The sequence below is a fragment of the Tubulanus polymorphus genome, chromosome 9, assembly GCF_964204645.1.
Source record: "Tubulanus polymorphus chromosome 9, tnTubPoly1.2, whole genome shotgun sequence".
NCBI lineage: Eukaryota > Metazoa > Nemertea > Palaeonemertea > Tubulaniformes > Tubulanidae > Tubulanus > Tubulanus polymorphus.
Genome location: NC_134033.1, coordinates 1,998,877 through 2,280,004, shown reverse-complemented (window position 1 = coordinate 2,280,004; position 281,128 = coordinate 1,998,877). Strand labels below are relative to the sequence as shown.

At 40.0% G+C, this 281,128-nt stretch overlaps 21 protein-coding genes and 1 long non-coding RNA gene across 35 annotated transcripts; 10 read left to right on the top strand and 12 right to left on the bottom strand.

Annotated features, from left to right (window-relative positions):
- Nucleotides 1-26,864: 26,864 nt before the first annotated feature.
- Nucleotides 26,865-30,339, bottom strand: LOC141910683 (uncharacterized). The gene is made up of 3 exons (XR_012619911.1): nt 30,315-30,339; nt 28,542-28,630; nt 26,865-26,926 (listed from the first exon to the last, which is right to left on the bottom strand). It is a non-coding gene; the product is annotated as an uncharacterized LOC141910683 (long non-coding RNA).
- Nucleotides 30,340-35,517: 5,178 nt separating this feature from the next.
- LOC141910778 (pseudouridine-5'-phosphatase-like) lies at nt 35,518-40,006 on the top strand. The gene is made up of 5 exons (XM_074801569.1): nt 35,518-35,627; nt 35,754-35,882; nt 36,420-36,512; nt 36,953-37,185; nt 37,777-40,006. The coding sequence occupies exons 1-5, from the start codon at nt 35,522-35,524 to the stop codon at nt 37,963-37,965; spliced, it is 750 nt and encodes a 249-aa protein (XP_074657670.1). The 5' UTR covers nt 35,518-35,521; the 3' UTR covers nt 37,966-40,006.
- A 745-nt stretch (nt 40,007-40,751) lies between these two features.
- On the bottom strand, nt 40,752-61,532 carry LOC141910647 (propionyl-CoA carboxylase alpha chain, mitochondrial-like). 3 transcript variants are annotated; one of them, XM_074801359.1, is made up of 20 exons: nt 61,444-61,532; nt 59,490-59,567; nt 58,508-58,624; nt 57,644-57,811; nt 55,498-55,666; nt 54,669-54,850; nt 54,394-54,488; nt 53,782-53,864; nt 52,898-53,035; nt 52,031-52,179; nt 51,885-51,953; nt 51,085-51,160; nt 50,816-50,926; nt 50,234-50,336; nt 49,389-49,494; nt 46,515-46,613; nt 45,908-45,961; nt 45,299-45,439; nt 44,583-44,660; nt 40,752-43,562 (listed from the first exon to the last, which is right to left on the bottom strand). In XM_074801359.1, exons 1-20 carry the CDS (start codon nt 61,522-61,524, stop codon nt 43,494-43,496), a joined length of 2,166 nt encoding a protein of 721 aa, XP_074657460.1. In that variant the 5' UTR covers nt 61,525-61,532; the 3' UTR covers nt 40,752-43,493. The 3 variants fall into 3 exon arrangements, 1 of the variants encoding a protein (XP_074657460.1); XR_012619903.1 differs by lacking the exons at nt 40,752-43,562; nt 44,583-44,660; nt 45,299-45,439; nt 45,908-45,961 and adding an exon at nt 47,462-47,597 and having other exon boundaries at nt 46,525-46,613; XR_012619904.1 differs by lacking the exons at nt 40,752-43,562; nt 44,583-44,660; nt 45,299-45,439; nt 45,908-45,961 and adding an exon at nt 47,462-47,594 and having other exon boundaries at nt 46,525-46,613.
- Nucleotides 61,533-62,279: 747 nt separating this feature from the next.
- LOC141911101 (elongation factor 1-alpha-like) lies at nt 62,280-68,405 on the bottom strand. Its single transcript, XM_074802061.1, has 7 exons — nt 68,301-68,405; nt 66,525-66,683; nt 65,776-65,955; nt 65,147-65,362; nt 64,462-64,708; nt 63,731-63,987; nt 62,280-63,262 (listed from the first exon to the last, which is right to left on the bottom strand). Exons 2-7 carry the CDS (start codon nt 66,672-66,674, stop codon nt 62,906-62,908), a joined length of 1,407 nt encoding a protein of 468 aa, XP_074658162.1. The 5' UTR covers nt 66,675-66,683; nt 68,301-68,405; the 3' UTR covers nt 62,280-62,905.
- A 6,521-nt stretch (nt 68,406-74,926) lies between these two features.
- Nucleotides 74,927-81,806, bottom strand: LOC141911329 (elongation factor 1-alpha 1-like). The gene is made up of 6 exons (XM_074802325.1): nt 81,653-81,806; nt 81,037-81,216; nt 79,933-80,148; nt 76,918-77,155; nt 75,942-76,198; nt 74,927-75,377 (listed from the first exon to the last, which is right to left on the bottom strand). The coding sequence occupies exons 1-6, from the start codon at nt 81,800-81,802 to the stop codon at nt 75,012-75,014; spliced, it is 1,407 nt and encodes a 468-aa protein (XP_074658426.1). The 5' UTR covers nt 81,803-81,806; the 3' UTR covers nt 74,927-75,011.
- A 2,719-nt stretch (nt 81,807-84,525) lies between these two features.
- On the top strand, nt 84,526-86,672 carry LOC141910759 (RING-box protein 2-like). The gene is made up of 3 exons (XM_074801539.1): nt 84,526-84,741; nt 85,004-85,051; nt 85,998-86,672. The coding sequence occupies exons 1-3, from the start codon at nt 84,600-84,602 to the stop codon at nt 86,114-86,116; spliced, it is 309 nt and encodes a 102-aa protein (XP_074657640.1). The 5' UTR covers nt 84,526-84,599; the 3' UTR covers nt 86,117-86,672.
- LOC141910758 (restin homolog) lies at nt 86,600-91,128 on the bottom strand. Of its 2 annotated transcripts, none has more exons than XM_074801536.1 (6): nt 90,996-91,128; nt 90,534-90,905; nt 89,285-89,393; nt 88,128-88,195; nt 87,992-88,051; nt 86,600-87,622 (listed from the first exon to the last, which is right to left on the bottom strand). In XM_074801536.1, the coding sequence occupies exons 2-6, from the start codon at nt 90,676-90,678 to the stop codon at nt 87,285-87,287; spliced, it is 720 nt and encodes a 239-aa protein (XP_074657637.1). In that variant the 5' UTR covers nt 90,679-90,905; nt 90,996-91,128; the 3' UTR covers nt 86,600-87,284. The 2 variants fall into 2 exon arrangements, with proteins under 2 accessions (XP_074657637.1, XP_074657638.1); XM_074801537.1 differs by having other exon boundaries at nt 86,600-87,619.
- Nucleotides 91,129-91,446: 318 nt separating this feature from the next.
- Nucleotides 91,447-98,319, top strand: LOC141910869 (transcription initiation factor TFIID subunit 6-like). Its single transcript, XM_074801731.1, has 12 exons — nt 91,447-91,841; nt 91,926-92,012; nt 92,503-92,656; nt 93,179-93,396; nt 94,001-94,066; nt 94,146-94,223; nt 94,577-94,678; nt 95,089-95,213; nt 95,605-95,737; nt 96,135-96,260; nt 96,715-96,909; nt 97,475-98,319. The coding sequence occupies exons 1-12, from the start codon at nt 91,638-91,640 to the stop codon at nt 97,913-97,915; spliced, it is 1,929 nt and encodes a 642-aa protein (XP_074657832.1). The 5' UTR covers nt 91,447-91,637; the 3' UTR covers nt 97,916-98,319.
- A 1,032-nt stretch (nt 98,320-99,351) lies between these two features.
- On the bottom strand, nt 99,352-104,801 carry LOC141911433 (golgin-45-like). The gene is made up of 6 exons (XM_074802455.1): nt 104,100-104,801; nt 103,602-103,678; nt 103,086-103,208; nt 102,386-102,514; nt 101,353-101,563; nt 99,352-100,844 (listed from the first exon to the last, which is right to left on the bottom strand). The coding sequence occupies exons 1-6, from the start codon at nt 104,799-104,801 to the stop codon at nt 100,680-100,682; spliced, it is 1,407 nt and encodes a 468-aa protein (XP_074658556.1). The 3' UTR covers nt 99,352-100,679.
- LOC141911431 (nucleoside diphosphate kinase homolog 7-like) lies at nt 104,625-123,355 on the top strand. 4 transcript variants are annotated; one of them, XM_074802451.1, is made up of 10 exons: nt 104,625-105,241; nt 105,356-105,441; nt 105,984-106,193; nt 116,605-116,765; nt 117,481-117,642; nt 118,009-118,163; nt 118,461-118,613; nt 119,236-119,471; nt 120,289-120,396; nt 120,973-123,355. In XM_074802451.1, the coding sequence occupies exons 3-10, from the start codon at nt 106,038-106,040 to the stop codon at nt 121,006-121,008; spliced, it is 1,167 nt and encodes a 388-aa protein (XP_074658552.1). In that variant the 5' UTR covers nt 104,625-105,241; nt 105,356-105,441; nt 105,984-106,037; the 3' UTR covers nt 121,009-123,355. The 4 variants fall into 4 exon arrangements, with proteins under 4 accessions (XP_074658552.1, XP_074658553.1, XP_074658555.1 ...); XM_074802452.1 differs by adding an exon at nt 111,510-111,757 and having other exon boundaries at nt 104,625-105,441; XM_074802454.1 differs by adding an exon at nt 108,833-108,992 and having other exon boundaries at nt 104,626-105,441.
- Nucleotides 123,356-124,695: 1,340 nt separating this feature from the next.
- LOC141910804 (uncharacterized) lies at nt 124,696-131,214 on the bottom strand. Of its 3 annotated transcripts, none has more exons than XM_074801627.1 (5): nt 131,098-131,214; nt 130,575-130,666; nt 126,674-126,781; nt 125,726-126,078; nt 124,696-125,038 (listed from the first exon to the last, which is right to left on the bottom strand). In XM_074801627.1, the coding sequence occupies exons 1-5, from the start codon at nt 131,113-131,115 to the stop codon at nt 125,001-125,003; spliced, it is 609 nt and encodes a 202-aa protein (XP_074657728.1). In that variant the 5' UTR covers nt 131,116-131,214; the 3' UTR covers nt 124,696-125,000. The 3 variants fall into 3 exon arrangements, with proteins under 3 accessions (XP_074657728.1, XP_074657730.1, XP_074657731.1); XM_074801629.1 differs by having other exon boundaries at nt 126,674-126,778; XM_074801630.1 differs by lacking the exon at nt 126,674-126,781.
- A 31-nt stretch (nt 131,215-131,245) lies between these two features.
- LOC141910806 (peptidyl-prolyl cis-trans isomerase NIMA-interacting 4-like) lies at nt 131,246-133,572 on the top strand. Its single transcript, XM_074801631.1, has 3 exons — nt 131,246-131,380; nt 131,644-131,763; nt 133,398-133,572. The coding sequence occupies exons 1-3, from the start codon at nt 131,246-131,248 to the stop codon at nt 133,554-133,556; spliced, it is 414 nt and encodes a 137-aa protein (XP_074657732.1). The 3' UTR covers nt 133,557-133,572.
- A 9,681-nt stretch (nt 133,573-143,253) lies between these two features.
- Nucleotides 143,254-153,631, bottom strand: LOC141911203 (retinoblastoma-associated protein-like). The gene is made up of 22 exons (XM_074802185.1): nt 153,530-153,631; nt 152,841-153,030; nt 152,185-152,345; nt 151,631-151,762; nt 151,342-151,424; nt 151,137-151,247; nt 150,381-150,550; nt 150,162-150,283; nt 149,674-149,824; nt 148,694-148,967; nt 148,214-148,365; nt 146,696-146,746; nt 146,341-146,590; nt 146,187-146,251; nt 146,020-146,097; nt 145,830-145,934; nt 145,623-145,748; nt 145,382-145,428; nt 145,085-145,244; nt 144,410-144,525; nt 143,903-143,970; nt 143,254-143,618 (listed from the first exon to the last, which is right to left on the bottom strand). Exons 2-22 carry the CDS (start codon nt 153,003-153,005, stop codon nt 143,587-143,589), a joined length of 2,619 nt encoding a protein of 872 aa, XP_074658286.1. The 5' UTR covers nt 153,006-153,030; nt 153,530-153,631; the 3' UTR covers nt 143,254-143,586.
- A 1,191-nt stretch (nt 153,632-154,822) lies between these two features.
- On the top strand, nt 154,823-156,915 carry LOC141911202 (uncharacterized). The gene is made up of 4 exons (XM_074802184.1): nt 154,823-155,892; nt 155,977-156,203; nt 156,390-156,549; nt 156,692-156,915. The coding sequence occupies exons 1-4, from the start codon at nt 154,950-154,952 to the stop codon at nt 156,913-156,915; spliced, it is 1,554 nt and encodes a 517-aa protein (XP_074658285.1). The 5' UTR covers nt 154,823-154,949.
- Nucleotides 156,916-157,835: 920 nt separating this feature from the next.
- On the top strand, nt 157,836-159,314 carry LOC141911308 (transmembrane protein 254-like). The gene is made up of 4 exons (XM_074802300.1): nt 157,836-157,931; nt 158,237-158,340; nt 158,663-158,722; nt 159,093-159,314. The coding sequence occupies exons 1-4, from the start codon at nt 157,845-157,847 to the stop codon at nt 159,238-159,240; spliced, it is 399 nt and encodes a 132-aa protein (XP_074658401.1). The 5' UTR covers nt 157,836-157,844; the 3' UTR covers nt 159,241-159,314.
- A 3,912-nt stretch (nt 159,315-163,226) lies between these two features.
- On the bottom strand, nt 163,227-167,141 carry LOC141911201 (galactose-3-O-sulfotransferase 3-like). Its single transcript, XM_074802183.1, has 4 exons — nt 167,056-167,141; nt 165,555-165,602; nt 165,149-165,271; nt 163,227-164,301 (listed from the first exon to the last, which is right to left on the bottom strand). The coding sequence occupies exons 3-4, from the start codon at nt 165,220-165,222 to the stop codon at nt 163,227-163,229; spliced, it is 1,149 nt and encodes a 382-aa protein (XP_074658284.1). The 5' UTR covers nt 165,223-165,271; nt 165,555-165,602; nt 167,056-167,141.
- A 729-nt stretch (nt 167,142-167,870) lies between these two features.
- LOC141910690 (phospholipid-transporting ATPase IF-like) lies at nt 167,871-214,242 on the top strand. 4 transcript variants are annotated; one of them, XM_074801416.1, is made up of 27 exons: nt 167,871-168,019; nt 169,568-169,687; nt 170,616-170,705; nt 172,249-172,437; nt 186,234-186,362; nt 187,073-187,289; nt 187,821-187,902; nt 188,512-188,644; nt 189,116-189,313; nt 190,057-190,218; nt 190,508-190,686; nt 191,414-191,556; nt 192,447-192,550; nt 192,640-192,753; nt 193,290-193,412; nt 193,751-193,899; nt 194,251-194,404; nt 194,918-195,020; nt 195,737-195,882; nt 196,306-196,493; nt 196,956-197,014; nt 197,098-197,183; nt 197,551-197,616; nt 197,729-197,832; nt 198,322-198,505; nt 206,373-206,483; nt 208,521-208,647. In XM_074801416.1, exons 1-26 carry the CDS (start codon nt 167,981-167,983, stop codon nt 206,448-206,450), a joined length of 3,339 nt encoding a protein of 1,112 aa, XP_074657517.1. In that variant the 5' UTR covers nt 167,871-167,980; the 3' UTR covers nt 206,451-206,483; nt 208,521-208,647. The 4 variants fall into 4 exon arrangements, with proteins under 4 accessions (XP_074657517.1, XP_074657514.1, XP_074657515.1 ...); XM_074801413.1 differs by lacking the exon at nt 206,373-206,483 and adding an exon at nt 202,376-202,474 and having other exon boundaries at nt 208,521-208,606; XM_074801414.1 differs by lacking the exon at nt 206,373-206,483 and adding an exon at nt 202,376-202,492 and having other exon boundaries at nt 208,521-208,584.
- A 19,395-nt stretch (nt 214,243-233,637) lies between these two features.
- On the bottom strand, nt 233,638-250,103 carry LOC141910691 (very long-chain specific acyl-CoA dehydrogenase, mitochondrial-like). The gene is made up of 19 exons (XM_074801418.1): nt 249,949-250,103; nt 249,550-249,625; nt 249,366-249,438; nt 248,208-248,272; nt 247,623-247,731; nt 247,111-247,205; nt 246,865-246,996; nt 244,828-244,941; nt 244,360-244,445; nt 244,058-244,152; nt 243,398-243,501; nt 242,734-242,838; nt 241,876-241,962; nt 241,720-241,782; nt 241,243-241,344; nt 237,555-237,652; nt 236,895-237,040; nt 236,292-236,440; nt 233,638-235,806 (listed from the first exon to the last, which is right to left on the bottom strand). Exons 1-19 carry the CDS (start codon nt 250,011-250,013, stop codon nt 235,669-235,671), a joined length of 1,902 nt encoding a protein of 633 aa, XP_074657519.1. The 5' UTR covers nt 250,014-250,103; the 3' UTR covers nt 233,638-235,668.
- A 381-nt stretch (nt 250,104-250,484) lies between these two features.
- Nucleotides 250,485-252,609, top strand: LOC141910695 (mediator of RNA polymerase II transcription subunit 11-like). Its single transcript, XM_074801423.1, has 3 exons — nt 250,485-250,568; nt 250,853-250,993; nt 251,455-252,609. The coding sequence occupies exons 1-3, from the start codon at nt 250,493-250,495 to the stop codon at nt 251,775-251,777; spliced, it is 540 nt and encodes a 179-aa protein (XP_074657524.1). The 5' UTR covers nt 250,485-250,492; the 3' UTR covers nt 251,778-252,609.
- A 60-nt stretch (nt 252,610-252,669) lies between these two features.
- Nucleotides 252,670-257,619, bottom strand: LOC141910692 (arylacetamide deacetylase-like). Of its 3 annotated transcripts, none has more exons than XM_074801420.1 (8): nt 257,526-257,619; nt 256,422-256,552; nt 256,027-256,194; nt 255,389-255,490; nt 255,165-255,291; nt 254,656-254,719; nt 254,431-254,555; nt 252,670-254,024 (listed from the first exon to the last, which is right to left on the bottom strand). In XM_074801420.1, exons 2-8 carry the CDS (start codon nt 256,500-256,502, stop codon nt 253,300-253,302), a joined length of 1,392 nt encoding a protein of 463 aa, XP_074657521.1. In that variant the 5' UTR covers nt 256,503-256,552; nt 257,526-257,619; the 3' UTR covers nt 252,670-253,299. The 3 variants fall into 3 exon arrangements, with proteins under 3 accessions (XP_074657521.1, XP_074657520.1, XP_074657522.1); XM_074801419.1 differs by having other exon boundaries at nt 256,422-256,651; nt 257,526-257,569; XM_074801421.1 differs by lacking the exon at nt 257,526-257,619 and adding an exon at nt 256,716-257,167 and having other exon boundaries at nt 256,422-256,590.
- Nucleotides 257,620-258,810: 1,191 nt separating this feature from the next.
- Nucleotides 258,811-263,286, bottom strand: LOC141910694 (leucine carboxyl methyltransferase 1-like). Its single transcript, XM_074801422.1, has 6 exons — nt 262,821-263,286; nt 262,552-262,735; nt 261,487-261,728; nt 260,771-260,880; nt 260,180-260,263; nt 258,811-259,916 (listed from the first exon to the last, which is right to left on the bottom strand). Exons 1-6 carry the CDS (start codon nt 263,028-263,030, stop codon nt 259,778-259,780), a joined length of 969 nt encoding a protein of 322 aa, XP_074657523.1. The 5' UTR covers nt 263,031-263,286; the 3' UTR covers nt 258,811-259,777.
- Nucleotides 263,287-263,530: 244 nt separating this feature from the next.
- Nucleotides 263,531-280,022, top strand: LOC141910689 (uncharacterized). The gene is made up of 2 exons (XM_074801411.1): nt 263,531-263,609; nt 276,075-280,022. The coding sequence occupies exon 2, from the start codon at nt 276,086-276,088 to the stop codon at nt 279,647-279,649; it is 3,564 nt and encodes a 1,187-aa protein (XP_074657512.1). The 5' UTR covers nt 263,531-263,609; nt 276,075-276,085; the 3' UTR covers nt 279,650-280,022.
- The last annotated feature ends 1,106 nt before the right edge of the window (nt 280,023-281,128 follow it).

Here is a 281,128-nt window from a genome sequence, read left to right as displayed (position 1 = left end):
GTTCAACTCTTTCATTTATCTTCGTTTTCTCGATATTTCGGGCAATAATTTGTCTTACATCGTTCCAAACGCGTTTTCTAATCTCAACAATCTATACACATTAGACCTTACACACAACCGCATAACATCATTATCTGCTAATACATTCGCAGGTTTGATCGGTTTAAAACAACTATTTCTTATCGGAAATCCGCTGCAACATTTAGAAGACGGTAGTTTTCGAGGTCTGATGTCACTTACTACTCTCGATCTTCACGGACTTTCTATATCGGTTCTCGGTGAAAATGTATTTAAAGGTTTATCCGCATTACAGTCGTTAAATATCAGCAGTAATAGAATACATTATATTTCCAGTTATGCTTTTTCTGGACTGGCTAAACTAGAAATTCTAGACCTTGTCAAAAATGCCGAAGTGATATTTGTAAAAGGAAACGTTCTTGGCGATCTTACATCATTGAAATACCTCGCTTCGGATGCTTACAAATTTTGCTGCATGGCACCGAATGTTGACCGATGTCTTCCCGAAGCTGATCAATTTTCCACCTGTTCTGACCTGATGGGTAACGCTGTACTGAGAGCCATCATCTGGATGATCGCATCTTTCAGTTTTCTCGCTAACAGTATCGTTATCTTATTTCGCGTTCAAGCTTTGCGGATGGAATCCACCGGAACACGTAACACATCTTCAGATATCCTCATCATAAATATTGCCGGTTGTGATTTTCTGATGTCGGTCTATTTGTTTTTGATCGCAGGAGCTGACTACGTGTTCGAAGGCGTTTATTATCTGAATTCTGAAACCTGGACGGATAGCTCATTATGCCGTCTCTCAGGGGTTATTGTCACCGTTTCGTGCGAAGGTTCCCTGACTTTTCTCTTAATTCTAACGCGTCAGAGATATTCAAATATCGTCAACCCTTTTTCTAGAAGTCCGATCATAACTCCTAAATACGTTATCGGGATTTGCTGCATTTGTTGGCTCGTTATGAGCACAGTTTCTATTCTACCGCTGTCATCGTCGTCTTACTTCGGACACAATTTTTACGGTACAACCGGAGTTTGTTTGCCTATGAATTTACTGACGATCGACGTCAATGGCTGGCACTATTCATTTGCTATTTTTGCCTTGTTTAATGCGGCCATATTGGCTACGATAATGACGACGTACGCTCAGATGTATAAACTCGTATCTGGAAGTAGGTCGGGCTCGGGAAGAGCCGATCCTACCGAACTGGTTTTAGCTCGAAGGAGTTTAGTAATCAATCTTTGTAATCTATTTTGCTGGCTACCGATAATAATCGTTCAGTTTTGCGCCGTATTTTCGGTCGAGATACCGAACCAGGTGGCCGCTTGGCTGGCCGTTCTATTTTTACCGATCAACTCGTCTCTGAATCCGCTTCTTTATACAATACTTACAATCGATATGAAATCTATTCGTGAACGCAATAAACGACGACTAGGATTGACGACATCCAGTAAATAAACTACAGTTTGACACGAGTCCCCTTATAATGTTTGCCTATCTATAAATCGGTTTTGAACTTTGAAATCCTAAAACTTGGGTTCGACATCGTTTGGACTCACGTGACCGCATTAGATGAACGAATACAATGATTCACAATAGATAATTTTCCAGTTTCTAGGCGCCATTTTGTGGCGGTCCCTCGAGATCCCCATTGTTGCGATAATTTGCGCTCATTTTTGAAACATAAGTTTGGATTGACTATCCTACAGCTCTGCAGTTTACTGAGATTATATCATGGTGATAAGACATTTTGACTCCAAAAAATGTCTACTCGCCATGATTCATGTGACTCGTGGAGCTCCTTAGTTTATTCCGGAAGAGTTTGAGTCTTCCGGTCGCGATTTGGGTTGGTTTAATCGGCACGGTAGCAATCAGAGCAATTGCGAAAGGCCAACATTAAAAAAAAAACAAATACTTTAAATTCTACTGGACGATTCAAAGCGTGTTAGACCAGCGAGTGATCTCAAGGACGTTCAATTTCATGTAGAAATGCTGAATACGTCAGTATCCGCTAAGCTTTAGATTGTGGTCAAAGTGCTCGCATGGGCTACACCTAACTATTTGTAAGCTGGATTTGACCAATGTTTAGTAGGATTGATCCTCGAACTGATTCACTTCGAATCGAACGTTTTACAATTCAATTCAATTTCGTGATTTCAAAGACCGAGGACAATAATAACAGGACACGATATAAACAGATTACGTCATGGTTCAATGGACACGACGACCACCACTGGCTAGATATAATACCAGACTGACCCTGTACATCTTAACTTCAATATCTTAGCGAATATATTTCACTAATGTACGAAGTAGATCGCGTTGAAATGATATATTTATGCAACGCCTCAAATCCTTTGAAAATAACATGAATTAGATGAAACACTAGTTTGCAATACTTTCATAAATCGAATTTTCATTGTCTATAACCCGAATTATCATCCATGTTAATTCGAACAAAAATCTTTAAGAGCGTTTTCAGTAGATTCTATGAAGTTTATGTAAATTAGGAACTTCGATGTTTAGTAACATCTAGCGAAATTTATTATAATTTTAATTGTAATGAATGAATATCTAAATCACTTACCAGCTAAAAAAAACTCGGAAAAGTATCTCCCATTACGAACCCGCTTGCTTCAATTCGCCTTTATCAATATAGTACATTTGCATTGAATTAGACCTTCTGGTGCTGCCACCGAGGTATAGTGTCGTTTCTGTGAACCAAATGGCGGCTTTTTTAATCGCAGGGTTTACAGTTAACAGTAATGGGTCTAGAGGGACCAAAGGGTTAGAGTCCAGTGCTTGCATGCTCGAATCCTAATTAATTTTTGCAATCATGTCGGATTATTCCAAGTCCAGCGGATTGGCGCGTGTAAATTCATAAATTGTCCACACTGACCAATTCAAACTTCTCGAATATGAGAAAGAGTCACCACAACACAAGTGATAAAAGTCAATATTATTCATTCGAAGAAACAACGATGAAATAAACAAAGCAGGGCCAAGCCCAAAGGGCTTCATTTGAATCAACCTTTGATTGTTGCTAAAAACTTCATGAAACGATTGAAGGTTACGAATTCACTCTAAAAAGCTTAAGATTAACAAATCGATCTTTGATTTCATTTTAACTGTTTTACATTCGTGTAAATTGTATCAATCAGATTTTATTCTCCAGAGTACCTCTAAAACAATTAATACAAAATGCCAGGTGAGTGCTCAAAGAATTATAAGTTCTTGTAACAAAAACAGGCCAACCATGGGACGTATACTAGGACATTTACTAATTAACGCTGTTCATATATTCCTCATTTAACAAGGATCTGGTCTTCTATATTAGACAGGGCCTTAATCAGATCGGTATTTTATGAACCACTGAAAACCACAACATTGTAAAAGTTGCTATAAACTAAACTAAACTAAACTAAAGTTTTTCAAGTTAATGAAAAATGCAAACTACACGAAAATCTATCTAAGGTTACGTCGACACGATGCCTGACGCTGTTTTCAGACACAGCACAAGAGAAATGATGAAATGCGAAAATAGTTTGTCGTATGAATTGAATCGTCGAAACTGCATTCAATCGTGGACGAATGAACTAGTTTATAAGTGTATTGTGGTGACAATTCTATGGATAGTCAGCCCCGATTATCATAACTACCGTAAATTTTGGTTTTTGTTATATCTAACTCACAACTTTCTGGAATTGGTAGTAATTTTACCGGAGTCGTGTTTTCCGAATTACTAACTCGTAAAAACCTTTAAAATTATTTCTAACTGAGAAGGATTAAGCTTACACTTAATATCTAATACTTTAACATCTATATCCCCAAGATTCTTGCGTAAATATAAGCGGGTTTGATGGAGCGAGAGGGAATCATCCGTTTGAAACTAGGATTTAAAGTTTCATGGATACAAAATTCCCCTAATTCGGAGGAGTTATATTTCTAAATAGTAATCTACGATTCAACCCTCAAAGATTTGAATAATCTATGAATATTTGTCATTTAGTTCCGAAAGAAGAATTGAGTTTAACAATGATTTAATCACTCGATGAAAATGATACGGATTTAGAATTCATGTCTCCCTCGAGGTCGCTTTTGTTTAGATTTATCAATATAACTGTTTCTACCACGAGACACGAAGCACCTCATACCATAAATATAACATCATAATGCATAAACACAGTTGTTTGGGGAATATTGAAATATGTTCATTTTCACGGACCGATTATACACCAGGGTCCAGTTCCACAGTTCTGAGTTAAGATTTGACCCTGGTTTAAAACATTGAAAATGAACTAACTTTAACTCGGAGTTAACTCTAACTCACAACTGCTGAACTGGGTCCTGTGTTTAAATAATACAATATTTTCTAAAGTTCTTTAATATATCTGAGTTAAACCTATTATCAAAAGATGATAATTTCGTACCAGAAGAACAAATCATATCAGATACTTAAAAGTTGAATCTACCGCTGGCGCCAACTTATTCTCAATAATCATTACTAAGACACACAAACATTTCCCCAACTATCGGTGACCGAACATATAAGATCATCATTTTTTGCCATCATACGTGTAGGCGCTCCAAAACAGAGGGAGACAAATGGGAAAAAATGAATTTTTTTTATTATTAGAGTATTCAACACAAAAAACATCAAAGGACCGCAAAAAAACAAAAATGATTGGAAATTGTGATTAAGTTGATTCAAATAATGGAAAAAAATGAAAAAAGAACTAGTTTTCGCAAATCATGAGATTGAAAATTAAGATGAACATAACTTTTATAAGTTACTGGATTGAAACCAGGACAGGAATAACAGAATTTTCTTTTGTCGAAAAATTGTGCCGAAAAGAGGAAGGAGGAATAAAAACAATTCAGTACGATGAATTTTGCTGATCCGTGTCCCAAGTAAAAATGCTGAACGGACTATAATGCGGATGTACATAGATTGAGTCAAATCAAACGTTTTTAAATGATGATCATAATGTTCGGAATTATCAATTCACCTCATTTATTATTGGGTGGACTTTCGTCGCGTTCAAACTACGAACCAGTTTGACCGTTCTAAACGGGTCCGTGTCCGGAACGGGACAAATTTAGAACGGACCGAATCATAGTGCGCGAGTCAGATTCTCGCCGGGGTTATTGTAACCGTTTCCTAACTAAAGATTCCGAACATTTCTCTGTTTCGATTCTACCGCTGTCATCGTCGTCTTACTTGGTTAGTGTTGGTTTTCCGAGTCAACACCGAACAAGTCCTCACCCGCCACAATCAGATATCCATGCGCTTCACTTAGCTTTAACTCAGTTATTATATTGACTGTAGAGTGTGAATTGTCGAAACAGATGTTGACGAAGTGTTTTACAGAGACGCAGAATATTTTGAGGTAAAGATAGAAAATGTCATCGAATATTATCACAAACTGAACGCAGTTCGGGCGCGACAGAAAATGATTTTAGAGAAATAATTGCACACGATTATAAACAAGATATATTGAAACACGTCTAAATTTAGAAACCGCGGTAATTACTGCGAAACCGAGAACAGATGAAAGTAACAGATATACAAGACTGGCGTCAGTTTGATGGGAGATCTTTTTACAAAATAATTGGACTCGATCAATTCGTCAACTTCTGACAACTTGACAACTCGTCATTACTTTGCAGCGACTCTTATGAGAAATGTCGTGCAAACTTGGAAATAGTTAGAAATGTGTTTGTTTTGAAGCGTGAATTGTGTTCAATATGCAGCGAATGAAAGCGTTGTTCGTAGTTTTACTGATCGCTTGCGGAGACTGTATATTTACGCGGGCTGATCGCGCAAACTCTGTCGAGGAAGCCGCGTCTGTTACAGTCAGTTCATCTTGTAACAACACTCAATACTCCGTCGATTCTACGTCTGGTTACATCGTTTCACCGAACTATCCGTCGTTAGTTCGCGGTGTCGAATGTCGTTGGTTCGTCAACAGCTCTTTACCGGGAAGTTTTCTCGTTCAAGTTTACTACGACATCGAGCCGTCGATATTCTGTAACGAAAACTACCTTCTCGTCGGTGAGATCGGCAACAAACTCTGCGCTACCGGAAGAAAACAATTAGATATCCGCAGCAACGATTTGATTGCGTTGTTGTTTAGGAGTAACGTCGATGGAGCGCGAGGTAGTCGGGTTTATATCATATATCGTTTTGAAAAACAAAGTCGCTTGAAAATCTTACATACATGTCACAAACATGCAGTAAACGAAATACCAACTCAAACAGGTTATGAATTCAGGATTGATACCCGGCGATGTAAATTGTTGTTAGAATGGATCGGGATGCCAGACGGGTTTGCAATGAATTTAACGTTTATACAGATAGATTTCAGATTAAGACCAGGTGAGGATCCAATGAAAACTCGTCCTCAAATTTACGACGGATGGAACAGAACCAGTGAACCTATAGCTCTTATACGAGAACAAACCGGACATCCGCCTTCATTGTTTTATACTAAAACTAATAAAGCACGTATTGAATTCATTTCAAGTAGATCTAGGTTTAAGTCGCAGTTACTTGTGCAAGTTTACAAAATATCAGATTGGAACATCTCTAACCCGTTAATTCAAGTCTATAATAAATCAGGACTGCTCACTACAATTGATGGAATACCACATATAGTAACTCAGTCTAAACACTTATACTGCTGGTCTATCACAGTCGATATTCTGCAGTACGTCGTCTTCAACTGGACACGTGATCTCGTCACGTCACCAGGTGTCGTTGGTGTATATAAACAGGAAGGGTTACGTATTGTGAGAACTGATATTTTACTCAGTTTTAACCATCTTAAATCTCTGAGTATAAAATCAGACGGATTTCTCGTGATTCTGTGCGTTTTGACGACATCGGATTTTGTAAGATCGAATTTGAAAGTAGAATTTGAAGTGAAATCAATAACAATATCAGACGTCTACGTCAATAAGCGAAGGATACGGGTAAGTTTATTACAGTGATTTGTAAATTGGGTTCGTGTAATAGAATCATTGTAATAGGGAATTTGAAATTGTTGTATTGTTCAACGTGATAAAACTACGCAATAAATCGCGAGAGACGAATGAAATATAAGTCCCACAATCACAGGATCGAAAAAGATTTTAAAACATCAAAACTATCAAAATTTATTAAAAACCTCGAATTTTCGGTTTTATGCTAAAAACCATTTTCAAGAGTGACTAAAAGTATGGCATTACACAGTATATATATCAATTAACAACGACACACAATATTGCACATAAAAACTAGGTGATATTGACCAGAGAGGAAATGTATAGGGATAATAGTTTATTATGGGGGAGGATTGTAAACGTAAAAATTGATTGTAAACGTTCAATGCTGTTATCAATTCTCTTATATTTCAGCATTCAATCACAAACTCAATATCAGCTAATCGATTGTTCCCGAGATCAAAGAATACATTGTATCGTGTAACTACATTACAACTAAACTGGAAAGTGAACATCTATGAAGAACATTTGAAACTAACAGTGCTATCAGAAAACTGTGATCGAGCTGGTTTTTATATATTTGATGGTAGTAATTTCACAGCTAGACGCTATGGTCCGTATTGTCCTGGTTCATTCTACGGTCGATCTGCCGTCAGCCTGATTACATCAGGTGGACCGGTTACTGTAGTAGCATACGCTTATTACTATAACAATCAGTTAACAGTTGATCGTTCTGTCTGGTCATATCTTAGATTTGCTCCTACTGATTGTGACGGTTATGTTCTACAGGAAGACGAAAGTCAGATCAATATGACGTCACACTGTCTCGTGATTACACCTGAAAATCGACGCCTTCGCTTGAAAAATATTCACATATTATCAGAACACGAATATCAAATTGACCGATGTTTTCTCAAGATGTCATTGTCATGTGATCAGTTTCTGAGTTTGAGTAATCAGTTTCTTAATAACAGTCTCGTATTAAACATTGTAGATTTCACAGGTAATGAGTTTTGGTTCTGGCAGCGACCACTAATAGTTAAACTACGTCGTAAATGTTTAGGAGTGAAAAAAACAGTAAGCTCTGGACATCTCGGTTCCGGTCATTCAGTTACTACTAAAGATAAATGTGGACTGGTGCAGTCACCGAACTACCCGGGTTCAGCAGGAAGTACATCAAAATCTATTTCCTATAAATTTGAAAACCCGATACAACAAAATATATTTCAATATTACAGATTTATTATCAAATTTATTGGATCAGTTTCATGCGAAACAAACAACGTGGGTGAGAATGATCCAATCATCTTGATACAACTGATACAGTACTCCCTCTTCCAAAATGGAAAACTTTTCAAAATTATTAGGAGGCAACATGAAACTAAAATATGTGAAAATAACGCGGTTCGTGGACTTATATCATATAGTATAAGAGATAATACTCTGCGTTTTGAAGTTAAGAATTTCATTCCCATCTTTCAAATACAATACACTTTACACGAGTCGTTACCGATTAAACATTTCGATGATGTCTACTGTAAACAAGGATTTCTGGATTCGGGAATTTCCTGCATCAAATTCATCAGAGATGAACGTCTGAATTGGGGGAACGCTGAAATATACTGTAGACAGAAGTACGCGGGACATCTACTCAGTATCAACTCAGAACAGGAAATGATTTCCATCAAAAGATCATTCGCTACAGAACTTCTCCAAATGGCGTACACATTAAAAGCGCTCATAATGATGATTGGATTAAAATGGAAGGTAAGACTAATGTATACAAATATGAATTAGAATAAGATGGTTTTTAAAGAAGTGATATATTTTCTTTTCTTCACGAAACAGAATGATGGTTATTACACGTGGACTGACGGCAAACCATTGAGCTACACAGAGTGGTATAAACCTATTATTAATGAAACGATACCAGAAGTTATTCGAGGATTGATATCTCCGCTAAGAAAACAACCGATAAATGACGTCAATATGCCGTGTACGGCGATGATACTGAATAATCCCCGAGGATCAGCGAACTGGGTTCGATTCCCGTGTCAAATCGAGGAGACGCACACGACATTCATTTGTGAATCTGAGAGAATCGACATCAAAAACAAACACAATTCAACGATAAACGATGCGAACAATTCAACAAATACAGACTTAAATAAAACCATTGATCAAATGATTCCCGGTGTTACTTTAATTAATTCAACCAGTCTAAGAGGTTGGGTAACTATTTCCGGACAATGTTTTCAAATACTAACCGACTGGAAAAACAATCGAGGTTTGAATATTCGGATTGCTAGAGAAATGTGTCACAGCATCCGCGCCGAAATAGTAAGAATCACCTCAAATACAGAAAGCGATATGAACAATTTGGTCAGCAAATTTCAATATCGACATCAATATGGCGCTATACTGACAATGGACCGCGACGGATTTAAAGTTATCAAACCACTGGTGACCAGAAATGAAATTACTCTTATTCAATCAGTGAAATGGTTATTGAAAGCTTTCGATAATACAAAAGATAAAGTGCATTCCGTGATGTGTACCTATAATGTAACTGGTGAAGAGTTAGCTTCTATAAGCGGTTGTAAATCGTGGCAGTTTGAATGTAACGATCAAAGATGTATCAGCGACCATCGCGTATGTGATACCAGAAACGACTGTCAACACGGTGAAGATGAACTCGATTGTACGGATATCAATTTACACAGTCAGTTCCGCTGTAACGATGGACAGGTTATATCGATCAGCGGTTTCTGCGACTTTATGAGAGATTGCGTCGATGGCTCGGATGAGAACTCGTGCTATCATCCACCGTGTTTATCTACGCAATATCGCTGTTCCAATCACCAATGTATCGATAGTTATAAACGATGTGACGGACTAACCGACTGTAAAGACGGCTCCGATGAGATCGGATGCACTGCCGGACGTTGTCAGGGGTTCTCGTGCGCGGACGGTGAATGTATTAGTTCTCAGTTGTATCGGGATGGTGTCGTGGATTGTAGCGGAAGTCTCGAAGAAGACGAATTGGTCACTAATATGACAGTGAATCCCGAGGTTTACTGTAATAATGACAATCACTGTTCGACTCGTTTCTCAGATCTGTGCAAGGAATCGGATGAACAAAGATGTTCGTTCAATTCTCCTCGCTGTTATTCCCGACACGAAAGGTGTATTTTAGAAAGGATGCCGATTGGTTTCCCGGTATGTAGAAATCTTGAACATATACTCGCGTGTAATGACTTCGAATGCGCGGCTGGTACTGTAAAATGTCCGGCATCTTACTGTATACCGATCAGACACGTTTGTGACGGTCGATCCGATTGTCCTAATTCAGAAGATGAACAGAACTGCGAGACTTGGTCGTGTCCGGGAATGTTTAAATGTGGCCAGGAAAATCGATGTATTCCGCAATCGGAAGTTTGCGACGGTGTCGTTAATTGTAAATATAACTCGGATGACGAGTCATTCTGTAAGGTCACGTGTCCTGAACGTTGTAATTGCCGGGGTCATTTCATCGATTGTGAAAATGCTCTTTTATCAGATATTACTGGTCGTTTTATAGAATCAACTCGGGTTTTGATTTTGTCGAATAACCGAGTCGTATTTAACGAGTCGACGTTCAACTCTTTCATTTATCTTCGTTTTCTCGATATTTCGGGCAATAATTTGTCTCACATCGTTCCAAATGCGTTTTCTAATCTAAACAATCTATACACATTAGACCTTACACACAACCGCATAACATCATTATCTGCTAATACATTCGCAGGTTTGATCGGTTTAAAACAACTATTTCTTATCGGAAATCCGCTGCAACATTTAGAAGACGGTAGTTTTCGAGGTCTGACGTCACTTACTGTTCTCGATCTTCACGGACTTTCTATATTGGTTCTCGGTGAAAATGTATTTAAAGGTTTATCCGCATTACAGTCGTTAAATATCAGCAGTAACAGAATACATTATATTTCCAGTTATGCTTTTTCTGGATTGGTTGGACTAGAAATTCTAGACCTTGTCAAAAATGCCGAAGTGATATTTGTAAAAGGAAACGTTCTTGGCGATCTTACATCATTGAGATACCTCGCTTCGGATGCTTACAAATTTTGCTGCATGGCACCGAATGTTGACCGATGTCTTCCCGAAGCTGATCAATTTTCCACCTGTTCTGACCTGATGGGTAACGCTGTACTGAGAGCCATCATCTGGATGATCGCATCTTTCAGTTTTCTCGCTAACAGTATCGTTATCTTATTTCGCGTTCAAGCTTTGCGGATGGAATCCACCGGAACACGTAACACATCTTCAGATATCTTCATCATAAATATTGCCGGTTGTGATTTTCTGATGTCGGTCTATTTGTTTTTGATCGCGGGAGCTGACCACGCGTTCAAAGGCGTTTATTATCTGAATTCTGAAACCTGGACGGATAGCTCATTATGCCGTCTCTCCGGGGTTATTGTCACCGTTTCGTGCGAAGGTTCCCTGACTTTTCTCTTAATTCTAACGCGTCAGAGATATTCAAATATCGTCAACCCGTTTTCTAGAAGTCCGATTATAACTCCTAAATACGTTATCGGGATTTGCTGCATTTGTTGGCTCGTTATGAGCACAGTTTCTATTCTACCGCTGTCATCGTCGTCTTACTTCGGAGACAATTTTTACGGTACAACCGGAGTTTGTTTGCCTATGAATTTACTGACGATCGACGTCAATGGCTGGCACTATTCATTCGCTATTTTTGCCTTGTTTAATGCGGCCATATTGGCTACGATAATGACGACGTACGCTCAGATGTATAGACTCGTATCTGGAAGTAGGTCGGGCTCGGGTAGAGCCGATCCTACCGAACTGGTTTTAGCTCGAAGGAGTTTAGTAATCAATCTTTGTAATCTATTCTGCTGGCTACCGATAATAATCGTTCAGTTTTGCGCCGTATTTTCGGTCGAGATACCGAACCAGGTGGCCGCTTGGCTGGCCGTTCTATTTTTACCGATCAACTCGTCTCTGAATCCGCTTCTTTATACAATACTTACAATCGATATGAAATCTATTCATGAACGCAATAAACGACGACTAGGATTGACGACATCCAGTAAATAAACTACAGTTTGACACGAGTCCCCTTATAATGTTTGCCTATCTATAAATCGGGTTTAAAAGTTGAAATCCTAGAACTTGGTTCGAGTTCGTTTGGAGTCACGTTACCGCATTTGACGAACGTATACAATGATTCATAATAAATAAGTTTCCAGTTTCCAGGCGCCATTTTGTGGCGGTCCCTCGAGGTCCCCATTGTTGCGATAATTTGGGCTCATTTTTGAATCATAAGTTTGGATTGACTATCCTACAGCTCTGCAGTTTACTGAAATTATATCATGGTGATAAGACATTTTGACTCCACAAAATGTCTACTCGCCATGATTCATGTGACTCGTGGAGCTCCTTAGTTTATTCCGGAAGAGTTTGAGTCTTCCGGTCGATTTGGGTTGGTTCAATCGGCACGGTAGCAATCAGAGCAATTGCGAAAGGCCAACATTAAAAAAAAAACAAATACTTTAAATTCTACTGGATGATTCAAAATGTGTTAGACCAGCGAGTGATCTCAAGGACGTTCAATTTCATGTAGAAATGCTGAATACGTCAGTATCCGCTAAGCTTTAGATTGTGGTCAAAGTGCTCGCATGGGCTACACATAACTATTTGTAAGCTGGATTTGACCAATGTTAAGTAGGATCCTCGAACTGATTCACTTCGAATCGCACGTTTTACAATTCAATTCAATTTCGTGATTTCAAAGACCGAGGACAATAATAACAGGACACGATATAAACAGATTACGTCATGGTTCAATGGACACGACGACCACCATTGGCTAGATATAATACCAGGCTGACCCTGTACATCTTAACTTCAATATGTTAACGAATATATTTCACTAATGTACGAAGTAGATCGCGTTGAAATGATATATTTATGCAACACCTCAAATCCTTTTGAAAATTACATGAATTAGATGAAACACTAGTTTGCAATACTTTCATAAATCGTGCAATACTTTCATAAATCGAATTTTCATTGTCTATAACCCGAATTATCATCCATGTTAATTCGAACAAAAATCTTTAAGAGCGTTTTCAGTAGATTCTATGAAATTTATGTAAATTAGGAACTTCGATGTTTAATAACATCTAGCGAAATTTGTTATAATTTTTATTGTAATGAATGAATATCTAAATCACTTACCAGCTCAAAATCTCGGAAAAATATCTCCCATTACGAACCCGCTTGCTTCAATTCTCCTTTTTCAATATAGTACATTTGCATTGATTTTGACCGTACGGTGCTGCCACCGAGGTATAGTGTCGTTTCTGTGAACGAAATGGCGGCTTTTTTAATCGCAGGGTTTACAGTTAACAGTAATGGGTCTAGAGGGACCAAAGGGTTAGAGTCCAGTGCTTGCATGCTCGAATCCTAATTTTGGCAATCCTGTCGGATTTTTCCAAGTCCAGCGGATTGGCGCGTGTAAATTCATAAATCGTCCACACTGACCGATTCAAACTTCTCGAATATGAGAAAGAGTCACCACAAGTGATAAAAGTCAATATTCGATATTAATATAAATATAATTATTCAATATTATTAAGAAAACTCATGGTAGAAACAACGATGAAATAGACAAAGCAGGGCCAAGCCCAAAGGGCTTCATTCGAATCAACCTTTGATTGTTGCTAAAAACTTCATGAAACGATCGAAAGGTTTTAACGTGAATCATATTTATTTTCATACAACAATTATAGAAAATGTCAGATTACGTGCTTGAGGAATTATAATGTAAGTTTTATTTCGCGTAGATGACTGGTTTTTCGGGTTGATCTTTATTTCAATTTCTTTGCCGTTTTTCTATGTATTTCAGATGACACGTAACTGGTGCACTGTACTGCTCAGTCTAGAGCGATTAATCGTCGTATTGTTTCCTAAAAAAAGTCTTGCAATATCAGCAAAAAGTTGATCTCCAAATATTTGATGTTGTTTATTTCATTAGTTGGATTTTGTGGTCATTTTTGTCTGTTTATACCTATACGTCTGGGATTCCTGAACTGCCCAGACTATTGACCATACATGATGCGTCGTACGACCATAATCCGGGAGACTGATTTTTTCAAATACTGGATTTACAGGATTTCTGAGCGTATTTTCTCTCTGTACCTTACTGCCTCGTATCCACTGTGCTTTTTAGCATTTATCAGTTTTATTCTCCGTATCGCATCCACAAAATACACAACATAAATCTTTCATCATTAAAAGATATATATTTATTTTTGTAAACGTAAAAACAAGTATAAAATTCACGCAAACCAGCGTGTTAATAATATTCATAAAATCGAATAGCAAAAATTACTTTTTCCCCAACAAATAGCTACACATTTTTTTAACATCGAGATTGGAATGTGCATCGAAAATCTATTTGATAAACAAAAATAATAATTAACAGTCTAAAAAATCATTGAAAAAAAAAAAATTATGTACGCGCTTTTGTTCAGAATGCATCTTCAAGGTGTGATCAAATAATTTTTTTTCGATAATTTTTTCTAAGGGTCTATCCAGTTTTAAACAAATCGAAATGGAATCTAATTCCAAATTCGAGAAAACGAATAGTTTCATCGGAAATCTGGTATATTATGAGGAAATATCAAATCCTTCTCAAATGCTTGTACCATAGTACAATGCGGTGTGTGCACGGTACAACCGATCTGGTCAGTTCGACGCGCACGCCCTCGCGGTATTACCTCTCGCGGTATTACCTCTCGGGATGTATTACCTCTCAGGGTATTACCTCTCGCGGTATTACCTCTCGGGTTATTACCCCTCGCGGTATTACCTCTCGCGCATTATCAGAGCTGGTTTGATCGTCATCTTGGTTTGTTAAGTCGGAAAATAGAGAAAATGAAAAAATAAAATTAACAAATCTTTATTATTGCTTTACCGCGTAGCGTAAAATGCGTTCTCCCGAACGCCGTCGATTTGAGATTATCTGGCGATCTTTTGGAAACGCGTCTCTGAAGTATTTCGCCTGCGCCTTAAAAGTTAAAGAACTATCGGTCGCAACGAACTGATAACCCGGTCCACCGTCGCGCGCAGTTTACCGAAAAAGTTTAACTCAAATTTTCGGTTTCGGTCGAATAATTCGTAATTACCTTTATCGCGTTTTCGATGAAACCTTCATCAAACGCAACCGTTTTAAGCGTAAGACTTTTTTTCAACGAAAGTCGCCCCGAGAAAAACCCGTTTTCAATTCGAAAAAAAATCAGTCCGAGCGCCTACTTATCTTACGGGCAAACGTTTACGAAATTTACACTTATACACTTCACTTCGGCACTTCTTTGACATAGCACAAACGTACTTATACAACTATAATTATACAACATAATTTTGTTAAAATTTTCAAAAAGCCTTTTCATACATTAAAAAAAACAGACACGCTTCAATAATAACAATTACGAAATATACAATTATGTTCGCTTTTTTCGACATAATTACGCAACATCATTCAAAAATTTTCAAAAAACCTTTTTCATAAAAAAAAAAACAAAACAAAAAAAACAGACGCTTCGATAATAACAGTTACGAAATATACAATTATGTTCGCTTTTTTCGACATAATTATTATTATGCAACATAACATCATTATTATGCAACATAATTCAACGATTTTCAAAAACCTTTTCTTCATATGAAAAACGGACGCGCTTGAAAACCAACACAAAATATACGAACAGTTTACGTCTCTGAAAACGAAGCGTCCGTCCGTAATGGACGTAATCCTGTTTTTAAACATCGGATTAAAAACGAACTTTCGACGTCATCGTTCCAGAAAGGATGACACAAAAACGTAATTTCTTAAAAACCGTCGAAAAACCGTTTCACGTTAAGAAAAAAAAAAGAGACGCGATTCGATGAGAAACTATTACGAAATTAACAAACAGTTGATTAACATCACCAAATGTCGCAGAAACGAGAAAAAAAACCGAAACATCCGTCATCCTGTTTCCCGATTTCAACATCGGTTAAACACGGGTTCGAAAACGAACTTCTTTGGACGCCGTTCCAAAACGTAATCATACAACGTAATTTCTCTTAAACCTTCAAAACAAAAAACCTCGAACAACGGACGCAATTTTCAAATCGGAAAACAATTACAAAATTTACTCTGCTCGACTTATTGTCATCAGCCAACTTCTCCCCGAAACGCAAAATCAGATTATCCGTCTGCTCCTCCGTGTCCACGGTTCAAGCCATCGATAAAAATTCGTCTCAAACTTGAGTTTCGTGCAACGGCACACGTTCTGCTGCTTCGACGCGTTTCATTATCTGCTCCAATCGTTCGCGCAAGTCTTTCATCGGCGGACGACTGCGCGTCTCCTTACGCCAACATTCCGCCATTAAACCAGATCTGTAGAATATAGAAATTCATGTATGAATATCATCAACAACGCCTTCTTTCGTTGCATGCGGCCTATAGAACCCACCAACTTCAGATATCAGTCTTTGAAAGTGTTCTGATAAAATGTCTACTGTAATGTCTGGTTGTTCATTTTCAATTCAATTAAAAATGTCTCAGGTATTCTGAGAGGTGTTAAGTTCTGAACACATGTGAAGTGTGGACGATCAGTTTTTGAAAGTGAGCTGATAAAATGTCTAATATCTGGTGTTTGTAGTTCATTTTCAATTAAAAATGTCTCAGGTGAAGCACTGAACACATGTGAAGTGTGGGCGATCAGTTTCTGAAAGTGCGCTGATAAAATGTCTAATATCTGATGTTTGTAGTTCATTTTCAATCATAAATGTCTCAGGTGAAGTACTGAACACATGTGAAGTGTGGACGATCAGTTTCTGAAAGTGTGCTGATAAAATGTCTAATATCTTGTGTTTGTAGTTCATTTTCAATTAAAAATGTCTCAGGTGAAGCACTGAACACATGTGAAGTGTGGGCGATCAGTTTCTGAAAGTGTGCTGATAAAATGTCTAATATCTGATGTTTGTAGTTCATTTTCAATCATAAATGTCTCAGGTGAAGTACTGAACCAATGTGAATTATGGGCATTCATTTACACCGATAAATAAAGTACACTGATAAAATTTCCAATATTCGGTGTTTGTAGTTCATTTCTTGAATACTTACATTTCTAGAGGGCACTGGTCGGGAGCTGACAACCGATACCCTGCATCTAACATATTTATCAAATCCGTCGGGTTCTCCATAGTCGCATATGGCAGAGCACCGTGGCTGAAGATTTCCCAGAGAACTATTCCGAACGACCAACTGAAAATAATTCATGGAAAAAACTAAAAGATAATCTCACACAACTGTGAACAAAATGAACACGGTCATCATACTTCAGTCAACACTTGGTGACTGGTTGATTTGACTGGTGATTTGATTTTCAAGGGAAATCGCAAAATAATATTGCCCTTGGCAAATGCTCTGCACGCAATGTAAATGAATTTCCCAATTATTTCCCTGATTTGAGGAAAATTTCTCAAATTCCCAAATATTTCCAAACTGGGAATTATTACTTTTTTAAATTCCCAAGTTTTCCCAATTTCCCTGAACTGTGGGAACCATGCGGGTGAAGAGACTAAATTAAACCTACACAATAAACACTGGTCTAGTAAACAGTGTAGACGCACTATAGTGCTATTCCCGTTGTTCAACGCACTAGGGTGGAATTTTTTTAGAATTTTCAAATTATCTCCAACACTATAGGGTATTAATTAGTCAGCACTGAAAGGGCTAAGCCAATCTAACAACCTAAGATCCGTCCCGAGACTACTTTTGGGTGTTAGTCACGACTGTGCAACTCGCGGCCCCATAATACAATACTTACATATCAGATTTTCTCGAGTAGAAACGCATTCCCGTGGTAAGTACTTCAGGCGCCATCCATCGAACCGGAACTACTTCCTACAACATTCAACGCAAAACTCCATCGTAAAAAAAAAACAATGTATCCATGACTGGATTCGATCGTGGAATTGTCAGGGGGATCCTCAGGGGGTGGGGGGATCCATGGGGGTGGTTTTGAGGGCTCTGGAATACCGCCGAGTTTCGTCTGTGCCCCTAAATTCATGGATTTGACGTAAAAGCGCCCTCGTTTGGTATGATTTGGTAAGTGCAAGTGCCCCCGAAAACCACGAGTTTGATATTAAGTGCCCCTTTTTGCCGTGATTTGATATAGAAAGTGCCCTCCCCCATAATAGTGGGTGCCCTTATACAATCCCTCGAGATACTGCTCTGGATCTACCCCTGATAGAGTAATGAATCAACTAATTTTAATAAGGAGTTCCCAGATAGATCACTCGCAATGAGCGGAGTCTACGGTATCATCCAACTCAGATATCACTCTCAAGTCAAAAGATCCGACTTGAGCGGAGTCTACTGTATCATCCAACTCAGATATCACTCTCAAGTCAAAAGATCCGACTTGAGCGGAGTCTACTGTATCATCCAACTCAGATATCACTCTCTAGTCATAAGATCCGACTTGAGCGGAGTCTACTGTACCACCCAACTCAGATATCGCTCTCAAGTCAAAAGATCAGACTTGAGCGGAGTCTACTGTATCATCCAACTCAGATATCACTCACAATTCAAAAGATCCGTCTTGAGTGGAGTCTACTGTACCATCCAACTCAGATATCACTCTCAAGTCAAAAGATCAGACTTGAGCGGAGTCTACTGTACCATCCAACTCAGATATCACTCGCAAGTCAAAAGATCCGACTTGAGTGGAGTCTACTGTACCATCCGACTCAGACTACGTTCTATATAGTTAAGTACCTGCGTCTCAGTTTCGTAATAACGAAGTTCTCTCGATCGGCCGAAATCCGCAATTTTCAACTGGTAACCTTTCATCACGAGCACGTTCCTCGCCGCCAAATCTCTGTGTAGAATCTGTCAACATAAAATCACGCAAACAAAATAGAAATTCATTCTTGTGTTCTATTGAAGTGCTTTGCAGGACCGATGAACTTCATAGAATTTTTACACTTTTTCACATCCAACGATTGGCCTTCCGCTTAACCCTTTCAGTGCGTCTACACTGCAGTGCGGTGTATGAATCGGTGATGGACTTTGCTAGTACACCGCACTGCGGTGTATTGATGTTATTCGTTAATGTTTTCACCACTAATGAAAGATGGCAGCACCTGTCAAACACAGCTATAAGTAACTAACGATACACCGCACCACGGTGTAGACGCATTATAGCAGATGCCTGTTTTTTGATGCACTGGGCTGGAATTTTCAAACCATCTCGCGCACTAGAGGGTTTTAATTAGTCAGCATCGAAAGGGTTAATATTTTACCATAAATATACCAGGATTTTTGACATCTTTCTAGATTTTTTACCATTGCATTTTTGCACGTCAAGGTACAATAATAATGTAAGCGGTTACCGATCGCTCCTCGGGACCGATTCAAAAACGATTTCTTAAACTTTAACACGGCTTTTGTATGAATTCTGACCTCTACGATATAAGGCTGCGCACCCAATTTACACATTCCCTGACTAACTTTTCCATGCGATGACACACCAAATTCCCCCCCCCCCCCCCCAGTTAATCAGAGAAATTTCTAGGTTTAAAATTTCAAAATTCATTAATTTTTTCATTGAATCAATTACTGATAAAGAAACGCGTGGTCAAAAACAAATCCAAAATTTCTCGAATATTTTTCAAGATTTTTTCCTGACTCGAACAAATCCAAAATTTCCCCAATCTCTCTAAGATTTCTCAAGACTATGCCAAGTTTTACCGATCAGTGGCGCAAACCTTGTTCCGATGGCGAAAACTTACTTGTCGTGAATGCAAATACGCCATACCGTCGGCGATCTGCAACGCGAAGTCGGTGAGTTGCGCGGGCGGAAAACGACTGAACTGTTGATCGACCTCGGTGGGGACGAAACCCGTACCGCTGGCGCTGCTTTCGTTCATCGGTATATAGTGAAACGACGACAGCGTCGCGGAGCTCGTGGCCGCGGCCGTCGACGACGTCGTCGGAACCTGTCCGTCTGATACGACGCGTTCACATCTGCCTCCGTCGGTCACCAAGGTCGTCATATGAACGTCGTCGTCTGCTGCTGATGTTTCGCCGTCTGCCAACACCGGCTCGTATCGAACCTACAATCATTGTAGAAAAATAATTCACAAACCCGACTAACTGGACCCAGTTCCACAGTTGTGAGTTCAGATTTTTGAATCGGAGTTTACTCATTGAAAATGAACTGATTTCAACTTGGAGTTAACTCTTGATAATTATTAATAAGTAATTTGATATCAAAATAGTAATTTGATATCAAAATAGTTTCATTCATTCAAAATCCAGATTTTGAGAGTATTCTTCGGGCAGTAATTGAGCTCTTCATAATAGAAAGCAGTGTCAACGCCACATATATGTCACCACAATATGTTAAAATCCAAGTTTTTCCTTAGAAGAGCGAGAAAGCTGACAAAAAAAATTCCAAGATGTCCGCCATGGCAGCCATATTAACCGAGGGAAAAAGCTGATTTCGAATAGGCGAAATCCATGCACCTAGAGTACTATGTCCGCTGTGGCGGCTTAGATTTGAAAGAAATTACACTCATACGGTATTTATAGTCAGATCTGAAAATGGTGAAGTTCGAGTCCTCATCGAAAATGTGAAGTAACCAATGGCGATTACACCAAAAATTTGAGTTTAACTTTTCCGCGAAACCGGGCCCTGTATTCGATTTTAAGTAGAGTAACATCTTTCACATTTCTGAAGTTATCAGTCTGGGGCCAGTTGCTGAAAAGTTGGTTAAAGATAACTGGCCGTTTAATACCATAGTAAGGCTAAACAAAAATGATACCTCGTTTCTCCGCAGCGGCCGGGTCATTTTTGTAAAATATGATAAAATTTATAAACAGTTCATTTCTATAGCGGCCGGGTCTGTTATGGTAAAATTGATCACGATTTTAAAAAAAGTAATGTATAGGGTAGATAGGCGGCCGGCCGGGTCAACATTTAAGCTGAGCAGAGCGGAGAAACAAGGTATCAATTTTTTTTAGCCTAACAATGAACTTTCAATTGTCACCATATCAACTATCCACTGGTTAACTCTAACCAACTTTTGAGCAACCGGCCCCTGTTCTATGTATTTCATACATGTGTGAATAAGAAATCCCGCTTTTAATCGATTTTTCTTACTTGTTCGCGTTCGGGGAAAATGAAAACGTCGTCGGACGCGGGCGACGACGGAGCCGACATCTGGTTCAATAGACGTTTCATCAGGAAGTCTTGGAGATTGCCGTGGCAGGCGTATTCAACGACGATCAATATCGGACCTGAAATATAAAACGAGGTCAACAACGCTAAATATATAAAACACCAGATGGCGCTGTGACTAAATATTTGAAATCAATTCATTTCATACACGGCAAGTAATTATCATGAGTAAACAACAAATATATTTCTCACGAACTCGACGGCACTCAAAGGGTAAAGAGGTTAACAGGGAGAGAGGTAAAGAGGTTAACAGGAAAAGAGGCAGGGGTTAACGGGGAGAGAGGTAAAAAGGTTAACAGGGAGAGGAGAGAGGTTAAGAGGTTAACAGGGAGAGGAGAGGTAGAGGTTAACAGGGAGAGGAGAGGTAAAGAGGTTAACAGGGATCAGAGAGGTAAAGAGGTTAACAGGGATCAGAGAGGTAAAGAGGTTAACAGGGATCAGAGAGGTAAAGAGGTTAACAGGGATCAGAGAGGTAAAGAGATTAACAGGGAGAGGTTAGGAGGTAAAGAGATTAACAGGGAGAGGTTAGGAGGTAAACAGGGAGAGAGGAAAAGAGGTTAACAGGAAAAGAGGTAGGGGTTAACGGGGAGGGAGGTAAAAAGGTTAACAGGGAGAGGAGAGAGGTTAAGAGGTTAAAAGGGAGAGAGGTAAAGAGGATAACAGGGATCAGAGAGGTAAAGAGATTAACAGGGAGAGGTTAGGAGGTAAACAGGGAGAGAGGTAAAGAGGTTAACAGGGAGAGAGGTTGGGAGGTTAACAGGGAGCGGAGAGAGGGAAAGAGGTTAACAGGGAGAGAGGTTGGGAGGTTAACAGGGAGCGGAGAGAGGGAAAGAGGTTAACAGGGAGAGGGAAAGAGGTTAACAGGGAGAGAGGTAAAGAGGTTAACAGGGAGCAGAGAGAGGGAAAGATGGAGAGAGGTAAAGAGGTTAACAGGGAGAGAAGATAGGGAAAGAGGTTAAAAGGGAGAGGGAAAGAGGTTAACAGGGAGAAGAGATAGGTAAAGAGGTTAACAGGGAGGAGAGAGGGAGAGGAGGGGAGTTTGATCGATTACCGTTGCGTGTAACACATCCTTTCATTTGAACGACGTGATCGTGACTGCCGACGTGTTTCATGATTTCGATCTCTTTGATGAACTCGACAAGATCCCTTTCATTCGCATTATCTACGAAACAAACAACAAAAAAACAAAAACAAAACAATTCAGATAAAACGGATCTCGGAAATTTTCAATCCGAGTTCGAATTTCTCGATTTCTTTTCGAAATTCGCGCGCCAGGCGTACCTTTAAGTTGTTTGACGGCGACGACTCCGTGAGTCAACGAGAACGCCTTGCTAACGACGCCGAACGCCCCCGCGCCGATTCGCTTGACGATCGAGATTTCGGCGCGGTCGATCTCGTACGGCGAATCGGGAAGCACGTACTCGTTTTCGAACACGCGTCTGCGCTCGTCGGCCGGCTCGTCGTCGTCGAAGAACACGTCGGGCACGGTGACGGGAATCATCGATTCCGACCGATTCATTCCGCCGCCGCCGCCGATACTGTCGTCGTCTTCGTAATCCACCGACTCGTACGAGACCTGATTTGGAAGAAGAAAACAAACGAAATATTCAATTTATTATTGAATCTACCGTTCAAAATTTTTCGAAAATTTGAACATTCGGAATTGGATTTGAACCTTGAAGCTTTCGAAGTCATAGGGGGATTTCTGGAGGCAGCCATCTTTACTAATAGGGTCTTTAGATGGAATAGCCATTTGATAGAGTCATAGGGGATTGATGGAGGGATATCAGTGAATCTTACTCGGAGTCAGTTGTTCAATGGATGATGTCATAGGGGGAATCATAGGCAGATTCCCGTCCCCACCGATCGACCCCTACCTACACACCACCCACCCCCCATACAGATCTAGCTCCGCCCCCATACAGATATCTTAGCTCGACCCCATACTGATCTAGCTCCGCCCCCATACAGATCTCTTAGCTCTGCCCCCATACAGATCTAGCTCCGCCCCCTCACCTGTCTGACGATGACTCTGCGCCGATTTCGATACAACGTCTGCTGAATGTCAGCAGACGCCGATTTGTTCGGCGGCAGACGACAGAATAGTCGCGAAATAACGACGACGACGAATATAATAAACGTCGCAGCCATCACTCCTCCGACGGAGTACGCGACCACGCTCTTGTTCCACATCTCATTCCCTTCAGTCGTATTCACGCGGCCAGAATCCCGAGTTGTCGGAGCTTTCCGAGTTGCTGGTCGATCACCTAACAAACAACAGAACAATTCTTATCAATTTATCTTATTAAGTTTTTTTTTTCAATTTCCCTGGGTTTGCGGTGGAACTGGATCCAGAGTCGACTTAAACCCACATAACTGTGGAACTGGGTTCAGAGTCAAATTGAACCCTCACAACTGTGGAACTGGAGCCAAAGTCAACTTAAACCCATTAATTGTGGAACTGGGTTCAGAGTCAAATTAGATTCACACTGGGTTCAGAGTCGAATTAAACTCCTACAACTGTGGAACTGGTTCAGAGTCAAATTAAACCCACACAATTGTGGAACTGGGTTCAGAGTCGAGTCAAACCCACACAACTGTGGAACTGGGTTCAGAGTCAAATTAAACCCTCACAACTGTGGAACTGGGTTCAGAGTCGAGTCAAACCCACACAACTGTGGAACTGGGTTCAGAGTCAAATTAAACCCTCATAGCAGTAGAGCTGGAGCCAAAGTCAACTTAAACCCACACAACTGTGGAACTGGGTTTCAGAATCGAATTAAACTCACACAACTGTGGAACTGGATCCAGAGTCAAATTAAACCCACACAACAGTAGAACTGGAGCCAGAGTCAAATTAAACCCAACACAACCATGGAACTGGAGCCAGCGAGTACGCGTATCTTGAATCTAAATCATATCAAACTCAATCAATAACGGTTGATTTAAGTACCTTTCTTGAGATTGATGATGAAGATTTTCAGCGGTGTTTCTCCGTAACGGTTGAAGGCGTCGCAACCCCAGCGAAACGTCTTACTGTCTACGCCCAAATCGAGCCACACTTCCGCGCTCGTGTTGAACTGCGTCGTATTCTCCGGGATCACAGCGCTCTGAATTAGTACGTGTGTATCGTTTTATAAAGAAATCGATGATACTTAATTCGAACGACCGGGGTTTCTGCGAATTAAGTTAAATCTTAATAGTGCATGAATTGCCTGTGATGATAAATGGACTGAAAATATCACCGGAATTTAAATGTAAAATCCGTTTGAATAATCCGAATTAAGCTAGCAGCCATACGTCTGCTCCTTCCACCCATTATTTACAAATTCCCTCAAATTCCCTTAAAATCATCCAGGGGGTCGGTTGCGTAGTCATGACTGAGACTTAAGACCAGTCTAAGACCAACTTAGTTCTATAGCCGATCTAACAACTTGAGACCAGTCTTAAGATTTACGACCACTTTCGGACTTAAGTGGTGGGTCTGTAAGGGACACTCAATCGAAAAATCAAACGAAATCTACCAATCAAATAAATAACAGAGACAATCCCTATTTTAAGATCAAAAAAGAATCCATTTCAATTAACACAGTCAAATCGTAAAACATGACTGGAATCAGCAATATCAACAAATCGACTATTCTTCCCTGATTTTGAGGTAAGTGGTCAGCCATCCCGAATAAGGCACAACACAAACCTTTAAGCATTAATCGATAATAATAATAATAATAATAATAATAATAATAAAACTAATAATAATGAAATATAATTACAGGTTTCTTCGCCCACTCGTGGCTGTAGTAGCTGTGATGGGACTCGATGAACGGCGCACGTAGCGGCGAATGTATCGTCTTGATCGGGCCGTCGTAGGGTATCATCTCGTACCAGCGGACGGTCGAGTCGCGTCGACCGGTTTTCAGCCGACAGTCGAGCACGACGGCGTCGTCGTCGCTCTCGTAGGTATCCGTCTCGATTTGTAACGTGTCGTCGACGAACGACGGACCGGCAGACGGAGCTTCGGCTGAAAATACGTAAGCGGAAACTGATTTCAACGAAAGTCTGCTTAGAATCCTATCATTAAATTAACACAGCCATATACAATGTCTATTTCAATCTGACTTGAGAGCATTCCGGGTGGCCTAGCTCAGTCCGTTTTGGTAGTACATAACTGATAAAAGTCTTATTAAGGCCAGAATGCATTGGCAGCCGACCTAAAATATCGTTTTTTAATCCACTTTAAACTGTATCGAAGGATATCCAAAAAGCCTGCATTGAGAGGGGTTAAATGAAGAGAAATGACTCCATGATTTGAAAGTTTAACAATATGTTTCCATGCCTACGTACCAAACTTCAGTTGGTAGGCATGGAGACATATTGTTAAACTTTCAAATCATGGAGTCTCTTTTCTCTCAGGAACCCCTTTCAATGAGGACTTTTTGGATATCCTTCGATACAGTTTAAAGTGGATTAAAAAACAATATTTTAGGTCGACTGCCAATGCATTCTGGCCTTAATAAGACTTTTATCAGGTATGTACCACCAAAATTAACTGAGCTAGGCCACCCGGAATGCTCTCAAGTCAGGTTGAAATAGACATTAACATATAGACAGAAACTGTTTGATTTTATGAGTGATTTACTAGCAATCTGATCGCATTCCCCGACAGGCGTGTTGTTTTCCCTGATCTGCGAAGAATCCGATCAAATGATACATTCAAATACGTATGACATAGACGCAAACTGATTTTACACGCGATCTGACCATCTCAACAAATTTCCCAGACTTTTTTCTCGATATCTGGTTTTTGTCTTTTTTTTTCTTTTAAAAAAATTCCCTTACTTCTTTATAGAAAAGAAAATTTTTCCGACTAATCCTTGACTTCTTCCTGATAACTGGTTTGTCTGTTTTTTTTTTTTTAATACAAAATTCCCTTACTTTTTTAGAGAAAAGAAAATCTTCCCGACTTGTGCCTGATTTCCGGTTAACCCTTTCAGTGCTGACTAATCAATACCCTATAGTGCTGGAGATAATTTGAAATATTTGAAAAATTCCACCCAAGTGTGTTGAATAACGGGAATACCACTATATTGTGTCTACACCGCGGCGCGGTGTATCGTTAGTTACTAGTATTTCACTACGTTTGACAGGTGCTGCCATCTTTCAATAGAGATAAAAACTAATTACTGTTTACATCAATACACCGCAGTGGTGTACTAGCAAAATCCATCACCGATTCATACACCGCACTGCGGTGTAGACGCACTGAAAGGGTTAGGATATATGAAATAACTTTGTACAGAAGGGTCTATTCAATGTGTGTACTAGCAAAATCCATCACCGATTTATACACCGCACTGTGGTGTAGACGCACTGAAAGGGTTAAGAGTGAATCTGAAGGTGGGTGGGGGGAGGGGGTAGGGGTGTAGGGGGAGGGGGTTGAATGGTACTTACATTGAACGATAATCCGAAATCGCACGGACTTCGTTCGGTCGTAAACGTCGGACGCTCGACACTTCACGTTCAGTTCACCGGTCGAATCGGGAATCGTCACATCGACGAACCACTGGCACGTCGAATTCAACGACAGAAATGACTAGAAACAATAGAAAACACAGCTGCATTAATAATACACATGACTGCGCTCAAATCGGATCTTCCGACTTGAGAACGATATCTCTGCAGGGCCGGATCCAGGGCCCTGTCTCGTAGGGACATTAACATCAAACTTGTGATTTTCAGGGGCGCTTACTTACGCTTACAAAACCATGCAAAATGAGGGCGCTTTTATGACAAATCCATGAATTTAGGGGCACAGACGAAGCTCAACGGTATTCCAGAACCCTCAAAACCACCCCATGGATCTCGAGGGGGTTCCAAATTGTATAAAGGCACTAATTATTATGGGGGAGGGCACTTTCTATATCAAATCACGGCGAAAAAAGGGCACTTAACATCAAACTTGTGATTTTCAGGGGCACTTGCTTTACGCCAAATCGAGCCAAAAGAGGGCGCTTTTAACGTCAAATCCATGGATTAATGGCGTCTCCGAGGGGCACGGACGAAGCTCGACGGTATTCCAGAACCCTCGGAACTCCCCCCTACCAGGATCCGCCCCTGCTCCGAGTGTGTGACACAAACCTGCGCGACGGGAACCGAACGGTTTGACCATTTCTCAAACCAGCGCACCGTAAAAACTGGATCATTAGGCGTAATACAACCTAAACGTAACTTACCACTACCGACCTGTAAATAATCAATAACACATGACATCATTGAATAGACCATTCTAGGTTAGATGACTTCCTACATAAACTCCCCTTATGACATCATTGAATAGACCCTTCTAGGTCAGATGACTTCCTAAATAAACTCCCCCTATGACATCATTGAATAGACCCTTCTAGGTCAGATGACTTCCTAAATAAACTCCCCCTATGACATCATTGAATAGACCCTTCTAGAACAGACGGCTTCCTCCTTCAATCCCCCTATGACATCATTGAACAGACGGCTTCCTCCTTCAATCCCCCTATGACATCATTGAATAGACCCTTCTAGATGGCTTCCTCCTTTAATCCCCCTATGACATCATTGAATAGACCCTTCTAGATGGCTTCCTCCTTTAATCCCCCTATGACATCATCGACCCTTCTAGATGGCTTCCTCCTTTAATCCCCCTATGACATCATTGAATAGACCCTTCTAGATGGCTTCCTCCTTTAATCCCCCTATGACATCATCGAATAGACCCTTCTAGATGGCTTCCTCCTTTAATCCCCCTATGACATCATTGAATAGACCCTTCTAGATGGCTTCCTCCTTTAATCCCCCTATGACATCATTGAATAGACCCTTCTAGATGGCTTCCTCCTTTAATCCCCCTATGACATCATCGAATAGACCCTTCTAGATGGCTTCCTCCTTCAATCTCCCTATGACATCATTGAATAGACCCTTCTAGAACAGATGGCTTCCTCCAATCCCCCTATGACATCATTGAATAGACCCTTCTAGAACAGATGGCTTCCTCCTTCAATCCCCCTATGACATCAATGAATAGACCCTTCTAGGAATGATGGCTTCAATCCCCGTGATCAAATTTCCGAGCGATCCTTGAAGAAAGCTATGATGATGTCATATGGGGAATTCTCTGATGTAGCCGTATGATATTCAAGGTAACCTGATTTTGCGTTATGTGCGACACTGACCTGGACGTATTTACGATACAAAGGGGTGCCGTCTTTTACTTCTCGTCTAAACGGTTTCTCCATATGAACGGAGTTTATCTTGACGCCGTCTGCAAATCGACAAAAACCAATAAAATCATCAGGCAAAATATTCATTCGCAAAATGAAAAGAAAAGACTTTGAAAATAATCATTTTTTTTTTTCAATAAATCTTATTCGTTTTTTTCCGGACGAGATGAGAAAGAATTGCGGGGGAGTCTGAAACGCGCCGTCTTACGATTTCTATTTTTGCTGAATGAATTTAATTCTAAATCCTTCAAGCCTATATATACAGCGGGTTCTTATCTTATTATTGTCTTTTCTCAGCGTCTAAGTTCATTCTATTAGATGGGTTTTAAGTTGTTAGATTGTTATAGAACCAAAATGAGTTTAGACTGGTCTTAAGTTGTTAGATTGGTTATTGAACTAAAATGAGCTCAGACTGGTCGTAAGTTGTTAGATTGGTTATAGAACCAAAATGAGTTTAGACTGGTCTTAAGTTGTTAGATTGGTAATGGAACAAATATGAGTTCAGACTGGTCTTAAGTTGTTAGATTGGCTATAGAACCAAAATGAGCTTAGACTGGTCTTAAGTTGTTAGATTGGTTATAGAACCAAAATGAGCTTAGACTGGTCTTAAGTTGTTAGATTGGTTATAGAACCAAAATGAGCTTAGACTGGTCTTAAGTTGTTAGATTGGTTATAGAACCAAAATGAGCTTAGACTGGTCTTAAGTTGTTAGATTGGTTATAGAACCAAAATGAGCTTAGACTGGTCTTAAGTTGTTAGATTGGTTATAGAACCCAAATGAGTTTAGACTGGTCTTAAGTTGTTAGATTCGTTATAGAACCAAAATGAGTTTTGATTGGTCTTAAGTTGTTAGATTCGCTATAGAACCAAAATGGGATTAGACAGGCCTTAAGTTGCCTAGACTGGTGTTGACTTCTGACAATGGTCTCTGAAGAGGAGAGAGAGAGGAGAGGGAGGGGGAGGGAGAGAGAGGGAGAGGGGGAGCATTTTGTCAGAATGATACGTCCGATGATCTTAATTGTTGATGAACCAATTACGTATATTTTTAATCTGTATATAGTGCAGGCCTGCCAACCTATCAATCATCACATCAGCAACAAAAACGTGTGACGCGTCCACAGCGGCTCGTATCAGAGTTGTAGGTAATATAAAAACGATAATCTGTTAATCCAATGTATATAGTATATATAAAATAACAAGGGGGCTAACGACGCTCACAAACTACTCAACTTCAGTCGCTTACTATTTCGTCATTTCTCATCCGATTTTGACAATCCAGGCATGATATCAAAGCTAATAGCTTTCTGCTTCTAACGAAACTAATCCCGTTAACTTCCAATGAATAGTTCGTGAATTATATGTCTTTGAACGCGAAATTACGGCCGAAATCGCCTGAGCGTCGTTAGCCCCCTTGTTATTTTACAAATACTATATACATTGGATTAACAGATTATCGTTTTTACATGACCTACAACTCTGATACGAGCCCCTGTCGACGCGGTAAGGAAAATTTGAAGAATTAGAACGATCTTCAAAGAGACAGTGGAAAATAGTTTCAGGCGAAAGCAATATATTTTCTAAGCATCAAAAAACCACCGACATGCGAGGCATTTTCAATGACTGTCGCTGACAATCAGGGACAGCTCTGATTAAGAGGGTTTTTACTTCATTATATCTATTTTCTACGTCTGAGAGCGTACGGGGCCGTTCCACGATCAAACCTACCGATCAAGTCATAATCCGAGCTGTTCAGGGTAAACGGTCCGTCCCATTTTCGATGCATGTCTTTCCCGCGAATTAAATGTATCTCGACCAATTTAGACAAGTTGAAAGATCGTTCGGCCACGTAGCCGGAACATGGCAGTTTTATAGTGACTGAAAGATGCAAAATCAAGAAACGGAGATCAATTTAAACCAACGAGGTCTCAACTCAAATTAAACCTAGACAACTGTGGAACTGGGTCCAGAGTCAATATTCTAATGTACACAACTGTTAATCTGGATCCAGAGTCAAATTAAACACACACAACTGTGGAACTGGATCCTAAGTCAAATTTAACTTTAAGAAGTCAAATTTGACTTAGGGATCATTAATTTATTACGTACGCATAAAATTTGAATTTTCAACCCCCTCCCCCCCTTTATGCAGAATCGCACAATTTTTCATATACATTAAGCATTACAGTACGCAATTGCACTGACCCCTCCCCCCTCCCCTAATGTGTACGTAATAAATGAATGATCCCTTACATAACTGTTGAACTGGATTCAGTCAAATTAAACCCACTCAACTGTTGAACTGGGGTCAGAGTCAAATCAAACCCACACAACTGTGGAACTTGATTTAGAATCAAATTAATCCCAGACACACCCGTGGAACTGAGATCAGAGTCAAATTAAACCCACACAACTGTGGAACTTGATTTAAAGTCAAATTAATCCCAGACACAACTGTTGAACTGAGATCAGAGTCAAATTAAACCCACACAACGGTTGGATTGGGTGCCGAGTCAAATTAATCCCCTACAACTATAGAACTGGGTTCAGAGTCAAATTAAACCCACTCAACTGCGCAAATGGATCAATCGTAAATCTGGCTGGGATAAAATTTTGTAATCTAAATAAGACGATATTTCATGAAATCATCATTTACCATTTTGGCGTATGATTTTCAAAGAACCTCTTATGTAAAAAGGATGAGCTGCTCCATAATCATCATCATAGTAGTAACGATAGATCATATTTTCACAACTGAACTTTTCGACTGGTCTGAAAAGAAAAATAACAAATTCATCGCGAATATTCTAATATTTGACACTAGGGGTAGAATTTTACCAGTCTCAACTTTACCGCAGTAAGAGAGAGAGTCTACTGTATTTCACAAACTCTTACTCGGTATTTGACACCAACTCGGGGTAGAATTTTACCAGTCTCAACTTTACCGCAGTAAGTGACAGAGTCTACTGTATTTCACAAACTCTTACTCGGTATTTGACACCAACTCGGGGTAGAATTTAAGCGGTCTCAATTTTATCGCAGTAAGAGACAGAGTCTACTGTATTTCACAAACTCTTACTCGGTATTTGACACCAGCGGTAGAATTTTACCGGTCTCAACTTTACCGCAGTAAGAGACAGAGTCTACTGTTTTTCACAAACTCTTACTCGGTATTTGACACCAACTCGGGGTAAATAGAATTTTACCGGTCTCAACTTTACCGCAGTAAGAGACAGAGTCTACTGTATTTCATCAACTCTTACTCGGTATTTGACACCAACTCGGGGTAAATAGAATTTTACCGGTCTCAACTTTACCGCGGTAAGAGACAGAGTCTACTGTATTTCTCAAACTCTTACTCAGTATTTGACAACAAATTCTCTTTTTTCCCCATGATTACTTTCCTAGATTTTGCCCACTCTGACATACCGTGAGTTTTCCAGGTTCAGCAGCACCACTGTCAGAATAAGTTTAACCGTTTCAGTACTGACTAATTAATACCACTATAGTGCGTCTACACCATAATGCAGTGTATCGTTAGTTACTAATATTTCACTATGTTTGACAGATGCTGCCATCTTTCAATACAGTTAAAAGCTAATTGCTAATGACATCAATACACCACAGTGCGGTGTACTAACAAAATCCATCACCGATTTATACACCACACTGCAGTGTAGACGCACTGAAAGGGTTAAATCGATCGAGCGGTGAAATACGTAATGTAGTTACTCACCGCGACACGGGTGGAATGCGAATATTCGTCACTTGCGACCTCCAATCGTTCGGATCATTCGGATAGATCGTGTCCGGTATCGGTTCTCGATACGACGTTCTGCCATAAATAATAAATATTGATATCATGAATCGGAATCGATAATAGATATGAATTTCACAATTTAAACAGTAACCTGTCGCGTAACCGGCATTTCTGAATAATTATTTTCCGATTTCCCCCTGATTTTATTTTTTTCCGACACTAAGCCTAAAAAAAATTGATACCTTGTTTCTCCGCTCTGCTGAGCTTAAATGTTGACCCGGCCGGCCGCCTATCTACCCTATACATTACTTTTTTTTAAATCGTGATCAATTTTACCATAACAGATACGGCCGGTATAGAAATGAACTGTTTATAAATTCTATCATATTTTACAAAAATGACCCGGCCGCTGCGGAGAAACAAGGTATCATTTTTGTTTAGCCTTAACTATATGTGTTTGCTGAACTCGATAAACAAATCGGCCAAGATGAGTGAAGGAACCAACCAGAGATGATGACTGAGATGATTTGAGGGAACTGACCATCGAGTGATTTTGGCCTAAAATCCATATAAAATATGCTCATTGGCTTTACAATATAAAAACACAATTTAAACATAAAGATAGAAAAAAAACAATTTACATCATTAGTTAAAAGCTTTAGCGAACGAATCAGAAGTTTGTTAGAAATTTTTTTCGCATACTTACACTAGATGGCGCCGGTGTTTCGGATTACGCAGCATCGACTCGACCGAGTAGGTGTCGTTGATAAACCACGACCACGGTTTGTGACAATAGTCCAACCAGTCGCACGTGCGGCACGTCATCGAGACGTCGTCGGCGTTACCGACGATAATCCTCGATCGCCATTCGAACGCTAAAATCGCGTTGTAACCTTGCTCGTTCGACCGTTCAAACTCTGAAAATAACACAACCAATTTATCGGCTAACCCTTTACACTGCAGTGCGGTGTACAAATCAGTGATAGATTTTGCTAGTGCACCGCACTGCAGTGTATTGATGTAATTAGTGATGAGTTTTATCTCAAAAGATTTCAAAGTTTTTTTCCTTAACCCTTTCAGTGTCTACACCGCAATGCGGTGTATAAATCGGTGATGGATTTTGCTAGTACACCGCAATGTGGTCTATTAATATAATTAGTAATTATCTCTCTTGAAAAATGGCAGCACCTGTCAAACGTAGTGAAATACTAGTAACTAACGATACACCGCGCCGCTGTGTAGACGCAATATAGTGATATTCCCGTTATTCAACACACCCGGGTGGAATTTCAAAAATTTTCAAATTATCTCCAGCACTATAGGATATTAATTAGGCAACACTGAAAGGGTTAATATTGATATTTCTATTCATAACAAAGATTGTTTACTAAGATACGGACAGACACAATTAAATAAAAGAGAAAAAAAGGATAAAGAACAAAAAGAATTCCGAAAATTCTCAGTGCACGGATCAGACGCAAGATTCTGATATTTTTCACTTTTTGCAGATTTGTTAATACAAGAAAAAAAAAAGAAAAAAACCAGAATTCTTCGCACATCAATTTTTCAATTCGGGAAATTACCGGAACTCCGGCAACACTGCTTATTATAATCTCATTCAACAGATAACCGACCCATACACCAGCAATAAACGCTGTACTTGAATGACTATAAATTGGTTTGAAAAATAAGAAGTGCTCAAATCTTCTGAACGTGCAATGACTATTTGCTAAATGTGTGTGACGTCATAAGGGCTACATGAACATGTACACCTACACTATAAACTGCCAAGGAAAATGGCATAGACATGTTCTGATGATAAGAATTTAACAAAGGCAAGGGGTTCTCTTCTAGGGACTATATTGTTCAGGCAGAGGGTTCTTTTGTCCTGGTGGTTCTCTTGTCCTGGGGAATCTGTTGCTCAGGCAAGGGGTTCTATTGTCCCGGGAAATCTATTGTTTGGGCAGAGGGTTCTTTTGTCCTGGGGAATCTATTGTTCAGGCAGAGTTCTTTTGTCCTAATGGTTCTATTGTCCTGGCGAATATATTGTTCAGGCAGAGGGTTCTTTTGTCCTGGGGAATCTATTGTTCAGGCAGAGGGTTCTTTTGTCCAGACAGAGGGTTCTTTTGTCCAGATGGTTCTATTGTCCTGGGGAAAAGCTCTCTTGTCCTGGGTTATCTATTTTTAGGCAAGAGTTCTATTATCCTGAGGAATATATTATTTAGGCAGGGGATCTATCGTTTTGGGGAATCTATTGCCTTAGGAAGGGGGGGGTTCTATCATCCTGGGGAATCCAGGCAGCGGGAACCCTAAGGGTTCCAGTGCTCCAGATTTCAGCCAACCAGTATCCAATGAATATGTGGGTAGAAAATATTGACCCTTCTGTAACATACAAATGAATTGATTCATTTTTTCTGACATGCAATAACCGCGAGGCCTATTTTTCACTCATGGCTTGTGGTGTCTGTACTTTGGGGGTTTTATTGAAATGGGTGGTTCTTTTTTCAACTGGAGGATTATTTCAATCTAGGCCTGGGATTCTTTTCCTGACCTGGATTGATGGAAGATTCTGTTGTTCTGCTGGGGTTGGTTTTTGAGATTTTCTTCAATAACTTTTTGGGGTCTTTTTAGTTCATCCTTAATTTTTGTAATAACGCAAGCGCAAAATCAACATTTTCCTAAAGAAACTGGCAACCAACGACTGACCTTTCCTGCCTTTAAACAGGCAGCCGCCGCCCGTCCTGCCGAGTTGGCACCCTTTTCTTATTTTCAAGCCTCGCTTTCCTTCGCACCTTATGCAACTGATCAAATTAAACACGATCAACGCAACGGACGCGATGGCCGAGATTCTCATCGTTCGTGCCGTCGACGCGAAAAAAATATCGCCGATGATTCCGGATTCAAATCCGATTGTCAAAAACACGCGCTTCTCCCTTTCGATTCGTAATTCACAGCACGCGATCATGTGACTAAAACAAAATGGCGTCGCCGTCTAATTCAAATTCGAATTTATTCATCATCAAAGAAATATAATCTTTTGAAGCGAGAATTGCGCAATCGATATCAGAAAATTAGGAGACAGAAATAACGAAAATTCCGATAACATTTTCTCGACAGATCGGAAAAATTATGATAATCAGAAAATGGCGTTACGTGGTCATGTGACTAGAACAAAATGGCGGCGCCCATGGCATCGACGACTACGACCAGCGAAATGAACGGATCGGCGGATTTTCCGAAGATTTCTCACGTAATCTTCGATATGGACGGTCTTCTATTGGGTAAATATTGATTATTCGCTTGTCACTCAGCACTGACAGCCTTTTACAGCAACATAACGCCTTGTTCCAATTTTAGAATTTCTTTTCGGATTGTGTGTTGTTATTCTTCTCTACTCTAACTTTCAGACACTGAAACTCTGTATACTAAAGCCACACAGCGAGTTCTCGATGAATACGGCGGTAAAACCTACACGTGGGAGGTTAAGAGTAAATGTATGGGTCACAAGTTGGATGAAGCAGCGCAAATCATGATAGGTAACAGGCCCCACCCCTAGACTGAATACTAGTCGTTGTTACCAGTTCCCTACTGTCGTTGTTTGTGGAACGTCGGCTAGGTACTAGACTACACCCGACCCAGACCAGGATCATGAGTTGAAACTGCTAAAACCATAATCTGTTAATCCAGTGTCTATGACATACATAAAATAACTTATTTTATTTATATCCTGTCTTAGGCCTAGTCTTATCTTAACCGTATCATTCAAAATGTTGAAAAATAGAATATTCAGAAATTTCAGAAATAAACCCTAGTGAGATCAGAACATTTTTTTTCAGGAGATTCTTGAAGGCTCCTTCTGAGGCCTTCCCATCAGACAGGGTCTCTCCAAATTTCTGTACTGTTGAAATGCGCGCTTCGAATTTTACTGATTATAGGGTGGGACCAAAAGAAATAAAAGTCGTTCATTCTTTCAGGAGATCAAGGAAAATAAACTTCCTAATTTTGAGCTAATAGTTGAATAAAACGAATAAACCTACAGGCCTACATGGTTTATTTTTGTTTATTCTATTCAGATGCTTATGATCTACCTCTGACACCAGAGCAATACATGGAAAAAGGTTTAGAACAATATAAAATCATATTCCCGACAGCTGAACTTATGCCAGGTATGTGTATGTACTAGACAGTAGACTGTAGACTGCGCTCAAGTTGGATTCAGTCATACTTTCATCCAATCCAAATTTTGTTTTCTTAACCCTTTCAGTGCTGACTAATTAATACCCTATAGTTAATAATATAATTTGAAAATTCTAAAAAATTCCACCCTAGTGTGTTGAATAACGGGAATACCACTATAGTATGTCTACACCGCAACGCGGTGTATCGTTAGTTACTAGTATTTCACTATGTTTGACAGATTCTGCCACCTTTCAATAGAGATAGAACTTAATTACTTATTACATCAATACACCGCAGTGTGGTGTACTAGCAAAATCTATCACTGATTTATACACTGCACTGTGGTGTAGACGCACTGAAAGGGTTAAATCAATTGGTTCAGGATTAGGCTGGTTTTATGTTGTATCGATTTCACCTTTTTTTATAGGCGTCAAAAAGCTCGTAACTCATCTGCACAAGCACAACGTACCGATGGCCGTCGCGACCGGGGCGTCGACTGAAAATTTCGAACTCGAAACGATGCATCACAAAAAACTGTTCGCGTTGTTCGATCACGTCGTGTTGCTAAGCAGCGATCCGGAGGTCGCGAAGGGTAAACCGGCGCCCGACGGATTTCTGGTGTGCGCGAGTCGATTCAAGGACAAACCGAAACCCGAACAGGTAATTATGAGAGTTTGTCCGTCTGCCCTGCCTGAAAATCACGTTATTATTCGTATTTCGTTATTTTCGTTAGGACGATTAGAACGTACCTTTAAACTCTTGATATCTTCCCAACTATTATCAATAATTCATTGAAAATAGAATATTATATTTAAATTACACATATTATATTATTTTCTATTTTCTATGATTTCATCAAAATCTTAAAGATTAGAAACTATCATTTTCATTGGCTACAAGTCGTAAACTTTGGTCTATCACCGGTATAAGGAGTGAGACAGTTTAGCGATTTTCAGACGACGTCTAGAAATATATCTGATTGTTTAGAATCTGGTATACACACTTTGACATCACGTGGATACAGGCACTATAAATAAAATAGTATTGATAATAGATCTTGTAGAAATTGTGTCAAAAAATAAAGTTTAAAACTACGGATTAGTGGACTCGAGTTGGTTTTTTTATTTCATAAAACTGGTTTTGGAAAATGCATAGATTAAATTGAAGATATTTTGTTGAGTTGTATAAGAAAAAAAATGGAACATTTTGGATTTTAAAGTCATATGAATAATTACGATATCTTGATTTCAGGTGTTAGTTTTCGAGGATGCAGACAACGGAGTGATGGCCGCCACGAACGCGGGAATGTCGGTCGTTTGGATTCCCGGACCTCAAAGCCAATCGGACCGCAGCGAATACGATAACGTCGCGTCGCTGACGCTCGACTCGATGGCCGATTTTAAACCGGAGCTGTTCGGGCTTCCTCCCTACGATAGTTAGATTATCTCTAGTTCGACAAACAACAGCTCGATGTGTTACAAGTCAGTTAGCTTCGGTACAGGCCTGATTTCATACGAAAAAGGTTAACCGAAAATGGTTGGTTTCGCTCATTTTTGGATGACAATCGAAGGACCACAGTCCGGTTCAACAGCTATAAGTGAATATGAAATCTTTACCACTGATGCAATACTATATCCGTGTTGTGAGGATACTTTCTAGAGAATCCCACCATAATAATGAGAAAAAAATAATATCTAGTCCGAAAAATGTTTCCTTGAGCTAGTATTATATTCAACACTAGCGGGAATGCTGTATTCCTGAAGATGACGATTAGGATATAGTCGAAACGTCGAATAAACTACTAAAAAGGAAATATTTTTCCGACTTAGGTTATTAATGATGATTATTGGTGGATTCTCTATGTATAAAATGTTTGCCATCTTTTTTATTTATGTTTTAAAACGTGTCGAAGGATTGCTGAAAAGTTTTCTTCGAATCAGAGAAAATGGACTTCATTTTTCGAATGTCTTACAGTATGCTCCCTGATCCATGCCTACGAACCGTAACGATTTGAAAAATCATTTCAGTTGGTAGCCATAGAAACATACGGTTAAGATTTATCTATTCGATAAAACGGCTGGGACCGGTTGCTCAAAAGATTGTTGCCGGAGTAAACCAGTAGATTGTAGAACATACTTTTAGAGCAACTGCAGCCCTTGACCACTGATCATTTCTCAGATAAAACTTAGTAAAGAAGAATTTTTAGCAACCTATCGAATTTCTCGTTTAGTTGGCTTTATTTTAAATTAGTCGGTCTGTTTTCAATAACCGCAAAATCTAAACTCGAACCATTTTGAGCATGAACTTTTTCGCGAAATCAGGCCGTTTTCTTTAAAGCGCTTTTGCAAACTCATTCGAGAAGATCTTCGTTTAATTTAGAGGGGTCTCTCTGTGAATGTTACTTTCAAAGAATCTGCCATGTTGTTCCACTCTTTTTAATCATACGTTTTACTACTGATGTATCCTAATTCGCATTAGACTCTGCTTCGGTGCTGCCCAAAAACTTCTTTTAAACTAAGCAATAGATTTTTTTAGAGAATAACAATAATGGCCATTTTAGAGAATAACAATAATGGCCATTTTAGAGAATAACAATAATGGCTATTTTAGAGAATAATGATAATTTCTATTGTTCATGTGAACGTGTTGTGATGTGAGTCAAGTATTTATATTACTGTGATACTAGGTAGGATGCAAAGGGGTAGGAATCATTTTCTTATAATCGTTTACAGAACTAGGCTAGATAATTACCAAGCTTTGTTAAATGTCGGCACATACTTTAACTTATGTGGGTCAACTCTCTTGAGATTTTATTCGAAAATGTATTTCGTATTATGTAGCCTAATGTGGGTATGAGTCTGCAGTCAGTTCACCCCTGTGCCATCTGAAGTCATATATTTCAAATACCAGTAATCTTTCAATTTTTCACTGCGGACATTTTATCAGCGCACTTTCAAAAACTGATATTCCACACTTCAAATGTGTTCAGGGCTTCACCTGAGACATTTTTAATTGAAAATGAACTACAAACACCAGACATTAGATATTTTATCATCACACCTTCAAAAACTGATCGTCCACGCTTCATGTGTTCAGGACTTCACCTGAGACTATGTTTGAAGCAAAATAGATTTAGGCACTGAAATTGTGAATTTCCTAAGGGGTGTATGTTCCAGACTGCAGACTGCATAAAAAGTGAAAAGCATTTTCATTTCAGACAAACTACACAGCTGTTAGATACATTTTTTTTAAATTATATTATTCTTACGTTAACCGAACTAAGCACATCTTATGTAGAATATAATGATTAATTTATTTCTATCTCAATGTTATGTCTCCCTACAATGTCTAATCTAAGGTTATACTGGTACTGAAAAATATCATGAATTCCCGGTCTCATATTGAATTTTATCGATTTTAATTATGACATTACTACGCGATAACTTTGTTATTTGATTTGCCAATAAAATCAATAGTTATACTGTATGTCGGTCTGCAGTTATTTTTGGGATTTTCTTATCAGAAATATTCAATATTTTTTCGGTTTGAAGACACTGAAAACAGCGAGATGTACGAACTAAATAAACGAATTTACCTTAAGACAAGGATTAGAATCAGAAAAAGCTTCTATCAGGATTTTTTTAATACAACTTTCTTCAGTGAAAAACTCTCTGTAGTGAACACCTCCATAGTGAATAGGGATCATTCATTTATTACGTACGCATTAGGGGAGGGGAGGGGTTGCGTACTGTAATGCTTAATGTATATGAAAAAATGGCTGATTTTGCAAACAGGGGGGAGCTGAAAAAGTAAAATATTATGCATACGTAATAAATGAATGATCCCTTATTATTTACCCAGTCCAAACATGTTCCTAAAATATAAACATAAGTGCCTCCCTCCATATAGTGAATAGTAAGCATACTGTTACTGGTACAGAAGCTTCAATAATTTACTTCCCTTTTGAAAAACCAACAAAAATGGACATCATGAACCTAGGGAAATTGTGTCACTAAATCTATGTCATCCTCTTTGGGGTGACGAAATATTCTGAAGTCTCAACCCAACTGTAAACTCTACCGAACAGGAAATTGACAGCCCACTTCTAGGAACGTACAAAACAAAATTATGCAATTCCTTTTCGACTCAATGCTAGACAAATCCGATTGAAAATCCTCCGTGGACCTAGTTTCGCAAAGTAGCTTAACTCAAAATATCGAATTAGTCGCTATTGATAACCAATCATTGAAAAGCTTTCCGGTATTTCCAGTCAGGGGATTGGGCATCACAGCTGCTGCCATAAAACAGACGCTAAACTTAAAACAAAATTTTAAATATCAATTTATATATTTATTTCATGCTCATTTCATGTCAAGCTTCTACAGTCAATACATAGTCGAGCTTTACACCGCGGTTTGGAAGAGAACTGGATGATAAATACAAGCCTAGAAATATAGTTAGACTGCAGTTTTCAAAAGAACGATTTCACCTCAATTAATAGTAATAGTTCTCCACTGTACGACCTGAGTCTATTGTAGTTTGAGTAATGAGTAAAACTTGTTCGTGAAGTGAAGTTGTTTTGAAAAATGCAGTCCGGTCATGGATGACTACAAACATGCTTTTAATATTAATACCTCATTAATTCATGAACTCATTTCATAAATTTCGATCAATCATTACTCGAAGAGTTCATATTATGTTTTTGATTCAATCAGAATCAGATTCAAATTGAATGCGTACGTAGGTTTTCATTGAAAAAAAAATATTTTCTCACAATGCAACAAAAAATATTTTGGTTACTTCATCGATATTCCCAAAACGACCTGATGGGAATGGTATTGTCCTGATGTCCTCGAAGAACAAACTATGAATGCAGCTGTATCATGATTTAAAAGAATTCTAGCACATAAACATGTCTACTGTATATAGGTTTAGATGAAATAATGATGAACAAGTGATTGAAAACAATGGACACTTCTTAAAGCTTATTCAGTCGATAAAACATTGGAAATCATACAAATCTGAGGAGGAATATCTACAAGGATATTCAAACACTCTAAATGTCATTAAAATACTGGAAATATCTCAAGCATCTAAATGCCTTTTACTAACTGGCCATACAAGTATTTGCCTAAATAAGCCACAGGCCTCTTAAATAGCAAATCCGGCAACAAGCAATATACTACTCTGGCTTTATTTGATGCTGGACCCAGCTACACAGTTGTGTGGGTTTATTTTCGCTCCAGTTCCACACTTGCGTCGGTTTAATTGGACTCCAGATCCACTTCCACAGTTGTGTAGGTTTGATTCGACGAACTAGGTAGATTAATCGTACAGGTAGATAAATTATTCGGATTAAGATGCCTACGATTTAACAGACCAAAGGCTAATGTCTATTTGAATACATTAAGACTTATACTTCAAGCAAGTAAACAAACAATACAATAAAATACACTATAGAAAATATTACCCTAGAATCTTTTCTCTAAAACATCAACATCAACAATGTCTCAAAGTAACACAGCATCACACGAATCATACATTTATCCGAAAAATACAAAAAAGAAGTTAGTTTAGTTAGCTTAGTTAGTTTGTACCCTGCTGACAGTTCAATTCAGTTCACCCATAGCTAGTAGTTAGTCTAGTAGTCTTATTAGCAGACGACCTTCGTCTAAAAACATCTCGAAACCACAAGTTTCGCACGTAACCTAAATTCACAAAATCGATTAATCCCAAAATCGAAACCTGAACTAATAACAGAAGAAAGAACTGAGTGTTTTTGCATTATTAGTAAATTCGAGGTAAGTTGGTTAGAGTTAACCAGCGATTAGTTGACGTAGTGAAAATCAAAATTGCATTGTTATTGTGGCGTTTATTTGACAATTAACTTCGAACAACTTTCAAGCGAATGACATCTCCTGAAAAGCGGCAGCTTCGATGTAGTAGGCTACGCACAACCAGCATTCAAGTAAACATCCATGAACGGCGGGTTGACGAGAGACCAGTGAAAAGACCGGTGGCCCGTGCCTGCTGGATATTTCTACCACGACACGACGACCGACTACCGTAGAAAACACATCGTAATTAAAACGTCGTTTGCATTTCGTAATTAGTACAAAAACTGGTAGTAGAAAAATATCCCAAATACCGCGTCACATCTTGCAAAATCTGCATTTTGGTCATTTCTATAAACCGCAGGGTGCATCCAGTTTCATGAATAAGTTTAAGCTTAAAATGGTTTAAGTTTGAATTTATGTCCACTTCAAAAACATGAAGTCGCCTATACTAGCAACAAAACTGAAAGATTTTAAGTTAAATTTCTTTTATAAAACTAGACACTGGTAAATTTCTCTGCTCAGACTACAGAAGGCACTTAACAAGATAAGGCGTAGCCCTTGTGAGCACTTAACTGCCCTAGTTAAAGACCGTAACTGACCATATTCTAATATTTTTTACAGACCTGGGGTCAGTTTCAGGAAAAATTTAAGCATAAAACGGTTAAGTTTGAATTGTTGTCCTCATTTGAAAACATGAAGTAACCAATGGCAATTACACCAAAAATTTGAGTTAAAATTTTTTGTGAAACTGGGCCCAGGGTCGAGAAACAGAAAAAAGTTGAAGTCAAATTTTCGGTTTACTGGTTATTCCGATTCGCAACTACATGAGGACTATAAATTACAATTCAAACTTTTTAAGCTCAAACCGTTTCAATGAAACTGGACTCTCTGATCTATAAAACTGTGCCGCTCAGTTTCGCTTTCAATTCCATCAAGGCAGATTCGCGTGTGGATCTTCTTTTTTTTCGTATCACAGATAAAATCAAGTGTTTATTTCTATTCGCTGTCGTAGAACTTATGATTTTTCATTGTCTCGTTTTTTTGTTTTTTTTAGAGTACATTGTCGTCTGTTGAACCGTAATAAGCACTAATGCGCCATCTAGCGAGCAGACGTAGCTAAAACCCGTCTGTCTATTCTAATTCGACGATAACGTCTTCTTCATCCACCGTCTGCCCGGCTGCGAAATTGATCTTAGCGACCTGAAATTATCGACAAAAATAGATCGAAATTAATCAGTAATCAACAGTAAGACCGTCAGTAACATCTTTCATATTTCTGTCCAAATTAATCAGTAATCAACAGTAAGGCCCTCAGTAACATCTTTCATATTTCTGTTCAAATTAGTCTGTAATCAACAGTAAGACCTTCAGTAACATCTTTCATATTTCTGTAGGCCTAAAAATTCATCAGTAATCAAGGGGTAAGACCCTCAGTTACATCTTTCACATTTCTGTATGCATCAAACAAATTAAATCAGTATTTCTCATTATAAAATACTTAATAGTAACGAATACTGAAAATCAGGAACAATTGGCAGTTCTGCACTACTAGGGATTGAAAATTCCTAGCAATCAGTTTGACAAGGCAATCAGAGAATGATAGCTGGTATTGTGAGTGAATAGAATCACCACACAGCTGACTGGTCACCTCACACCTGACTGGTCACCTCATAGCTGACTGGTCACCTCACACCTGACTGGTCACCTCACACCTGACTGGTCACCTCACACCTGACTGGTCACCTCACACCTGACTGGTCACCTCACACCTGACTGGTCACCTCATAGCTGACTGGTCACCTCATAGCTGACTGGTCACCACACACCTAACTGGTCACCTCACACCTGACTGGTCACCTCACACCTGACTGGTCACCTCATAGCTGACTGGTCACCTCATAGCTGACTGGTAATCCCCACACCTGACTGGTCACCTCATAGCTGACTGGTCACCTCATAGCTGACTGGTCACCCCACACCTGACTGGTCACCTCATAGCTGACTGGTCACCCATACTGATCAGACAAACTTACAAACTCATTCTATCACCAGAGATCTGTGGTCTAGTGGTAGAACACACGGCTTGCAACCTGGATTCCCAGGTTCAAACCCCAGTAAGGCTAGGGATAAGGTTACAGGGTTAAGAAATGCCAGTTAAATCCTGGTGGAAGCTAGGGTCAGGTAGGGATGAGGGTTGATAGGTGGAGAGCTGTGACTGACCTTTCCGGCTTTAGCGGCGACGAGACTGTTTTGCATTTTCATCGCTTCCAGAACACACATTTCCATTCCTTCAATAACCTTTAAAACAAAATAAACAACATTTTTCAACAGATTTGTAATTTATATTCATAGTCCGTAATTCAAATAGATTTCAAAGCATTTTATCCACTTCATGAATTCTGAATCTAATTGTTATGGGTTCTGCACTTAATAATCTACCAAATTCTATGACATTTTTCTCGATTATCTCAATATTTCGTGACACTGAACTCTGAAATTCCACCATGAATTTCCAGATTTCTAGGGGATTTGCGCGAGAGTGAATCAGAGAAATTTCTTTGCGTTATTAGATGTCACAATTTATTCATTTCTCATTGAATCACGTATTGATAAAGAAACACGCGGTCAATAGCATTATCAAAATCTCCAGGTTTCTTAAGCAAATTTTTGTTAAATTCCCCGAGTTTTCCCTGACTTTTTCATCTAGATTCGTCCAGATTTTCCCGATTTTTTGCAAAACTTATCAAATCCCCTGAATTTTCCAGGTCAGTGGCGGCCACCCTGTACCACCATCAACAGGCCCTGAATTGGTATATATTGATCGACCACCGATTGACTGATCGACCACCGGTTGACTGTTTGAACACCGATTGACTGATTGACCACCGATTGACTGATCGACCACCGATTGACTGACCGACCACCGATTCACTGACCTGTTGACCGACTTCGACCGCGATAGACTTCACGAGTCCCGGCATCGGAGCGATGATCATACTATCCTGTACGGTGTCCACCGTCTCCGGCATGTATTGCAACATCGAAACAATTTTCTTGTCGAGAACGTTTACGGTGAACTGAAACCAGAAAAAAAAACAAAGTTAATTCTGATTCCTGAGCCAATATGAAGGGAGCATTAACCCTTTCCGTGCTGACTCATTAATACCCTATAATGCTTGAGAAAATGTGAAAATTTGGGAAAATTCCACCCTAATGTGTTGAATAACGGGAATAGCACTATAGTGTGTCTACACCGCGGCGCGGTGTATCATTAGGTACTAATATTTCACTATGTTTGACAGGTGCTGCCAAGAGATAATTACTAATTACTAATTACATCAATACACCGCAGTGCGATGTACTAGCAAAATCCATCACCGATTTGCGGTGTAGACGCACTGAAAGGGTTAAACTGATGGTGTATCAACCAGGGGCTGCAGTTGCTTAAATATTGGTTAGAGTTGACCAGTAGATAATTGACATAGTGACCATTAAAATTCATTGTTACTTAGATATTTATCCACCAACGTTTCACACAAACTGACCTTAGTACCGAGATACTGTATCGTGATGTCTCCGTCTCTTTTTCGCGAGATCAGCTGAAAATAAAAACATAAAATTCTTAACTAGTTCTTCAATCCATCTGGTATATGAATAGTCTTTAAAAGTTTAAAACAGTTTCTCTGATGATGGAGTCTAGAAGTCACCCCCAAAACTGTTGGAAAATAAACTTCTCTATGTATATAATAATATGTGTCTTATATAGCGCTGAATCCAGCCAGGCTGCTCAGAGCGCTTTACATTTTTCGGTATTATTACCCCGGCCAATTTTATACTCTAACATGTATCAGTCATCTCTCCCTGGGGAGAAGTAACACCGAGCTGCTAACAAGCGCTCAGGAGTCATCTATCAGACCAGGTACCCATTTACTCCTGGGTGGAGAGAGGCAATGAGGATAAGTGTCTTGCCCGAGGACACTACGGCAATGTACGGGGTTCGAACCCACGACCTGGCTTCCCAGAGCCGAACGCTCTAACCGCTCGGCCACAACCGCTCCACGTATCTACTGTGGGTTTTTATCTGTTAACTCTCTACACTGAGATTAATATCAGTTCACTACAGCCAGGCTTCAATCTCTTGTCGTCACTTACTTGCATCGTAAGATCTTTTCCGTTGATGTTCGGCTCAAGCACGTTGTCGATCAGTTTGAAATCGCCGCGAATTTTCGTCTTTTTGCCGTCGATTTTGACCTGCGTAAAAATATAGGGAAATTGGAAATATTTCAGTAACGGCGAAAACCTCGAAACTTTCGACCCGACACCAAAAACGCGACATTCTCACACAAAAACACTGCAATCGAACTATTCCTTTTTTCCCACCTAAGTTTTTTTTTTCAAAAAGAATATCGATACAATAAGAATATTCTTTGCACTTAATTTCTTGTTTCGTATCGATCTCGCGATGAAACAAGTAAGCATTCGGTGCTGACTAATTAATGTCCCAACGTGCTGGAGATAATTTCAGAATTTTTCAAATCCAGTGTGTTGTATAATGGGCTACAGTGCGTCTACACCGCGGCGCGATGTATCGTCGTAAGTAACCGATATTTCACTATGTTCGACATGTGCTACCATCTTTCAATTGGAATAAAAACTAATTACATCAATAACCTGCGATGCTATGTACTAGCAAAGTCCATCACCTATTTATACACCGCACTGCGGCATAGATGCACTGATAGGGTTAAGCATGATCTAAAAACCTACGGTAGACTGCTTCGAACTTGAATCAATTAGGTTATAATTTGATACAGAAATTAACTGATATACTACCGCAATAGTTCGAAGATTTGAGTTAGATGTAAGTCTGTCGTCTGCTGCCAAACAGTAGCAGACAAACTTCTATTATTTGGAGCATTCCTCCTTATCGAAGTAAAGAATAAATTCAAATGTTTTTCGAGTTTGCGTGTTAGGATTTTACCCATTCCCAAAATATCGAAATAAATATTCTGATTTTTTCTCTGAAAACGTTTTGAGTCTAACATACCCGAAAATTTTATTTTTTAACACAACATTTATATGTGAATATTCGTCCAAACCTGCTCAAGTTTTAAAGTGTCTGTGAACAACCCCGCGTTAGGCTTTTTATTTTAAATTGTCTAAATCATGCCGCGGCGCGGAGAGGTCGCGGTCGCCTCCCCGTGTCAGCTACTACTGCCACCTATATTTTACCTTCTGAAACGATATAGAACGATTATAGAGCAATTACATAGTGTGAAGCCATGCGAGGAACGGCAGACGCAAAGTGAAGCAATTAACACTAACGAGTTATTAGTAATTAATTGATCCGGAAATAAATTCAGGGGGTCAGATTGAGATTTAATTTCATAAAAAATGTCAGGGCTGAGCTCATTTTAGCTCTTCTTAAGCTGAGGCTCAGCTCATCTTAACAACTTAAGACCAGTTTAAGCTCATTTCGGTTCTATAACCAATAAACAACTTAAGACCGGTCTTAAGTCTCGACTATGGAACTGGCCCAAGGGTTTTTTCAACAGTTTTTTACACATATTTGTCCACATTTTTCACATTTTTTCACCGTAAGGTAAACAAGATAAGTGGTTACTGATCATTCATTATCTGGACAGATCTGAATAAAATTTCTTAACATAACTTGCGCATAAAATCTAAGCTCCATAAGATATGGCATGGAAAATGGATATAAATACTTTGACAGACATTTTCAGGAATTTTCACGCATTTTTTAACATCGACCCCTGTTTTCCACCAAGCTGCCACTATCACGTCTGCTGTTCGGTATCAGTGGAAGCTTAGTGGAAGCTTGGTCGAAACCGAGCAGGGTCTAATGTCAAAGGGGGCCATCAGTGTCTGGCAGTGTCTGTCTCGATACATGATCAAAAGTATGAGAAAAATGGATAAAATGATTTTCGAATTGGATCCGGTTCAATGCGCGATAAGTTTGACTTTTCAGAAAAACGAAATAATCTGAAATTTTGAGTTAACACACAACTGTAGAACCGGATTTTTTAAAATTCTATCGCAAAATTGTGTCGAGGCAAACGACCAAATATTGCATCTTTTCAAGGTGAAATTTCCGTAAATCAAACAAACAGAAATAAACAAGAAAAAGATTTCTACTCTACTCAGAAAAACAGCATGCAAATACAGAAGCATTTTGCATAATAATAATAATAATTATTATTATTATTATTATTTTTCATACGTAGAGAAGCTGAGGATTTGAGAGACGCAGATATATTCTCTATATTCGAATACACGTATTCGTGACCATTGACGAAACGCTACAATAATTGAAACATCTTAATTCCCGGCGAGAAATCCTTATTAATAAGACTCAACGATAATCTTTGCAATCTAAGATCTTTCGATTGGTTTCATTGCGGGTTTGACGCCCCGGGGTCAGTTGTCAGCCCAAAATAGGGCATATCATGAAATTCAATGGGCACCCGAAAAAAAAACTCATCATAAAACATTAACTTGTATTTGGAAATACAGAGAACAGTTCATGAATTTAGACTTTTTAAGTATCAGTTTAATACATTTCATTTTCCCTCAGGGCAACTTAACGTGTAGGGGGGTAGGGGGCACTCCTTAGACCGTCCCCTTGGAGCCAACCTCGCTCAAATTCCAACCTTTTTACCAAATTAGTAAAAAGCTACGATGGCATTAGTTCAACTCATGTTTCATAGACACTATTCTGGATCTAAGTAACTCGATGTTCAACCCTTTTTAAGTATCAGTTTAATACATTTCATTTTCCCGTCAGATTTCAGAGCAACTTAACATGTAAGGGGGTAGGGGCACTCATAGACCATTCCCTTGGAGCTAACCCCGCTCAAATTCCGACCCTTTTTTCGAAATTAGTAAAAAGCTACGATGGCATTAGTTCAACTCATGTTTCATAGACACTATACTGGATCTAAGTAACTCGATGTTCAACCCTCTGTTTATATCTAAGGTAGCACGCGTCGTTCGAGAATGACTTACTTCGAATTTTCCGTGTTTGTCCATCTCGACCTCCGCCGTGTGGATATTATGATCCAGTTTCAGCGACAGTTCCCACTTGTTGCGTCTGTCTCCCAGTTCGTGATGCCTGCGAATAAATACGAGATGATAAAGCGTTTTATTCAAACAACCAGCGACCAATCGCTCAAAAGTTGGTTAAAAATAACCGGTGGATAAATGAATACCGCAGAAACAATGAACTTACAATTATCCCAACATTTCAACATTTTTTTTTTCTTAACCCTCAACCCGCTAAGCGCCACGCAGGGCATTATAAGTGGGTTCGATGTTTCAATGGGGAAGAGACCAGAGAAGAACCTTCGACTAAGAAACTCTGTTGCCACCAGGGTTTGAACCCTTAAACCCTGGATTGAGGGGACCAGTGACCGGCGGCTTAACCCAGTCGGCTACTGCACCTCTCAACTTTCCACTGGTAAACTCTAACCAACTATTGAGCAACCGGCCCCAGGATCCAGTCACTCAGAAGTGTTGGTTAAAGTAAACACCATAGTAACAATGAACTTTTTAGCTTTTAACCGTCACTATGTCAACTATCCAGTGGTAAGCTCTAACCAACTTTTGAGAAACAGTAGCTCAAAAGCTGGTTTAAGTTAACCGGTGGATAAATACCATAGTAACAATGAACTTTTTAACTTTTAACTGTCACTATGTCAACTATCTACCCGTAAACTTATTTTTGCAAATGATAATTTTCCACAACTGATAAACTCATATTGATTTCAAATTAAGTTCAAATTTTCAAATCATCAACCGTGGGTTTCGCTGATTGATAGAATTTTCACTTGACGTCTGCCCAGAATACGAACCTGTCATCGGTTAAGAACAGATTTGAACGTCGGTCCCATTGCGTGTAGATTACGCAGGCCATCGCAGCCAGTTCCTTTCGTTCCCAATCTTCCAATCTCGTTCCTACGAAAAATGTAGAAATCAGAATATCCATTTTACAACTCTCCTAATTTGGATGTCGCAGAGCTGGGAGGCGGTCACTCCAGGGTCCCTACAGATCATTCCAGAATTCAAGGATTCTTCAAAGTGAAAATTTCATATTTCGAGGGGTACCACTTTCATTCCCTTTCCCAATTACTGTAAACTCCTCCTAAATCTTGGTTTACTGTAAATTCAGTGATTTTGTAAGCAAATATAATCCTACACTTACTTCATTTGGTTTATAATTCAGTAACTACCTGAAACCATTTAATTCAGTGGAATCTGTATGTAAGGCCTATGACTACTAACTAGGACTGAAACCTAAAAGTTTTCAAATTGCTTAATTCTTAAAATTCAAGGAGTTTTCAAGGACTTTTGGGCATTTTGCACAAATTCAAGGATATTCAAGGACCTTGCAGTTTTCGAAGAATCAAGGAGTCGTAAGGAACCTGTACTCTTACCGGTAAAACCGTCGGGATAAACTTCTTGTAGGTAGTTCGTCGAAATATTGCCGGACACGAACTTCTTTTCGGTGATTATATCTCGTAGCAGCGGAATATTGTGAGTTACACCTGAAACGAGAGAAGAAAAAAATATATTTTAAATTAAAACTTTTGAGTAGGAAATTTTTTATCACTTTTTCTTCGATTATCCCCAATAAAATAAGAACTTCATAACGGAAAATTTTCTGAATCCGAAAACGTTACGAGTGATAAAAGTCGATTCATACCTCGTATGACGTAAGAGTCTAAAGCTTTACACATTGTTCCTAAAGCTTCGTCTCGCGTGTCACCAACGGTTACCAACTGAAAAATAAAAAACAAATAGATTTTATTAGAAATCTAAAACGTTCAAATTCAACGCATGAAACCCAGTTCCACGGGTCTGGACTCAGTTCCACAGTGGACCCATTCCACAGTTATTGGATCAAATTCCATAGTTACTGGATCCAGTTCCACAGTTCTGAATCCAGTTCCACAGTTACTGGAACCAGATCCACCGTTAATGCACCCGATTCTACAATCCCTGGACCCGGTTCCACAGTTACTGAAACCAGTTCCACGGTGAATGCACCCGATTCTACAACCACTGGACCCGGTTCCACAGTTACTGGAACCAGTTCCACAGTTAATGCACCCGATTCTACAATCACTGGACCCGGTTCCACAGTTACTGGAACCAGTTCCACAGTTAATGCACCCGATTCTACAATCACTGGACCCGGTTCCACAGTTACTGGAACCAGTTCCACAGTTAATGCACCCGATTCTACAATCACTGGACCCGGTTCTACAGTAACTGGACGCAATAGTTCCACAGTAACTGGGTACAGTACTGGTGCCAGTTTTGAGCTCCTAGTATTTGAATTGAAGAAAAATCTGAAAACGGTTACAAAGAAAATCTATGAAAATAGCTCCCAGAATTTTCAGTTGAAATGTCAAACTGCTCTCATAGTTTCTCTTCGTAATATTGTAATATTGTGCATTTTTTCCTAATATGAGCGTAAAAATATATCTCTTTAATTTCTACCTTGCAAATCATTGGATCATAGTAAATACTGATTTCACTTCCTTCTTGAATACCACTGTCGCATCTCACCTACAAAAATAGCCGCCAAAGAATAAAATAAAATCAGCTGCCATTCCTTAAATCGGAGAAAAATATTTCTAACTTACATTCTTGATGTGCGTCGGTTCTTTGTAGGATGACAGACGGCCGACAGACGGCAATCCGAAACTTTTATACGGATCTTCGGCGTAAACTCGACATTCGATAGACCAGCCGTGAATTCCGATATCATCTTGTTTTAACAGCAGTTTGTGTCCTAAAAAATAAACAATACTGGCACCATAGAACCAGAAATAATGTTGGGGACACCCGGCCTTCGACGAATTGGATATTTTCGGAGCCACCCCTATTCAATACATGCGTGAAAACTAAAAGATGGCTTTTTCATATGCAATGATTGATTTTGAACATAATTGAACCGATGATACTGCGTAAATTTCTCATCTAAACTGATTTTAATCATCTACGATGAACTCAGTGTAAAGAATATTCGCATCGATACAAACTGTGACCGAAGAGTGAAGACTTTCAAACAATCTTAGTTTCTCTCTTAAAAAAATGGCTTCACAATAATTTTGGAGATAATCTAAAACTTTCTCGTTTTTAAACACAACTGATTTTAATCTTCTACGATGGATTCAGTATAAAGAATGTCACATCGATACAAACTGTGACGGAAGAGTGACGACTTTCAAACAATCTTAGTTTACTCCCTTAGATGATAACAGATGCTTCTAATGGGGATAACCATGTTATTGAAATAAATCACATATACATGTAATGATCAGATTCAAATAAAATTTCCTAAACTTTTACACAATTGTGCATCAATTCTGGAGGGATCAAAATATGTTGCCAGAAATTTTTCTAGAAATTTTCGTGAATTATTCAAATTTGTGAACAACTTCTTGAATCGAACCTCTGTCGCAGACGGACTTCGCCGAATTATCATTCTTGAAATAGGAAATTCCTACCTTTAGCGACTCGTAACATCTGATGCACGATATCTACGCCGGTGATGGCCTCAGTGATCGGGTGTTCCACTTGCAGACGCGTGTTCATCTCGAGGAAATAGAAATTCCTCTTCGAGTCGACCAAAAACTCGACCGTACCTGATTACGAATAACAAACAACAACAAAAATCAATCCGTCATTGCGTTCAAGATTTTTTTACCATTTCATTTGAAATAATATATCCTCAGGGTCCGTACAGCTCGGTCATTCTTGGATATACGGAGTTTTAAAAGGAGAAAATTTCATATTTCGAGGAAGCGTCTGCTTCACTTTCATATCTCAATTACTGTAGACTCCTCCTAAATCAGTACTGTTTATCTCAGTAAACTGATAATTCAGTGGTTTTGTAATCAGATCAGTCATTCCCATATAAGGAGAACATTTGGGGGAAATTTCAATTTTCGAGGAAGCGTCTGCTTCACTTTCATATCTCAATTACAGTAGACTCTTCCTAAATCAGTACTGATTATCTCAGTAAACTGATAATTCAGTGGTTTTGTAATCAGATCAGTCATTCCCATATAAGGAGAATATTTGGGGGAAATTTCAATTTTCGAGGAAGCGTCTGCTTCACTTTCATATCTAAATTACAGTAGACTCTTCCTATATCAGTACTGTTTATCTCTCAGTAAAACAGTTAATTCAGCGGTTTTGTAAGCAAATTTTGATCATTTACGCAATAAAACTCAGTTCTTAATTTTCAACCACCAAATTGGGTAAAAACAAACCCAGGTCAAAACTGTGCTGATTTAGGCGTGGTCAACAACTACAAACTAGACAAAAATATCTGATCGCTTCAGAAAAAGCTGGTACTACACGTAAACTCTTATCATTGATACCGTACCTGCTGAATCATAGCCAACAGCGTTAGCAAGCGCCACAGCCTGGTCACCCATCGCTCTCCGCGTGTCCGCGTCCAAGAACGTACTGTAAATAGAAATATTATCACAATCACAGTGAATTTAGATTCAATATAAATTGGGCTGATTGACGCATCGACTACTGCCGCAATAGAGGATTCCACTTGTGGCAAGTGAGGATCCACCAGGTGTCACTAGTGTGCAGTAGGACAACGATTACTGCAGCAATAGAAGATTCCCCGTGGCAAGTAAGGATCCACAAGGTGTCACTAGTGTGCAGTAGGACATCGACTACTGCGGCAATAGAGGATTCCACTTGTGGCAAGTGAGGATCCACCAGGTGTCGCTAGTGTGCAGTAGGACATCAACTACTGCAGCAATAGAGGATTCAACTTGTGCCAAGTGAGCAACCACCAGGTGTCGCTAGTGTGTAGTAGGATATCGACTACTGCGGCAATAGAAGATTCCACTTGTGGCAAGTGAGAATCCACAAGGTGTCAATAGTGTGCAGTGGGACATCGACTACTGCGGCAATAGAGGATTCCCCGTGTGGCAAGTGAGGATCCACCAGGTGTCACTAGCGTATAGTTAGTTACCTGGGAGCTTCTTCAATGACTTTCTGGTTTCTTCGTTGTATTGAGCATTCTCTTTCATTAAGATAAATTGAATTTCCGTGTTTGTCGCACAAAACCTGAAATACAGTTTCATTTCAAATGATTTCATTTCCGGAGTCTTCATGCCATAGAGCACCAAAAGATCAAATCTGTTTGACCGACTGGCACTGGGGTTGAATCCTTGAAAATGTTCATATTATCTCTAGCTATTTCGGGTGTTAATTTGTCAGCACTGAAAGGGTTAAACACGCGCGTACCTGTATTTCAATATGTCGCGGATTATCGATGAATTTCTCGATGAGCAGACGATCGTCGCCGAAACTGGACGCCGCCTCTTCTTGCGAGAAACGAAATCCTTCGCGAGCCTCGTCGTCGTTCCACGCGATACGCATTCCTTTGCCTCCGCCGCCGGCAGACGCTTTCAACATCACCGGGTAACCTACAACACACGCCACATGAGATTCTGGCATTGTCACATCGTCATTTTTTGAAACGGTTACAATAATTTTCATCCACATTGATACCTAGTATGTGTTACTTAAGGCGTTCTGAGCGAGTCTCAACAAATTTCCCTGCCTTCCCGGCCTGATTTCGAGCTTATTTACAGATTGCCTCGACTATTCCCTAACTTTCTAAAAGAAAGGCAATTTCCGTGACTTTTCCCTGATTTCCAGGTAAGTGGCCATACTGATTATGCAGGGTTCATGGTTAAGTTGCGGTCAAAATAAGCACTAAAGTGAACAGTTTTTACAGAAAAATCAACCTCAGGTGATGTAGAGAACTTCTTTTTAAATTTTTCTTACGAAGAAGCATGGGCTACAATCAGATATTGATGATCGACCTAACTATATCTCACAAATTTTGAGCACTAATAAGCACTTTGAATTGAGATTTTCAAAATAAGCAATTGTAAGACCCACTACGGACTCTACTAAAGAAAAATAAGTATTGGACCAACCCGACCCGCTAAAATTTTCTAGTCTCCTAAATTAAGTTTTTAAACTTCATTCTTTCCCGATCCAACAAAGAAAATCCGTCTGCTTACTTCCCAGTTACGTCTGCCGAGATTTTCATTTTTAAACGTACCGATTTCGTTGGCTAGTTTGACGGCTTCTTCGACGTCCTTGACGACGCCGTCGAAACCGGGGATACAGTTGACCTTGGCGTCGTTGGCGATACGCTTGCTTTCGATTTTGTCGCCCATCGAGCGGATCGCCTCGCTGTTCGGTCCGACCCACGCTATACCGGCATCAGCCTTCAATTCAAATACAATAATACAAACGCGTTATCAAATACAGTCGCCAACTTAATATTCTGGGGCCGGTTGCATAGACATGGCTTAAGACCGAAGACCAGTCTAAGACCAACTTATTTCTATAGACGATCTAACAACTTAAGACCAGTCTTAAGATTTAAGACCACTTCTGGTTCCGAAAGTCAGCTTAAGTCTTAAGATTGGCCTTAAGTTGTTAGATTGGCTATAGAACTAACATGGTCTTAGACTGGTCTTAGGTCTAAGCGATGACTATCGAACCGACCCTCGGGGCATAGACTTAAGACCAGTCTAAACCCATCTTATTTCTGAAGCCATCTAACAACTTAAAACCAACTCTAAGATTTAAGACCACTTTTGGTCTTAAGTCTCCATTAAAGACCATTGTTCAGTCCAAAAGAGGTCTTAAATCTAAGAATTGGTCTTTTAAGTTGTTAGATCCGGTTATAGAATGAAAATGAGCTTAGACTGATCTTTAGTGAGTTTGAGTCGGCTTAAGTTGCTAGGTTGGCTTTAGAACCAAAATGAGCTTAGACTGGTCTTAAGTTGTTAGATTGGCTATAGATCCAAAATGAGCTTAGACTGATCTTAAGTGAGTTTGAGTCGGCTTAAGTTGCAAGGTTGGCTTTAGAACCAAAAAGAGCTTAGACTGGTCTTAAGTTGTTAGATTGGTTATGGAACTAAAATGAGCTTAGACTGGTCTTAAGCTGCTAGACTGGCTATTGAACTAAGATGGTCTAAGACTGGTTATGGAACAGTCTCTGGCTTCAGTTTCATAAAAAGTTCAATCTTAAAACAGTTAGGTTTGAATTGTTCTCCTCATTGAAATAATCAAGTAACCAAAATAGCAACTAAACCTGAAATTTCAGTGAACTAGAAGAAAATTAAATTGACTTGAAGAGTTAAACACCAGGGGCCAATTTTATAGTTTGGTACTAGTTTTAACCCAGGGGCCAACTCAATTGAAAACGAATTGAGTTAGCCCCCCAGGTTAAAGTTAATACCAGTCTATCGAATTGGCCCCTGGTGATACCAAGCACCTGGTATTAGGAAATAAATATTATTATTTATTTCCTAATACTGGCTTCATAGAGCAGGAAATAATAATAATAATTTTATAAGTTAAAACTATTAAACTTGCCCCTCTTTTCTGTATCCGATAAAAGGTCGCCCCCCCCCCCCCATAAACTCTCCACAACATCGTCTAGATACCGAGTGATTAGATCTTTTACAAAGGATAATTGCATAAATCGAAGTGAATTCAGTTTCCGAGTCAGACAAGTGGCTCTTTTTTAAGGTAGCAGACGCTCGTCTGGAAGGATCTCTAAATTAGATTTAATTCGGTCGAAATTTTTTCCCAGTTTTGAGCAGACATTTCGTAAGTTTTCAATGCAAACTTATAAGTTCGTCATCTTGAACAATTTTCTGAAAACTTAAAAGTTGTTTCTTCGAACGTCAAACGACGCGAAAAGTGCATTTTCTTCGAAAAACACCTATTTCAAAGAGGTGATACAGATAATATTCCTGGATAAAAGCCGTTTCTCAAGGAGTTTTATAGGAGAAAATCTAAAAATTTCGAGAAGCGTCTGCATCACTTTCATATCCCAACTAGGCCTACTGTAGATTCCTCTAAATTCATTATTGTCAAGACAAATATTTCTAATTGCCTTTTTCTCAAAAATGAAAGAATTTTAAATGAGTATCAAGCATATTCAAAAGTATTTTCCGTTGAGTCAAAACCTGGTGGCGACAGAGTTTCTTGGTCGAAGGTTCTTCTCTTGTCTCTCCCCCATTGGGAGAAACATTGAATCTGCTTATAATGCCCTGTGTGGCGCTTAGCAGGTTGAGGGTGTTAAAAAAAAAAAATTTTCCGTTGAGAAGTTTTTAGGAATCAAGGAATCGTAGGGACCCTAAACAATTTCTTTTCGTCTACTCTTCTCATTCTAAAGGTCAACTCACAAGTTTTCCGGCGAATGTTCGATTTTCCGATAGGAAACCGTATCCGGGGTGTACGGCCTGAGCGCCCGTCTGCTTGATCGCGTCCATGATCGCTTCCATGTTCAGGTAACTTTGATTCGACGGCGCCGGTCCGACGCAGACGGCTTCGTCGGCCGAGCGAACGTGTCGCTGAAAGAGAAATTACACGCGAAATTAAATTACTCGCAAAAAAAAGCCGAGATGCAAAAATTAGATACATTTCTCTCTTAACCCTTTCAGTGCTTCTACACCACAGTGCAGTGCATAAATCAGTGATACAGTTTCAGAATCCAATTTGAGTTGATGATTGAAAATGACTTATTTTGACTAACCACTAAAATGGTGGTGAATGTCAGAGGGCGCGTAGTAGAAATCCCCCTTGGAAGAATTATTAAAATCACCCTGGTTAACAATCACCCCTGGCAACAATTTTAACATAGGGGGAATTTTACTTTTGAATTCCTACGTAGAAGTAAATCTGTAGTCTATCTGTTATTCAAGGATTTTTACCTTTCCACCCATTTACAAATCCCGTGAGTTTACCCTAATTTTTCCATGTGATTACACAAAGTTTCTAGTTTTAAAATGTTAGAAATTCATACATTTTTCATTGAATCACGTATCGATGAGGAGAAACACCGTGGTCGATAACATTATCAGAATTCCCTGAATTACCAGGTTTTTTGCATAAATTTGTCAAATTCCCAACATTTTTCTGATTCCCTGAGTTGTTGATTTTCCAGGTCAGCGGCGCCACCCTGCCTGGCGACTTGGCGACATCGCGGGTTGTTTTACCGACGACCGACCACGCCAGTAGAACGCGATCGTCTGCCGATAAATACTTACGGCGTTTGAATCGACATCGCTGTGAATCGCGACGGTTTTCACGCCCAAACGTCGACAACTGTCGATCACGCGACAAGCAATCTCGCCTCGATTCGCGATCAGAACTTTGTCGAATTTCTGGAAAAAAAATTACGAAGATTAAAATTCACAAATAATCAAGGAAGCAAAAGAATAGGCAATCTCTTACAGGGTGGCTACCCCACCCCCCCCCCTGAATTTTCATGTTATGGGGTAAAATTCCTTCATCAAGAATCTCAATGTCAGATTTTAACACAGATTCAGTGATTTAGACGTACAAGGCTGACATAGTGACACGAATTAGGAATTTGTGAATCGGGGAAATTTGTCGGTAAAAATGAAATAATTTATTCATTTCTTTGAACCATGCATAGATAGAAAATATCGAAATTCCATGAGTTTTCCAGACTCTTGGATAAATATGTCAAATTACATGGGTTTTCCAGATTTTTTAGAAACTATGCCAAATTTCATGAGTTTTCTAGATTTTTGAGAAAATTCGTAAAATTTCATGATTTTTCCAGAATTAGGAGAAAATTTGTAAAATTCCATAAGTTTTCCAAACTTTTGAGAAAATTTGTAAAATTCAATGTTTCCCAGAATAATGAGAAAATTTGTAAAATTCCATGAATTTTCCAGATTCCAAACAAAATTCATCAAATTTCCCAAGTTGTTTTACCGATTTTATTCGAGATTTTTCCCACTGGAGTCCCCTAATTTTCCGTAGATTTTCACAGGTCAGAAAATTTGTAAAATTCGATGAGTTTTCCAGATTTTTGAAAAACGTCAAATTCGATGAGTTTTCCAGACATTTGAGAAAATTCGTCAAATTTCATGATTTTTCGAGAATCATGAGAAAATTTGTAAAATTCCATGAATTTTACTGATTTTTTTCGAGATTTTTCCCACTTGAGTCCCCTAATTTTCCGTAGATTGTCCCAGGTCAGCAGCATCTTTCTCTTACCGATTCATTAGCGTCGTGTCTGTCGTTCCAATAAAACTCCCTTCCGAATCGCGATGAAACCGACAAATAGCGAACTTCCTACGAAAAAATAGATAAATCTCAATAAATCTATAAACTTTTTTGCCAGTTCCCAGAAGAAATGACGAGCCCCCGCTGGACCAAAGCGAAGACCATAATCGATAGATTTCTAACCAGTAGCCATAGGCCTACTATACTCATAGAAGAACCACTTTGCAGGGAAAAATAAATCAGGGATTCCCTGTCCATCTCTTGATACATCTCAATAAATCATGGATTCTCTGTCGGTCTCTTGATACATCTCAATAAAACAGGGATTCCCTGTCCATCTCTTGATACATCTCAATAAATCATGGATTCCCTGTCCATCTCTTGATACATCTCAATAAATCATGGATTCCCTGTCGGTCTCTTGATACATCTCAATAAATCAGGGATTCCCTGTCCATCTCATGATACATCTCAATAAATCATGGATTCCCTGTCGGTCTCTTGATACATCGCAATAAATCATGGATTCCCTGTCGGTCTCTTGATACATCTCAATAAATCAGGGATTCCCTGTCCATCTCTTGATACATCTCAATAAATCATGGATTCCCTGTCCATCTCTTGATACATCTCAATAAATCAGGGATTCCCTGTCGGTCTCTTGATACATCTCAATAAATCAGGGATTCCCTGTCCATCTCTTGATACATCTCAATAAATCAGGGATTCCCTGTCCATCTCTTGATACATCTCAATAAATCAGGGATTCCCTGTCCGTCTCATGATACATCTCAATAAATCATGGATTCCCTGTCGGTCTCTTGATACATCGCAATAAATCATGGATTCCCTGTCGGTCTCTTGATACATCTCAATAAATCAGGGATTCCCTGTCCATCTCTTGATACATCGCAATAAATCATGGATTCCCTGTCGGTCTCTTGACACATCTCAATAAATCATGGATTCCCTGTCGGTCTCTTGATACATCTCAATAAATCATGGATTCCCTGTCCATCTCTTGATACATCGCAATAAATCATGGATTCCCTGTCGGTCTCTTGACACATCTCAATAAATCTATAACTTTTTTGCTTGTTCCCAGATGAGATGACAAGATCCGTCTGGACCATAATAGTAGACATGGTCAAATCTATTGATATATAGGCCTAAGTCAATTAATATATAACTAAGTCAAATATATTAATATAATATTCTATTGCATGTATCTCCTAATATATGATTCGTAATTATTCTGCGAAATAAAATAAAAGTTCTAGTTCAAGTCAAAAGATTTCTAACCAGTAGCCATATGCCTACACTCAAAAATTCTTTTGCTACACTATATACTAAGTATTGTTAGCCTTACTACAGATAGTAAGACTCTGCAGGGAGAAAAAAAATCACGAAGTATTGAATCTGAAGTATTGTCTCTCGTTGTCGTAGTGCATGATCAGATTCTGTGTAGTTCCTCACAAAGTATTGAGTCTCTTGTGACCCACTACTGTAACTCACAGTTGGGATGTAAAACATATTAATGTTACTCACTGAGTTTAGAGTCACTCGGACCTCCTCTGTCTGTGACGTCTGACTCTGTCTGGTACAGTGATAAATTCATTTTTATTGTGCCAAATTGTGGGCTTTTTATGTACATTTAAACCCTGTACATAACTCTTACCAACTCAGACCCTTTTTTCTAACCTTATTTGAAAAAAAAATTGATCTTTTCTACTTTTGTTTGTTGGTGAAATTGATAAGAATAAAGCCGCATCGGCTAGATATCCGATTACCAGACATACACATCCGACATCGATCAATAAAGTTATCTATTGAATTGGATTGTACTAGATATATCCCGATTTCGGGCCTAAAAAGAAACGTCAGTCGGAATTAAACTTGTCAGTTAATTTCTGTATATAATCTGAGTATTTCAGAGTTCACTTACTGTCGATCTGCCTCTAGACAGCAAAGCTCGAACCAGAAAACCTCTCGCGCACAACGAAGAACACCTGAAGGTCGACGCCATTTTCTCAATCAGCGGGCGATGCTGGATTGCGTATAATCGTTATCAGAATCTGGGGATTAGCTTTTAACCGTAAACGGGCACTGTGAGGGTTGCTCCGATGACACATTCAAGGCCAAAAATATTCTCGCTAGTGGAATAACAGACCAGTTAAAAAGGCATATGCTAGACAATCAATTAAATTGGTGCTTAGTAGACCCATCGACGTAGACTAATTACTATTAATTGATACTTAATTCATTAGATTGTTCACACGTCCTTCCCTGAAGCTCGAGTGAAAAGAGGAGTACCAAAATATCCTCAGTGGGCTGTTTCTTATCAAGGTACTCTTATATAACCGGTCATGAATTATCAGGTTTGGTCTGGGGTTTTTTCACAATCAGACATTTCTGCCAACAACATGTAAACCAATACAACTGACACTGATTAGACAACTAGCCAGCAATCAGAATGGCATCGACTATTTCAATTTTGAAAGTAAGAGCCACATCGTCAGCAGTTCCTGCGGTCATGACGCAATCTCATCAGCGCGCACCAGTTTCCTTAAGGGCTCAATCACCAGCGAATCCCTACCGAAATCAGCAGAGTCAGCAATGTAGAGAAATTCGTCAAAAAGAGCTTCCATCACGGCACCAGCAAGTTCCCGAGTGTCAAGTCATGACTCGTTTCAATAACCAGTCGAATCAAAATCAAGTCAATCCTCAAAAATCAAATCCCCGTAAAAAGACGAAGAACGCACAATGAACAAACGAATAAAATTCAGGAGACATAAATATGTATTTTTTTGCACAATTCTGCATTAAAATTCCCTTAAACGAAATGAACACAATTATCCGAGACAATCCATTCTCTTATCTTTAAATATTAGACATTTTCTTCGAAGTTTTTTTTTCCTTTCTCAAAAGCTTTCTCTCGAAAAGCCGCACCATTAAAAATAATAGTAATAATAATTATCCTAAGCATCCGGTTTAGATTTCAAATACAAACTCTTCAAAACGTCGTTCGTTTTCAAAACAATCAGTTCGCGCGAAATTCGCGTGTGAATTCTAAAAACATAATTTTTCGTTTTCGCGCTCGTAACTTTTTAAGCGTTTTAATAATGATGACCGTTTTATAAAGTCCGCGTCCTAGTTGTAGTAACCAGATTTTTCCGAGGTTTATTCAAGGGAGACATTACACAGAGATTTGCCGACAAAATACCACACTACCCACCGTTTGTTGAGACCGTCCCCGCCGAGACATTTTTTTTTGTACAAGATATTTTAATTAAGTTTTTTCGTTAATCTTCATTTTTTTTTAATTCGCGAGTTTTACAGTAATTTTCGTAAATTATACATAACACAATTTTTGTCTAAGTATTCGCGCGCGAGATGCGCACGTGCGACTATTTCTTCTTGGTGGCCTTGGCCGCGGATTTCGTCACCTTGTCGGCCTTGTCTTTCTTCTCGACCGACTTGATGACGCCGACGGCGACGGTTTGTTTCATGTCGCGACACGCGAACCGACCGAGCGGCGGGTACTCGCTGAACGCCTCGACGCACATCGGCTTCGACGGCACGAGCTCGACGATGGCGGCGTCGCCGTTCTTCACGAACTTCGGATTGTCCTCGAGTTTCTTGCCCGATCGACGATCGCACTTCTCTTTCAGCTCGTTGAACTTGCAGGCGATGTGAGCCGTGTGGCAATCGAGCACCGGCGCGTATCCGGCGTGGATCTGTCCGGGATGGTTCAACACGATAACCTGCGCAAACAAAAATACACAAATTCATTAGTTACGATTCATGTCACATCCATGGTTCCCACTGGTCATTCCTGAATTGTGATACTTTTCATTAAACGTAAATAAACAAAATCCTAAGTATTTAACATTTTGTTTACAAAGCTAATAATAATTCAATATATTCCTCATAATTACTTGAAATATGAATCTTTGCTTTGTTCAAGCAAGATAAACTTAAAATCCCTAAGTATTCGTTTTTTTTTTTAAATCCCCAAAAGGAAACAGAACAGACGATCAGCATTATATCTGGCAATTATGAAGTGAGATGCTACATCAAAGTGCTACGTGAAGTGTTACTTATTTTTCCCAAAACATTTCTCAGAAGACAATTTTTTAAATCCCCTATTAACTGAAAACTGCAGATAACAGATCCAAGTATTCGATAGCAATAACTGCAACAAAAAGTCCGAAAGGATTTTCATCAATTACCTGTGCGTTGAAGCATCTAGTTTCCTTGGGAGGATCGCTCTTCGAGTCACCGGCGACATTTCCTCGTTTGATGTCTTTCACCGACACGTTCTTGACGTTGAAACCGACGTTGTCTCCGGGGTTACCGACTTCGAGGGTCTCGTGATGCATCTCGACGGATTTCACCTCGGTGGTGACACCTGCTGGCGCGAACGTGACGACCATACCGGCCTTCAACGTACCGGTTTCAATACGACCTACTGGCACCGTTCCAATACCTACAAATTCGACGAAAATTTGCGATTAATCTAGGGCGACAAAGCTCCCGTAAGAAAAAATCTGTAAGTTTTAATCAAAATAGTCGACAAGAGGCTGCATTCACTGTTTAGTGTTTGACACTCGATACCCCCAAAAAATTGAGAACCTTTTGTCATGTAATTATGACATAATCCTAACATTTCAAATTACCTCAATATATTTCAAGCAATTGTCACCGATATAATATTGACATTTACCGTCTTAGGAGGTAACTTGGCTTTAAAGCATTCAATGGACCAAAACATAACGCCGGACAACCAGTGTTTTCAATAAGAGCCAGGTCCAAGACCCGCCCGTTTTTTTTTTCAAACTAGCTTTCGTTTCAGGTACCGTGACATATTATGGGACCCTCCCGTTTTTCAAAGGGACCCGACTTATTAATTTCTTTTCATGAAAAAACTGACATCAACAAGCGCTGAACAACAAATACGTACCTCCGATCTTGTAGACATCCTGGAGTGGAAGACGGAGAGGTTTGTCGGTCGGTCGCGTCGGCGGAACGATAGCGTCCAAAGCTTCGAGCAGAGTTTTACCCTTAGCAGTTTCCATTTTGCCGTCTTTGTTCTTGCGTTCGATTTCCCATCCCTTGTACCAGGACATGTTGTCCGACGGCTCGATCATGTTGTCGCCGACCCATCCGGAGATTGGCACCATCGCGACGGTTTTCGGGTTGTATCCCACCTAAAATAACAACCAACGCTAATTAACGCTTACTGAACTTCAATCCTGAACTCTCACAACGGAGAGGGTCATCACAAGAAGGCCGGTACAAATTTTGAGTTTTTATTTCAGATCTACTGACGCGATTCTGACAAAAATCTGAGAAATCTCTTCTAAGTTTAAAATGTAACACTTAATTTTTTTTTTCATTGATAAAGGAAGACGTGGTCAATTAAGTAAGCAAAATCTTGTTAAAATTGCCTTCTGCTTTTCCAGATTTTTTATATCCCTTTAGTATTACTGGCCAGTGACCACCCTGTACACTGTCTAGGTAACTAAGTCAACCAAGTTCACAGGTTAGAACTTGTCAGTTGAGGGGAATTTGCCCAAAATCCTTCAGCGGCCACTCAGCAGATCGAGATGAGTCCGATCAACTAAACTTCAAACGAAAAAACGTACCTTCTTGATGTAAGCGGACACCTCCTTGGTGATTTCCTTGAAACGTTGCTCGGAGTAGGGCGGCGACGTGTTGTCGATCTTGTTGACTCCGATGATCAATTGTTTGACGCCGAGGGTGTAACACAACAGGGCGTGTTCACGGGTCTGTCCCTCTTTGCTGATACCGGCTTCGAATTCACCGGTACTGGAAGCAACAATCAGCACAGCACAATCCGCCTACGAAAATAATTAACGAAATATTAAGAGAATAATTCCTCGACATTCTTAATCCAGATGTCTCATACAAGCTCTCAGAATGGTCATAATCAAACATATCAGCTTTGGCAGCCGATTTAGAGTGGTGCATGACATCGTAAATTCATCATAGGAATGAGACATTTATCAGAATCAAATTAAGTTCGATGAGATAAGGTTCCAACTCCGGTTCCGCAAACGCGAGTTTGAGTCAAAATCAATAATGTTGCATAACAAATAAAGAGTGGAATGCGGAACTAGATTTAGTAACCTCAGTTCTACAAACTTTCAAGTTGGAACTGATTAAGGTCCCTCAAGGTTAAAGACGGTTGCAGGAAATCAGCCAAAAGCTTTCGACAGTTAATCGAGATCAATTTATTCGGACCCTCGTTTACCTGGGATGTACCGGTGATCATGTTCTTGATGAAATCACGATGTCCCGGAGCGTCGATGATCGTGACGTAGAAGTTCTTCGTTTCGAATTTCCACAAAGCGATATCAATGGTGATACCACGTTCACGTTCGGCCTTCAACTTGTCCAACACCCAGGCGTACTTGAACGAACCCTTTCCGAGCTGAAAAACAACAGATTATCCAATTTGTTACATGTTAGTTCTACTTATTTAACCAGCTCGTTTTGGTGCTAAAACCTCTATCTAACAACTCCAGACCAATCCTAATGTAAGACCAGCCTAAGTTATAGCTCATTTTGATATATAAGCTTAAACTCAAGCCAGGCCTAAGATCATTTCAGTTCTATAGCCAATCTCAACAGCTTAAGACCAGTCTAAGTTTTGGCTTATTTAGACTATAGCATAACTTAAGACCAGTTTAAGATCAGTTTGGTATAAAGCCGATCAGTCTAAGTTTTGGCTTATTTAGACTATAGCATAACTTAAGACCAGTTTTAGATCAGTTTGGTATAAAGCCGATCAAACAACTTAAGACCAGTCAGCATAAGCTCAAACTTCTCAAGACCAGCCTTACATTATCATTTTTAATTCAATTAGCATATCTACTTAAGCCTGGACTGGTCTAACCTCAACTTTACCTAAAACAACTGATTTCAATTGAATAACTTATTTATAATCTTAAGACCAGTTCCAAGTCCCAAAGCTCATGTCAATCCTCTATATATAGTTACCTCTTGAGCTTCTTTCTCGAATTTCTCGATAGCTCTCTTGTCGATACCGCCGCATTTGTAGATCAAATGTCCGGTAGATGTAGATTTACCGGAGTCGACATGTCCGACTACGACGATGTTGATGTGAGTTTTTTCCGATTTCGGAGCCATTTTTACGCTCTGAAAAAATACATTAAACAAGAGTTGCAGTTATGAAATGTTCATAAAGATGGAGTTAAAATAGGTGCAAACCTCAGAATGGTCATAGTCGACATATCAGCTCAGGAAGCCGTTTTAGAGTGGTGCAAGGGTATATTCAACATAGGAGACAGGCCATACATTAAGGAGTTGATTTCCAATACTACAGACTGCTTTACTGTCATCTCTTATCTTGGGAACACACCAATTACAAATTGCTTTTCAAAGTTTCAGGGAGTCCTCAGGACACCCGAGGCTCAGGAGTCCCCATAACAAATCCTGGGCCATATTTCACACGAAAAGGGTTGCGATTAAAAACGCTGTATTTTCAAAGACTTCGCATATATTTCATGCGGGTTAATAGGGTCGAACCTCAGAATGGTCATAGTCAACATATCAGCTCAGGAAGCCGATTAAGAGTGGTGCATGACATTATATTCATCATAGGAAATACATGAGACAGGCCACACGAATTATAAATTGCTATTAAAGAATATGGACAGTTCTTAAGCCGTCTCAAATACCCTATTTCACAAAGTCGAAACCAATTCAAAGTCTTATGTTTTCAAAGATGTTGTTTCTAAGCTAACACTTCACTCATCACTTTCATGAAAATAAGGAATTCGTTTTCTTAGACACTGGTGCTTAGTTCAACAAAGGAATTTACTCTCCCTAAACCTAGAGTAGTTGAGATAAAATAGCGAGTCTCGAAGACCAGACCTCCATAGAGAAAGACTAGACTGGATCTACGAAAGCTCGCGATTGAAATATAACTAACATGAATAAAAAGCTCTTGATTCGGAATTAAATTTTTTTTTAAAAGATTACAACTGATTCCTGAACCCTTAAGTGCTGTTTAAAATGAATTCATTATCAATTTAAAGTCCATTTAGAAATTAAGGTTCTTACACTCATAAGGCTTCTTAGTTAAAAAAAAATGTTAATGAAAATGTATTATATTTACATCCAATTTAAGAATTTGGAACAATTTGAAGGCGTAACATAAGCTTGAAAATTACTCTTAAATTAGATAGAAACTAAGAATAGCATGATTGAACGTTGCTGAGTCATTAAGAAATTATTCATTTATAAACTTAACGAAAAAGCAATAAATCGGTCAAAACCAATCCTATTTTAGGGATATTACAAATCAAGCATTGATTCCAACAAAAACGAGAAGAAAGGAGATCAATTATTCGGTCTTTCCTTTTCGAGATCGACTACAGGAAAAAAGCCTAATTTTGGAACTTCAATTTTTGAGCTGTAAAATCGACGGCACCTTAATTTAAACGCCGAAAAACCGCGGCCTCGAAAGTCGACAAGGGATTAAACTTTAAACTGCTTCATATCGCCGAAAACCTCGCCCGAAAACCGGGTACCCGTGTTTCATCAGCCAACGATAGAGCCGAGACAAGATGGCGGATTGAGGCGGCATAACACGTGTTAGCCTCCGTGAGACCCGCCTCGAAAAAACTCGATTAAACCCGTTAATTACGACCCGAAAACCCGAATCGAAACGTTCCTTACTGACCGAAGATAGTCCTCGATAATTTAGTTATAGAAATTACGGCGAAAATCTACCGAAAACGACTGTCTTACCGATTAAAATGAAGCGGCTTGTTGAGTATACGTGCGTCTCCTACGACTAACCCGGCTGAAAAGGCAGGTTTCCCGGATACCCGGATGTAGCTAGCTGAGCCACGTCACACGATGACGTCATCCACGCTCTATCTCATGAATATTAATCAGCAGTCGAATAGAGCAGGCGGCGCGCATCCGCGTGAGAGGGAGAGTTTTTCAAAAACTGACCACTCCGTGGGCCGATTACATCACGGACAAAGCGTGTCACCTTTTTAATTGCTTTCAAAACTTGGCGCTTATAGAATTAGTTTCGTCTTTAAGTGGAAATGCTTGGTTAGCCATGAGTCTCCTTTGTTACCGGGCCTTTATCGAGAACAAGAACTAAGATTTTCAGAATAAAAGAGAATGTTTTACGTTGACTTCGTGTTTCATAGTTTTAAGTTGCAAGAATTTCATTATTTTTCGATAACGATTTTTTTCCAGGTTTTTTCAAATGTTTCAAATCGCTAGACTACTACAGTCGGCATAGATTTTACTTTTGGTGGTAAAAATGCAACGAACGTATGGGGGTTCTCATTGTCTAGGTAAAACCCCCCGAATCTTCAAAGTATATATCAAAAATATTTCAAAGCGGTTATTTCTCCAATTCTATTCATTTGCAATAAAACTGCAATATATTTGGAATGCGCAGTTAACTGTTATAATTAGATTGTGAGAAAAAATTGAATTTAATGAATTTTTTGGTTTTTTCTTATTTCGACCTGAAATATCTATGAAGGGTTTTCAAATTGTGGTATACTTCGCATTGCGCAACGATAAATTATCAAAAATATGAAATTTTCATTTGAAGCATTTTAGATTCTTATTCAAACTGTGCGATGAACTCTAGAACTCTCATTTCTAGAGCGTGCGCGAAATTTCAGCATCAATTAGTTTATAGATCCTATATGTTTTAATTGAAATTTACACAATAATTTGTGAATAAATCTATTTACACTCAAATATGGGCGATATTTACCTACTTTGAAGATTTGGGATTTTTAACGCCAACAACCATACATTCATTGATGTTAATTAACATTTAGTATTAATGAACTGTTAATTTGTACAGTATGCCCATGATATTCTTTAATTATGCCGTACAATGAAATATGAATAAATTGGATATAATTATAATGACGTAAATTGACGACCAAAAGATTGTGTCCGACTTGCGCTCCGAGTCAAAAGGCGGCGGATTTTAACCTATGCTTTGTAGAATTGGGTATTTTATCTGCTAAGGCTAGCCCCTAATGCTTCCCGATGAAGTAATTTGGAGACATAAGTTAATTTGAAATATTCTTTGAAAAAGGGGGTATTTTACCTGAAATTGGGGATTTACGGATTTAAAAGGGACTTTTATTACATAGCGCCGCTTGACAACGGATAAAAATCAAGGCATTCGATGATTGTATTGATTGTGTTATCATTTAAACTACTTGCAATTACTCAGTCTCTTGCACGGCCTCTATAATTGTGCAAGGTATATTGACATCTCATTCAATCTAAGTCGATAATGGATAATATCAAAAATGCATAAAGAGGGATATCTATATCTATGACTTTATGACATTATCTCATATACATCGCTTTACACTACAGCGTATATTTAAACAATTTCTAAGCTCCTTGACAAGAAAAGCATATAAAAATATTTCGAATATTTTTAATTACCCCTTAGTTTGCGTCCCTTTAATCTATTTTAGCGTGTAACTGTTTCTACGTTAATTTTCCTTTAGTTTGTATCATCTCTGATTACTTGAATTAGTCTCTTTGTCTCTGGATTGTATATATATCTCATAATTTCTGTAGTATCTCATTATTCCTGAAGATGACTATTAGGATATAGTCGAAACGTTGAAATAAACTACTATCTCGAAGTTTCATTTTCGGACTTTTTATTATCATTGTGGGATGTTCTCCTCATTTCGAAGCTGCTTCATTTTGGGGGACAATTCGCCCCTTCGGAGTGGAATGTAGACCCCAAACACTTGGACACGGGCTGAACTATCCAGTTCTGCACCGATTTGAAGGATTATCAAGGGTTTTTTTTTTTATCTTTGACTCTTTCAGTTGATTCTGATAAAATAAGGAATGAAATTGGAACAAGTATTTTTCCATGCCTAAAACTTGAATTAGGTTTCCAGACTTTCACAATAAACTTTTCCTCGATGTACTTGTATTCAGGCGAAGTCGGGTAATGTAACGTACACAAAATACCTGAACACGAGCGAGATTTTTTTTCGATATATAGACTGACGAATGTTTAAATGCTGATCTCTCATTTACAAAGTTCCGGACCAGTTTTTGCCCATAGAATCAACAGGTACTAAAGCTCTAAAAGCGAACTCGAAATTTAGGAGTTCTGTTGTACAGAGCTCGACAAAAGACAGCAGGGGGGGGACACATAATCAAAGGTCAGGCTAGAAAAATTGTGATACCTTGTTTCTCCTAATCGGCCGGGTCACTTTCGTAAACCGCAATAAAATTTGTAATCAGTTCATTTCTTTAAAGCTGCTGCATGTATGTTGTTGTAAGCTTGATCATGATAAATGGTTAATGGGCGGGGTATACCAGGCAGTCGGCCAGGTCGTCAAAAAGCGCATCATATTCTATCCTCGGTATTTTTCCCCCAGTCCAGATAATTTTTGTTCCCACAGTGATCCCCGTCGCTCTACGATCCCACTGTTCATCAGGGTCCAGTTCCACAGTTGTGAGCTAGAGTTAACTCTGAGTTAAAGTTAGTTCATTTCGAATGAGTTAACTCATAGTTAAATCTTAACTCAGAACTGTGGAAATGGACCCAGACTCTAAAGGTACTTGGTGAACAGTATATCAGAAGTGACAACGGGCCATTTTTTCCTGTTTCAAGTCAGATAAAAACGTCGTAACTAATTGAAAAGTTAGCCGAGAGCAATTGGTTCTATAAAGGTTCGTCTGCACCCCACGACACCCCAACTCCCCCCCCCCCCTGACTGGTGTTGCCCATGAAAACCCTGAACCACATTGTATTAGGAAAGCTGATTTTCACAATCTGAACCTGGAAATTTAATTTCCAATTTTTCTTTAACCGGGTGCATCTGTGGGATAGGAAACAACCAACGGCATCGATTGGGGGTCGCGTGTCGACATGCCACGAGCGCGCGCAAGTGTGTTGATCTACACGCATTCCGATAGATGGCGATTGTGTGCAAGCATTGAATCCAAATAATTTTAGTAACCTCGATATTTTGAAAAATCCAAAGTACCCAATTTGTTAAATTCATTAAACTAGGTTTATATGTATATCCCTGTATATATTGTGTGCATTTATGTTGTCAATAAAAAGTTTTATTTTTGTGTGAATATTTGTAAATGCTTTATTTTCTCCTCCTTCTTTATAGTTGACCGTCTGCCATATAAGTCGGACTGCGAACCGGCCCAGCGGGTGAATGTCGCTGAACGCCTCGACGACCATCGGTTTGTTGAAGCTATTGTGAAAGTAGAGAGTAATTCATTTTTTTAAACATTCATGGACGGTTGTTCGTCGTTGATTTGAAGTCTAACACAATCGGACTATTTGTCATAAGGCCTTTGACGACGGCATTATATCGAAAACAATACTTTGCCTGGTGGGAATTGTCAGCCATATAGCGGACCCTACGTCAAACATATATACTTCAGAATCTGACATTTCCGCGTTTCGATTCAAGTATGTTTGTTTTGACTGTATTTTGCCAGAGACGCAATACAAAAGAAAATTGAGCAGATGAAATCAAACCATGTTACATCAACAACCAATCTCAACAAAATACAGCATCAGATGACGTATGTTAACAAATTTGCCAATGATTATTTCAGCGTCGAATTTCTACAGCAAAATCTCGTACAGAAATATTCACGGATTTCTCGTCCCAATAAAAGGTATATGAAAAAATTGACGACATAATTGCAGACCTGGAACTTGATGCAAATATCGTAGAGAAACTCTTTTCGGTCCACGGGTAGTGGTACGAATACAGCAATAGTGTCCGGAAGTGTAAATATTGCGAATGCCAGTGAAACTGTTACGAGCATTATTGTCGTACGTTTTGATTTCGTAGTTTTCTGATCGGACGAAACCATTTTTGAACCTCTGAATAACTGAATTATGATAACAGAATTTGATGTCATAATCAACGGTAAAGGTATTATGTAAGCATATGCGACAAATGCGGTAAAACATGTCGATTGGTCAGATAATTCATAGTAACATCCCATGAATAACAGGTCGGAAAAATTCATGATCACCATTGGATAAATACCGATTGCAAATGCGGTCGTAATGAAAATGACAAAAATGGCGCATCGGGCGAATCTCGGTGTACATATCAAACGAGATGTGAACGGGAAGAGCACAACTGCCGCGCGTTCTAGAGATATCGCTACTACCAACCACGAACTGCAACCACCCATAGAAGCCATCAGAGATTCGTAGATTTGACAACTGATCAGCGAATTCATCGCAAGACCGACGTTCAATCGCAAGAGAACGAACTGTAAGACGGGCATCAGCGTAAAATCGATGCAGAACGTGAAATCACTGAGAGACAAAACGATCAGATAGTTAGCGTAAGACAAACCGCGGAATCTGCGACTTATCATTATCAGGAAAGTAGCCGAATTGCCGAAGGCTCCCAGTAGGAACAGGACAGGCAGAACGACTAGTGACACAGTGCGGTAGATTCCAGACTTGTTCTGCACCGACAACAGCGCTAAGTAACTGCTATAGGGTCTAGCAATTTGCATGTGAGAAGAATTCATGATTCGTCGAGCCTTCTGCACGAAATACAAACACTGAACACCTCGCGTGTGTTTCTATGTAGCGCAAATATATATTAAGCCTATTGGAAAACTGATATCGCGTCGACGAAATCTGAATAGTCTTCATTTCTCGAAGCTTTTCATCGTTCATTCGTTCATTAATTAGTGGCGAAATCAATTCATTCTGTTCACAACGAAGTGAAAATAATGGAAACAAATTTGTAAAATGATGTGTTTGCAAATTAAATTTAAGTATATTAAACCATCTCATCACACTTCCCTGATTAAACCATACGTGTACAAAGCAGTATGACAGTCAAAGCTCGTTTATACTGCCATCCGCCAAATACCTATCGCCAAGAAATTCATTGTTCAATTCGTTCGTTAGCGATGAATTCATCGTGTTCAATTTGTAGAATGTGTTTGCAAAATATACGATATATACCACACGTATTTTATGCAGTACGTACAAAGCTCGTTTAGACTGGTTACCGGTCTTTATCTTCAATTGAATGGGACAGGCAACCAGTCTGCCGTAACCGCCAAATTCACCCGTCGCCAAGAAATTCATCGCTCAATTCAATCATTAATTAGCGATGATTCATTGTGTTCACCACGAAGGGAAAATAATGAAAATAGATTTGTTAAATGTGTTTGTAAAGTATACGACATTGTACACAATACTAATCAGTATTTACGTACATGGTGTCCCGAAAAAAATGTCACTCGGATTTTAGAGTGGATATAACAGGGGCGGATCTAGGATTTGATAAAGGAGGTTCTGGTGACACATGGGATTTGCGAATCCTGTATCCTGTATCAAATAGCCAAAGATAAGAGTCGAAAAGGAAGAGTGGTCTAGCCCCCCTCCCCCTCCCATGAAAGTCACCGGACAACATCAACTATATTTTTGAAACACTCAATTACGAATGGTTTAGTTTAATAAAAATTTACTCAAATTTAAAAATTTTAAAAATAAATCTTTTTGGGCACCTTGAAATTTTGAGGAGGGAGTGCTCCCCCTGCTCCCCCTCGAGTCCGCCACTGATACAGGCAATATGGCACTAAATGCTGCCAGATTCGTTATAACGTTATATTTTTCACATCCTCCCCGGCAGGGATTCGAACATGATGGCATCGAGACTGCCACTTACGAAACACTGCCGGCACATCAGACCGAGTGCGCAGCTTAGATGTTGTCATTATTAGCCAATCAGAAGATATCCCGTTTTATTTCAGCCCGGGTTTTCCCATTTATAGTTCTTCCGTGAAATTTTACCTCAGAGATTATACAACGAGCAATCTGATTGGCGCCGCATGTTTTCGCGCGGCAAAGCTGCGCATGTACCTGCGCACCCGGTCTAGTGTAGACTGGTCGCCTGTCCAATTCTGCGCCACCTGCATTCGCAGTCGGAATAGAACTGAAGGTAGAGACCGGCAACCAGTCTAGCCTTGACCACGCGACATAAGGCTTCTGTTGGATTGTCCATTGACCAATCAGCGAACGTTTTACCGACCAAGGAAGTATGTCGCAAGTCGATATATGCCGTCATGCGCAACAAGCCAGGGAGTTGGTGGTAGCGAGTTCGGGGAAGCGATACCGCACCCCTGGGAAGCGAGGATGAAACGACCTCTACTGCATTTTTAACTGCCTCCACTGGTCGAACGTAATGAACCATCTGATCTCAAATAGAATCCGCCAATTCATTTTCGGTTACAACTTTCGTATAGAATTCTAGAGTGAAGAAAACGAACACGCGAAACAAGAGGCGATTGAGTGGTTTGTGATGATTTCAAGACAAGAAATTTATTATTATTTTGTGTCAAAGGATTGAGAGAAAATAAAACGATATTTATTATTATACATGAAATAATGCAACCGTGAAAGGACGCACTATCGGCGACTTGCTATTTCTTCTTGCCGCCTGTCACTTTTTGGGCGGATTTAGTAACTTTGCCCTCGCCGGGTTCCATTTTATCGACCGATTTGATGACGCCGACGGCTACCGTCTGCCGCATGTCACGGACTGCGAACCGGCCCAACGGTTGAAAATCGCTGAACGCCTCTACGACCATCGGTTTGCTGGGTACTAAGTTAATCATCGCCGCGTCTCCGGATTTCACCATCTTCGGATTTTCCTCCAAGACTTTTCCCGATCGACGGTCGATTTTCTGTCGAATTTCGGCGAACTTGCAGGCGATGTGAGCCGTGTGACAATCGAGCACGGGCGCGTATCCGGCGTGGATCTCTCCCGGGTGATTTAGTACGATAACCTGAAAACGAGGATTTGGATTAGTAAATGCTGGAAGGCTTCTGTGGCAATTGAGTGACCGCTAGGTGCGCTGCAGAGCGATCTCGACGAAAGCAGACGCGGGAGGATCAACGTGAGGATCTGAGTTTCCATGCGGGCAACGAACGACAACTTAATTTCCGAGTGCCCTCTAAATTTCATAATCCCAACAAATCGAAGATGCACTTCGGAAATATGAATGAATCTAACGCGAGTTCGTTAAAATTCAAAATTGTAAATCGATATTCGGATTTCAGGGACGCTCCGATAGTTGATATGGTCAATTTTGATAATCGTGAATGGACAAATTCGAATAATATTTCATTTAGCAAGTAAAAATGCCATATTTATTTTGTGGATGCATGGAAGAAATGCGATAAGTTGCACCAGAGAGCTTAAAATTCAAAATTGTCTATAATATAGGCGCCCTCCCACAGCAAAGAGTAGTACTCCTGTCAGCTAACCTAGGCTAGGTACGCCCTTGTTAAGTTGCTAAAATGGATATCATATCTAACCCGAAAGAAGAACGCGTGAGTAAACAACCTACCTGGGCCAAAAATGATTTCGCCTCTTTGGGCGGATTATTCTTCGAATCGCCGGCCACCATTCCTCGTTTGATATCCTTGACAGAGACGTTCTTAACGTTGAATCCGACGTTGTCTCCGGGCTGACCTTCCGGCAGCGTTTCGTGGTGCATCTCGACGGATTTCACCTCGGTAGTGACATTGGCCGGGGCGAACGTGACGATCATGCCGGCCTTCAGTTTACCGGTTTCGATACGACCGACTGGCACCGTTCCGATACCTGGATAACAGTAATATATAAAAATATACATTATCATTAGCATTATTATTATTATTATTATTATTATTATTATTATTATTATTATTATTATTATTATTATTATTATTATTATTATTATTATTATTATTATTATTATTATTATTATTATTATTATTATTATTATTATTATTATTATTATTATTATTATTATTATTATTATTATTATTATTATTATTATTATTATTATTATTATTATTATTATTATTATTATTATTATTATTATTATTATTATTATTATTATTATTATTATTATTATTATTATTATTATTATTATTATTATTATTATTATTATTATTATTATTATTATTAGAATTATTATTATTAGCATTACTATTGTTATCATTACCACCAATCTTCTTTTTTTTCTCTAGGGGCCTGATCGCCCTAGTGATTGTACAGCCTTTAAGGCTCTGTTCAGGTCCCTCATCATCAATCTACTTATTTGTTATACATTTTATTCGTAATTATAATTGATGATGAAATAAATTACATTACATTAAACAGAGCTGAACCACCGGTGAATCGGTAGAGAGAAAGCCAGTGCAATAGCAAATATAAATTAGAATTTTTAAAAAAATATATATATCCTATCTGGAGAGAGGAGAAAAACTTAGAATGAAATGAGATAACGGTGACTTTAGAACTTTGTTACAGGGGGAACAGGTCATAGAAATACATACCGCCGATTTTGTAGACATCTTGAAGCGGAAGGCGCAATGGCTTATTCACGGGACGTTCAGGCGGCAGGATATTGTCCAGAGCATCAAACAAAGTCTTTCCTTTCGTATCGGGGTGGTCTTTGCGATCGGTACAAGTCCATCCCTTGTACCAGGGCATATTTGCGGACTCCTCTAGCATGTTATCGCCGTGCCATCCGGATATGGGAACGAAAGGAACCGACTTCGGGTTATAACCGACCTAAATAATAACACCGCACATTGGTTATGAAATATTTTTACGTATAGCAGGGAAGTGTGATGAGTCAGTGAGTCACCCAGTCCAGATAATGTTTGTTCCCACAGTGAGCCCCGTCGCTCTACGATCCCACTGTTCATCAGGGTCCAGTTCCACAGTTGTGAGTTAGAGTTAACTCTGAGTTAAAGTTAGTTCATTTCGAATGAGTTAACTCATAGTCAAATCTTAACTCAGAACTGTAGAAATGGACCCAGACTCTAAAGGTACTTGGTGAACAGTATATCAGAAGTGACAACGGGCCATTTTTTCCTGTTTCAAGTCAGATAAAAACGTCGTAACTAATTAAAAAGTTAGCCGAGAGCAATCGGTTCTATAAAGGTTCGTCTGCACCCCACGACAGAATGAACAAACATTATCTGGACTCATCACACTTCCCTGCGTATAGCTTCTACTGAATTGACTAAATGATAATCGGGTCCCAAGACAATCAAGTCCGACAGCTTAAGGCTCAATGACAATAGAGTCTGACAACTGAAGGCTTAATAAACCATTTTACAGTTGCTAGCCGCCATTTTGTTAGGGTACTTTTGTCCCGTATTGTTGGGTCATTTTTTTCTATTTTTTTAAAAGTATCCGTGATGCGTGTTGTATCATATTTCATCTGTCCATGGATGGATTTTGACAACTTCAGCAACATTCAAACCGCGTGAATTTTTAGTTTTCAGTTATGTAAAAATCATTTCTCAAATTTACAACAATGCGACATGAGAGCGATATAAAAATCGGTGGTCAGTTTTTGCCGTGCGCATAGAAATCAAGGGTACTGAACTTTGAAGTTCGTTATTTTCAGAAATAATTTTCTAAAAAATCCAAGCATTTCAAGAACTGTGCGCATAAATGCCCCCTTTCAGGTGAACTTTGAAATTTTAAGATATCTTGCCTAGTTTTTTTCCTATGGCACTTTAACTGCAGCGCGTGTATTGTCATTCCGAGATTCGGCGCTGTTTTCTTTGCGTGTATTTCAGTATATGGGTGTTATTTTTTCATTTTTACTACACTTGTCTCTACGGAAAATGGTTTTAATTGTTGGTACGAGTATCAGGTTTTAATATTACGGCATTAATACTGTATTCCGTTCTCCGGCGCTAGTTCGTAATGGCTGTATTGGTAGCCGCTTTTACAGCAGGCAGAGGCTTACGTACATGCACCCAAGAAAACCCAAAATATCACTCTTTTGTTGTAAATGCAATCCACACACTTCTTGCGATTTTGTGATGGTAGATGTCACTTTTTACTTTTTATCACCTGTGTCTGACATTAGGATACTTGATACTTGATATGTCACCACCAAAGCAAGAAAACGTTTTCCTATATTTTCTTCCCAATCTAATCAATCTTGTGTGTACTTAATAGAAAGTATTCATAGAAAGTAGCTGAATATTTGCCCCAACCCATTTGTCCAGCTTTTTGACCACTTCTCAATCCATCTAATTTCAGTAGATTTTTATGTAAATTTATTGATAGACTACTGATTTAAATGGTCATCATACTCGATTTTGAGTGTTATATTTCTTTTCTTCTTCCATCTCAATATAGGCCCATATATTCTCTTCCCGCGCGCAACTTCGAATACGTGATCAAAATGCCGTTCAGTCTCGCTGCTAAAACTGGTAAAAAAATCCCTTAAACTCCAACATCTCTAATGTCTTCGATCTATTATATTGCATAAATGACGTAATATTAAAACCTGATACTCGTACCAACAATTAAAACCATTTTCCGTAGAGACAAGTGTAGTAAAAATGAAAAAAAAACACCCATATACTGAAATACACGCAAAGAAAACAGCGCCGAATCTCGGAATGACAATACACGCGCTGCAGTTAAAGTGCCATAGGAAAAAAACTAGGCAAGATATCTTAAAATTTCAAAGTTCACCTGAAAGGGGGCATTTATGCGCACAGTTCTTGAAATGCTTGGATTTTTTAGAAAATTATTTCTGAAAATAACGAACTTCAAAGTTCAGTACCCTTGATTTCTATGCGCACGGCAAAAACTGACCACCGATTTTTATATCGCTCTCATGTCGCATTGTTGTAAATTTGAGAAATGATTTTTACATAACTGAAAACTAAAAATTCACGCGGTTTGAATGTTGCTGAAGTTGTCAAAATCCATCCATGGACAGATGAAATATGATACAACACGCATCACGGATAGTTTTTAAAAAATAGAAAAAAATGACCCAACAATACGGGACAAAAGTACCCTAACAAAATGGCGGTTAGCAACTGTAAAATGGTTTATTTGATGACAATCGATTCCGATAGCTGAAGGCTAAAAATAACAATCAAGTCCGGTTAGGCTCTGATTTGCTGTCGCGCGCAACTGAAGGGTTAATACCTTTAGCTGCAGTGTACCCGATTGTCGTTCAGCCTTTAACCCACGAACCCGATTTTATTGACTTCACAGGGGCTACTGCTAGATGTATGGGAGTAAAATGTAGCTTAGATCAACCAGTATCCCAGTTACTTTGATAACGTGATATAACTACCCAATATATCGCGAAACCATTCTCAAGAGTGAGACTTGAGAATGGTCTTTAGGATAAAACCGAAAAATCGAGGTTTTGATAAATTCTTTATAGTTTTTGATGTTTTATAATCTCTCTAAAACTTGTGATTGTGGGACTCATATTTCATCCCAGTTACTATTCTTTGGAACACTGGATGAGGCTCTACAGCTCTCCCAGTTAAAGCTTTAGATATTTGCATTCTTACCTTTTTCAGGTAGCCGCTGACTTCCTTCGATATCTCTTTGTATCGTTCCTCGGAGTAGGGCGGCTCCGTGTTGTCGATCTTGTTGATGCCGACGATCATTTGTTTGACGCCGAGGGTGAAACATAACAGGGCGTGTTCTCTGGTCTGTCCGTTTTTGCTGATGCCGGCTTCGAATTCACCGGTGCTGGAAGCGACGATCAACACAGCACAATCCGCCTACGAAAATCACCATCAAGCAAAAAGTCAGGATAATTCGAAGTCTGTAGGGTTAACATGAAAAATAACTCGTAAAATATAGCTGCATAGCAGCGATAACGGGTTTCTGCCTATAATTGGTTCATATGTCGCACTGGGAAACGTACAAAAATTTCATCGGAAATAATTATAATCCGTGCATAACATATGACTATTTCCAAGAAGCGCAACCTGGGTCAACATTATGCTGGCTATGTGGATCAGTAAGGGCTACCACGTAAAAAAGAACTGATGTACCAAGTCTAGTCAAAATGGCTTTGAGGATACCAAAGATATGGTCCCCTGGTGGCAGTTGAAAAAAGTCTCGTAAATAATTACTTGAAGGGTTGCGTGGCGAGTCTGCATCAGCTCGGCCAGTTAATACAGGATTCCGGTACAGAATAATCGCTTATCTCCAAAATTCACATAATTCGATGATTTTTTTGATATAAGCTCAACACCCGTTTGTTCATCTTGAAAAACAAATATGATTGCATCAGAATTCCCACGACCCAAAAATCCTCAATCTTCCCAGGATCTTCGCCGCCTGATGGAACCGTTCTAATACCATCGATTAACTGAGCGCTAAGACATGAGGCATCGTTAGCGAGATCTATCTTTCTATTTCAGTGAAGAACCTTCGACCCGCAGTCGCCACCAGGGTCCAGTTCCACAGTCCTGAATTAAGATTTGACTATGAGTTAAATCATTGAAAATGAACGAACTTTGACTCAGAGTTATCTCTAACTCACAACTGTGGAACTGGGTCCAGGATCTATGAACCTTGGATTATCGAGACCGGTGTCCGGCGGTTTAAACCACTCGCGGCCACCTGTAAAATTCATGTTAAAACCTGTGAATGATATTTACCTGGGATGTACCGGTGATCATGTTCTTGATGAAATCACGATGTCCCGGAGCGTCGATGATCGTGACGTAGTACTTTTTCGTTTCGAATTTCCACAAAGCGATATCGATGGTGATACCACGTTCTCGTTCGGCCTTCAACTTGTCCAACACCCAGGCGTACTTGAAAGAACCCTTTCCCATCTACGAAGAGAAGGAGATAACGACTTTTCATCAGGAAAACAAATATATATTTAAAAAAAAACTAACTCATCCAAACTAAGACTGGTCTTAATTCGTTAGATTGGCTATTGAACTTAAATGAGTTTAGACTGGTCTTAAGTTGTTAGATTGACTATAGAACCAAAATGAACTTAGACTGGTCTTAGAACCAACATGAATTTGACTGGTCTTAAGTTATTAGATTGATTATAGAACCAAAATGAGTTTTATTCTAGTCTTAAGTTGTTAGATTGGTTATAGAACCAAAATGAGCTTAGACTGGTCTTAAGTTGTTAGATTGGTTATAGAACCACAATGAGTTGAGACTGGTCGTTTAAGCTGTTAAATTCACTAGCTGTATTTCACGCATTTCGCGTACCACTGATGGCTCAGTAATAGTTTCCAATAGGTAAATTACCTCTTGAGCTTCTTTCTCGAATTTCTCGATAGCTCTCTTGTCGATACCGCCGCATTTGTAGATCAAATGTCCGGTAGATGTCGATTTACCGGAGTCGACATGTCCGACTACGACGATGTTGATGTGAATTTTTTCCGTTTTCGGCGCCATTTTTATGTTCTGAAATTGAAAAACAAAATCACATATTTTTCTGATCGTCGCTTTCCCACGTCATCCTATATAGACTTTCATCCATGACTGTTGGTCGATTTTAAACGTTTAGACTGGTTTTGACTCATAAAAATCGAATTGGGGGCTTACGGTTTCAAGTTGAAACTGGTTTGATATTTTCGAACGGCAAGTATTTCAAGATCAAACCCCCTGTATCTTAAGCGCATTGGGTTTGTTAAGGACACGATACACTTATTCTCAACTATTCTCTTATATCTAACTCTGTTGTTTTACCGATTTGAGATTCATGCATATCATTATGTAAGCCAAAGTGTATTTCATGGCAATGAATTATTATCTCATTATCATTATAACTATCAAACCGATCAATTAGACAAATATCAAAGACTATTCCTAATTTCGTTGTTGAAAAAAAAACTGGTGGAAGGCTATTAACCTGGCCTGATCTTGACCGAGGTCGATGAAAAATTGAGGAATTGATCTGCGCGATCAAAACTGGATAAACACGGGTAATAGGGTATAGGGTATCGGCCTGCTCTATATATAGTTTGGACTTGTAGGAATCGATGGTATAGAATATCGATAATTTGAACGCGTTGAATTAGATAACTCAAGAAAAGATTAGAAGACGAAATAATCGATTCATGGAAGACGATAATCTAATAAAGATGCCGAAAACACCGTGCATTGATTTCGTATGATCTGACAATTTAAAAGTATGCGAATTCAAATTGAAGTTTCGTTTTGATCGCCATAAAAAGGAGATTATATGCGAACGTAGGAATGTGGTCTTTCATAAGGCTTCATCTAAATAGTAAACGTTTGAATAAGAGTATAATTTGAAAATTGATTAAATGTTTATACAGTATATAGACTACTCAAAAAACCTTGATCGGAGCGAAGTCTATAGTATGAAATAAGAAATATATATATATATATGAACCTGATCATAATTTGATAAGTCTAAGTTTAAAAAGTATTCGAATTCGAACGAAACAGTTTTTTGATCGATCTAAAACGTGATACTGAATTAACGAAATATCAAATTTACCTTTTGATCGTTGACAGACGACTTGTAGGTGTTCTCGCTGCGATGGTCAGATCCAGAAAGGCCGGCGACGCGAGGGCGAGCTGGATTGTTTTATGTACAAGTTCGAATGGTCATAGCATTTCTTTTATATAAAATCTACGGACTTGCAGGAACACGCGTGCGCTTTCAATGCGAAATCCCCTTGGTGATTTAGGGGTTTAGTCGTTACGGCTAGTGCGCATAATAAATGCCGGCCACGATTTCGTGAATTCAGTATTTCGGAAACATTGTTTTAAACGGTACGCGTGGCGATTCGTAATGCGGCATCAGATCTTAACAGACGTACATAAATAATATGCCTTTGTTAATGCAGTACAATTTTGGGCACGTCTGCTGCGCGTGGTCAAGCGATCGATTCGTTGTATGAAAGCATGAAATATATTTTGCGCCTTTCACGACGCATTCTACCCGGTTTTCTGAATGTCCGATTAACCACGCGATCGTTTTTAGACCCTCAGTACGACGCGATTGGAACCGCGCTTTAAATACGATTTTTTTAAATTAAAAAGGGCACTTTCCTTTTGCAAGGGGCACTCATGCTTTAGATGAGGGCACCTTGTCCTCGCCTTTTCAGGGAGGGCTAAAGGGGAACTCGTACTTTAGAAGAGGGCACTATACGCGGAAGATGTTGAAGAAAAGGGCACTTTTTTGCCTAATTTTTAAAATTTTAGGGGCACTTTTGGTTTGGAAGATGGCACACGACATAAGGATAAATGTGAAGACGAGGCAATTTTTGCCGATTGTTAACAATGAAGGGGCACTTAGTCGTATTCTGTATAATTGTTAAGGGGCACTTTTAAAAATTATAGGGGCACTAGGCGAAGTTGGCGACAACCATTCTTTCATGGGTTCGCCAGTTTCATTTTTTATCCGCATCTGTTGAAATCTTGTCTCGAATTCGTTTATTCTGGATTGCTCTGCTAGCCTCTAGAAGCCCTCTAAAAGTCTTCAAATGGTACCATATTTTCAAAATTTTCTGGGGGTGGGTCCCCAGACCCCCCTCTATGCACTTCGCGCCTTCGGCGCTCGCATTGACCTGGATACTGGGCGTGCCCTAAGATCGCAAAGGTGCCCTTAAATTTCCTTCCAATACCGTCTACCCATCCCCCTGGATCCGCCCCTGCAGTTCCACATAACTTATCCATATCTTTTGAGAAATAATTTGACTCTGAATCCAGGTCTGTATTTTGTATTTTGTGGATCTAATCGAAACATTACCCCGTCTTAGGATCAAGTGTTTGAGTGCGAAAGCTCATTCAAAAAGAAAAATATCAACGTTAAAAAATCAAGACAATTGATATGAAATGTAAAAATATGTGAAAATCGTGTTTCTGCACGTATCGTTGGTCATTCATTATGTTCGCTGGACTGTGCCGAAACCGCAGGCCTGTGCGCGCACAGTTTTCACTCACAATAATCGGGATTCGAAACCACTCGTTCGCACATCAATACAATTCACAGTTTATTGAACCCATTTGAGTAGACTAGTTGCCTGTCCCACACAGGTAACCAGTCTACACAATTGAGTAGATTTTAATCTATATAAAATATCTATGACTAATGCTTAGAGTTAGTTTTTCTTTTTTTCAAAATGCAACAAATTTTAGATTTTCGATATATATGTTTCGAATCTATTGACTTTGTTTCAACATATTAATTATGATCACATGACGTTCATTGTTCAAAATGGCGGAAGACATGGAACTGGACAGAGAGAATTCTCAACGACCCGAAAAGATGTTTACGTTGAAGAAATGGAACGCGGTGGCTATGTGGAGCTGGGATGTCGAATGTGATACGTGTGCTATCTGTAGAGTTCAAGTTATGGGTAAATAAATACGTTAGAATGGGATTAAAGGCGACCCCTACGGCTACGGGGCGTAAAGAATCAGAATTTTGTCTTTTTTGACTTGTAAAAATTTTTTCGTCAAAAGTAACTTATTTTGACTCTACATACCTCCCTAATTGATAATATACAGAAATGAAAATTTTTGGGAGGGGGTACTAAAGTGCAATAGCGCCGAAGCTTGTTTCGAAAGTTACTTCAATAATTGATAATATACATTTCTTTCGTTTTTTTTTCAATTCAGATGCGTGTTTGAGATGTCAGGCTGAAAATAAACATGAAGATTGCGTCGGTAAGCAGAACCTTTTTTCTGTGAAGAAAAATGCCTCAAATTCATCATTGAGAATACAATGATGAAACTTCTTATGGATACAAGCAAAAAATTTCCAGTTTTGCCTCAGCAGAAAAGTTTGAAGATGTTAAAAGATGTTTAATTTACATCACAGTGAACCTCGTTATTTCGACATTGGTCGTTAAAAATAATCAATTTCGTCCCAAATAAGAAATACAAAAAACTATCGCTTACAACAAACCTGTTCTGGACTCCTGAAGTTCGTTGTAACGAGGTTCTGCTGTAGGCCTATATACATAAAGAACCATCGGTTAAAAGGAGCAGATTTTCTGGTGCCCTGAATGAAGTTCGTCGTAACTTCGATGCGGTGTGGGATTCTATGTTGGATCTCGTATCTAGAGAAGAATTGTATAAAATCGCGTCAATAATGGAAGATTTCTTATACCAAAATACTCTCTACTCGTGGAACCAGTTGATCAGAAGTTGGTTATGGACAACCGGTGGATTAGTACCGTAGGAACAATGAACTATTGTGCGCCACTATGTCAACTATCCACCGGTTAACTCTAACCAACTTGTGAGCAACTGCAGCCCCAGGGCCAGGTTCCACAGTTCGGAGTTAAAATTTGACCCGAGTTAACTCATCGAAAATGAACTAATTTAAACTCAGAGTTAACTCTAACTCACAACTGTGGAACTGGGTCCTGAATTCCAAGGTTAGAGTTAACCAGTGGATAGTTGACGTAGTGATAATTAACTGTTCATTGTTACTGTGGTATTTATCCGCCGGTTATCTCAGTTAACTCATTGAAAATGAACTAATTTTAACTCAGAGTTAACTCTAACCCACAACAACTATGGAACCGGATCCAGAATTGTATTTAATTAAGCCTGGGTTTTGGGAATTTGATTTGATTTTTATCGATTTTCGTACTTTTTTTTCCAGTTGTTTGGGGAGAGTGCAATCATTCGTTTCACAATTGTTGTATGTCGTTGTGGGTGAAACAGAACAATCGGTGTCCGTTGTGTCAACAGGAATGGGTCGTGCAACGCATCGGGAAATAATCCGTCCGCTTCTGGCGACGAGTGAGAGGAGAAAATCTCACCACATTTCGGACGAAAATTCAAATTTAAAACTTTAAACGGCTCGTTTATAGAGGACTCCGCGTAGAGATTAACGGCTCATTTATTCGGAGGATTTGTAAACTTGGCGAATTCGGACTTGTGACTTAACGGAGTTAGGCGAGTTTCAGGGTTGACTGGAGCGTGTACTGTTAACAGCAAGGTCTGGAAAATTCTCTAATTTCAGTGTATTTTAATGGAATTCCCAGGCGACTTTTTCGAAAGGTCACAAGAAATTTTCGACCAGATCACGTGTTCCTTTGCGCTCAGTCTCCCGAGTGGATCGATCCTAGAATTTTACTCTTAAATGCAGGCGTCGATAAATTTGTCTTGAAAATCATATCAAGGCAAGCCGTGTGGCGTAACTTAACGAAATATTGAATTTATTTATTATTTTCAATCGAACATTACTATTTATATCACAGATCTTTTTTCGTAAAAAGTGCACGCATTTCAAAAACATGAGTTTTACCGTGTAAATGAATGATGAATAAAATTATTAACTTATGCTAACATTTCATAATCGTTATTATGGTCATTATTTCTGGATTTAATCCGTTTTACGAACGTAAAGTTTCTCAAAAATGAGGAAAAAAAATACAAGGCACCACATGGAAATAAATCTCTTGACGAATGTATGAGTAATCGCAGCCAATGGCTGTATTGTAACAAGTTACTACGGACAGATGTATTGTAACTAGTTACTGTGAATAAATGTACTAGTTACATCGGATGAACTGTATCTCGTTATGACTGCTTACATTAGTATTATTAGAGTTACAGTAGAACATGGAATCCTAATGTATTGTAACTAGTTACAGTAGAACATGGAATCCTAATGTATTGTAACTAGTTACAGAAGATTGATGTATTATACCTAGTAACAACAGATGGATAAATTGTAACTAGTTTCTACATGTTGATTTATTGTAACTAGTTACATCAATAGATGGATTTATTGTAACTAGTTACAACAACAGATTGATGTATTGGGACAAGTTACAGCAACATATTGATGTATTGTAACTAGTTACAACATATTGATGTATTGTAACTAGTTACAACAGATCGCTGTATTGTAACTAGTTACAGTAACAGATGGTTGTATTTCTCAGATGGTAACGTCGTTCCACCGATGTCTTTTAACCGTTTCGCGATACGTATTCACCGTGTGCTCGCGTATTAGATGACCTTCACCCCAGCCGAGGCGGACGAGACGTTTCTGCGCGGAATGCGGCATGTGCGTTTTCGGTATGGTCGGACTCGGGTTGAATTGTTCGACGTCCTGCCAGTATTCCGCGTGTACGGGCGTCGAGCGGTAACTGTAACACAGCGATTGAGTGGTTCGCGGGCGCACCATCGTCGCCGCGGGGATCATTTTACTGATCGCCTGCAGACGCGGGTAACGTCTGCTCTGAGTCATCCACGGATCACACTCCGTTCCGACTACTAGAAAAAAAAATCAAACAGAAAGTGAAAATCAAACAATAGTGAATTGACTAAAGGAGTTTATTGAAATGGAGAAATTTTGTCAGTCTAAACGAATTGACTTGTTGTTAGTAAAAACGGATCTAAACTCGAAACTGCAGTCGAAATATTTATAATCAAGACTGAGGACCCACAAAGCCTACTGCGGCAACTTAGGATTAACAAAATGTTCATCCGACTAAATCAGGTTTCGAGCGATCTCTACTGATTCCAGGATTCTCTTCTGGTGCGTTTCGTTTTGACCAGAATACGATCTCCCTATTCCGCCGGAAAGTATCCGAGAACGAGGACCCACAAAGGCTGCTGCGGCAATGGAGTTTTCGTACTCACCGGATAAATCTTCAGTTGATTTCGACTTTCGATTTCGTTCAGCGTTTTGCATCGCTTCATCTTATTAAAAAAAGTTCATTTGTAATTAAAGTAGTTAATTTTTTAATTCCGCTAAAAATTTCGGGCGAACACTTACCTTTTATACTATTGAACAACGTTGAATCAACTGTTGATTGATTGACACTTCGGTAACTATTGAAAAGTCTGTAAAATTGAAATAATTACCAGTAATTACCAGATTCCGGATTTATTTTCCCTGCAGGGAATATTAGATCCTTTCTTGAATAGATAGATTTTAATTTAAACTTTTGCTGATGAAGAGTGACACAAGGAACCTCTTGATAAGAAACAGCCCTCACTGAGGATATCTTATAATTTAATCAGGGAATTTGAATTTTTGGTGTCTTGTTGTTCTTGCTGGTGACGAGTGACACAAGGAACCTCTTGATAAGAAACAGCCCTCACTGAGGATATCTTATAATTTAATCAGGGAATTTGAATTTTTGGTGTCTTGTTGTTCTTGCTGGTGACGAGTGACACAAGGAACCTCTTGATAAGAAACAGCCCTCACTGAGGACATCTTATAATTTAATCAGGGAATTTGAATTTTTGGTGTCTTGTTGTTCTTGCTGGTGACGAGTGACACAAGGAACCTCTTGATAAGAAACAGCCCTCACTGAGGACATCTTATAATTTAATCAGGGAATTTGAATTTTTGGTGTCTTGTTGTTCTTGCTGGTGACGAGTGACACAAGGAACCTCTTGATAAGAAACAGCCCTCACTGAGGATATCTTATAATTTAATCAGGCAAGTTTTGGTCAAGCATCAGGGAAATATCAGGGAATTTAGGATTCCCTGATCTGTAAGAACCCTATTTGGATATCTCATGATTTATATTTCTAATCCATGGACTATTTTGTCAAGGTCAGGTAAATATCAAGGGATCAATTTGAAATGAAAAGATTTTTCCAAAGATTTTCACATTCTTAACACAAAAATTTACTTTGCAGAACTTTTGGCACTATTCACAACCATCTCATCCCTGTTCAGGGGCCGGTTTAAGACTGGTCTTTAGTTGTTAGATTGGCTATAGAACTAAAATGATCTTAGACTGGTCATAAGTTGTTAGATTGGTTATAGAACTAAGTTTGTCTTAGACTGGTCTTAAGTTGTTAGATTGGCTATAGAACTTAGTTCGTCTTAGACCGGTCTTAAGTCTAAGCCCTGTCTATGGAACCGGCCCCTGCTAGGTATTATTCTGTGAATCGATGTCTTCGTAAAGATTTAGTTACCTTCGCTTGAGACGAATGAATCGAACTTGATTCGCCGATACGAATACTCCGTGTCTGTCTGGACACTGGAAATACCGGCGACCGATATAACAACCGTTGTGAGTACCAACTAAAATAGATAATAACCTCACGATATTAAATTATGATCATTTACTGACAGAAAGCGTGTTTATACAGAGTTATCAATCTAGAACCCCTTTATAGACATTCACTTGCGCAAAATACAAACTTCTCTTTTTGAAAGTGTTCATTTTCAATTAGAAATGTCTCAGGTGAAGAAGTGAACACATGTGAAGTGTGGACGATCAGTTTGTGAAAGTTTGCTGATAAAATGTCTAATATCTGGTGTTTGTAGTTCATTTTCAATTAAAAATGTCTCAGGTGAAGCACTGAACACATTTTTAGAAAGTGTGCTGATTAAATGTCTAATATCTGGTGTTTGTAGTTCATTTTCAATAAAAATGTCTCAGGTGAAGTTCTGAACACATGTGAAGTGTGGACGATCAGTTTGTGAAAGTTTGCTGATAAAATGTCTAATATCTGGTGTTTGTATTTCATTTTCAATTAAAAATGTCTCAGGTGAAGCACTGAACACATTTTTAGAAAGTGTGCTGATTAAATGTCTAATGTCTTGTGTTTGTAGTTCATTTTCAATTAGAAATGTCTCAGGTGAAGTTCTGAACACATGTGAAGTGTGGACGATCAGTTTTTGAAAGTGTGCTGATAAAATGTCTAATATCTGGTGTTTGTAGTTCATTTTCAATTAAAAATGTCTCAGGTGAAGCACTGAACACATTTTTAGAAAGTGTGCTGATTAAATGTCTAATGTCTTGCGTTTGTAGTTCATTTTCAATTAGAAATGTCTCAGGTGAAGTTCTGAACACATGTGAAGTGTGGACGATCAGTTTTTGAAAGTGTGCAGATAAAATGTTGAATATCTGGTGTTTGTAGTTCATTTTCAATTAGAAATGTCTCAGATGAAGCACTGAACACATGTGAAGTGTGGACGATCAGTTTTTGAGAGTGAGCTGATAAAATGTCTAATGTCTGGTGTTTGTAGTTCATTTTCAATTAGAAATGTCTCAGATGAAGCACTGAACACATGTGAAGTGTGGACGATCACAAATTGGAAGAATGTTGATTAAGCGTTGAATGTCTAGTAGGGGTGCAGGGTCCAGACTGGTTCGAGCTCAATTTAAACATGCATAGATCAATAGCAGACGATACACGGGTTGTTTGGAATGAATACCTGGTTGATCGAGTTCGATTCCGACCCATTCTCCCGGTTTGGTAACGATCGAACCTTTGAAGCGAACGGTCCCTTTGAAAATCCCCGACGGCAATTTCACTTCAACTCGCTGTCCAATATTCACATTTATAAACAGAACCATCATCAACTGAACTACGCCTTTTAGACAGAGGCAGATTGAATATTATCTCAATGTTGTGAATGTGTTTTGGCTTTAATTCAGCCTTTTCTTCTTTTTGCCTTGCTCTTTTGCCTTCTTCTCTCTTCCTACTCTTAGTTCTTGTTTTTGGAGGACAAATTAAATCTGTCTGTCATGTCAGTCTGTGCAACGAACTTGGAGTTGGCTTGGCTTTTGGGCCTTCTATCTACAAACTAGAAGAAAAAAACAGAAATAATTAAAATTGTATTGCTTTCATTCAAATTTCCTTATTTCTGGATGCTTCACATTAAGAAGACACATACCTCCTATAAAACTGGGCGAATTAAATCTTCAGTGGACTGAAGTCGATTTCAGTAAGACGGCGGCCATGTTGTTTATGTAGCAACCATCGATTTTTGACAGCAAATTCATTCCACCAATGTTATTTACAACTTTCTATCGAATTAAAACGTTGTATTCGATCGGAATGGAATAAAAACATTACAAAGCTCTCGTATTATCTGTATTTTGCGTATTTTCGAGTGAAAGTCGATGGATAAAATAAACACGGTTCTGGGATTCGAACCCATCCAGTTCTTTTCTATCCATCGGGCACCGAGCCTTTCACTTTTAGAATAGATAGTGATTAGCACGTGGCCTCCCTCCCAAATTTATTTACGATACTCAAAAAAGAATCCCTCAAGGTGGAATTTTTGCCCAATTGTCCCTCGATCGGGTCGAGTACCCCTTCGGCGACAAAAAGCCGAACTACGAGTCACGTGACCTAAAGATGGCCGCGTCCATGTAAAACAAAAATTTCAAAATTTGAGCATTTTCGCAATTTTTGAATAGCTCGTCGACCCTCGATGTCGTTTGAAGTATCGAGACTGTTTTTGTGATTGAATCGAGATCAGTTTAGTCGACATTTCTATCGGTTAAAATTCCAAAAATTATAGGCTGTATTGATGATGGGAGGCAGCGACGATCAAGATAAGACGGCGGCCTCATCGTCAGCCGGTGATCGGGTCAGCCACCATCAGCCTCCTCCTCATCTTACGATGGAATCGATGAAAGTAATCGCTGAATCTGTAGGAATTCACGGATTATCGGACGAGGCGTCGACTACGCTCGCAAACGACACCAGTTTCAGATTGAAACAAATTGTACAGGTCAGCAGTCGGGCAGTGTAGTAGGTAGTGTACAGTTAATAGTTATCATAAAAAATATAATTATTTTTTTTTCTTTATATATAGGAAGGGCTGAAGTTCATGCGTAATAGCAAGCGCAAACGATTGACCACAACAGATTTTGATCATGCGTTAAAAACTCTGAATGTCGAGGTAAACAAATAAATTAAATTTTTCGAAATTCTCAAAAAAAAAATTGATAAATGAATTAAGAAAAATATTTTGAACGACTGGAAATTTTTACTTTAAAGACATTTCACCCTTTCAGCGCTGACTGAAATGTAATGCAACCCAGTGCATCAAATAACAGGCATAGTGCGCCTACACCACAGTGCGGTGTATCGTTAGTCACTAATATCTAACTGTATTTGACGGGTGCTGCCATCTTTCAATTAAGAGATAAAAACTAATTATCAATAACATCAATACATTGTGATGCGGTGTACTAGCAAAGTCCATCACCGATTTATTCATCGCACTGCAGTGTAATCGCATTGAAAGGGTCTCTAGGTCCTGAGTAGATATTGTAAAACTAAAGGGCGGATAGAAACTACCAATACATCGCGGTGCGGTGAAGATGCGTTAATTCGAAGTTGTAATCGAAGTTTTACTAACTTCCGCATTATTGATTTGTTTTTGACAGCCGCTGTACGGGTTCCAGACGCCGGATTTCATACCGTTCCGCCACGCCAGCGGAGGCGGCCGAGAACTTCATTTCACCGAGGAAAAAGACCTCGATCTTCAAGAACTGATCAACGGAGCTGGTCCGAAAATCCCTCTGGACGTCAGCATGAAAAGTTAGTAACCGATAGTTTTAACTCTGAAACGGCTTCCAGCAGAAAAAGCCTGCCATCGCAACACAGGGTCCCTACAGCTCCTTGACTCCTTAAAAACTCTTTCAAGCTTAACAGAACGTGCTTTCAAATGTGCTTGAAGTTCTTTTTATTTGAGAAAAAATATCTGAAAATCCTTGAATTTTGAGAAATAGGCGATGAGAAATGTTTGTAGTTGTACATAGACTACTCCTGATTCGGTACAGTTGTGACCAGGATTTTCTATTTTTACCCAATTAGCCAGTTATTGAATTAGAAACCAAGTTGAGTGAAGGATAAGAATTTGATTAATAAAATCGCTGAATTACTGGTTTATTGAGATAAACAGTTCCAATTTAGCAGGAGTCTAATTAGAAAAATTCTCCTTTAGAGCCATTTTAATCCAGGCATCACTGATCTCAAACCACTTCAAGCTCTAGTTCGCTAGTTCTCAAACCACTTCCAGCGAAAAATAAATTATTTTGACTAAATATCTTTCTACTGCAGCTCATTGGTTGGCCATCGACGGCGAACAGCCGGCGATCCCGGAAAACCCGGCTCCGATTTCGACGGACTCGCAAAAACAGGAGAGCATCGACCCGGCGTCGAACGTCATCGATAAACTGCAGCTGAAACCGGGAGCAGACGTCAAAACGAAACATCGCGGCGTCAAACAACAGGAGGTCGTTAAACTGAAACATTACACAACGCACGAATTATCAGTCGTAAGTTTATAATTTCAATACCGTAGCGCCATCTATAGAGTAGTTTCCGCTCAAATCAGATCTTTTGACTTGAGAGTGATATCTGAGTTGGATGGTACAGTAGACTCCGCTCAAGTCTGATCTTTTGACTTGAGAGTGATATCTGAGTTGGATGCTACAGTAGACTCCACTCAAGTCCGATCTTTTGACTAGAGAGTGATATCTGAGTCGGATGGTACAGTAGACTCCGCCCAAATCTGATCTTTTGACTAGAGAGTGATATCTGAGTCGGATGGTACAGTAGACTCCGCCCAAATCTGATCTTTTGACTAGAGAGTGATATCTGAGTCGGATGGTACAGTAGACTCCGCCCAAATCTGATCTTTTGACTAGAGAGTGATATCTGAGTCGGATGGTACAGTAGACTCCGCCCAAATCTGATCTTTTGACTTGAGAGTGATATCTGAGTTGGATGGTACAGTAGACTCCGCTCAAGTCTGATCTTTTGACTTGAGAGTACTGATATCTGAGTTGGATGATACCCAAGCTCAAGTTTAAATAGATATCCTAAGAGTGATCTTAGAAATTTAAAACAAATTTTAAACGATGTGAAATTCAATTTCAGGAGCAACAGTTATATTATAAAGAGATCACGGAGGCTTGCGTCGGGTCGGACGAAGGCCGTAGATCGGTAGGTATAACTCTAACCCCGAGATTAGGCATTTTTTTCATCGGAAAATTTTTCGACTAACTTTCTTCTCGTTTTACAGGAAGCTCTACAAAGCATCGCGACCGATCCCGGACTTTATCAGATGTTACCGCGATTTAGTACATTCATCGCCGAAGGGGTAAGTTAAAAATGCGTTCCTCGTTTCAGTTTGGATTTGGGTTGGCACAAAAATACGAAGTCAGCTTCTTCAATTCGTGAAAAATTTAGATTTTTAATTCGTGAATTTTATTCGCGGCTCCTGCCGTACGCGAAAATTGGGGGAACTTAGGAAGTAACCGGTTTTAAAACGATATTTCACAGTTTGCAAATACTCGGGAATTCAATAAATTTCTCTCTGATCTGGGTAATATTTGTGGAACTCATATTACGCTTAGCGTAGCATAGTTCTGGGATGTAAATTTGCCTGACAGGGACTTTCTTCGCCGATCTTAATCAAAAATCTTCTGACCTACTTCGCAATTTTCGTTTCAGGTGAAAATCAACGTCGTTCAGAATAATTTAGCTTTGTTGATTTATTTGATGCGTATGGTGAAATCGCTGATGGACAATCCTTCACTTTACCTCGAGAAATATGTAAGCAAATATACCACTTAGTAAGGGGTCTGATCCGAGATGCCCCAAAAATTCAAAATCAAACCATTTGTGAGGAGTGCAAGGAATGGATTCAAGGGGGGGTTAGGATGCCCCCTAAAATTTCAACAAATATTTTTTTCGGAATTGATGCAGATTCTCATGATTATGATCATAACTATATTTAGAATGCCTAAGGGACCTTGCAGACGACACTAGCATTTCAAAATTCCCTGGAGAGGACCCCAGACTTCTCATTCTTGGCTTTAAACTGTTGCACTTATCATCAGGGTGCCTCTTATGACCAGAAGAAATGGCCTACCCCTTAAGAGTCCCCCTTAATCATAACTCTAATAATTCACAGTGGGTGCTCTCTGTGCCCCCTATTGACGAATATTTTAAATATTTTCCAGCTACACGAGTTGATCCCGGCGGTCACGACGTGCATCGTCAGTAAACAGTTGTGTTTGAGACCGGACGTCGATAATCACTGGGCTTTACGAGATTTTGCTGCTCGGTTAGCCGGGCAAATGTGTCGGTAAGTCATATTACACCAGCTGGATAGCAGACGCTATAATGACTTCTGTTTGAGAGTAGTTTCTACTCTTTTCAACAGCTCAGCTACTGATACCAAAAATGTTAAAAATCCTCTCACAATCAGAATAATTCATAGTTCATTTTCAATCAAACCACTATTTTTCGATGTCAAAGATGGTTTTCCCAATTTTCAGACCCGACTAAGACTACTATTTGCGAGTGATTTCTACTCAAGAGCTCAATAACTGATTGCTAAATTATCAAAGATACTCTCAAAATCAGAATAATTCATAGTACATTTCAATGAAGCTACTATTTCTTATGGCAAATCTCAAATTTCTGGGGAAAAACTACTATAATTGAGTTGAGAATTTGTTTTGTCCGTTTTTCAGGTCGTTCAGCACGAGTACTAACAATATACAGATCCGTCTGACGAAACTGTTTAGTAATTCCCTGCAGACGGACAAGGCGCCGCTGGCAACTCATTACGGTGCGCTCGCCGGTCTGATCGAAATGGGTTCAGAGGTTCGTTCAGTTTAAACATTCAACGCGTAACCCTTTCAATGCATCTACACCGCAGTGCGATGTATAAATGGGTGTTTGACTTTGCTAGGACAGCGCATTGCGGTGTTATGTTTTCGGAAGTTTTGTTATCTATTAAAAAATGGCAGCACTTCTCGAACAGTGAAATATTATAAGTAACTGATGATACATCGTACCGCGGTGTAGACGCACTGAAGCACTATTCCTGTTATTCAACACACTGGAATGGAATTTTCTTTAAATGTTCTGCACTTTCGGGTATTAATTAGTCAGCACTGAACGGGTTAATCCGGTCTTATAATCTTGTTCATTTTCAATCTAGTTCAGTCCATTGCTCTCATAAGTTCGGAATCATCGAGCAGTTTGTTTGTAATTTCAGGTGATTAAGATATTCGTCGTGCCGTTGTTGAAGTCGGAGGGCGAGAAAATGAAACACGTTAACGAATCTCAGTTGATGCACAGCGCCGAGAAAATAGCGGCCGAACATATCAAGAGTTTACTAGTGGTAAAATTTCTAACATCTATCGTCCACGAAAAATTATCCTGGCGAATGTTTTGAGATTATTTGTTGCGTTACTATGGAAGAGCGATCCTTGACTCCTGGGGAGTAACTTTGATATCCTGCCTATAAAACAAGGCCCAGGTTGAGGATATACCCCTGGGCATGACTTTGTTACCCAATCTCTAAAACTGGGCTCTAGTTGAGGATTTACCCCTGGGCATAACTTTGTTACCCAATCTCTAAAACTGGGCTCTAGTTGAGGATTTACCCCTGGGCATGACTTTGATTCCCATTCTACAAAACCTGGGCCCAGGCTGAGGATTTGTACCCAGTCTATAAAACAGGGCCCAGAATCATCAATAGAGAATACACAGTGAAGAGATGAGATGAGAAGAACAGCATTTTCACCAAAACTATTTTCAAACTATCCGATGTGATACTTTCTATTCTATTTCAGAGTAAGATGGCGCCGGTTCTGAAACAAATCCGACAAAGTCCCGATCGAGTTGACGATTATATCGCGGAATACGGATATCTCGGTCAATCGTTGTGTAACGCGGTGATGAAAGCTCGCCATCAATCGACGACCTCTTCGTCGGCTAGCGCCCTCGCGGTGGCGTCTATTAAAACTTCTTCCATCCCGTCCATACAGGTTCGTTTCCGCTATTTGCATATTTTTCGCCAAAAAATTAATGAGTTTAAAACGGTGTTAGATTTCAATATACTTTTCGAGATCCCGAGGTCAAACCGATAGCAACTTCGAAAACAGTTTTACTTGTGGTTCCCTTATTTGATTTAGATTATGAACTGAGCTCTCACAATCCACCTTCCTGGGTCCAGTTTCACGAAAAGGTTTAACTCTTAAATTGATTTAATTTCTTCATTAATTCAGTTTATCTTAAATCGATTTAGGCCTTTATCCTTTTTGTGAAACTGGGCCCTGAGTAATAAGATTTCTGAAAATCTGTCTGCCAGATATATTTTTATCAAAATCAACTTGCTAGAGATTTCTCAAAATGTGTCTGCCAGAGATATAAGATTTCCTTAAGTCCGTCTGCCAGAGATAAAACAAAGACTTCTCAAAATGTATTTGCCACAGATAAAAGATTTCCTAAAATCCGTCTGCCAGAGATAAAAGATGTTTAAATCTTCAGCTTGAAAGATTCCAAGTTCTAAGAAATTGATTGAATTACAAAATCTATTTTATGATTTTTCAGACGCGAACGCCTCAGTTTCTCAGCATGACGACGACGACTCCGCGAACCCCGTCGATCGTCACATCGCGATTCCCCGGTCTGTCGAAGACTCCGACGACCCCGACGACTCCCGGCACCGGTCAACAGAAATTCGTCATCATGACTCCGCGTTCGTCGTCCGCTTCGAGCGTCGTCTCGGCGTCGGCCGGAATAACGACACAACAAAAACCGACGACTCAAACGCCGCAGCAGACGGTCGTTAAAATCGTGTCGGCCGCGTCGTCCATATCGACGAGTTCGACGCCGAAAATAGTCGTCGTCACGGTGCCGCCGTCTACGCCGACGACGAACTCGGCGACGTCGTCGTTGTCGTCCGGCGTCGCGACGGAGATCGGAGTTAAAAGCGTGTTCAGCACGCCGACGACTAGTTTACTGAAAACTGACCTCAATAAAGACGAGTGATAATTCGTGAATCGATTTATTTTGCGGCTCGTTGAAATGCATTTCTTCCGTTTTAAAAATGAGAATAAACTCGAAAGGTTATTTGTACGGAATAAAATTATTTGTACAGCAGTTATGTCTGTAAGGCCAAAAGCCTCAAAGGCTAAAAGTTAAGTTTAGGCTAAAAATGATACCTTGTTTCTCATTTCTGCTGAATTAAAAAAGGCCGCTGCCTATCTACACTGTACATTACATTACTCATTTCAAAATCATGATCATGCTTACACTAAATACACCGCACCGCGGCGTAAAGGCAAACGACATCATTGAATTTGACATCGCACTGAAAGAGCTAATATGCATTTCTTCATTGTAAATATGACTATCAACTTCATTTGAATGTTTATTTATACGAAATAAAATAATTTGTATAATATTGTCGGTAAATTAAGCGTTCGTTTTTGGTTTGTGATTCAGATCTTTGGTTCCCCAAGACTAACCATATTTGTTCGTTTAATCTCGCGACGAAACCTCGGCTTTTGAAGTGTTACCCGCACGCTGTAAGCAGTCACCAGGGCCCGGTTTTATAGACCGAGTATCAAAGTTATCCCTGGGGGCAAATCCTAAATCTGGGCGACAACCACCATAGTTACAATGAGAAACCATGGTTATAACTGATGAATTTCAAAATGTTTCCACGGATTATCTTCCTTCCACATCTATGGAACTTAGCCCAGGACTAGAACCCGCCGGTCAATCAGCAATGATCTTGTTTCCCCTAAACTAACCCTTTGGATTGTTCATTTAAAGGACTGGACGGTAGCCTTGAAGCGTTGCACAGGATTCTTGCATGCCTCACTCAGCAATGATCTTGTTTTCCTAAGACTAACCCTATTAGATTATTCATTTAACCTTATAATGGGAACACAGCCTTTTAGAAGTGTTGCCCGCAAGCTGTAAGCAGCCGACAGGACTCGAACCCGCTTGTCAATTAGCAGTAATCTTGTTTTCCTAAGACTAACTGTGGATTATTCATTTAACCTTACAAGGGGAACACAGCGGTTTATAATAGTTGCCCGCATGCTGTAAGCAGCCAACAGGACTCGAACCCGCTTGTCAATTAGCAGTGATCTTGTTTTCCTAAGACGAACCGTATTGGATTGTTCATTTAACCTCACTAACTGGACCACAGCCTTTGAACTGTTGCCCGCATGCTGTAAACAACCAGAGGCCAGTTGCACAGTCGTGACTTAAGTCCGAAAGTGGTCTTAAATCTTAAGACTGGTCTTAAGTTGTTAGATTAGCTATAGAACTAAGTTGGTCTTAGACTGGTCTTAAGTCTAAGCCATGACTATGCAACTGGCCCCAGAGGACTAGCATCTGCTTATTATCACTCTCCACTGATATGAGAAAAAACAATCGATGTTTAAGGAAAATATAACTTTTATTTTTGACACATATTACAAATGATCACAGCTCGGTTTGTTAAAATATTTGATTTGCATATTCATGAAAGTGTGGAGCAAAAAGAACGTTTTTATGCTTTTTCATATGCTTCTGATAGAGGAATGGATTCCTGGGGTCTAGAGGAGGATCAAATAATATTTGAACTGCTTTTTGACTAGTTCTGCGGTTTCAGATGGCTTTGTAAAACTGACGACCGGTTACTCGAGATTTTCTGTTCCACAGTTGTGACCCAGGGGCGGATCTAGGGTCAGATGCACCCCCGAAATTGGGCATATATAATTAAAAGGGCATCGAGGAAAGCTAGTTGGAAACCATTCGCTCATTTCTGCGGAAATATAGAGAACAAGCTTATGAATCTAAGCTTTTAATTATCAATTTAAACTACTGCACTAAACATCAGGGTGCCCCTAATGACCTGAAGAGGTGACCTACCCCTAAACATCCACTGCACCCTCCCCTTGAATCCACCCCTGTATTGATTTTAGTTTACAGTTCAAGCTACCCGTGGTTCATTTCCCAATAATCAATGTTAGAGTCAAAATCAACAGGCGCCACAACTGTGGTACTGGGTCTGCATATAATAAATTTAATACTTCAAATTTAAGTTGAAATACTGATGACATTAAATCGAACAATAACTCTGGCCCTATAATAAATTAGTCTGCGACCTAATCCCGTTCCCGACATTGAAGAAACCCCTAAAAACCCGTTACAGGCCACCGTAATTGAATTGACACATACATGCATACAACACCAGTGCAGACGGAACCCTTTAAATGATTGACTCAATACCTCAACATTACCTTTTTATCCATAACAGTTACTCAATCCAAACATTATATAATTAATCAAGTATATGGAGTAAAACTTTTTTGCAAAACTCGACCAAGGCTTAGTAACCAGCTTTAACTCCAGGTCAAATGAAGTTAACCCTTTCAGTGCATCTACACCGAAGTGCAGTATATAAATTGAAGATGGCTTTTGCTAGTACATTGCGGTTTATTGACGTTATTAGTAATTAGTTTTTATATCTAAAGAAAGATGGCAGTATCTGTCAAGCATAGTGAAATATTAGGAACTAATGATACATCGCACCGCAGTGTAGACACACTAAAGCAGTATTACCGCTATACACCGCATAAGGGTGGAATTTTAAAGATTTTCAAATTATCTCCAGCAGATTCGGGTATTAATCGGTTGGCGCTGAAAGGGTTAAACTGGTTTATAAAACCTGGCCCTCGTGATTATGAATATTATTGCTCTTTAATATGTGAGTAAATTGCTACGTTCCCGATTGTTAATTCGCGATCGCGTCGCCCTAGACGACGTGAATATCGCCGTTACAGTTTGCACAACAATTCACGGTGACGTGTTCGAAACGCGCGTGCGGGTGGTAGCGCTCGATCGGGCGGAAATCCGCGCCCGCCATCGACTGGGTCTCCGGCTCATTATCGTCCAATTGAAACTGCGGGCTGATCAGAATCTGTAAATCGAAGAATCGTCGATTCATTACTTATTTAGGGAACACCAGCTCTAACAACAGACGCAGGGTGGCGCCACTTTCCACCAATTTAGAAATTCCCTGACATTTCCATGTGATTACACAAAATTCCCCGAGTGAATCAGAAAAGTTTCTAGGCTTAAAATGTTACAACTCATTCATTTTTCATTGAATCATGTATTGATAAAGATACACGCGGTCAATAACATTATGCCAATTCCCCCGGTTCTCAGGTTTTTAGTAAAATTTGTCAAATTCCCTGAGTTTTTGCGGATTTTTCTGATTCTCTGAGTTTTCCAGGTCAGTGGCCACTCTGAGATGGCATCATAAATAGTTTGTTTTATATCTGTATTGTAAATAGAAGGCATGTATTGTTGCAGTTACCGATGTCCTACTTCACACTAGTGACACCTGGTGGATCTTCACTCGCCACAGTAGCCCTAGAAATGTGGGTCAAATTCACCGCAAGAAGATGGTCATTTTCACCTACCTGTTGGGCGTGCTGCTCAGCTGCGGTCAACTTGTCGCCGGTTAACACTAAATGAAGGTCGTTTACGGACTGGATGTTTCCGAGTAATTGCTGTTTCAAATCCGACGCCAGTTTCGAATTCATCTTCGCCAGATTGTCGACGGTTTGCGATTGTAGCGGGTGAATTTTCACAGGATTCGGCAGAAACGCGTCTTTAACCAGTTGTAAATGCCTGCGAGAAATATGCCGAAAAAAAAATAACAACACGAGAAATCCCTGTGAAATTCGGGTGGCCCGAAATTATTTGCTATATCAATTATATCCTCTGGGGCCGGTTGCATAGTCATGGTTTAGACTTAAGACCAGTCTAAGACCAACTTAGTTCTATAGCCAATCTAACAACTTAAGACCAATCTTAAGATTTAAGACCACTGTTGGACTTAAGTCATGACTATGCAACTGGTCCCCTGGGGATTATAGATATACGGGCTGCTTCAATAAGGTTGATATATTGTGTGGAATTATTATCATTTAATTATTCTATTCCGTGCTGCCTGAATGTTACAGAAAACATGAGGCAGGTTTCGATTGGAAGAAAAATCATTGGAAAAATAGAGCTAATTTCGAATGCTAAGAATTTCATCGAATTCAACAGATTTCAATTCAGATTTTGATTGAACGTATTTCGGTTTGGGATTACAAACTGGCAGCTTCAATGAGGTTTATAGATAACGCTATTCTCCAGAATTGGTAGATCGTATTCTGCGCAACACAAACGCACCAGAAGAAAATTCCGGAATTGGTTGAAACCAATCAAAACCTGACAAACTCTCTACCGACCGCTTCTATCGGGTTTACAGATTACAAACTCTCTACCGACCGCTTCTATCAGGTTGACAGATTAAAGCTATTCCGGAGTAGGTAGAGAGTAAAATTATATTTGAGAGCTTTAACCGTTATCTCAGGGTAGAACTTGTTTCCACTCTACTACGAGGATTAATCTTAAGACCGGTCTCAAATCTAAGCCATCACTGGGGCCCCGATGATTTATTACCTGTACGTTAGCAGTAAACTCGATTGTAATTGTTGTCTTTCGTGCAATAAATCTTCGAGGGTTTTCTGAATTTCTTTGTATCTCACCGATAAATGCGCTTTCCATTTCGCCAACTCGTCAACCATAACTCTGTTCAATGTACGACATATTTCAACATTAAAAAGATTTTCCAAAAAAATTACAACAATTTTGATGACGTCAAGTTGGGATTCCTTGTAGATGATGTCATTTCTAAAAGTGTCTAAACGTAGGTCAATTCACTAGAGGGCAATTAGATGATGTCATAGGGGGATTCATGGAGGCAGCCATCTTATCTAGAGACTTAACCCTTTCAGTGCTGACTAATCAATACCCTATCGTGCTGGAGATAATTTGAAAATTTTGAAAATTCCATCCTAGTGTGTTGAATAACGGGAATAGCACTATAGTGCGTCTACACTGCGGCGCGGTGTATCATTAGTTACTAGTATTTCACTATGTTTGACACGTGCTGCCTGCTTTCAAGAGAGATAATTACTAATTACATAAATACACCGCAGTGCGGTGTACTAGCAAAATTTATAACCGATTCGTACACCGCACTGCGGTGTAGACGCAATGAAAGGGTTAATGTGATCATGTCATAGGGATATTTATGAAGGCAGCCATCTTATTTTGAAAGGTAATACCATCATGTCATAGGGGAATATAGAAGTCTAACCTGCTGGCGAGGAATTTACTTCTCCACATGTCGGCTTGAATGGAAACTTTATCGAGGTTTTCGCCGTCTGTTGAAATGCGTCTGTGATAGTCACCGATCTCATTCGTCATGTGAGCTTTCTCCCTAAACACAGAAGAAATAAATAATCAAATCTTTAACTTCATAAATACCGCAATAATGGTAACAATAGCCTGGATGCGAAACAAATATGAATTTCTCGAAATATGAATTAATTCCAGGGGCCAGTTCTATAGTCATGGCTTAGACTTGACACCAGTCAAAGACTATCTTAGTTCTATAGCTAATCTAACAGCTTAAGACCAGTCTTAAGATTTAAGACCACTGTTGAAAATATGAATCAATTCCAGGGGCTGGTTCTTGGCTTAGACTTAACCCCAGTCAAAGACCATCTTAGTTCTATAACTAATCGAACTGCTTAAGACCAGTCTCACGGTTTTAAGTCGGACTTAAATCATAACTATAGAACCAGTGCCAGGATTCAGATGAAATAATTACCTGATTATTCGTTCAACTCTGTGTTGTAAATCTTCACCGACCGACGCGACGAGAAGCTTCTTTAATTCCGTGTTCACCTAAAGCGGTTTGAAACGAGAATGAGATTCATTATCATGAAAACAAGGTGAATTTTCCAAAATTTTCAAATTATCTCCATTGGGCTGGTGGCATAGTCATTCATGGCTTAGACTTAAGGCCGGTCTAAGACCAACATAGTTCTATAGCCAATCTAACAACTTAAGGCCAGTCATAAGAATTAAGACAACTTATGGACTTTAGTTACGACAGTGCAAATTATCTCCAGGGACCAGTTTCACGAAAAAGTGTTTACGAAAAACGTTAAGTTTGTTGTCCTCAATGAAAACATGACGTAACCAAAAAAGCAATGAAACCACAAATTTGAGTTAAAGTTTTTTGTGAAACTGGGCCCAGCGCTCGGGGGTATTGAGACTGAAAAGTTATTAATCAAGAAATGAAGCGTTTTGAAATCGAACGAACCTGAAATTGAGCGTCCAACTCGCTTTTAAACTCGTTACGCTCTTGATTCAAATGTTCGATTTGCGTCAGGTAACTTTTATTCAGCCGTCGCAGACGATCGATTTCGTGCATCTCCAAATCGCCTATATCGATAACGGTCGACGACTGGTCATCCGATTTGACCAGCGGGTCGACTTTATTAACTGGTCGACTCCGATCGTCAGCCGAGAACGTAACATCTTTATTCGCCGGCGGCGCCACCTGGGAATATTTCGACGAATATCCGTCTGCCGAGAAAAGTTCGCGTTTCGCCGTCACCGTCGTCGCGGCGACCGGGAAATCATCCGTTTCCGCGATAACGCTGTCTTGTAGTACGAGCTTTCTCTCAACAGAGGGCGTATTCTCCGGCGTGATTATCGCCGATATCGACGTCTCTTCGGCGAACGACAACGTTTTCTCGTCGGGGGATTCCCGTTTCTGGCGGTCGTGCTGCACGACCGTGTAAGGTTTCGGGTAGCTGATCAGGTTGTCGGGGCGTCGCGGACCGACGCGAACTCGCAGGGCGTCAGTTTTTCGATGGTTGTCGTATCGGCGGAGGTTATTGTTGGTTTTTCGCGCGCCAGTCGGGGTAGAGGAAATCGGCGGACTGGTCGCGGCCTTCGTCGGCTCATAAGGAATGAATTTTGCCGTTTTTAATCTATCACCGGTCACAGAATACGACATTTTCTGAAATACATAACAATTTCATTTGATGGGTTTGGGGTTAATTTAAGACCAGTCTTAGTTCATTTTCTGGGGCCGGTTGCACAGTCATGGCTCAGACTCAAGACCAGTCTAAGACCAAATTACTTATATGGCCAGTCTTACAACTTAAGACCATTCTTAAGATTTAAGACCACTTATGGACTTAAGTCACAACTGTGCAACTGGCCTCTGGGTCTTAAAAGTTCAGTGTTCTCCATAACAGGTTTTTGAGAGTGGCATAGGCCTATAGAGGACACTTTCATTTTTACCGAAAACTACGATCTAAGATCACTTTTGGACTTAAGTCACAATTGCTCAACTTAAGACCTGGTTGTGACCCCTAAAAACAAAATTTGTTCGTCGGTTTAGTGTCTCAGATGGCAGTATTGCTTCAAGCAACCTCAAGAGCGTGCTGAAAGGTGGCTGAATTAATAATGAAAATTGTCTAAATATTTTTGTCCCATCCATACGGCCAGTAAGCAATTGATTGATGGTGTAGACATGAAAATCATGTGTATCCTAATCCATCCTAGTAACCAGTCTATTCAAGAACTGAATCAAGTACCTGTGTTAAGGTAGCCTGAAGAAACTACAAGTGATTGATCGAAGTCTTTATGAGGTAATTTCCACAATGAGCTTGCAATTGAAGTTTGGGGGCCAACGAACCAAGGGTCCAAGTGCGAATACATTATAGGCCAAGTAGCTTTTAAGATCTCCACACATACCACTTACTATAAAAAGAATTAAGTATCTAGGATATTGAATGATCTGAGCTACTTTCCACCCCAAAACTTCAAATACTTCAAATCCTGCGGTAATTTCCAAGATATTTACAATATTGCGTATTTCGTATCCGCAATAAATTACATTTGATGAAGATGAACTGTCAAAACGGGAATAAAAAGGCAAATTTTCGATATTTTTCATGAATTTTGCATCGATTAAACATGAATTTAACACGTTTGAATTTGACACGTTTTTCGAACATACGGCGCTCCGTGAATCGTGGTGGGGCCCACCACGATTCACGGAGCGCCGTATGTTCGAAAAACGTGTCAAAAACCAAGTTGGCAAAATTTACAACTGTCAGTCCGCCATTTTGTCCAAGTCATGGGTCATGTGACTTGAAAAACTTTAAACCAATCAGCGATCTCGTTGTAGATTTGCTAACTAAGCCAATCGGAGAGCTGGTTATAGATTTCCGGAGGTGAACCAATGGGAGAGCTCGTTGTAAGGTCAGGGATGCGGGCCAATCAGGGAGCTCGTTGTAAAAGTTCGGGTTGCCACAACAACTTTTTGAAAGATCGAGTGTGGACTGGTCAGTGTTTACTGGAACTGCCGCTGAAACCCGCTTCAAAAACAACTCAACAGGTAAATAACATCTTCCCTTACTAATCGGTGATGCGTGTTAGGCTTGTGTTAATGTTACTGGTTTAGAATATTTGCTGGAAACATGTAGGAAACCTATCTTACTACTTCCAAAAAAAATGAAAATTTTTTTTCCCTTCTTTTTTTCAACCTTTTTCAAAATCCTGACCCTGGTGATATTTTGCCGATGCGGCATTATTCGTATTAACGGCTAACGCTATTTTGCGCAATGGCTGTTCTGATTTATACCACGCATGTGCACAGACTTAGATAACTTAAAACTTAAAACTCAAGGGAAGTGTGGAGAACAGACATGAGAGGCTGAGCGGTCCAGTTGATGGAGCCGTATTCTCGAACCCGGAGGCCCCAGTATTCAATCAGCATTCCTATGCTATGCTAGCTAGTGCAGCGTCTCTGGTTCAAGTTCCACCATTGGCCTTGCCGGAAATTAGTGGTATTTCGGTGGATTTAATGTTGGTAAATATAAGTGTAAAATTGTCTGTTCGATATTGTATCGAAAGTCATTGGAAACTCATCGATAAAAAAGTAGGTAAAAGTGCAGATGCGCACCTCTCGTGATTGACGTAATCTGCTGAATGACAGAATCCGGGCTAAAATCTTTCTAGTGAAGATATCTTAAAATTAACCAATGGCAATGTACTAAATTGCCGATGACATTTTGAATCTGAAACAATGATATTTAATGTAATTGATTGAACCGTTTACGCGGAGAGGTGCGCGCATCTGTACTTTTACCAAAAAGTAAATAATCGGAATGTGACGGTCTTTATTTCTGACGACTAACCACCAGAAAACTGGTCAAAAACCAAAAAAGAGAACCGCTCATATTCAGACGACCAAAATTTGCCAACAGTAGTGTCCTCAGTGGTTGACAGTTTTTCTTTCAGTCCGTAGGGCCTATAGGTCTTTGACTTTGAAGGGATTCTGTATATCCTAAGCACTTCACAGATTCTCTAATCACACGTCACTTGATTATAGTTAGTTGATACACACTTTCCCGCGCTGCTCGTGGGGTGTCTGTGCCTTAATTATTTAAATAATGAACAAGCTCTGATCCTGAATGTGCCGAGGAAGTTGAGATGCAATTATGTGCGCAGCGACAATTTGCCAAATATCGCCGTTCCTAGATATAAACCGAATAAAATCATGAGGACCCAGTTCCACAGTTGTGAGTTAGAGTTAACTCTGAGTTTAAAGTTAGTTCATTTTCAATGGTCAGTCAATTTGAACTCAGAACTGTGGAACTGGACCCTGATTGATCAGTATCTAGATGTTGGCAAATCAATGTTTACTAAAATAATGCCGCATTGGCAAAATATCCACTGCCTTTTCAAAAAAAAGTGACTCTCGAACCACCTGATTGTAGTTATCCTAGTCAGTGCTTGGTGCTCCCTCCATCGGGATAACCCTTCTAGATATATATATATATATATATATATATATATATATATATATATATATATATATATATATATATATATATATTTATATATATATATATATATATATATATATATATATACAGGTCTTTAGAGATGGCAGCTGTAGGTAATAAAACCATCACTGTCAGTTTGTCTCATGAAATGCCATAGATTTATATACACTGTCTACGGATAGGCGTTTTTATCCACGATTTGTAACTCAGTCATTTTTATAACGTATGAAAACAGTTGAGCTGATAGCAGTTCTTTGTATTAGACAGTACAGTACAGCCTATTGAGATAATTACTCCTAGTTAACAACCTATTCAACTGTAGGCTGAGTAGTTTGAACACTACACTGGAGCCCGAATTATGAATCTATTTTGACCGTGGTTAGATAATTATATATAAAGTGGTAGAATAGTTTTAGTTTATTTGTCATAAGTTATCGTTAAAAAAAATATGGTTGTTATATGTTGATTAGGGTCTCTAGAGCACTCTTTGTCTCAATGACGACGGGAAATTTTATATTAGAAAAAATATTGTAGGGTTTAAAAGAATATATTATGTTTGGGTTGCCGTGGCCACCCGAGGCAGGATTCTATGATAGCATTTCTGTCTAGGTCAGATTTGTTCGAATTCAAACCCTGCTTCTAGCCTCCCCCCCCCTAGTTTTAGATTTTTTGGCCACGGTGGGCCTTGCACAATGTTCTCCATATGCTAGAATTTTAAAGGGGCTGCATGTCATGACATTGCGGCTGTTCGATCCTCCAAAATACAGACCATTATCGAGCTAAAGTTTGGTCTAATCTTCTATTTTTCACATTAGCTCAATATGTTTCATGTTAAAAACCACGATTCATCAGTAATTATCAGCATTGATAGAATATTGACGTCCACACCGTTAGGGGCAGCAGATATTCTATAAGGGGTGGCTGAATCTCAGAGGGGTGGATGTAAATGAGGATGAAAGGAGTGGTCGCCCCTCTAAAACCTATTGTGGAGAACACTGCCGCTGAAAGGTGCTAACTAAAAAAATTCGCCCCAAAATTTAATCGACAAAACCATAGCCATGAGCACGGCAGGCTGAGAGACTCTTTCGTGTCAATTGAATTATAAACAAGTCACTTGTCAATGGAATGTTTAGGTGTTTGATGAAATGTTTTGTTTCAGCGAGATTCGTCGGTCGTTATTTTCTAGTCGGATATATTTACACAAAAAAAAACAGATGATGGCTCCGTTAGGCGACGACAGCGCGGACGAGCGCTACGCGTTTACCGCCGAGTGGTACGACTCGCACGCCGCGATCGTGCGCCGCTATCTACTGCTCTACTATCCGCGAGATAAATCCATCGAAATGGTAAGACAGGCAGACGTACGGAGCAGACGCCGCCGTCCCCGCTTGCCAGGGCTTCATTCTCTTAGTACTAACACCGTGATCGATGAATTCGTATTGCCTATACAGCGGAACCTCGTTACGACGAACAGAGATCGGACTATTTCGCAACCACCTTGAGATTATCAAAACTGGACTGATTTTTAGTGTTTTCCGATTAAATTACGATTTTTGATGTCGAATCAAAACGCGGGGCTGCAGTTGGTCAAAAGTTTGTTACGGATAACCAGCGGATAAATACGACAGTAACAATGAATTTTTAATCGTCACTTTGTCAATTTATCCACAGGTTAACTCTAACCTACTTTTCAGTAACTGCAGCCCGTGAGTTTCGGGAATATGAAAAGATTTAAACTGTTTTTAAAGGTTGAATTGTTTTCCTCACAAATTTGTGGTTTAGTTTCTGTTTATCGGTTTATTTCATTACGAGGTTAACGATTCAAACTCGACCCGGTTTAAAGCTTAACCCTTTCAGTGCGTCTACACCGCAGTGCGGTGTATGAATCAGTGATAGATTTTGCTAGTGCACTGCACTGCGGTATATTGATGTAATTAGTAATTATCTCTCTTGAGAAATGGCAGCACGTGTCAAACATAGTGAAATACTAGTAACTAATGATACACTGCACCGCGGTGTAGATGCACTATAGTGGTATTCCCGTTATTCAACACACTATGGAGGAATTTTTGAAAATTTTCAAATTATCTCCAGCACTATAGGGTATTAATTAGTCAGCACTGAAAGGGTTAAGAGAGTTTTTCGTGAAACTCTCAACCCATTTTTCTAAATGTCACCCGCGATTCAATCGAGTTAATCTCAGCGGTAGGAGTTCGTACTGGTCCGATGAAACTGTCTCGGCTAGGAGCAGCCGGGAATTTTTGACGAGGTTCCGTCGTATATTAGCTACAGTGACTATGACTTGTGAAACAAATATCACAGATCAGCCGCCTCCAATCAACTCTTCAACTATGCTTTAGATTTCGTAGGCCTTAGATCTCGCCGACTCCGGGCTAGTTGCACAGTCGATACTTCAGTCCAAAACTTGTCTTAAATCTTTAAGACTCATAGTCTTTAAGTTGTTAGATTGGTTATAGAACCAAAATGAGCTTTTATAAACTGGTCTTAAGTTTGTTAGATTGGTTATAGAACCAAAATGAGCTTAGACTGGTCTTAAGTTGTTAGATTGGCTATAGAACCAAAATGAGCTTAGACCGGTCTCAATTTGTTAGCTTCGCTAAACTAAAATGAGCTTAGACTGGTCTTAAATCTAAGTAATGACAGTGCAATTCATCCCAGTAGTCAGGAACTGGCCGACCCCGGGTATCATCTCCCAGTAAGTTACCACCAGGTGTCGCCTAGTACCTATACGAATAAACGCGCTTTAGATTTCTATTCGATCAGTTTTATATTTTCAAAAAGACCAGTTCTCTTTAGATCTGTCAACAAACTGTCGCGAAATAATTCTTCTCGAACTATGAGTCTCGAGTCTGGTTTTTGAAATACACGTTTTTCGCGTATTGAAATATACACTGTTTTTAAAAGCTGATCTCCGTCGTTTGTTTCACAAATCGTCACAAAAACCACACAAAAAACAACCACCCTTTAACCTTCACTAGAAACCGGTATTAAACCCGAAAATAGAAACATTTCAGTCATATGATTTTAAAGTGTGGTGTTTTACTACAGTGAGTCTTTATTAGTGTTTTACAGTTGGGTTTGTATGTATCTACACAGGGGCGCGTTCTGCAGTCGTTGGTTACCGTCGTTTGACTTTTAAACGGAGAGAGCGTTCGAATTTCGGCAATATTGCGAGGAATTATATTTTGAGGACGCGCGACTTACTCGGTTGACTCCCGGAGTCGAGATCTTGCTCGCGGTCGTGTATGCGACGGTCTTTGGTCGTTCGTATGTGGACTTCGCGCAACTGCGCGACTGACCCTAGAGCCGTAGTAGGACTATAGGTGTGCATTTGACTCCAGAGTCAACAATTTTGGATTTGACTCCAGAGTCTGTAGAAATGACTCCAGAATCAACAATTGTGGAATTGACTATATAGTCTGTAGAAATGACTCCAGAGTCAACGATTTTGAAAATGACTCCAGAGTCTGTAGAAATGACTCCAGAGACAACAAATTTGGAAATGACTCCAGAGTCTGTAGAAATGACTCCAGAGACAACAAATTTGGAAATGACTCCAGAGTCTGTAGAAATGACTCCAGAGTCAACAATTGTGGAATTGACTATATAGTCTGTAGAATTGACTCCAGAGTCATCAATGATTGTGGAATGGAATAGAGTCGGTAATTATTGTGGAATCACGACTCCAGCACAGAGTCGACTCTAACACACGACTGTAGAACTTGGTCTTGTTGTTTTTGCGGTTTATTTCACCGGTTTCTAGGACCCGTCTTTTCGAACGCAGTCATCTAAAATACGTCTTCTTTATTTTTCCGTTTTTCCGACTTTCGGAATTTTTGCAGGCATGGACCGCGATCACCGCGACGACAGTGTCAGTCGTAGTCGATAAAACGCCAAAAACAAAACCAAAAAAAAAACGGGATCATTAATTCGTTCGGTTTGAATAGAAACCATGGTTACGCAAGTAGTGCACCGATTGTTGTATCGAGCGTGTTCTCAACAGCGCGTCGTCGTTACGGCGACGACGTCGGCTTCGTTGGTATTGTCGTCGTCGTCACGGCGACAGTTCAGCGCCGCGAGTCCGACATCGGTAAGACCGTCTGTTAGTGTGTACCCCCGCCCGGCGCGCGCTTGCGTGTGACGTCATTATACATTTAATTCTTAACCTTTTAGTCGCATCCATTTTTGATTTAGACTAGAAATTTAGAGTTTTGCGATTTTGAATTAGATCAGCTTTTAACGAAAAAATTGATGGCAGTAACGGCCATCTTTAGAATTGCTGTTTCACTTCTAAAGATCAGTTTTAACTTAAACCCTCTAAACACTAGTTCACGTTGCACAGTCATGCCTTAATGAAGTCCGAAATTGATCTTCAATCTTTGGACTGGTCATTGAAGTAACCTGCTGTAAAGGTGTTTAGACTGTCTATGCAACAGGCCTCTTACAGTAATCATTGGTTTTAAAAAAAGTAACTTTTATTTCTGCATGTAGGGAGATTTTAGTGCTAGTAAAATGATTGGCGGGTCCGTTGCCCCGCCCCCTGGGGGTTGGTCGCGTTTCCATCCCGGCGTCTGCTACTGGTTCGTCCAGACAACGCCCATATTGATTATTGAATGAATGGGTCTCCTCTAATGATGAAATGGATGTGACTGGTGTATTTATAAATGGACGGCAGACGACAAACTGTCGCTGTTTCGAACATGCTTCAGTTTATTCGTAACAACACTTTATTTATATATATATCTACTTATTTAGCCTATATTTTAATACGTTTATCATCGTGGGGTGCCCTCGTCTTTGCATTGCTACGTGTCATGGTGTTCCTGAACATGGTGTTCCTGCTAGTTATTGTGGTGATTGCGGGGGCCCCAGACTTTATCCCTGCTAGTTATTGTGGTGATTGTGGGGCCCCACACTTTATCCCTGCTAGTTAGTGGTGATTATGGGGCCCACACTTTATCCCTGCTAGTTATTGTGGTGATTGTGGGGCCCCAGACTTTATCCCTGCTAGTTATTGTGGTGATTGTGGGGTCCCCAAACTTTATCCCTGCTAGTTATTGTGGTGATTGTCGGGCCCACACTTTATCCCTGCTAGTTATTGTGGTGATTGTCGGGCCCACACTTTATCCCTGCTAGTTATTGTGGTGATTGTCGGGCCCACACTTTATCCCTGCTAGTTATTGTGGTGATTGTCGGGCCCACACTTTATCCCTGCTAGTTATTGTGGTGATTGTGGGGCCCCCACACTTTATCCCTGCTAGTTATTGTGGTGATTGTGGGGCCCCATTCTTTATCCCTGCTAGTTATTGTGGTGATTATGGGGCCCCACACTTTACCCCTGCTAGTTATTGTGGTGATTATGGGGCCCCATTCTTTTCGGTGTTGTATTTGATTTTCTCATACACGGGGCACCCCGCTCGCCCTGGTAACCCTCTATTACTAGCTCTACTCCAGAGAGATGGTGCCTTGCGTAACTTTTTTTTCCCTCCAAGCCTGCAAAAAGTGAATGCCGGTTTGCTTTCAGTTTCGTTTGATATCTAACTAACTATATACGCAGCCAATTTCAGGTGTAGCAGAAATTAGAATTTTCAACATCGAAGGTTGAACGAGCTTAGCTGGATCCAGTTCTGCAGTTCTCCGCTTAGTTGGAAATTCAAGCTGAGTTAAAAAATCATCTTCAATAACCTTTAACTGCGGAACTGGATTCATAACCCAGTTCTATAGTTGGGATTTGACTCGGGAGTTATCTCGCATTGAAAATGAGCTAATTTTTATCTAACTCAAGAACTTTGAAATCTGACCCTGAGTTCGGATTTAACTCTGATCCATGCAATTATAAAGTTGGGAGTTAACTCTAACACACAACTGTGGAACTGGATCCTGAGTTCAGAGTTAACTCTAACTCATAACTGTGGAACTGGATCCTGGGTTCAGAGTTAACTCTAACTCACAACTGTTGAACCGGATCCTGAGTTCAGAGTCACAACTGTGGAACTGAATCCTGTACACGGCAGTTTGTCGGGTTTACTTGGCCTGTTCAACTTTACGTGTAACAAATATTTGTCGTAAAATAGGTCCATTCGAAAAATTAAGATTTTCTGGTGGTGATTCTACGCTGAAATTGGTTGCGGGTACTGCAGCTGCTACTAACAAACATGTGTGTATACATGAGTTGAGACTAACTCTTCACTCCAATGGATTTAATCATATTTTAAGCTTATAAATATTTCGGAGACTAAATTATGTACATAATGCTGATTATGTTCATAATTTAGTTTAACGCACTCGCGTCGTATGCTTTTTGTTCGTATATATCTAGGCGGGGGCTACATTCGTGATTTAAGACCACTGTTTTGAACGAGACCGTCGCTGCAACCAAACTTGGTTGAATCCGTTTTGGCAGACGTGGAATCGGACTGATATCTAAGTCTCAGATTGGTCACCGGTCCTAGCAGATTGGGCACCGGCCCCAGCTGATGGGGCACTGTCTTCTGGTCTTAAGTCTCGACTGTAGCTTTGGTTGAAGAATTGTGTTGAATTGTTTTTTGTGCATGGTTTTAAATTTCGCAAAATCTTTTTTTTTCCTCGAAATGAATGAATTTTCCCTTTTGACTTGAAAAGAGCATGATGAAGTTTGAAAGATTTTCGATTCTGTTGAAAGCCTGTCGCGCAGCGTGTTTGCCAGTCAGCGATGGGCTTTAGGCCCGATGGAAGTTAAAAAGCTTCAGTTTCACGAAAACGTTTTAACATAAAGCGGTGAAGTTTGAATTGTTGTCCTCATCGAAATATGAAATAGAAACAAAACAGCAATTATGTCAAAAAAATTGAAAAGTTGAAAGGTCTGATGCCCTCCAAAATGAAATTGGCTATATTCACAAATACAAAATAAGTCAAACTTATATAATTTTTATTCTACATCAGCCATTACTGAGAAATCAGAGTTATTAGAATTATTTCGTGAAGCTGCAGCGCTCCGGGGAGAGTTTTTCATTAATCCAGACTGAATCGACACAAGCTGTCGATTAGATTGAACATATGTTTCACCATGAAATCTCATAATACCAGTATTGGTTATAGGGGGTTCACCCCCTCACTCTCCCCCTCCTCCCTCTTACAGCTGTTACATACTCACGCAATCTTCTTAGTAATCTATCATTGATGAACTATTGATTGCGTTTATAATCATTTTTGAGCTAGATATAAAACTACATCTATTACACGAACTGTATCTATTATTTTTACTGTATCTATTTAACAAGAAAAAAAGCATTCCTCTATTGATTACTGCCCTGTGACACATATTTATTTACTTCCTGATCAAAGCTTGTTAACCCTTTCAGTGCTGACTAATTAATACCCTATAGTGCTGGAGAAAATTTAAAAATTCTAAAAAATTCCACCCTAGTGTGTTGAACAATGGGAATACCACTATAGTGCGTCTACACCGCAGTGCAGTGTATCGTTAGTTACTAGTATTTCACTATGTTTGACACTTGCTGCCATTTTTCAATAGAGATAATTACAAATTACTGATTACATCAATACACCGCAGTGCGGTGTACCAGCAAAATCCATCACTGATTTATACACCGCACTGCGGTGTAGACGCACTGAAAGGGTTAAAATCAATCAAGATTTTCAATTTTTCAAAATGCCAACAGCGCTGTAACTACCCTCAACCCAGCACACCTAGCCCGGCCGGGATTTGAACCTGGGTCTCTAGGTTGCAAACCACTACCACTGCGTTCTACCACTAGACCACTGAGTTAGTAAGTTTGTTCGGTCAGTGTAGTGACCAGTCAGGTGAGCTGTGCAGTGATCAGTCAGGTATGAACAGTTGGCTATCTGGTCAGCGTGGTGATCAGTCAGCTCAGCTGTGTGGTGATTCTATTCTAATGGCTGAAGAACCAAAATGAAGACTGGTTTTTAAGATTAGTTTTGCGGAAAGATCATTAATTTCTAATTGAATTGAATAATTTTGTTGATTTTTTATTCGGGCCACTCCTCTATGTCTGGCATGAAAAATGATATATTCAGTCTGGATAATGAATAAACTATTTCCAGTTCTGAGAGATTCAGAGGCCTAGATCTAATATAGGAAAGAAAATCCTTTCAAAGCTTTTGAATAGAATACAAGTTTTTTGTTGAGACACAGAAGTTCTTTAAATAGCAAACAATCCAAAATGAAAGGGTAACCGTAAATGATTCCATAGTAGAATTCTCAATTGAAACAGTACAGGTTTCAGAACTGTGAAAAGTGTACACACTTTTCACAATTCTGAAACCTGTTTGCAACTGTTACTTCGATATTTCTTCCAAATTATTCTTTGCAAAGCCATTCATAAAAAATGCATTGGGGGGGGGGGGGTAAGAGAAGCATATAATGTTAGTATTACATATCCTTATTTGGAGATTTGAAATCCAGGGGCTGTAGTTGCTGAAAAGTTGGTTAGAGTCTGACCAGTGGATAGTTGACATAGTGACAATTGAAAGTTCATTGTATTTATCTGACAGTTATCTTTAACCGACTTTTCAGCAACTGGCCCCGGGACCCAATTCCACAGTTCAGTTAACCCTTTCATTGCTTCTACACCTCAGTGCGGTGTATAGATTAGTGATGGACTTAGTACACTGCGACATGGTGCAATTTGTAATTAGTTTTTATCTCCATCAAAAGATGGCAGCACCTGTCAAACATAGTGAAATACGAGTTGCGATGTAGATGCACTTTAAGTTCTATGCCGTTATTCAACACATTGGGGTTGGTTTTTTTTTTAATTTTTGAATAATCGCGAGCATTTTCGGGTATTAACTAATCGGCACTGAAAGGGTTTTAACTCGTAACTGTGGAGCTAGGTCACGTGACGTTTAATCCAAATTTACGATAATTTTTCAGCGCAAAATTCATTAAAGATTTTTCTGTCTCATTGTTTTCAGTTCGATTTGAAGAATCGTCGTTTGTTCCTGAAGCGTTCGAAGTCGGAGACGTTGTCTCCGGCGAGTTTATATATAAACAGCGTTATCAACGTTCACTCGCGACAACTGAAAATAGTCGACTATGGAGACAAATATACGCAGAATAAACTCGAAACGAATTCGTAAGTTTTCACTTTATCAATGATGGTAGAACAGGAAAAAACCTCAATGATACCCTGGATACTACCGTCAGCAGTTGGCTGAGTGGTTCCAACTGAGCAGTGGTTTCGTCAATCTTGAGTTCGTGGATTCCCGGGCCAATTCCATAGGCGAGTCCAAACTCCAAACTGGTCTTGAATTGTAAGATTTGCTTTAAAACTAACATAGTCTTTGATTGGTCTTGAGTCGTCTTAAGCTCTCACTAAGGAACCAGAGGCCGGTTGCATAGTCATGGCTTAGACTTAAGTTCAGTCTTAAGATTTAAGACCACTTTTGGACTTAAGTCACGACTGTGCAACTGGCCCCAGGTCCTGGTGGCTACAGAGAGTGGCTACAGTTGAAAGAATTCAGGTCTCCTCTTGTGTCACTGGTAACCAGCAAGAACAACAAAACACCAAAAATTCAAATTCCCTGATTTAATTACAAGATATCCTCAGTGAGGGCTGTTTCTTATCAAGAGGTTCCTTGTGTCACTCGTCACCAGCAAGAACAACAAGACACCAAAAATTCAAATTCCCTGATTAAATTATAAGATATCCTCAGTGAGGGCTGTTTCTTATCGAGATGTTCTTTGTGTCACTCGTCACTCGAACAACAAGACACTAATAATTCGAAGCATTCCCTGGTTTCACTAATTTTCCGTGATCTGTAAGAATCCTGCATGGTTTAATTTTTCAGAACGTTGGGTCTCATCAAACCGGACGCGACGGCGAAGATGGGTCAAATACTCGATCGGATCGCGGACAGCGGGTTGCTATTGACGAAATTAAAAATGTGCCACCTATCGCGATCGGAGGCCGCAGAGTTCTACGCCGAACACAACAGCAAACCATTCTTCAAGTAAGTTACTTACATCGCATATATCGCTGTACGCAATGCTGGCGACAATTAGAGAACTTGGGAAAATTTTACCACAGTGTGGTGTATACTGCTCCATTACTGCTTTACCCCACGGTGCAGTGTATCATGTAATTGCTGATTAGTTAATCTCTTGAAAGATGGCAGCATCTGTCAAACGCAATGAAATATAAGTAACTAATGATACACTGCACTAAGGGTAAGAGCATTATACACCGCACTGCGATGCAATTTTACAAAAACAATTATTTAAGTTCTTTTTTGTGACGTAGGGTAGGAAACTGTCGAAAAGGGTTTCATGAAAAAAAGATTTATTCAAAAATGTTATTTTTTTCTGCATTGTTCCAGTGAATTGTTACACTACATGACAAGCGCGCCGATCGTAGCGTTAGGACTGATGGGTCACGATTCCATCAATAAATGGCGCGATATGTTGGGACCGACCGACTCGACGGTGGCTCGCAAGGAGAAACCGACGAGCATCCGAGCTGAATTCGGAACCGGTAAGTCTTCAGAGAGAATGCATCAGATTGACGCAGGAATCAGTTGCAGCCTGGTGGACCATTTTGCAAATGAACTACAAACAACTGACATTAGACATTTCATCAGCTCGCTTTCAAAAACTGATCGTCCACACTTCACATGTGTTCAGTGCTTCACCTGAGACATTTTTAATTGAAAATGAACTACAAACACCAGACATTAGACATTTTATCAGCATACTTTCAAAAACTGATCGTCCACACTTCACATGTGTTCATTGCTTCACCATGTTATATATATTATGTTTGTAATTGTAGATAAAGGTCACAACGCGGCCCACGGATCGCTGACGAACGACGACGCCATTCGAGAATTCGAGTTCTTCTTCTCGCAGCCGAGCAATCGTAAAAATACGGCTCAATTCACGAATTGTACGTGCTGCGTTATTAAACCACACGCAGTAGCAAACGGTAAGAATTATTCAACACACTAGTGGGCGCTCTTGATACTGTAGCAGATGGTTTGATAGACACTAGAGGGCGCTCTTTACACTTTAGCAGACTGTTAGAATTCTTAATCAGTTTGATAGACACTAGAGGGCGCACTTGACACCAGTAGATGGCTAGAATTCTCAATTAGTTTGGAAGACACAAGAGGGCGTTTTTTGATTATCAATAACATCAGGAACTGTAGATGACGTCTGCCTGAAATGCTTGACTTAGTTCTGCAGCAGCAGTTAACTCAAAATGAACCAATTTTAACTATTTTGACTCAATTATCTTAAAATGTCAGAGTTTATTCATCGAAAATGAAGTAATTTTAATCCAGAGTTTGACTCGGAAGTTTGAATAATAGGCTTAGAATGCTAGTCTCATTCTAGCACATGACTATGGAACTTAGGGACCAGTTTTATAAAGTGATATTATTTTTATCCAGGGGTTTAACCAAATAGAAAATGAATTGAGTTAATCCCCGGGTTAAAGATTATACCTGGCCATTTTGCGGCCATCCTTTTTCTAAGAAACTTGATGTAGGCCCTAAATTGTATCTGAATCTACAAACATTTGTTTTTTAAACCGATTGATGTTTTAGGTGTAGCGGGTAAAATAATCAGTTCGATAATCGATTCCGGATTCGAGATCTCGGCGCTCGAGATGTTCAGCCTCGATCGAGCGAACGCCGAGGAATTCCTCGAGGTTTACAAGGACGTCGTCGCCGAATACGCCGACATGGTGCAACAATTGACGACCGGTCCGTGCATCGCCATGGAGATACGAGCGCAGGACGCGCCGGTGAAATTCCGCGAGTTCGTCGGACCGTCCGATCCGGTGAGTGCGGGGCGATCGTTTTGGCGGCAGACGCTGCTGAATTGAACTTTGCGAACTTGTTAATTTCAAAAATGGTGTCAACCGTTTCAGTGCGTCTACACCGCACTGCGGTGCATAATTCAAAGATAGGCTTCGCTATTGATGTTACTAGTAATTAGTTTTTATCCCTATTGAAAGATGGCAGCACCTGTCAAACATAGGGAAATATAAGTAACTAACGATACATCGCACCGTGGTGTAAATGTACTCTAGCAGTGTGCCTGTTATTCAGCACTTATTCTCTATTATCTTCTCTTCTGGTGCATACGTTTCGACCAGAATACGCTCTACCTATTCCAGAATAGAATAATCTGTAAACCAGATAGAAGCGGCCGGTAGAGAGTTTGTAATCTGTAAACCTGTTAGAAGCGGCCGGTAGAGAGTTTGTAATCCGTAAACCCGATAGAAGTGGCCGGTAGAGAGTTTGTAATCTGTAAACCTGTTAGAAGCGGCCGGTAGAGAGTTTGTAATCCGTAAACCCGATAGAAGTGGCCGGTAGAGAGTTTGTAATCTGTAAACCTGATAGAAGCGGCCGGTAGAGAGTTTGTAATCTGTAAACCCGATAGAAGCGGCCGGTAGAGAGTTTGTAATCTGTAAACCCGATAGAAGCGGCCGGTAGAGAGTTTGTAATCTGTAAACCCGATAGAAGCGGCCGGTAGAGAGTTTGTAATCTGTAAATCTGATAGAAGCGGCCGGTAGAGACCAAGCTTATGACTTGTGCCTCTTAATTTTCGATATGAAAATGAAGTATTTTATTCGTTCAGTTTCGATATTTCAGGAGATCGCGCGACACTTGAGACCGCGAACGTTACGAGCTTTGTTCGGTAAAGACAAAATCCAGAACGCGATTCATTGTACAGATTTACCCGAGGACGCGCTATTAGAGGTAGGTGGCGTACGATTCGAAATCCTGAACCGCGGCTGTCTGATTTTAGTAAAGTGATAAAGTAGACACTGTTTGCCCTGGGATCAATTGTCTCCATGGTTCCCACAGAACTGGGAAATTGGGAGAAACTTGGGAATTTTTAAATAATAATTCCCGGTTTGGGAATATTTGGGAATTTGAAAAATTTTCCTCAAATCAGGGAAATATTTGGGAAATTCATTACATTTCATGTATTGCATTTGCCAAGGGTAACTTACTTTCGGCAACTTCCCTCGAGAATCACCTTTATCAACCAGTCACCACTAAAATTTTGATTGTAGCATGAGGATATCTGTTCATTGCCATTTGGGAAAATTGAAAAATCACTCATGAAATACTTGGGAAAAACTTGGGAATTTTGAATTCATACAACTGTGGGGACCATGTTTCTCAGATAATCAAGTCCCCCGGGGTAAAATTAGTTGTGGCACCGAAATGGTTTAAACCGTGGGCCCCGTTTCGTTTCGAGAGGCCAGAAATCGACTTAAACGCTCGATCAATCAGTTAATTCGAAATCTCGTTTGTTTATTTTCGCAGGTCGAATATTTCTTCAAGATTCTTTCAAGAGGCTAAACGAGATTCGCGAGGTTGTCGCGCGTAGATTTAGACGCAGAAGGTTTCGGGTCGTTCGTGTCGACCGAAGATTTTTAAAAAAAAACTATCAAATCGTTTCTGTCCAATAACGAACATTTGCAGCGTTGTTTTTTTTTTCAATTTTTGAATATATAAAGTATATCAAAGAGTACCTCTTCAAAAATCATTCCTCTTTTAGAAATATAATTTACTACCAATAGCTGTGTGTATAGGATGCGTATACGTTAGTTATGGTCGTCTGCTCTTGCCTTTAGGTAAACTAGCGCCCAATGCCAAATAGTAGTCTCACGTCTACAGTGACGCCTGCTTCAAACAGGATCCAGTTCCTCAGTTGTTAGTTTGAGTTACCGATCTGGCTGTAACTTCTTTTTGAGAGGAATCAGAATACTTGTTCAGATTTCTCGTTCATTTTTAATTAAACTACTATTTTGATCTGGTCTGGAGTTAACTCTTGAAGAAAAATTTGTTCATTTTCGATTAGTTAACTCCGAGTCAAGTCTAAACTTACAAACTGTGGAACTGGATCCAGTATTTCAGACGGGCGTCTGCTACTAAGCTGTTTGAAGCAGAAGTCATCTACAAAAACATTCGTCTGCCATGAATACTTTCGTAGATGAAGTGAGGTCTGGTTGTTAAATTTGACCTTTCAATTTATATAGTGTTCTTCCCTTTTCTATGAAGATTTTTGTGAAATTATATAGCTTTTCAAATGTTTGCTCTTTCCTCTCTTTATTGACGCGGTTGGTCATGAAGCCACTACCGTCATATTTGGACCGTGTAAATTTTAGCAGTTTCGATTGAAATTCAGATATGCAGAATTCGACAAAGGCAGCATTTTGCCGCTTGTAGCTACTCAAAACTTTTAAAAAGGGGCAACACGTCGAGCCTATCTACTGATCATTTTCAGGGGACAGTTGCGCAGTCATGGATTATATTTAAGACCAGTCTAAGTTCATTTCTGGTCTATAGCCAATCTGAAAGCTTAAGATCAGTCTAACTTCATTTTGGTTCCATTAACCAATCTAACAACTTAAGACCAGTCTAGGCTCATTTTGGTTCTGTTAACCAATCTAACAACTTAAGACCAGTCTAAGCTCATTTTGGTTCTATAACCTATCTAACAACTTAAGACCGGTCTAAGCTCATTTTGGTTCCATTAACCAATCTAACCACTAAAGACCAGTCTAAGCTTTGGTTCTATAACCAATCTAACAACATAATACCAGTCTTAAGACTTAAGACCTTTTTTAGATTTGTAGGCACGACTGTGTAGCTGGACCCAGCGGTGTTTATTCCTCTTGTTAGAGCTTCAACCCTATCCTCTGTGATCCAAGAAATCGGTTTATATAGTACGTAAGCTAGCTTCGCAATCAACATTTTATCATTTGTATTTTTAAACTACTCTCAGGTAGAACTCGACGCGCTCTGGGGTCACACTCGCGCCCGCGTACGAAGCAGCTACATCAGAAAACTAGGCATACCCTAGAGATTTGCAGCACGTAATTTATTTACTCATGATATTTTCTCCAGGGATTAAGTTATAATTGTATGAGAGAATTTAATAAAGAGCTTGGACCCAAGGCCCGGTTTTATAGACTGGTTACCTTTAACCCGCGGGCTAACTCAATTCATTATCAATTGAGTTAACCCCAGGGTTAAAGGTAACCAGTCTATAAAACCAGCCCCAGGATCCAGTGACATGTAAGTTGTGAATAAGAGTTAACTCGGGAGTTAAAATCAGCTCATTTTCAATCAGTTAACTAAGACTTAACTCACAACTGTGTAACTGGATCCAGTTAAACTTTTGTTGTATTTTAAATTGTTCGAAATAAGTTTATTGTCATATATTTAACTTGAGGTGAATTGAACTTCAAAAGGAAACTTTAATTCAAAGGAATATTGACTTTTACATCTTTTAGAGCCAATTTCTAACTTGCTATATCTAGGACATGGTTCTACTGTTTTGGTTTATATGTGTTAAGGTGAATTGAGTTTATTTTCAGATACCAGAACCCGATTCCATAGTCAGCAATCATCTGACTTTTGAGTTAAAATCAGCTAATGTTTTAACTCCTTGAGTCGACTATGGAGTCCTGAATGATTATTTATACCGGTACATGACTCCGGAGTCGACTGCGGAGCTGGGAGTCGTTCGATTAAAACGATTTTCTGTTATTCCACGCGATCTGAATTTTCCATATATTTTATTTTATTTTTTGTTAAGAACACGATGCATACACGTATGATACAAACTGTCTTCTTCTGACTCATCTTTTTATACTAGAAATAAATTTTGAAGCTGCTAATAACTTGAATAGTTATTGAAATATAGATATTATTACTATTATTATTATTATTATTATTATTATTATACAAATATTGTAGTTATGAATGTAATTTGAGGGAGAGAATAAAATTGGGATGATAGATTTTCAGAAATATGTCGTCGGCCATTTTGTTTTTTCATTCATTTCATACTTGCTACACACAGGTTAAACATGTTCTCTCAATTGTCAGTTTGGATTTAGACATTAGAGGTGACACACCTGTGTAGGATTATATTTCCACATGAAGAAGGACCTTGAGGAAGGAAGGAGACTAACTACAGCTTGGTTAACAGTTACCAAAGACAGGAATTGTAAGGTAAGAAAGTGTGCTGATAATTAAGTGGACCCTGTGGTCTAATTTGACAAAATAGTTAAAAGGGTGTAACAGCAGCTGCTATGGTCACTGTTATTACTAGTGTTATTAGGGTTTTGAGTATGGAAAGGTCAAGTTGGGACACCTACACTGCAGTCTGCATTGCTAACAAAACCAACTACAGCAGAACCTTATCGCAATGAACATCAGGGCACCAGAAAATCTGTTCCATTATAACCAACAGTTATATCCAGTATAAGATCATCCAAATTGTCCTATTTGGATGAAATCCTATGTTTGTAATAACTGATAAATCTTAAGATCAGAGGTTGTTATACCAAGGTTCCACTGGAATAACATAGTATCCTCATTGACAGACTGTAACCTTCCATCCAATTCATTTTGGGACAACTGAAGCCTTCTCGCTATTTTCTCAAGAATCATTTTCCAGTCGACTCCGACTGATAAATTCTCTCAAAGTAACCGCATGAATTCAGGGCCTGTCCGAACAGGGATAGGTCGAAAGAATGCAATAGTCTAAGTCTGTTATAACGTTGCGATCCTTTTAAATACCAGTCCTGGATTGTCAAAGTCTTTTTAATGCGTCTGCTCACTCAACGCCAACATTTTTCAGACAACAAATTAGCTCAATCCATAGACTCTAAAATGGATTCTACGTCGATGACTCAAATTCATCAGAAACACCATTCTTCATATCACCAAATCTATTGGTCCCCACGGTGGCATAATAAAAGGCTTTTACTGTATATTATCCATTATCCATGGGGATCATTCATTTATTACGTACGCATAAAATTTGAATTTTTCAACCCCCCTCCCCCTCTGTACGCAAAATCAGCCATTATTTCATATACATTAAGCATGACAGTACGCAATTGCACTAACGCCTCCCCCTCCCCTAATGCGTACGTAATAAATGAATGACCCCATAGCAGGTAATAATCTCGCGCAATCTATTCCAGGCTTCTCGAGTCTTAAAGCAAACAAACTAATAGATTTCTCGACAGACGAAGCTTTATTTTAGAAATATTTACACAAGGGCGTACAAACAAACGAACCAACGAACATAGATTACTCTTAAATCTATCTAATCTTTCATCGAGATTTCGACTACAATTTATACTGCAAAATAGAAGTATCATCGTTAATAATAAAATGCATTCTGGCTCATTAGCATAAACAATAAATAATAGTTATACAACGTTATTAGGCCACGCCCCTTTCCTTCACCGCGATCATGAAATTTCCACGAATGTTTTAAGTTTTTGAAAAACTCGGATTTCGCCAGAATAGTTTTCTCTCGCTCTCTCTCACATAATCGGAGCTTCTTCCTCCACGACTTCTTCTTCTGAAATTGAAATAAAATATGAAATATCACGCCTCGCAAATATTGAGAAGGTGCTGAATTGAAATAGATGATAGTTTACATTAGAAAAGACTACTACTCTCAAATAGTTGTCAGTCACCTGTGGCTTGCTAATCAAATTTCAAGGAAGCATCTGCATCACTTTCATATCCCAATTACTATAGACTCCACTGTTTATCTCAGTAAACCAGGGGTCAGTTGCTCAAAAGCTGGTTTAAGTTAACCGGTGGATAGATACCATACTAACAATGAACTTTTAATTGTCACTGCGTCAACTATCCACTGGTCAACTCCAACCAACCTTTGAGTAACTGGCTCCAGTAATCTAGTGGTTTTGTAAGTAACCTTTATACTTCACACTAACTAAACTCTGTTTATAATTTGGTAACCGCCAAATTGGTAAAAACAAAAATCCTAGTTCTGACTGCCGATTTAGGCGTCTAATTGCATATTTCTCAAAAGCGGATTGAAGGAGTTTTTAAGGAGTTTCGGGCATTATGTACAAATTAAAGGAGTTCCAAGCACCTTTAAAAACATTTTTCGTTTATGAGGAGTATTTAAGGAATCAAGGAGTCGTAGGGACCCTGTTGATGTCCCCCCTGACTTTCAAATTCCCGATCGACAAGAACTCTGAAAACAGAGATGACAATCTCGTTGTTGTCTACATACCGGAATCGAACTCTAGTTTTTTAACGGTCGCCGTTTCGCCGATCGTCTCGATGTCGACCTCGCCCTCGACCGAATTCAACGCGTTCAACGTCATCAGATTCGCGTCGCCTTGCACCGTCGTCGTTTTCGACGTTTTCTGTTTTTTCGCTGGCGGTCCGCCCTGCGACGCGCCGCTGCTCTCCGTTTTGATGACCGTTATTTTCTTTGACGCTTTCTCCCGGCCTCCGGCGGTCGCCGTAGTCGCGGTCGTCGTCGGCGACGTCTGCTCCAACGGCGGAACCGTCTCCGGAATCGGCGGCGGTAGTTCGGCTTTGGCGAACGCCGTTTTTCGAAGTTGGTTACGAATTTGAAATCTGGAAAATAATCAAACAGGGTCAGCTCTGGGTCCAGTCGGTCTAAAATACTGAGAAAATTATTTTTTTAATTCAACATGTTCTAAATTCAAATCCAGTTTAAGCCTAAAACAGTTTATGTTTAGGTTAAACAAAACTGATACCTTGTTTCTCCCAATCGGCCGGGTCATTTTGTAAAAATATAATAAAATTTATAATCAGTTCATTTCTATAACTGCTGGGTCTGTTATGGTAAAAGTGATCACGATTATGAAATTGTAACGTACAGGGTAGATAGGTGGCCTGTCGGGTGAACTTTTAAACTCAGCAGAAATGAGAAACAAGGTATCAATATTTTTAGCCTTAACAAAAATGGTTTTTGTATTTTTCACGCATAACTTGTTCCGGGTGGTTCGTCTTAAAAACAAAATCGAAGCATTGACTGACAGAGCAATTGAAATCTTTCAGCTGGTCTTAATTGCGAACCAAAATGAGCTCATGATTATTAATTCCCGGATCAATTTTACAAATCAGAAATTTTCTTTTTTTCTCCACAATATATTCTCACCACCCCCCCCCAACCGCCCCGGGGTGAAGGCGGCCGACGGCAACTTACACGGTTTTATTTTTGATACGATCGCTGAGTTTCTGTAAATCGTCGCCGAACCTCGTGATCGCCGTGCGTAACATCTCGATCTCTTCCTGCGACCACTTGCTTGCGCTGCTGAATTAAACAAAACAATCGTCTCGTTTTAAGAAGATAGACCTCTCTCGTTGTCCTTCGACCCTCCTCTCACACCCTCGGGGTCGAAGAAAACCTCTCTTGTAGTTCGACCCTCCCGCCTCTCTCACCCCCCCGAGGTCAAAGAAAAACCTCATTTGTAGTTTGACCCTCCTGCCTCTCACACCCCCGGGGTCTGTAAGGTTGCCCAGAAAAAGTGGAACGTTGATGACTTATCCTACGACTTACACTTAGTAAAACTGAATTGAAAATATATATCCAGAGGGTCCATACAGATCAGTCATTCCTGGATATAAGGAGTTTTAACAGGGTCCATACAGATCAGTCATTCCTGGATATAAGGAGATTTAACAGGGTTCCTACAGATCAGTCATTCCTGGATATAAGGAGTTTTAACAGGGTTCCTACAGATATCAGTCATTCCTGGATATAAGGAGTTTTAACAGGGTCCATACAGATCAGTTATTCCTGGATATAAGGAGTTTTTTAACAGGGTGCCTACAGATATCAGTCACTCCTGGATATAAGGAGTTTTAACAGGGTGCCTACAGATATCAGTCATTCCTGGATATAAGGAGTTTTAACAGGGTGCCTACAGATATCAGTCATTCCTGGATATAAGGAGTTTTAACAGGGTCCCTACAGATATCAGTCATTCCTGGATATAAGGAGTTTTAACAGGGTCCCTACAGATATCAGTCATTCCTGGATATAAGGAGTTTTAACAGGGTTCCTACAGATATCAGTCATTCCTGGATATAAGGAGTTTTAACAGGGTGCCTACAGATCAGTCATTCCTGGATATAAGGAGTTTTAACAGGGTCCATACAGATCAGTCATTCCTGGATATAAGGAGTTTTAACAGGGTCCATACAGATCAGTCATTCCTGGATATAAGGAGTTTTAACAGGGTCCCTACAGATATCAGTCATTCCTGGATATAAGGAGTTTTAACAGGGTCCATACAGATATCAGTCATTCCTGGATATAAGGAGTTTTAACAGGGTCCCTACAGATATCAGTCATTCCTGGATATAAGGAGTTTTAACAGGGTCCCTACAGATCAGTCATTCCTGGATATAAGGAGTTTTAACAGGGTGCCTACAGCTGAGTCATTCCTGGATATAAGGAGTTTTAACAGGGTCCATACAGATCAGTCATTCCTGGATATAAGGAGTTTTAACAGGGTCCCTACAGATATCAGTCATTCCTGGATATAAGGAGTTTTAACAGGGTCCCTACAGATCAGTCATTCCTGGATATAAGGAGTTTTAACAGGGTGCCTACAGCTGAGTCATTCCTGGATATAAGGAGTTTTAACAGGGTCCATACAGATCAGTCATTCCTGGATATAAGGAGTTTTAACAGGGTTCCTACAGATCAGTCATTCCTGGATATAAGGAGTTTTAACAGGGTTCCTACAGATCAGTCATTCCTGGATATAAGGAGTTTTAACAGGGTGCCTACAGCTGAGTCATTCCTGGATATAAGGAGTTTTAACAGGGTCCATACAGATCAGTCATTCCTGGATATAAGGAGTTTTAACAGGGTTCCTACAGATCAGTCATTCCTGGATATAAGGAGTTTTAACAGGGTTCCTACAGATCAGTCATTCCTGGATATAAGGAGTTTTAACAGGGTGCCTACAGCTGAGTCATTCCTGGATATAAGGAGTTTTAACAGGGTCCATACAGATCAGTCATTCCTGGATATAAGGAGTTTTAACAGGGTTCCTACAGATCAGTCATTCCTGGATATAAGGAGTTTTAACAGGGTGCCTACAGCTGAGTCATTCCTGGATATAAGGAGTTTTAACAGGGTTCCTACAGATCAGTCATTCCTGGATATAAGGAGTTTTAACAGGGTCCCTACAGATATCAGTCATTCCTGGATATAAGGAGTTTTAACAGGGTTCCTACAGATATCAGTCATTCCTGGATATAAGGAGTTTTAACAGGGTGCCTACAGATATCAGTCATTCCTGGATATAAGGAGTTTTAACAGGGTTCCTACAGATCAGTCATTCCTGGATATAAGGAGTTTTAACAGGGTTCCTACAGATCAGTCATTCCTGGATATAAGGAGTTTTAACAGGGTGCCTACAGCTGAGTCATTCCTGGATATAAGGAGTTTTAACAGGGTCCCTACAGATATCAGTCATTCCTGGATATAAGGAGTTTTAACAGGGTTCCTACAGATATCAGTCATTCCTGGATATAAGGAGTTTTAACAGGGTGCCTACAGATATCAGTCATTCCTGGATATAAGAAGTTTTAACAGGGTGCCTACAGATATCAGTCATTCCTGGATATAAGGAGTTTTAACAGGGTTCCTACAGATCAGTCATTCCTGGATATAAGGAGTTTTAACAGGGTGCCTACAGATATCAGTCATTCCTGGATAAAAGGAGATTTAACATGGTCCCTACAGATATCAGTCATTCCTGGATATAAGGAGTTTTAACAGGGTTCCTACAGATATCAGTCATTCCTGGATATAAGGAGTTTTAACAGGGTTCCTACAGATATCAGTCATTCCTGGATATAAGGAGTTTTAACAGGGTCCCTACAGATATCAGTCATTCCTGGATATAAGGAGTTTTAACAGGGTTCCTACAGATATCAGTCATTCCTGGATATAAGGAGTTTTAACAGGGTGCCTACAGATCAGTCATTCCTGGATATAAGGAGTTTTAACAGGGTGCCTACAGCTGAGTCATTCCTGGATATAAGGAGTTTTAACAGGGTCCCTACAGATATCAGTCATTCCTGGATATAAGGAGTTTTAACAGGGTCCCTACAGATATCAGTCATTCCTGGATATAAGGAGTTTTAACAGGGTCCCTACAGATATCAGTCATTCCTGGATATAAGGAGTTTTAACAGGGTCCCTACAGATATCAGTCATTCCTGGATATAAGGAGTTTTAACAGGGTGCCTACAGATATCAGTCATTCCTGGATATAAGGAGTTTTAACAGGGTTCCTACAGATATCAGTCATTCCTGGATATAAGGAGTTTTAACAGGGTGCCTACATATCAGTCATTCCTGGATATAAAGAATTTTAACAGGGTGCCTACAGATCAGTCATTCCTGGATATAAGGAGTTTTCAAGATTTTCAAATTTCAAAACAGTGTCTGCATTATTTTCATATCTCAATTACAGTAGACTTGTTTATCTCAGTAAACCATTAATTCAGTGGTTTCGTAAGCAAATTTCTATCCTATACATTACCTAAATTCTTTCCAATTCAGAAACCGCCCGATTGGGGAAAAAACAAATCCTGGTCCCAACGAACCGTATCGGTTGAGGTATAATTTACAGTACAACTACAAACATTTCTAATTGATAATTTCTCAAAATTGATGGAGATCTAAAGGATTTTTAAAGCAGTTTCCTGTATTTCGTTCAAATCAAAGGAGTTTAAAGCACCTTGAAAAGCATTTTCTGTGAGGAGTTTCGAAGGAATCGATCAATAAGGAATCGTAAGGCCCCAGTAGGTAAAGTGTTTGATCTTTCATGAGCTCATTTCGGTTCTATAAGAAACTAGTATCTAGACCTATCTCATAAAATTGAGACAAATGTTGACCAAAAAATAGGAAATAATTCGAACTGGTTTCTTCACTTATTTCGATGCTTGAATTGGTTAATATCGGACTAGAAAATTAAAAGCGGAAAATTTCAATTTTTCACTTTTTAATCCGATGACACTTAACACAAAAAAAATACTCCGGAAAACTCAAAAAGTTATTTCGTCTTTCTTGGGATACTCACTTTGGCGGAGCATCTGCGCTCGGGTGGAGCTGCATTGTCAATTCACCCAGTTTACTGAACGCAAGCCCTGCGGCCGTGAAAATCTCACCAACCTAGAATGAATAGAAAATGGTGAAAATTAAAAAAGTTTGAAATTAAATTTTTGAGGATAAAAAATAATGAAAATTACAAATGTTCGAAATTATCTTTTTGAGGTTAAAGCTCCTAAATTTTTTCTGCAATTCCGCCAGGGGCCCAGGACCTGTCAGTCAGACAGTTTAGGCGTCCCTAAGGTGACGCTGCAAGACCAAATCCTTATGAATGTTTACAAACAATGATTTAGGATATGAAATCAATCACTGATAAATTGGTACGTTTCGAATCAAAGCTCAGACAAATTGAAGTATTGAATTTTCATCGTTATGTTTCGGTACGTAGCGCGATTTCTCATTTTAATCTCATTTTTTTTATCCAATCGATTTTCTAAGAAAATATTTATCAATTCTAAGAAAATACGACGTTTATTATCAACAGAAATGATTACCTTGCTCGCTGAACTCATCGTTGAGCTAAAGCGCGTTGAAAACGAGAAATAATCGCGATTTCGTTGTCGTCGATTTCTAAAATTTTCGACCGAAGCGCCGCCTACATTCTCGAAAATCCGGTTACGAAGACACCGAGATTTCTGAAAAATGCCTCCGAAAGGAAAATCCGGAGCGAAAGGAGGTAAAGCAGCCGGCGGCAAAGGAGGCGCGAAAGGAGGCGCCGGAGATGAGGAGGAAAAGGGCAAAGGAGGCAAACAAACGAAAGGAGGAACGGCCGTTAAGGTAAGGAGCCGGTTTATTTCATTTCCTGGTTTATCGCACTAATTACCGAACGAAACCGTTCTGGAAGCTTTAAAAACTGAAAAATCCGTTTAATGCATTGAGAAATTGATTTCGAATTGTTATCAACGATTCATCTGCCTTCATAACCCAGGCCGGGGCTAGATATGATATTTTCATGATCTTTTGCATGCTATATCATTTTTCAATATTTTACGAGATTCGTACACTTGAGTTTTGATGCCCCTCTGATTTGGTTTTTTTAGGTGCGGCACATTTTATGCGAGAAACACTCGAAAGTGATGGAGGCGATGGAGAAAATCAAATCCGGGATGAAGTTTAACGAGGTCGCTGCTCAGTACAGCGAGGATAAAGCCAGACAAGGGGTATGTAATTGGCATTATGAATTCTGTAGGTTACAGGACCTGGTTTCACAGTTCTGCCAATTAGATTTGACTTAAGAGATGAAATATTGAAAATGAGCAAATTTTTTTGGGATATTTTTGTTTTTGATGTAAAATCCCAATCTAGGAATGGAAAAATAAGTTCCGCGAATGTTTCATTAAATTTGTATATCATCTTCAGGATCCAGTTCCACACAGTTATGAGTTCGAGTTAGTTTTTTTGAGTTTGGATTAGTTCATCCTCAATGAATGAATAACTCAAATCCTAACTCCTTACTATGGAACTGGTACCAATTTTCGTGTATATGACTCAGAGAGGATAATTGTGTAACGTAGAAATAAAAGAAACCTATTATTGGACCTCTCTTACATTAGTGAGGGATTTTATGTAACATTCTAAGCTCATATTGGTTCTGTAGACAAATGAAGCCCAGTTTAAGCTCTTGTCATCAGATAATTAGTAAATAGAGTCATTTCACACCTGACTGGTCACCACACAGCTTACTGGTCACCAGTCACCATACACCTGACTGGTCACAACACAGCTGACTGGTCACCAGTCACCATACACCTGACTGGTCACAACACAGCTGACTGGTCACCTCACAACTAAATGGTCATCACAGCTAAATGATCACCACGATGGCCAAACTCATAATTTAAGGCCAATTTAAGCTCTTGTAATCAGAAAGTGTATAGTCAGCTCATACCTGACTGGTCACCACACAGCTGACTGGTCACCAGTCACCATACACCTGACTGGTCACCACACAGCTAACTGGTCACCAGTCACCATACACCTGACTGGTCACCACACAGCTAACTGGTCACCAGTCACCATACACCTGACTGGTCACCACACAGCTAACTGGTCACCAGTCACCATACACCTGACTGGTCACCACACAGCTGACTGGCCACCTCACAACTAAATGGTCACCACAGCTACATGATCACCACAATGGCCAAACTTACGATTCAAGGCCAATTTAAGCTCTTTTAATCAGAAAGTGTATAGTCAGCTCATACCTGACTGGTCACCACACAGCTGACTGGTCACCAGTCACCATACACCTGACTGGTCACCACACAGCTAACTGGTCACCAGTCACCATACACCTGACTGGTCACCACACAGCTGACTGGTCACCAGTCACCATACACCTGACTGGTCACCAGTCACCATACACCTGACTGGTCACCAGTCACCATACACCTGACTGGTCACCACACAGCTAACTGGTCACCAGTCACCATACACCTGACTGGTCACCACACAGCTGACTGGTCACCAGTCACCATACACCTGACTGGTCACCAGTCACCATACACCTGACTGGTCACCAGTCACCATACACCTGACTGGTCACCACACAGCTAACTGGTCACCAGTCACCATACACCTGACTGGTCACCACACAGCTAACTGGTCACCAGTCACCACACAGCTGACTGGTCACCTCACAACTAAATGGTCATCACAGCTAAATGGTCACCACAATGGCCAAACTTACAATTCAAGGCCAATTTAAGCTCTTGTAATCAGATAGTCTATAGTCAGCTTATACCCGACCGGCCACAACACAGACTCACAATATTGATATGTTTATTTTCAGGGTGATTTAGGCTGGATGACTCGAGGTAGTATGGTAGGACCGTTTCAGGACGCAGCCTTCGCCTTGCAGACGAGTAATTTAAACGCGCCGGTTTACACGGACCCGCCCGTTAAAACGAAATTCGGTTATCACATAATAATGGTGGAAGGGAAAAAATAGCATCTTAATAAAAATGTTTTTTTGTAATTATTTGAAATCTCTTTTTGTTTCTTCTGTTAATTGTTTCTTCTATAGTCAAATGCCTTGTACCTCAGGATTGAAAACCAGCGTCGGCTCATTTGAGTTCTTTTTCCCGATCAAACAACTTAGGACCAGTCTCTAAAGCTCACTTTAAACCCACCTTTCAATAGAAATTAATCCAATTTAATTAAATGTACCTATATTTTTTATTTTAGTTAAAAAGACAAGTATTAAATCATGTGTACAGTGTTGGTCTGTCCATGTAGGCATTGTGATGGTTTGACAAATCATGAGCAGTCTCTCCTCTTAAAAAAAGACCATCCTCTTGCCATCTGTTCTTGTCCTCTTGAAAAAAACAAGACAATTTCAACACAACAAATTCTTTATCAATCAGAACTAAAATATCTTAATTTATTCATAACAACAAAATCAAAAAAAGACTCAATAAATTAATAACAATATTTACAAAATATCTTTTTACAAAAATTTCTAAATCTTCGGACGGTTGAATTACATTGCACAGAAAATTGAGCGTCGATAGGCAGGGGTCAGTGTTGTCGAATTCGGACCCTGAGAGAGCTTGTAGTACTGAATTCGGACACTAGGGGGCAGTATTTAACACGTGAGCCCTGTATCGCACCGAGTTAGATTGTTTATCGTGTTCACAAGTACAGTTTCTATAGAGATTTCCATTGATGACGCAACTGAACGATTTCTCTCCGAGCTGTAAACATTGTCCGTCTGCCGTCTCGCATCCTGAAAAATTTACATAATTTATTCATCAATGATACACACAGTACATGTGTACCCAGTTTCACAGTTCTGAAGGCATATTTGTCTCTTAGAATCACCTAACTTGAAAAAGAACTAACTTAATGCTCCTGCACTGTGGAACTGGGTCGCCTTAGTGTGGAACTGGGTCTAGTAACCATAGAATTGAGTCCAAAACTGTGGAACTGGGTCCAGTTTCTGTGGAACTGGGTTCAAAACTGTGGAACTGGGTCCAGAACTGTGGAACTGGGTCCTGTCGATTTGGAAAAATATTTACTGTAGAACAGGGTCCAGTAACTGTGGAACTGGGTTCAGAACTGTGAAACTGGGTCCAGAACTGTGGAACTGGGTTCAGAAAGATCTCAATGCGAAACTTACGTATTTGTTGAATGGTGCCTCCGTTCGGGTCACACTTCCACGATAAACACTGAGCTGTCCACGTGGAACCGGCAGCGTATCGGGTTCCATCTCGATACTGACAGAAATACGCACTCACTTCTTCAGCTGTAAAAAACAAAACAAACAATTTCTAAAACTCATCTCTTATTTGATTTAATGTTATCATACGCATAGTTCGTACAGACCTTGACAAGATGTGCCGTCCTTGTAGTAACCACTCGGACACTGCAGAACTGTAAGGCAAAAACATTTTTTTTAAATTGATACCTTGTTTTTAATTTCTGCTGGGCTTATAAGTACGTTACTTTTTTAAAACAATCATGATCAAACTAACAATAACAGACCCAGCAGTTATAGAAACGATTTGATTACAAATTACGCACGGGAGTGTGCTTTATATTGCCTTTTTGGACACCAAATAACCCTTTTGGGATGTTACAAGTCCTTCGAAAATGGCCAATGGATCCACCTCTGGATCCACCCCTGATCAATTTGACTTTTAAGTATTTCTCAGGGTCTGATCTAAGCATTTGTCCGATTGCCCGGTATAAGTATATTCTCATCAGGGCAAATAGGTTATCGTTATCACTTGTCCGCCGAGCTAGTGCAATTTTACGTCTCAAAGCTTTTTGCGCATTATATAGGGCAAGTTGATATTTGAGGGGGCGAGCGAAATTTCAGATATACTTGCCCGACGGGCGAGTGTTTTTAATCCATTACATCGAACTCTGGTTGTCAGCCCAGTTTCACAAAAAAGTTTATCTCAAATTTTAGGTGTAATTGTCATTGGTTACTTCATGTTTTCAATGAGAACAATTCAAACTAAACCGTTTTAGGCTTAAACTTTTTCGTGAAACTGGGCCGCGATTGTCGTGAATCGCGACTGACCGTCTGTTATCCGCGAATAAATTAGAGAAGTCATCGTCGCTAAATTCACGTAATTTCTCGCGATGATTAAATTGTCGCTTTTTCCAGCGATATCGTGTAGAAATTTCACATTGTTGCGGTTGCCGCCGCCGCCGCGATGGATGTCTCCGATAGCGATGATAATGAAGTGCACGCCGACGTCTCGTAACATGGCCGACATCAGATTCACCTGCTACAAACGCAAAATAGAAAACTTGTCTCAGGTGAGGTTCTGTATGATCAGTTTTTGCAGGATAGGTACAGACTGGGGGGTGGGGGGGTACAGACTCTGGGTCCAGGCTGGGGTACTGACTGGGGGTGGGTGGGGTACAGACTCTGGGTCCAGGCTGCTGGTTTATATAGAAATTTAATCAGTTTTCTCCGATTTCTGAACAAATCGATGATTTTTCGTTCGTACCTGATTCGACCGTTCGACTGTCGACGTGAAAATCACCGCCAGTCGATTGACGTGCGAAAGCGCCCCCTGGTGCCGCGTCTGCTCGCGCGTCTGCAACAAATCCAACACTCGTCGCAGTTTCCCGTTGTCGCCGTGGTGACCGGCGAGTTCTTCGAGCGTGTTTTTCATCTCGTCGACCGGATTGAACAGTTGCTCGTAGAGAATTTTCGCCGCGCGCAGAAAATCGATTTCTCCGCCGACGAACGAAACGTTTCGCTCGAGCGCCGCGATTACGTCTGCTCCCGACGACAGACGGACGGCGAGTTGCGTCTGCCGACCGGTCGTCACGACGCCGATCTGCGATTGCACGAAACGACGCAAGAATATTTTCGCGAGGTCTTCGGCGACGGTTTTTACGGTTTTGAAATTGCGAGCCCCGACGCCGTCTGAAGCGTCCAAAACTAGTATCAATTTACTGACAGGATCGATTTGTAAATCAGCGCCTGAAAAAAGAGAAAGATTTCTTTCTAAGGCTGATGGCAATTCGGAGAAAAGGTTTTCACATATTTAAAGAAATACTTTTCTTAGTTAAGAGCCCCATAATTTGCTAATCTAAAGGACCTGAAAGTTCTCTCAAGAAGGAGTAAATGAGAGTCAAGTTTCAAAAAAGATTTTCAGTTCTTAACTTGACTCAATTTCTTTGTCATTTCAGTTTATCTAATGAATTTAGGAGTTAATCTTATTTGTGAAAAATTTGGTTCTCTTTAGGCATAGAAATCATCAAAAATATTCATGAAATGCTGAACAAACCTGTTTGTTTATCCAAGTCAGTTAGTGCAGCAGCAGCAGCAAGGGTAGATTGAACGGTCTCTTCACTTGAAGAATCTGTCTGCCTTAACCCGATCGAAGAATCTGTTTTACTGAGTTCTGGCAGCTCAGTTGGTACCTCAGTTGGTACCTCAGTTGAGACCTCATTAGGAACCTCAGTTGGTACTTCAGTTGGTAGCTCAGCTGGCATCTCTGTCGACAGTTCAGTTGGTACTTCTGTTGGCAGTTCAGTTGGTACTTCTGTTGACAGTTCAGTTGGTACTTCTGTTGGCAGTTCAGTTGGTACTTCTGTTGACAGTTCAGTTGGTACTTCTGTTGACAGTTCAGTTGGTACTTCTGTTGACAGTTCAGTTGGTACTTCTGTTGGCAGTTCAGTTGGTACTTCTGTTGGCAGTTCAGTCGGAACCTCACTTGGCACCTCAGTCGAAACCTCGCTCGGCACCTCAGTCAGCAGTTCAGTTGTCTCATCCGCCTTGATTTCTGTGTTTTTTCCCATCCATAATTCAGAATAGCTCTCAGTCCCGGGTATTTCAATACTCTCGGTCACCAGATCAGATTTTTCAAAGAATCCTTTCGATCCAGACCCTTCTTCTGTTCGACTCTGCGATGCTATTCTAATTGTTGCCGTGTCTTCACCCGAGCCCTCTTCAGGTTCAACGGTTTCAGAAAAATCGGAGGGAATCTGACCTTGTCGACGACTAGCATCGTTTTCACTTGATTTCTTTGAAGTTTCATCGACCAACGGCCAGATTGTTGAGTAGATAAAATCGATAACACGAGAAGTTAAAGTTGATGGGGCAGACGGATGTGTGGTTGTAGCAGATGTATGTTTAGTTGTGGCAGACAGAGGTCTGGTTGTGGCCGACGGATGCCTTGTCTTAGCAGACGGATGTTTAGTTGTGGCAGACGGATGTCTGGTTGTGGCAGACGGATGTTTAGTTTTGGCAGATGGATGCCTAGTCTTGGCAGAGGGATGTTCAGTTGTGGCAGACGGATGTGTGTTCGTGGCTGATGGATGTCTGGTTGTGGCAGACGGATGTCTGGTTGTGGCAGACTGACGTCTTTCGGAGATAGTCGTTGTTTTCGGGACGGCACGAGACAACATTTGATCTGCAACAAAAATCATCGATCTTCAAATTAATCCCAGTTCTACAGTTTAGTGTCAAAACTGGACTCAAAAGGGTTTACGAATCTGATTTGACTTTTCTTCAAAATTTTCGAACTAGAGTAAGAAAGTTTTGCCCAACAGAGATTGAAAGTAGAATTTCAAATTTGAATTCAGTCTGGCCGAGAATGTTGCCATTTTCTTAACTAATTGAATCAAGAAGTCGTCCATTTATCACATACACCTGATATTTCAAGTACGCAAAATTAGTGATCCGAATTAAGTGAATTATCTTGTTAATATCGAAAACTTACCTCGCTGACATTTCCATCTGATACGTCGAAGTTTCTGCGAATTGAGGGCGACATCGTACAGCTGCACACAGGTGACGCCACCGTGCAGGGACGGCAGACGACCGGGAGTCATCCCGATATAGATGTCGCCGGCGGTATCGATTTCGTAAACGCCGACGTCGTGCGTTTCGACGGCGCCGTCGATGACGAACTTCATTCGACCGATGGAACGATCGTAGGTGAGCGCGACGAAAGTCCACACGTCGGGGATGACCGGGGCGCCGTGGTAGAACCGAGTCGCCGTCGTCATTGTCGTGCGCTCGACGCTCAACAGATTCACGTAAAATCGACCGTTCACGATCCAAACGTGAACCCCGTACGTTGCTTCGTACCATTCGAACAACGGCGCGTCGCGTAACGGCTTCTCGAATTTGAAATACGCGACGAACGTAAAGTTTCTCCGGTTCATCGTCAAAGCGGAGTCGTCGTTGACGATTTTCAGGTATTGTCCCGAGCCGGCGAGTTCGTAGTATGTCCAGTTACGCTGGGGTCCGCAACCTTCGACAAGCGCGGCGCCGTCCGCAGCGATCATATCGTGCTCGTTTCCGGACAGATCTCTCGTGCCGTCTGCCGCTCGGTTTAGAGACCAGTAGCCGATCGCCGTCGGAATCGGGGATTTCGACTCAGCGACGCAAGATTCTTCTGAGTTCTCGACCTTACACGCTACTGTCGAGGATTTCACACGCGATGATGCAACAGTCGTTCCTAAATCTGATTCAGATTCTTCAACAGTTGTTAATTGTCCGAGTTCGATTTCAAGCGGTTCTTCTTCAAAAACATTGCCTTCATTCGTCATAATCTGATTCCGGGGTAAGGCACCAGACGAATCATCATCAACCTCTTCAGCAGCCGTCTGCCCAGTAAACGTCCGCTCAGAAGCCGTCTGCTTGGAAGCCGTCAGCTCAGGAGCTGTCTGCTCAGTAGCCGTCTGCTCAGTAGCCGTCTGCTCAGAGGCCGTCTGCTGCACCTTAGGAACAATTGTAGACACTTTCATCGATGGATATGGAACTCTTGTCGATTTTCTTCGTCCGAACGTCTGAGGAGTTGATGCTATAAATTTCCTACTGAATTCAGATTCAATTTTCACCCCGATTTCATCTTCTGTTGGTGTCTTTGTAACAGCTCTGGGCTCATGTTCATCGATAAGTTCATTGATTCCTTCGTATTGCGAAACTTTCGTTGCTGATTCATCTCGAATAGGTTTCAAATTTACTTCGAGTTGACCTAAAGCAGCGCCCTCTTCTTCGATATTATCGATCCCTAAACCGGGCTCCACTTCAGCGTGTTCAGACACAACCTCAGACTCGTATTGACCTCCAATCGCGGTTGTACTTTCTGCTTCGAATTCCTCGGGTAAATTCTCAATAATTTCACCGGGTTCAGTGAAAGTTTTCATTTTTTCAACTTTTTCTTTCGGTTCAGAAATTTCCTCCACGTCCTCACCAAACTCTTCATGCAGTGTTACTAACTCAGGTGGTAATGTTTTGACATTTACGTCTGTGTCTTTGATAATTTCTCCATGTTGAGTAACTGCAGTTTGACCTACTGCCGAAAATTGAGACACTCCAGCCGTATTATCAATCTCAAACTCGGAGATTTCTTCACTATTTTGAGGGGTAACAACCTCACCAAACTCTTCATGCAGTGTTACTAACTCAGGTGGTAATGTTTCGACATTTACGTCTGTGTCTTTGACAATTTCTCCATGTTGAGTAACTGCAGTTTGACCTACTGCTGAAAATTGAGACAATCCAGCCGTATTATCAATCTCAAACTCGGAGATTTCTTCACTATTTTGAGGGGTAACATCCTCAATATTGGTCACCGAAGGTTCTATACCCTGTTTCGAATTTTCAATCCCTTTGAACGGGGGGATTTCTTCACTCTTCACAACCTCAGGTACGACTTTTACAGTCTGGACTTCGATTTGGGATTCAGTAATTTCTTCTTCTGTTTCTGCCTCTCTCCCCTCTGTCAATAGTTCAGGTATTTCAGTTACAACTTCAGCTTCACTTTTAATCGTTACAACATTTTCAATATTCTCTATTTCTTCATTTTCTGCCTCTCTCAAATCAGATATCCCTTTTGTGGCCTCTGTCAATAGTTCAGGTATATCACCACCTCGAGTAACAACCTCTGGTAGTACAGTTTTCATAGTCGGAACTTCAGAAATTGTGTTCTCTACAGATTCAGATCCTTCCAGCTCACTCCGCTCTCCTTTGTGCTGAGATTCTAAAACTTCATCATCAATTCCCGGTCCTTCCGACTCGGATATTATTTGCGTGGCTTCGGTAAAAAGTTCCAGTTCTTGCTCGGTAACCGGTGCCATTGTTTCATCGATAAAAATCTCGTTATCGACGTCGAAATCTTCAGGAATCTCCGGAATTTCAGTTGTAACAAATTCAGGAATTTCTGCAATTTCTTCACCAGTTTTAGCAGTAGTTCCCACATCAGATTCATTATCAATCACAACTTCTTCGGATTCTGGATTTTCCATCTTATTTTCAATTTCCACGCCCTCGACTTCCGGAATGTCAGGTTCATGTCTAGAAGCATCTTCCACTGTCTTTATAGTAACAGACTCAGCATCCTCAAAATCTCTAAAAACTTTAAATTTCGGTGTGATGGTTTCAGGAATTATTTCCACTTCTTCCTCGCTGTAAGTCACCACACTTTCTTCAGCCATCTCTGTTGTAGCGAGAGGTCGAGAAGTTGTCCGGATATGAGGCACCTTTACAACTCTGTCAGACGGAACTTTCGCAACCGGTTCATTCCGTGCTGTAGCAACTGTTGTCGTCCGACGTGGCAATCCTTCTGCATTCACCGATATTGGCTTGGATACGATTGTCGCAGTAGAAACTTTCGGACCTATGCAAAATCCTTTTCGGTAATCGTAAACGAAATCTTTTTCGGGACAGACGCAAATTCGGGAAATCCCGGAACTTTCCGCGACGCACTTCGCCCCGCCCTTACATCGGTGTTTCTGGCAAATCTGATGTTCGGAATCGACTACTTTTCCGCGAGTGGAAACAAACTCCGTTTCGGTCATCGTGGGTAATGCGGAAGAGACCGGCTCATTGTTGGTTGTCGTCACGGGCGTCGTGGACGTGATTTTCGGCGGGACGCAGACGCCTCGGGTATAGCTATAAACGGCGCCTTTTCGCGGGCAGACGCAAATTCGGGAAAATCCGGACGACTCGACGACGCAATTCGCGCCGCCGTGGCACGGGTATCGCTGGCAGACGGTTAATTTCTTTACAGGTGGCGCTTTACAAACTCCGCGGCTGTATTCGTATTTTTGATTGGCGAGCGGACACACGCAAATCCGGGAAAACCCAGAACTTTCAACGACGCATTTCGCCCCGCCGTGACACGGGTATTGCTCGCAAACTGTCGGAGGTTTTACTTTTTTTGGTTCACATTTTCCTTGACCGTAATTGTAGACGGAATTTTCGGAACATTGACAAATTCGGGAAAACCCAGAACTTTCAACGACACATTTCGCCCCGCCGTGACACGGGTATTGCTCGCAAACTGTCGGAGGTTTCACTTTTTTCGGTTCACATTTTCCTTGACCGTAATTATAGACGGAATTTTCGGGACATTGACAAATTCGGGAAAACCCAGAACTTTCAACGACGCATTTCGCCCCGCCGTGACACGGGTATTGCTCGCAAACTGTCGGGGGTTTTACTTTTTTTGGTTCACATTTTCCTTGACCGTAATTGTAGACGGAATTTTCGGGACATTGACAAATCCGGGAAAACCCAGAACTTTCAACGACGCATTTCGCCCCGCCGTGACACGGGTATTGCTCGCAAACTGTCGGAGGTTTTACTTTTTTTGGTTCACATTTTCCTTGACCGTAATTGTAGACGGAATTTTCGGAACATTGACAAATTCGGGAAAACCCAGAACTTTCAACGACGCATTTCGCCCCACCGTGACACGGGTATTGCTCGCAAACTGTCGGAGGTTTTACTTTTTTTGGTTCACATTTTCCTTGACCGTAATTATAGACGGAATTTTCGGAACATTGACAAATTCGGGAAAACCCAGAACTTTCAACGACGCATTTCGCCCCACCGTGACACGGGTATTGGCGGCAGACGTCGAGAGCAGCTGAAATTTGAAAAAAAAATTAAACTAATATGCAGATATATTCAGGTTGGGGGCAAATTGAATGAAATACGTTGGAGTTTAAGAGCCAAGAAGGGGGTAGGCCACTGCTACAACTTAAAGACAATATCCATGTTTGTTTTGGTTTAACTTTAAGAAGAAATTAAGCTGATTGAAATGCAGATTGCAGGACACCAACTGCACAGCAGTGGCTGTCAGACTGGGTATAAGTAAGTGGAGTTTGGGCTTCTCTCTAATATTGTTTCATAATGACTTTAATAGGCAATCCGGAAAAAAGGGGCTCGTCAGTCTGTTATAGACTGTAATTTAAAGAATCGGTACGAAGTAGCCATGGATGGAATTGGAAGCGACGCGTGGTGCCGTCGTCTATTTGATTATTAGATTTATCTTCAAATCCGCAGAAATATCAAGCTTACCCGTCTGCAAAAAGCTTAAACAAACTATTCCGGCGAACAATACGACTTCCATTATCCCCTCGTTCTCTCTTTTGTTCGTGGAATACAAAACAGCGTCTCCAAAATTCACGAAGCGTGAAAAATTTCGTTACTTCACACTTGAATCAGCCGCCATTGTTCTTTCATTCAAGCAGGTTCGAATCCCAAGTTTATTTCAGAGTTGATTCAAACATTTTTTTCCTAGGATACTTCGTAACCAACCACCTCATCAGTGAACGCCTTCCTGAATAAACAACCCGCTCGTACAGAAAAAAATCCAAAAAACGAGCGACGCATTAGCTTATTCATAAAAAACAAGTTCATAAAAAGTTTATTGCCACCAAATTATATGAAAAGCTTATACAAAAATATGTACGCTAAGAACGTGAGACAATTAAGAAGTCCATCAATTGGATTCAATCAATCTTAACAGGTGTGTTTGATAATTTCTCTTTTACAAAAAAATCAATTTTCCACTTATTTCAGGCACTAAAATAAAGATCTACCAAAACTATTTGGTACAATGTATCATCTATACAATAATGTGTGCATTATTCATTTACATTTCATTCTTAACACAAACTTTTTTAAAGTATAACAAACATTCTTTTCTTTCAGAAATATATTCAATAACAAATCAGCGGTGAAGTTCAGATCCATCTTCGAGAACTCGAGCTTATTTGTTCTCTTGGTCTCCACCAGGTGGCACTGAAGTGAAAAAGAAAGCGGTAAGATATTTTTGTATCGACATGAATTTTACGCAAGATTTTACGCAGGACCCCAGTTTCGCTGTTCAGATTCTATAGAATAGGAAATATATAAATTCTAACTTCATAGGACTAGGTTTTAAGTGCAACTGGGTTTCGATATCAAATGTAGGGTCCCTACGGATCAGTCATTTGTATTTTCAAGCAACTTTAAAGGATAAAATTTCAAATTTCGAAGGAGCGTCTGCACTACTTCATATCACAAATACCGTGGATTAAACAAACCTTTATTTAAATTGACAGGCCACGATGTCACACAAAATCCGTCTGCTTGTAAATCGCTTGAATTCGACCTGGAAGAGTGAAAGATGAAAGATACGGGTAAGATTGAAACATTTCATTTCAATAAATCGAGCATGGTGGCCATGGCCACTTTTATCTGACATGCTTTTTTCCTGACTATTCCCTGACATGCACGTTGTTTTCCCTGAGTTGATCTGCTAAAAATTCAATCAATTAACACAGTCAAATACGTAACACATAGACAGAAACTGTTTGATTTTACTCGTGATCTAACAATATCATCAAATTCCCTGACCTTTCCCTGATTCGCAGACGACTGTCACTGGTCAAGGTCACATTCTGTTGACAAACATTTCTAATTGCCTCAAGGAGTTTTTAAGGAGTTTAAGGTATTTTGCCCAGATCAAAGGAGTTTTCATCAGATTTAAAAGTATTTTCTGTTTTGAAAGGAGTTTTTAAGGAATCTAGGAGTCGCAGTTATTAACTCACGGTTCGTCGTCGAATTTAAGACGTTTGTGACTTTTACGAGGCGTCCGATCGTGGAGTTGTATTCGACGAATCGTTCCCATCGTTTCGTTGATGCTGCGCAGAACGTCCGCCGACGGCTGAAAGGAAATTCAAACCAGAAAATAGATCAAATTCCGAACAGGTGGATTTTCAATGACTGTAGCAACAGTGGGGTGGTGCCACTTTCTATCCATTTCCAAATGCCCTGCCATTTTCCCTGATTTTTCCATGTGATTACACACAATTCCCCTTGAATGAATCAGAGAATTCTCTAGGTTTAAAATATTTACAATTCATTCATTTATCATTGAATCACGTACAGATGAAGAAACACGTGGTCAATAACATTATAAAAATTCCTTGAGTTTTCCGGGTACTTTTTTTGAAAAATTTGGTAAATCCCCGAGTTTTCCCTGATTTTGACTAGGTTTTTCTAATTCCCTGAGCAGTCCCATATTTTGTCTAGATTTCCTTGATTCTCAGAGTTCCATGGGCTTGATAGCAATATCCTGATTCCCTTTTGTCCAGGTTTTTTTTTGCTAAAACTAAACTTGTAAAATTCTCTGTGTTTGTTTTTTTGATTCCCTGAGTTGTCCTGGTTTTCCAGATCAGTGGCACAACCCTGCACCAGGTGTCGCTAGTGTGCAGTAGACTTACGCCGATACGTTCGCCGAAGCTGTAAAGTTTTCTAGTCCTCGGAGTCATTCTACTCGGAGTCAACGGAGTCTTGAAGTCACCCTCGTCTCCACCACCAACGCTTGCCGCCGCCGCCTTCTGCCGTAACGGGGAAATGTAGAAATTCTTTTGACCCGACAACCTTTAAAACGATTGATGAAAATAATTTGTTCAAATGAATCTAAACTATCCGGTTTAAGCTTAAATTTCCTTTTAAGAAAGAAATTCTTTTTTCGAAAGAGGAGTTAAGTCTTTTCGGAATATTATTGCTGAACTTACGAGTAAGTTTGGGATTCCATGTTGTTGTAAACTACTGGAGAATTTTCCTACAAATGAAAAGGGTCGATTGAAAAAGGAGTACATTTAAGCCAAGTTAACTGTCTTCTTAGTTTTCTAACTGCACTCGCCCTGACTAAGCCTGACCCTGACTGACTTGACCCGAACTGGACTGATCTCATCCTCATTGAGATCCCATCTTACCCTGACTGATCCCTCCCGGACTGACCTCGCCCAGACTAACCTCACTGGTGTCGCGTTGCTGAAGCAGACGGCTCAGATACCCTCTCATACTCGCGACGAACACACGATTATAAAACGTAATAATCGAATCATAGACGGCGTCGTCGATCAAAACATTTCGATAAACCTGTCGACGAAAATATCAACGACGATTCGAAATAAATTTTATAGAGAATTTGATTGAAATTGTATTTTGAGGGGGTCGTACCTTCGAAGACGCTCGCGGCACGTCTTTATAAACGTTCACGATCGTCTTGAATTTTCGCTCTTCGTCTGAGATTTTACAAACTCCGTAAACGGCGCACAAAACAATCTACAAATCGTTGCGAGCAAACTGATGATGTCATAGGGGGATTAAAGGAGGCAGACGTCTTTATTTAATCGGGTCGGTCGCGTACCTGATCTAAATGTCTGTTACGCAGTAAATCCGAACGTTGCACGATCACGTTTTCGACGCATCTCCAAATCTTCATCGACTGAAACAAACATTTTCGAAAAGTCAAAACCGGTAACTTACGATTTCGAGAAACTTTGCGAAGTTAACAACTCTTTATATATGACTTACTAAGTTTGATGAAATGTCTAATTTTGCGGCAAGGGTTTGAAGGCGACTATAAGCAACTTTACCGACTACAAAAAGACAATTTTAAACCATTTTTAATAAAACTCGCGTCTTGCTTGATTGTTTTTACAGTTTTTGTATCAGGATAATTTTTAACCTTTGTTGTAAAAATAATTCAACGAATGCGATATTTCTTTAATGATGACAGACGGCTCCGGTTGCTTGGCACTTGATAGTTTAGCATTGACGGGATGGTGGCAGCACTGTACGGACGACGATTCCTCGTCCGTCTGCTTCTCGGGGATTTCCATCTCATCCGTAGATTCGAGTCGATTCCGAGAATCGGAATTCGCAGCATTTTCAGTCGGGTCCAAAGTATTCTTGATCACCGACCAAACAGGAGAATCCTGACAGAGCGGAAATAACATGAAAACGAAAATAATCATGAAATTTCCCTGATTTTTCAAAGGATATTTTTTAGGATTTCCATTAAAAGTTCACAGTCGACTTACATCCAGCCAGACGTAATATTCTAATATTCTTTCCTCCAACTGCAGAAGGTGCTGGAACGAAACATTTGTAAATATCAATTTTCTTCTTTAAAAATGTTCTAAAAATCCTTGAAAATTTCTCTCGAAAATTAAGATTCTTTGATTCAGAATCATTGGCCATAAATGGACAGAATCGGTTCAACTTAAAACTTGTCTAACAGCCCCAGTAGAAAATGAATCGCAAAAGAACAAGGAGTCAATCGCGCAAAAATTCAAATATTTTTAGAGTTTGATCTCAGAATGCTATTGTCATCAAAGATGGCCACCGACCTCTGAACCATCCCCATCGGACACCGGTTTCGATATGAGAACGTTATGACTGGTGACGACGAAATGAAAATGATTTCGAAAAAAAAATTTCCAACAATGTAGTCGGTTAGTACCAGACGGCGTTCGACGCGAGTCTCGAGCGGACGCCGCCGTGAATACCGCGATCCGACCGGCTTTTCTGTATATCCGCGGAAAAACAGAGAGCGCGCTAACAATGGCTTCGGTTAGGTCTGTACGATAAACGGATATACCGGTGTCGGATGAAACAATGATTCGAAGGTCGTTACGCAACACATCATCAAACCTTTTACCGATTCATCATAGATCCAATTATCGTCGATTTACGATCTTAATGCCACGAGGTATCCGCACTCCCCACCAGATGGCGTTTTAAGGAATCGCAACGAGCAGAAGGTAGCCTATGCAATAATTCCTTATAGAGTAGAATCCCCTCAATTCGGATCATTTGGGACCAACAAATGTCATCCAGTTTTTGGGAAATCAAGAATAAGTAATTTTCTTGTGTATTAATGAACAAATGCACTGCAAATATCATCCGGATTGAACCAAAATCCGGATTAAGCTGATCCGGATTAAGCAGGTTTGACTGCATATCCAATATCAGCCAGAATATAGTAGTTAATAACTCTTAATCGACAATCTCTTTTCTTACCGGCGGCAATACGAATCTTTGAGCTCTGACTCTGACTGACTCCATCCCGAAATAAGCTCAACACCCTTATCTAAACCCACCCCTTTATTTATAGCCCCGGTTGAGTGGTCGTCGAGGACATGCCAGGACAGGTGTACGTACAAACTGTGAACTCATCACAAACTGCGATGACACCCGTCCAAACAGTCATCAAAGATCACTCAACAACAAGCAGTGTGTGTCAGACACAGTAATTACGCAATGCTACTAACAAACACATCTCTATAATTAGTATATCTCTATAATTTGTATCAAATTATTTTGTTAAGATTTGTAATTTTGGATCATCTGCCATAGTGTAGTACACACATTGATAAAGATTTAACTACTATTAAAGATTTCATAACTTTGTTTGTTGGTTAATAGCTCTCGGTAGGAGAGTCATAAAATCTTTCATATAATAACCTTAGTCAAAATGATACGATTTTTAATCGACCAAAAACTTGTATTTATAGGCCACGCCCGGTGGATCCTCACTTCCCACTTTCGGAACTAACCTTCGCTCTCTCCGGGTCGAGTTCGGGCTCGGCTTTTATGAACTGTCCGATGATCTTATAGAAATCGTACGCTTTCAATTCGAATACGCGCAGTATCCACGGAAACGCTAACAGATCACAATTATTACCGGGCGACATGAGCGTCGAACTCCCTAGAAAAGTATAAATCGAATGAAAATTTATTAATTTCAACTCCTTAATCTTAAACTAAAGGTTGAAATGGATGGAATTAACGGAAAAATTCTTTTTAAATTGGGCTTAACAAAATTGATTCTTTGTTTCTCACCATCTGGCCACCTATCGACCCTGTACCTTAAAACCTTCATCTTTTGAAAATCATGATCGGGCTAACAATAACAGACCCGACAGCTATGAACTTGTTACAAATTTTATCGCGGTTTACAAATTAAAATGACCTAGCCGATTAGGAGAAACAAGTTATATCATTTTTCAGCCGTTGTCCTCAGCAGACGGACTTACTTTGCGAATACGTCGATAAGACGACCTCGACGACGCACGCCAGCAACGATTTCAAAAACATCCGATTGTTCAAAATTACGTCGCGTTCGTTCGGAGAATTCGAATCCGCGAGTAAAACGTCCAGAACTCGGAACGTCAGCGCTCGCGCCGTATTGAAGCGTCCGTCTGCCCGAGACCTGTCGCCCGTCAATGTCGCCGAGTAATTCTCGACGAACGTCGTCTGCCATTCGTCGACTCTACGAGAAATGGCGTCTGCTTCGACCTGCGAACAACTCTGTAAAATCAGGAAAACAATTCGAAAAACATTATACAGTGAAAGATGATTTAGTCATCGGAGTTACCGATCAAATTCGAGTCCATTTTTCTGATAAGTTTATCAATTTTCAGCGAAATTCTATACCATATGCTGAGAGAGAAAGGAAATCTTATATCTTTCTGAAATCATGTTCAAATTCCATTGAAAATGAACTGATTATCAGTCATCTGAGTTGGTGAAAAACAACATCTTAAAAACATCTTAACATTGACGAATTATCATCCAATTGGGTTACCGGCAATTCTACCGTGGCAAGGATTCCACCAGGTGTCGCTCTAGTGGTCACTGGGTTACCGCATTTCAATTTTTTTTCTACATTTAAATTAAATCCCCGAGTCAACGTTTCTGATAAGTAAAAAATCAATTTTCAGCGAAATTCCAATACGAAATGCGTCTAGCGAGAATGGAAATCTTATATCAATCTGATGACTTGTTCGATAATTTTTGAATTTGAAAAAATCAAGTTCAAATTTCATTGAAAATGAACTGATTATCACCACGAATGACCTAGCGTTTTGTTGCGCCATCTGGTGAGTACCGGTATCCCATTACAAATACACGTATTGAGTATAACGAAGACTTATTCGATGATGATTTGATAACCAAGTATCGACTGTATTTCATTACCGAGACTGTAAAGAGGTGAAGGTCATTCATTAATTACCCGGAGTTTTCGACAGTCCGAACAAGAGTCCGCCGAATAATCTCCTACGAGTTTCTTTAACCGTGAAACGGAAGATAACGCCGACCTGACCGGCGTTTCCGGGACCACGTGCGCGTCGGCCTCTTCTTCATCCGCGGTTTCTGTTTCGCATCTGAAACAAATCATTTTCAATCCTTTTAGAAGAAATACTTTCAAGGGGTAGCCTATGTTTGTCCCACTCAATCTTGATTCAGTGTGACAATTAAAACGACTTTTGAACTGCTGGTAGTAGAATTGATATTCAGTTACCCAATGAGGGTGGCCACTTTTCCCCATTGACAAATTCCCTGCATGACTCTGCAGCAGAATCTCATCACAATTTTTTCCGGTCCCCTGCGTTTTCCAGGTTTTCCAACCTCACCAAGTTTTTTTTTTTTCTAATGTTTGCCTCGATGTATTAACAATATTGTAAGAATCAATCCCGTTTTAAATCAAGTTTCGGTACGTACTGATTTCGAGACGGTTGTTGATTCTCTTCCGACGCGGTTGGCAGACGGAATATTTCCAATTCATTGAAATCGCCTTCTTTTTCGTAACACTCAGTGACGTAAATCTTTTTGATTTCATCGATCTATAAGAAACCAAAGTTACCACTTACAAGCACTATAGGGTATTGATTAGTCAGCACTGAAAGGGTTAAGTCATGAGACCGATAGGGGTAAACTTACATTGATGGAGCCACCCGGTTTGAGCAGACGGGTTTTAAAAGACGTCCAAAACGATGTACGTAACAACCGTACGTCGCCGATGTCCGCGTCGTATGTCGTGCACAATTGTTGTAAAATGACATCGCACGAATCTGTGGCGGCGACCGTATTTACAACTCTCACCAAACTATCTGTTTAATACATTAAATCATGTATCAGTGAGGAATTGTTCGGAAAATCGGTCAAATTTTGTAAACCATTTATCAATCCAGTGGCCCTAACAAATTGTTCTATGATAGGGCTCTACCCTAGAATTCCCTGATTGCATTGCAAGATATCCTCAGTGGAGGCCGTTTCTTGTCAAGGGAACAAACGAGACACCAAAAATTGTAATTCTGTAATTAAACTCTAAGATATCCTCCTCAGTGGGGACTGTTTTTTATTAAATTAATAGATACATGACTTTTTCTGATTCTCAAGAAAACAGTCACTAAACGATTGGTTTAGTTAAAGATAACCGGCAGATAAATACCAGGGGCCGGTTTTATAGACAGGTATCAACTTTAACCCAAGGGCTAACTCAATTCATATTCAATTGAGTTAACCCCCGGGTTAAAGATGATACCAGTCTATAAAACCGGGCCCAGAGTAACAATGAATTCTCAATTGTCACTAATGTCAACTATCCACTGGTTAAAACTGTAACCAACTTTTCAGCAACCGCAGCCTCTGAATTACAATTTTCACAATTCCTTAAAATCCTGTGAATATAATTACCATACGGAGCTTGCAGTTGAAACGACGGTATTTTGCGTACGATCTGCTCGATGACGCAGAGCAACAAATGAAATCCGGATACGATCTCCTGATTCGCTTGCCGCAAATTTCCTGAAAACACAAAAACCATCGTCCATTGAACTTAAGAGTTTGGAAAAAATTGTTTTCGTAATTCAGAGCGGTCATTCCCTTCTGGTCTATATACCTTTAGCGCAGACGAACAGAGTCCAAATATCGCGATTAATTTTCTCAATATCGGCTTCGCTCAGAAACATTTCTTGGCACATTCTATAATGGTGACAAAATTCTAATAAACTTTTTCCTAACTAATTCATTCAGACGATTTAAATCGGAACCACACTTCACTGCTCAGACGGCGTAGCTAAATCAGTCTTTATTGCCGCAGTTGTTAATGTCCTACTGCACACTAGCGCCACCCGGTGTATCTATTGCAAGCTACATTGAAGGTTACCCGACAACAGAAGATCTCGTACCTGTTTAGTTTACTGTTCAAAGCCGCGCTGATGCAATATTTTCGTTGCATTTCCGTAGCTTTCTGTTTGACGGCGTCGCTCAACGGGAAATGATGCCTCAACGACTGCAACATCTCGAAAAACGACTTAAAACTGTACGCATAAAAATAGAAAGAAATCTAATTGAAGTAAAAAAATTTCCGAACCAAGTTAGTTGAAAAGGTTTTGATGGGTGAAACTGTCATCATGGATAATTATCAATACGTTGACCGCTTTTGGTTATTTCTTAATAGTCCCACTAACTTTCCAGCAACTGGCGTTAATTTTTACTTAAATCTGACTTACAACCGGGTTTGATAAATTGACAGGTTCAACTTAGGTCTGACTTAAGACTAGGTTTGGGAATATCATCTTACAGGTTAGGAGACACCAGGTCACTCAAATCGGACTAAAACATGGTTTGGGACATCGAAAAGGTTAGGAGACACCAGGTTCAACTTTGAGTTGACGTCTACCTGGATGCGATAGCAATTTATCAACTTTTAAAAGCGACTTTGAGACATAATTTTATTCACCTGACTTCGGCAGTTTTCAGTAGTTGATCGACAGCGGCAGACGGCGGCGGAGCGATCGTTTCTATCGATCCGTTGAATAGTTGTGGATCTGATAAACCGTACGGGTATCGCGCGTCCACTAACGCCACATACAAACAACTCACGTAACAACAACGCTCGTCCTAGAAATATATCAATCCACTTCCTCAATCACCTTATGACATCATCAAATATTTTTTATCCAGGGATTCAAGTGGCTCTATAGAAAAAGATGGCCATCTTATGAATCCCCTTATGACATCATCAAATCTTTTTTATCCAGGGATTCGAGTGGCTCTATAGAAAAAGATGGCCATCTTCTTATGAATCCCCTTATGACATCATCAAATCTTTTATCCAACGATTCAAGTGGCTCTGTAGAAAAAGATGGCCATCTTATGAATCCCCTTATGACATCATCAAATTTACCAACCAGCTTTCTCTTTCATTGCCTCCTAAATCCCCCTATGACATCAACATTGTTTCATGACTCCTTTATAATTCAGGATGGCTACGTACATAAATCCCCCTATCATCAAATGATTAGATCTTTTCAAATGTTTTCAGGAACAGTCTAAGGGCGACAATGTGATGATGTCGATGTGTCTGATGATGTCATAGGGGGAGGTTTTTTCTACCTGTTCGTCGCGTATTCGTAATTCGTCCGATGCTTTGACGTCGTCGTAGTAACCGTTCGCTATTTTACGAGTATGATCCGAGACGTCGGACCCGACACGACGCAGGTCGGCGGCAGACGGCGACGCGTTGCCGGCAGCGACGACGACATTCTTGTGCGGCTCCATCGTTTATCAAACAACTACACAATGTCTAAAAAAAGAACATTTATTAACATCCAATCAATCATTACAATTAACAACACGAAATTAGCGTTATATCCTAATTAGAGGCAGAGGGCGGAAAATAAACTACAGTATGAAGGCTACTTCGGCAAAAAAAACATTTTGATATTGTGTTTTGTTTGGGTTCGAGTGGGTTTGAGTCGTGCTGCTTACTACATTGATTGTAGCCTTTATGCGGCTATGGTGAAAACACAAGGCTGTGGTCCTTTGCCATGGCATTAAGAAGGTTTATGAAACAACTCTCAACTCAACTCATCATGGCTTTTTAAAACGATACATCATCAGCAGATCAGGGATGGAATGACAAGCGGGTTTGAATCCTGGGTGCGATTCAAGAATAGGGGACTATAGCAATATATATGTATATAATAATAGTAATTCAATTGATAATGATGATATATATGATCAGATTATACAGATAGTTAGTAATATAGTAATTTGAAGATTGGGGAACTAAATAAACTTACCCACTACTTACTAGTCCCCTATTTTGGTTGGTTCTGATCTTAAAACTCGCCTCTAAATTAAGATCGAATTGTCAATCGATGTTGAACCTTTTAAACTTCGGGTTAAATGTCACCACATTTCATGGCTTGGCTTTACTATACCTTACACAGCTGTGCAAGTCTACTATTTTTATGTATAAGTGAGAAGTCATGTAATTCGCCGTATATCAATACGCCAGAACAATTATGGGGGCATCAGTGACTGTGACAAAGAGGGTGAAACACACATAGAATCAAGAGGTGACATTGGTGACAGTGACAATGAATGACACTACACCACTGATATGGCGATGTTTAATGGAATTAGATTTAATTCATTGTTATGAACTCCAAAAAATGAAAAGAAATACGTGTTGCAATATTTCTATTAAAAGCCCAAATTTTATTTACAAATCACCAGTTCTATAAAAAGTCCATGTTTGCATTTACAATTATTCGTTTGATTAAACAGAAACAGATATTAACATTTTATTAACAACGTTAAGTTAGATTTAGAAAACCAACTGTCGCCTCGAACCGACTTAAACCGTTGGTGCAACACACTATCAACACGTTTTCGGCAACTCCACCGCCATCCTTCACTCGCAGATTTTTTGCTGACGTCCAATGACAATTTCATTTCATCATTACAAACCGGACACTGACGTGAAGCTGCAATCAGATTACGATCCATTAACCAGTCAATAGTTCCACGTCTTGTATTCATGATTGTTCCAATTAATTCTTTATAGGTGATGACTTTTTTCTTATCGTCTCTCTCATAACTACAAGTCCAACTATCATCATTTTTCAATTTTTTACTTTCTGGCGAAATCATGTTTGTAGTTCCAAAAATGAGCCTAGTGCCAAACTCCATATTAGCCAATTTTTAATTCGACCGTTCATAACCTTTCATTTCGGCTCATTTCTATTGGCCAAACTTTGATAACAAAGTATTATGGAACAATGAACGGTAAACAGGTTAACCGCAAACAAATGTGGAAATATGATTACCACTAGTACTTGTTCAGCTTCGTTGAACAATGCATTGATTTCGATTTCTTTATTGCTTGTATTCAATATACCATGCATTAACACATTTGTTAGTGGGCTGCAGCCGTTAGTACAGGGCCTGTAATTATCAAAACCACTAGTTTTAAAATCCTACCTCAATTACTAATTACCACTTTAATTTCGGTGTGACTATTTCCTGTCAAAGTTGCCTGTTTAGAATCTTGACCCAAGCAAATCGAATTAAGTACTAGCACTAAAACCCTAATTTGTCATTGTTTCTGCAATTGTTTACCGATACGTTGATAGTCAAGTTTCATTGACGCACTTAAATAGGCCTAACCATTTTCATTGGTTAATGAATTATTGAATAACTAACTGACCATATAAAATGGTCATAATTTGTTCAATAGTTCACAGTTACCTTACTTTCCACGCCATGGCTAGTAAACGTTTTTCTAAAAGTAGTATCTTCAAACTATATCAGAGTGCATATAAGATCAAATTCCAATGGGATTTAATATTACCTCCGGATGTGCTAGATCTGCTGAAATTATACGACAGAGCATACAATTGCAACTGTGATATTGCAATTCCGACGTTGTTAACGTGTATTGCGTCGATTGCTGGACCAAACACTCGTGTCAGTACAAAAGATGCCGGGTTCATCAGTCCTTTGAATAGCTACATGATGATAGTTGGTGATCCTGGATGTGGCAAATCGAATTGTTTCGAGCGGATTATCGAACCGTTTTCGGATTACTATACCGATGCAAATGCAGGAAATAACTTCATTTTGGAGACTTATTCTGTAGCCGGGGTACAGAAACACCAGGCTTTAAATTCTGGTTATGGACTTATCACGTCGGACGAAGGAGGTAGACTCCTCAAAGCTATTAACATAAAACAGAAAAATGGCGAAACTGAACGTGCGTTGCTTTGCAAAATGTGGGGAGGTCGGGGAGATACTTCAACTTTATCCAACGGACAAAGAGGATTCAATAAAACATCAATGTCGATGAACGTCATGGTTCAGGCCGAACCACTTTTAATGGAACTAGTGCAATTGTGTCGTGGGGACGGTTTTATAGACAGATTTACATTCTGTGTATGCAAACCCGAATTGCATCAACCTGAAGAAAACGTTAGAGCGCATCGCGAAGTGATGAACTCCCCCTTGAAAAACGGGTTCAAAAGCATTCTGCAGTCTGTGTATGAAGTACACCTGAACAATAAGGTGACATACACATTATCTGATGAAAGTGAGAATTTGTTTAATGAAATCAGGAAAGAATACATCGATTACCTTCAACGCAGATACCACGAAAATATTGGTAAGTTGCTGAAACCATGGTTTTACCAATGGTCTTTAATCGTAAGGCTATGCATTCATTTTTACGTTTATTTTCATATTTCAGAAGAAAACCAAGAACAGAACGGCGATATATACGTGGCATCGTCAAAGGATGCGACGCACATATTTCGGCTTGCTGCGTTACTGCATATATTCGTTGAGGCGATGATGCACACCATAAGGAGATCCGACAATAGATTCACCATTTCAGAAATTATTCCAATGCAACAAATGCAAGCTGCGAAAACACTTTTCAGAACAATGCAGCACCAGAAAGCTATATTTCTCGAGGTATGCATTCCCCAAATCAAATTAATTTCATCACGTACGAAAAATGCATTGGCGCTAATCACTGAGAACCAATTTACTGCTCAATGGGTCTTAATAAAAAGTTCATTGCCCACACAAATTATTAAACATTTACGACAATAATAACTACCGGTTACACTAAATTATTTTTTCCATTTTGATTTACAGGCAGTGGAACATCACAATGCTGTAGATTCAATACACGCGCCTCGCGTGTCATCATTTCCGCAAAAGATATCGAAGGCTTTGCTTTCGTCACAAGGACCCGTCACATCTGTACGCAACATTCACAGAGTTGTGAAAAGCTGTCTAGCAGAACAAGTTAAAGGTAATTATTATTGTTAGTACTAGTCAAACGTTTTATAGCTTCATTTTGCTGTTATTTTGGGCCGTCATTGACGCTGCCATAATCGATGAGCCTCATAATCCTCTTTTACTATCAGTTTCTAACTACTGAAACTTTATTTCAGGCGAATTACTGCAGTTGACCGAACGAGGATTCGGCCGAATTTACATTCTTGGAAGATCAGTATTCTTCATGAAACCGCATCCGGACACCGTGCAACTTCCTGAATATGACGATATTTTCAATTCTGGAATCGACATTCAGCATTACAGTGAAAATTTCTCAAAGGATTGTTTACCTGAATTTATTACGCATTTACCAAAACATTACCAGCATGAACTATTGTAATTACATCTATCGGCCCCATTTATACTATACCCCATTGTGAATAATATTATACCTTATTCATACCATAAGAAACTTACTTGAATAGCGATTAATAGTTATCACATTGTCACTTTTGAAAAATTTTTCAATGTAAATATATTCGATTGGAATAAATAATTGAGTCCTAATAGTGATTAATAATTATCACATTTTCACTTTTAAAAACTCATATGGCTGGCTGTTTTCTAGACATTTCTGCATGGTTTTCTTGGATGCAACTCAACCATTTTGGGGGGAGGGATGCGGAGCTGGAAAAATATCCCCGGAGATGTATCCTAGAGAGGTCACTGTCCCCGATGTCACTCTATGTCACTGTCCCCGATGTCACTCTATGTCACTGTCCCACCCGATGTCACTCTATGTCACTGTCCCCGATGTCACTCTATGTCACTGTCCCCGATGTCACTCTATGTCACTGTCCCCGATGTCACCCTATGTCACTGTCCCCGATGTCACTCTATGTCACTGTCCCCCATGTCACCCGATGTCACTGTCCCCATTGTCAATGTCATAAAATGTCAGAAAAAGTAGTTCCACATTTGAGTAAGAGAGTGAGAATACGTTACATATTTATATATTCTCAATTGCTGTGTAAGGGATAGTAAAGGTGCACCCATTTCATTAATGATACAAAGACCGATGAAAAGATACATTTTTCACAACATTTCATTTTTTACGCGGCATGTATGCCGGGGAAATCCCGCCAAAATGACGTCATCTACTTTCGGGAATATCGAATTGGCGGTCGGCGGACTTATCTGAACGAGTCCGACGTGTGGTGTTATCCATGGCCAAATGAAGTCCCAGGATTCCAATCCCTGGCACGCGACTGAGCCCGAATACAGCAATATGACGTCATCTACTTCCGCGTTTTCCGAGGGAAATCCAAGATGGCGGCGCCCAGTGGATTCGATTTTTTTCGACGTCCGGGACTTCTATGGTTCGTCCTGATCATATACGGAATGGCAATATGCACCGTGAGTATAGAAATGAACGCGATGAATTTATTCCGTTAGCGTTGACGTGTTTCATAACTTAGATGATAGATGGTCGTTCACGAGCCACGAGACTAGTTTTTCTGTTACATCAAAAAACAAAATGGCGGCTTTTTCAACTGCGAAAAAATCTAAAGGTTACGGTTTAAGGTCTAGAGGGTTATCGTGTTGGGTCAAATAGAATCTAACTGGACTCATTTTAGCACCCACATTCTCAACATTGCTCAATTGTTTTTTTTATAGTTCCATTGTTTTATTGTCTATGTTTATTTATCGTGTTACTACAGGTAGCCCCGTTTAGACTGGACCTGATTCCCTGCGAGCACCTCGGGCCGCTCGGTGAATTCATCGTTTATTTACATTTCAACCACAAATACCTTTTATGCTTAATGTATGTATACAATTCAATCTTTTTAATATTGATTTACGAAATGAATAAATTTTCAAGAGCGATTTCCGATCTAAGCGCATGTCCGATTGCCCGGGACAAGGGCAGGTTGTCATAATCACTGGCGCCTCTGGCTAGTGCATTTTCATGTCTCAAAGCTTTATTTCCCAACCGAACCAAAAATTGTTCAGCCAATCGGACTGCCTGTGTAGGGCAAGAAGATATTTGAGGGGCTGGTGAAATTTCAGATGTACTTGCCCTCGTGCGAGTGGCCTTTGCTCCTTAAATCGGACCCTGACAATTAATATTTATTCTATATTTACAGATGTATTGGTGCCTGGATTGCCCATGTATGTGAAGCCATGTATGCAAATGTATTATGCAAGTGAGTTGAAATATTGCTTATCAACTCAATTGCTATTAGTAATAGGGATAATAGGGGTTCATATCAAAGAATGAATGGTCGAATGAGTAAAAAATGAAAAATAAATTCGAGCATGCGAGAATTTATTTTTCATTTTTTATGAGCTCAGCTAGAATTAAAAAGTTGACTTCATTCCGAAAACCAATTGTTTTCTTAGTTCTCACTGATCCTGGTAAATCCTGGAATTCTATTTTCTTGAAAATTCAGAGATTTGAATTTTTGGTGGTTTGTTGTTGACCAGTCGTGCAGTGACCCAGCATAAGAAACGCCCCCTACTGGGTTTTTGCGGTGAAGATGTAATTGTTTAACAGTTTCTAATTTTCATTTCCAGGAGAAAAAATATAAGTCGTCGCTGTCGAATTTTGTGGATAATACAAACTTTTATCGTCGGATTTCCGTCGTTGAGAATTTTAAAATCGTACGAACCGCCACCGTCTGCTACCTCAACCGTAACGTCTAGCAACAAGAAACAGAAATGAGAAAATTTATGTTCGTTTTACCAATGCGCCATCTATCGTATAGATGCGTTGACCTCGAAATTTAATTATGATGTATCGATGTATTTATAGATGAATTTTTAGAATAATTAATCTGTTTGAAATCTCTTTTACGATTTGTTTATGGTCTGCATATTTCCTCTCTTGCCAAGAAACATTTGTTGAGCGTCAAGGAGGAATTAATTTTGATGAAAGGAAATCAAAGTTTTTGTTTCACTGAAATTGACAAATAAGTGGATTGATTGAAGCTTAAATTGCGCAAGATTCCTGCAGATTAAGAACTCGTTGTCAAGCGCAAACGGTGTGTGAGGTGTGAGGGGTACCCGCTCCGCGTGAGCAGACGGGACAGTAGTTCTTCGAAGACAGACGACATCAGTTCTATACAGGTGACAGACGACAGCTAGGATACATACAAATCGACGAAAGATAACAAGATGGATCAGTTACAGATAATGTTTGCGGCAGTTTTACTTGTCATATTGGTTCAAGGTAAACTTTCAAACAGGTATATTTCTGAATTAGGAGAAAAAGTGATAGTCAGCCATCCAGCGGGCTGTATGACTTAACTGGGGTTTGTGAGTTGTGAGGGGGACGGAGTCTACCGTATTCACTCTGTTTTCATTAACCTTTTTTTCATGCAGTACCGGTAATACTCTCTTTGTGCTGAATTACATACATATATGACCCTGTGAATTTTAATTTTTTTAGGGGCGACCGTTTCAAGTTTGACCTGTGTCTCTTGTGAGTACAATAAAGAGGACGATTCCGGAATAATGGCTCAAATGAGGAAATTCGCCGAAGACCGTAAGTGTGGATGGTGTAGGCCTATGTATTTGTCAACAATAATTTAGCTTTAACGTCTGATATCGCGGAGAGAATATACGCGATCAGAGGGCAATTTTCTCACTGGTAAAAATTATCAAGCGTTCATGAACCCAGGGCGCGTATCCGGACCCAGTTCCACAGTTAGCGTTAAGTCTGAGTTAAAGTTTGTTCCATTTCAATGAGTTAACTCAGAGTGTTAAATCTTAACTCGGAACTGTGGAACTGGACCAAGCAGGATTTTAAAAGTTGTAGGGTACAAACATATGAATTATCATAACTCGTATATACGAAAATGCTATTCTAATTTTGACACTAGTTCCATGCCATTAAAAATGGCGTCGTAACGAGTTTAGAGATAAAATAGACGGTGTTTCCATTTAATTACAGTTAGATTGAGCAAATTTCTTCCCTGAAAAAATGTTGGCATTAAAACTTTTGGCGTTGTAACGGACTTTGATTAGTTAGGTATTTGTCATTGAATATTATATCGATATCACATAAGAAACCAATGCGTAAATATATAATTTATTCAGCCCGGCGATTGTTAATAGATTTGTTGGAATTATCAAAGGTATTCAACTAAAAGTGAAATCTTGTATAATGAAAAACTTTATAGGGGTAAGAAGTCTATTTTTTGTCTGACGTAAATCTTTTTTGGACATTTCTCTCAATCCTTGGAGCACATACCTCAAATTGGTCTCAAAACGACCAGTGAAACTTTGCAGTCTAAATGAACCATCGTTTTTTATATTCATTGTACACTTTATTGAAGAATGGCTTAGTAGTCAAATTTTAACTACTTTGAATCAGAGAAAAGATACTCCATTAAAATAATTTCAACAGTTTATTTCCATGCCTACCATTTGAAATTATTTTCAAATCATCAAAAATTATGGTTCGTAGGCATACACCCCTGCCAATCCAAACACCTGCGAGAGTTTTGGTAAAGGATGCCCTAGTCATTATCAAAGCGTGTTCGGTTTTCAGATGGAGTGATAGCAGCCGATGCTGAGAGTGAAATCACCAGCGGGAAGGTGTTTTCTGGGAAGGATTGCATGCGCGGAATGTACACGAAATCTGAAAATAATGGCGGCTTGAAGCCTTCACCTGAGGACCTTCAATTCTACAAGGATGCCGTTATGAGTGTCACGTGTCCCAGTAACTATACATGCGTGGTAGGTATCAGTATCAGGGATGGATCGAGACCTTGCCCAATAAGAGGGACCGGACGGGTTGCTATAGGGTTCTTTTAATTCCTTAGATACCCTACAAATCTAAACGCTCAAAGGGATGAAATAAATTGAAATTCTGGGGCCTGGGCCCGGTTTCACGAAAAAGTTAAACTCAAATTTTTGGTGTAATTGCCATTGGTTATTTCATGTTTTCAATGAGGACAACAATTCGAACTTTACTGTTTTAGGCTTAAACTTTTTCGTGAAACTAGACCCAGTTGCTCAAAAGTTGGTTAGAGTTAACCAGTGGATAATTGACATATAGTGACAATTAAAAGTTCATCGTTACTACGGTATTTATCCGCCAGTTATCTTTAACAAACCTTTGAGCAACTGAAGACCCAGAGCTTCTCCCTCGATTCATCTTAAGCGACAGGGCCCCCAAACTCCCATAAGGATTTTGCGTTTTACGGCATGGCGTTCATGTACCGAAGTTTAGGCGTCGGATTACCGTGTATCCACAGCTGCTGGATCCGCCCTGCAGGCCGTTTCAAGCGGCAATAGCCAGAGTTCAAAGTGTTTTACGAAATTCTCTATTTTATTACAGAAATTAAATCATGAATCAACGTATTGAGGAGTTCCTGAAGATGACTATTAGGATATAGTCGAAACGTTGAAATAAACTACTATCTCGAAGTTTCATTTTCGGACTTTTTATTATCATTGTGGGATTCTCTCCTCATCGCGTCAACACGGATATAGTGTTCTACCAATCGTGATGAATCAACGTACTTTCGAGGATGTTTTCCAACGGAAAATAGTCACTATTGCGTTGACGCAGAAGAAGATTTTAGTAGCTCACCCGATGGCTTTGCAGCCACATTCCATTGCTGCAACAATTTCGACTATTGTAACAGTGCTGCCATCAGTGCTGACGGGATGAATTTGATAATGATTGTTGGAGGTGTTCTCGGCGCGTGGCAGTTTTTGGACGACTAAATATCAGTGATGCGTTTTAGGGATCATAAACCTTAATTCGCTTTTAGACTTTTAAACAAATTATTGCGTTGCTGAATTGCATAAACGACGAAGTCGGGGGTTGCCACGGCGAATAAAAACGTCTTCAATCTCGTCATCCAGGAATAAGGAAAAAGAATAGGCGACCGGTTTTTCCTTGTGTTGAGCCTTTATCAGCGGCGACGTTTTTCAATTACGCTTAACACATGATTTGACGGGATTATAATATATACCCTTAACTAAATTCAAAAAGTTGCCGGTTTTACAATTAGCTATTTATTGCTTTCATAAAGTCACCCTGACTGAAAACTGAATCGAATGTTATATTTTTTGTTACATCTTTATTAAGTTGCTTATAGCTCGTAACGAAATTTTATTTTCTTTTTTTTGTTTTGTTTGAAATGTTTATGATATCAATAGCCATTGCATTATATTCATGTTACGTATGTTATTTATGAAGCAGATCGCTCAGTTTGTTACATTTTTTGTTACATCGTCTTCGCTTATAGCTCGTTACAAAATTTTGTTAAATGTTTAAAATATCAATTAACCGATACAGTAATCATTTATGTTGTAAAAAAGTTTGTTCGAAAAAGCTTGCCTATAGCCCAAAGTATTTGTCTAAGGGGCGGATCTAGGATTTGTCCAATGAGAAGAAGGACACTTTTTACGAAACATCACGTACCCCCCCCCCCGTACTCTGGATACTTCTACACCATTTTAGGGGGTGCTTTCGGTAATTTCATGCGTTGAAAAAACTATCATAGGTGGAAAAACTTGGTCCAAAAAGTTTTGGGGTGACATTTTTGAGCGCACTTCAAATTTGAGGGGGGTCCGGACACCCTGACATCCCCTTGATCCGCCCCTAGGTCAGCGTAGTAGATCTAGTGTCTCTTTGTTTTTTAGATGTGTGTACGACCCAAAAATGGTTTTTGATTTATGAAAACTGTTTTATTAATATTTTCGTTTTGATTCCATGTGATCGAACATATCCATGTTCAACATGACGCATTTGTATTTGGTGAACTCGAAATCGAGGTTCCACGGCGACGCCGAAACCAGAAACGGACCGTCGCTCTCCGGCTCGTCGCAATACTTCAAAACCCGTTCGTTCACGTGTCTGAAATAGTCGACCTCTGCGTAGAAATCTGCGGCGTTTTCTCGGCGAACTTTCTCCCAAAACGATCGATTGAAATAACGATAAAACTCGTAATCGTCTGCGCTGTATTGATCGTGAATCGTTTTGGCGCGTTTTTCAAGTTGTTGCTCGGCAACCGGCCACAGACGATCGCGGCCGCCGCGTTTTTGTCGTCTATTTTTGATTGCGAACGATTGAAATAAAATGTCCTCCAATCGCCAATTTGCGATTCGCCTGAATAACACTAACGATTCGTAGAAATACTCTAGAATCATAACTAGGGAAAATTCTCGATTTATCAATTCGACGAATCGGTTGAAATAAGACCGTTCAAGGGGAAATCCCGCCGAGTCGGCCGAACCGCCGAATTGTGTGATAAGCAAATTCCGAAGCCCGGCGTAATTTCTTTTCCCGTCAGCCCGTCTATGTTGTCGTCTGCGATCAACGGCCGTTATTCGAGAACGATGTTTTTCGAAATTCGAGAGATACTCGAGAACCGGGTTCGGCGACGAGCCAATATCGGGCATTTCTGCGGCAACTTTGAACGTTTCGAAAGCGGACAGGAACTGGCTCCACGGATTCTCAATGATCGCGACCGATAAGATTTCCTCCGGGTCCGAGTGCAAAATCGTCTTCAATTTCGTCTCGTCGTATTTGATGTGCGACGTTAGAATATCGACGCCTCCGTTCCGACCAGCTTCCGGTAACAGCCAACTTCCGGGCCAGCTTATCAACGTGCCGTATGTCAACGGATCCATTTTATGAAAAATGAAATTCAGGTTTTGCTTGTCGGCGTATCGGGCCAGCACACCGCCGACTGTAGTGGAACCGCTTTCGTACACCTTCAAGAAGTAAACGCGTTTTCTCGCTCGTGCCACCTCGGATCGCCTCCTGAAAATAATTTTAAGAAATCTTTAACATTAGAAATCTTATAAGAGGACAGAAAATCATTCTTCTGAACGCAGTCTTCTGCTAGAAGATTTTACACCATGGCCCAGTTCGACATTTGTGAGTTAGAGTTAACTCTTAGTTAAAGTTAGTTCATTTTCGATGTGTTAACTCAGAGCCAAATCTTAACTCAGAACTGTGGAACTGGACCCATATGAACAATTATATTATTGAACGTTTTCCAAAAATCTCTGTGGAACTTGTACGTCAACGTGTTGGGGTTTCTTCGTGTTATAAATTCCCGATAAACCTGGAAAAGTTATGGAAATTGTTATAATTCAATTGTTATTTTCAAAGTTTTGTGAAAATGGCTATAAAATTGTTTGTTTCGTGTCATCTGAAAGAGTGAAAAAGCTATGAAATTCCAGAATTTTTTTTTGTAGAAATTTTAGAGATTTGGTTCGTTTTTAGTGACTAGGGCGTTTTGCTTTTTTAATTTGTGTGTTAGTAAAATTTTATTCATTCGTGTGATACAAAGAATAAATTGCTTTTGCTTGAACTCGATGTGGTCTGGGTAATGTGTTCTTCTCGTTTTACCCGTGGAGGGGCTGCGAACGCACCCACGCAAGATCCCGAGTTCCACTATTTTTAGTCAAAGAAACTTTTTTTAGATTACACCAATGGTTCGGTGGCCTTTGTTATATTCACTAGCGTTGGCCAGAAATGCATCTATAAAACGCTTAAAATTTTCAGAATCTCGGGTATTGGCCTATAGATATATGGCCCTGAAAAATGTCTGGAATAATCGATGATTGCAAATTGAAGGAACCGACGTTTTTTCTTTTTTTACCGTAATAAGATGATTCCGAGGACCAGCAAGTTCATGACGAGCACCAAGGTCAGTTTCAATAAACCAAATCGCATTTTTCTTGACGTTGATGCGAATGCGCCGATGGAGTAGTTCTAAATTTTGCTGAAATATCGTCATCAATAAATAAAATCAGTTCAGCAGTCTTAGGCGGTTAGTTTATTCTCGGCTAACCAAGGTCCGGACGACGTAAAGCAATAACAACGCAAACAGTCTTTAAAAAAGAAATCAACCCCCCCCCCCCTGTTTCGCTCCCGGCAGGTGGGTTCGTAAGTGACACCAAATCAGAAAATCTAACGAAATCTTCGAATTAAATAAATAATCGGGTCAATCCCTATTTCAAGATTTAAAAAAAAAGAAATATATGAGTAATAAAGGAGATACTTACACGGAAATTCGCCACTGATATTATTCCATATTTTTCAGCGGCGCGTCTCTACAAAAACAAGGTTTAGATTGTACTCGATCCTGGACACGAACTATCTGTGACGCTGATGATGCTTCGCTGTTGAAAAATCCGTCGTCAAAACGGAATAATTTATTATCGTTTATGGATGGTTATTATGTACGCGTTATATACATTACTTCTCAGATTGTAGATTGTCACGCGATTTAACCGTTATTTTGAAATTCGAAATCATCGGCAGACGACACTGCAACTCGACGTATATATACAGGGTGCCGCCACTTTCCGCAAAGTAACAAATTCCCCGATTTTTCCTACACAAAATTCTCTGAGAGTGATAAGATTTTTACGATTTATTCACTTTTCATTGAATCACGTAAGAATCGCCAGAAAAAATCTACATCTCATTTTCTTCATAATGATGCTACATATAAATTATGTTTTAACAAGAAGGGGCCGCGACATGCAGAGCTAATTGATATTCAATCAAAACTCATCTTTCAAAAAAGGAGACATGGAGGGACCGTAACAATATGGCGCCTAGTAACTGATGCAGCGGAAACTTCTTCATTGAAGGATCGTGGGACTTTAAAAAAAACCAATTGAGGCAGTCAAGTGTTCTATGACAATATCTGCATCATAAATGATCGGATATGTCATTGCTTTAGTTGTTTGCACAAAATTGATACGGATAAATTTTTAATTCTAAATAGAATCAAGCAACGAGGTTTTTATGAGCAAACAATCGTGTAACATTTTATGATTGTGTTGTTAGTATTCCCATCGGGCAGACGCCGCAGCCGTACGCGAACACACTGAGTATAGAATTAAAACTAATTCAAAACATCGAAAACGTAATTTATCTATTAACAAGTCACGCCTGACGCTGGTCTCTAGAGAGAGTCCAAACCGTCGTGTCTTTTAATTTTCGAATTTAACTTTTGATGAAATTCGGATTTTTCTAATCTTTTGAATTCGTTCAGTTTTTCTAATCTTTCGCGATGTTCTTCAGGAACAGTCCCTTCACAAATCCAGGGCTAATCTTTCTTCCATGCTCATGTCTCTGCCCTTTCCCTCTTTACTTCTCTTCCTTTTCTCCCTGCTCCAGTCCCTCTCTCTCTCTCCTCTCTTCATCTTTCCCTCTTCCTCCATATCCTCGCCTTTCTCTCTCCTCTTTCTCCCTCTCCCCTTCTCTCTCTCTCCTTATTCACGTCTCACTCTGCTCACACCCTCTCCTCTCTGCCATCATCTCGCTTTCCCTGTCCCCTCTCTCATTCTTTTCTCCACGAGTTTACTACCGTGGGTCCGGGCCCACAGTTACGAGTAAAACATAAATCACAGTTAAAATCAGTTAATTTTCAATGTTTAACTCTGCAAAGAGCCCGAATTTAATTCAGAACCGTGGAACTTGGAACCAGCAGAAAAATATATGCAAATTTTCATAATACAAAAACAGTACTTACTGCATATATGATATACTTACCTATACATACACGCACACACTGTGTCGTCTGTCATCAACGTTGAGCTGTTTGTCGATATAGTGCAGCTGGTCAACACGTTTACGCGCTGCTGCTGGGACTGTCTCTAATCAACCCCTCAACTCAGTTCAGTTTTATTCGTTACTTCATACAATTGTACAAAAGCAATGCTTGTCATCGATTTAATCGATTATCGCATTGTATTCAATTCAGTGTCTGATTCGTTCTGGTTTTTTTTTTTCATGCGGTTTGTTTTTAATTTCCAGGGCGGCTATAGGCGAGTGCATGGGAGGTTTAGTTCGAAAGTCGAGAAAACCAGATCCTGAGCAAGACTCTTTCTGGTGATACTTTCATCAAATTTTTGGACTGAGCGTGCCCTTTTATTTTGTCAAAAAAAGATGATACTCGGTGCATTTCCCTTATATTTGTAGACATCAAAATGCCCAGAAAAACAAAACAGAATTTACAAAGTAACACTAACTTTAAAGCAACGCAATAATAACATTTCCATGGATAGATTTCCAATTCGAGTTCAGAACCATTTCCACCTTTTGAAATATTAAGTACAGTCTTTATATTATTTTCGAAATATTAATATCAGCAAAATTACCATGAATGAGCAAAATGAAATCAGCAAACCGGCCCGCTGCGCCCTGGGTCGATGCTCAGACCCGGGTCATCGTCCAGGTCCGCGGTCCGTTGTGTAACCCGTGGCGGCCGGCACCGTTACCGTCACGTGCCGCCACCTTGCGATATTCCGCTAAACTACAGATATTACTTCCTGGTTCTGAGTTTTCGTGGAGTTTATGCGGAGTTTATCAGAATCGACGCGTTCATTTACGGGGAATATATTCGGCTAATGGTCGTTTTTTAAGGAAAATATGGGATTATGTGGATTAAGTTGGATTATCTTGTGATCAGGCGGATATGGGGAATAACATAGTGAGAAAAATAGGCAAGATTTGTGTAAGTATTCGACTGAAATGATAATACCTGTCAGAATCAGGAAGGATGACATTGAATTTTGACAGATCAACTAAAATTTGAAAAACGTGCCCGCACACGTAGCCTGAAATGACTCCTTAGTCAATTAGTTACTGATTCCTAGGTCACCTGACTCTTCATCCAAGGATCAAAATGTTTCAATTTCTAGATTAGTTTCTAAAATGTTTGATTTTTAAATTCTAAATTCCAGCCAAAGGCCGAGGGACCCAAGTTAGGCTTTGGTTTGGGGTCATTCATTTATTACGTACACATTAGGGGAGGGGGGAGGGGTCAGAGCAATTGCGTACTGTAATGCTTAATGTATATGGAAAAATGGCCAATTTCGCAAACAGAGGGGGAGGGGGGTGAAAAATTCAAATTTTATGCGTCGGTAATAAATGAATGATCCCTTAGTTGCGCTTGCTTGTGTACTACATATACTAAGACAAAGTCCTTTTTAATTAACTCTAGTCTCCACAATACTTAGCGCCACCTACTAGCTCTTAGACGAGTAGAAAAATGGCTAATAACTAGCTTACTTAGACTTTGACTCCAGAATTAGATGATATAACTTATCAAGAAAAAAAAAAAAATTTTTACATTGGAGATAACTCGACCAGCTCTTGGAGATAATTGAATTATCAGCCTGTTGATTGAGCCTGGTTCCCAGGATAATAATAATAATAATAATAATAATAGTCATTTATATAGCGCAGTTTTCCATAGAAATAAAGTTCAAATGCGCTCTTCCCAGGTGGATTACCCGTTGAAGTAAGCTCAGAGCAGTTTAGTTCCAGGATGATGATGAACTCATTATTGTAGTGAACTGGATTTTTGTAGACCCGGTAAAAGAGTTAAGATTTGATTCAGCAGAGTTTGATTTAATTATTCATTGAAAAAGAACTCGTAGATACTTGACCTTATTGCGCCGTATAACATTTATACATCTAGATCGAACATGCAATAAATCGACAAAACAAATCATCGATAAATGACATTCGATGAAAGCAGCGTTCAATAATCTGTTGCTGGGACTTGAACCCGATGGCACCGAGTGCCTACATGATATCGTTGCAGTGCTGGACCATCGATAACTTTCCCCCAAAATAATTCTAAACTTACTTAACCAGGTTCTATACTTACTTACTTAATCCTCCATATCCCTTCTGGGACATAAGACCGTGACAAACTTCTTCCACTTGGACGGGTCCTTAGCTGCGCGTTGAACCTGGTCTCAGATAAGACCATTAAAGACAGTTCAGTGGTGATGGTGCGTCTCCTTGTCGTTTTGGGGCGGCCACGCCTACGTTTACCGGGAGGGGTCCATCCATCTCAGTGCGACCAGGGCCCAGTTTCACAAAAACCATTAAGGCCTAAATCGATTTTAAGATAAACTGAATTAACGAAGAAATTAAATCGATTTAAGAGTTAAACCTTTTTGCGAAACTGGGCCCTGGGCTTATAGCAAACTGATTTATTTATTTTGTTCTAAACTATGTATGACTGGTTGATTATTGTTGATTGTTACAGGGTTGCGGACCGCCACCGCGTCCCGAGAATCGAACCGTTTATATCAACAACCATCCAGTACCCGACGTAGAGGTCTATATACCGGAGCATTACGTCAATAATAAAATCATCTCTTCCAAGGTTAGTATCAACCAAAAGGTTACCCTTCTCCAGGAACAATTTGAAAAATAAGCCCCCCCCTGCTGCAGATGCCATTTCAGCTTGTTTCATCCAAAGAGATATCACATTAGGATCCTTTAGACTTTCTCAGATGGTACCAAATCTGTTACGGGAAAGATTTTCGGGGTCAGCCAACTGAAAATTTAGAGGGTAGCACGTTGCCCTGGTGCTACCCCCTGGATAGGCCTAGAATTAAAATGAACTTTGCCTGATCTAAAGTTGTAAGATTGGCTATAGAACCAAAATGAGCTTAGACTGGTCTTAAGTTGTTAGATTGGTTATAGAACTAAAATGAGCTTAGACTGGTCTTAAGTTGTTAGATTGGTTATAGAACTAAAATGAGCTTAGACTGGTCTTAAGTTGTTAGATTGGTTATAGAACTAAAATGAGCTTAGACTGGTCTTAAGTTGTTAGATTGGTTATAGAACTAAAATGAGCTTAGACTGGTCTTAAGTTGTTAGATTGGTTATAGAACTAAAATGAGCTTTGACTGGTCTTAAGTTGTTAGATTGGTTATAGAACCAAAATGAGCTTAGACTGGTCTTACATCCAAAAGTGGTCTTAAATCTTTAAGGCAAGTAAAGTAGCCATTTATCGGTTTTAATTTAGAACAATTTTCTGTGTAGATTTAAGACCAATTTGCATTGAAGAGTTGCGGATTGGCTCTGAGATTTAGAATATTGACATAGAACTTCAAATTCATTAAACTGTGGATGATTTGAATTCTAAATGTTAACCGTAACAGATCTCAGTGTTGTAACCCGCACCCGTGTCTGTACCTAGGGTTGGATGGGACGAGGTTACGTGAGTCTCTGGGATGGGGGGGTTGTCAGGTTTGTCGCTGATTGTCGTTAAAAGTTTCTCTGATCATGTCGTTTATCGTTTTCAGTACACGTTATGGAATTTCTTGCCGAAAAATCTGTTCGAGCAATTTCAACGAATCGCCAACTTCTATTTCCTATGCATCGGGATCATTCAGGTGAGGACAGCGAAAAGTTCGTTCTTCGTTTCCCAGCGGGAGGTTTACGTGTGTCGAATTACATGTTAATAGGGTGCGGGTTGATTGTTCAGTTTGTTTATCTTGTTTTATGTCATCCGGATCTTGGTTTTCCCATTTTGATCATTCGTAACCGCAAGATTGGACAACAGCCTTAGAAATTGTAATAATTTTAGAATCTAAAAAAAAAACATTTTTTATGGCAAAGTAAAAATTTGGTTTTTCCACAATTTTCCAAAAAGATTTGATTTTCAATTGACAATTGATATGCCTTTGAGGTGAATGTCGACATGCCTTAGAAATTCAAATCAGCTTTTTTCAGTTGACTATCGACACGCCTTAGCAATTCAAAATTCAAATGAGTTTTTCAGTTAACTATGGGCATGTCTTAGAAATTCAAATTTGAAGTAGTTTTTTTTTCAGTAACTATTGACACGCCTTAGAAATTCAAAATTCAAATGTATTTTTTCAGTGCCTTATCACCGGGTGCAAGTCAGTTATTTCAAAATTCAAATTTATTATTTTTCTCAGTTAACTATAGACATGCCTTAGAAATTCAAATTTCAAATGAGCTTTTTCAGTTAACTGTTGACATGCTTTAGAAATTCAAATTTCAAGTGAGTTTTTTTCAGTTAACTATAGACATGCCTTAGAAATTCAAATTTCAAATGAGCTTTTTTCAGTTAACTGTTGACATGCTTTAGAAATTCAAATTTCAAGTGAGTTTTTTTCAGTTAACTATAGACATGCCTTAGAAATTCAAATTTCAAATGAGCTTTTTTCAGTTAACTATCGACACGCCTTAGAAATTCAAATTTCAAATGAGCTTTTTTCAGTTAACTATCGACACGCCTTAGAAATTCAAATTTCAAATGAGCTTTTTTCAGTTAACTATCGACACGCCTTAGAAATTCAAATTTCAAATGAGCTTTTTTCAGTTAACTATCGACACGCCTTAGAAATTCAAATTTCAAATGAGCTTTTTTCAGTTGACTATCGACACGCCTTAGAAATTCAAAATTCAAATGAGCTTTTTTCAGTTAACTGTCGACATGCCTTAGAAATTCAAATTTCAAATGAGCTTTTTTCAGTTAACTATCGACACGCCTTAGAAATTCAAAATTCAAATGAGCTTTTTCAGTTAACTGTCGACACGCCTTAGAAATTCAAAATTTAAATGAGCTTTTTCAGTTAACTGTCGACATGCTTTAGAAATTCAAATTTCAAATGAGCTTTTTTCAGTTAACTGTCGACATGCCTTAGAAATTCAAATTTCAAATGAGCTTTTTTCAGTTAACTATCGACACGCCTTAGAAATTCAAAATTCAAATGAGCTTTTTCAGTTAACTGTCGACATGCCTTAGAAATTCAAAATTCAAATGAGCTTTTTCAGTTAACTGTCGACATGCTTTAGAAATTCAAATTTCAAATGAGCTTTTTTCAGTTAACTATTGACACACCTTAGAAATTCAAAATTCGAATATTTTTTCAGTTATTTCAAAATTCAAATGTTTTTTTTTTTCAGTTGACTATCGACACGCCGGTGTCGCCGGCGACCAGTATTTTGCCGTTGATATTCGTGATCTCGGTGACCGCCATCAAACAGGGTTACGAGGATTGGTTGCGTCACAAAGCCGACAACGACGTCAACCGACGCCCGGCGTACGTGTTGCGCAACGGAAAAATCGAACAGATCAAATCAGAAGACATCAAGGTATTTGAAATTTAAGTTTCCATTTTAAAAAATCGTTTTCGAATGAGCTTAGACTGGTCTTAAGCTGTTAGATTGGTTATAGAACCAAAATGAGCTTAGACTGGTCTTAAGTTGTTAGATTGGTTATAGAACCAAAATGAGCTTAGACTGGTCTTAAGTTGTTAGATTGGTTATAGAACCAAAATGAGCTTAGACTGGTCTTAAGTTGTTAGATTGGTTATAGAACCAAAATGAGCTAAGACCGGTCTCAAGTTGTTAGATTGGCTATAGAACTAAAATGAGCTTAGACTGGTCTCAATCTGCTAGAATGGTTATAGAACTAAAATGAGCTTAGACTGGTCTTAAGTTGTTGGATCGGCTATAGAAGCAAAATGCGCTTAGACTGGTCTTACGTCCACAAGTGGTCTTAAATCTTTAAGGCAAGTACAGTAGCCATTTATCGGTTTTTATTTAGAACAATCTTCAGTGTAGATTTAAGAAAGACCAATTTGCATTAAAGCCACAACGAGTTAAGAGTTAAGGATTAGCTCTGAGATTTAGAATATTGACATAGAACTTCAAATTAAAATTCATTAAACTGTCGATGATTTGAATTTTAAATGTTAACCGTAACAGATCTCAGTGTTGTAACAGATCCCAGTGTTGTAATATTACGCTTTGTTTGAACGAAACTAGCGTACAATAATGACACAAAGAGCTTCCAATGTCCGAGGTCCCTCGTCTAAAATCAATATCAAACCTATATAACCGCACGACAATTAAATATAGAACATATGTATTTGATGAGCTTTGAATATGGAACAAATATTTGACTTTTATTCGCGCTCGGTCGCCGGTTATTTTTCCCGATTAAGTTTTCCGAAAATATGCGCGGGAATATTTCGACAAAAGAGAAAACCGGTTTAAGAGTTTTTTTCTTTTTAATTTCGTCTAAAGATATCGCTTACAGTCGGTTGTGTATTTCAAAATAAACGATTAACACCTTATCTAAACAGCTCTACTCCGATATTGACTCGAAGTCAACGCCATCGTGAAATTTCTCGAATTCTTGATCGGTCTTCGTTTATTCGTGAGCCCAGAATCGGCGGTCTCGTGTTGACCGGACTCATTCAAACTTGACTCTTGACTCTAGAGTCAAGGTAGTTGTTTTCCAATTGATTTGACTCTGGAGTCAAATTAGTTCTTTTTCGATTAGTTCTTTTTCAATTAATATGATTTTGGAGTCAAATTAGCTCTTTTTCAAATAATTTGATGACTCTGGAGTCAAATTAGTTCTTTTTCAATTCATTTGACTCTGGAGTCAAATTCGTTTGATTTCGGTTCATCTGGAGTCGTTACTTTGTTTTCGAATGATTTGGCTGGAGATTCAAATAAATTCACCTTCTGTCAGTTTTGGAGTCAAATTAAGGCGTTTTCGATTAATTTGACTGCAGCCAAGTTTTAATTGCGCTCATTCGGATCCAGTTCGCAGTCCGGTCGCACCTGCCAATGATTAGCTTTATTAACTCGCGAGTTAACTACGTGCGCTGTGGCGAGGGAGTGGCTCGTTTCCGTGGAAACGAATTCAAATATTTATCTTTGTGTGAAATAGTGAAATGTGAGTCGGATTATTGATTATGTTACGAGAGGTTTTGTGGACTGTCCATTAACCCCGGTTTAAGGTGACAGTTAAACGTCGATTGAGTCCTTTAACCCTTTCAGTGCTGAGAGTTTCACAGCCTGAAATAATATTAAGATAATTTGAACATTTTGGAAAATTCTAACTTGTTGTATTGAATAACGAGCATGTTACTTCAGTGCATTTACTCGTCAGTGCGGTGTATAAAACAGTGCGTACCACTATCTAGTGTGCTTACCCCACAGTGCGGTGTATTGCTAATGTTAGTTACCGATAGTTGAAACGTTTGACAGGCGCTGCCACCTTTCGATAAACTTTTGAACTAATTGATTATCAAAAGAATACACCGCACTGCGGGGTAGATGCAACAGTTGATTATACACCGCATAGTGGGGTACATGGCACTGAAAGGGTTGTTATGCGCATTTAAGACTGTATTTAAATGTGGTTGGATCCGGATGGATTGTACACCGCATAGCGGGGCCCCGTACTCGAGGATCCCCTCTGGTTATGTATTCTCTTCAAAGGTACGAAAGTCGCTGCCGATGTTCGTTCCGGGAAGCACGGAAAAAGGTTAATACCCCCGATCGCGTAGTTGCGTTTCATCCGGAGGGTGAGGTTTGCTGCAAGGTGTGTCGATCACTTTGATCAGAGCTGATTCTATAGATTTATTTGTATAAAGCCTCGCGGGTATTGAAGTTAGTTGTAGCTGCTGCTGCTGCTGCTGCTGCTGTTGTTGCTGTAACTGGTGTATTGTAACCCGCTATAATTGACGATCAAACAGTTTCGTACCGATCGATATATCGATGATTTGTGTTGTCGTGTGATCCCTACGAACTGTTTATTAAACAGACCTTCATAGTTTACCTGCTTCATCATTCTAATCATTTTCTCTCCTTACCCTTTTCCCCTCTCCCTCTAGTCTCTCCTCTTTTCCTCCCTCTCCCTCCCCTATCCCCTCCTCTCCCCCTCTCTAGTCTCTCCTGTTCCCCTCTAGTCTCCCCTCTTCCCCTTCCCTCTCCCTCTCCTCTCTCTCAGTCTCCCCTGTCCCCTCTCCAACCGTTGCATCTGTTGCAAGGTATTTGATTTTTCCCTCACCCCTGCCTTAGCCCTCTCCATCTCTTCTCATTTCTACTCTCCCCCCCTCTCTCTCTCTCTCTCCCTCTCTCTCTCCGTCTCCCTCTCCCTCCCCCTCCCCCTCCCTCTCCCATTCCCTGGCGCTCATACGAACGAACGAAAGCTATTCCTGATGGAGACGTCATTGATATTTCTTCGAAACCGTAGCAAATATATCTCAATTATCGAGGGGCTTCTCGGTGAAATGGGCGTCGCCACATCTTTTTTAAAAACCAGTTTGCTGTCGTGTTTATAAAAAAAAAACTGAAGGACTGAAAAAAAACGTCTTCAAAGCGCATCAAAACCTAACATCATGGATCAACACACTACCGTCTTCAGACGGGCGATCAGAGATCTTTCAGCTAAACGCAAACTCTTGCCTTACGTGTATTGATCTGTTGAGTCAAAAGTAAAAGAAAATATAGTTTAGCCGGTTTATTCCTGAACACAGGTTCCGAGGCTAGATCTATCCAAAAAAAAATCAATCCGCTTCTATCGCGGATATATATATATATATATATATATATATATATATATATATATATATATATATATATATATATATATATATATATATATATATATATATATATATATATATATATATATAATAGTTTGTAACGACTAATATGACGAAGCAAAACATGAATTGTTGAATAGCGTCAGATCAGTTAGTTCGCCTGATTATAATCGGGCAATGTATTACGAATATGTAATTAGTTAATTAGCATATATGATACGGGACTGTCTTTGACGCTGTAGGTTCGTGATAATGAATGATAATGATAATCATGATAGGCATTTATAGTCCGTGCTGACGGTACGGTTTACTATCGATAAAACGCATTTAAACTACTAGTAAAAGTGTTCTTTCAAAACGAAAGTTTTTTAAGATGATTTAGAATCGTCGATGTCTTTACAGTTCAGGGGCTGGTTCCATAGTGAGGGCTTAGACTTAAGACCGTTCGAATACCGGCTTAAGACCAGTCGTAAGATTTAAGACCACTTTTGGTCTTAAGTCTTGTCTATGGAACCGGCCCCGGAAGCTTAAAAGGTAGATTATTCCATGAAATTCGCGCTGAATGTTTGAAAACGATCTATCGTCCTAAAACGTAGTTTTAAGTGAAACACGATAATCTAGATGCATTCGTGTTGCTAAATCCTTCCACGCTACACGAGCGGAATTTTGTTCGCAAAATTAACACTCAGGATCCAGATCCACAGTTGTGAGTTAGAGTTAACTGTGAACTCAGGATCCAGATTCACAGTTATGAGTTAGAGTTTAAAATTAGTTCATTTTCGATGAGCTTACTCTGAGTCAAATCTTAACTCACAACTCACAGGGTTTCAGACTCAAGAGTTAACTCTGAGTTAAGATTAGTTCATTTTTAATGAGTTAACACTGAGTCAAATCTTAACTCACAAGAGCTTATTTATAGACCCGTAAACTGTGGGGCGTTGTCATCGTTTAACACTCCCGAAGTGCTTATGGGGCGTTTTAAACGACCCATAGTGGAACTAGTTCACGAGCCGCCGTGAAGTGGCTGAAATGAGATCGTTTACGTGCAAATCAAATTCGCGGGATTCCCGTATATCAATCTGGCAATTAATCGCTCGTTAATTGAGATGATTAACATACCGACCTCTCGAGTATAACGCTACGCGTGACCCGCGCGGGGCTCTATCGCGGACCGGGGCTACGATACCGCAGTGATATTATAATGGGATCTAATGAAGTTATGACTTAATGAATGATCACATGAATATAAGAATAGAGTATAGTGCTGTTATACTGGTGGCGGTGGCACTGTGCCATATATCAGTACTCCACTGCACTACTGACACGTACCATACTCGTTCAAAAACTATTTCTAAAAAATTTTATTACACGACCACTACGCTATTTAGAACGTTCTAGATTTAGTTCGTTCCAGTTTAGAACCGGTCACATGTGAAAAGTCCATTTGATCTCCGATAAAGACTGATCCTGGTCCGTTCTAGATCCTAGACTCCAATTTAGGACTCAGAAATGTTAGTACGGGCCGCATGAGAGCCAGCGGCCATTCTTCTGCAGGTAACAGTCGGTTGCGTGGCATACATTCTATGGGCACCATTGCTGGTACCTCTGGCATTTCTTGGGTACCTGACATTGTACTGGCATTGTTGGTATCTGGGATTTCTTGGGTACCTGACATTGTACTGACATTGTTGGTATCTGGGATTTCTTGGGTACCTGACATTTTACTGGCATTGTTGGTATCTGGCATTTTTGGGTACCTGACATTTTACTGGCATTGGTGGTATCTGGCATTTCTTTGGTACCTGACATTCTACTGGTATTGGTGGTATCTTGCATTTCTTGGGTACCTGACATTCTACTGGCATAATTGGTATCTGGCATTTCTTTGGCACCTGACACTTGGGTTTCTTCATTAATTGCCGTCTTCCTATACCTCCCTATACCTACCACACTCTTGTCTCTTTCTCCTCTCTTTCTCCTCTCTTTCTTCTCTCTTTCTCCTTTCTTTCTCCTTTCTTTCTCCTTTCTTTCTCTTCTCTCGCCTCTCTCCACTTCATTGTGCTGCTTACATTTTTACCGGCATTGTTGGTATCTGTGGCATTTCCTCGGCACTTGACACTTGGGTTTCTTCATTAATTGCCTGCCGTCTTGCTGTACCTCCCTACACCTACCACACTCTTGTCGCACATCTCTCTCCTCTCTCTCCTCTCTCTCCTCTCTCCTCTCTCTCTCCTCTCTCTCTCCTCTCTCTCTCCTCTCTCTCTCCTCTCTCCTCTCTCTCTACTTCATTGTGCCAGACTCCGCCGAATAATTAGAGTAATTACCGCCGTAATTATTCTAAGAAGTCTAACAGCCGGTTCAGCGGACGACGTGTGATTAACTTCGTTAATGCCCCTCGCTGATTACTACGAGTAATTAATCGAATAATTAGTTATAGAAACGCCGTGCCGAGCGCGGAAAGAGACCGGGGCATTAGCGGCGTTAATCACAGGACACAATCCGTGAATATTTAATAATACGTATTCCACGACACCCTGTATACTCACATTAGACTTGAACCCTTTCAGTGCGTCTACACCGCAGTGCGATGTATAAATCGGTGATGGATTTTGCTAGTACACTGCGTCATGGTGTATTGATGTAATTAGTAATTAGTTTTTATCTATCGAAAGATTTCAGTACCGTTAACCATGAACGTAGTGAAATATTAGTAAATAATGATACGCCGCACCGCGGTGCAGATACACTACTGCGGTATGCCTGTTATCTATACTCTGGGCTGGAATATTTTTTAGAAATCCAACACTTCGCAAAATCAGCATCTCCAACACTTAACATTAGTAAGTAGTGCGGTATTAGTAAGTCAGCACTGACGGAGATAAACCTTTCAGAGCATCTGTGGAGTATGAATTGGTGATAGGCTTGTCTAATACACAGCACCATCAATTTAACCTTTAATTTCTTACAATCACAATTAAAAGTGGGCAGCACCTGTAAAAAATTGTGAAATATTTATTAAGTTACTGATCAGATACGCCGTGCCGCAATTTTCCAAAGATTTTCTCCGGCGCGTTAGTGTAAGACTTGTACAGCGCTGAAAGGGTTCCTAGTCCTTGAGACCGATGTACAGTATACAGGGGTGTCTATGGAGGGACAAAATATGTCCGATTTAAGATTGATATCTGCCTCAGAAAATCAAACGTTTTAATTGTCTGATTCGTGATGCTGACTGAAAATCAGTCCGGTAAAATTCAAAACCGATTCATATCATCGTTTTTGTGAACGAATGCAATATTTCTACACAATGATCGGTTAAATGTTTGTCGATATATACTTCCTGGTCTGATGTTTACGTGTTATGATATTTATAGGTTTTTGTCGGTCGTGAATTTCTGTATACAAACGCCGATCGGGTTTTTATTCATGATTGTAAATTCCATTTGCCTGATGTCATATCGGGAGCGAGCGAGTGAGTGAGAGAGTAAAGACTGTTGCGATATTGCGGTTTGATTTTTAAAACACAGCCGTCGTCATCGAGGGTTCGTCTGTCTCTTGATACATTATAGAATAGCTGTTTAAAATACGGTGTCATTCTATGCATTATACATATGGATTGAGGTTGGGGGTGAATTTTATCAAAACCTCACCATCCCTATCTCCCCTCTCCTCCTCCCTCTCCTCCTCCCTCTCTCTTCTCCCTCACCCCTTTCTCTCCACTCTTACTTTGTACCTGTCCCTCCACTCTCCCCCTCTCCATCCCTCCCCTTCTGCCTCCTCCCTCTTCCTCCCTCCCCCTCCCTCCCATCCCTCACGTCCTCCCTCCCCTCCCTCACGTCTTCCCTCTTCTCTCTCCCCTCTCTTCTCCCCTCCCTCCCCTCCCTCCCCTTCCACACCTCTCCCCCTCTCTCTCTCTCTCTCTCTCTCTCCTCTCTCTCTCTCCCCCTCTGCCACCTCTCAACTATCATTAAATATTAAATATGAAGCACTCTTCAACTAATAGTAATAGACAGACAAACATTGACTTTTAACTCAAGAGCCTGAAATATTCACAGTGATTGAAACAATTAATTATTGAGTATTTGTGCGACGACGCGACAGCGGGTGACGACGCGTGCAGCAGCAATTCAGTTATATCATATATTTCATTATTACACCTGGGAGAATACATGTAAAAATCCAATCATTCAATCACCCCCTCCCCCCTCCCCTCCCCCCAGACTCTATTCACGCTTTATTTGTTATGTATTCATTTCGGAATGTATTGACAATACGTACCGGGGGGAGGGAGGTAGGGGGAGCGGAACAAGAATATCGTATTCATTTATTTGATTGTATAAAAACTGACTGCGATCGCCTGCTGACATGAATTTGCACTGATCCGTCTGCTGGACTGCGTGTGTGTGCTCTCTGCAGTCCCTTCACCCCCGGGCGATGTGATTCAGTAAAATTATGATTAGTTACTAAAATCACTAAGAAACATGTGGTCAATAGCAATATCTGATCCGTCTGCTGGACTGCGTGTGTGTGCTCTCTGCATTCCCTTCACCCCCGGGCGATGTGATTCAGTAAAATTATGATTAGTTACTAAAATCACTAAGAAACATGTGGTCAATAGCAATATCTGATCCGTCTGCTGGACTGCGTGTGTGTGTGCTCTCTGCAGTCCCTTCACCCCCGGGCGATGTGATTCAGTAAAATTATGATTAGTTACTAAAATCACTAAGAAACATGTGGTCAATAGCAATATCTGATCCGTCTGCTGGACTGCGTGTGTGTGCTCTCTGCAGTCCCTTCACCCCCGGGCGATGTGATTCAGTAAAATTATGATTAGTTACTAAAATCACTAAGAAACATGTGGTCAATAGCAATATCTGATCCGTCTGCTGGACTGCGTGTGTGTGTGCTCTCTGCAGTCCCTTCACCCCCGGGCGATGTGATTCAGTAAAATTATGATTAGTTACTAAAATCACTAAGAAACATGTGGTCAATAGCAATATCTGATCCGTCTGCTGGACTGCGTGTGTGTGCTCTCTGCAGTCCCTTCACTCCCGGGCGATGTGATTCAGTAAAATTATGATTAGTTACTAAAATCACTAAGAAACATGTGGTCAATAGCAATATCTGATCCGTCTGCTGGACTGCGTGCGTGTGCTCTCTGCAGTCCCTTCACTCCCGGGCGATGTGATTCAGTAAAATTATGATTAGTTACTAATCACTAAGAAACATGTGGTCAATAGCAATATCTGATCCGTCTGCTGGACTGCGTGCGTGTGCTCTCTGCAGTCCCTTCACTCCCGGGCGATGTGATTCAGTAAAATTATGATTAGTTACTAATCACTAAGAAACATGTGGTCAATAGCAATATCTGATCCGTCTGCTCGACTGTGTGCGTGTGCACTCTGCAGTCCCTTCACTCCCGGGCGATGTGATTCAGTAAAATTATGATTAGTTACTAATCACTAAGAAACATGTGGTCAATAGCAATATCTGATCCGTCTGCTCGACTGTGTGCGTGTGCTCTCTGCAGTCCCTTCACTACCGGTACGTGTGGTGAGGGTTTGTTAGAGACACAAAACTAAACGAAATCTATCGAAGAATAAATAACAGGGTCAATCCCTATTTTAGGATTAAAAAAAAAGATCGAGTCTGAAATGTTACATGAAGCTAGTAGTTTATTTTTGTATTTCGACTATATCGCGATAGTCATCTTCAGGAATGTCAGTAGACTACTAGTTAGTGTTCGTGAAGATGACTAATTAGGACGTAGTCGAAACGTTGAAAACTACACTTTTCAGCTTTGTTTTTCTTCTTTTCTCTTTTCTGTATCGTGGTCGGATTTTGTTGTTTCAACACAGAAGGAATGTTTCAGTACAGTCCGTCTGCCCCCCCCCCCCCAGTGTATAAGGGGTATACTGTAGCGGCTTAACTGGGTTTATGTATTGCATGTGTGGTACTGACTGGAACCCCCTGGGGAGAGGAGCTTCCGATGGTGTGAGATGAGTAGGGATAGAGAGTGAGGGGAAAAAGAGGAGTCAAGGAGGGAGTGAGTGAATGAGAGAGGAGAGATCGGTCCCGGACCTGAGAAACATATCAAACCCTGCATCGTTAATAGGGGGCGCCACTGACCTCGAAAAGATGTAAAAGTCTAGAAAAAAATCAGGGAAAACTGCGGGGAATTTGACCAAATTTTACCAAAAACCTGGAAAACTCCGAATTTGGATTTTGCTATTGACCGCGTGTGTTTCTTTAACAATACGTGATTCAATGAAAAATGAATTAATTTTAACATTTTAAATCTAGAAATTTCTCTGATTCACTCAGGGGGAATTTGTAAATGACGGGAAAAGGGCCGAGTTAACACTGACACATGATAAACATTCGAAATGATTAATGCCTACAAAAAATGGTCGTTGATTTCAAAAGGCTTTCGAGGTAAATTTGATCCACGTAGATATAGATTCGGCGCGTGCTATAATAGCTCAACAGTGGGCGGACCACCAACATGTTTACAAAGCGCAATATCGACATCCATAGCAGCTAAAATTGGATTTCAACTGAAATGAATATAATTAATCTTTCTCTGAAATGGATTTATTCTATACAGACGCCTGGGTTCGAATTTCACGCGAATTAATTCGATTCTTCTTAAATCGATCGAATTTTTCCGTTAATCAAATTCGGTAATTTTAGAGTTAAAAGGTTGTTTTTTCGTCGAACTGGATTGGATTTCACGACAGAATCTACGAAATTCGAATTCGGAATCGGTTCATTTTCCGCCCTAATCAGTTACGTACCATTTAGTGAAGTTTAAATGTTCTTAAATCGATTGAATTATTTTTAGAATTAAATTCGACAATTTCTCAAATTTCTGGAACCAGCGTTGCCAATTCGAACGCGATCATTTGTCCGGTGTTGAAATTTGGCTCTGGCCCAGTGGTTAAACGGGCACGGGCCATTTTTGGTACCGGTTGTTCTGCCGAAAATGCGGTCACGGCTATATCTAGGAAAAACTTAGGAATTCATGCGATTGGGGGAAGAATTATATGAGAATTATAGGGGCGGCTTTGTTGGCAGGGGAGGGGGAGAGGAGGAGAGGAGGGAGGAGGGGAGGGGGTAAGCTGCTGGGTATAGTCCACTATTACATGGCTATTAACACTGACTGAGTGAATATATTTTTATCACCTCACACAACTCTAATGTATTTTCCGATATCTCACAACGACGTGTTAAACCACTTTATATTCGAGTTGTTAATAGCTGAGAGCCTCGAGGGCGAGGGAGGGGGGAAATCGAAAGGGTTGTTAATTGAAACGTTTCCGACCTGAAGTGAAGACCTGAACTGCCATTTACTTAATTACTTCGTCACGTTTATAGTTCTAGTTTATAGTGAAGCGAAGTGGTCTAACCGAATTACCTGTACTGATGTTAACCAAAGTTCCACAGTTGTGTCGGTTTGATTTATGATTCCGGATCCAGATCCACAGTTGTGTGGGTTTAATTTGTGACTGAATCCAGTTCCACAGTTGTGTGGGTTTAATTTGACTATGGATCCAGTTACACAGTTGTGTGGGTTTGATTTGTGAATCTGAATCCAGTTTGATTTGACTCTGGATCCAGTTCCACAGTTGTGTGGGTTTGATTTGTGACTCTGAATCCAGCTCCACAGCTGTGTGGGTATTATTTGACTCTGGATCCAGTTCCACAGTTGTATGGGTTTAATTTGACTCTGAATCCAGTTCCACAGTTGAGTGGGTTCAATTTGACTCTAGATCCAGTTCCACAGTAGTGTGGGTTTAATTTGACTCTGGATCCAGTTCCACAGTTGTATAGCTTTGATTTGACTCTGGACTCGGTTCTACGTCAGTAGTGTGGCTTTAATTTGATTCTGGATCCAGTTGGTTTTATTTTAACTCAGTGACCTACAGCTATAGCATACAGAGTCAGACGTGTAGTATTTAAGTTCAAGTACTGTTCTATGCTGTTGTAAATTCGCTGATTAGAATTCGATTCAAATTGTTCTAAATTGATATAAATTCCAACAGATAAGATCTAAGTTCACTTGATGCATATGTACGTCATGTAGGCCTATGGGGTGTGAAATAATAGAAAAATGGGGGGAAGGTGAGCTTGATATTCCGACTAAGGAACCATACTTTTTATGGTTATCGAGTTAGAAAAAGTAGTGAAACGGATAGAAATGTTCTCACAGAACCACTGAATTAACGGTTTACCGGGATAAACAGTAACCGATTTAGGAGGAGTTCACTGTACGTCTAATTGCAGACGCTTCCTCTGAATTTGAAATTTCTCCGGTCTCCAGACTCCTCGAAAACTTCAGGGCCCGGTTTCATATAGACTCAGTATCAAAGTTATCCCTAAGGGTAAATCCTCAATGACAACCACCGTTGTAACAATGAGAATGAGAAACCGTGGTTATATCCCACAAATTTCAAAATATTCCCCGGGACTATTTTTCTTCCACATCTATGAAACCCAGCCCTGGAATGTCTGCTCTATAGGGACCCTGTGTACCTGACTCTTCTAGTCTGAAGCGAATTGGAGAAGGCTTTCATGAATAGACATATACCCCACACCGCGACCTTACCGTACCGAACTTGCATATATATATATATATATATATATATATATATATATATATATATATATATATATATATATATATATATATATATATATATATATATATATATTACATCAGTATGTGATGTACTTAAGATTAGCGGCGTAAAGAATCATTATAGAAATTACAATAGACTTCACGAAAAAAAATCTGTCGAAACCGATCGGCGGCGTCTGCTGTTTACGTTTCAAATGTCGGTTACCGCGGTTGTCGGTTGTTAACCGTAGAGATTTTTAAATTTAAAAATTCGAAAAAAACTGAACGAGGCCTATCCCTGCGCATACAATGTGGAAACTAGATTAAGTCATCGTACTTGACTTCAGTACGCGATGACGTAGATCGTGGCTCAGCAAGGTTGACTGTACTCAGGAGCAGGGCCTACTGGGTTTTACTACTTGCACGTTCAGAAAGTTTTGCTATGAAATCAGAATCCTGGACCCAGTTCTACGGTCGCGTGTTAAGATTTGAACCGATGAAATTAGCTGAAAACTAATTCTAAACGGTCAAACCCTTATATCTGAACTGGGTCCCAAAAAAAATTGAATTTCTTTCGAAATGACCAAGTCACCCGGACTCCATGTCGTGCTCATTCCTAATATTTGCCCTAACCCCCATTGGACCTGGGCCTCCAGCAGTTTAACCTTAACCCTAGCCACCGCTGGGATTTGAACCTGGGTCTCCAGGTTGCAAGCCGTGTGTTCTACCACTAGACCACAGAACTCTGGTGATTGATTGGGTTTGTAAGTTTGTCTGGTCAGTATGGGTGACCAGTCAGGTATGAGGTGACCAGTCAGGTGTGAGGTGATCAGTCAGGTGTGAGGTGACTATTCACTCACTGAGATATATCTCACCAACTATATCTCTGATTGCCTTATCAAACTGATTGCTAGCAATCGAGGGCAGTTCTTAATTTTGATTAGAGCCAGGCAAATGTTATGTTCAGAGATTTCTTAAGGAAAACTAAAGCAAAGAACTGAAGTCATGAATAAGTCTTGTCCCAGCTACAGGATCATTGGGTTCGAGTCTTAACAACACTGACTTTTGTTTTTACTATTTCATGACACCAGAGCCCAATTACATAGTTCACAAACAGGCTTGAAATCTAATACTGGTCTTACATTGCTAGATCGGCTATAGAACTGAGATAGTCTCGGACTGGTCTTAAATTCAAGCCCTGGCCAAAGACCAGTTACATAGTCGAATAATGGCGCTAAGATTTGAGATTGGTCTTCAGTAGAACTAAGACAATCTAGGATGGTCTTGAATGTAAGCCTTAAATGTCGAACCCCTTCACCTCTAACCTCCCACCTCTCCCACCTCTCCTACTTCCCCTTCCACCTTGTACTGTGAACACTATGAACACATGTTTAGAATAAGAGTACAAACATTATCAATGTTTGTTGAGGAAATATTGACAAAAGTCTTCAGCAACTCAGGGTTAAATTCCATTCCGTATTGCAGAAAATTGTATATACGCATAATATTAGTGTTAATATTATTGCCAAACAACACCCTGCAAGAGGCCTACAAGATAATAACATAGAAATTTTGTAGAAATGTTTTCAAGGAGTTAGAATGTTGTGTCCTTTATTTTTGATATCCCCAGTTTAGTTGGCTAGAATTAGTTTGAATGAAATAGATTTTTATAAGATTTGTCGAAACAGAATTATGTAGGCAAAAACCTGTTATCGCTGCTTTGCAGCTATATTGACTAATCTCGTTGAAGCATATACATAACTGGTAAAAGAAAAAACATGTTATCGCTGCTTTGCAGCTATATTTAATTTTCTATTTCACTAGGACACCGTTCCCTTCAGTCCGAATGTGAAGCTATGCAGAAAACCCGTGATCGCTGTTTTGCAGCTATATTTATTATATGTATTTTTTTCTCTATTCCGCAGGTTGGTGATATAGTGCGTGTACAGATGAATCAAGGTTTCCCGTGTGATATGGTAATGCTTTCCTCGCATCAGGACGACGGACAGTGCTACATACAAACCATGAATCTGGATGGTGAAACTAATCTGAAAGTAATTATTATCAGATCCTGCCATCCCCTATGAATACATAATTTTACATTGATTGGGTTTGATTATAAACACCTCCCATCCCTGTATGCAGAGATGTTAGACTGGTTTGATGCCTAATTTGAATACTCATGATTTTGCAAATCTGATATCGATGTTTGGGTTTCGTTATTAAAAGTGTCAAATATTAAGATTTCCACAGTTAGGACTTACGATAAGACCAGTTCAACCTTTCCAGTGTGTGATTCTACACCGCAGTGCGATGTATGAATCGGTGATGGACTTAGCTAGTACACTGCATCGCTATTGATATTATTGATTAATAGTTTTATTTCTATTGAAAGATGGCAGCACCTGTCAAACATGGTGAAATATAAGTAACTAACAATACACTGCACTGCAGTGCAGACGCACTATAGCGATATGCCCGTCATTGAATATGCTAGGGTGGAATTTAGAAACTGTCAAATTATTTCTAGTACTTTTAAGCTACGCCGCTTGGATACAAGACTTATTCTTATTCTAGAGCGATTTGGAAAACCAGTAGTTTAGAAATGTTAATGAGTAAATTTTTAGCAGAATACGAAACTTTAAAACCCCTAAGAAAAGAAGCCTATGGAATGTAGGAAAATTAATTGTAAATTCCTGAGCGCGGTGCCGATATCCCCAACGATGAACTAAAGATTTTACGTCGTATATGTTTCTATTTCTAGACTCATTTGTGCGTGATGGAAACGCGGCAGCTGCAGACGCCGGAAGTCCTCGAGAATTTCCGCGCGAAAATCGAATGCCAACAGCCGATCGTCGACCTGTATCGGTTCATCGGTCGATTGACCGTTTACAAGAACGGTGATAACTTCGTCCGTCCGCTCTGCGCCGAGAACGTCTTACTCAGAGGAGCTAGGCTCAAAAATACACCTTTTATATTCGGTGAGTTAAACCTCCTCATCTTGAAAAAGAACCCTTCTGAAAATGTACCCATAAAGCCTTTTTGAAACCATCCCCACGTGTACCCTTTCCTGGTTCATGTGGTACCCTTTCTTTTGCTAGAGCCGGAAACCACTTTAGACCCTTACCCTTGCCTAAACATCTCCTTAAGTCCTTCCTGAAATTTACCCTTAAAAAGTGTCCTTCGTTAAGCCCCTTGAAACCCTGACCCCTTCAAACTTCAAACTTTTTCCCCCTCATAAAGTACCCCCAAAACTCTTCCATGATGCAATCCTAAACTTCCTAGAAAACAATTAGAAAAATCGATCTTTGAAATCCTTCCTTTCCAAACCTACCCTCAAGTACTAACCCTAACTTAGGAGACCCTACCCTAAGACTCTAAGTTTTATCTCCTTAACTTACCACTTGCTCTCCAAAACCTACCTCAGGCTCTCCCATCTTCAGGCCGTGAGATTTTATCTTAAACACCGATATAGAGCTGATGATTTTGAATATATTTTATCTGTATTGCAGGCTGTGCTATTTATACCGGCCAAGAGACGAAAATGGCATTGAATTCGAAATTCAAAAAGACCAAGTTTTCGCGCGTAGAAATGTACGTGCAACCAAAAAAAAAAAAACTGAGACCTGATTATTTCCGGGTTAACTCAGAAATTATAGAATTACTTGAGAAATTATAGAATTACTTGAGAAACAAGAGATATTCCACAATAACTTCAGCCAAACGTGTAAAGTCGTTTTGAGTAAAAGTTTTATATTTTGAGCAACATTTCGGCTAAAAACTAATAGCCATCATCAAGCGTACTGAGGACACAAGAAATTCATGTAACACTTTTCGGCTGGATTTCTGTGGGATTTCATTTCGATTTAACCCTTTCAGTGCGTCTACACCGCAGTGCCGTGTATAAATCAGTGATTGATTTTGCTAGTTCACCGCACTGCAGTGCATTGATGTAATTAGTAATTAATAATTATCTCTCTTGAAAAATGGCAGCTCCAGTCAAACGTAGTGAAATATTAGTAACTAACGATACACCGCGCCGCGGTGTAGACACACTATAGTGGTATACCCGTTATTCAACACATTAAAAAAATAAATTCCAATTATCTGCAGCACTATAGGGTATTAATTAGTCAGCACTGAAAGGGTTAAACAATTATCCTGTCTCTTAGAGTAATTTAAGTTTTCTTCGGTCTTTTTCAGAATGATGAATAAGTTTTTACTCGTATTTATGACGATATTAGTGACCGAAGCCGCTTTGTGTACAGGCCTGAAATATCTGCATATATATCAACCGTCCGGACAGCCGTGGTACATTCCACCTGAGCATACTACTGTAAGTACCGATAGCCGTGGTATGTTCCACCTAAGACTTTAACCACCCCTCTCAAATTCACTACTGTAGTGTGACGTTTGGACGATCAGTTGTTGAAAGTGTTCTGATAAAGTATCTACTGTAATGTCTGGTGTTCATTTTCAATTAAAAATGTCTCGGGTGAAGTTCTGAACACATGTGAAGTGTGGACGATCAGTTTCTGAAAGTGTGCTGATAAAATGTCTTATGTCTGGTGTTTGTAGTTCATTTTCAATTAAAAATGTCTCAGGTGAAGTCCTGAACACATGTGAAGTGTGGAAGATCAGTTTTTGGAAATAAAATGTCTAATATCTGGTGTTAGTAGTTCATTTCCAATTAAAAATGTCTCGCGTAAAGTTCTGTTTTACGCAGTAGTGTAGCCAGTACGCCATTACAGACAGTCACTTGTTTACGTAAAGTTGTAACATATTTTTTGTATTTTGTATATTACAGGTACACGCTATAGTTCAAACTCTACTGTCGTTTATCATACTGTTTAATTATATCATTCCTATATCGCTGTACGTCGCGATCGAGCTGCAGAAATTCTCAAATTCGATGTGGTTCGGTCTCGACATCGAAATGTACGACCCGTTGACCAATCAGAGGGCGAAAGCGAACACGTCCGACTTGAATGAAGAACTCGGTCAGGTACGACTTTTGAAATCTCAGAAACCAGGTCGTTCAGGGGCGCAAAAGTTGGTTAGAGTTAATCAGTGGATAGTTGACGTGTTGACAATTAAAAGTTCATCGTTACTATGGTATTTATCCGCCGGTTATCTTCAACCAACTTTTGAACAACTGACCCCAGGACCCAGTTCTAAAGTTGAGAGTTAGAGCATGGACGTATAAACTAGATTTATACGTCCATGGTTAGAGTTAACTCTGAGTCAAATCTTAACTCGGGACTATGGAATTGGATCCAGATGTCTAGAAATGTCCTAATTTCATTAGAAATGCCGCTTGGAAAGTTATGTTCAGAAATACCTTAAGTTTCCTTGGAGTTGATGTTAAGAAATAAGAAGTTAAGTTCATTCGAAATACTGCTTAGAATCATAGAACTCAAGTTCTATGTTAGGATTTAAGTTTTGAAATACCTGAAGTTCACTCAGAATTAGAAATACCTCAGATTTCACGGGAAAAACCGCTTGGAATAAAAGCTTAGAAATACCTGAGGTTTACTAGAAATACCAATTGAAATTTAAGTATTGAAGTACCTAACCGATAATTGAAACAATGATTTTCATATCATTTTAACAAAGACCTTTTGGCAATCCTTTGATTAGTGAAAAATGAAATATATCAGGTATGTTCTGATGAAAAATGTCAGAGCTAGGCCAGCCAGCGTCCTCGGAAACAAGTTGAAATAGAATTTTCGTTTTCAATATTTTCAGATCGAGCATTTATTCACAGATAAAACGGGAACGTTGACCGAGAACGACATGCAGTTTCGTCAGTGTTCAATCGATGGTCAGAGGTTCATCGAACAAGGCGGATTATTGTGTGTAAAAGCCGATATACCCGGCTGTCAACCGACGCCTATTTACAGACTAGAGGTACATACAACGATGATCAGCTGAGAATTTCAAGAATTTATTTTGTTAATTTGTGAAATAAACTGATTTTGATTTAACTGACAAATTGACTGACACATGTAGATGGATTCTGAGTCTGTAGTTCCACTCTCCATATAAATCTATGCTATCATCTTTGAAAAAAGTACTTTATTTTTTAGGAAGATTTAGATGTCAAAATTTAAATGTAGAACTGGATTCAGAGTCCCTAGTTCATCTCTATATTAATCTATTGTTCTTTGAAAGAAAAAACAAATTTTCTTTTTTTTAGGAAAATTTAGAGAATTTTTTCACGGTGCTAGCGTTGTGCCACACTGTGCGGTTAGATCGGCACGATTCGCAACAGAACGGAGCGTCGTCGTCGTTAGGCAACAACAATCTGACTCTCGATCAGTTGGAGTATCACGCGTCGTCCCCCGACGAGAAGGCTTTCGTAGAAGCCGGTGCTAGGTACATCCGTCTGCCCATCCATCTGTCCGTCTGCCCATCCATCTGTCCGTCTGCCCATCCTGCCGTCCATCTGCCCATCCATCCATCTGTCTGTCTGCCCATCCATCCGTCGGTCTGCTCGGCCATCCGTCGGTCTGCTCGGCCATCCGTCGGTCTGCTCGGCCATCTTAACCACTTTTGTGGCTTTTACAAGCCATAACCTGGTTTCAGAATTCTGTTCAGTATATTTAACTCTTACGTTATCTCGCTCGGGGTTCATACTAGGCCTGAAAATGCCAGAAGAGTTATAGAGATTAGTAATTATTTTTTTAAGGTTTACAAAAGTTAAGAAATTTCTAAGTTTTGTGTCCGAAGCTGTGAAAAATCTTCGGCATTTTTGTGGTTTTTGTACTTCAGGCTAAGCATTTGATATCATAAACTTTCAATTCTGCCTTACTCAGCATAGACTCATACCTATCAACCTCATTACTCATGTATATGGATATGTGGCCCTGGAAAAGGTATGGAAAATTGAAGACTGCAAATATGGTACAAACCCTGTAAAATGATACTCATTCGAGCCAACATAGCAGCCTGGCAGCCATATTGAGTCTATATAGGTGCCTGGCAGCCATATTGAGTCTATGTAGGTGCCTGGCAGCCATATTGAAATATGCATGGCATTGGTACAAACTTTGCTAGTTGAAAATGAACAAAACGAAACTAAACGATTGTTTTATTTTCACAGATACGGCGTAGTGTTTCGCGGCACTTGCGACGATTTATTAGAAGTCAGTTTTCACGGCACGACGCGTCGATTTCAGCCATTACATATCCTCGAGTTCGATTCCGTTCGTAAATGCATGAGCGTCATTGTGAGAAATGAGAAAGGTCAGTGAATCAAAGGAAGCTGCTTCCAGCTGTTCCTGATTTTCAGTATTTGTTACTATTTTAACCAGAAATACTTAATTGATTTGTTTGATGCATACAGAAATATGAAAAGTATAACTCTTAGGTCTTACCCTCTTGCAAGGTGTTACTGAGGGTCTTACTGTTGATTACTGATTAATTTGAACAAGAATATGAAAGATGTTACTGAGGATTTTACTGTTGATTACTGATTAATTTGAACAGAAATATGAAAGATGTTACTGAGGGTTTTACTGTTGATTACTGATTGATTTGAACAGAAATATGAAACATGTTACTGAGGGTCTTACTGTTGATTACTGATTAATTTGAACAGAAATATGAAAGATGTTACTGAGGGTGTTACTGTTGATTACTGATTAATTTGAACAGAAATATGAAAGATGTTACTGAGGGTCTTACTGTTGATTACTGATTAATTTGAACAAGAATATGAAAGATGTTACTGAGGATTTTACTGTTGATTACTGATTAATTTGAACAAGAATATAAAAGATGTTACTGAGGGTCATACTGTTGATAACCGATTTTAATTTTAACATTTTATTTCTTATTTATTTCGATGAAATTCAATTTGTTACTGATAGCACTTTTCAGGGGCCAGTTGCACAGTCGTGACTTAAGTCCAAAAGTGGTCTTAAATCTTAAGACTGGTCTTAAGTTGTTAGATTGTCTATAGAACTAAGTTGGTCTTAGACTGGTCTTAAGTCTAAGCCATGACTATGCAACCGGCCCCTGAGGTTGGCAGCCCTGAAAATTCAGACTTCACTACGATTTAACATTGAACTATAGTTCTATGAATTTAACTGCAATTTGAGAGTAATAAAAACTTTCATTTGTTTGATTTTCAGGTGAATATTATTTACTGTGTAAAGGTGCTGAAACTTCCGTCCTCCAGAAATGTACGTCCGGTCCCAAACCTGTTACGCTGCAGCACGTCGACGAATACGCGATGGTGAGTGTGTGGGTCGAAGTAAAATTCTACCCCGCCCGATTCAGGGCCGAGTACGAGTTTATTAAATGTGTCGTCGTCGTCTATTTCAGATCGGTCTGCGTACGATGGTCATCGCCGAGAAGAAATTGTCGGAAGACGAATTCGCTCGATTCGACGCCGAATTGAAACAGGCGAAAATGGCACTCGACGATCGCGAAAATAAAGTACGTCGTTTCGAGCAGACGGATAATTTACCGTTCGGAGAAAACTAGAGATGGCCGCCTCTTGAAAATCCCCCAATGACATCATCAGATTCTTTCAGAAATGACGGTTGCCTTCATTATTCCTCTATGACATTGTTGAAAATATCTACGCAATCCTAGAAAAGATGGCCGCCTCCATAAATCCTCCTATGACATCATATCAAATTACTTACACTAGAACCTTTGAGAAACAATGGTTGCCTTCATTATTCCCGCATGACTTCGTTGAAAATATCTACTCAATCCTAGAAAAGATGGCCGCCTCCATAAATCCTCCTATGACTTCATATCAAATTACCTACTTCATCCTTGAAAAGATGGCTGCCTCTACAAATAAATCCCTGTTACATTATGTAATAGTACTGTCTAAAGGTCTTCCAGAGAAGATGGCTGGTTCCAAGAATCTCCCTATGACATCATCAATTCTATCGGCAGACCATTCCGGTAAAGATTTGAATCCCCCTATGACATCATGTGTTACGTATATATATTTGTAGTTGTCTCAGGTGTACGACAGAGTTGAACAGGGTTTAGCAGTATTAGGTGCTACAGCGGTTGAAGACCGACTGCAAGACGGCGTTCCTGAAACTATACAAGCCTTACGTACAGCCGGCATCAAGGTAATTTCATTTCTACCATTTCACCACGGTTCAGTTCCCTCAGAGTTACAGATAATCGGCGACAACTTTCTTCAGCAATCTTTATTGAAGATCGTTTTCATCAATCTGTTCCTGAAATGTTGACATCCCTGTTGTATGGTGGTGTTTTTTCATTTCTATTTTTATATCAAAATTTGTGTTTCTTTGTGGGGACAATCTACTACTGTCCTTATACTTTAACACTTATAACTTACACCATCGTGTGATTAAATATCGTGGAAGTCACGGAATCAATCACCCATGAAAAGCTCTAGAAATTTTAACTGATGATTATTTTTGAATTTTGACTGTTTTTGAAGGTGTGGGTTTTGACCGGTGATAAGGAAGAAACAGCTGTTAATATCAGTCATTCAGCGAATCATTTTAAAACATCAATGAACGAATTACGTTTGACGCAGCAGAAAAATTCAGCCATGTGTCAACGAACTATCGATTCTCTCGTAGACAGGTACGACTTTAATTCCACAGTTACTGGACTCAGTTCCACAGATACTGGATCCAATTCCACAGTTCAGAATCTAGTTCCACAGTTCAATATCCAATTCCATTGTTCAAGACCCAGTTCCACAATTCTGTATTCTGTTCCACAGATCAGGATCCAGTTCCACAGTCCAGAATCAAGTTCCACTGTTCAGTACCAGTTCCACTGTTAAGGATCGAGTTCCACTGTTCAAGACCCAGTTCCACAGTTCAGGATCCAGTCCTGAGCTCAGTTCCGCAGTCGAGGCCATACTGATTTTGAATTTAACCGACATCTTTGATTTCTCAATATTTCTCGATATTTTTCGCTATTTCGTAGATGCACAGACGGCAGTTGTAACTCGCAAGCGTTGATTGTAGACGGCGTTAGTTTAGCGTTTGCGATCACAGATCATCGCAAGACGTTTTTACAGCTGTGTGAAATGTGCGACGCGGTGCTGTGCTGTAGAATGTCACCGATACAGAAAGCAGAGGTATGCACAACATAGCCTCAATTCTGTAGATCCCCCTATGACATCATCAAATTACCTTCTCCCGGTATAGACCCTTCCAGAAAACATGGCTACCTCCACAAATCCCCTTCTGCCATCACCAAAAAATCTAACAGTGATTTTATCTATAAACCCTTCCATAACAGACGTCTGCTTCCATAAATCCCCCTATGACATCATCACATTGCCTTCTAGTGATTCGTTCAACCAGTATTGAACCTTTCCAGAAAACATAGCTACTTGTCTAAATCCCCCTATGACATCATCATATTGCCTTCTATAGATTCGATCAACCAGTGTGAACGTTTCCAGAAAACATGGCTACTTCTTTAAATCTCCCTATGACATCATCAAACTGCCTATTACTGAAAAATTCTAGTATATCGTGGGCATTTAATGATCCAACATCAAAAGATGGCTGCCTCCAAATCCCCCTATGACATCATTTAATAACGCATTTAGGAATTGTCTCTCAGTTATTTTATTATTTTGTAGGTGGTCCATTTGATAAAGTCTAGTAAGAACGCACCGGTGACCGCAGCGATCGGGGACGGAGCTAATGACTGCAGTATGATACAAGAGGCACACGTAGGACTAGGTAACGAAAAAAAACACTAGCGCTAGACACTCTAGGACTATAGTGTGTTCGGTTACTAGTTCTGACCACTAGTCGGTTAACTACAAAAACTGAAGTTCGCACAGGATGACCACTGACCTGGAAAATCTGGAAAACTCAGAAATATCTAGAAAAAACACTAGAGCTAGACTCTCTAGAACTATAGTGTGTTCGGTTATTAGCTCTGACCACTAGTCAATTAGCAAGGAAAACTGAAGTTCGCACAGGGGCGCCACTGACCTGGAAAATCTGGAAAACTCAGTGAATCAGAAATATCTAGAAAAAAATCAGGAACAATTCAAGGGAATTTGACAAATTTAACCGAAAACCTGGAAAAACTCAGGGAATCCGACGAATCTAGATGAAAAAATCAGGGAAAACTCTGGGAATTTAACAAATTTTGTTTAAGGAGATTTTGATAATGCTATTGACCGCGTGTTTCTTTATCAATACTTGATTCAATGAGAAATGAATAAATTGTTTCATTTGAAACCTAGAAATTCCTAACATGGAAATTTCAGGAAAAACTCGGGGAATCTGTAAATTGGTGGAAAGTGGCCCCACCCTGCACTCTTTCGGTTCAACGGAGCGCGTTGGGTTTTAAATGAAATAAATGATTTCGTTCGTTTTAGAATTTCTTCGTGAAACTGTTATCTATTCATTTTGATTCTTTCATTGTCATTGATCGTTGATTGCAGGTATAATGGGTAAAGAAGGCCGCCAGGCAGTGCGGTGCAGCGATTACGCGTTCGGTCGATTCCGATTCCTCATGAGGGCGCTACTGATGCACGGGAACTACTTTTATATACGCCTCGCTACGCTTGTGCAATATTATTTTTATAAGGTATGCATGAAATTTTTTTTTGAGAAGAAAACAAAGATAAAGTTGAACAAATTTCTCAAGTTCCAAAAAGAATAAACTTTTTTTGAAAATGATGAAAAGGTTGAACAAATTCCTATATAATGAAAATGATGAAAAGGTTGAACAAATTCCTATGCAGAGTTAACATCAATAAGTGAGGGTGCAGTCACAGAGCTCGCAGGCTGTAACAACTTTGGACTAAGCCATGTGGTGACTGTACCCAAGTTCCAATAAGATTTGGGCCCAGTTTCACGAAATAGTTCGACTAAAATTTTTGGTGTAATTGCTATTGCTTAGTTCATATTTTCGATGAGGATAACAATTTGAAACCTGGGCTAAACTTGAACTCTGGGTCCGGAGTCAACATTGTAAAATGATTTTCTTTGTTTCGTCGATATTTTTCAGAATATAGTATTTATAACTGCTGAAGTGTTCTATGCATTTTTCTCGGCGTATTCGGCACAGACTATCTACGAGACGATTATCCTGATGTTTTATAATCAGACGTTTACATCGTTGCCGATATTTATCTACAGTCTGTTCGAGCAGCACATCGAGAAAGAGCGTCTGCTCAACCATCCCGAGTTATACAAGTACGTTTCATTCGATGCCCCCTTTATCTCAACCCCTCGATAGTTACCGAGGGTCTTACTGTTGATTACTGATTAATTAGAACAGAAATATGGAAGATGTTACTTGAGGATCTTACTGTTGATTACTGATTAATTTGAGCAGAAATATGAAAGTTGTTACTTGAGGATCTTACTGTTAATTACTGATTAATTTGAACAGAAATATGAAAGATGTTACTGAGGGTCTTACTGTTTATTACTGATTAATTTGAACAATTTCTTTCATATTTGAATGAAATGTTACTGAAAAAAATGACACTTGTTACTTGCACTTTTAAGATGCGTTGTCTGCCCTGAGCAGTCCAGTCTGCAAACAATCCCCTCAACCAATAACCCCCCCCAACCACTTCTCCCTTGACTGATAAGTCATCCTTAAAACTCATTGGATTTGATAATTTAATGGTGATTTCTTCTTATTCCTAGGAAAAACAAAGGCAATGTTACCATGTCGTGGTGGAACTTTTTCCTACAAATCATGCTCGGTATGGTCGAAATTATTTCCAATTGAACAAATCTGAAGTTTTAACTTAAATCATGACTGAATTTACACAATTTTTGTTCGCAGGATTTTGGCACGCTACCGTCAGTTTTTTCGGCGTCTATCTTTTGTACGGCGTAGGAACGGATACACATTTCACTCCAGACGGAAAGGTACGTGTGCGATCGATTTTTATCATTCCAAAGGTGGCGGCCACTCAACCTGGAAATCAAGGAAAAGTCGCGGAAGTTTCTATTCTTTCAAAAAGTCAGGGAATTTTGTAAAAAAACCTAAAAATCAGGGAAATTAAATTTGATGGTATTGCTAGATCGCGCATAAAATCAAACAGTTTCCATCTATGTTTTACGTGTTTGACTGTGTTAATTAATTGAATTCTTAGCAAATCAAGTCAGGGAAAACAAACTTATACATGTCAGGCAAAAGTCAGTGAAAAAGCAAGTCAAATATAAGTGGCGCCACCCTGTTGAATGCCCCTAGTTTTCCACAAAAGTTTTAACTCATCTCTTTGTTTTTACGCAGATGTTCGGGTTGTTTAGCTACGGTCTCATTGTCATCATCAACGTCACGGTGATCGTCAATTTCAAGGTAAAATTCCGAAAAAAATGGGGCGTTTTTCGAAGCAAGATTTTGAATTCATTCAAATCCTACTCAGGAAATTGAAATTTTTTAATCGATTCGATGATTAATTGATTTGTAGTTGTTCATGATGACTAATTATTGGACGGTAATGACTTTGTTCGGTTACGCGATGACGTTCGTCGGTAACGTGGCTATGATGATGTTATACTGCGGTCTTAGATGGTAAGTAGACACTTCCTAATCTCTCAATCCCCCTATGAGATTATCCCGTAGCACCATTCAGAATAGATGGCTGCCTCCATGAATCCCCCTTTTACATCGCTCAATTACTATGGTGATGAAAAAACTTCCAAACAAAATGACTGCCTCGGTAAACCTGTAAATCCCCATATGACGTCATTGAATTGTCCAGGAATAGATATTTAGAAAAGATGGCTGCTTTCATATACCCCCCAACCCAATGACATCATCAAATTAACAAATGATTTGAAGTAAGGCCTATAGAAAATTTTTGAAAAGATATGTCTCCATGAATCCCCCTATGACATCATCGAATTGTCAATTAGTATTAGTGATTTCAATTAGTATTAGTGATTTCATCTGTAAACCCTTCGAGAAAAGATGGCCACCTCCATAAATCATAAATCCCCCTATGACATCACCAATTGATGTTAATGAAATGTTATATTTGTCTCTCTCTATTTCGTGCAGGCCGTTGTTGCAGAGTCATCAGGATTTATTCTGGGTGTTTTACGAGACGTTGGGAACGCCGTCCGTCTGGATGTCGATGTTGATTCTGACGGCGATCGGACTGACGCCCGATTTCCTCGTGCGCGTCGTCTACGACACTCGGCATCGACGCGACGAGAAACACGCGCGAACCCGCATCAACAAGGTACGACAGACCTACCGACCCCGCCGGGAACCCAGCCCCTCCCCGCTGACGATAACCTACCACCCCTACATTCATGTTTGGAAGATTTGAAAAAAATTGAAAGAAGAAAAAAGAATTTTTTCATGAGGTTCTCTTAAAGACCCAAACATCGGCAGATGGATATCAATATCGGGTCTTGAATAAGCGGGACCTAGTTCCACAGTTCTCCATATTTTATGATATATTTTGATTTACGTCTGCTCCCATGTGGAACTCGGTCCTAGCAACAATACTGCTGCCCAAAAGAAACGATGGCGGTCTCCATGAAATCCCCTTATGACATCACTAATGAATAATGGATTTTCTTTGCATTCCGACCTTGTTGAAAATTGATGCAACAAAAATACAGTACAATATTTGATGATGTCATAGGGGGATGATTTTGTGTAAGCGGCCATTGTTTCTGGAAAGGTCTATCCATTTTGAACCGGTTAAAACTAAAATGCATTTTTGAACTGATTATTTGTATTGAAGAGATTGCCTACTGCTTGTTTTTTGTTTTTGAGCTACTCCCCCTTTTTCCCTCAACCTAAATTTCTTCCCTTGTCTCGTCGTGAATGCTGCATTCGCTAGTGAATTTTTGACGATGAATTTCTAACCCCCGTTGGAGCTCCCCAGTGAACACGATCAGTGTCCAATTTCACAAAAAAAAACTCTTAAATGGATTTAATTTCTTCCTGAATTCAGTTTACGTTAAATCGATAAAAGAGTTAAACCTTTTCGTGAATCTGGGCCCAGGTCGGAAGTTTCAGATTTCTGAATTAGATAACCTCTTAGAATTAAGAAATTTTTATTTTTGAAGGGATCTGATCTTTTATAGAGTGGAACTAAACCAAACAGTGGAACTTTGTCCTAGACAGTAATCGCTACTTTTAGAACTAATTCTATTGATATTTTTTGTTTGTTTTCAGCACTGCGTCTGCCCTACGACTGTATGTCACCTCTGGTATAATTTCTATATCTAACGTTCATCGTTCATATTTCATTATCAGTTATCAGTTACAAGTAGAGCGCCTAGTTTTGCGGTGAAGAATCTCGAAGAAGTCTTTTCGAAAAAGTCTTCGTTCAGTTTCTAATGAAAAATTCACTTACCTAAAATTTACTTTCTCGACAAATTTGGCGAAGTTTTGATCTAACTTCATCGCAAGACCGACCTCTCAACTGAGAACGGAGTTAATTATTATGAGTTCAATATTGATGCTATTTATGATAGTTCTTTAGTTGTTTGAGTTTAATTTGACTCTGAACCCAGTTCCACATTTGGGTGGGTCTAATTTGACTCTGGATCTAGTTCCACAGTTGTTGGGATTTAATTTGACCCTGGATCCAGTTCCACAGTTGTGGGGGTTTAATATGACCCTGGACCAAGTTCCACAGTTGTGTGGGTTTAATTTGACTCAAGACCCAGTTCCACAGTTGTGTGGGTTTGATTTGACACTGGTGTGTCATTCCCATAGTTGTGGATATAATTTGACTTTTGGAGTCAAATTACAGTTTAATTGCCTATACATATCAGTATATTGTATATTGAAGTCATTTAAGGCATGTTTGCTTTTTGGTAGATAGCATTGAGCTGAATCCACTTTTTGGCATTTCATACAAACTCAGTGGTGCAGGGATTGAAAATGGTGGTCATTATTTTCCTCGCATGTTCGCCTTTATCGATTGGGAAACCTCCTCCGGGAGATGATTGTTACACTGAGGTGGTACCCATTCAAGCCCCCATAGTAGTCTGACAGCCATATTTATGCTATAAATATATATTGAGGCTATAAACCTGCCTGGCAGTCATATTGAGGTTACATAGCTGCCTGGCAGCCATACTGAGGCTATATACCTGCCTGACAGCCATATTTATGCTATATGCCCACCTGGCTGCCATATTGAGGCTATATACCTGTCTGGCTGCCATATTGAGGTTACATAGCTGCTTGGCAGCCATATTGGGGCTATATACCTGCCTGACAGCCATATTGAGCTTGCATGCCTGCTTGGCAGCCATATTGAAATATGCAACTCATAAACTTGTATGAAGATGTTATATTTGATCAAAATTCTTTAATTTCCAAACTTTCAAAATCATTTTATTTTGCAGAGAGAAAAGATTTACAAATTCGTCGAGACGAATCGTCGATTTATTTTCATCAATTTTCCCTATTTTTTCCGCTGACGAATTCATTTTCGTTTTCTTTTTTCTTCCCCAGGAAACGGACGCCATGTTCGAGTCTGTACCCGTTCACGTGATTAGTTTATCCAATCAGCAGCAACAACGCCCGCGGTCGGGAGGTAATAATCGGTGTTGCGCCCACTGTCACACCTCGCCCTTCCTTAAAACAAAATGGCCGTCGCCATTGCCGCCGTCGTAACCAGGTTTTTGACATCATTTTTACACTGCACGCGTGTGAAAGAACTTTGAAAACGGGAATCGGTTTCGGGAAATAGTTTGGTATATGATTCTAGGGCTGCAGTTGCTCAAAAGTTGGTTAGAGTTAACCAGTGGATAGTTGACATAATGACAATCAAAAAGATCATTGTTTCTATGGTATTTATCTGCTGGTTATCTTTAAGCAATTTTTGAGCAACTGCAGACCCTGATTTGTAAGTTTGATTCCGGGTCCGTCTGCTTGCGTTGAAAGCCTGGTTTATACAGGCAAATGTAACTGAACTAGTCTGTGCGACTTCTGTTTATACTTATACACAAACTGAACAGTTCAATCAAACCTTCATTAAAACAAATTCAACTCATTCCGTCGAATGCAAAAAAATTTAACTTTGTTCTGGTGATTTGAACTCCTCAGCACCGAACTATTTGTCTTCTCTTGTAGCCGACACAACTTGTATGACACGCACCACTTTAGAACTTTAGAAAGTTCATCGATATGATGTCAACTACAATCTAAAAAACTATCCAGTCTATAATGTTCACTGATCTTTTAAATGTATCTTTTTCTCTAACTTGGTGGAAATCTATTTTAAAAGAAAATTAGGGAGACCAAACTAGACTTTTTTTTAGACCAGAGAAGTTTCCAAGTAAATCTTAATGATGAATTGAGGATCAGTTTCATTTAGGAATCGGTACTTTATTCACTTTTCTGATGGCTGGGGATCATTTGAAGGGGAGTCATGTACACAAAATATGACTACCTTTGTTTCTTTAGTTCATTAGGATAAAATCACAGTCTATCTTAGAGAAAAAATGAAAAAAATAGATTCATAGTTCTTTCACACTGAGTGTCAATGTAATAATATGTTCTCTTGAAATGATAAAAATCTAATTCTGTTTTTTTTTCAGGTTTTTCGTTATGTTTTGTGTCAAGTTCTGGATCTGGTTAAACAGTTGCAAATTGAAGACCAGTTTGTGCTCATTTTGATTTTATAGCCAATTTCATAGCACAACTTAAGACCAGTCTAAACTCATTTTGGTTCTATAGCCAATCTTACAACTTAAGACCAGTCAAAGCTCATTTTGGTTCCATAGCGTATCTTACAACGTAAGACCAGTCTAAACTCACTTTGGTTCTATAGCCAATCTAACAACTTAAGACCAGTCTAAGCTCATTTTGGTTCTACAACCAATCTAACAACTTAAGACCAGTCTAAGCTCATTTTGGTTCTATAACCAATCTAACAACTTAAGACCAGTCTAAGCTCATCTTAGTTCTAAAACCAATCAAACAACTTAAGATCAGTTTTAAGATTCAAGATGACTTTGCGATTATGCAACTGGGCCCAGGACTTCGGCACCGAAGTCAGATTTACTGGTAATTAATGAATATATCAGTATTGGATATGTTTTTGCTAATGAATGATATGAATATTGAATGTTTTCAGGCTCAGCTCTATCAGACCGATCATATGTTCATTTCGTTCACTAAAAGATCGGGGAAATTAACGATTTCACAGACGGATATGCTCGACGACTGTTGCTAGGTACGCCATATTGGTGTTGTGAGTGTCAATCAAATATATATTTGTATACATTTATGTACAGTAGACTCCGCCCGTTTTGGACAAAAATGGTCAAAATACCGAGTAAAATACCGAGTTTGTGAAATACAGTAAACTCTGCGTCTCTTACTTGAGTAAAGTTGAGACTGGTAAAATTCTACCCAGAGTTGGTGTCGAATGCTGAGTAAGAGTTAGTGAAATACAGTAGAATCTCTCTCTTACTGCGGTAAAATTTATACTGGTAAAATTCTACCCAAAATTTCTCGGTGAAATTGACCACAAATTATAAGCTGCTATTCTGAAGTCTTATGGATTTTCAAAATACAGAATTCAAGGAAGAATCTACTGTATTATTTTTTGTCACATCTGTCGTAAATATCGACACTCGTGGACCCGGTTCCGCAGTTGTGTGAGTTCAGATTCGACTCACGGAGTTCAAACGTCGAAAATATGTCATCTCTCGAGCTCACAACTGTGGAACCGGGTCCATATCTATGATAGACGATCCCAGTTTGTTTTTTTACTGTACACACATATCTAACCGTTTCAAAACGAATATCAAAATGTATTTTTCTTTTTCTGTCTAATAACCGACCGACTGACTGACTTGTGGCTATAGGTGCAATATGTTTATTGTGTTTCCAAAAAAGCAATCTGAAAATTTAGAGTAGAAATATTGAAACGACTTGATCTTGATAAGAATTACTTCATATTTTGGGACGATAGAATGAATAGAATATTGGTTTGTATTTGATTGGATGCAATATGAACCATGGAAAAGAAACAAAAAACTACTTAGAATTTATAGCAAAAATACTGAAAAAAACTTTTGAAAATAATTTGAAGCAAAAATATTCAAAGAAATTTTAAGAATAGCTCGTTCGTTGTTTTCTAGATCTGTTTGATTTATAAGATAATCAATTCTTATTTATGGAATGGTTAATGAGAGCCTGACTTAATTTCGACTAATCATACCACAAAAAAATTGGTTAATTTAATCATGAATGTTTTTTTGGGGGGGGGAGGTTTTTGATTTGATATATTAATTTTGATTATTTTTTGAGTCGATGTAGAAAAAATCCTACCGTAGTTAGAATTTGTCACACGCACGATTGATTTGTACCGTAGCTATTTTTTCCCTGCACGTTTTCACACAAAATCAAAATAAAACAACTTAAAGAAATAAATCCGCCCACTTTAACCGGTGAATGGGGTTTTAACTTGAACTAAAGATTGGGCTAATCCCAGGGGCCGGTTGCACAGTCATGGCTTAGACTTAACACCGTTCTTAGACCAACTTAGTTCTATAGCCGATCTAACATATTAAGACCAGTCTTAAGATTTTAGAGCACTTTAGGACTTAAGTCATGACTCTGCAACTGACCCCGGGCTTGTAGTAAAGGTGGTCCCAGTACGGCTGTTTTGATTAGTCTAACTTAGCCCACAACTGATCCAAGCACAGTAGAGAGACTTAGATTTAAGACCGGTCTGTTTTCATTCTACGTAGCCTTAACGACTTAAGACCAAGATGATCTTAATGCGTTCTTTAAGGCTAAGTCGAAAACTGGTCTTTAATCTATAAGATTGGTCTGAAGTCGTTAGTTTGGCTATAAATCTTAGACGGTCTTGGACCGGTCTTAAATCTAAGCCATCGCTGTGTCGTAACTTGCCCCTTCATTGCATTTGAATTTGAATTTGATTCATATATCTAGGCCACTGTTAACTCTGCACGTGGTATGAAAAATAAAATCAACAAATCATCACTTAAAGGCATTATATTCATGCTAAAAACATTACCAACCACCGATTGGGTTTTGTTTTTAAAATTCATCACGCATGGTTTCAATGCAGTAAATAATGGCATGGCTTCAATGAAGTATCATTAGACATTATCAAACCTATATCCACAAGACTGTCTGTTACACTTACTAAATCTAACCTTCCTGGACGCATCCAGTTCCACAGTTAACGAGTTTGAAATTTGAATCAAGTTTGAACTTCATAACTGTTAAATTCGAACCGTAACTGTAGAACCGGACCGTGGCTTTTAACCCATCTTGAACTGATAATTCGAGACCCAGTTTCGCAGATACTGGTTAAACTTGACTTTGAATTGAAGATGAGCCTAATTTGAATTCAACCTACGACTGTGGAACTGTACCCTCGTCACCATGGTATACATGATTTTCACATCACCCGTGTAAGCCTCCCCTCGGGGTTATGGTTTTCAACCCAGTCTTTAAAAACCAAGACGTCTATATATCATTACTATTATGTGTACGTTAATATAACAGCAATCCTGAAAAAGTGAACCGCATTTCAAGTATTTTCTCAGTGATAGAGAACAGTCTACGGCATAACCGTAGCGTATTGTCAACAAGTATGCAAAATCACTAAGAAATCCGTCTTAAATTCTGTGAGTAATCTCAAATTCAATACAGCATGTCAAAATATGCATTGCGAGTACCTTTATCTATAGTTATACCGCATTCTATGACATGCTTTATTGAATTTGAGAATACTCGTAGAATCTAAGACCGATTTCTTAGCTATTTCGCTAGATTGCCGGGAAAATACTCATCAAGAAGCAGTTCGCTTTTTTGGGACTGCCCTATATGTGTAATCCTATATCACAACACTATTCTACCTGCCTGATTTAACGCTAATTTTCTAATTGTTTGTAGGATATTTTTATTTTTTGTTGATATTTTTTTGCACAGAATCCAATCTGCCTAAATTCACAAACCGCAAGAAATGAATTTTTCCTTTAAACGGTAATTTTGACCGGCTAGGGGACGTAGAACTATTTGCTTTCGTAGATGGAAACCGTAAAAATTCTGTCAGGTTTAGAGTTAGACTCTTTTCGAGGATGATAAATTATGCGCGGCATTTTTGTTTGCGCGATAGATATTTCGACGCCGTTTATTAGAACGTGCGTTTATCATCCCGAAATGATAAGAATTCGATTCGGATTTTCTCGCGATACCGTATCCACATTTCAGTCGGTCGAGTTTTCAATTTTATCTAGATATCGTCGAGTCCGTCTGCTACTGTTTTTCACGCACGCGTCGGACGTCGCTGTCGTCGCCGTTTTTCACACGTTTCGTTAAAAAATAATTTCGTAATTATTTTCCGTTTAAATGTTCGTTGTTTGTTTTGCGATTCACTGATGAAATTCGAAATCTTTTTCAGCGTTTTGCAAAATTGTTTAAGTTTTTTGTCTTGCACTTTTATTAAATGTTGTGTTGCGTTGAAACGCCAAAAATCGTAATAATTGCAGCCTAAACCCCTAAAATGACCTACGGTCACTAAACTATTTTGTTGTTGACTATCATCAGTGTAGAGTTGTTCCTATCGAACTCGAGGGATCTTGAAGGTAAATCATTCGTGACGTTACAGACTCTTCCAGAAAAGATGGCCGCCTCCGCATAAATCCCCCTATGACATCACTTATAATCGACCTGTCCGGCGGAAATGGCTGCCTCGCCTTACGATATCACCGAATTAACCCGAGCTCTTATCAAATTAACCCTCAAGACCTTTCGTGAAAAGATGGCTGCCTCCGCAGATCCCCCTATGACATCACTAATTACGAGGTAGATATAGACCTTGCAGGAAAAGATGGCTGCCTAGTTGAATCCCCCTATGACGTCATCTAACTTCTTATAGTCATTTGATTTATAGACCATTCTAGAAAAAATTTATTCATGTATTTATCCCCCTATGACATCATCAAATTGCTTACAGCGATTTGGTCGATGGCGCCCTCCGTATAAATCCGCGTAGACGGGAATATTATCACGATGATATCGTTGGGGGAATATCGATCTTTTCGCGGAAGGGTTTGTTAAATATGTGGTCGTTTATAAACTATTTGTAGGTGTTCTCAGAGTCGACGTCTCTACTGACTGAATCGGTATCTTTACATTCAGTCACTAGAACCGATACTTCATTGTAAAACTAGTTTATTTTTACTCCACGCGTGCGACAGGTAGACATTTTTTCCTCACTTTTTTTTCTTCTAAATGATAATATTTATTTAATACATACAAAAGATCAGCCTCAGAATTACGTCACGTTTTTTGGGGGCGGGGGCTTCAGTTTTATGTACAAATGGTTTTAACGTAAATTCAAGTGACTGGCTGTAATTGAAGAAAAGACGTGCAATTACGAAGAAAAAAAACCTATCGAGGTTTAGGGCAAATTTTCGGCCGAAACTAAATGATTGAAAAGTACACCGGCATAAGACTGTATCCCCGCCCTCGCCCCCTGGGAAGAGAAAATATGGACGCTTTACTCGCTGCTGTACGAATAACCAAACAAAATGATATGATAAATGAAATCGTTAATCGATTTTGAATTTTTGTCACACCTAAAGCCATCAGCCATAATCCGATATTACTTTCAATTAGAAACGCAAATATTTTGCTGTGGTTACGTAGAGAAAATGTTTTCTCGTAATTTCGCCGGATTTAAATTTACGCTCATCTTAGATGCGGCAATAATTTAGAATTAGCAGAAATTTGTTACAAGTTACAGTTTGCGTAGTAACGAGGCGACATTTTTCCGATTTTTAGGTCGATACCTTTTTCGTCGCCTAGATTTTCGAGAAATCGCGCTTCATCGCTGTTAGAACTTAAGAAGAGTAGAGACAAATTCCTTTATGAGATAGAACGATAGCCACACTCAAACGTGGTGAACGGATAATAAGATAAAAACCCGACACTATCTACAAATCAAAAGAATTTAAAAACAAGAAATCTATTAATTCTAAATCTAAAATATATACAATTTAAAATATATAAAATCTACAATCTAAAATATATATATACAATCTAAAATACAATCTAAAATATTTTATATATTTTAGATTGTTCGAATGAATAAATTTCTTGTTTTTGAATTCTTTTAATCTGTAGATAGTGGGTTTCTATCTTATTATCCTTTATTAGATATTTCGAACTTGACTCAAACTGATTTCAATTTTCGGTCCACTTTTGTTTGGGTCTTTACGAGATCGTGATTTCAATTAACACCTCAGAACCTCCTCGATGCACGACTGTTTCAACCTTCATTTCACCGTGTGTGCGTGATCCCCCGACCCCCGTTTTTTAAAACAAGCTTTCAACAACGTTTCAGAGTCGAGTTTTCCTTTTCGACTTTTCTTAACCGTTTTTTTTTTGCACGAATAATTCTGAAAACGCTTTTATACGCTTTGATTGGATAATGATTGACGCTTCGGTTAATTAATATTCGTAATTAACTATTCCTAATTACCGATTAATGTTGATTAACCTCGTAGATTAGTTATTAGTGGTAGTTTTTAACTGTCGATTCGATTTGATCTTAATTTTTCGTGATTTCTGAAAAGAAATTAATCATTTTACATCTATTTTGATATTGATGAAATATGTTCAGTAAATTAAGTCGAAACTAGTTTAATCTTTCTGAGGCGAGTTGCGATGATTTGAGGGTGGAATTTTAACTCGGGAACAAGTTCCGTAGTTGTGAGTTTGATAGTAGGATAGCCGCATGTGTAGTGAAAAGAGGAAAACCCACAAAATTATTCAGAGAATTAAAAATTTTAAACAGAGGATAAAAAGTTTTTAACTCTCTTACTCGAGATCATCGTCAGGTGAGTTGAAGATTGGAAATGAACATTGCAAATTAAATCAAACTTGAACTCATGACCTAAATTCAACAATGCGACTGCGGAACTGGATCCTGTTGTCGATTGACTTCAGATGAGTAAAATTTCGACTCAAAATCGAAAAGAAACTGAGCCCAGAATTTTGAACAGTCGGATTCAAATTTACTGGATCCTTCGTAAGGCAGGTTTTGATTTGATTGGTCTCTTTTCGATTCCGGAATTCTCTACTGGCACCTGGAATAGCGTAATCTATAAACCTGATAGGAGCGGCCGGTAGAGAGTTTGTAATCTGTACCAGTTTAATTCCAATTTTAATCTCGTAAATCTTAGTATTATATTAGTAATTCTTAATTTTTTTTTCGAAATTTTTATTTGTAGTGGGAGCAACAGGAGCCGCATGACCGGTCTGAAAGAATTCCCCTGAACTCGCTTCCGTGGAGCGGCAAATTCATCAACTACGACGAAATGGACTGAACACCGTCTTATAGACGGGCCGGGCGGGCGGGCGGGCGCGGTCCTGATATCATACTCTCTTTCTCTCTCTCTGAAAAACAACACGGACAATGCAAACTAAAGCTGTGATTGCGTCGTAATGATGTCGAATGCTTTTGTTACACAAACTCTGTATCAAATGCTTTTGAAGAGAACTTCGTCGAATGCTTTTGTTACACAAACTCTCAAATTGTATCAAATGCGTTTCAGGAGAACATCGTCGCGTGACGATGAATGGTTTTTTTTTTTTTTGACGCGGAAGCGCTATATCAGCTATCCTACGACCATATCGCGTGATCGCACGAGTCGTTTTTACAGTTTCGGCGAAATTAGTTCATCGTCAATTTTCAACTTTGAAGTTCGAAATACTGAACACCTGAATTCAAATAGTACTAGAAATTGAAGCGCGGAATATCGAGTTACTACTTTGTGGTGGATCCTCACTTGCCACAAGTGGAATCCACGATTGCCGCAGTAGTTGATGTCCTACTGCACGTTAACAACACCTGGTGGATCCTCACTTGTCACAAGTGGAATCCACGATTGCTGCAGTAGTTGATGTCCTACTGCAAGTTAATGACACCTGCTGGATCCTCACTTTGCATAAATGGAATCCTCGATCGCCAAACTAGTAGCCTTGAAAGTTCCCAATTGTATCAAATACTTTGCTTATCAATTGTATCGAAAGTTTTCGTTAACGAACTGTGTCAAATGCCTTTTTATCCAGGTGAATAAAAATAGTCAAACAGTTTTTGATAGTCAAACTTTGTCAAATGCCAATATATTTGCTACGCTTTATACTTATATCACAGTATATGTAATCGCTTTATATATATATGAGCACGCTTTGATGTAAATTTAGATTTTAGAGTTCAAGGTATGATTCGCAGAAATGTATTTAAAATGCAAACAAAAAATTTGTCCCTACCTCAAATTTCTTCGATAGAGTCATATCTTTGGTGCGCTTGTACGGTATTTAAAACTACGATACTTTCGAGTTTGTTTTTTTTTTGACGTTGAAAATTTAGATATTTAGATTTACGTTTAGATCGAAAATTCGACCTAGTTTCCCCTCCTCTCTTGCCAATCCGTCGTTAGAAAGTGTTTTGTACGCGAAACACTATCATCGAATATTAAATTTATCAATATTATTGTAATTATAGGTTATATCATAACATTGTTTATTTAAATGTTGAATTTTTAGATTTGTGTAAATTTCATTCGCGGCTGTAAATTTTTTCGTCGTTTTTTGTGAAAAGACAATATGTAACGTAGGACCTAACGGTCCCTCCACAGTCGATAAGAGACTGGTCTTAATTGATGTAGGTCTAATATTATAGGACCAAAAAGAGCTTGGACTGGTTTTATCTTAAGTCTCAACTTTGGAAGCGGTCACTAGTTCACGTTCGAATTGCGTCGAGGAAAATTTGAAAATGAACTGTTGAGTCTAATTAACCCTTTCAGTGCGTCTACACCGCAGTGCGGTGTATAAATCAGTGATGGATTTTGCTAGTACATCGCACTGCGGTGTATTGATGTAATTAGTAATTATCTCTCTTGATAATGGCGGCACTTGTCAGACATAGTGAAATACTAGTAACTAACGATACACCGCGTTGCAGTGTAGACACTATAGTGGTATTCCTGTTATTCAACACACTAGGGTGGAATTTTTAAAAATTTTCAAATTATCTCCAGCACTATAGGGTATTAACTAGTCAGCACTGAAAGGGTTAAGCCCATAACTGTGGAACTGGTCCAGACGGTGCGTCCGCAGTTCTCTCGGGTTTATGTCGAATGATTCGACTAGGATTTAACCCGGTAATTGTGAAGCTGGGTCGGTCAGTCTGCTCTCTGTAGTTCAGCTGCGCTGTTCTATTGACGTGTAAATTGTAGATAGTGTTGTATATGGAACCAGGCAGACGTATATTATCGTCCGTTCTGAAATTGATGATACATGAATACGGCTCGGGCAGTCGCCGGTTGAAATGACTCGGTTTGAGTTTGGTCAAAAGACTGCTCAGAAATGTTATTAATCTTGAACTGTGTGCTGTGTACTTACTAGCAGTGAATATACATAATATATTCATGGATTTTTAAACGAATTGCCGTCTGTCAGAGGTGTCTGCCAGTGTGGCGCCATCTGTCTGTCAGCATGGTGGCGTCTGTCACTGTGGTGTATCATTATTGTAACACCCACCAATTTTGGTATTCTCTGCCATCGTGGGGCTCTGCAACTACGGGGTTGTCTTATACTGTGGCATCCCTGTCACTGTGGGACCATCCGGTTTGCCACTGTTGGGCTCTCTTATTTGCCACTGTGGGACCATCTGGTTTGCCACTGGGGCTCTGGTTTGCCACTGTCGCGGTCAATTTGTTGAAAATCCGTGATTCAAATACCGAAAGCTCTTTCAGTTTCTGGTAAATATAGTATAAAAGGCTCGCTTGCTGTTTGTGATAGAAAGTGAAAATGTTTTTTCTAATTTTACAACGAAAAAATCGTCAAAAGTATTGCGTGAACATTTTTGTATCTGAGGTAACTAATGTATGATAGCTATGATAACTATAGTTGTGATGGTCATGGGCTGCATTGCTCGAAAGTTTGTTAAAGATAACCGGCGGATAAATACCGTAGAACTTTTAATTGTCACTGTCAACTATCCACTGGTTTACTGTAACTAACTTATGAGCAGCTGCCCTTGGGTATATATTTACTTATCTATGGTCAAAACGGTATTCATGCGTAGACTTGTTATAAATGGTCTTTAGTTTTAAGCTAGTTATTTCGAAAATCAATCCCCATAGCCAAAGAAATCTTGGGCGGTTGAAAACATTTCTGTGACCTTAGGTTTAAGTTGGTATACGCACACAGACTTGGCTAGATTGGGCCTGCCGAAGCTGGAAGCTGGTAACTTCAAACCTGCAGCAGCCATTTTTCCTCGTGGTCTCCGGATTGACATGATTCCCGGAGCTTGTTTTATTTAGACGTTCGATTCTGTGAATTTGATGAAAAAAATCGAATTGATTTAAGTCTCGTGAAACCCACAGCCTGTGTCTGTAATTATGAAACCGGGGCCCGGGGTTTTAGTCTGGGGCTTCGAGGAAAGTTATCCAGGGTCGTGCATGAGCGTGTAAATATAGTGAGAATTCAGTCGTTAAGAGTTCATCGAGAAAATGTAATTAACAAAGACGCCTAATTACGTAACAAAGCTGCTGACAATTAACTAGAATAGTGCTAATTAACTAATTATTAGTAATTGAATTTGGTGGTTTAATTTTAGTCATTGAAAAAATTTGATTTGTAATGAAGAAGATAAAACCTTAGTTTTTAGAAGGTGTTCGTTGATTAGAGCTGAGATTAAAGTCAAGAAACAGTTTGAACGGTTTAATTGTTGTTAGTTGAAAAATGGAACTTATTTTGATTGAACAGCCAAATCTCGGCTCAAAACTATGGAACTGGATCCAGAGTACGAAATAGTTAAGATTAATTAGTTTAATTCTGTTAGAAGTCAAATATTGCTGAGTCGGAATCTGAATTGAATTCGAGGTAAAAGTGTCAACCTCCAGATCGGAAAAGGTTTCGCTGGTGCTGAAATGTATTGGGTCAACATTTCGCACAGCTAGCACCAGGCACTCTTAACTGTCATATCAAATCTAAACTTCTTAACTGTCATCTATTTTGAATTTGAATTTCTTAACTGTCATCTATTTTGAATTTGAATTTCTTAACTGTCGAAATTTAATCGTCGTCATAACTTTAGTTATCGATTTGAATTCAAATATAAACTTCGTAAGTGTCATCGAATTTCAATTTCTTTAAAATGCCACAAATTTTCCATATCTTGTATCGATACTGTACAAAATAATTTATTTACTATTTTTCACCACTGTTTTTGTTTAATGATATTTAGTTTTATTATTATTATTATTATTATTATCGCCAAATTTGCTCATGTAAATAGTCGCCCGGGGGTCAGTCGCTCAAAAGTTGGTAGTGCATAATATGTTGAATCGAAATTGCAAGGTTACGATGCATTTTTGATTTAACTATTCACAAATCAATAATGCTACTCTGAATCTGGTTCCACAGTTGTGAGGTTAGGCTGAAATCAGTTCATGTGTTAACTCAAATTTAAATTCACAACTGTGAAACTAGCGGATTGGCTGCAGGGTTTCAGTATTACCCTGTATCCAGTTCCACAGTTGTGAGTTAAGAGTTAACTTGGATGTGAATCATAGTTAACTCATTGAATATTCAGCTCATAGTTAACCCTAACTCATGAAACTGGATGATGCTTAACCCTTTCAGTGCATCTACACCGCAGTGCGGTGTATAAATCAATAATGGACTTTGCTAATACACTGCATTGTGGTGTATTGATGTTATTAGTTTTCACCTCTATTAAAAAATGTCAGCACCTGTCAAACATATTGAAATAATAGTAACTAATGATACACCGCACCACGGTGTAGACACACTATTGTGGTATGCTGTTATTCAACGCACTGGGGTGAAATTTTTTGAAATTTTGAATTATCTCCAGCACTTTCGGGTTTTAATTACCACTAAAAGAGTTAACTGATAAATGATCAAATTGACATGCTGGTTCAACCAACCTTTGAGCGACTGTGGCCCCGAGCACTTTTTGATCGATGTAATTAGCACACGTTGAATATTAATTAGGTTATTATTTATTCTTGTACGAATTTAATCAGGGTCTGTAGACATGTAGTAGGTGTAGTAGATGTATCAAATCTTTCTGTTTTATTTCTGTAATTTATCAATTCCGGCCTCGGGCTGCTTGGAGTTCTGTTCACAATTCTCCTCCCCCTCGGAGGTTCACTCCGGCAAACTGTTCAATTCCAGAAAATCTCCGCTTATAGACGATAATATCAATTAGCAGCCTTCTATACCGGGACTGTGTACCCCTCCAGACTGTCGTTACCATTCCGACATTTTTTTATCGTCACTTTCAAAAACCACACTTCACATACAGTTCATAACTTCACTTCAGACTTTTTTTGATTGAAAATTACCTGTAACTACAAACACCAGAATATTTAGACATTTTATTTCCAAAAACTGATCGTCCACAATTCACATGTGTTCAGTGCTTCACCTGAGACATTTCTAATTGAAAATGAACTACAAACACTAGACATTAAACATTTTATCAGCACACTTTCAAAAACTGATCGTCCACACTTCACATGTGTTCAGTGCTTCACCTGAGACATTTTTAATTGCAAATGAACTACAGACACCAGATATTAGACATTTTATCAGCACACTTTCAAAAACTGATCGGCCACACTTCACATGTGTTCAGGGCTTCACCTGAAACATTTCTAATTGAAAATGAACTACAAACACCAGATATTAGACATTTTATCAGCACACTTTCAAAAACTGATCGGCCACACTTCACATGTGTTCAGGGCTTCACCTGAAACATTTCTAATTGAAAATGAACTACAAACACCAGACATTAGACATTTTATCAGCTCACTTTCAAAAACTGATCGTCCACACTTCACGCACAGTCTTGAGGGGCCGGTTTTAAGGCTGCCTATTGATATTTAAAACCACATATATATATATATATATATATATATATATATATATATATATATATATATATATATATATATATATATATATATATATATATATATATATATATATATATATATATATATATATATATATATATATATATATATATATATATATATATATATATATATATATATATATATATATATATATATATATATATATATATATATATATATATATATATATATATATATATATATATATATTGTGTTTGATGCCATGTTATCCGTGCTCCCTAAAAGTTAAGCTCAGGTCGGACCCGATCATCTGGGGCCAGTTGCATAGTCATGGCTTAGATTTAAGACTGGTCTAAGACCGACTTTGTTCTATACTCGATCTAACAACTTAAGATCAGTCTTAAGATTTAAGACCACTTTTGGACTCAAGTCATGACTGTACAACTGGTCACTAGGGTCGACAACGACTCTAAAGGTCATGTGACGCATAACTCGTCGCTGATTGGCTACGCGGTCGTGAGTAAACTCGGGTTCCCGATTAGAAAATCGCAGACCGTTCCGACGACGAGATGATCGGGTCGTAAGTCGACCTGAGCTAGCTTAAGCTTTGGTGAAAAACTGATTAGATATAGGCCTAACTTAAACACGGGAATCGATGTTTGTTCAATTTATTCTCGATGTTTCGAACTGTTTTAAAACACATGAAACTTATCTCAAAGAGTAAAATATAAAACGTATATTGGATATTTGAATTGCTGATCGCTGTACAACGCCTTACAAACGCTATATATCATGATAAACAGCCAAGAAATTATTTGAAAATAAAAGATTTTAAAGAAATGGAATATCGATTGGTGTTTTATTATCTCCGGCTGTTTCTCTACGCCGTCGGTAGATGGCAGGCGCTGCCTGTTTCGGGTTCAGTCACGCGTGACGAGGACGCCGTCGACAGAGGGGGCGCTGACTGTTCATTCCTGCGTCGTCCGGAATTCCTGTCTCCTCTGTCGGCAGCTTCGTGGTCACGTCATCCCTCTATAGACGGTCTACGTCGCGCAATAGTGTAATAAACCAAAGAAGGGTCTGCGGCCATGGTTTGTGTTGGTAAGAGCTTCGGCAGAAGGCGATCAAACCGCCTAGCAAGCGAGGATGCCCCGAAACGGCAGAGATGGACACCTCGACTCGACGTCGGCGGAAACTCGGGAGTCCTGCAGTATCGCAGTCGCTAGCTAGAAATTAATAGAAATATAACAAGACCAACTCATTCTCTTTCCGCGCGTGATTATCGTCTTGCAGGTTTTATGAATTCCCACATACCCCGACTGACTGACTGACTATCAACTCCTGTAGCTTCTTGGTTGTATTAAAACCAGTGAACACCTCTTTTATGACTAATAGGTCTAATCTCTTTCTATCCCTCATCCGCCATCCTGGAGTCCAGTTTCATAGTTGTCATCAGTAGGATTTGACTCCAGACTCCCGACTTAGAAAATGCTGTCACAGAGAATGGCTGCAGAAATCGCTGTTATTGCTGCCTCGCAGCTATATTGAATATTGATTTGTTTATTGAAGTATTGAAGTATTGTTTATAGCCGCTTTGCAGCTATATTGAATATATCTTTTTACTTGTTGAAATATTATTCAATAAAGGTTGAAGAGAAGACCTGTTATCGCTGCTTTGCAGCTATATTGAATACATCTTGTTGAAGTTTATTAATTACTGGTGGGACAGATAACCTGTAATCGCTGCTTTGCAGCTATATAGAAAACTTGTTATCGCTGCTTTGCGGCTTTATTGAATTATTATTATTATTATGTCTGGGAAATCTTAAATCCTATAGATTCGTTTCTCATCAAATTCCCAAGATACTAAGTTATACTTTTTCCGCTACGGTTTCTCACTTTTTTTCGGCCGGCGGAGCCAATTTTTCTTCACGTAGTTTTTCACCTCGTCGCCGGTGAGGAGATAAACGTAGAAATTGATGACGCTATTCGTGGCGTAAAAATCGGCCACGATCAGCGTAACGTCGATGAGGAGCTGATCCGGAATGACGACGAACGTGGAGATTAACACGAACATATCGGTCGGGATTATGAATGCGGCGAACATTATCGAGACCGTGATCACTAAAAACGTCGCTTTTCTCGTCGAGCTGGCCTTCTTGCCACCTGCTCCGCCGAATTGCTCCGAACGACGGAGCATCAAGATCAGAACCACGTTGAGAATGACCACAGCCGTCACAGGGATATAGGACGTGAACGTGGGCGAAACTCGAAAATAAAAGTCCGCCCAGTATTCCGATACGAACACGCAACCGTCGTATTCCGGGCTGTATTCCACGGCCGCGAATGCGTAACCATAGGCGGTTAACCAGGTGACCGTTAACAAGACGACCAGCGTCCGCGAGACGGACGGCGTTGCTATGGTTCTGGCGGAGAACGGCCAGACGACAATGGCGAAGCGTTCGACCGTCAGTAACACGATCAAACCCGAACTGATCATGTCCGTTACTCCGAAAAAATATTCGTAGAATTGACAGGCGAAATCGCTCGTCGACTTGATGACCATTCGCGGGTAGAAAGCGTAGTTAAGAACGGGCGCCGTGTAGGCGAACATCAGCAGCGTATCGAAAACGGCCAAAGCCGCTAAATACGACGCGTAGGAGCAGACGCGGAATTTCTCACTGGTCATGATGATGAAACTGGCCACGTTACCGAACAGACCGGTGAGTGTCATGATCGGTAAGATGATGACCTGCGCGTAACGGAGCATCGGAGAACAGAGTCTCGGAGAGTCGAACATGACGCTCGTGTACCACGGCATGACGTACCGCGTCGCTGCAGTTTCGTTCGAAAAGTTCATGTTCGTCTGTGCGACAGATGCTCGTGTCAGCTGCAATCGTCTGTTCGCTTTCTTAAGACACTTCTTGCCCTTTTCTGAACCGTTGACTGTTTACCAGAATTCGTTTCGTCAACGTTTAGACAACAGAATATACCGTTTCTCCTCTTAATAGCGGCGCTACTCCCGGGCAAACAGAACTCCGATATACAACGCAGTTTCGTCGTGCTTCTCCTCGGGCGTCTGGGACTGTTCTCGGTCGCCAGGCGCTGTCGTCGCTGTCGTATCCGTCTGGTAAAACGACTATAAACGGAGTCTTGATTCTTTATCAAAATCACGATCGAAGATGTAAACGAGGTATTGATTCCGTGTTTGTCTGCGCAGTCGTTGAATTAAGAGATTGCGCAGTGCTCGCACTCCTGGGGAAACACTCCTCGGTCGCCAAGCTGAAGGATCAAAAACTTGAGGGGAGTCAAAAACTTGCCTCGATTTGATCAGATTAATGATTTACTGATACCGTGTGCTTTAATTCTGCATCTCCACATTGATATTCGCGCACCGATCCGAAGTTATTGCCAAGAAGCTCCAAATATAACAAACGCGACGATAACGACAAATTGAGTAAATGATTTCGTTAAATTCGAAATAAGAAGATAACGCACCTACTTTGCACGTTTTCTGTGCCTCGGGGTTCGAATGTACGAATCGGCGGCCAGATCGATCGGTATCGATTTGAACTAAGGTCTCTGTACCGATAAAAAGATAATTGGGCGTATGATAATTTTCCGAGCCTTCGTCACAGCAGGAGACAGTCGTCAGAAAATAGCCGTTCGGCTGCATAGATGCAGAAAATTACCCCTTAACAACCGATTCCGGGCGTGAAGATAATTGACTCTTGATTATTATTTGGGTTTCATGTTAATCGCAACTCTAAACTCAATAACCCCTTTATCTCTCGTCTTGGCTTCGGATGTGACACATTTGAATACAATTAAACGATGATTTTAATCCAAAAAAAAATCTTAAACATTTTGAACATTTCCATGAAATAAGCGTAATCTGCGTATGACGGTCATCCACTCGCGCGCGCTTTGCGCTTGACTCAACCGGTGGCCACGCGCGTTTCTATGAATGCAGTATCAACAAAATCCTCAGATAAAACAAAATCTTCAGTGAAAAATTCTATATTGTTTCTAGAAAAGTTAGACAGTTCCCTCTTCCTTCAAAAACTGATTTCATGGATCCCAATACCACAGTTCTGAACCCAGTTCCACAGTTAGGAAATTTTTATTTCCTCCTCCGAAATGATATTTCAATAGGTCTACCCCGTAAACCAAGCTATTAGAAAAAAGGCCTAAATATCAATACAAATTGTGCTGGCGGGACGGCATTCACAGGTTTCAGGTCACCAGAAAATCGTATTCATTTCTTCACACAGTTACACAAGGACCTTACAAATAAATCACTGATCCAGTGACCATATTATTACAACAACCTGATATCGGGTGAGAGACCTCGGTTATTCGCTGCAAGTCGAGTGGATACTGCCAACATGAAATAACATAATTTGTAAGTTGAAAATTTTTACATTTTTGAAATGTCACATCACGCATTCAACAGTTTTTTGACAATGCTCGTATAAAAGTAATTCAAACCGAACTAACTTATTTTTCACATATTCCATTTATTCATTATTTCAATGCGGCTTAAGAACCATTTATATTTTCGTGTCTGGTTTATTTTTCGGAGACTATATTTCATACTTGGTCTCAGGGGAGACACCCACCACTGGGCTTCACGGAAACGCATTGAAATTTGGTCTGAGATTTATATTGGGTTTGGTGTACGGACAATCTAACGCCATCGAGTCAGGAGAGACGTTTAGAATTCGTATGGTAACACATTGGAATATGTTTGGGTTTGGTAGAAAATCTAACGACTTAGAATCTGAATCCGCGTTGAATTACGAGGAATTCCCGTCGTCCGATTCCAGTTGGACACTGGTTTCACTAATGTCTCGGTCAAATAGATAAATAACAGGTTAGCCTGGCTGTATTGCGCAATATAGAATTCAGTTGTACATGTATCACCATCAGGGTCACCGAAACCGGTTCTGTCCAGTTCAGGTCATCATTAGCTATGCGCGCCCCTTGACCAATCAGAATTACTTATTGCGTCCCGCATCAATTATGCGGCCAATCGCCGGCCGCGATGACCAGTCGCGCACGAGCCGAGTGCAAAGCGAGCAAGAAACCCGCAAAATAAGAATCCGTCACCATCGCGCTTAAAACTACATCATAAAACACGATATTAAACGATAAAAATCAATTCAGAAACGATAAAACTGATACACGATAACATGAACGCGATTGTAAGGTAAGTTTGTCGAGGTTTTCGCATCGCAAATTGTAAGATATTTACGTGAAAAAGTGATTTGATTTCCACACCTGTAAAACCCGGAAATGTAAACGGTATATAAACCTCAACTTGTTACTTTTAGACTATTTAGATACAAGGGTAGATGTAGGGTTAATTGTATAGGGGGGGGGGGGGTAACATACGCAAGGCACCTTTTCGTATTACTAGGGGCACCCCCAGTAAAGCGAGCGCAGTGAGGCGCGAAGTTGTGGGGGGTTCAGGAGCCCAGAAAACAACTAATCAAATGGTATTTCGACTATATGGTTGTTTAATTTTCTTCTTTGTTTTTATTTTTCAGGCGTCACGGAATTCGGAATGGAATCGATTCAATCGGAGTTCAAACTAAATCAGGATTATTGTGTATTATAACGTTAAACTGCGCTCATAAAAAACTGTGAACTGTTATCTAAAAACACGAGGATAAAAACTGACTTTAAATCTCCGGATTATCACTGGATTCATACATTACAGGATTGGATAAACTGTGAGTTAGAAAAACATTCACAGCTGAAATTATGTTTTATAGGTTTAGTTAGTAATTAGGAACTTACTCGGTGAGTTAGTAAGTTATAGAAATGCATGAAAATTAGTAAAATTTCCAACGAAATGTGTAAGTTAAAGTAACGAAATTTGGGTGCTATTTGCGTCAGGGTCCTGTGGGTCTCTGGGTCATAATGAGAAGCAGTCTGTTTATTTTGATGCCTAATATCTTTGTTTCAGGATCCTGTATTTCATGCTTGTATTTCCAGGGTTTCTCTCTATTTTCAGGTGTTTTCCTTTTATTTCGCTTTTTGAGATTGATTGTTTTATAAGACAACGACTTTTCTGTAAAAACGTTTAGTTGAAATAAACATGACAATTTCAGGGTCATCGCTGAGACAAGACCCCAGAAGACTAGGCCACAGAGTACGTGTCTTCACCCCCAGCACACAACAGAGTGGCCCGATTCAGGTGCGACCTGTATGTTCTATTTCAGTGTGAAGAACAAGACCCCCTAGTCACAGAAGATTGAACCTGAAGTTGAATGATGATGACAAAGTGACTGAAGAATAACGGTGCGACCTGTATAACATGTCTCTATTTCAGTATCCCCTCCCTAACCCCCCAAACCCTATAGCCTGAATAGGTAGGCCGAATATATAGGTTAGGTTAGAATAGTTAGTTGATACATCTTTAAATTAGAACATAATTTCAGCTGTTGATATAGAATACAGTTGTAATTTCAAGTGGAACTTTTTAACAGTAAAAGTTGCATTTATTTACAATTGAACTGGTTTGAAAATGTTTGACAGTTTGTGAGTTAAGTGTGATTTGAGTAAGATGAAGAGTTGAACAGTTGAACTCTACTTCTTATGAAATACAAATGACATTTACTTACGTACAACTGGTTTCAGGTTCAGACAGCACCCACCCCACCCGGTAGGTCCCTGTTCCTGTGGTTCCAGGGTTTCTGGTTTATTTGGTTGAATTAATTAATTGATATTTGAGCTGATTTTGGGCGCGCGCTGTTTGTTTTGATGTCGATATTTTTCGCGTTTATTTTTGCGGTTTAGCGATGAAATTTGGTTTAATTGTAAATTCGCATCAGTAGACGGCTAGAACCCTGTACGGTACGGGTCAACTCGCGCCATTTTATTTTTGAAGTAATTTCGCGCGATTTTATCACTGACGACATCGCGAGGTTCACATGAAATATACCGCAGTGAAATGGATGCTGAGGTAAAATATTCTATCAGAATATTCAAACTGTGTTTTATATTGTAATAACTGTTTGTTATGTATTGTGTATTTATAGTTTTGTAATTTGCGGAATTCTGAGCGGACACGCGTCACGTCGACCCGGGCTTCCAAACACCTGACTGGACACGCGTCACGTCGACCCGAGGCCCAAACACCAGACTGAACACGCATCACGCCGACCCGGGCCCCCGAACACCTGACTGGACACGTGTCACGTCGACCCGAGGCCCAAACACCAGACTGAACACGCATCACGCCGACCCGGGCCCCCGAACACCTGACTGGACACGCGTCACGTCGACCCGGGCTTCCAAACACCTGACTGAACACGCGTCACGTCGACCCGGGCTTCCAAACACCTGACTGGACAAACAGATAGAACAGTGTAAGTGATAGGTGACCTGTTTATTCTGCGGGGTGACAATGAACATTCTCGCGCCATATTCAGTATAGGTTCAACTCCTGCCATTTTCAGTACAGGTTCAACTCCTGCTGCCATTTTTAGTACAGGTTCAACTCCTATCATTTTCAGTACAGGTTCAACTCCTGCCATTTCATATTTGAAATGATCTCGCACCTTTTGAGGTCATTTCGCGTCGTTTCATCCGATCATCTTCTAAAACCTTTACTTTCATTCACAAATTCGAAGGTAACACAACTTTTGCAAAAATGGCTGGAAACACTTAAACAATAGAGGGCGTGATTAACAATAGCATTATCATTAAACTCCCGAAAAGGTTTTTAAGCTTGACGAAGATTCGAATCATTAGAAATAAATAAATCTCGCGCCATTTTACTGGACAGATCAACTAGCGTGCCATTTTATTTTGAAGTCATTTCGCGCCATTTTATTCGAAGTCATTTCGCGCCGTTTCGTTTTGAAGTCATTTCGCGCCGGTTTCATTTCGAAGTCATTACGCGCCATTTTATTTTGAAGGAAGGATATAGGATGTGGGGTAGGTTTTACTGATTTTGTCTTTATAGGGAGCTAAATGGTGTCGCTGGTATTTTGGAGACTGGTATATCACTGGTATTGTGGGGACCTAACTAACATCGCGAGGTTCATGTTAAATATACCACAGTGAAATGGATGCTGAAAACTAGGGGTGAAATATTCTAAATCATCTGACTATTAAAACTGTGCTTTTTATGTAACAACCGTTCGTCATGTATTGTGTATTTATAGTGTTGCAATATTTTGACGCGGAATTCTGTCTGGACATACGCGTCACGTCGACCCGGGGCCCCCAAACACCGCTAAACTGGAGATTCAGACACAATGGTGTAAGTAGTTTTGATATTGGTGGTTTCCATGTTGAAAGCCGCTGTGTTGTGAACTGATAAACGCTGTCCGCAGACGACACCGCGAACAGTGTCATTCACCACATCAATCAAAGTAATGTTTGAACTCAACTATACCAGAGACAGAGGTTCAGTACAATCGTGTTTTACTGGAGGTCAGTTTCAAATACAGGTCGAATTATTACACAATATCTCTTAATATACTCTCTTATCAAGTTTTATTGTTGTATTTTTGATTTTGCAGTTTGGCGTCGAACAGCGCACCAGTATTCCAGATTGACAGGACCAGCATCATCCCGGACTAACAGGACCAGCATCATCCCGGACTAACAGGACCAGCATCATCCCGGACTACCAGGACCAGCAGCACTCACTCTAGTTGTGGCATCCCGGACGCGGTTCCGCGGTCCTGATTTTAAGTTGAACTCGAGGGTTTATGAACTGAATTAAACTCTCTGAGTTGAATTTTGACTCATAACCGCGGAACCGCGCCCTCACCCATCACTGACACACAGACGACTGATGTATGTCCACGTGACTCCGTTCGCTTCATCATCGTTCTGCTTGAGATAAAATAACCAAGATAAATCAGCAGGGCCCAGTTTCACAAAAAGGTTTAACTCAGAAATTTGGTTTAATTTCAATATTAGTTACTTCATATCTTCAATGAGGACAACAGTTTAAACTTTACTGATTTTTGCTTACACTTTTTCGTGAAACTGGGTCCAGGAGCTGCAGTTGCTCAAACGGTGACCAATCCTACTTAAAAATCCAATTTCAATCGTCACCATATCATCCAACCACTAGTCACCTTTTGAGCAACTGCAGTTTGAGAGACTGGTTTTAACTTAATCCGGGAGTTAACTGATTTGAATAGAACCGTTCTGGATTCCAAGTTAAGACCGGATGGTGAAGCTCGTCCGGTTTAACAAAGTCTCGGTGAACATCTGTCTCTTAAGCGGTTTCAACATTCGAATTGGACTAATTCTAACCAGACTTATGAAATCGAGCTTCGTTAAAACCAGAGGTCGTGGTCCCGAAATTATCAACCTTTCCTTTGACTGAGATCAAAAGCCCGCTAAATGCCGATTAAAAAGTATTTAAACCAAGAATCAATTTAAGTGACGCAACGTCTCGAATTCTCACTAGAAATCATCGTGTGACCTATACCTGACGATGAAGCGTCTTAATTCTTGTTTTTTTTTTAAATAAAAACTAGCTTTTAAAACTTTTGAAAATTGTTTGTACATTTATATCAGGATATTGTAAAGTAAATAAATCGATTTTATCTCTTTAATAAAACGAAATCTTATTTTCTACAAAGGAAAGGCAATGTGGGTACGATCTCCGTGCAGCAGAAAATCACATTTAGACACGTCTGTTCTCCTAGTCAGTATAATACGTCCGGCGTCGCAGTCGCCGAAAAATTGAGCGCAGAAACTTTTCAGTTTTCAGTTCGCCAATCGAAAATCAAGGTAAACAAGAAAATCAATTTCGAGTAAATCATTTGACGCCTGCGAAAAAAATGTAGAATTAAATGATTCTGCAAATTCATGAATTGACCATTACTGACCAATTAAAACTTTTCGAACATGAGAACGATATACATCGTTTTGAGTGAGACTATAATGGATTCACCATTGCAAATCGAATATGAGAAAGAGTCACCACAAGTGATAAAAGTCAATATTATCTATTTGAAGAAAACCCATGATAAAAGAAACAATGATGAAATAAAACAAAGCAGGGCTTCATTTGAATCAACCTTTGATTGTTGCAAGGTTTTAACGTGAATCATATTTATTTTCATACAACAATTATAGAAAATGCCAGATTACACTAATGTTCATATATCTTCATTTTTCAAGAAACTCTACTCTATTTTACGATAGGACCTTAATTAAATCGCTATCACATGAACCACTGAATTCTAAACAACGGTGAAAAAGTTATTATAAACTAAACAATTAACAATTGAGATGACGAACATGTATGTCGTTTTATTCTTATGACAACTATTATCAGAATTTATCTGAGAGATAAAACTACTCACTCTAAAAAGCTTAAGATTAACAAATCCATCGATAATTCTTTGGCAAAGTCATGATTTTTAAAACATCATTAAAATCCAAAAACGAGAGTATTACGCATATTAACTTTTTTATTGCGTCTAAAAGTCTAAAATTTTATGTCGACATATTTTCGCATATACAACTCTTTAAAATCATGTGACTACTTAAGGTTCAGGCATAAGTCGGTCAGGGATATGCTGCCCTCTACACGCCCTCACACAGAATGCGAAAACCAGGATGACAACACCTCACATTTCCCATCTAACCACATGATGTACTGGGCGACGTCAGTAACTGACAAACCTGTAAGATTGCTCGAAACAAAAATAGCGCAGTACAACCAGATTGCCCGAATTGAGATTCAGGATCTCAACTAGCACTCAAAGGCGTGACAAGAGACTTCATCCACTGACCGAGGTTGTCACAAGGACACAATGAAAACTAGCACTCAAACTAGAAATCAAAGGGCGAGACAGTAGACTCAATCCCTCACCCGACTCAATGAATACCAGAAATCAAAGGCGTGACAGTAGAATCATCCCTCATCCGAGTGGTCACAAGGACACAATGAATGCTAGTAGCGTGACAGTCCAGTATAACCACTCCATTTGTATCGCGCGCAATCCGACAGATCTGACCGTTATTAACGTCACCCAGCACACTCTGCAGTTAGATGATGAACGTGAAGCAGTTGTCGTCCTGGTTTTCGTGTTCCGTATGAGGGCGTGTAGAGGGCAGCATTTCCTGACCGACTCTTTTCTGGCATCCTCCACACATGACAGGCGAAGGAGAGCCGACGCTGTCGGACGTTAGTTTTGTTCCAGAAAACATTGAAAATCGACAGAGAAATCGGCCCTGAAAAATAAAACGGATTAGAACCTGAAAAATAGAACGGGTTAATGAACACAGAATAGCACAGGACAGCACGGAGACGAACAGTATCACATAAAACATAAAGACGTCGTTCCTCATGAAGGAACCAGCTTGTAGAGCGCAGCGTAATCGCGAAGAAGAACGCCAGGAGGAGAATCCACGTCAGCATAGTGTCTGCACGGTGTGAACAGCCTGAGGTGAATGACTGGCCTTGCGATTTCCACTTACTGTCGACCGGTGGCATATTTCAATATTGATCAATCGGCGGCCGCGCTATTGTCTCTACTGTTGAAAGGGTTTTACGTTGAAGTTTATAGAACGTTCCGCTGATACACACGCCAGGCGATCGCGATGTCACCTCTGTAATACATCCAGCATATAGACCGGGCACCGCCGGTACCATTGAATATTGATCTATAGAAATATCTCTGAACATTTTGAATTGTGCGAAGTTACCGCATGATAAAACACTGTCGCGACGTCTACCTTTATACACCCAGCATATGGAATAAACTTGATCGAAAACTAATAGCAAACAATTTGAATCCCCACTGATGCCGCCATAAAAATAAACTGGTCGTTTTCAGACCCTTGGTTGCAACGAAGTTTGTTTACAATTTACCGTCGGTTATAACACGTAATAAAATTTTAAAAAAACATCAACTAACTTAATAACCGTATATAAAATGAACGTAAATTTCCTCAAATGATGAATGCAGTTGGTAGACTACTGAAGAGGCTGGTCTACTTTCTAAATGAAGAGCGCCCGCTAAGATGGAATGTTTTACTCTATTCGGGAATCCGTTGATACTTTTGAACGCATACATCTAAACATCGTTTTGGGAAAGCTTTTTACCATTCATTGAAAAATGTCTACAGATTCGGTGTTTTTATGTTCTTGGCATTTTGATAATTGTAGGTCGATAACTGCAGAAGATTAAATTCGCCTCAGGGCAGGTTGATATCTGCAGAAGCTAAATTCGCTTCTCAGGGCAGGTCACTATCTACAGAAGCTAAATTCGCCTCTCAGGGCGAATTAGATCATCTGCTAGAATGGATTAAAAAACCAAAGTTAGTTCAACTGCCAGTCCTTTCTGAAAACTTCTATCAGGTATCTACCACAAAAAAATGATTGAGCTAGGCCACCCGGCCTGAAATGCTCGCTTGAAATGTAATTCATACAATATTTGATTATATTTGAAATCAAGAAGGGCTGACAAGGTTCCGCTACTGGGAGAGGCACCGATTATTCATAATATCGACGAGAAAAGTTATCCTTTCTCGCATCGAATTTTCACTATGCATTGTTGAAATCGGAGCCGTTCGGTGAAAAGGACGGCCTACATCGACTGGCCCGCAGTACCAGGGGAAATCCTAACTCCACGAAAATAAGATAATTCCTCTTCAGGAAACGCACAATCGACAACGGTCTTGGATTCGCTCGGTAATGTGTCATATGGTTGTTATTGGAAGATATTAATCCCGCTAGATGGCAGATGAGTCATCTTCCAATAATGCTCGAACAATATACATATATTTCTTCTGGAGGAGTGTAAGCAGACTATTCGACTCGTCTGCCATCTAGCGGATAAACTCTGTAAAAGTGTGACGATGCGAGTGAGATTGAGAATATGACGATGAACGAATGAATAATGATTCGATCGATTTTTTATTCGCCATCGACAGAAATTTCCATGATATTTCATTTATCTGATATAAACCGTAAACGTATCGGCGACCAACAGTTGATCAGCGACTGAAAATGATGACATATGATCACAGAATTAATTCATCATATGAAGATTCGCAGAGTAGCCGTGTTAACCTGGTTGAAAATAAATAACTAGACGAGTAGTACTATATACTCAACCGTGAATGATAAGATAATATTTTAGATAAGATATAACTTTAAGATAAGATAAGATAAGATATAACTTTATTCTCCTGACTAAAATCGATAGTATAAGGAGGTCTTTAATGATACTTAGATAAGATAAGATATTTATTTCACTCCAACCATAAGAATGGTACGTGGAGGCAAGATTGAATACAAAATATGAAATGTAATAATTTACAAAACACGAACAGAATTATATACATATATACATATAGACAAAACAAAATAGGAATTAACAAAATTTAAAATCTAATTTTCAGTAAAACTATTTACAGACAAAGCATGTACAGAGATTGAATTATATACAGCAAGATATATCACACGTATATACACAATTCACTGGAGGGATTTGTATAAACTTAAACCTAAATGGATACTTACAGTCGAGTGGTGCGCCGCCTGTCGGGTTGTAGATGAAATGAGGAAAAACATCGGGGTTCTTATCGTAATAGCACGGGTGTACGGTACCGGGATCTATCAACACCATCCATAATCCTTGGTTTGAACATCCACCGTAGCTTGCGACTGCGAAGAATCTTCTAGAAACATTTGCGCTGTAGAAATAGATTTCAGGAGTAAATCACCCCGTTAGTCTAGCTTATTCCCGCTAGTCCACTGTAGTGCCAATACTCTCCGTTACTCCTGCTAGTCCTGTTAGTCTCGCTAGTCCATGCTAGTCCCCGGTAGTCTCGCTTGTACCTCATTAATTAATTAGCGATTTTGTTTGTTAAATGTGGGATTTATAAACTAATAATTGTTTCATTAACAAAAGCAAATCGCATTGATCTAATCTAGAATTAATCCTGAACTGATATTAATTTCAGAGACGTGATTTAGGTTAGAGTTATCTATCGATTTAGGGTTGGGAGTTAATTCGTTCACTTACTGCCCTGCTACACTAAAGTACTGCGGATACGCGGAAGAAAAATAATTGAGGTGAAGCCAGGAACTTTTCGTGATCTTCTTGACGTCGAACCAGTTCATTTTATCTGTACCCGAGGCATTAAACTGGACGAACGCAACTTCAGTGCAGTTCACATAATAAACTACTTTTACCTGAATCGACATTTTAATGAAAAAAAAAACATGATTCATTTCATTTTCACAGGGTAAAAAATGTACAATTTCAAAATGAAAAATCATTTTTTTTTCAATGGGGAACCGGCACACCAGCTATCCCGTCAGATGGCGCCACTGAGATATCAGACAGACTCGATCAAAATAAGTTCATTTTCAAGCAACTTTGATCTTACTTTTCGGTCTTCCAATCCAAAAATTGGGCAAATCACGCATCGAAATAAACTCTGACCAGTCTTTAGAGTTCATATGTGCCACAATTTTCGAACATCATGCATAGAATTTGAGAAATTATTAGATTTTAATTGAGTTTGAGAAGAAACAGCGTCAGCGTCGTATTGTACACTAGCGACACCTGGCGGATTATGTTGGAATTCCGCTTGCCAGAGAAGCATTGCCGGTACCCGATTTGTCTATAGTTTTGGGTTTTCCCTCACCTCTTTCACGTTCGCCCAAGCGTCGACTTTATCACTTTTCCACGTGCAGTTCGTGCATGGTAGTTGTTGCCTCCAGGCGCATGCGCACGATGTGTCCTCACACCGAGGGTTACTCGGTGGGTCTACCCATTTATTATAGACACGATCCCCTGTTCCTTGATCGGCTAGAAATACCAACTCCCAGCCTGAATGAAAATATGTGAAAATATGAAAATATAATATGAAAACTGAAATTTCGTCGACCGTACGTACGATATCAGTTAACTACCTCCGGCTGCGGTCTTACAGAGCTGCAGGTTTACAAATAACACAGTCATCAAACTAAACATCAACTTCATTATGACAGCGCAGCTTCAAACCTGAATAATACATCGAAAACGGGCTAACTTTATACAACTAACAGGCTAACAATGTAACTAACTATGCTATTCAACTAACAGGCTAACTATGCAACTAACAGGCTGGCTAAACTAACGGATTAACAGGTTTGATATGAACCTACCTACCTTACAGAATTACTAAATGGATTGGTTGCTTTGAATTCTATTTCTAACAGGTTCGAGTGGCTACAGTTTATCTGAACGCATAATGATGCATTTATATAACAGCTTTTAACAGCTCTCATCTCGACACAATATTGATATGATAGAAGAGATCTTGTCGACAGTTGTTTATGTCGCTAAAACATCAAGTCTCCATTTTTAGTAACAATTGTTACATCTATATTTTGAATAATTTGTATTAGTCAGAATCGGTTGAATGGGTCAGTTACAGTAGGAATGGGTCAGGACGGTGAAGTAGTGTCGGTTATTACCGATTCGTGAGAATGTTTATTTCTCACGGACTCTAGCTTACACAGATGTGCGCCTCGGCAAGTCTCACAGGCTGTAGTCGTATAAAGTATAATACAGTTAGTTCATTCAGTTCAAGTAATCAGAGAGTTGAGACGTCAATTTTTCCTCTGAGACAGACACTAACTGCGACGGGATCTGGTTTCATTTTTCATCCATCTAGACGGATTTGCGACATAGTGCCGTGACCAGGATTCTGTCGTTAAATATACGTTTTAGAGAGAAACACAGCGCAACTGAAAATTTGATCGTCCGTCTGCTTACTACACATCAGAAAATCACCGGAGACAATCCGCCTCAAACTCCAGGCGCTACAAACGAACTTCAACAAAGAATGGCAGACCGTTGAAGACATCATCAGGAAAGAAACGCCATCGTCCGACGATAGAACAGAGGTAGAGGTGAGACTGCATGAAATGCGCAATAATCATGATCATACTAGTCGGACACTAAACGACCAGCCGGGGAATCATCACTTGAAGATAGATGCCGCCGATGAGTAAACCGCGTAGGTCGCCAAAATCAGCACTAGAAGGATGAGCGAAGAGAGAATTAAATTGTTAAAGATTAAAAATTGGTCATATTTAAATTGAAAGAGTGCAATGAGAATGACGTCCTCGACATGCCACATTTTCCGGTTTTGAGGCAGAGTTCCACAATTCCTCAACGAATCGTTATCGACGTGAGTAGCCGAAATCCTTCCTTGAATTCTTGATCAGGAATCTCGCCGAGCTGTTAATACTGTTTCGAGTTCGGCGGATAGCCGGATTACTGCCGATATAGCCGAGGCTTTCTTGAATATCAAGCTCGTTGAACCTGACAGAAAATTCGTTGGATTTCTCTGGTATCGGGATAATGATGTAAATAAGGACTTTGTGCCGTATTGTTGTAATACCGTGACCTTCGGAAATACATCCAGTCCGTTCGCTTCGGCTGCCATCTTAGAGAAACATCATTCTTAAGCCGGGCTCAGATCGACCTTACGATGCGACTCAACTGACTGTCGGCGACTATCGTAGATTGCACTCAGTTCGAATTCAGCGATAATCGCCGATCAGTTGCTATCAGTCGTAACGACTGGACGTGCGGCGCGCTCACGTCTACACCCGATACACCGCCGAGTGGTGGGCTTATAGTCGTCAGTTACAGTAAGAATGGGTCAGTTATAGTGGGAATAGGTCAGTCACAGTAAGAATGGGTCGGTTTAAGTAAGAGTGGGTCGGTTTAAGTAAGAATGGGTCAGTTAGGAAGTAGGAATGGGCCAGTAACAGTAATCATAATGCAGTTACAGTACGAATGGGTCAGTTATAGTAGGAAGTATGAATGGGTCAGTTACAGTACGAATGGGTCAGTTATAGTAGGAAGTAGGAATGGGTCAGTTACAGTACGAATGGGTCAGTTATAGTAGGAAGTATGAATGGGTCAGTTACAGTACGAATGGGTCAGTTATAGTAGGAAGTAGGAACGGGTCAGTTACAGTAAGAATTGGATCAGTCGCGGTAAGAATAGGTCAATTTAGTTGTACAGAAGTTTGCCTCGGCTATACTACGCAGCTTTATTGGAATCGAATTCGGGCTTTGAGAAATTACTAAAATCTACAGGATACAATTAAGTTGGCGAAACTACAACTGGCAAACACTATACGTCGTACACGAACTAAAAACATCATGTAGCGACAGATGTGAACTCATTCGATAGGTTGTCGATAGTGAAACACTCCAAACACTTAACAAGTCTCACACACTCCGACGAATATTTCACAAGTCTTACACACTTCAGACGCTACTGCAAATGACTTATACACTTCATGTACATAAAATCAATGATATCTGTCTATGTTCCAGCACGTAATTTACGGTCATCTAATCAATTTTTACTTGATGTACTTCGTTTTAGAACTAAGCGCTATGGTTTACGTTCTTTGACTTGCTCTGCGCCAGTTTTATGGAATGCTTTACCTATCCACATCAGATCTGCCAAATCACTACAATGTTTTGAAACTCATCTTAAAACTGAACTTTTCACCAGACATTTTAACTAAATGCTTCTAATGCATGTTTTAAACGTTTTGTAAGATGTTTTTAGCTTAATGTTTTTTATTTGTAAAGCGCTTTAGAGCCATTTTTGGATTAAGGCGCTATATAAATTGTATAATAATAATAATGATAGCTGCAAAGCAGCGATAACGGGTTTTCTGGATGCATGTGATCGAAAGGAAAAATTAATTACCGGGTATTCGATGGAAAAAATAAAATGAGATGATTTGGATATTATCAGAGCAATCCTCTTTTTGGTTGAATGGTCTAACCCCAGTATAGTCCCCCGTGATTTGGAAATTCTCGGAGCCCTCCTTTAATTTACTTACTAAATGACGTCACAAACTGTTATTTCGCCGGTGCTTGTTGTCTAACAATTCAATTCAATTCTTTATTTACAGTATCCTAAATAATAAGTAATTTTAAGTTTCAAATAGGATGGAAAGTACATTCAGACAATCTGTTGGTTCAGAGAGACCGTTATTACAGTATCAATTTATACATTTCGTTTCGAAGCTGTCAGTTGCCGAATCTGAATGAAGATGAATTTTATTTGACGAAATCGGCGGAAAATATATAATAATAATAATAATCAACAGAATTTCAAGAGGGTTTTCGACGAAAGTCAGAAAACCCTAATGATTATAATAATTCATACGACTTCACACTCTATAAACGCTGCACTAGCGCGACCAACAGGTGTCTTGAAGTCTAAATCATCAGTGAATGCAACATTTGTAAATATCGTATATGCGTATTGTGTGGCACCTACGTTGGGCCCATTTTACCCAATGCATCCTCCTTCGACAGGGATTCAAACCTGATGGCGTCGCTTTACTTTGGTCACAGTGGTACGTATAGCCCTGCAAAAAAAATGTGCGGAGAAACCCAACCCCCTTAACCCACAATTAACCCGCGATTAACATCAACCGCTTTCTTCGCTCCCGGCAGGTGTGGCAGGTCTGTAAGGGACACCCAATCAAAAAATCAAACGAAATTTACCAACCAAATACATAACAGGGACAATCCCTATTTTAAGATCAAAAAAAGTTTCATATTTGAAAATATCCCGCCAGGTATGTCAAACTATTTATATTTTAACGAAGCATACAATGTCAGATTGATGGCGCATTGCTAGCCTATAATACCCCTTGCATTGGTTTTTTGGTCAAAATGCCTGATTCTCCTGCGTTTACTACCGCTAGATGGCGAGTGTGTCGTGTTAGTGATATGAGTAACCGGGACTGACTAGTAGTCGTTTTTGTGTACATTTTCTACCGTTAGATGGCGAACGCATCGAGTCGTTTTTGTTTAGTACGCATGATCGAATTTATTTAGTACCTTATAGTCTGTAATATATACTGCCGCTGGGAAAAGCTACTGCCAAATTTCTCAGCTGGAAATTGCTGGCTGGGACCAGGTACGTGAAAAGTGCCGCTGAAGTCATTTTCACGTAGCTGGAAAAACCTACCAGTGGCACATATACAAAGCAAACCTACACTGAAATTTTCTGATAATCACTATTTTCCAAGTTTCACATTTTTCACACCAAAATTTATTTTTTAAAAGAAATTTTCATATTCTTAAACATTTTTCACACGCATCTCATCCCTGTCGGCATACTATCCCCGACACGTCGTTTTCGGGACAACAAGACCCGCGTAGTAGCTGTCAATCCCCACAGGCGATCGTAAGGCGTACAAGTTTCCTCGAGGTTCGACTGCCGAAAGAAAATCAGTAAGAAAAGAAAAGAAAAGCTGATATTAAGATAAATAAGATGAATATCTATTTCACACACACTCAATCCGCCTCAAACAGTGCTTTCTATACAAAGAAGAAACTTTTTATATATATATATATATATATATATATTGAAAGTTAAACATAAAATGATATAAACTGTGGTAAATATAGACTTTTGACACTCAGTAAAAATTATAGTCACATTTGAGTCATGGAACACGCTTTATATACAGTTGTGGGTTATATTAGACTCTGGAGTCTTTAAACTAAGACTTCACCCGATTCCACAGTTGTGAGTTACATTCTGGAATCTCCTTAAAGATATCGGTGTATGACCTGATTTCACGTCCTGGATTGAGTTCCACGATTCGGAGCTGAATTTGACCAGGTTCTGTGACTCTGAGAGACATAAATAACTCGTAATTTCGTTGCATTGTTTTGTGCTGAACATATATATAGTAAATTTAGTGAATATTGCTCTGATATAACAGTGGGGACCTCTTTCATTCATGAAGATTCACCCAATTCCTGAAAAAGTGACGCAGGACACAATATAAGACCAGTTTAAACCCTTTCAGTGCGTCTACACTGTAGTGCGATGTATGAACCAGTGATGGACTTTATTAGTACGCCGCACTGCAGTGTATGATATAATTGGTAGTTAGTTTTTATCTATGATGAAATATGCCGCACCTGTCAAAACACGGTTATATATCAGTAACTAGCGATATGCTGGGGTGCATAGATGCATAGATGTGTAAGTTTTTTCTTCAAAATTTCAAAAAAATTCTCAAAAATTTTCTAATTATCTCCAGCACTTTAAGGGTATCAGTCAGAACTGAAAGGGTTAAGCCTTTGTCTGTTCTACATTATAAGCAATCTTATGTTGTAATAATGAATTTATCTCTATTTCAGAACTCGAATTTAGTATCTCTGAAAAAACAATATTTTGTACCCTGGGCCCAGTTGCGCATTCGCGACGTAAGTCCACGTGGGGTGTTTATAGTGTCGTTAGACTGGTTTTAGATCTTGGCCATGGTCGTGCAACTGGCCCCTGACCCGTAGAATATGTGATATGGTCTAAGCCCATCACAGTCCTATATATAATATATGTACACATATGAAATCTGTGATCTCCTGGCGTCTCAGAACTTTCTATCTCTCTCTCTCTTGATAGAGAGTTAAAATGAGAATATTTTAGAATAACCATTTTTCAAGCTGTAAAAAATCCGACAATTTCATTCGCCAATTTGTCGAGAAAGCTATGAATTTTTGTACGAAATTAAACATGATTTTTTAAACTGTTTGAACAATATGAATATCTTACATAATTAATCATTCTCTAAGAACAAATCTAAAATCAATCCATGAAAATCTGAAATTGCTCAAGAATTCTAGCTGAACACCATCATCCGAGACACATTCATAAAAGATACCCGTTGGCATAAATCCCACTTTACGTCATCAAATCAACTTCAAGCGAAAATTGAACTACAGGACCCGGTTTCATAGACTGGGTATCAAATTTATCCCTAGGGTTAAATACTCAACCTGGGTGACAACCACCATAGTAACAATGAGAAACCATGGATATAACTGACAAATTTCAAAATGTTCCCAGAGACTATTTTTCTTCCATAACTATGAAACCGAGCCCTGATCGTGATTTATTAAATTAGTGATTTATTATTCATGAAACCCTACCCAGATGAAGATGGCTGCCTCCATAAAAATCACCCTTTTCGAAAAGGAGGCTCTACAAATCGGAAAACAAGCAGGTAATTCCAATACATCATTGGTGGACATCACGAAGAGGCAGCCATCTTTACCACAGGTCTACTATATTAATCATCTTAAATCATACATTTAATCAACTATTCGTCTAATAATCATTTTGCCATTAATTATAAAAATCAGTAAATCTAATTTACAAATACCCGGTAATTCATAAGAGGTGCTGCTATGAATGCATGGAACACAGATTAATAGAAAAATTCCGTTCGAATTCACACACACTCAACACAGATCATTTTTTCGAAAACATTTTTTCCAGACGTTTTTTCTATCTGCGTCAAAAATTCGTTTTTCATATAAAAAAAAGAACACACTATGTCAATATATCATCTATCAGCTGCTGTCGCACACTTTCAGTCGAAATTTTTTTTACATTTTTCATTAAAATCCGAGCGGGTGTTGCTGCACGACGCCGCCGTTCTCCACAACGTCCTTGGAAATCAGCGCCAGTTTCTCGAAGTTGCGTTTGTACATGCCGCTCGTGAGAATTCCCAGATTCGACTTCACTCGAATTCTCGCCTGCAATTTAGAGAGAAAATATCGCAATAGAATCAGAGCTTTATGGGTGGAACACGAAAACAGTTTCACAGTTGGAACTGGATTCAGAACTGTGGAACTGAGTCCAGTAACTGTATTCAGTAACTGTGGAAATGTGTTCAGTTACTGTAAAGCTGGATTCAGAAGTGTGGAACTGAGTCCAGTAATTGTGGAACTAAGCCAAGTTACTGTGGATCTGGGTTCAGCAAATGGAGAACTGGATTCAGCACTGTGGAACCGAGTCCAGTAACTGTGGACCTGAGTCCAGTAACTGTGGTGGAACTGTATTCAGTAACAGTGGAACAGAGTCCAGTAACTGTGGAAGTGGATCCAGTAACTGCGGAACTGGGTTCAGGAACTGTGGAACTGGGTTCAGAACTGTGGAACAGGGTCAGGTTGAATTATTTGAACCATATTCACATGAATCAACTCAAAACCCGAGGAAACTGTCTTCACGTGCTACGTACCTCGTCGCAGAAAACGTTAGCGATATTCGCCTCGTGTTGAGCGGTCGTTTGATTCTGCGTCAGAGATCGAGACGAACGCGAGATCACGGCGACCATCGCGTAAATATCAATAGCAGCGTCGGCTAGACGATTTAACAGGAACTGTTGTTCTGTAAACGACATATAAGAATAATAAAATATTAATTATTTTGTCTACAATTGCTGTGTGGCAAGCGCGGAAAGTCAAACATTGCAAATATACAAAATCAGGTCGGAGGAACTTCAAAGATTTTCAATTGGTTACTTATGTAAAACATTATTCCGACCATTGACTGTAAATCAGGTCAAAATTCCACAGTAACGTAAAAAACTTGACTTTTTTGTGTTAAGATCAGTTAGTTACTGTTGGATAATTTTGACTTTTTTGTGTTAAGAGCAGTTAAGTAAAAATTAGAATCCGATGCTAAAAACATTGAGTCGTATTTCAGCCGTGAATTGTAGAACTGGCGCCTGGATCAAAGAAATTTCCTATCAATCCATCAATTTCGAAGCTTTCTGAAAATCTCTCAATGCTGCTTGTTCATTGTGAGTTTGTCACTCCTCCGACTCTTACGGCAAACTTACCGACGATTTTCTTGTTGTATTTGATGAGCAGATTCTCCACGGAAGATCCGAAGTCTTCGACGCATTTCGTGCATTGGTCGGCAGACGTGTAGAGAGTGGGATGTACGAATTCTCGTAACGACGGTCCACTTCCCATTCCCAACATTCTACAATTACATATACAGGTTCCATTCCTTCATTCCGAATAATCTTCAATATTTGAGCAATTTCGATAAATTTGAATCAATTCTTGATGATGTCTGAGCAAGGCAGCCATCTTATCTGGAGGGGACTGTAGATCAAACTTCGGTTATGTCATAGGGGGATTTACGAAGGCTGCCATCTTTCCAAAAAGAGTCTATAGGGTCTTGGTCAATTTGATGATGTCATAGGGTGATTTATAGAGGCAGCCATCGTCTCTTGAAGGGCCCATACATGAAAGTTTTCTACAGGGACATTTTTTGTCCCTGCGCAAATTTAGAATCACAAGCATGATGACAATTATGATGTCATAGGGGGATTTATGGTGTTTGCCATCTATTCATTCATCGATGATGTCATTGAGGGATTTATGCAGTCGGCCATCTTCTCTGGAAGTAGTCTACGGATGACTCCACTGATAGGATGGTGTCGTAGGGGGATTTACGGGGGCTCTGTAGACCTATCTCTATCCATAAGTACCTTTTAGTGCGAGTGGCCCCTTCAGAAATGATCAGACCGAGATTCGCTGCTGGATTATTGAACGCTTTCTGCAGTTCCTTCAAATGCCCACCAGCATACTGGAAAATTTAATTAAAAAAGAAAAAAAAAACATTGTTTTACTCCTTCAGTCTTACAAAACTCCCACTTTTACTGATTTTCATTATTCTTATATCGTCAATTCATAAGAATTCTTGCAAGAAATTGTTTTTCGATTCTATTTCGAGTCACAAAGATAATTTATCAGTAAAATCTGTTTAGCTTTTTTTCTAAAGGAGCTGTTTGTCGCGCAGTAAACGAAGAAATTCGCGGTTGAATCAAAAATACTGAGCAGAATTCCGACTTTACGCATGACCATCATTTCATCCCCCGATAGACCGTGATGTAATCCGAACTTCGATGAGAAGTAATGTACCATACGGTCCATGGATGCGGGAATTTCACAGATAAAGAACAAAAGAACAATTATAAGAACCACTTTTAATATTTTGAGTTCGGTAGATTTTTCAACGGGCGCCGCCGCGTCCGCGTGAAATTGTTTCTTTCGATTTAGTTTTCGAAATATCATAATTCCGAACAAAGTTAGATTAATCATGGTTAGAACAATAAAAGGCGCAAGAACAGTCATGGTCATATAGATATTGTTAACATAGTCGTTTCCATAATCAAAGCCATAAGTGAAAGGTGTTCGAATTGTTTTCGCTCCAAAAGCTCCCATAGTGAATAAATGTTCAAAACAGCGTTGCGTGGTCCTTCCTGGTAACGTCAGTGGAAAATAATATGGCCAGAAACAAAGGGCAGAAGAAAATGCATTTAAAACCGATAGAAAAATGATTTGTTTTTTGTTCCAGAATCGTCTGAAATACAGCGGACTCGCGACGACCAGAAGTCTTTCAAAATTTATTGTGACTACGGCCCAATTTTTTGCCATTTGAAACGTATGAAACAGCGGTAGAACCCAAATAATGATTTCGTGTCCAAAATACCAGTCGTCGTAACTGCCGAGAAATTCGGTGGATTGAAAATATAAGATAATGAGTATTCGAAATGGATAAAGTAGGAACACTGAAAATACGAACAGTAAATCAAACCAGGCGAGAATGATTATAGTTCGATAAATGTCGCGACCGATCTTTCTGAATACTACAATAGAAACGGAGTTGAGAATCATTCCGAAAACTGAAGCCGGAAAATATCCGTACAAGTAAATACTATAGCTGAAAACGTAATCCCATCTAGCGGGTGGATACACGTCCGGACAGGCATTAAGTATAGTCGTAGTGATTGTGGTAGAATTCATGTTGAAGCGCATAGACTCATCAGTGACTCTATGCAGTAACACACACACCTCTCTCTCTCTCTGTCTCTGACTCCCTTGTCTCACCCTCTCATCAAAAACTACTCCACGCGAAATTTTTACTATTTTCACCGGATGGATATAAACTATATACTTATATACATCTAGCATTGGAAAATTCAGATTTGACGAAGATGAATCTCTGTATGTCGTATACTAAGTCAACCGAGCTCTACGACCAGACACATTCAGGACTGTTAGCAGACGACTTTCTACAAGACAATACAGTCTCATTCAGTTCATTGTGTATCATCGATCCAGAAATTAAGCGGCTTTTTTTCATGAAATCCACAACACTTCAGTTGGAAAAACCGACAAACTCCTGGGTTAACCTAGACTTTATGAACAGTCCATAAAAAATTCAATGTATCCATTTTAACCCTTTCAGCGCTGACTGATCAATAGCCTATAGTGCTGGAGATAATTTGAAAATTTTGAAAAATTCCACCCTAGTGTGTTGAATAACAGGAATACCACTAGAGCGCGTCAACACCGCTATAGTGTTTGTCGATTTGTAGCTTTTTTTGGACAAAATTACTATCCCGTGTAAACTACGGGTGCTATTAGCCTAGAACTGCAAACTTTTCGATTCCATCGCCCTTGCATTTATAGTAGTAAGAACATTTCAAATTGTATAGATATTGAGTGGTATTTGATCTATGCATGATAGCGATCCCTTAATTGGGATCTCAGTTATTGAGATAATTTCTGAAGGTGATTGAAACCCGACTCTAACTGTGGCTCACGATATAAATCAGTTATAAATATGGTTTATCAAAGAAGATTCTGTTTATGCAGGAAAACAGAAACAGAAAAGATCCCCATATTCTCATCCTCACTAATATATACAAAAGTGGTTCCCTAATGTAAACAAACAGGTCACACGGCTATAATTCTTATCCTGGGTTATGATTGGTCAGAGCTGGTCACCTGGTATGCAAATTAGCCACATGCTTAATCTGGTTTACATCTGACTGGTTTCTATCATGTAGTTTTACTTCTGACTGGTTTCTATCAAGCAGTTTTACTTCTGACTGGTTTCTATCAATCACTACTTGTGACTGGTTTCTATCAAACAGTTTTACTTGTAACTGGTTTCTATCAAGCAGTTTTACTTGTGACTGGTTTCTATCAAACAGTTTTACTTCTGACTGGATTCTATCAAGCAGTTTTACTTGTGACTGGTTTTAATCAATCAGTTTTACTTCTGACTGGTTTCTATCAAACAGTTTTACTTCTGACTGGTTTCTATCAAACAGTTTTACTTCTGACTGGTTTCTATCAAGCAGTTTTACTTCTGACTGGTTTCTATCAAGCAGTTTTACTTCTGACTGGTTTCTATCAAGCAGTTTTACTTCTGACTGGTTTCTATCAAACAGTTTTTACTTCTGACTGGTTTTTATCAAGCAGTTTTACTTCTGACTGGTTTTTATCAAGCAGTTTTACTTCTGACTGGTTTCTATCAAACAGTTTTACTTGTGACTGGTTTCTATCAATCAGTTTTACTTCTGACTGGTTTCTATCAATCAGTTTTACTTCTGACTGGTTTCTATCAAGCAGTTTTACTTGCGACTGGTTTCTATCAAACAGTTTTACTTCTGACTGGTTTCTATCAAACAGTTTTACTTCTGACTGGTTTCTATCAAGCAGTTTTACTTGCGACTGGTTTCTATCAAACAGTTTTACTTCTGACTGGTTTCTATCAAGCAGTTTTACTTCTGACTGGTTTCTATCAAGCAGTTTTACTTCTGACTGGTTTCTATCAAACAGTTTTACTTCTGACTGGTTTCTATCAAGCAGTTTTACTTGTGACTGGTTTTTATCAAGCAGTTTTACTTCTGACTGGTTTTTATCAAGCAGTTTTACTTCTGACTGGTTTCTATCAAACAGTTTTACTTGTGACTGGTTTCTATCAATCAGTTTTACTTCTGACTGGTTTCTATCAATCAGTTTTACTTCTGACTGGTTTCTATCAAGCAGTTTTACTTGCGACTGGTTTCTATCAAACAGTTTTACTTCTGACTGGTTTCTATCAAACAGTTTTACTTCTGACTGGTTTCTATCAAGCAGTTTTACTTGTGACTGGTTTCTATCAAACAGTTTTACTTCTGACTGGTTTCTATCAAACAGTTTTACTTGTGACTGGTTTTTATCAAGCAGTTTTACTTGTGACTGGTTTCTATCAAACAGTTTTACTTCTGACTGGTTTCTATCAAACAGTTTTATTTGTGACTGGTTTCTATCAAGCAGTTTTACTTCTGACTGGTTTTTTAATCAAACGATCGATGATTCTGTTAATGTAGGAAAACTTACTTGTATCCCGGTGAGAGCCGTGAACAGACGTAAAATGTCGTTGGTTCCCTCGAAAATACGGAAGATTCTCAAATCCCTCATAACTCGCTCCAAACTGCAATCCTTGAAAATAGAAAAAAAGAAATACATGCAATTCAAGACCAGATTTAAGGGACTGGAAGAACATCAACAGGGTGGCGCCACCTTCTGGCAATTCACAAATCCGCTGAGTTTTCCTTGATTTTTCCATGTGATTATACAATTCCCCCTGAGTGAATCAGAGAAATTTCTAAGCTTAAAATGTTTACAATTCATGCATTTTTCATCGAATCACTTATTGATAAAGAAACACTTGAAATTTCAGGTTTTTGGTTTAAAAAAAATTTTTCCAGTCAAATTCTGTGATTTATTCTTGGCTTTTCTGATTCCCTGCGATTTCCAGGTTTTCTAGGTCAATGGTGGCACTGACCTAACGCTTAAACACCCGACAATTTTTACCTTCATGTAACCCATTCCACCGAGTACTTGAATAGCTTCGTCGGCGCAGAACCAAGCGGCTTCCTAGAAAACCAAACAGCAGACGACCACAGGTATTATAGCCTAATCACTAATTTCGTCAAAGATTTCCGAAATTCTTTAAAAATTCTTACTCACCGAAGCGTAGATTTTACTAATGGCGGCTTCGATTTGGAAATCGGTCGCGCCCAGATCCATGTTACCCGACAACATGTACGCCATTGACTAGAAAAAAAAAATTATATCAAATTTTTTTTTCACCGAATATAACGACATAGACGAGATTATTTCATTACTCTCCTGCATTTACGCAGAGGAAAAATCTTTTTGTTTTTCGAATATTTGCAAATCAAGAGAAAACATTTCAAAAACATTAACAAACTTATTTAGAATACGTACAAATACATGTACTATGCTGAATGAGGGATCTACGCATATATCCAAACCGTTTCTGATAAAAAAATTGCGATGGAAATTTGGAGTTTTTAATACCATGTCAAAGTTTCGAATGTGTTCAAATTGGGAATGTTTCGGCGAAGTTTAAGTGAATCGGGTTAGAATCAAGGTTAGAAAATCTATGCACAGGTACGAATACGAATATTTATTACACCCCATAACCATTTCCATGGTATATGGAGGAAAAACAGCGTTTACAATAATTACATAAACAGTAATAAAAGCTACAAAACTTAATTAACTAGTCTCACACTTATGTACATAATATACTATTTACTATTGTAGGTTTTAGGTTTTAGGTTTATTTATTTCGCTCTAACCAAACATTGGTACATAGAGGTTACAAGAATTTGTACAATAAAATTTATAATTTACAAAACTTAAAAACAAGAAAACAGAGATACACATAGAATAGAATAATAATAGAGATAACACATATGAATTTTCAGGTTTTTGGTTTAAAAAAAATTTTTTTATAATAGGTGTGTATAATAGGTGTAATAGGTGATCGGTAGCGCCACCTAGTGTATCATTACGTACCTCTGTAACGTAGTGTTTGAGAACCATGCGCGAGATTTTTTCCTGAATCGTGCCGAAGGAATCGATCTTCTGTCCGAATTGAACTCGCTGACTGGCGTGGTCAACCTGTATATATATAACAATAAACCGCCGTTTAATCCCCCTATGACATCATCGAATTGCCTACTAGTGATTTCAAACTAAAGACACTTCCAGAAATGATATCCCCCTATGACATCACCGCTGTTTAATCCCCCTATGACATCATCACATTGCCTCGTGATTTTAACTGGACACTTCCAGAAAAGATATCCCCCTATGACATCACCACTGTTTAATCCCCCTATGACATCATCATATATTGCCTCGTGATTTAAACTGGACAATTCCAGAAAAGATATCCCCCTATGACATCACCACTGTTTAATCCTTCTATGACATCACCAAATTCTGCCTAGCGATTTCAACTTGTTTTTCCCCCTATGACATCATCAAATAACCAATACACGATTTTAAACTATGGATATTTCTTGAAAATATGGCTGCCCTTTTAAATCTCCCTATGACATCATTATTTACCAATTAGTAATTTAAACTAAACACCTAGAAAAGATCATCTAGAAAAGATGGCAGCCTTAATGATGTCATAGGGGGATTCGTGAGATTTTAGAATATCGTAGCTTACCGCTGTTTTAATACAAGTTCTCATCGTACCGGAAAGAGCGCCGGCCATTCCAAACCTTCCGTTATTCAGAATATTCATCGCTACTTTAAAACCATTACCTTCACCTAGGATACAACATAAAAAACACAATTGAAACTCGGCATGTAACAGAACCCGGGGCCGCGTCACGCTAATATAGGACTCCGTCCCAGAGTTCTAGGTCCTGATTGACGAACCGTTCAGACAAGGTGCTGCCACTTTCTGCCCATTCAACAATTCCCAGAGTTTTTCCCTGATTTTTTTCATGTGATTACAAAAATTTCCCGCAGAGTAAATCAGAGAAATTTTGTCGTTTAAAATGTTTCAATTCGTTCATTTTTCAATGAATCATGTATGGTCAATCGCATTATCCAAATTCCTGGGCTCGATTTCATAGATGTGGAAGAAAAATAGTCCCTGGGAATATTTTGAAATTCGTCAGTTGTAACCATGGTTTCTCATTGTTACTACGGTGGTTGTTACACAGATTGACGATTTACCCCTAGGGAGTTTTTGAGGGTTTTTTTTTAAACAAACTTTCCCCGATTTTTTTCTTGTTTAGATGATTCCATCCAGGTTTTCCAGGTCAGTGTGGCCACCATCCAGCTTCAGAATACGATACATGACTTAAATATAATTTACCCGCTATGATATTTTCGACGGGAACTTTTGCATCTTCGAAATAGACTTCGGCCGTGTTTGAACACTTGATGCCCATCTTATTCTCAGGAGGACCGCTGAAAATAAAAATTAAGTTTTTTCACATTGAGATCCATGCTACCCCATCATCAACCCTTGTAGTCTAGTTTCTGGCCTTGCATTGTACTTGACGTGTCATCTGGTTTAGGCTTGGTTTTAAAGCCTGTGACCGGGTACAGCTGGTTGTCTTACAACGAGCCCCCCTCTCCCCGATCAAATTCCCATCAAAAATCTCCTACACCTACCTGGTCACTCCACCGAACCCGCGCTCAACAATGAAAGCCGTTACTTTGTCCTTAGTTTCGCCGGTTTTCGGATCTTTCATCGGTGTCTGAAAAACGTCGACGTATAAAATTCAAGACTTATCACAAGGTTCGGTATTCCTGAAGATGACTTTTAGAATGAAGTCGAAACATAGTGAACACTACCAGCTCTGGGAAACATTTTTGGACTTAAGTCATTGTGGTATTCTCTCCATATCAAGCCTTTTGTTGTCACAAAACGGATTGTGGTTTACTAATGGTGACCCTGGGTTCAGATTCGTTAAAAAGTTTAAGCTTTCAAAAACGGCGAAGTCATTGAAAACATCCACTAACTAAAAATAGCAGCTAGAAGCAAAGATTAAGAGTAACTCTTAATTCAAACTTCGAGTTGAACTTTTTTTCATAAAACTGGAACCTGGTGCCATTTAAATTTCTGTGTTTTTTTGTTACCTGAGCGAATACTGTGAATACTTCAGCGATTCCTCCGTTACTGATCCAGATTTTACTGCCGTTCAACACGTAATGTTTGCCGTCTTCCGACAGAACGGCTCTAGTACGGATCGACTGCAAAACAACAAAAAATACGGTGAAAATACTTCAGTCTTATCGAAATGGAGGAAAAAACAAATTTGTCACACAAAGCAGGGTCCAATCTAAGCACTTGTCCGATTGCCCGGGATAAGTATATTCTCACCAGGGCAAGTACCGGGGTAGTTTATCATTATTCCTTGTCCCCTGGGCTAGTGCAATTTTACGTCACAATGCTTTTTTCCAACCCGATACAACGGATGAGAGTGTCACCAATCGGACTGCCTGTGTAGGGCAAGTAGCTTTTGAAGGGGCAAGCTAAATTTCAGAAATGCTTGCCCCCCCCCCCCCCCCGGGCAAGTGGCTTTCATTCCTTAGATCGGACCCTGCAAAGAGTTCTTCTAGGAATCCATAACTCTCTAATACTTTTACCTTTAACCGAAAATTCCTTGATTCATGTTTAAGATAATCTCAAGGGTTCTCACGGATCAGGGTATGCAAATACCCAGACATTTCCCAGACAAAATACTCCCTGATCAGATCTTTAGTGGGAACTTGTCCAAGTTTCTTCCCTTATCGTGGTAAAAGAACCCTGATAAGAGATACCACGAGTTGAGTGGGTCTAAATACGGAGTTTCATTGCGTCTACACCGCAGTACGACGTACAAATCGTTGATGGACTTCACTAGTACACCGCAATGATTTTAGTAATTTTTTAGACTTTTTATCTCTATTGAAAGATGGCAGCGCCTGTCAAACGTAGTGAATGATACACTGCGCTGTGGTGTAGGACGCACTAAACCGGTACGTGCCTTTTATGCGCCGCACCGAGGTGGAATTCTTAAAAATTTCTAAATTATCTCCACCACTTTCCGGTATTGGTTAACCAGAATTGAAAGCAACGACCCCTGGCACAGTTATGTCAACTATGTTCTACATTTTAAATTCCATTTCAAATCACTTTCATAGACAATATTACAGCATTTTATTGTTCCAAGCAGATTGATAAAAATATATTGCCTTTATACACTTTATTAAGCATGGCAGCTTATTTCGAGTACTGATAGTATATATCCTAGACTCAAAATCTGGTGTCTCTTAATTATATTCATGAATTCAAATCCCTCCACAAAAATTCATGAATAACATAATCCACAGTTCGACGAAGCAGAGAGATTGTACTTTAAAAAATATTTTATTTAAAACTACACATATTCATATGAATTCAAAATTCTCAAGCCTTTCCCAAGTATTTAATGATTATTTTTTTCCAAATAGAAATGGGGCTTATACTGTCAAAACATGGGGAAATAAATTTTGCAGGGAACTCCGCATCAGTCATTCCTGGAAATAAGGAGTTTTCAAGTCGAAAATTTTCAGATTGAGGAAGCGTCTGCAGAATTCTCCTGAATCGGAACTATAGGCCTAGTGTGTTTATCTCAGTAAACTGTTAATTCAGTTGGTTTCGTAAGCAAATGATTATCCTTAACACAACCTAAACTCAGTTTCTAATTCAGTAACTGCCAAATGGGGTAAAAACAGATCCAAACTGTACCAATTTAAGTGTAGTTTACTGTACAACTACGAAATAGACAAAAATTTCTTATTGCCTATTTCTCAAACTTGAAGGAGTTTTTTTAAAAGATAAGATAAAAAGCCCACTATTTACAAATTAAAAGAAATCTAAAATCGAGAATTTATTATTTGAAACAATCTAAAATGTAAAAACACGACGTTTTGATCTCACAGTAGAGATCATTGTCGTTAATTTGTAAATAGTGGGCTTTTTATCTAATCATCTGTTCACCACGTTTGAGTGCGGTTATCGTACTATTGAAGGAGTTTTAATAACCTTCAAAAACATTTTCAGTTTAGAAGGAGTTTTAAAGGAATCAAGGAGTTGCAGGGAGGTCGCCGAAACCGAAATATTTTACTTTAAAAAATTTCATGAAAACTTACGCTAGCGTCTGAGCCGCTGCTCGGTTCCGTCAACGCGAACGCGGCGAACTGCTCACCGGTCGCTAGTTTCGGTAAATATTTCCGCTTTTGTTCGTCCGTTCCGAACAACAGAATTCCCTTGAATCCGATCGACTGTCAAAACAGAAAAAAAAAAAAAACGTGAATTTTCATGATAAAAAAGTTTCTTCAGTTTTAAAAAAAATTTGTTTTTCACATTTCGGGGAAAATTTGAGGTGTAGGTGTTACCTGATGCGCCCCAAGAGCGATCCCGATTCCGAGGTCGTGGGCCCCGACTATTTCGACCAGCCGAGCGTACTGAGTATTAGTCAAACCTAACCCATCTAATAAATGAAAACGAAATCAATATTTTATCCTTCTTTCGGGGATTTTTTCATGGATCAGATGCAACCTAATTCAAACTAAAACTGCGATCACCAAATTAAGAGAACCAATATTAAGTCTGAATAGGAGAAAAAGTCATTTCTTTTTCAATGTTTTAACAACTCCAGGAACAAATTATCACACGATTGGCTAAAATGGGACTTTATTTCAGTCAGAAATCAACTAAAATTTAGCTTTAATTAATCATAGATAGCGATTGCTGCGGAAACTTACTGAGTTCACATGGAAACAATTTCGCTAGTTTACTAGGAGTCAAAAGCGGTTTATTTTCAATGTTTTAACCATTCCCGGAAGTAATTGTCACGCGATCGGTTAAAATAAGACTTTATAGAAAGAAATTGCTACGGAAAACTTACTGAGTTCCTGAGGAACCTGCAGCCCAAACGCTCCCATCTCTTTCAGACCCTGCAACGTGTGCGCCTCAATTTCTGCAGCCGCGTCGTTCTTAGCCGGATCATTAACTTCCTGAAATAGAAATTGAATAAAAAAATAAAAAATAAAAATTAAAAATTTTTTTCATATTCAAAATTAAAATTCTAAATGGGATGTTTTTTAAGTAACTAATCAAACGCTTAAATCATTCGTTGTTTCTGAATAATAAATCTATTTGATCTTGCATAATGTTTAATTATCGTTATCACCAAACCTTATTATCTTTTCATTAATTCAGAGAATTAAAACTGCACTAAGGCCTACTCAAATTGTCTATAAAAATATAGGCCCATTAAGGTCTAGTCGGGCATGATAAAAATCTATTCTAAGAATCTCGCGCATTTTGTTCTAGTATTATCCGTCGAACGTGATTTAATAATGACTTATTAAGTTATTTAATCACAGGATAGTGTAAGTCCAAAGTCTTAAGTACAAGGACATCTTTACTAAGTAGAAATCTTTATAAAGCGATAAGTCCGAAAATCCGGACACCGACGATCGTGACTGACCTCGAAAAATTTCGCCACTGGGTCGACTAACATTTGAAGCATGTCCTTCTGTTCAGAATTCAACACTGAAAATTAGAGAAAAAAAAAACAAGTTATGAAAAGACAAATTTTAGGCGTTGCGAATTCACTCCTGGCATAAAACTAACTAGTATTATGTCCGTTATTTTTTTTTACTAAGTAGCTGAATTGACAGATATACGACAGATCATATGTCAGATATCGCGAATTTGTTGCACGACTGGAGTAGCGTATAATGATCTTACCACCCCAATACTCGATCCACCCACTAAGGCTAAACAAAAATGATACCTTGTTTCTCCGCAGCGACCGGGTCATTTTTGTAAAATATGATAAAATTTATAAACAGTTCATTTCTATGTCTGTTATGGTGAAATTGATCACGATTTAAAAAAAAGTAATGTATAGGGTAGATAGGCGGCCGGCCGGGTCAACATTTAAGCTCAGCAGAGCGGAGAAACAAGGTATCAATTTTTTTCGGCCTAACTGCAATGTTTAGTTTGAAGGTTAGCAAATTTTTGAAGAGCGCTTCGATCAGGAGAAAGGCCTACCCGGTATTGAGCTGGCCCGTCAGTTCCTAAACCTGATATGATAGGATATATGAGGCTAATTAGAGTTAAGATAATGTCATCTTCAATATATTTGACGCCCTGAACTCGGATGGTAAAAACCAACCTCTATGAAATCGAATCTAAGATCCCACTTGACTCGCAAGTCCAAAGAGGTCTTATTGTTAATATATTTCTAATCTGGACATAAATTGTTAGATTGGGCACAAAACTAACTTGGTGTTAAATCATGACCTGATCTGGCTTATCCTCCTGGCAGAGGTTAAGTTTGACTTAAACAATTCATTGATTTCCACTGCTTAAAATCAGATCTCCACAGAGAACAGTCGGAACAGGTTATTCTAATATCGAAGATAAGTTTATCTTCAATATTTGACCCTATACAACCCCTGTGAAATTGGATCAAGATCAAGACCAATGAGGAATTATTGTTATATTTCAATAATATAAACGTGTGATTAAATTGTTAGATTGGGCACAAAACTAAGTTGGTCTTAAGTCATGGCCTGATCTGGCTTTCCACAGAGAACTGACGGAACAGGTCTGATGCTACCGCTGTTACGATGCCTACCTTCCGGGAATGGAAAGATCTGATCCGTTTTCACTTGTCCGCGGAACAGATTCAGCGCGAATGATTTCGACTCCTGGAAAATCAACACACAGCAACATTGTATCGATATGAATAAGCAGATGGTGTTTTACATAATAGAAAAAATCTAACATATTGGATTTTCAATTTGAGCTTTTATTTTTACCTTAGGAGCATTGGGTTTCCTAGATTCTGTTTGTTTCTGTGGTTGAGGCGTTGTTGCAGCTGCCACGGCATAAAACCTTCAAAACAAACCCTGACATAATTACTTCTCTATTTCTATTCTGACCTAATCATAATTACCAGTCCAATTAGGCCTACTACTAATTAGTGTAATTAATTGGTATAATAGGTACGTCCTAATTAATCACACCCTATTTTGTCTTCGATTCTACCTGGAGACCGGTTAACTGATGTTAATGAAAGATGTTTGACGATTTAAAATTAGTCAACATTTCGGAGTAGATTTTCGTATTACGTAAGTATGCTTCGAACGATTTGGGCACAGACTACAAAATCTATCGCTTCAAGTCGCTCACGGACGAGATATTCGGGTTTATTTTACCTCTGAGCGGTTCTAATCGGCGCCGCTTTATTCCAGACGTGTTTCAAAGTCGAGATTCGGAACATTTTCGATGATAATTCGGGCGCAAACGGCGATTAACTGGTTGTATATGTCCGACTTGCGTAACTACGAGCGAGTGTGTGTGTGAGGGATGACCCAGTTACCTAATTAGATTATGACGTCACAGTTAGAGGCACGATTCGGGATTCCGGTCCGCGTCGAGTTCACCCTACAAAACGGGCGAAACCTATGAACCAGAATGTGACTAGCCGAAAAGACGCCAAACCGCATAGATTTTATCTTTTAATTCAGCTTTTCTAATAAAAAGATACTTTTTATTTGAAGATGTAAGCAATTTTAAACCTGAATAAATAAATACCTTCTAAATCATGCGATAATACCGTACAATGTTTGTGTTTGACAGAACAACGTTTCGGCAAATGATTTGGTAGTTCATTAGGCAGGTCTAGCAAGAGGGATTCCCTGCATAAGGCGGAATCCCAAACCTATCGCGTTCCGCCTCGCTATGACTCATGAATCTAATATGGCGGCCTCCAGTGAACGAATAGTTCAACTTGACAACATTGAAAGGGACATTGCTAACGCGCTGCAGTATGCAGGTACGTCTAAATCCACCATAGCTTACGTTAAACTTTCGAAATCCGTTGAACGGTTTAGAATTCAAAATTTGAATTTCATAAAGGCGTCAAAATCAACGATAAATTGTAAAATTTTGAGTGTAATGCCTCTTTCGTCGAACAGGGGGCAGCACCTCCTGGTGGATAACTTACCGGCTCTAAAATCATGGAAAATTAATTAAATTCATTCGGATAATAGAAATTTTTAGCAGAAAATGTATTTTTTTTAATACAATAAATCAAATTTTTTTTTGAATTTTTTTCAGGTCAAGCAATGACGGAAATGTCGAAGGACAAACCGAGTCAGAAAGGAGTCGAAAATCACACGCACAATTTCCTGAAAACGTTGGAAAGCGTCGAGAAAGGTCTAACGAATCAGATCAACTATCTTACGCAATTCTCAACTGGTAAATCTTCACCTAAATAGAGAAAATGTTTTTATCTTCTAGAATGCTTTCCACTTGGTAGCCATACCACTTGGTACCATATTGCCTGACCCGCTGAGGGTCTCTGGTCGTCACCCCGGAAACCTGGAAATCTCAGGGAATCAGCAAAAAAAAAAATCAGGGAAAACTCGGAATTTGACAAATTTTGCCAAAAATCTGAAAAACTCATTGAATTCAGGTCTTAGGCGTAGTTGTTATTTGATCGAATACATGGTTCATGAAAAATGAATAGATTGTAACATTTGAACCAAGAAATGTTTTCCATTCACCGCTGATTCACGGAGTTTGTAAAAGGGATTTAAGTTATCACCCCAAAACACCCCACTTTAACTTAGGTTCAGTGTTAAAAGGTGGTAAAATTTTGAAACACTGCAAGACAATTTGAAAATCGAATTAATAATGAAGTTTTCTCGAATTTGAAGGTCAGCCTCACGAGGGTTCGAGTTACGCGGCGCAAAAAGACCTGCAGATGGCGTTCCATCGTTTGGAACACGTTAAAAGTCGTCTGACCGAACTGGAACGGATAAAAAACGAACACGAACTGCTGCGTTTGAGACAACAGCAACAATCGCAACCGCAGCAACAACAGCAGCAGCAGCAGCAATTACAGCAACAATCGCAGCAGCAGCAATCCCAGCAGATAGGGGTTACAGCTCAGCAGACGGGTGTTTCATCTCAGCAGACGGTCGCCTCTCAACAACAACAACAACAACAACCAGCTCAAACTCTAGCTGGATTATTATAGCAGTGTCAGAATTACGTATACCTGTAAAATTCTCATATATGGAGTCGACTGCGGACTAAAAAACTATGAAATTTGTGTTCAGATGAAGTCATCGAATGACTCTCCATCTATTTTGCTACTGTGAATTAATGAACACGTCTCAACGCGATTGAGTCGACTCCGGACTGAAAAAACTATGAAATTTGTGTTCATCGAATGACTCTCCATCCATTTTGATCATATGTGGAATTAATGAACACGTCTCATTGCGATTGACCTGCGAGTTCTGTGGATGGTTGATGGAGTCGAATCTGGACTGAAAAATGGTCAAATTGGTGTTTAGTTGAAGTCCTCAAATGACTACCGCTTTACTGTGGAATTATTAAACGTATCCCATTGCGGATTGTTTGAGTCGAATCGAGACTGGAAAACATACAAATTTGTGTTCGAATATAGTCACCAGTTGACTCTGAAATGCCGTGTTGGTGAATTCTGGAACTGTTTTGTTTTTCGCATTTAGTCTCTAAAAAAGCTAGCAGTTCTGGAGAATCGTAAACTATCTTTCAAATGAGAAATGGATAATTTTTCCTGTTTGCGAAGCCGACCTCCGACAATGTGTGACTGTGTAAGTACTTTAAAGTGTTTAATTCTGGTATTTCTTACAAACAGTTATAATAAACCGAAGGATAAAGAATTCTTGAAATTCTCGTCGATGTGGATGGATTATTTTTAAAGCTGAAAAGCGCCACCTCTTGGAAGCGTGTTCTCCTCCGTGAAGGAAAAAAAGGACAGGACGATAAGGAGTTCTGGGTTAGAAATCGATTCTATTTTCAGTAAAATATTTGCGCGTTTTTAAACGCTGAATAAAAAGCCAACGTAATTTTGTAAGTCATACTTACATTTACAAAAGCTAAAATATATTTTTCATCTGAAATCATCGCGATATATTCACAGGAAATTTTCCGACATTTTTCCGACTTCTCCGCAGTTTTTAGGAATAATACACGAAAGTAATTTGTGATTTTTTTTTTTCGTATCATAGAAAATCTGTCGTTCAGCATTTTTTTTGAGCGAGTGCAAAATGCGGCGACTCGAACCAACTTTTCAGCAAATGTCTGGGGTCTGTAGTTCAAAAAAAGGAGTTGACAATGTAAAACTACATTGTTACCATGACAATATTCATTTAATCATCAACTTAAAAGTATATGATTTTATTAACCCTTTCAGGGCCGACTTATTCATACCCTTAAAAGTGCTGGAGATAATTTTGAATTTTTGAAAAATTCCATCTCAGTGCGTTGAATAACGGGCATATCGCTTTAGTGCGTCTACACCGCGGTGTGGTGTATCGTTAGTTACTAATATTTCACTTTGTTTGACAGGTGCTGCCATCTTTCAATAGAGATAAAGACAAATTACGTACTGACAAAATCCATACACCATGACATAGTGTACTACAGAAGTCCACTGATTTATACACCGCACTGCGGTGTAGAGACGTGTTGAGGGTTAATTCATAGTTATTGATAAGAAACGGAATTAATTAACGAATTAATTCGATGAGTTTCATCGCGTTGTCGCGAGCGCTTTCCAGAACGTGGGCGTAAACGAGGTGTCCGTGAAACGTCTGCTCGAATTCCGTCGAAACGACCTTGACACCGGCCGATTCTAACCGTCTGCCGTAGATCGAACCGTCGTCGCGGGTGATGCTGTACCGCGATGTCACGATAACGGCCGGCGGTAAGCCGTCGAGGTCGTCGCGCATGAGCGGAGCGACTCGCGGGTCAAGTACCGCCGCGCGTAAATCGGCGGCGACGATCGCATCGTTTTCGACCGGGTCGGTTAATCGTCGCGTAACGGGCGGACGGATCTGACCCGGCGTCGCATCGCCATGGTAATAATACACTAAATCCTGATAAGAATGCGGGGTATATTCGTGAATTCGCGGTTCGGGCGTGGTCGTCGATAATCCGCGATCGACGAGGTATCCATATTTTTCGCGATCCGCCGCGTCGACGTGGCGATTGCGCAATATTTCAGTGGCGTAAAACGGCGAGCGATCGACGTAGAACAGGAACCGGTGCGCGAGCGACCGCGACGACGCCAACAAATCGTAACGATCGTTCTCGACGTGCGACGCCAGTTCGAAATCGAAGAATTGCAGAACAGGGTCGATGAGAATCTGTTTCGTTAATCTCGGCGTGTCATCGTCGACGTTTCGTAACTCTTGCGCAATCACGGCGGCCATATTGGCTCCAACGTCATCTCCTACATCAAATACACAATTCAAGATTTCCTTATCAGACAATATTTGTTTCAAAATCTTTTGATGATGTCATAGGGGGATTGATGGAGGCAGTAATCCATTGTGGATGGGGCATTAGATCAATTTGATGATGTCATAGGGGGTTAGATGGTGGCAGCCATAATTCTGGATCGGGTGTTAGATCAATTTGTTAGATCAATTTGATGATGTCATAGGGGGAGTTCATGGAAGCAGCCATCTATTCGAGGAGAGGATCTCTTTGATAAACATAGTGATATGTCATAGGGGGAAGGCAGTCATTTATTCTCGAAGGGTATAGTCGATCCATTAGGCAATCTGATCTTTTCCAGAAGGATTGAATAATAGATAACTATGATGTCATAGGGGGGATTTATTGAGATATCTCACCGGCTATGATGATATCATCTCGTTTGATCCGATATTTATGGTCACCGTGATTCAGTAGATATTTCGTCACTTTCAAACATTCGTCGACCGGTTGCGGAAAATGTACCTCGGGTACGACGCTGTAACTGAAATACACAACGATGAAAACTGATTCATCCATCATCAAGCGTTTCTTTAAAACGTCCGTGCTGAAATAGTTGCTCGTAGTTGCTCGATGTCACCTACCTGATTGAGATGACTATTTTGTTCAGATGTTTGCACAACAAACTCGTCAATCGTCTGTGCGTTTCTGTTTTCAGAAAATGATTTACATTTGATGACCACCGCAGTGCGGTGTATTACGGGCATACCGCTTTATTGCATCTAAACCACAGCGCGGCGTATTATTAATACACTAGCAAGGTACAACGCGACTGGGTTTGACGTAAACCTAGGGGTTTCAGTGCAGAAAGTTCTAATTTGAAAATTTAGACAATTCCACCGTAGTGCGGTGTATTACAGGCATACCGCTTTATTGCATCTAAACCACAGCGCGGTGTATCATTAGTCACTACTATTGAACTAAAATAGACATTGCCAAAACAGATCGAGCTATGCCACCTGACGTCTTCTAAGGCAATGTTAATATAGACATTACTAAAACTGTCCGAGCTAGGCCATCGGATGTCCTTTCAATTAAAAACCAAGTTGAAATATTTCAATGTCATGTCTGACATGATTTTGAAATGACTGACCTGTACTCATGCTAGTCCAACCTCCGCCGTGAATGTACACAACTCCTGGTATCAACTCATCGCTATCTTCAACTTCTGTCGGCTTAAAAATCTTCACTTTGACACCTTCGATTGCGTCGTCGAACTCCTGAAAAAATTAACGAATTCGAATATGGCTTGTGATTTAACGTAGACCAGTGAGTCTTAACTTTAACATCTTAAGGACTTAAGATACATGTACTCACTATTACTCCCAGGTACGACTGGCCGATCGACAGCAGATAGTTGTACATACGCGCCGTAGACGTCGTGTAACATGCAAATCCGAAATAACATACAACACCGCCCTGTTGTTATAGATATAAAACTACCTAATCGTCCGTTTATAATAGGTTATCGATGGAAAGGGGTTAATCCTTACAGTGCTGCCTCATTTGTACCCGAAAGTGCTGGAGATAATTTGAAATTTTTAGAGTTTGGACTTGGAATCTTTATATCATTTATTCACTATAGTGTGTCTACGCCGTGGTGCAGTGTATTGTAGGTTACTCACATTTCGCACGTATTATGTTTGACAAGTGCTGCCATCTTTCAATGGAGAGAATAACTAATCGCGAATAAAACCAGTATACGGCAGTGCCGTGTACTTGCAAAGTGCATCACCGATTTATACACTGCACTTTGGTGTAGATGCACTGAAATTGGAAAGATCAGGTAATCTGGGTATTCGGGATTTATTTTTCCCTGCATGGAAACCGTGGTAACAACCGACAAATTTCAAAATATTTCCAGTGATTATTTTGTCCCCCCATCAATGAAGCCCCTAAATCTATGTGCCCTTAAAAGGGAAGGGAATTCATAATTTTGTTCGATCAATTCTTACCACAAGATTGATGATGTTACGAATCGTCAGTATTATTCGTATTTTCCACCGATCTTTCAGTCCGTCTGCCGGTAAATCGCGCGGGCAGCAGACGATAACCGCGGCAACCAACAACAATACAGACGGCAACAACAACAACGAATAAACGAAACCGAAAAATCCAGTTTGCTGCGAAAGAAATTACATTTTAAAATCTATGATGTCTTCGGGGCCTGTTTTGCGGATTTATTCCTTGACCCAGTTAGACTTGTTAGAAAATCATTGAACTGCTTAAATCTCTAAATAAGAAATCGGACTGCGCTTTAGTTTCACAATATCCACGCAGGACGTAGAGAAGTGAAGATATTCCGAGATCCGGGCCAAAGTAGTGTTTAAGAAGTTACACGTTGATTTACCTTTGATTCTGCCGTCAAATACCAGATCATCGAAATCATGAATACGCCGCTAACTACAATGGATTCTAGTTTAGACATCATTGCCGACTCTCGTCTGGTCTATTGTTGTAAGGGTTTGTGTCTGGTCGACCCTGGAAATATGTAGTCGTTCCATTCCACGATCCTATAGCTTATATACACAGCGTGTTCGTATAGAATACTGTATAAACTATTAACGTGATGATCACTCTCTAAAAACAGATGTAGTAATCTGCTGTGTGAACCCTTTACTCATTCACTCAGCCTGTTCCCTACATGATCCCCTCTCAGCCTGGACCCTTCATCCCCTCCTCAGCCTTGACCCTGCACCGTCCTCGGCCTGTACCCTGCACCTCCTCGGCCTGGACCCTGCACCCTCCTCAGCCTGGACCCTGCACCTTCCTCAGCCTGGACCCTTCACCCTCCTCAGCCTTGACCCTGCACCGTCCTCGGCCTGTACCCTGCACCTCCTCGGCCTGGACCCTTCACCCTTCTCAGCCTGGACCCTTCACCCTCCTCAGCCTTGACCCTGCACCGTCCTCGGCCTGTACCCTGCACCTCCTCGGCCTGGACACTGCACCTCCTCGGCCTGGACCCTTCACCATCCTCGGCCTTGACCCTGCACCGTCCTCGGCCTGTACCCTGCACCTCCTCGGCCTGGACACTGCACCTCCTCGGCCTGGACCCTTCACCATCCTCGGCCTGGACCGTACACCTCCCTGAAGCCTGGACACTGTACCCCTCTCAGCATGGACACTGTACCCCTGCTAGCCTGTTCCCCCGTCCTAGACCCTTCACCCCTTCAGCCTAGACCCTGCACTTTCCAAGCCTGGACACTGTACCCCTCTCAGCCTGAACCCTGCGCCTCGTCAGCCTGGCACTGTACCCTTCTCAGGTTTCAGTCTACAGGGCTGCAGGTTTCAGTCTACAGGGGTTCAGGTTTCAGTCTACAGGGGTTCAGGTTTCAGTCTACAGGGCTGCAGGTTTCAGTCTACAGAGCTGCAGGTTTCAGGCTGCAGGTTTCAGTCAACAGATTGATGCCCGCTGAATGAGTAGTTCACAGATATGTATTATTAAATCACTAACCTCTACAGATCACACGCTCTCCGTTCATATCACAACTGAATTCAATAGTTTTTTTTGTGGATATTGTGTAACCGTCTGCTGTGCGTAAAACTAGGTTATCATGTGCTTCAAACGAGAAATAGCGTAAATTTTTATACAATGTTTATTTGAATAGCGCATTACATTGATTGATATATAACAGGCTTTGGGTGTACTAGTGTTGTATGTACAGGGGGGGGGGGGTGTACTAGTGTTGTATGTACAGGGTGGGTGTACTAGTGTTGTATGTACAGGGGGGGGGGGGTGTACTAGTGTTGTATGTACAGGGTGGGTGTACTAGTGTTGTATGTACAGGGGGGGGGGGGTGTACTAGTGTTGTATGTACAGGGGGGGGGGGGGTGTACTAGTGTTGCATGTACAGGGTGGGTGTACTAGTGTTGCATGTACAGGGGGGGGGGGGGGGTTCTAGTGTTGTATGTACAGGGGGGTGGGGGTGTACTAGTGTTGCATGTACAGGGTGGGTGTACTAGTGTTGCATGTACAGGGGGGGGGGGTTCTAGTGTTGTATGTACCGGACATGTCACTCGCAAAATGTCTGAAGTACTAATCTTTGAAAACTGGTTCGAAAGTGGTCCTCTTAATCTTAAGACCAGTCGTACTTGCTATCTTTGTTTTCCCGAGACTAACCCTATTGGACTGTTCATAAATTAACATCACGACTGAACCCAGGGAGTGAAGTGTTGCCCGCTCGCTGTAAGCAGCCAGCAGGACTCAAACCCGCGCTTGTCACTCAGCAGTGAAAGTGAATGCAACACGGTATCACGCCAATCTGAGGCCGCTATATTTAGATTGGGTCCAGCTGCATTTTAGGTCACCTCTCCTGAATGTGGCGCTAGTGTTAGGTGACGCATAACCGTTTGGGACACTTTAATTGCAGTTTCTCCTTTAGTCTTAAATGTATACTGCATCCAGCTCCTGGGGCCGGTTCCATAGTGAGGGCTTAGACTTAAGACCAGTCTAAAAGCAACTTAGTTCTATAGCCAATCTAACAACTAAGACCAGTCTTAAGATTTAAGACAACTTTTGGTCTTAAGCCTTGACTATGGAACCGGCCCCTGGACATAACTTTCTGTTTTGTTAACATCATTGCGTAAGGAATGATTTGTAGTTCCCCAATTCGGCCACCTTGTTCTTCTCGAAGTCTTCTTTACATTTTCTCGCTTAGCGCCACCTACCGGACAAATCACGTACCAAAAATTCGAATTGCGATAAAACGATTATTAATTTTCAACAAAAAATACTGTATTTATTTCGTCAGCCGTAACAAAAAAAACAAAGCTTCACAAAGCCTGCTCGTATATAATACACTAACAAATCGTCCTCACTTGCCAGCAGCCTGCTTCGTCGGGCTGAGTATACCGCCGTGGCAAGTGAGGACGATCTTAACATCTATATAGGATTAATATTCATTTATTATTATTATTAAGTTAAGCAGCAATATTTCAATCAAAAATTTCCGAGAAAAAACTTTCTCAAAGTTCAAGAGATGAAAAAGTAACTGTAAACTGTAAGACTTATTCGGGTAACAACTACTTCTACATTACGTACAGGGCTACGGTAATAAATATTTGATATGCAAAAATTATCCACAGTTCACAAAGTCTACTACTAGTGAAGGTATGGTGTTAGTATCCCGATAATCCAGATTTTGTAGGATTTTTTTTAGATGATTCAGACTTAAACCCTTTCAGTGTGCCTACACCGCAGTGCAGTGTATCAACGGCTACATCGCAGTACGGTGTATAAATCAGTGATGGAATTTGCTAGTACTCCGCACCAGTGTATTCACGTTATTCGTTTTTAATGTCTATTGATAAATTGCAGCATCTGTCAAACGGTGAAATAGTAAGTAACGATACGCCGCACTGCGGTGTAGATGCACTAAAGCGGTACGCCCGCTATACACCGCACTGAGGTGGAATATTTTAAGAATTTTCAAATTACCAGCACGTTCAGATATTAATTCATCGGCGCTTTTGACTCATAAATAAGTGTCCGGTTTTCGAAGTCAACACGAAGTCAATCAGGTATGGCACAAATATCGGAGAACGATTCACAGCACGGTTAATACGATGCATTCATACGTAAAGAACAAGGCGAAAAATCACGGTTTTTTTTTTTTCGAGCACAATTTTCTCAGTTTAAAGCCGTTGTTGCCGCAGTGGGTCGCACGCACGAAACCCACCCTCTCCTCTTACTCTCAGAGAGTCTCATCACGTTTGGTTCCAGCTGTGAATGTTTATCTCGGCGAGACCGATCTCGACGTGTTCGCGATACGCCCAACAAATGCAATAATGTTGTAACAGTTGCACGAGCAATTCTTGTTCGTCCATGAATTCCAATTTCTCCATCCTGTAATTGAGAAAACATTCTTCCTTTTATTATTCGGAATAAATATTTCCAGTTCCAATTTTCTCCATCTTGATCTTGAAAGTTTGAAAAATTGAAAATTTAAAAATTAAAAAAATTGAATTTTATTTCTTATATACTCTACTCCAGTCCAGTTCCACAATTTAGACCCGTTGAAAATTAACTAAGTTTAAACTCGGACTTAACTTTCACTCGCAACCGTGAAACTGGGTCCTGGCGTGTCCTCGATGGATGATCGCGCTTACCTTTTAACCTCGTCGTGCGGGAGACATTTATAAGCTTTCATCATATCGACCGCCTCGGCGCCGGTCCAACCATTTTCAGTAAACCTGCCGTTAGAAAATACACAAGTCAATACACAATTCTCAGCTGTCTGGAGATTTTCATCGATAATGATGGTACCCCATAACAGATACACACGATATATATTAACTCTCCCTGATTTTCAGTATTTGTTACCATTTGATAAAGAAATATTGATTTGATTTGTTTGGTGCGTACAGAAATATGAAAGATGTAACTGAAGGTCTCACTGTTAATGGTCATAAATCTAAAGACTTGGTTTACTGAGCTGCCAACCTGTTCCTGATTTAAAGTATTTGTTAATATTCCATAACAAGAAATGCTGTTTAGATTTGTTTGATGCGTACGGAAGGAATATAGAAATATGTTAGTGAAGGTCTTACTGTCGATTATCGATCGATTTGAACATTTTCGTTCATATTTCTCAATGAGAAAATTCAATTTGTGACTGATAGCAGAAATTGGCAGGTTTTGGTCAAGAAATAGGAAACATCGAAATGGAGGTTGGTCCAGAGTTGGCTGGTGTTTATTACCTTTTCATTTGAGTATCGAGACTGATGCACGCGTCGATTCCGTTCAGGTCACAGTTACGAGTTCGCAGGTTTTCGACCATCACTTGACCGAAACGATCGCCCATATTCACCTACGTATCAATACAAATATATTATTGTACGTGATTGACAGAGTTCTTACAGATCAGAGAAAATTTCGAGTTTCCCCTTGGCCAATTATGAGATATCCTCAGTCAGGGCTGTTACGTCAGGGTTCTTGAAAAACACATCAGGGCCTGGTTTTGTAGAAAAAATCTAAACTTTTACCCAGAGGTTAACTCGAATTGAAAATTGACATTCAAGAAAAGAGGCAGAATTCCCTAATTTTCAAAAAATGATCATTTTAACATCCCCGATTATCCCTAATAATCTGTAAGGATCGGTTAACAGGTTGTAAGGATCAGATTCAGGTAGTAGACAAGTCTATATAGACACCTGGCTAAATCCATATCACTTCCCTGTAGGCAATCTTAGTGACAATTGAACTGGCTGAATAATAAAAATACTTGGAAGAATTAAAAATTCATAAAATACATAAAAATGAAATTTGGAAGGACTTTTTCATCAAAAGGCAGGTCATAAGGACACAGATGATGTTTGTGCAACCTTTTTTTCAAAAGAAGGACATGGAAGGACCACTGGAAACCCTGAGGTAAGATTCAATTCAAAAGTTGTTTTTTTTTAGTTTTAGAACCGACCTGTTCGTAGCTGATGAAGAAAGCCGTTTCGCACTTGTCGGCGAGATACTTCAACAACGCCTGCGACTTATCGAACTCCAAATAAACGAGTACGCACTCCGACATGAACAACGTCGGACGCTTCCAATCGATGTGACACTCGTTGAGTTTCGATTCGAACTCCGATAGATTCCTCATATCGGCGCCGACGACGTGGTAGTCATCGGCGTGAAGGTCGTAATTACTGAAACATATCTCACCATCTACAATAAACAATATCACAACATATCAGTTTTAATACTGTGTACTCAATACTGTACTCAAACTCAATACTGTACTCAATACTATACACAAACTCAATACTATACTCAATACTATACACAAACTCAATACTGTACTCAATTGTAAGTTAGGCTGATTCACAACTTGGACCCTGAAACCAGTTCTACAGTTGACTTTGGACCCAGTTTTACAGTCTACTCTGATACCAGTTCAATGACTTAGGACCCAATTTTACAGTAACTCTAGACTCAGTTCTACAGTTAACTCTAGACCCAGTTCTACAGTTAACTCTAGACCCAGTTCTACAGTTAACTCTAGACCCAGTTCTACAGTTAACTCTAGACCCAGTTCTACAGTTAACTCTAGACCCAGTTCTACAGTTAACTCTAGACCCAGTTCTACAGTTAACTCTAGACCCAGTTCTACAGTTAACTCTAGACCCAGTTCTACAGTTAACTCTAGACCCAGTTCTACAGTTAACTCTAGACCCAGTTCTACAGTTAACTCTAGACCCAGTTCTACAGTTAACTCTAGACCCAGTTCTACAGTTAACTCTAGACCCAGTTCTACAGTTAACTCTAGACCCAGTTCTACAGTTAACTCTAGACCCAGTTCGAACCCAGTTCTTCTGTTAACTCTAAAGACCCAGCTCTACAATTAACTATGAACCCAATTTCCACAGTTTTTGACTCAGGATCCAGTTCCACAGTAAACCCTGTATCCAGTTCCACGGTTAAACTCTGCCCCAGTTTCAGGGTAAGACCTTTAATCAGTTAAAGATCGCAGACTAAAATGAAGCCTCACCTTCCGAACTGATTTTCTCTAGTAACTGCTTTCGGTTTTTGATGAAATGACATTTTTTCGAAGTCACCGCTTTGAAGTCGACTTCGATGAAGTTTTTCGGTTTCTTGCCTTCGTCGGACAGTCGCCAGTAGGTCGTATCGAAACCGGCTCCGAGATTGACGATTTGACATTCGCAATTTGTCACCTGCAAAAATGAAAATTTCGTTTGAGTAAAATATACCAAAAACTTCAAGTTTTAGTTGTGCTGAAAACGCGGACCGATGACCCACCTTAAGGAATTGATCGAGTAATATTTTGATCGCTCGAGTTCTGGCGAAATATCCGCGGTTGATTTCCGGAGCTCTCCTCGGCGCGGCCGCCGTGCCTCGGTTCGCGAACTGGCCGATGTAAGGATCGCTCCAGTATCCGACCTGTACGGCAAACCTCTTACTTAAAGTTGCGTCGTCGTTGGTAGCTTGTATTGCCTCGTCCGATGCCATTATTCGGTCGCTTTCTAGTCAGAAAATCGTGAAAAATCACTCTAGAAATTCGGAAAATTCGATTTCTCGTTGATGACGTCCGCCATTTTGAAACAACAGCTGCGGTTAGGTGGCAGCACCAACCGGGCTACACCCTAGCCATATTCGAGCTGCCCTGGCGCGGGCCTATGAAATTTCTAGTTAGAAAATTCTGATTAAAGTTATTTTTTTATATATCCAAGAAATTTTCCCATTTGAAAAGCAAAATAAAAAGATTATGATCGTGAAGGTGGCAGCACCATCTGGTAGATTTGATTCGTGCCGGTGACGCTCAGAGAAAACATTATTATCCCTTTTCTACGTGTTCATTCGAAAATAACGTATCTGAAAGATTAAATCAGCGAAATGCTTCTCATATCAGAAATAAGTTAGACGTGACTCCGACGATAAGGCTTAAATTAAATTCCCGCGGGAGCCGTCGTTTCGAGTTTTCGAATTGTATTTTATGATATCTTGCCCTTCGTGGATTGGATAGTGTGGAGCTTGAGAACGCCTCGCCACTTCGATCTAGCCGTCATTGAATAACCGGTCCGCTTAAAGGTAATCAATTTCAAATCATTACACAATCGATACAACCAGAAGAACGTTTTGATTTTGACGATGTTCAATTTAATTTCGCTTAATTCTTTAGAGATGGGTTTCTGAAGTGGCATCCGAGGCACCTCGGACGCCGTCGGCTGTCGGGTCGTCCTAGGCCGCCGTACCGTCTAAAACCATAACTCGTGCTTGCCACGTCGAGCAGGTTGCTGGTCGCCAATGCGTGAAATTTGCTTATCATCTCACAGGGGCTTGTATCTGAAATATAGGTATTGTTGATACGATAACCTGTTAACCCTGTGTCTTAATGTATATAAAAGAGTCTTTATTCAAAAAAACAATTTTTTCAACCAGGATTAGGAGATATCGTTTTTACAGATACCTACATCAACTCTGATACGAGCCTCTGTTCATTCACTTCAAATCTGAAGTTCGATATGCAATTTTTGAAAAAATCGCAATTTCCAACTAAATCGAATGAAAAACTTAAAATTTCAAAGAGGGTGGCAAAAAACCACGAAGATTGTCAAATAAAACAAATAATTTTTTTTTTAAACATCAGAAATTTATTTTTAGTTATCAATAAATAGTTAACAATAATAGTTAGTAATTAATCATATCACATATTATTAAGATACATTTTTATGAAACATGAAACGTTTTCAATTTTTTTCACTCACTCCTCATAAATGTTTTTTCAGAATCAGTCTTGCAGAATATTAGCAGTTATATAGGAATCAAGTTTAGAAAAAAAATCAACTACACTCAAATTCGCTCGGGACATTGTTAATTGTGTTGACAACTTATCCAAATGATAGCTAACACTTAGGCCGGTGCCGAGCTTTTTTGAGGGGCAGTTCTATTTCAAGATGAAAGGGCCGCTTTCCTATCGAAAACGGACGTACCTAAATTAGAATACAAGTCAGGTACCTGAAAAAATCATTCGAGAATAAAAACGCATGAAAATTGTGTCAAAATTTCGCAAAATCTTGAGCCAAATATTTTACGCTGACTTTGAAGGGCACTCAGCACGGTCATGACAGTTAATAAATCGATTCAGAAATGGAAATGTTGGAAATAGAGATGACTTACATAAATGTGACTACTTGCACTTAGTATATTGAATTCTTACTACAAATTGGGACCCGAAAAGACAACTTCAGTAATGTTATGACCTATCCAAAATGACCTGTTTAATATATTTAGCAAACTTAATATGAAATATAAATTTAACTTTAAATTTAAACTCAAAAATAGAGATGACTTCGGTTATATGACGACTTATCGAAATTACGACTTAAAGCGAGTTTGACTGTTTATAAATTGATAATCATTTGAAATGTCCGGACATTCAATTGAAAATTTAATCAATTTCAGCCCGGTTAATTTCAGCGTTTTTGCCATTTACCACCACCTTAAAAACACTTGTTGATTTAAGGATAAATTTGTATCCATTTAACAATGTGTTTTACAATGAAGGACATCCCAAAAATGGCCGATCCTTTCTCTAATTCTAGTTGAATAAAAAGAGGACCTTTGACAATTTTTCAATAGAGATATTTAATAAAAATATTAAGCGAAATATCCAAAGCTGGTAACTGACGTTGACCCATTTAACAAGGTTGTTCCTCGAGGATCGATTTAATCGACCATATTTGGTCGTTCATTAGGGCCAAAGGGTTAAATTAGAAAAACGCAATCGACAGATCTCAAGACTTCTGCGACCCTGGAAATTATGACTAGCCCTTCCTATATCTAAATCGAAGGCACTTAAAAGGCGAAAAAAAAAATTGATAGGCCTACCTTGTGTCTCATTTCTGCTCAGCTTAAAGGTTGAACCGCCTATCTAGCCTATACATTACTTTAAGAAAATCATGATCAAGCTAACAATAACGGACTAATTCTATCGCAGTTTTAGAAAATGAGCGGGCTGGTTATGAGAGAAACAAGGCATTCCGTTTTTTAGCCTCATGTCAAAAAGAGCTGTAATCATCACAGAGAAATAATAATAAGGCAAGGGAATTCTAGAAAAGGGTATTTCTTTCACCGCCGGGATACGGGTCAGACTGAAAGATATCCTCTCCGAATGACTTTTTTTTTCTGATTATTTCACTCCCAAAGTTGTCGCTAAAAACGACGTTCTGTTTGACACAAAACAAAATCTAAGCTCAAAGGAAATAAAAAAACAGAGAGAAACTTTTATATATATGTATATATGCTGTACAAATACTCCTTCCGTTGATTTCACCTGGTAAAACGTTTTAAAAAGAAATCATATTTTCTCGTCGTCTTTTTTGAAAATCTAACGAAAATAGAACTCGACGATGCTCTGAAATAGTGGTGCGGTTTTATACACGGACGATTGTTACGTATATCGATAATAATTTGCATAAAAAGTGAGAAAACGAATGCATAAAATATGAATACATTTCTTGAGCACGATTTCACAGCCGATTTTTTCCACGTAATTGTTCCCAGAGCCTGCCACAATTTCAGTCCCTGCTACAGACATTTACAAGAGGCTGCCACATTCTGAAAGCCTGTCACATTCCTGGACCTAACCCACTTAATAGTTTCCTATTTCCATATAATCTAATTGAGCTGAAGTGATACTAATTGAGCTGACGGGTTTGACCATTTTTGGCTGGTGGTGCGATTCATTTAAATCGGAAATGAATCCGACTTGATTCATTCTGATTCCGAGCCATTTTTTTAAAACTCCGCATCCACTATTAAACCGAATAGCACCATTTAAAATATGTGCCATGCCTTCAGTGTTTTCCGTATAGGCCTATACTGGAATCTTAAATTCATTGTTAAGTGTATGACATCGCGCAAGGCTTTCAATCCTCCCCCCCCGAAAAAAATATATTGACAATTAAAGTTTAATCTTGGTGTAATCTTCTATTTTTCATATGAGCTCAATATATTTCAAGGCAATTATCAGCATTGATAGAATATTGATGTCTGTGCTCTGGTAGGGGCAGCAGATATTCTATAAGGGGTGGCTGATTTTCAGAGTAGTAAAAATGAAAAATAATCTAACGGTTGGTCGCCCCTTTGAAAACCTGTTGTGGAGAACACTGCCTTTGGTGACAAATGTTCAAAATGGCAAAATTATCCCTAACTCTCGTCGATGACGACCCATCGTCACTCAAACTATACCGGAACTCGCTTGCTTCAGAGCCGAACGTTTATTGGTCCCGTGAGATCATAGCGCGGAGTCTAGTGTAATGTCAAAATTGGTTTCAACTCTTCGTAAAACAATTCGTTTGATTTATTTTTGTGACGATGTGCACGCGCGTGTGCTGTTTTAGCGATGAAACGAGCACGCCCCTGCCTTTCAGTGTTAGAGATAAACACACGATACACATTATACACTATATATATAACCATGAGATTTCGCCACGTATTGTGAACTCCACCCAACAGGGCATCGAGTTTCGTCTTTTCCCTAAACACGTAGTAGCAACGCGACACCCTCGATGCCCTATAGCGCACTGAAATTAAATCGCTTTACCGATACGCATGTTTCGGGCCAGGGTGACCGCTGGCCTGTAAAACTCGGGTTTCAGAAAAAAATCTAGAAGCTATCGGGGAAATCTCGGGGAATTCGACAAATTTTACCTAAAAAACCTGGAAAACTCATCATCAGGGAATTCGGATAATGCTGTTGACCGCGCGTTTTTTTCGCGATTCATAAACAATTAATACCCGAATATAATAAAGATACTAACTTCCCCTTTTCTAGTCTTTCATATTGTTTTTTCTAAATTTTCAAATTTTTCACCGAAAAAAAAATCGGTACAATGAGTATTTATAAAGAGGCGTTATTTCCCAGAGCCTGGGCCGAGTTTCACAAAAAGGTTTAACTCTTAAATCTTCATTAATTCAGTTTATCTTAGATCGATTTAGGCCTTAATCCTTTTTGTGAAACTGGGCCCAGAGCTAACGAAAGTATTGACGCATTGATTTTACCGTTAGATCATAAACGGCGGTGATAGTAATACGAGCAGCACTGCAGTCAGCGTACATCAATGGACGCTACACACATCAGAATAATCCAATAATCCACCCACACGGTGATGATGACGACAATTATCTTTCAAATTCGTCCGATATTTCGTCGATTGCGCAACTGCGGTCGGTAACTCGTCAGTTCTGAATTGCGCCACGAAACAAGTTTTTTTTTACTGAAAAAATCGATACCTTGTTTCTCATTTCTGCTTGGCTTAATATTCGACCCAGCCGCGGCCGCCTATCTACCCTGTACATTACTCTTTTTAAAATCATGTTCAGGGGTCAGTTGGTCAGAGTTAACCAGTGGATAGTAAAGTAACTATCAAAAGTTCTATGGTATTTATCCGCCAGTTATCTTGAACAGACTTGACAGCAACTGACCCAAGGCTAACAATAACAGACCCGGCAGCTGTAGAAATGAACTGATTACAAAAAATTTTGCGGTTTACAAAGTGGCCCGGCTGATAATGAGAAACAAGGTGCCATGTTTTTAGCTCTAGTTTTCGATTTTCGGTGTCATTTCGTTTGAAGATTGTTATGGTTGCCCGCGACCGACGATGGCAATATTTTCAGTTTTCGTTTTTCGTAAGTTCGTCCTTCTCTTCGAGTATAGTCTCGGTCGGCGGTTTTGTCGCGTCTATCGGTTTGTCATCCGGCGTAACGTCCATGCAATAATCGAGTTTCTCTTCGTCGTCGCCGTCTGTCGGGTTCGTCTGCTCGACGCAGCAGACGCGTCGACTACTGAACACCGTAGTGACGAAACTGACGAACGCTTCCAACGCGAACAGCACCATACTCGTAACGTGACAGACAACGTGCCAGATACGCTTGTCCCAGAGCGGCGCCGAAAAACACTTTGGCTCGCGGACGCCGTCGACGATTCGGAAACCTTCGCATTTCGTCGGGTTGTCCGGTCGCTGGTCGTCGATTTTATACGCGAAATAATCGACGGTAATTCCGACGCCGGCCAACACGAGCGACAACATGGCCAACGCTAGACACGCCGACGCGTAATTGGTCGATCGATAGTGTATGCGCATACCGATAATGAAGCCTCCGGCGACGACGAACGCGACTCCGCCCCAGATTCGATACGCGACCAGTCCGTACGTCGATTCGGTGATGATCGCCGAGATTCCCAGTAGGACGATGATTACGGCGACGACGATTTGCACGGAGCCGAACAGCAGTTCCTCGGAGCAGCCGGGTATACGGCCGGGGCAGCAGGCGTTCGGGGCCGGCGTGCGTAGGTCGTCGTCTTGGCGCAGAGTCTCGAGAAGTTCGTCGACGTTCGCGGGTGGTTTAACCAGCGGCGGCATGTCCTTGACCGTTTTCGCGCGCGGTAACGTGTGATGCGTGGCGGGTGGCGCTTTCTTTTTCTCGGCGTCGAGTACGCGCGGTAGCGTGCTCGAGCGTTTCGCGGCGGTGTCGTCCTCGCCGACGAGACCGCCCAGCAGATTCGGCTGCGACGTCCGACTCTTTTCTTTCAACCCGTCCCCGACGTCGATTTCGTCTTTCTTCATCACGCTCACTCCGAGCGGTAGCGTCGAACGTTTCAGCATAGTTTTACCCGATTCGTCTTTTCCGTCTGCCGCGCCTTGTCCGGCATCTTGTCCGCCGCCGTCTTGTCCGCCATTTTGTCCGCCGCCGTCCTGTCCGCCATCTTTTTCTGCGGACATACGAACTTCGTCGACCATTTCGGCCAACTTCGGTTTCGACGTCTTTTTCTTGTCGTCGTCCAAACCGTCCGTCGACTTGCGTCGGATTTTCGCCAGCATCCCTGATAGTTTAGACTTCGACGGTTCTTTCTCCTTCGTTTCATCATCCTTTTCTCCTTCTTCGTCTTTCGGTGGTTGCTCATCCGTGGCAGCAGCGACAGCAGCACCAGCAACAGCAGCAGCAGCAGCAGCAGCAAGTGGAGGCGGCGGGTTCTCTTGCTCCATCGATAACCTCACCTCGTCAACCATCTCGGCTAATTTCGGTTTCACTTTCTTGTCCAATTCGTCGGTCGACTTTCCACGAATTTTCGCGAGCATTCCCGAAAGTTTCGACTTTGACTCTTTCGGTTCCGACTCTTTGGTTCCGTCTTCTTTTTCTTCTTTACTCTCACCACCTTCCACTTTTTCTTGCTCCATCGATAACCTCACCTCGTCGACCATCTCGGCTAATTTCGGTTTCGCTTTCTTCTCCAACTCGTCGATCGATTTGCGTCGAATTTTCGCCAGCATTCCCGAAAGTTTCGACGATTTCGACGATTCTTTCGTCTCCGACTCCTGGCTCGATTCTTCCTGCTCCGGTTCGCCGGAGGGTTCCTTCTCTTGCTCCATCGACAGACGAACCTCGTCGACCATCTCGGCTAATTTCGGTTTCGTCGCTTTTTTGTCGTCCAATTCGTCGATCGACTTTTTCCGAATTTTCGAGAACATTCCCGCGAATTTACCGCCTCCTTTCGCCTCCTTTTTCTTCACTTCCTCCTTACTCTCCTCATCTACATCATCATTCGCATCATCCGTCGCTGCATCGTCGGTCTTCGGCGGAACATCCCCATCGCTCTGGTCCATCGATGTCCTGACTACGTCGACCATATCCGCCAATTTCGGCGACTTCGATTCGACTTCGTCGATAGACTTTCGTCGGTGTATTTTCGCGAACAGACCCGGCAGCGCCGACTTCTTTTTCGACTTTTTTTTCGTGTCTTCGATTTCTTCGATGGCGTCGACGGGATCGCCGCCGCGATTATTATTCCCGGCGTCTAACGAAGTGCGCACTTCATCGACCATTTCGGCTAGTCGCGGCGGTTTAGCCTTGGCGTCAGCCGCGGGCGTTTGGACTTTGGCGACCATCCCGGCGAATCCGACCGTCGACTTCTTCGACTCGTCCGCATCGTCGCGGTTAATGGCGATTTCCGCCTCGGTCGTGATGTTCGTGCTCGCCGGTTCGTCGTCTTCCTCGCGATCCTCCGAAATCGATCGCACCTTCTCTATCATCATCCCGAATCCTCCGCCCGCCGAAACGGTGGCTCCCTCTATAGGCGACTCGTCTTGCGAGGTCATCGACCGCATTTTAGTCATCATATCTTGTAGCGTCTTTTTCCTCTCCGGGGCGGGTGGCTTACTTTTCACGTCTGCGTCGGCGGTCATATTTTTATCGTCCGTCTGCCGCTGTTCGCCATCGTCTGCGTCGATCGACGCACGCGCCTTATCGACCATCTCGGCGAGACGTGGCGCCGCCGCCGCCGGTGAACCGGCGATCACTTTCGATGCCATTCCTGCCATTTTCGGTTTCGCCGTCTGCTGCGTGGAATCAACGCTTCCACCGACGTTATCCACGTCCCCGTCGTCCCGATCGACGGTCATAGTTTCCACCGATTCGACCATCCGCGCGAAGGCTCCTCGTTTTTGCGACGCGTTCTCGTTCGGCGGTCGAATCTTAGCGAGCATTCCGGCTAGACCGGTATTCGTAGCCGTCTGCTCCTCCTTCTTTATCGTCTGCTCCTCTTTCCTCTCTTCCTCCTGCTCCTCCTTCCCCTCCTCCTTATCATTATCATTTGCATTTTCGTCGATGGATTTTTCTCGTAATTCAGCGACCATCTTCGCCAGATGCGGCGTCGATTCGTCTTTCGAGTTTTGTCGCAGTTTGTCGACGGCTCCCGTAAAACTCGGATTCCTTTTCGGCGTCGATTCCTTTTTGTTATGAATCACCGTCGATTCCTGTTGTTTACCGACCTGCCCGAGTAATCCGGCCAGCTGCGGACTGATCGCTAGTTTACCCGGTGTCGGTTTATCCGGTGTCGGTCGCTCTTTCGTTTCCGTCGCCTCGGTCCATTTCGCGAGCAACGGACTAGTCTTACCGCGGCGGACTGATCCCGGCGGCGTGCAGTGGTCCGTCTGCCCGGGAATCGTAGCCGAGATCGTATCGAGCTCTTCGAGATTCGTTCCCGATGATGGTTTTTTCATCACAGGGGGCGCTGGCTTCTTCACCACCATTTCGATTGATGTCTGAAAATAAGAACAGTTTTATGATTCATCAAATCGAGTGATGTCATAGGGGGACATATGAAAATGCAGCCATTTTATCCGAAAGGGACTGTAGATTAAACTTTTGTGATGTCATAGGGGGATTTATAAAGGCTGCCATTTTTCTAGAAGAGTCTAAAGATCGAAATTTTCCATGCGGACGTTTTTGTCCCCTGTGTAAAAGTCCCCGGAGTATGATGTCAACAATGATGTCATAGGGGGATTCGTTGAGACAGACATCTTGTCATCAATGCACGAACGTCTCTATGATGATGTCATGTGCGAGCAGCCTTCTTTTCTAGAAATACCTAGTTAATATCATTCAACAATTTGATGATGTCGTAGGTGGATTTATGGAAGATGCCATCTTTTATTTATTGTTTGTAGCTTCTAGCGTTTGTGTAGTTCTATTATGAATTGGTAGATGGCACCACCACACATTAATGAATGTCCTTCAAACTAAGGGTGTGTCTATCCTAGAATTCTAGGTTTGGCAGTTAAAGGGTTAACAGGAACATTTCGAACAGATATTTTTTTAATCAAATATGAAAAATGAAATTTTTTCCGAAAATCTGTCTTGCCGGGATTTGAGTAGAACTTAAAACATTTCAGAGATGTCTGTCCTAGAATTCTCGGGATCAGCAGATAATGGGTTAACTGCTTCATCTTGACTGATATTCCTAATTCAAGTATCTTACGAATGAACATCGAAATTGTTTTTTTTTTTTACCGAAAATAATTCTTACCGGATTTATCTAGTAGAACTTTTCTGAAGCGTTAGAAACGTTTCGGAGTTGATGATACCGGCATTACAGCACCGCCCGAGAGTCGTCTGCAGTCTCAGAATCCGTCTGCCGTTAAAACCTGTCTGCTCGACGACGTGTATCTATCTGCAACAACAATAAAGCGAAACCGAATATAACAATCGCTATGATATAAACTCCACCCAAAACGTCGTCAGTTGACGAGGCCGTCGTTCAGTTACACCCGATTGCCTTGAGTAATCGCTCCCATGTTGTTGTCGTATATGCTAATCGTTCGTAGCTTCGGGTGTCGACGTCGAAATCAATTCCGCGTTGATTCTGTGTTTTGTTTGTTGTATTTTTTTTCTTTCGCCGCGGAAATATTCCCTCGTTTCGGGTGGAATGAGTCAAATTTATTATTATCGAGCAGTGTTCGCGTTTGTCGTTCCCGGCTTTGATGGAGTAAACCGCATTTGACTCGCGGGTCGTCGAGTGTCTGTTCGTTGCTTAAACGGTTTTATCGAATGGTTTCTTGATGAAAGTTTTCAGAAATTTTTGAAAATGATACCTGAACACGCACGATTGGATCTTAACTGTGAAACTGAATCTGGAGTCAAATCAAGCCCCTACAACTGAAACTTGGTCCAGAGTCACTATTTCCCTCCAATTGATTTGGGTACCCACTGGTGACTATGGGGTACCGACTGGTGGCTATGGGCTCTGGGGTGCCAACTGGTGGCTATGGGGTACCCACTGGTGGCTATGGGGTGCCAACTAGTGGCTATGGGGTACGACTGGTGGCTATGGGGTACCGACTGGTGGCTATGGGGAACCCACTGGTGGCTATGGGGTGCCAACTGGTGGCTATGGGGTACGACTGGTGGCTATGGGGTACTCACTGGTGGCTGTGAGGTACCGACTGGTGACTATGGGGTACCCACTGGTGACTATGGGGTACCCACTGGTGGCTATGGGGTGCCAACTGGTGGCTATGGGGTACGACTGGTGGCTATGGGGTACCCACTGGTGGCTGTGAGGTACCGACTGGTGACTATGGGGTACCGACTGGTGGCTATGGGGTAACCACTGGTGGCTATGGGGTACCCACTGGTGGCTATGGGGAACCCACTGGTGACTATGGGGTACCCACTGGTGGCTATGGGGAACCCACTGGTGGCTATGGGGTACCGACTGGTGCCTATGGCCGGGGGTAGCCACTGCTGGCTATGGGGAACCCACTGGTGACTATGGGGTACCGACTGGTGGCTATGGGGTACCCACTGGTGGCTATGGGGAACCCACTGGTGACTATGGGGTACCGACTGGTGACTATGCGGTACCCACTGTTGGCTATGGGGAACCCACTGTTGGCTACGGGGTACCCATTGGTGACAATAGGGTACCGACTGTTGGCTATGGGGAACCCACTGGTGACTATGCGGTACCCACTGTTGGCTATGGGGAACCCACTGGTGACTATGGGGTAGAATATAATTTTCAAGTGAATAATGATTACACAGGTATGTGTTATGTATATAATCTACGCGTCGCGTTTCAGCAGAAATTTCCTGTCTTTAACGCCGTAAACGGTTACCATGGTTACGCGGCAGACGCGCTGCGAGCGGGTAAAAGAATAACGTTGAATAAAAGGGAAAAATATTTTCGAGAAAATCATTCAACGAATTCGAAACCAAAGTATTGAGAGACCTTAGAATATATACACGCCTCATGTTTGGAATGCCTCACCTACTCAACAGTAAAAACTGTTTTTACGGGTTAGAAACTGCTTAGTGAAAATGACGTGAAAATGGCTTATTTTGATGGTTTAAAAAACTGCTCTCAAGACTTATGAAAAAGATGAATATATAATGACGTTTTAAAAAGCGCTCGCAAGTATGTATCTGTTAAAACTACAGCGGAACCTCGTTACATGCCCCAGAAAATCTGTTCGTTATGACCGATAGTTCGTTATATCCAGTATGAAATTAATTAAATTTTCTTGCTTGGGACGAAATTCTATATTTGTCATATCCGAAAAATGGTCCAATCCGAGTTCGTTATAACGAGGTTCCGCTGTATCTATGAATTCATTTAAGAATTGAATTCTATATGGCCCTACCCCTGTTCCAATTGACAAAATTTACTTTTTTACTTATACATGGGTGTGAAGGGTCCAAATTTGGCAGTTTTGTTTATCGATTCCCCGTGAACATTCATTAGAACTAGCATCGTACTAAGCGAATAGAATGATTTGCCAAATTTGTTATTTATAAGAAATTCTAAAAACTCAACAGAGATTCATTTCAAATTTATTACTTTAAGAAATTTATTTCGCCGAAAATTTTTGTGAAAATTTTTTTTTCAAATATGTGGAATTTCGCAAGCAATGTCTCAGCTGTTCCACAGTTGTCGTCTAAAGGAGTGGAAATGCTGGATTCAGTATATGTTTGATTTCGGAAGTCAAAATCGAGTAAATACGAAGTTTTATCACGAACTGCTGATTAGAAAAGTTCGCCCAAGTTGAACGACGATGAGGGCGATTAAATTTTAGAAAGAAAATCGTAGAAGCAACTTCTTACCTTGAAATACGCATGTATGTAGCGTTAGATATGTAGGCTTGTTTCTGGTTGGCATGGAAATGGATGCTGAAACCTGCTGATGTTGCACACATCGTCATTGAAACCACGCCTAGAATGCTGGTTGCTGCTGCTGCTGCTGCGATGATGTTGTTGTTATCACTCCCGGTCGAGTCGTCCGTCTGTCGTCATCTGAGAGCAGACGATTCGTACACAACTCATTGATTAACCGATCATTATTGCAAATTAGATAAATTCTTTATTCCTTTTGATAAAGCCTTAATCTTTTATCCTCTCACCTTCCCTCCCCTCATTTCACTCGCCTTTCCCCTCACCCTCTCTCCCCTCGTTCTCTCTGTAGCTATATCACCACTCATTATCGAAAATTAAAATGCTTTCATTATGATGAATAAATAGATCAACAAGTTGAGAGCTGATGATCAACGAGGAATCATTAGTTTAATTAGATTAGAATAATAATTATAACAAATATCCTTGTCACAGTTCATGGGTTCATTATCAGGGCCTACAGTTTTTTTTTTATAGTACAAATTAATTTTATTAAACAAGTCAATGGTAGGCCTATATACAAAATAAATACATGCTAAGGTCCAGAGGACATTACAAGCAATTACAATTATAATCGAAATTACAGTGACATTTGACGGTGATCAAACAGTTCCTGGGTTCATTCTCAGGGCTCACAGTTCCTGGGTTCATTATCAGGGCTTACAGTTCCTGGGTTCATTCTCAGGGCTCACAGTTCCTGGGTTCATTATCAGGGCTTACTGTTTTGGGTTATCATGGCTTACAGTTCCTGGGTTCATTCTGAATTCATGCTAAAAAATGTTCAAAAAATGTTTCACCTCTCCGTTAGGGGTGGTTCCTCCTGTCAGGGTTTTACCAACCACTTTAAGGGTATATCATTGAGGAAAGGGAATTTCGGCAGCCTCAAACCTGGCAACTTTCTCTGATTCACTCTCATGGAATTTTGTGTAATAACATGGGGAAATCAGGGATTTGTAATAGGCGGAAAGTGGCCACCCGGTCACCAAAAAATTGACCAAATTTTTTTATTACAAATTTCTATTTCTCGCGTATTTCTCATTTCAGCGTAAAGAACGATGCCGAACCACTCAAAAGAGGGAGTCGTAGTCGATCTATGCCATCGTCTGCTCACGTTCCGTTCGTTGAACGCGTTCTGTGACCTTGAACTTTACACGCCCGGATCGAGTCGTCGCGTGCACGCGGCCGTCTTCGCCGCTCATTCAAACGCGTTTTACAAAATGGCCGCCGAAGCTGGCACCGAATCGGTGACGCGATTCGCCATCGACGACGAGGAATCGGATATTACGGAATCTATGTTCGATTCGTTGTTGGAGTTTTTCTACACCGGTTCGACCGACGGCTGGGATCCGTCGACGTGTCGAGTATTCGCGCGGCTCGCCGTCGTACTAGAAAGCGATTCGCTGGCTCGAGCGTGTCGGGCCGTCCCGTCCGGGGCCGAGTTCCGATCCATTTCGCCCGAGGCCGAGTCCCAATCCGACTCGCTGTGTCATGACTCGTCTGCTTCGGTGTCACAAACTGACCGACAGCATCCGCGTAAAGGCTCACTAACTCCTGCATCACAACCCAACTCGGTTCCTTCATCAGCTCCTGTGTCTCGAACTGTCTCAGTGCCTCGTGATTCACCTTCCGCAATGTCTCCAACTGACCCACAAACCAGTTTTGTACAACATGGCTCTGCACTAGCTTCAGCATCTCGAACTGATTCAGTACAACATGGCTCCTCACATGGTTCCTCACCAGCTGCTGCATCTCGAACTGATTCAGTACAACATGGCTCCTCACATGGCTCCTCACTAATTCCTGCATCTCGAACTGATTCAGTACAACATGGCTCCTCACATGGCTCCTCACTAGTTCCTGCATCTCGAACTGATTCAGTACAACATGGCTCCTCACATGGTTCCTCACCAGCTGCTGCATCTCGAACTGATTCAGTACAACATGGCTCCTCACATGGCTCCTCACCAGCTCCTGCATCTCGAACTGATTCAGTACAACATGGCTCCTCACATGGTTCCTCACCAGCTCCTGCATCTCGAACTGATCCAGTACAACATTGCTCCTCACATGGCTCCTCACATGGCTCCTCACTAGCTCCTACTTCTGTCTCGCCACGTCGCGTAGTGAGAATAACTTCCTACGAACAACTGATGTCGGTTTTGAAGAAGAGTAGGTCGACTCAGATTGCATCGCAGGTTCGTAAAACACCTGTTACAGGTGGCGGTACTGACAAGAAGGTAAGCGCTGCACCGATCTTGTACGATGAACTTACTTCGAAAAGTACGGCTCCTAATAGTAGCAGAGTACTTATGATAAGAAGTCCAACGCAAGTGCAAACAAAGTTGGTTCCTTTCAAAAGCGCAGATTCTAAATCAGGCGGAAAAGATGTCGAAATTGTAGAAGCTGGGATCGAAATAGGTCACAGTTCGTCGACTGTAGATAAAGAATCTCCTTTTGAAGAAGCTCCTGACGTGACTGATGTAAACGATGTAGAAAATGTAGATCGTTCAACAGCCGATGTAGATGTAGATTGTGCGGAGATGGAGGATGTCGATCCTGGAAAAGATGCAGATCTTGCACAGGATGTAAATCATGCAGAAGATGTTGAAGATGTAGATCGTGTAAGGGATGTAGAAGTTCTAGAGAATGTAGACGCTTTTCCAAGCGTAGAAGAGGATGTCGAAGATGATGGTGATAATGAAACAATCCATGATGAAATGGCTAAAGGGATTACTAAAGAGGCCGAACGTCTGTTATCCGGCCCGACCTCAAAAACCAAATCTGAACCCGAGTGCGCTTTGTGCTCGGAAGGGTTCATCGACAAGAATTACCTGTGGCTCCACCTGAAGTCGAAACACGGAAACGTCGAGTTGAAATGCAGCCAGTGCGATCTCGCGTTAAACGACCGCGAACAATTCGTCAACCACGACGATCGCTGCATTCGATCGAACTCGGACATCGCCGCTAGCCGATCTCGGGTCAGCGGTGGCGCCGCCTCGATCAACGCGTGTTACTGGTGCGGGCGTTACTTCGCGTCGTGCGCCGATCTCTGGGCACACCACCGCTCGGCGCACGAGGGTAAGGACTTACAGTGCAACCACTGTTTGATGGTGTTCACCACCGAGCAGAAACTGATCGTCCACGGGATCCGCAGCGAGTGCGTCAAGAAAGCAACCGCGCCGCCTAGTGGCGACGATCTCAATTACAAATGCCCGGATTGTTATTTCCGGACGGACGAACGCGCGAAGATGTTGATCCACTGGCGAATGTTGCACGTGACCGGGCAGGCGTACGTCTGCGACGTTTGCGACGGCAGCGCGAAGGTCGCGGTGCGTATGATCCGTCTGGAGGAGTACGCCGAACATCTGCTGACGCTTCACGATCGTTTCGAAACCGGCGGCATCTTTGCGTTTTTGTCGCACTACTCGTGCGAATGCGCCGGCGATTTCCGCACGTTCGACGTCGTCAAGGCCGAGCAACACGCGCGCAAATGCGGAATGGCCGTCTGGCGCGTGGACGGGTTGACGCCGCAGCGACGCGAGCGAGAGGATTTCGGAGGCGTGCCGTTGACGTTCACGGACGGCCAACCGAAAACGCGTAAGAAATTCGAGTGCGACGTTTGCGCGAAAACGTTCGAAACGTCGTACGAGCGCGAATTCCACCGGTTCAAACGCCACGATCGAACGCCAACCGGCGACGAGGTCATCCGGTGCGATAAGTGCGCGTTCGCGACGAACCGCGACGCCCACATGAAAACCCACCGCCGTAAAGAGCACCCGCAATCACCAGATCGACTCTTCTGTCAGATGTGCAAGTTGCACTTCGACGAGAAGCCCGCATATCTGCGGCACTTGCAAGTGCACGGCATTTTCAAGTGCGACGTCTGCCCGTATTTGACCGAGCGCGGGTCGGCGCTCGTGCGCCATATGAAGAATAACCACGCCGAATCGGACTGGAAAGTGTCGGACCACCCGGGCGTGGTCGTCGGTCCGGGCGCGAGAACGGAGCGAGTTTGGTACGTTAAGGAGGACATGAACGAAAGCGCGGATTCGACTAGATCGATGACGGAAACGCCCACACCTCCGCCGCCGCCGCCGCAGCCGATGGCAAAAGTGGCGAAAATATCGGCGAATAAAAAGCCGCGTACGCTTACGATTAAAATCCCGACAGCGACGGTGGCGACTGCTGCAGGCGATCTGGCCAAACATAATGCGGAGGAAGAGAAGTTGATCGAAGCGGCCGCGGAGGCGGATGAGAAACGTATGGAGTACGTGTTGAGGTATATACCCGTTAGAACACACGTACCGAATCCGTCTGCTGCGAATCCGTCTGCGCGAAATACGTCTGCTCGAAATCGATCCGCCGCGGTCGCCGACACGCAACGACCTAATCCGTCTGCGTTCACTTCTTCGTCGACCGAGCCGTCTGCTTCGACGACAACTGTCGACTTGTCGTCGACGTTGTCGCCGATGAAAAAGCGAAGTCGTCACAGTAAGAATAAATCGAAAACTCCCATGAAACGTTCGAAGTATTCGTGTCATTTGTGCGTTTACACGTGCGACAAACAGGAGGCGCTGTTCAAACACTTCGAACGCTGTCAGAAAAATAAGAAACCTTGAAGAAACCTTGGACGATAACCGCCTCGCGTTAGTTTTAGTCGAATCGTTCATTTTGTAGAGCGTTTGACTCCGGAGTCAAATCGGTTGAAAAGCTTAGTTCATATCTGTCTAATTTTGCACAAGTCGTGGAGTCAGAATACGTTCATTTGTTAGGCGTTTGACTGCGGAGTCTGATCTCTGGAGTCATTTAAATTTATAACTCGTTATATCTTTGAATTTTAAGCCTGAACTCGAAAAAGCCAGATTGCAGTAAACCTATTATACCGGTATGCAAGCAGCTTGTCCACGTGGCATGTACATTTTACTGCTATATAACAATGATTAGAGTACTTATACTGTTAAATCTGAAGTGTTACCAGAAATCAATGAAGGCTTTTACAAATAAACAAACTTCTGTAAATATAGTTTGACTGTGAATGTAACGACCTCTGTTACACGTAAATACAAGTTTATTAGATTATTTTGTGTTTTTATTTTTGTTTTCTTGATTCATTGCTAATGGGATCATACGTCAACTTGCTCTACACTGCGGTCTCATATTCACGTCTTGTTTTAACTATAGATATGGTTAGTGAGGATCCACCAGTTGCAGTAGTGAGCGGTAGGACATCAACTACTGCGGCAATAAAGGATTCCACCTGTTGCAAGTGAGGATCCACCAGGTGTCGCTAATGTGCAGTAGGACATCAACTACTGCGGCAATAGGGGTTCCACAAGTGAGGATCCACCAGGTGTCGCTAGTGTGCAGTAGGACATCAACTACTGCGGCAATAGAGGATTCCGTTTATGACAAGTGAGGATCCACTAGGTGCCGCTAGTGTGCAGTAGGGCATCAACTACTGTAGCAATAGAGGATTCCGCTTATGGCAAGTGAGGATCCACCAGGTGTCGCTAGTGTGCAGTAGGACATCAACTACTGCAGCAATAGAGGATTCCGCTTATGGCAAGTGAGGATTCACTAGGTGTAGCTAGTGAGCAGTAGGACATCAACTACTGTGGCGATAGAAGATGCCACTCCTAGGGTAAGTGAGAATCAACCAGGTGTCGCAAGTGTAGGGGATTCCATTTTAGTTACAGATATATGGTTAATATGAGAGAATTTTTGTACCCAATAACCTGATAATGAACAAATTGAATCATTCAGTGTAATTGGTGGACATGGCGTTTAAAAAATTGACTGAATTCAAACTGAAGATTTTGGACCGAACAGATCCCATTGAGGAACGGATCCTAGATATCTATGTGGACAATATTTGTTCATTTCTTTTTTTCAGATCAACCTGTTAAGTATGTTTTACCGATCTGCGCAGTAATGGCATCCGTCTGGGCGATGGTTGTCGCAGACGAACAGAAACTAGATGGAAATGATAAAAAACGAGGTTGCCCAGGCCAGGGATCATGGTTGAAATATATTTTCTCGTAATTTCCTCCAAGTTTTTGATATTGTCTTCATTTCGCGAGTAGACAGGAAGATGCAGT

Bases quoted from the DNA above. Each gene is read 5' to 3' on its own strand.
- LOC141910778 (XM_074801569.1), top strand. From the start codon at position 35,522: ATGGCGGCGCCCATGGCATCGACGACTACGACCAGCGAAATGAACGGA. The intron at 36,513-36,952 runs GTATGTGTATGT...CTTTTTTTATAG, and splicing joins GACAGCTGAACTTATGCCAG to GCGTCAAAAAGCTCGTAACT. The intron at 37,186-37,776 runs GTAATTATGAGA...TCTTGATTTCAG, and splicing joins ACAAACCGAAACCCGAACAG to GTGTTAGTTTTCGAGGATGC.
- LOC141910647 (XM_074801359.1), bottom strand. From the start codon at position 61,524: ATGGCGTCGACCTTCAGGTGTTCTTCGTTGTGCGCGAGAGGTTTTCTG. The intron at 45,962-46,514 runs GTAAGTGACGAC...TTTTATTTTCAG, and splicing joins GAAAAGATCTTACGATGCAA to CTGATCTCGCGAAAAAGAGA. The intron at 43,563-44,582 runs GTCAGTCACAGC...CGATAATTTCAG, and splicing joins TCGCCGCTAAAGCCGGAAAG to GTCGCTAAGATCAATTTCGC.
- LOC141911101 (XM_074802061.1), bottom strand. From the start codon at position 66,674: ATGGCTCCGAAATCGGAAAAAACTCACATCAACATCGTCGTAGTCGGA. The intron at 65,956-66,524 runs GTAACTATATAT...GTTGTTTTTCAG, and splicing joins TCGAGAAAGAAGCTCAAGAG to CTCGGAAAGGGTTCGTTCAA. The intron at 64,709-65,146 runs GTACGTTTTTTC...TTGTTATTTTAG, and splicing joins TGTCCGCTTACATCAAGAAG to GTGGGATACAACCCGAAAAC.
- LOC141911329 (XM_074802325.1), bottom strand. From the start codon at position 81,802: ATGGCGCCGAAAACGGAAAAAATTCACATCAACATCGTCGTAGTCGGA. The intron at 76,199-76,917 runs GTATGTATTTCT...ACTGTTATCCAG, and splicing joins AGATGTCTACAAAATCGGCG to GTATCGGAACGGTGCCAGTC. The intron at 75,378-75,941 runs GTAGGTTGTTTA...CCTCGTTTTCAG, and splicing joins CGAAATCATTTTTGGCCCAG to GTTATCGTACTAAATCACCC.
- LOC141910759 (XM_074801539.1), top strand. From the start codon at position 84,600: ATGGCGGAAGACATGGAACTGGACAGAGAGAATTCTCAACGACCCGAA. The intron at 84,742-85,003 runs GTAAATAAATAC...TTTTCAATTCAG, and splicing joins CTGTAGAGTTCAAGTTATGG to ATGCGTGTTTGAGATGTCAG. The intron at 85,052-85,997 runs GTAAGCAGAACC...TTTTTTTTCCAG, and splicing joins TAAACATGAAGATTGCGTCG to TTGTTTGGGGAGAGTGCAAT.
- LOC141910758 (XM_074801536.1), bottom strand. From the start codon at position 90,678: ATGATGGTTCTGTTTATAAATGTGAATATTGGACAGCGAGTTGAAGTG. The intron at 89,394-90,533 runs GTATTCATTCCA...TATCTATTTTAG, and splicing joins AATCGAACTCGATCAACCAG to TTGGTACTCACAACGGTTGT. The intron at 88,052-88,127 runs GTAAGTGTTCGC...TTTTTTAATAAG, and splicing joins GTTGTTCAATAGTATAAAAG to ATGAAGCGATGCAAAACGCT.
- LOC141910869 (XM_074801731.1), top strand. From the start codon at position 91,638: ATGATGGGAGGCAGCGACGATCAAGATAAGACGGCGGCCTCATCGTCA. The intron at 91,842-91,925 runs GTCAGCAGTCGG...CTTTATATATAG, and splicing joins GATTGAAACAAATTGTACAG to GAAGGGCTGAAGTTCATGCG. The intron at 96,910-97,474 runs GTTCGTTTCCGC...ATGATTTTTCAG, and splicing joins CTTCCATCCCGTCCATACAG to ACGCGAACGCCTCAGTTTCT.
- LOC141911433 (XM_074802455.1), bottom strand. From the start codon at position 104,801: ATGTCGTATTCTGTGACCGGTGATAGATTAAAAACGGCAAAATTCATT. The intron at 103,209-103,601 runs GTAATTATTTCA...TTCTGTGTTTAG, and splicing joins AGAGTTGAACGAATAATCAG to GGAGAAAGCTCACATGACGA. The intron at 100,845-101,352 runs GTAGGTGAAAAT...TTCGATTTACAG, and splicing joins CTGAGCAGCACGCCCAACAG to ATTCTGATCAGCCCGCAGTT.
- LOC141911431 (XM_074802451.1), top strand. From the start codon at position 106,038: ATGGGAGAGCTCGTTGTAAGGTCAGGGATGCGGGCCAATCAGGGAGCT. The intron at 118,614-119,235 runs GTAAGAATTATT...TTGATGTTTTAG, and splicing joins ACCACACGCAGTAGCAAACG to GTGTAGCGGGTAAAATAATC. The intron at 119,472-120,288 runs GTGAGTGCGGGG...TCGATATTTCAG, and splicing joins TCGTCGGACCGTCCGATCCG to GAGATCGCGCGACACTTGAG.
- LOC141910804 (XM_074801627.1), bottom strand. The intron at 126,782-130,574 runs GTGAGTATCCCA...TGTTTAATTCAG, and splicing joins AGCGCAGATGCTCCGCCAAA to CAGCGCAAGCAAGTGGTCGC. The intron at 125,039-125,725 runs GTATGTAGACAA...TTTCAATTTCAG, and splicing joins AAAACTAGAGTTCGATTCCG to AAGAAGAAGTCGTGGAGGAA.
- LOC141910806 (XM_074801631.1), top strand. From the start codon at position 131,246: ATGCCTCCGAAAGGAAAATCCGGAGCGAAAGGAGGTAAAGCAGCCGGC. The intron at 131,381-131,643 runs GTAAGGAGCCGG...TGGTTTTTTTAG, and splicing joins AAGGAGGAACGGCCGTTAAG to GTGCGGCACATTTTATGCGA. The intron at 131,764-133,397 runs GTATGTAATTGG...GTTTATTTTCAG, and splicing joins AGGATAAAGCCAGACAAGGG to GGTGATTTAGGCTGGATGAC.
- LOC141911203 (XM_074802185.1), bottom strand. From the start codon at position 153,005: ATGGAGCCGCACAAGAATGTCGTCGTCGCTGCCGGCAACGCGTCGCCG. The intron at 143,971-144,409 runs GTGAGTTAATAA...TCACTCTTCCAG, and splicing joins CTTAAATTCGACGACGAACC to GTCGAATTCAAGCGATTTAC. The intron at 143,619-143,902 runs GTTTGTTTAATC...TTTTCACTTCAG, and splicing joins GCCTGTCAATTTAAATAAAG to TGCCACCTGGTGGAGACCAA.
- LOC141911202 (XM_074802184.1), top strand. From the start codon at position 154,950: ATGGTCATAATTTGTTCAATAGTTCACAGTTACCTTACTTTCCACGCC. The intron at 155,893-155,976 runs GTAAGTTGCTGA...TTCATATTTCAG, and splicing joins CAGATACCACGAAAATATTG to AAGAAAACCAAGAACAGAAC. The intron at 156,550-156,691 runs GTAATTATTATT...ACTTTATTTCAG, and splicing joins TCTAGCAGAACAAGTTAAAG to GCGAATTACTGCAGTTGACC.
- LOC141911308 (XM_074802300.1), top strand. From the start codon at position 157,845: ATGGCGGCGCCCAGTGGATTCGATTTTTTTCGACGTCCGGGACTTCTA. The intron at 157,932-158,236 runs GTGAGTATAGAA...GTGTTACTACAG, and splicing joins ACGGAATGGCAATATGCACC to GTAGCCCCGTTTAGACTGGA. The intron at 158,341-158,662 runs GTATGTATACAA...CTATATTTACAG, and splicing joins AAATACCTTTTATGCTTAAT to ATGTATTGGTGCCTGGATTG.
- LOC141911201 (XM_074802183.1), bottom strand. From the start codon at position 165,222: ATGCGATTTGGTTTATTGAAACTGACCTTGGTGCTCGTCATGAACTTG. The intron at 164,302-165,148 runs GTAAAAAAAGAA...AATTATTTTCAG, and splicing joins CTCGGAATCATCTTATTACG to GAGGCGATCCGAGGTGGCAC.
- LOC141910690 (XM_074801413.1), top strand. From the start codon at position 167,981: ATGGGGAATAACATAGTGAGAAAAATAGGCAAGATTTGT. The intron at 168,020-169,567 runs GTAAGTATTCGA...TGATTGTTACAG, and splicing joins GAAAAATAGGCAAGATTTGT to GGTTGCGGACCGCCACCGCG. The intron at 197,617-197,728 runs GTAAAATTCCGA...ATTGATTTGTAG, and splicing joins CGGTGATCGTCAATTTCAAG to TTGTTCATGATGACTAATTA.
- LOC141910691 (XM_074801418.1), bottom strand. From the start codon at position 250,013: ATGTTCCGAATCTCGACTTTGAAACACGTCTGGAATAAAGCGGCGCCG. The intron at 248,273-249,365 runs GTAGGCATCGTA...TCTAATTTTCAG, and splicing joins GATCTTTCCATTCCCGGAAG to TGTTGAATTCTGAACAGAAG. The intron at 244,446-244,827 runs GTAACAAAAAAA...GACGTTTTTCAG, and splicing joins TATTCACAGTATTCGCTCAG to ACACCGATGAAAGATCCGAA.
- LOC141910695 (XM_074801423.1), top strand. From the start codon at position 250,493: ATGGCGGCCTCCAGTGAACGAATAGTTCAACTTGACAACATTGAAAGG. The intron at 250,569-250,852 runs GTACGTCTAAAT...AATTTTTTTCAG, and splicing joins TAACGCGCTGCAGTATGCAG to GTCAAGCAATGACGGAAATG. The intron at 250,994-251,454 runs GTAAATCTTCAC...TCGAATTTGAAG, and splicing joins TCTTACGCAATTCTCAACTG to GTCAGCCTCACGAGGGTTCG.
- LOC141910692 (XM_074801420.1), bottom strand. From the start codon at position 256,502: ATGATGTCTAAACTAGAATCCATTGTAGTTAGCGGCGTATTCATGATT. The intron at 254,556-254,655 runs GTAGGTGACATC...TGTGTATTTCAG, and splicing joins AAAATAGTCATCTCAATCAG to TTACAGCGTCGTACCCGAGG. The intron at 254,025-254,430 runs GTGAGATATCTC...TATTTGATGTAG, and splicing joins AGATGATATCATCATAGCCG to GAGATGACGTTGGAGCCAAT.
- LOC141910694 (XM_074801422.1), bottom strand. From the start codon at position 263,030: ATGGCATCGGACGAGGCAATACAAGCTACCAACGACGACGCAACTTTA. The intron at 260,264-260,770 runs GTAATAAACACC...TTCTAACGGCAG, and splicing joins CTCGATACTCAAATGAAAAG to GTTTACTGAAAATGGTTGGA. The intron at 259,917-260,179 runs GTAAGCGCGATC...TCTCAATTACAG, and splicing joins CCGCACGACGAGGTTAAAAG to GATGGAGAAATTGGAATTCA.
- LOC141910689 (XM_074801411.1), top strand. From the start codon at position 276,086: ATGCCGAACCACTCAAAAGAGGGAGTCGTAGTCGATCTATGCCATCGT.